The sequence below is a fragment of the Haemorhous mexicanus genome, chromosome 31 (assembly GCF_027477595.1).
Source record: "Haemorhous mexicanus isolate bHaeMex1 chromosome 31, bHaeMex1.pri, whole genome shotgun sequence".
Taxonomy (NCBI): domain Eukaryota; kingdom Metazoa; phylum Chordata; class Aves; order Passeriformes; family Fringillidae; genus Haemorhous; species Haemorhous mexicanus.
In genome coordinates this window covers 4,233,659-4,505,119 of record NC_082371.1, presented here as the reverse complement: position 1 = coordinate 4,505,119, position 271,461 = coordinate 4,233,659, and the positions used below count along the sequence as shown (strand labels likewise).

Here is a 271,461-nt window from a genome sequence, read left to right as displayed (position 1 = left end):
AAAGTCACCAACCCTGGTTCTTGGTGTCAGTTTGCAGGAGGTACTTGGCACTCTCAAACCAGCCTGACTTGGCACTGGTGCCAGCTTGCCTCTGGCAGGCATCCTGCGCAATGCGGGATTTTTAGGAGCCAGCCGGCCACTCCAGGCCACAGGCCCTGGAACACAAACAACGGCCCTTTTCCCAGGGAAGCAAAAGTCACCACCTCAGTTTCATGGTGTCAGTTTGCAGGAGGTACTTGGCACTCTCAAACCAGCCTGACTTGGCACTGGTGCCAGCTTGCCTCTGGGAGGCATTCTGCGCAATGCGGGATTTTAGGAGCCAGCCGGCCACTCCAGGCCACAGGCCCTGGAACACAAACAACGGCCCTTTTCCCAGGTAAGCAAAAGTCACCACCTCAGTTTCATGGTGTCAGTTTGCAGGAGGTACTTGGCACTCTCAAACCAGCCTGACTTGGCACTGGTGCCAGCTTTCCTCTGGCAGCCATCCTGCGCAATATGGATTTTTAGGAGCCAGCCGGCCTCTCTGGTCCCCAACCCCTGGATCACAAACAACGGCCCTTTTCCCAGGTAAGCAAAAGTCACCACCTCAGTTTCATGGTGTCAGTTTGCAGGAGGTAGTTGGCACTCTCAAACCAGCCTGACTTGGCACTGGTGCCGGCTTGCCTCTGGCAGGCATCCTGCGCAATGCGGGATTTTTAAGAGCCAGCCGGCCACTCCAGGCCACAGGCCCTGGAACACAAACAACGGCCATTTTCCCAGGGAAGCAAAAGTCACCACCTCCGTTTCATGGTGTCAGTTTGCAGGAGGTACTTGGCACTCTCAAACCAGCCTGCCTTGGAACTGGTGCCTGCTTTCCTCTGGGAGGCATGCTGCGCATTATGGATTTTTAGGTGCCAACCGGCCTCTCCGGGCCGTAGGAACTGGAACACAAACAACGGCCCTTTTCCCAGGTAAGCAAAAGTCACCACCTCAGTTTCATGGTGTCAGTTTGCAGGAGGTACTTGGCACTCTCAAACCAGCCTGACTTGGCACTGGTGCCAGCTTTCCTCTGGGAGGCATCCTGCGCAATATGGATTTTTAGGAGCCAGCCGGCCTCTTCGGGCCACCAGCCCTGGAACACAAACAACGGCCCTTTTCCCAGGTAAGCAAAAGTCACCACCTCAGTTTCATGGTGTCAGTTTGCAGGAGGTACTTGGCACTCTCAAACCAGCCTGACTTGGCACTGGTGCCAGCTTGCATCTGGGAGGCATTCTGCGCAATGCGGAATTTTAGGAGCCAGCCGGCCACTTCAGGCCACAGGCCCTGGAACACAAACAATGGCCCTTTTCCCAGGTAAGCAAAAGTCACCACCTCAGTTTCATGGTGTCAGTTTGCAGGAGGTACTTGGCACTCTCAAACCAGCCTGACTTGGCACTGGTGCCAGCCTGCCTCTGGGAGGCATTCTGCGCAATATGGATTTTTAGGAGCCAGCCGGCCACTCCAGGCCACAGGCCCTGGAACACAAACAACGGCCATTTTCCCAGGTAAGCAAAAGTCACCAACCCTGGTTCTTGGTGTCAGTTTGCAGGAGGTACTTGGCACTCTCAAACCAGCCTGACTTGGCACTGGTGCCAGCTTGCCTCTGGGAGGCATTCTGCGCAATGCGGGATTTTAGGAGCCAGCCGGCCACTCCAGGCCACAGGCCCTGGAACACAAACAACGGCCCTTTTCCCAGGGAAGCAAAAGTCACCTACTCCGTTTCATGGTGTCAGTTTGCAGGAGGTACTTGGCACTCTCAAACCAGCCTGACTTGGCACTACTGCCAGCTTGCCTCTGGCAGGCATCCTGTGCAATACGGAATTTTAGGAGCCAGCCGGCCACTCCAGGCCACAGGCCCTGGAACAAAAACAATGGCCCTTTTCCCAGGGAAGCAAAAGTCACCAACCCTGGTTCTTGGTGTCAGTTTGCAGGAGGTACTTGGCACTCTCAAACCAGCCTGACTTGGCACTGGTGCCAGCTTGCCTCTGGGAGGCATTCTGCGCAATGCGGAATTTTAGGAGCCAGCCGGCCACTCCAGGCCACAGGCCCTGGAACACAAACAACGGCCCTTTTCCCAGGTAAGCAAAAGTCACTACCTCCGTTTCATGGTGTCAGTTTGCAGGAGGTACTTGGCACTCTCAAACCAGCCTGACTTGGAACTGGTGCCAGCTTACCTCTGGGAGGCATTCTGCGCAATGCGGAATTTTAGGAGCCAGCCTGCCTCTCCGGGCCACAGGCCCTGGAAAACAAACAGCAGCCATTTTCCCAGGTAAGCAAAAGTCACCACCTCAGTTTCATGGTGTCAGTTTGCAGGAGGTACTTGGCACTCTCAAACCAGCCTGACTTGGCACTGGTGCCAGCTTTCCTCTGGGAGGCATCCTGCGCAATATGGATTTTTAGGTGCCAGCCGGCCTCTCCGTGCCACAGGCCCTGGAACACAAAAACAATGGCCATTTTCCCAGGTAAGCACAAGTCACCACCTCAGTTTCATGGTGTCAGTTTGCAGGAGGTACTTGGCACTCTCAAACCAGCCTGACTTGGCACTGGTGCCAGCTTGCCTCTGGGAGGCATCCTGCGCAATGCGGGATTTTTAGGAGCCAGCCGGCCACTCCAGGCCACAGGCCCTGGAACACAAACAACGGCCCTTTTCCCAGGTAAGCAAAAGTCACCACCTCAGTTTCATGGTGTCAGTTTGCAGGAGGTACTTGGCACTCTCAAACCAGCCTGACTTGGCACTGGTGCCAGCTTGCCTCTGGGAGGCATTCTGCGCAATGCGGAATTTTAGGAGCCAGCCGGCCTCTCCGGGCACCAGGCCCTGGAAAACAAACAACGGCCCTTTTCCCAGGTAAGCAAAAGTCACCACCTCAGTTTCATGGTGTCAGTTTGCAGGAGGTATTTTGCACTCTCAAACCAGCCTGACTTGGCACTGGTGCCAGGTTGCATCTGGCAGGCATCCTGCGCAATGCGGGATTTTTAGGAGCCAGCCGGCCACTCCAGGCCACAGGCCCTGGAACACAAACAACGGCCCTTTTCCCAGGTAAGCACAAGTCACCACCTCTGTTTCATGGTGTCAGTTTGCAGGAGGTACTTGGCACTCTCAAACCAGCCTGACTTGGCACTGGTGCCAGCTTGCCTCTGGCAGGCATCCTGCGCAATGCGGGATTTTTAAGAGCCAGCCGGCCACTCCAGGCCACAGGCCCTGGTAAACAAACAACGGCCCTTTTCCCAGGTAAGCAAAAGTCACCAACCCTGGTTCTTGGTGTCAGTTTGCAGGAGGTACTTGGCACTCTCAAACCAGCCTGACTTGGCACTGGTGCCAGCTTTACTCTGGGAGGCATCCTGCGCAATGCGGGATTTTTAGGAGCCAGCCGGCCACTCCAGGCCACAGGCCCTGGAACACAAACAACGGCCCTTTTCCCAGGTAAGCAAAAGTCACCACCTCAGTTTCATGGTGTCAGTTTGCAGGAGGTACTTGGCACTCTCAAACCAGCCTGACTTGGCACTGGTGCCAGCCTGCCTCTGGGAGGCATTCTGCGCAATATGGATTTTTAGGAGCCAGCCGGCCACTCCAGGCCACAGGCCCTGGAACACAAACAACGGCCCTTTTCCCACGGACGCAAAAGTCACCAACCCTGGTTCTTGGTGTCAGTTTGCAGGAGGTACTTGGCACTCTCAAACCAGCCTGACTTGGCACTGGTGCCAGCTTGCCTCTGGCAGGCATTCTGCGCAATGCGGGATTTTTAAGAGCCAGCCGGCCACTCCAGGCCACAGGCCCTGGAACACAAACAACGGCCCTTTTCCCAGGTAAGCAAAAGTCACCACCTCAGTTTCATGGTGTCAGTTTGCAGGAGGTACTTGGCACTCTCAAACCAGCCTGACTTGGCACTACTGCCAGCTTGCCTCTGGGAGGCATCCTGCGCAATATGGATTTTTAGGAGGCAGCCGGCCTCTGCGGGCCACCAGCCCTGGAACACAAACAATGGCCCTTTTCCCAGGTAAGCAAAAGTCACCACCTCAGTTTCATGGTGTCAGTTTGCAGGAGGTATTTGGCACTCTCAAACCAGCCTGACTTGGCACTGGTGCCAGCTTGCCTCTGGGAGGCATTCTGCGCAATGCGGGATTTTAGGAGCCAGCCGGCCACTCCAGGCCACAGGCCCTGGAACATAAAACAACGGCCCTTTTCCCAGGTAAGCAAAAGTCACCACCTCCGTTTCATGGTGTCAGTTTGCAGGAGGTACTTGGAACTCTCAAACCAGCCTGACTTGGCACTGGTGCCAGCCTGCCTCTGGGAGGCATTCTGCGCAATATGGATTTTTAGGAGCCAGCCGGCCACTCCAGGCCACAGGCCCTGGAACACAAACAACGGCCCTTTTCCCAGGGAAGCAAAAGTCACCAACCCTGGTTCTTGGTGTCAGTTTGCAGGAGGTACTTGGCACTCTCAAACCAGCCTGACTTGGCACTGGTGCCAGCTTGCCTCTGGCAGGCATCCTGCGCAATGCGGGATTTTTAGGAGCCAGCCGGCCACTCCAGGCCACAGGCCCTGGAACACAAACAATGGCCCTTTTCCCAGGGAAGCAAAAGTCACCACCTCAGTTTCCTGGTGTCAGTTTGCAGGAGGTACTTGGCACTCTCAAACCAGCCTGACTTGGCACTGGTGCCAGCTTTCCTCTGGCAGGCATTCTGCGCAATGCAAGATTTTAGGAGCCAGCCGGCCACTCCAGGCCACAGGCCCTGGAACACAAACAACGGCCCTTTTCCCAGGGAAGCACAAGTCACCACCTCAGTTTCATGGTGTCAGTTTGCAGGAGGTACTTGGCACTCTCAAACCAGCCTGACTTGGCACTGGTGCCAGCTTGCCTCTGGCAGGCATCCTGCGCAATGCGGGATTTTTAAGAGCCAGCCGGCCACTCCAGGCCACAGGCCCTGGAACACAAACAACGGCCCTTTTCCCAGGGAAGCAAAAGTCACCACCTCAGTTTCATGGTGTCAGTTTGCAGGAGGTACTTGGCACTCTCAAACCAGCCTGACTTGGCACTGGTGCCAGCTTGCCTCTGGGAGGCATTCTGCGCAATGCGGAATTTTAGGAGCCAGCCGGCCACTTCAGGCCACAGGCCCTGGAACACAAACAATGGCCCTTTTCCCAGGGAAGCAAAAGTCACCAACCCTGGTTCTTGGTGTCAGTTTGCAGGAGGTACTTGGCACTCTCAAACCAGCCTGACTTGGCACTGGTGCCAGCCTGCCTCTGGGAGGCATTCTGCGCAATATGGATTTTTAGGAGCCAGCTGGCCACTCCAGGCCACAGGCCCTGGAACACAAACAACGGCCATTTTCCCAGGTAAGCAAAAGTCACCAACCCTGGTTCTTGGTGTCAGTTTGCAGGAGGTACTTGGCACTCTCAAACCAGCCTGACTTGGCACTGGTGCCAGCTTGCCTCTGGCAGGCATCCTGCGCAATGCGGGATTTTTAGGAGCCAGCCGGCCACTCCAGGCCACAGGCCCTGGAACACAAACAACGGCCCTTTTCCCAGGTAAGCAAAAGTCACCACCTCAGTTTCATGGTGTCAGTTTGCAGGAGGTACTTGGCACTCTCAAACCAGCCTGACTTGGCACTGGTGCCAGCTTTCCTCTGGCAGCCATCCTGCGCAATATGGATTTTTAGGAGCCAGCCGGCCTCTCTGGTCCCCAGGCCCTGGAACACAAACAACGGCCCTTTTCCCAGGTAAGCAAAAGTCACCACCTCAGTTTCATGGTGTCAGTTTGCAGGAGGTACTTGGCACTCTCAAACCAGCCTGACTTGGCACTGGTGCCGGCTTGCCTCTAGCAGGCATCCTGCGCAATGCGGGATTTTTAAGAGCCAGCCGACCTCTCCAGGCCACAGGCCCTGGAACACAAACAACGGCCATTTTCCCAGGGAAGCAAAAGTCACCACCTCAGTTTCATGGTGTCAGTTTGCAGGAGGTACTTGGCACTCTCAAACCAGCCTGACTTGGAACTGGTGCCTGCTTTCCTCTGGGAGGCATCCTGCGCATTATGGATTTTTAGGTGCCAGCCGGCCTCTGCGGGCCAACAGCCCTGGAACACAAACAACGGCCCTTTTCCCAGGTAAGCACAAGTCACCACCTCAGCTTCATGGTGTCAGTTTGCAGGAGGTACTTGGCACTCTCAAACCAGCCTGTCTTGGCACTGGTGCCAGCTTTCCTCTGGGAGGCATCCTGCGCAATGCGGAATTTTAGGAGCCAGCCTGCCTCTCCGGGCCACAGGCCCTGGAAAACAAACAGCAGCCATTTTCCCAGGGAAGCACAAGTCACCACCTCAGTTTCATGGTGTCAGTTTGCAGGAGGTACTTGGCACTCTCAAACCAGCCTGACTTGGCACTGGTGCCAGCTTGCCTCTGGCAGGCATCCTGTGCAATGCGGAATTTTAGGAGCCAGCCGGCCACTCCAGGCCACAGGCCTTGGAACACAAACAACGGCCATTTTCCCAGGGAAGCAAAAGTCACCACCTCAGTTTCATGGTGTCAGTTTGCAGGAGGTACTTGGCACTCTCAAACCAGCCTGACTTGGCACTGGTGCCAGCTTACCTCTGGGAGGCATTCTGCGCAATGCGGAATTTTAGGAGCCAGCCGGCCTCTCCAGGCCACAGGCCCTGGAACACAAACAACGGCCCTTTTCCCAGGGAAGCAAAAGTCACCACCTCAGTTTCATGGTGTCAGTTGGCAGGAGGTATTTGGCACTCTCAAACCAGCCTGACTTGGCACTGGTGCCAGCTTGCCTCTGGCAGGCATTCTGCGCAATGCGGGATTTTTAAGAGCCAGCCGGCCACTCCAGGCCACAGGCCCTGGAACACAAAGAACGGCCATTTTCCCAGGTAAGCAAAAGTCACCACCTCCGTTTCATGGTGTCAGTTTGCAGGAGGTACTTGGCACTCTCAAACCAGCCTGACTTGGCACTGGTGCCAGCTTACCTCTGGGAGGCATTCTGCGCAATGAGGAATTTTAGGAGCCAGCCGGCCACTCCAGGCCACAGGCCCTGGAACACAAACAACGGCCATTTTCCCAGGGAAGCACAAGTCACCACCTCAGTTTCATGGTGTCAGTTTGCAGGAGGTACTTGGCACTCTCAAACCAGCCTGACTTGGCACTACTGCCAGCTTGCCTCTGGGAGGCATTCTGCGCAATATGGATTTTTAGGTGCCAGCCGGCCTCTCCGGGCTACAGGCCCTGGAACACAAACAACGGCCCTTTTCCCAGGTAAGCAAAAGTCACCACCTCAGTTTCATGGTGTCAGTTTGCAGGAGGTACTTGGCACTCTCAAACCAGCCTGACTTGGCACTACTGCCAGCTTGCCTCTGGGAGGCATTCTGCGCAATGCGGAATTTTAGGAGCCAGCCAGCCACTTCAGGCCACAGGCCCTGGAACACAAACAATGGCCCTTTTCCCAGGGAAGCAAAAGTCACCACCTCCGTTTCATGGTGTCAGTTTGCAGGAGGTACTTGGCACTCTCAAACCAGCCTGACTTGGCACTGGTGCCAGCTTGCCTCTGGGAGGCATCCTGCGCAATATGGATTTTTAGGAGCCAGCCGGCCTCTCCGGGCCACCAGCCCTGGAACACAAACAACGGCCATTTTCCCAGGGAAGCAAAAGTCACCACCTCCGTTTCATGGTGTCAGTTTGCAGGAGGTACTTGGCACTCTCAAACCAGCCTGACTTGGCACTGGTGCCAGCTTGCCTCTGGGAGGCATTCTGCGCAATGCGGAATTTTAGGAGCCAGCCGGCCACTTCAGGCCACAGGCCCTGGAACACAAACAACGGCCCTTTTCCCAGGTAAGCAAAAGTCACCACCTCCGTTTCATGGTGTCAGTTTGCAGGAGGTACTTGGCACTCTCAAACCAGCCTGACTTGGCACTACTGCCAGCTTGCCTCTGGCAGGCATCCTGCGCAATGCGGGATTTTTAAGAGCCAGCCGGCCACTTCAGGCCACAGGCCCTGGAACAAAAACAATGGCCCTTTTCCCAGGTAAGCAAAAGTCACCACCTCAGTTTCATGGTGTCAGTTTGCAGGAGGTACTTGGCACTCTCAAACCAGCCTGACTTGGCACTGGTGCCAGCCTGCCTCTGGGAGGCATTCTGCGCAATATGGATTTTTAGGAGCCAGCCGGCCACTCCAGGCCACAGGCCCTGGAACACAAACAACGGCCATTTTCCCAGGGAAGCAAAAGTCACCACCTCCGTTTCATGGTGTCAGTTTGCAGGAGGTACTTGGCACTCTCAAACCAGCCTGACTTGGCACTGGTGCCAGCTTGCCTCTGGCAGGCATTCTGCGCAATGCGGAATTTTAGGAGCCAGCCGGCCACTCCAGGCCACAGCCCTGGAACACAAACAATGGCCCTTTTCCCAGGGAAGCAAAAGTCACCACCTCCGTTTCATGGTGTCAGTTTGCAGGAGGTACTTGGCACTCTCAAACCAGCCTGACTTGGCACTGGTGCCAGCTTGCCTCTGGCAGGCATCCTGTGCAATACGGAATTTTAGGAGCCAGCCGGCCACTCCAGGCCACAGGCCCTGGAACACAAACAACGGCCCTTTTCCCAGGTAAGCAAAAGTCACCACCTCAGTTTCCTGGTGTCAGTTTGCAGGAGGTACTTGGCACTCTCAAACCAGCCTGACTTGGCACTACTGCCAGCTTGCCTCTGGGAGGCATCCTACGCAATATGGATTTTTAGGAGCCAGCCGGCCACACCAGGCCACAGGCCCTGGAACACAAACAATGGCCCTTTTCCCAGGGAAGCAAAAGTCACCAACCCTGGTTCTTGGTGTCAGTTTGCAGGAGATACTTGGCACTCTCAAACCAGCCTGACTTGGCACTGGTGCCAGCTTTCCTCTGGCAGGCATTCTGCGCAATGCGGAATTTTAGGAGCCAGCCGGCCACTCCAGGCCACAGGCCCTGGAACACAAACAACGGCCATTTTCCCAGGGAAGCAAAAGTCACCACCTCCGTTTCATGGTGTCAGTTTGCAGGAGGTACTTGGCACTCTCAAACCAGCCTGACTTGGCACTACTGCCAGCTTGCCTCTGGCAGGCATCCTGCGCAATGCGGGATTTTTAAGAGCCAGCCGGCCTCTCCAGGCCACAAGCCCTGGAACACAAACAACGGCCATTTTCCCAGGGAAGCAAAAGTCACCACCTCAGTTTCATGGTGTCAGTTTGCAGGAGGTACTTGGCACTCTCAAACCAGCCTGACTTGGCACTGGTGCCAGCTTGCCTCTGGCAGGCATCCTGCGCAATATGGATTTTTAGGAGCCAGCCGGCCTCTCCGGGCCACCAGCCCTGGAACACAAACAACGGCCATTTTCCCAGGGAAGCAAAAGTCACCACCTCCGTTTCATGGTGTCAGTTTGCAGGAGGTACTTGGCACTCTCAAACCAGCCTGACTTGGCACTGGTGCCAGCTTTCCCCTGGGAGGCATTCTGCGCAATTCGGAATTTTAGGAGCCAGCCTGCCTCTCCGGGCCACAGGCCCTGGAAAACAAACAGCAGCCATTTTCCCAGGTAAGCAAAAGTCACCACCTCCGTTTCATCGTGTCAGTTTGCAGGAGGTACTTGGCACTCTCAAACCAGCCTGACTTGGCACTGGTGCCAGCTTACCTCTGGGAGGCGTTCTGCGCAATGCGGAATTTTAGGAGCCAGCCGGCCTCTCCAGGCCACAGGCCCTGGAACACAAACAACGGCCCTTTTCCCAGGGAAGCAAAAGTCACCACCTCCGTTTCATGGTGTCAGTTTGCAGGAGGTACTTGGCACTCTCAAACCAGCCTGACTTGGCACTGGTGCCAGCTTGCCTCTGGGAGGCATTCTGCGCAATGCGGAATTTTAGGAGCCAGCCGGCCACTCCAGGCCACAGGCCCTGGAACACAAACAACGGCCATTTTCCCATGTAAGCAAAAGTCACCACCTCAGTTTCATGCTGTCAGTTTGCAGGAGGTACTTGGCACTCTCAAACCAGCCTGACTTGGCACTGGTGCCAGCTTGCCTCTGGGAGGCATTCTGCCCAATATGGATTTTTAGGAGCCAGCCGGCCTCTCCGGGCTACAGGCCCTGGAACACAAATAACGGCCCTTTTCCCAGGTAAGCAAAAGTCATCAACCCTGGTTCCTGGTGTCAGTTTGCAGGAGGTACTTGGCACTCTCAAACCAGCCTGACTTGGCACTGGTGCCGGCTTACCTCTGGCAGGCATTCTGCGCAATGCGGAATTTTACGAGCCAGCCGGCCACTCCAGGCCACAGGCCCTGGAACACAAACAACGGCCCTTTTCCCAGGTAAGCAAAAGTCACCACCTCAGTTTCCTGGTGTCAGTTTGCAGGAGGTACTTGGCACTCTCAAACCAGCCTGACTTGGCACTGGTGCCAGCTTGCCTCTGGGAGGCATCCTACGCAATATGGATTTTTAGGAGGCAGCCGGCCTCTCCGGGCCACAGGCCCTGGAACACAAACAATGGCCCTTTTCCCAGGTAAGCAAAAGTCACCACCTCAGATTCATGGTGTCAGTTTGCAGGAGGTACTTGGCACTCTCAAACCAGCCTGACTTGGCACTGGTGCCAGCTTGCATCTGGGAGGCATTCTGCGCAATGCGGAATTTTAGGAGCCAGCCGGCCACTTCAGGCCACAGGCCCTGGAACACAAACAATGGCCCTTTTCCCAGGTAAGCAAAAGTCACCAACCCTGGTTCTTGGTGTCAGTTTGCAGGAGGTACTTGGCACTCTCAAACCAGCCTGACTTGGTACTGGTGCCAGCTTTCCTCTGGGAGGCATTCTGCGCAATGCGGAATTTTAGGAGCCAGCCTGCCTCTCCGGGCCACAGGCCCTGGAAAAGAAACAGCAGCCATTTTCCCAGGGAAGCAAAAGTCACCACCTCCGTTTCATGGTGTCAGTTTGCAGGAGGTACTTGGCACTCTCAAACCAGCCTGACTTGGCACTGGTGCCAGCTTACCTCTGGGAGGCATTCTGCGCAATGCGGAATTTTAGGAGCCAGCCGTCCTATCCAGGCCACAGGCCCTGGAACACAAACAACGGCCCTTTTCCCAGGGAAGCAAAAGTCACCAACCCTGGTTCTTGGTGTCAGTTTGCAGGAGATACTTGGCACTCTCAAACCAGCCTGACTTGGCACTGGTGCCAGCTTGCCTCTGGGAGGCATTCTGCGCAATGCGGAATTTTAGGAGCCAGCCGGCCACTCCAGGCCACAGGCCCTGGAACACAAACAACGGCCCTTTTCCCAGGGAAGCAAAAGTCACCACCTCCGTTTCATGGTGTCAGTTTGCAGGAGGTACTTGGCACTCTCAAACCAGCCTGACTTGGCACTGGTGCCAGCTTACCTCTGGGAGGCATTCTGCGCAATGAGGAATTTTAGGAGCCAGCCGGCCACTCCAGGCCACAGGCCCTGGAACACAAAGAACGGCCATTTTCCCAGGGAAGCAAAAGCCACCACCTCAGTTTCATGGTGTCAGTTTGCAGGAGGTACTTGGCACTCTCAAACCAGCCTGACTTGGCACTGGTGCCAGCTTGCCTCTGGGAGGCATTCTGCCCAATATGGATTTTTAGGAGCCAGCCGGCCTCTCCGGGCTACAGGCCCTGGAACACAAATAACGGCCCTTTTCCCAGGTAAGCAAAAGTCATCAACCCTGGTTCCTGGTGTCAGTTTGCAGGAGGTACTTGGCACTCTCAAACCAGCCTGACTTGGCACTGGTGCCGGCTTACCTCTGGCAGGCATCCTGCGCAATGCGGGATTTTTAAGAGCCAGCCGGCCTCTCCGGCCAACAGCCCTGGAACACAAACAACGGCCATTTTCCCAGGGAAGCAAAAGTCACCACCTCCGTTTCATGCTGTCAGTTTGCAGGAGGTACTTGGCACTCTCAAACCAGCCTGACTTGGCACTGGTGCCAGCTTGCCTCTGGGAGGCATTCTGCGCAATGCGGAATTTTACGAGCCAGCCGGCCACTCCAGGCCACAGGCCCTGGAACACAAACAACGGCCCTTTTCCCAGGTAAGCAAAAGTCACCACCTCAGTTTCCTGGTGTCAGTTTGCAGGAGGTACTTGGCACTCTCAAACCAGCCTGACTTGGCACTGGTGCCAGCTTGCCTCTGGGAGGCATCCTACGCAATATGGATTTTTAGGAGGCAGCCGGCCTCTCCGGGCCACAGGCCCTGGAACACAAACAATGGCCCTTTTCCCAGGTAAGCAAAAGTCACCACCTCAGATTCATGGTGTCAGTTTGCAGGAGGTACTTGGCACTCTCAAACCAGCCTGACTTGGCACTGGTGCCAGCTTGCATCTGGGAGGCATTCTGCGCAATGCGGAATTTTAGGAGCCAGCCGGCCACTTCAGGCCACAGGCCCTGGAACACAAACAATGGCCCTTTTCCCAGGTAAGCAAAAGTCACCAACCCTGGTTCTTGGTGTCAGTTTGCAGGAGGTACTTGGCACTCTCAAACCAGCCTGACTTGGTACTGGTGCCAGCTTTCCTCTGGGAGGCATTCTGCGCAATGCGGAATTTTAGGAGCCAGCCTGCCTCTCCGGGCCACAGGCCCTGGAAAAGAAACAGCAGCCATTTTCCCAGGGAAGCAAAAGTCACCACCTCCGTTTCATGGTGTCAGTTTGCAGGAGGTACTTGGCACTCTCAAACCAGCCTGACTTGGCACTGGTGCCAGCTTACCTCTGGGAGGCATTCTGCGCAATGCGGAATTTTAGGAGCCAGCCGGCCTCTCCAGGCCACAGGCCCTGGAACACAAACAACGGCCCTTTTCCCAGGGAAGCAAAAGTCACCAACCCTGGTTCTTGGTGTCAGTTTGCAGGAGATACTTGGCACTCTCAAACCAGCCTGACTTGGCACTGGTGCCAGCTTGCCTCTGGGAGGCATTCTGCGCAATGCGGAATTTTAGGAGCCAGCCGGCCACTCCAGGCCACAGGCCCTGGAACACAAACAACGGCCCTTTTCCCAGGGAAGCAAAAGTCACCACCTCCGTTTCATGGTGTCAGTTTGCAGGAGGTACTTGGCACTCTCAAACCAGCCTGACTTGGCACTGGTGCCAGCTTTCCCCTGGCAGGCATTCTGCGCAATTCGGAATTTTAGGAGCCAGCCTGCCTCTCCGGGCCACAGGCCCTGGAAAACAAACAGCAGCCATTTTCCCAGGTAAGCAAAAGTCACCACCTCCGTTTCATCGTGTCAGTTTGCAGGAGGTACTTGGCACTCTCAAACCAGCCTGACTTGGCACTGGTGCCAGCTTACCTCTGGGAGGCGTTCTGCGCAATGCGGAATTTTAGGAGCCAGCCGGCCTCTCCAGGCCACAGGCCCTGGAACACAAACAACGGCCCTTTTCCCAGGTAAGCAAAAGTCACCACCTCAGTTTCATGGTGTCAGTTTGCAGGAGGTATTTTGCACTCTCAAACCAGCCTGACTTGGCACTGGTGCCAGCTTGCCTCTGGCACGCATTATGCGCAATGCGGGATTTTTAAGAGCCAGCCAGCCTCTCCAGGCCACAGGCCCTGGAACACAAACAACGGCCATTTTCCCAGGGAAGCAAAAGTCACCACCTCAGTTTCATGGTGTCAGTTTGCAGGAGGTACTTGGCACTCTCAAACCAGCCTGACTTGGCACTGGTGCCAGCTTACCTCTGGGAGGCATTCTGCGCAATGAGGAATTTTAGGAGCCAGCCGGCCACTCCAGGCCACAGGCCCTGGAACACAAAGAACGGCCATTTTCCCAGGGAAGCAAAAGCCACCACCTCAGTTTCATGGTGTCAGTTTGCAGGAGGTACTTGGCACTCTCAAACCAGCCTGACTTGGCACTGGTGCCAGCTTGCCTCTGGGAGGCATCCTACGCAATATGGATTTTTAGGAGGCAGCCGGCCTCTCCGGGCCACAGGCCCTGGAACACAAACAATGGCCCTTTTCCCAGGTAAGCAAAAGTCACCACCTCAGATTCATGGTGTCAGTTTGCAGGAGGTACTTGGCACTCTCAAACCAGCCTGACTTGGCACTGGTGCCAGCTTGCATCTGGGAGGCATTCTGCGCAATGCGGAATTTTAGGAGCCAGCCGGCCACTTCAGGCCACAGGCCCTGGAACACAAACAATGGCGCTTTTCCCAGGTAAGCAAAAGTCACCAACCCTGGTTCTTGGTGTCAGTTTGCAGGAGGTACTTGGCACTCTCAAACCAGCCTGACTTGGTACTGGTGCCAGCTTTCCTCTGGGAGGCATTCTGCGCAATGCGGAATTTTAGGAGCCAGCCTGCCTCTCCGGGCCACAGGCCCTGGAAAAGAAACAGCAGCCATTTTCCCAGGGAAGCAAAAGTCACCACCTCCGTTTCATGGTGTCAGTTTGCAGGAGGTACTTGGCACTCTCAAACCAGCCTGACTTGGCACTGGTGCCAGCTTACCTCTGGGAGGCATTCTGCGCAATGCGGAATTTTAGGAGCCAGCCGGCCTCTCCAGGCCACAGGCCCTGGAACACAAACAACGGCCCTTTTCCCATGTAAGCAAAAGTCACCACCTCAGTTTCATGGTGTCAGTTTGCAGGAGGTACTTGGCACTCTCAAACCAGCCTGACTTGGCACTGGTGCCAGCTTGCCTCTGGGAGGCATTCTGCGCAATGCGGAATTTTAAGAGCCAGCCGGCCACTCCAGGCCACAGGCCCTGGAACACAAACAACGGCCCTTTTCCCAGGGAAGCAAAAGTCACCACCTCCGTTTCATGGTGTCAGTTTGCAGGAGGTACTTGGCACTCTCAAACCAGCCTGACTTGGCACTGGTGCAAGCTTTCCCCTCGGAGGCATTCTGCGCAATGCGGAATTTTAGGAGCCAGCCTGCCTCTCCGGGCCACAGGCCCTGGAAAACAAACAGCAGCCATTTTCCCAGGTAAGCAAAAGTCACCACCTCCGTTTCATCGTGTCAGTTTGCAGGAGGTACTTGGCACTCTCAAACCAGCCTGACTTGGCACTGGTGCCAGCTTGCCTCTGGGAGGCATTCTGCGCAATGCGGAATTTTAGGAGCCAGCCGGCCTCTCCAGGCCACAGGCCCTGGAACACAAACAACGGCCCTTTTCCCAGGTAAGCAAAAGTCACCACCTCAGTTTCATGGTGTCAGTTTGCAGGAGGTATTTTGCACTCTCAAACCAGCCTGACTTGGCACTGGTGCCAGCTTGCCTCTGGCAGGCATTCTGCGCAATGCGGGATTTTTAAGAGCCAGCCAGCCACTCCAGGCCACAGGCCCTGGAACACAAACAACGGCCATTTTCCCAGGTAAGCACAAGTCACCACCTCAGTTTCATGGTGTCAGTTTGCAGGAGGTACTTGGCACTCTCAAACCAGCCTGACTTGGCACTGGTGCCAGCTTGCCTCTGGGAGGCATTCTGCGCAATGCGGAATTTTAGGAGCCAGCCAGCCACTCCAGGCCACAGGCCCTGGAACACAAAGAACGGCCATTTTCCCAGGGAAGCAAAAGCCACCACCTCAGTTTCATGGTGTCAGTTTGCAGGAGGTACTTGGCACTCTCAAACCAGCCTGACTTGGCACTGGTGCCAGCTTGCCTCTGGGAGGCATTCTGCGCAATGCGGAATTTTAGGAGCCAGCCGGCCACTCCAGGCCACAGGCCCTGGAACACAAACAACGGCCATTTTCCCAGGGAAGCAAAAGTCACCACCTCCGTTTCATGGTGTCAGTTTGCAGGAGGTACTTGGCACTCTCAAACCAGCCTGACTTGGCACTGGTGCCTGCTTGCCTCTGGGAGGCATTCTGCGCAATATGGATTTTTAGGTGCCAGCCGGCCTCTCCGGGCTACAGGCCCTGGAACACAAATAACGGCCCTTTTCCCAGGTAAGCAAAAGTCATCAACCCTGGTTCCTGGTGTCAGTTTGCAGGAGGTACTTGGCACTCTCAAACCAGCCTGACTTGGCACTGGTGCCAGCTTGCCTCTGGCAGGCATCCTGCGCAATGCGGGATTTTTAAGAGCCAGCCGGCCTCTCCAGGCCACAGGCCCTGGAACACAAACAACGGCCATTTTCCCAGGTAAGCAAAAGTCACCACCTCAGTTTCATGGTGTCAGTTTGCAGGAGGTACTTGGCACTCTCAAACCAGCCTGACTTGGCACTGGTGCCAGCTTGCCTCTGGGAGGCATTCTGTGCAATGCGGAATTTTACGAGCCAGCCGGCCACTCCAGGCCACAGGCCCTGGAACACAAACAACGGCCCTTTTCCCAGGTAAGCAAAAGTCACCACCTCAGTTTCATGGTGTCAGTTTGCAGGAGGTACTTGGCACTCTCAAACCAGCCTGACTTGGCACTGGTGCCAGCTTGCCTCTGGCAGGCATCCTACGCAATATGGATTTTTAGGAGGCAGCCGGCCTCTCCGGGCCACAGGCCCTGGAACACAAACAATGGCCCTTTTCCCAGGGAAGCAAAAGTCACCAACCCTGGTTCTTGGTGTCAGTTTGCAGGAGGTACTTGGCACTCTCAAACCAGCCTGACTTGGCACTGGTGCCGGCTTGCCTCTGGGAGGCATTCTGCGCAATGCGGAATTTTAGGAGCCAGCCGGCCACTCCAGGCCACAGGCCCTGGAACACAAACAACGGCCATTTTCCCATGTAAGCAAAAGTCACCACCACAGTTTCATGCTGTCAGTTTGCAGGAGGTACTTGGCACTCTCAAACCAGCCTGACTTGGCACTGGTGCCAGCTTGCCTCTGGGAGGCATCCTACGCAATATGGATTTTTAGGAGGCAGCCGGCCTCTCCGGGCTACAGGCCCTGGAACACAAATAACGGCCCTTTTCCCAGGTAAGCAAAAGTTATCAACCCTGGTTCCTGGTGTCAGTTTGCAGGAGGTACGTGGCACTCTCAAACCAGCCTGACTTGGCACTGGTGCCGGCTTGCCTCTGGCAGGCATCCTGCGCAATGCGCGATTTTTAAGAGCCAGCCGGCCTCTCCAGGCCACAGGCCCTGGAACACAAACAACGGCCATTTTCCCAGGGAAGCAAAAGTCACCACCTCCGTTTCATGGTGTCAGTTTGCAGGAGGTACTTGGCACTCTCAAACCAGCCTGACTTGGCACTGGTGCCAGCTTGCCTCTGGGAGGCATCCTGCGCAATATGGATTTTTAGGAGCCAGCCGGCCTCTCCGGGCCACCAGCCCTGGAACACAAACAACGGCCATTTTCCCAGGGAAGCAAAAGTCACCACCTCAGTTTCATGCTGTCAGTTTGCAGGAGGTACTTGGCACTCTCAAACCAGCCTGACTTGGCACTGGTGCCAGCTTGCCTCTGGGAGGCATTCTGCGCAATGCGGAATTTTACGAGCCAGCCGGCCACTCCAGGCCACAGGCCCTGGAACACAAACAACGGCCCTTTTCCCAGGGAAGCAAAAGTCACCACCTCAGTTTCATGGTGTCAGTTTGCAGGAGGTACTTGGCACTCTCAAACCAGCCTGACTTGGCACTGGTGCCAGCTTGCCTCTGGGAGGCATCCTATGCAATATGGATTTTTAGGAGGCAGCCGGCCTCTCCGGGCCACAGGCCCTGGAACACAAACAATGGCCCTTTTCCCAGGGAAGCAAAAGTCACCAACCCTGGTTCTTGGTGTCAGTTTGCAGGAGATACTTGGCACTCTCAAACCAGCCTGACTTGGCACTGGTGCCAGCTTGCCTCTGGGAGGCATTCTGCGCAATGCGGAATTTTACGAGCCAGCCGGCCACTCCAGGCCACAGGCCCTGGAACACAAACAACGGCCCTTTTCCCAGGTAAGCAAAAGTCACCACCTCAGTTTCATGGTGTCAGTTTGCAGGAGGTACTTGGCACTCTCAAACCAGCCTGACTTGGTACTGGTGCCAGCTTTCCTCTGGGAGGCATTCTGCGCAATGCGGAATTTTAGGAGCCAGCCTGCCTCTCCGGGCCAAAGGCCCTGGAAAACAAACAGCAGCCATTTTCCCAGGTAAGCAAAAGTCACCACCTCCGTTTCATGGTGTCAGTTTGCAGGAGGTACTTGGCACTCTCAAACCAGCCTGACTTGGCACTGGTGCCAGCTTGCCTCTGGGAGGCATTCTGCGCAATGCGGAATTTTAGGAGCCAGCCGGCCTCTCCAGGCCACAGGCCCTGGAACACAAACAACGGCCCTTTTCCCAGGGAAGCAAAAGTCACCACCTCAGTTTCATGGTGTCAGTTTGCAGGAGGTACTTGGCACTCTCAAACCAGCCTGACTTGGCACTGGTGCCAGCTTGCCTCTGGGAGGCATTCTGCGCAATGCGGAATTTTAAGAGCCAGCCGGCCACTCCAGGCCACAGGCCCTGGAACACAAACAACGGCCCTTTTCCCAGGGAAGCAAAAGTCACCACCTCCGTTTCATGGTGTCAGTTTGCAGGAGGTACTTGGCACTCTCAAACCAGCCTGACTTGGCACTGGTGCCAGCTTTCCCCTCGGAGGCATTCTGCGCAATGCGGAATTTTAGGAGCCAGCCTGCCTCTCCGGGCCACAGGCCCTGGAAAACAAACAGCAGCCATTTTCCCAGGTAAGCAAAAGTCACCACCTCCGTTTCATCGTGTCAGTTTGCAGGAGGTACTTGGCACTCTCAAACCAGCCTGACTTGGCACTGGTGCCAGCTTGCCTCTGGGAGGCATTCTGCGCAATGCGGAATTCTAGGAGCCAGCCGGCCTCTCCAGGCCACAGGCCCTGGAACACAAACAACGGCCCTTTTCCCAGGTAAGCAAAAGTCACCACCTCAGTTTCATGGTGTCAGTTTGCAGGAGGTATTTTGCACTCTCAAACCAGCCTGACTTGGCACTGGAGCCAGCTTGCCTCTGGGAGGCATTCTGCGCAATGCGGAATTTTAGGAGCCAGCCAGCCACTCCAGGCCACAGGCCCTGGAACACAAAGAACGGCCATTTTCCCAGGGAAGCAAAAGCCACCACCTCAGTTTCATGGTGTCAGTTTGCAGGAGGTACTTGGCACTCTCAAACCAGCCTGACTTGGCACTGGTGCCAGCTTGCCTCTGGGAGGCATTCTGCGCAATGCGGAATTTTAGGAGCCAGCCGGCCACTCCAGGCCACAGGCCCTGGAACACAAACAACGGCCACTTTCCCATGTAAGCAAAAGTCACCACCTCAGTTTCATGGTGTCAGTTTGCAGGAGGTACTTGGCACTCTCAAACCAGCCTGACTTGGCACTGGTGCCTGCTTGCCTCTGGGAGGCATTCTGCGCAATATGGATTTTTAGGTGCCAGCCGGCCTCTCCGGGCTACAGGCCCTGGAACACAAATAACGGCCCTTTTCCCAGGGAAGCAAAAGTCATCAACCCTGGTTCCTGGTGTCAGTTTGCAGGAGGTACTTGGCACTCTCAAACCAGCCTGACTTGGCACTGGCGCCGGCTTGCCTCTGGCAGGCATCCTGCGCAATGCGGGATTTTTAAGAGCCAGCCGGCCTCTCCAGGCCACAGGCCCTGGAACACAAACAACGGCCATTTTCCCAGGTAAGCAAAAGTCACCACCTCAGTTTCATGGTGTCAGTTTGCAGGAGGTACTTGGCACTCTCAAACCAGCCTGACTTGGCACTGGTGCCAGCTTTCCCCTCAGAGGCATTCTGCGCAATGCGGAATTTTAGGAGCCAGCCTGCCTCTCCGGGCCACAGGCCCTGGAAAACAAACAGCAGCCATTTTCCCAGGTAAGCAAAAGTCACCACCTCCGTTTCATCGTGTCAGTTTGCAGGAGGTACTTGGCACTCTCAAACCAGCCTGACTTGGCACTGGTGCCAGCTTGCCTCTGGGAGGCATTCTGCGCAATGCGGAATTCTAGGAGCCAGCCGGCCTCTCCAGGCCACAGGCCCTGGAACACAAACAACGGCCCTTTTCCCAGGTAAGCAAAAGTCACCACCTCAGTTTCATGGTGTCAGTTTGCAGGAGGTATTTTGCACTCTCAAACCAGCCTGACTTGGCACTGGTGCCAGCTTGCCTCTGGCAGGCATTCTGCGCAATGCGGGATTTTTAAGAGCCAGCCAGCCACTCCAGGCCACAGGCCCTGGAACACAAACAACGGCCATTTTCCCAGGTAAGCACAAGTCACCACCTCAGTTTCATGGTGTCAGTTTGCAGGAGGTACTTGGCACTCTCAAACCAGCCTGACTTGGCACTGGTGCCTGCTTGCCTCTGGGAGGCATTCTGCGCAATGCGGAATTTTAGGAGCCAGCCAGCCACTCCAGGCCACAGGCCCTGGAACACAAAGAACGGCCATTTTCCCAGGGAAGCAAAAGCCACCACCTCAGTTTCATGGTGTCAGTTTGCAGGAGGTACTTGGCACTCTCAAACCAGCCTGACTTGGCACTGGTGCCAGCTTGCCTCTGGGAGGCATTCTGCGCAATGCGGAATTTTAGGAGCCAGCCGGCCACTCCAGGCCACAGGCCCTGGAACACAAACAACGGCCACTTTCCCATGTAAGCAAAAGTCACCACCTCAGTTTCATGGTGTCAGTTTGCAGGAGGTACTTGGCACTCTCAAACCAGCCTGACTTGGCACTGGTGCCTGCTTGCCTCTGGGAGGCATTCTGCGCAATATGGATTTTTAGGTGCCAGCCGGCCGCTCCGGGCTACAGGCCCTGGAACACAAATAACGGCCCTTTTCCCAGGGAAGCAAAAGTCATCAACCCTGGTTCCTAGTGTCAGTTTGCAGGAGGTACTTGGCACTCTCAAACCAGCCTGACTTGGCACTGGCGCCGGCTTGCCTCTGGCAGGCATCCTGCGCAATGCGGGATTTTTAAGAGCCAGCCGGCCTCTCCAGGCCACAGGCCCTGGAACACAAACAACGGCCATTTTCCCAGGTAAGCAAAAGTCACCACCTCAGTTTCATGGTGTCAGTTTGCAGGAGGTACTTGGCACTCTCAAACCAGCCTGACTTGGCACTGGTGCCAGCTTGCCTCTGGGAGGCATCCTGCGCAATATGGATTTTTAGGAGCCAGCCGGCCTCTCCGGGCCACCAGCCCTGGAACACAAACAACGGCCATTTTCCCAGGGAAGCAAAAGTCACCACCTCAGTTTCATGCTGTCAGTTTGCAGGAGGTACTTGGCACTCTCAAACCAGCCTGACTTGGCACTGGTGCCAGCTTGCCTCTGGCAGGCATTCTGCGCAATGCGGGATTTTTAAGAGCCAGCCGGCCACTCCAGGCCACAGGCCCTGGAACACAAACAACGGCCCTTTTCCCAGGTAAGCAAAAGTCACCACCTCAGTTTCATGGTGTCAGTTTGCAGGAGGTACTTGGCACTCTCAAACCAGCCTGACTTGGCACTGGTGCCAGCTTGCCTCTGGGAGGCATCCTACGCAATATGGATTTTTAGGAGGCAGCCGGCCTCTCCGGGCCACAGGCCCTGGAACACAAACAATGGCCCTTTTCCCAGGGAAGCAAAAGTCACCAACCCTGGTTCTTGATGTCAGTTTGCAGGAGGTACTTGGCACACTCAAACCAGCCTGACTTGGCACTGGTGCCAGCTTGCCTCTGGGAGGCATTCTGCGCAATGCGGAATTTTACGAGCCAGCCGGCCACTCCAGGCCACAGGCCCTGGAACACAAACAACGGCCCTTTTCCCAGGTAAGCAAAAGTCACCACCTCAGTTTCATGGTGTCAGTTTGCAGGAGGTACTTGGCACTCTCAAACCAGCCTGACTTGGTACTGGTGCCAGCTTGCCTCTGGGAGGCATTCTGCGCAATGCGGAATTTTAGGAGCCAGCCTGCCTCTCCGGGCCAAAGGCCCTGGAAAACAAACAGCAGACATTTTCCCAGGTAAGCAAAAGTCACCACCTCCGTTTCATGGTGTCAGTTTGCAGGAGGTACTTGGCACTCTCAAACCAGCCTGACTTGGCACTGGTGCCAGCTTACCTCTGGGAGGCATTCTGCGCAATGCGGAATTTTAGGAGCCAGCCGGCCACTCCAGGCCACAGGCCCTAGAACACAAACAACGGCCCTTTTCCCAGGGAAGCAAAAGTCACCACCTCAGTTTCATCGTGTCAGTTTGCAGGAGGTACTTGGCACTCTCAAACCAGCCTGACTTGGCACTGGTGCCAGCTTGCATCTGGGAGGCATTCTGCGCAATGCGGAATTTTAGGAGCCAGCCGGCCACTTCAGGCCACAGGCCCTGGAACACAAACAATGGCCCTTTTCCCAGGTAAGCAAAAGTCACCAACCCTGGTCCTTGGTGTCAGTTTGGAGGAGGTACTTGGCACTCTCAAACCAGCCTGACTTGGCACTGGTGCCAGCTTGCCTCTGGGAGGCATTCTGCGCAATATGGATTTTTAGGAGCCAGCCGGCCTCTCCAGGCCACAGGCCCTGGAACACAAACAACACCCATTTTCCCAGGTAAGCAAAAGTCACCAACCCTGGTTGTTGGTGTCAGTTTGCAGGAGGTACTTGGCACTCTCAAACCAGCCTGACTTGGCACTGTTGCCAGCTTGCCTCTGGGAGGCATTCTGCGCAATGCGGAATTTTAGGAGCCAGCCTGCCTCTCCGGGCCACAGGCCCGGGAAAACAAACAGCAGCCATTTTCCCAGGTAAGCAAAAGTCACCACCTCCGTTTCATCGTGAAAGTTTGCAGGAGGTACTTGGCACTCTCAAACCAGCCTGACTTGGCACTGGTGCCAGCTTGCCTCTGGGAGGCATTCTGCGCAATGCGGAATTTTACGAGCCAGCCGGCCACTCCAGGCCACAGGCCCTGGAACACAAACAACGGCCCTTTTCCCAGGTAAGCAAAAGTCACCAACCCTGGTTCTTGGTGTCAGTTTGCAGGAGGTACTTGGCACTCTCAAACCAGCCTGACTTGGTACTGGTGCCAGCTTTCCTCTGGGAGGCATTCTGCGCAATGCGGAATTTTAGGAGCCAGCCTGCCTCTCCGGGCCAAAGCCCCTGGAAAACAAACAGCAGCCATTTTCCCAGGGAAGCAAAAGTCACCACCTCCGTTTCATGGTGTCAGTTTGCAGGAGGTACTTGGCACTCTCAAACCAGCCTGACTTGGCACTGGTGCCAGCTTACCTCTGGGAGGCATTCTGCGCAATGCGGAATTTTAGGAGCCAGCCGGCCTCTCCAGGCCACAGGCCCTGGAACACAAACAACGGCCCTTTTCCCAGGGAAGCAAAAGTCACCACCTCCGTTTCATGGTGTCAGTTTGCAGGAGGTACTTGGCACTCTCAAACCAGCCTGACTTGGCACTGGTGCCAGCTTGCCTCTGGGAGGCATTCTGCGCAATGCGGAATTTTAGGAGCCAGCCGGCCACTCCAGGCCACAGGCCCTGGAACACAAACAACGGCCCTTTTCCCAGGGAAGCAAAAGTCACCACCTCCGTTTCATGGTGTCAGTTTGCAGGAGGTACTTGGCACTCTCAAACCAGCCTGACTTGGCACTGGTGCCAGCTTTCCCCTCGGAGGCATTCTGCGCAATGCGGAATTTTAGGAGCCAGCCTGCCTCTCCGGGCCACAGGCCCTGGAAAACAAACAGCAGCCATTTTCCCAGGTAAGCAAAAGTCACCACCTCCGTTTCATCGTGTCAGTTTGCAGGAGGTACTTGGCACTCTCAAACCAGCCTGACTTGGCACTGGTGCCAGCTTGCCTCTGGGAGGCATTCTGCGCAATGCGGAATTCTAGGAGCCAGCCGGCCTCTCCAGGCCACAGGCCCTGGAACACAAACAACGGCCCTTTTCCCAGGTAAGCAAAAGTCACCACCTCAGTTTCATGGTGTCAGTTTGCAGGAGGTACTTGGCACTCTCAAACCAGCCTGACTTGGCACTGGTGCCTGCTTGCCTCTGGGAGGCATTCTGCGCAATATGGATTTTTAGGTGCCAGCCGGCCGCTCCGGGCTACAGGCCCTGGAACACAAATAACGGCCCTTTTCCCAGGGAAGCAAAAGTCATCAACCCTGGTTCCTAGTGTCAGTTTGCAGGAGGTACTTGGCACTCTCAAACCAGCCTGACTTGGCACTGGCGCCGGCTTGCCTCTGGCAGGCATCCTGCGCAATGCGGGATTTTTAAGAGCCAGCCGGCCTCTCCAGGCCACAGGCCCTGGAACACAAACAACGGCCATTTTCCCAGGTAAGCAAAAGTCACCACCTCAGTTTCATGGTGTCAGTTTGCAGGAGGTACTTGGCACTCTCAAACCAGCCTGACTTGGCACTGGTGCCAGCTTGCCTCTGGGAGGCATCCTGCGCAATATGGATTTTTAGGAGCCAGCCGGCCTCTCCGGGCCACCAGCCCTGGAACACAAACAACGGCCATTTTCCCAGGGAAGCAAAAGTCACCACCTCAGTTTCATGCTGTCAGTTTGCAGGAGGTACTTGGCACTCTCAAACCAGCCTGACTTGGCACTGGTGCTAGCTTGCCTCTGGGAGGCATTCTGTGCAATGCGGAATTTTACGAGCCAGCCGGCCACTCCAGGCCACAGGCCCTGGAACACAAACAACGGCCCTTTTCCCAGGTAAGCAAAAGTCACCACCTCAGTTTCATGGTGTCAGTTTGCAGGAGGTACTTGGCACTCTCAAACCAGCCTGACTTGGCACTGGTGCCAGCTTGCCTCTGGGAGGCATCCTACGCAATATGGATTTTTAGGAGGCAGCCGGCCTCTCCGGGCCACAGGCCCTGGAACACAAACAATGGCCCTTTTCCCAGGGAAGCAAAAGTCACCAACCCTGGTTCTTGATGTCAGTTTGCAGGAGATACTTGGCACACTCAAACCAGCCTGACTTGGCACTGGTGCCAGCTTGCCTCTGGGAGGCATTCTGCGCAATGCGGAATTTTACGAGCCAGCCGGCCACTCCAGGCCACAGGCCCTGGAACACAAACAACGGCCCTTTTCCCAGGTAAGCAAAAGTCACCACCTCAGTTTCATGGTGTCAGTTTGCAGGAGGTACTTGGCACTCTCAAACCAGCCTGACTTGGTACTGGTGCCAGCTTGCCTCTGGGAGGCATTCTGCGCAATGCGGAATTTTAGGAGCCAGCCTGCCTCTCCGGGCCAAAGGCCCTGGAAAACAAACAGCAGACATTTTCCCAGGTAAGCAAAAGTCACCACCTCCGTTTCATGGTGTCAGTTTGCAGGAGGTACTTGGCACTCTCAAACCAGCCTGACTTGGCACTGGTGCCAGCTTACCTCTGGGAGGCATTCTGCGCAATGCGGAATTTTAGGAGCCAGCCGGCCACTCCAGGCCACAGGCCCTAGAACACAAACAACGGCCCTTTTCCCAGGGAAGCAAAAGTCACCACCTCAGTTTCATCGTGTCAGTTTGCAGGAGGTACTTGGCACTCTCAAACCAGCCTGACTTGGCACTGGTGCCAGCTTGCATCTGGGAGGCATTCTGCGCAATGCGGAATTTTAGGAGCCAGCCGGCCACTTCAGGCCACAGGCCCTGGAACACAAACAATGGCCCTTTTCCCAGGTAAGCAAAAGTCACCAACCCTGGTCCTTGGTGTCAGTTTGGAGGAGGTACTTGGCACTCTCAAACCAGCCTGACTTGGCACTGGTGCCAGCTTGCCTCTGGGAGGCATTCTGCGCAATATGGATTTTTAGGAGCCAGCCGGCCTCTCCAGGCCACAGGCCCTGGAACACAAACAACACCCATTTTCCCAGGTAAGCAAAAGTCACCAACCCTGGTTGTTGGTGTCAGTTTGCAGGAGGTACTTGGCACTCTCAAACCAGCCTGACTTGGCACTGTTGCCAGCTTGCCTCTGGGAGGCATTCTGCGCAATGCGGAATTTTAGGAGCCAGCCTGCCTCTCCGGGCCACAGGCCCGGGAAAACAAACAGCAGCCATTTTCCCAGGTAAGCAAAAGTCACCACCTCCGTTTCATCGTGAAAGTTTGCAGGAGGTACTTGGCACTCTCAAACCAGCCTGACTTGGCACTGGTGCCAGCTTGCCTCTGGGAGGCATTCTGCGCAATGCGGAATTTTACGAGCCAGCCGGCCACTCCAGGCCACAGGCCCTGGAACACAAACAACGGCCCTTTTCCCAGGTAAGCAAAAGTCACCAACCCTGGTTCTTGGTGTCAGTTTGCAGGAGGTACTTGGCACTCTCAAACCAGCCTGACTTGGTACTGGTGCCAGCTTTCCTCTGGGAGGCATTCTGCGCAATGCGGAATTTTAGGAGCCAGCCTGCCTCTCCGGGCCAAAGGCCCTGGAAAACAAACAGCAGCCATTTTCCCAGGGAAGCAAAAGTCACCACCTCCGTTTCATGGTGTCAGTTTGCAGGAGGTACTTGGCACTCTCAAACCAGCCTGACTTGGCACTGGTGCCAGCTTACCTCTGGGAGGCATTCTGCGCAATGCGGAATTTTAGGAGCCAGCCGGCCTCTCCAGGCCACAGGCCCTGGAACACAAACAACGGCCCTTTTCCCAGGGAAGCAAAAGTCACCACCTCCGTTTCATGGTGTCAGTTTGCAGGAGGTACTTGGCACTCTCAAACCAGCCTGACTTGGCACTGGTGCCAGCTTGCCTCTGGGAGGCATTCTGCGCAATGCGGAATTTTAGGAGCCAGCCGGCCACTCCAGGCCACAGGCCCTGGAACACAAACAACGGCCCTTTTCCCAGGGAAGCAAAAGTCACCACCTCCGTTTCATGGTGTCAGTTTGCAGGAGGTACTTGGCACTCTCAAACCAGCCTGACTTGGCACTGGTGCCAGCTTTCCCCTCGGAGGCATTCTGCGCAATGCGGAATTTTAGGAGCCAGCCTGCCTCTCCGGGCCACAGGCCCTGGAAAACAAACAGCAGCCATTTTCCCAGGTAAGCAAAAGTCACCACCTCCGTTTCATCGTGTCAGTTTGCAGGAGGTACTTGGCACTCTCAAACCAGCCTGACTTGGCACTGGTGCCAGCTTGCCTCTGGGAGGCATTCTGCGCAATGCGGAATTCTAGGAGCCAGCCGGCCTCTCCAGGCCACAGGCCCTGGAACACAAACAACGGCCCTTTTCCCAGGTAAGCAAAAGTCACCACCTCAGTTTCATGGTGTCAGTTTGCAGGAGGTATTTTGCACTCTCAAACCAGCCTGACTTGGCACTGGAGCCAGCTTGCCTCTGGGAGGCATTCTGCGCAATGCGGAATTTTAGGAGCCAGCCAGCCACTCCAGGCCACAGGCCCTGGAACACAAAGAACGGCCATTTTCCCAGGGAAGCAAAAGCCACCACCTCAGTTTCATGGTGTCAGTTTGCAGGAGGTACTTGGCACTCTCAAACCAGCCTGACTTGGCACTGGTGCCAGCTTGCCTCTGGGAGGCATTCTGCGCAATGCGGAATTTTAGGAGCCAGCCGGCCACTCCAGGCCACAGGCCCTGGAACACAAACAACGGCCACTTTCCCATGTAAGCAAAAGTCACCACCTCAGTTTCATGGTGTCAGTTTGCAGGAGGTACTTGGCACTCTCAAACCAGCCTGACTTGGCACTGGTGCCTGCTTGCCTCTGGGAGGCATTCTGCGCAATATGGATTTTTAGGTGCCAGCCGGCCTCTCCGGGCTACAGGCCCTGGAACACAAATAACGGCCCTTTTCCCAGGGAAGCAAAAGTCATCAACCCTGGTTCCTGGTGTCAGTTTGCAGGAGGTACTTGGCACTCTCAAACCAGCCTGACTTGGCACTGGCGCCGGCTTGCCTCTGGCAGGCATCCTGCGCAATGCGGGATTTTTAAGAGCCAGCCGGCCTCTCCAGGCCACAGGCCCTGGAACACAAACAACGGCCATTTTCCCAGGTAAGCAAAAGTCACCACCTCAGTTTCATGGTGTCAGTTTGCAGGAGGTACTTGGCACTCTCAAACCAGCCTGACTTGGCACTGGTGCCAGCTTGCCTCTGGGAGGCATCCTGCGCAATATGGATTTTTAGGAGCCAGCCGGCCTCTCCGGGCCACCAGCCCTGGAACACAAACAACGGCCATTTTCCCAGGGAAGCAAAAGTCACCACCTCAGTTTCATGCTGTCAGTTTGCAGGAGGTACTTGGCACTCTCAAACCAGCCTGACTTGGCACTGGTGCCAGCTTGCCTCTGGGAGGCATTCTGTGCAATGCGGAATTTTACGAGCCAGCCGGCCACTCCAGGCCACAGGCCCTGGAACACAAACAACGGCCCTTTTCCCAGGTAAGCAAAAGTCACCACCTCAGTTTCATGGTGTCAGTTTGCAGGAGGTACTTGGCACTCTCAAACCAGCCTGACTTGGCACTGGTGCCAGCTTGCCTCTGGGAGGCATTCTGCGCAATGCGGAATTTTACGAGCCAGCCGGCCACTCCAGGCCACAGGCCCTGGAACACAAACAATGGCCCTTTTCCCAGGGAAGCAAAAGTCACCAACCCTGGTTCTTGATGTCAGTTTGCAGGAGATACTTGGCACTCTCAAACCAGCCTGACTTGGCACTGGTGCCAGCTTGCCTCTGGGAGGCATTCTGCGCAATGCGGAATTTTACGAGCCAGCCGGCCACTCCAGGCCACAGGCCCTGGAACACAAACAACGGCCCTTTTCCCAGGTAAGCAAAAGTCACCACCTCAGTTTCATGGTGTCAGTTTGCAGGAGGTACTTGGCACTCTCAAACCAGCCTGACTTGGTACTGGTGCCAGCTTGCCTCTGGGAGGCATTCTGCGCAATGCGGAATTTTAGGAGCCAGCCTGCCTCTCCGGGCCAAAGGCCCTGGAAAACAAACAGCAGACATTTTCCCAGGTAAGCAAAAGTCACCACCTCCGTTTCATGGTGTCAGTTTGCAGGAGGTACTTGGCACTCTCAAACCAGCCTGACTTGGCACTGGTGCCAGCTTACCTCTGGGAGGCATTCTGCGCAATGCGGAATTTTAGGAGCCAGCCGGCCACTCCAGGCCACAGGCCCTAGAACACAAACAACGGCCCTTTTCCCAGGGAAGCAAAAGTCACCACCTCAGTTTCATCGTGTCAGTTTGCAGGAGGTACTTGGCACTCTCAAACCAGCCTGACTTGGCACTGGTGCCAGCTTGCATCTGGGAGGCATTCTGCGCAATGCGGAATTTTAGGAGCCAGCCGGCCACTTCAGGCCACAGGCCCTGGAACACAAACAATGGCCCTTTTCCCAGGTAAGCAAAAGTCACCAACCCTGGTCCTTGGTGTCAGTTTGGAGGAGGTACTTGGCACTCTCAAACCAGCCTGACTTGGCACTGGTGCCAGCTTGCCTCTGGGAGGCATTCTGCGCAATATGGATTTTTAGGAGCCAGCCGGCCTCTCCAGGCCACAGGCCCTGGAACACAAACAACACCCATTTTCCCAGGTAAGCAAAAGTCACCAACCCTGGTTGTTGGTGTCAGTTTGCAGGAGGTACTTGGCACTCTCAAACCAGCCTGACTTGGCACTGTTGCCAGCTTGCCTCTGGGAGGCATTCTGCGCAATGCGGAATTTTAGGAGCCAGCCTGCCTCTCCGGGCCACAGGCCCGGGAAAACAAACAGCAGCCATTTTCCCAGGTAAGCAAAAGTCACCACCTCCGTTTCATCGTGAAAGTTTGCAGGAGGTACTTGGCACTCTCAAACCAGCCTGACTTGGCACTGGTGCCAGCTTGCCTCTGGGAGGCATTCTGCGCAATGCGGAATTTTACGAGCCAGCCGGCCACTCCAGGCCACAGGCCCTGGAACACAAACAACGGCCCTTTTCCCAGGTAAGCAAAAGTCACCAACCCTGGTTCTTGGTGTCAGTTTGCAGGAGGTACTTGGCACTCTCAAACCAGCCTGACTTGGTACTGGTGCCAGCTTTCCTCTGGGAGGCATTCTGCGCAATGCGGAATTTTAGGAGCCAGCCTGCCTCTCCGGGCCAAAGGCCCTGGAAAACAAACAGCAGCCATTTTCCCAGGGAAGCAAAAGTCACCACCTCCGTTTCATGGTGTCAGTTTGCAGGAGGTACTTGGCACTCTCAAACCAGCCTGACTTGGCACTGGTGCCAGCTTACCTCTGGGAGGCATTCTGCGCAATGCGGAATTTTAGGAGCCAGCCGGCCTCTCCAGGCCACAGGCCCTGGAACACAAACAACGGCCCTTTTCCCAGGGAAGCAAAAGTCACCACCTCCGTTTCATGGTGTCAGTTTGCAGGAGGTACTTGGCACTCTCAAACCAGCCTGACTTGGCACTGGTGCCAGCTTGCCTCTGGGAGGCATTCTGCGCAATGCGGAATTTTAGGAGCCAGCCGGCCACTCCAGGCCACAGGCCCTGGAACACAAACAACGGCCCTTTTCCCAGGGAAGCAAAAGTCACCACCTCCGTTTCATGGTGTCAGTTTGCAGGAGGTACTTGGCACTCTCAAACCAGCCTGACTTGGCACTGGTGCCAGCTTTCCCCTCGGAGGCATTCTGCGCAATGCGGAATTTTAGGAGCCAGCCTGCCTCTCCGGGCCACAGGCCCTGGAAAACAAACAGCAGCCATTTTCCCAGGTAAGCAAAAGTCACCACCTCCGTTTCATCGTGTCAGTTTGCAGGAGGTACTTGGCACTCTCAAACCAGCCTGACTTGGCACTGGTGCCAGCTTGCCTCTGGGAGGCATTCTGCGCAATGCGGAATTCTAGGAGCCAGCCGGCCTCTCCAGGCCACAGGCCCTGGAACACAAACAACGGCCCTTTTCCCAGGTAAGCAAAAGTCACCACCTCAGTTTCATGGTGTCAGTTTGCAGGAGGTATTTTGCACTCTCAAACCAGCCTGACTTGGCACTGGAGCCAGCTTGCCTCTGGGAGGCATTCTGCGCAATGCGGAATTTTAGGAGCCAGCCAGCCACTCCAGGCCACAGGCCCTGGAACACAAAGAACGGCCATTTTCCCAGGGAAGCAAAAGCCACCACCTCAGTTTCATGGTGTCAGTTTGCAGGAGGTACTTGGCACTCTCAAACCAGCCTGACTTGGCACTGGTGCCAGCTTGCCTCTGGGAGGCATTCTGCGCAATGCGGAATTTTAGGAGCCAGCCGGCCACTCCAGGCCACAGGCCCTGGAACACAAACAACGGCCACTTTCCCATGTAAGCAAAAGTCACCACCTCAGTTTCATGGTGTCAGTTTGCAGGAGGTACTTGGCACTCTCAAACCAGCCTGACTTGGCACTGGTGCCTGCTTGCCTCTGGGAGGCATTCTGCGCAATATGGATTTTTAGGTGCCAGCCGGCCTCTCCGGGCTACAGGCCCTGGAACACAAATAACGGCCCTTTTCCCAGGGAAGCAAAAGTCATCAACCCTGGTTCCTGGTGTCAGTTTGCAGGAGGTACTTGGCACTCTCAAACCAGCCTGACTTGGCACTGGCGCCGGCTTGCCTCTGGCAGGCATCCTGCGCAATGCGGGATTTTTAAGAGCCAGCCGGCCTCTCCAGGCCACAGGCCCTGGAACACAAACAACGGCCATTTTCCCAGGTAAGCAAAAGTCACCACCTCAGTTTCATGGTGTCAGTTTGCAGGAGGTACTTGGCACTCTCAAACCAGCCTGACTTGGCACTGGTGCCAGCTTTCCCCTCAGAGGCATTCTGCGCAATGCGGAATTTTAGGAGCCAGCCTGCCTCTCCGGGCCACAGGCCCTGGAAAACAAACAGCAGCCATTTTCCCAGGTAAGCAAAAGTCACCACCTCCGTTTCATCGTGTCAGTTTGCAGGAGGTACTTGGCACTCTCAAACCAGCCTGACTTGGCACTGGTGCCAGCTTGCCTCTGGGAGGCATTCTGCGCAATGCGGAATTCTAGGAGCCAGCCGGCCTCTCCAGGCCACAGGCCCTGGAACACAAACAACGGCCCTTTTCCCAGGTAAGCAAAAGTCACCACCTCAGTTTCATGGTGTCAGTTTGCAGGAGGTATTTTGCACTCTCAAACCAGCCTGACTTGGCACTGGTGCCAGCTTGCCTCTGGCAGGCATTCTGCGCAATGCGGGATTTTTAAGAGCCAGCCAGCCACTCCAGGCCACAGGCCCTGGAACACAAACAACGGCCATTTTCCCAGGTAAGCACAAGTCACCACCTCAGTTTCATGGTGTCAGTTTGCAGGAGGTACTTGGCACTCTCAAACCAGCCTGACTTGGCACTGGTGCCAGCTTGCCTCTGGGAGGCATTCTGCGCAATGCGGAATTTTAGGAGCCAGCCAGCCACTCCAGGCCACAGGCCCTGGAACACAAAGAACGGCCATTTTCCCAGGGAAGCAAAAGCCACCACCTCAGTTTCATGGTGTCAGTTTGCAGGAGGTACTTGGCACTCTCAAACCAGCCTGACTTGGCACTGGTGCCAGCTTGCCTCTGGGAGGCATTCTGCGCAATGCGGAATTTTAGGAGCCAGCCGGCCACTCCAGGCCACAGGCCCTGGAACACAAACAACGGCCACTTTCCCATGTAAGCAAAAGTCACCACCTCAGTTTCATGGTGTCAGTTTGCAGGAGGTACTTGGCACTCTCAAACCAGCCTGACTTGGCACTGGTGCCTGCTTGCCTCTGGGAGGCATTCTGCGCAATATGGATTTTTAGGTGCCAGCCGGCCGCTCCGGGCTACAGGCCCTGGAACACAAATAACGGCCCTTTTCCCAGGGAAGCAAAAGTCATCAACCCTGGTTCCTAGTGTCAGTTTGCAGGAGGTACTTGGCACTCTCAAACCAGCCTGACTTGGCACTGGCGCCGGCTTGCCTCTGGCAGGCATCCTGCGCAATGCGGGATTTTTAAGAGCCAGCCGGCCTCTCCAGGCCACAGGCCCTGGAACACAAACAACGGCCATTTTCCCAGGTAAGCAAAAGTCACCACCTCAGTTTCATGGTGTCAGTTTGCAGGAGGTACTTGGCACTCTCAAACCAGCCTGACTTGGCACTGGTGCCAGCTTGCCTCTGGGAGGCATCCTGCGCAATATGGATTTTTAGGAGCCAGCCGGCCTCTCCGGGCCACCAGCCCTGGAACACAAACAACGGCCATTTTCCCAGGGAAGCAAAAGTCACCACCTCAGTTTCATGCTGTCAGTTTGCAGGAGGTACTTGGCACTCTCAAACCAGCCTGACTTGGCACTGGTGCCAGCTTGCCTCTGGCAGGCATTCTGTGCAATGCGGAATTTTACGAGCCAGCCGGCCACTCCAGGCCACAGGCCCTGGAACACAAACAACGGCCCTTTTCCCAGGTAAGCAAAAGTCACCACCTCAGTTTCATGGTGTCAGTTTGCAGGAGGTACTTGGCACTCTCAAACCAGCCTGACTTGGCACTGGTGCCAGCTTGCCTCTGGGAGGCATCCTACGCAATATGGATTTTTAGGAGGCAGCCGGCCTCTCCGGGCCACAGGCCCTGGAACACAAACAATGGCCCTTTTCCCAGGGAAGCAAAAGTCACCAACCCTGGTTCTTGATGTCAGTTTGCAGGAGATACTTGGCACTCTCAAACCAGCCTGACTTGGCACTGGTGCCAGCTTGCCTCTGGGAGGCATTCTGCGCAATGCGGAATTTTACGAGCCAGCCGGCCACTCCAGGCCACAGGCCCTGGAACACAAACAACGGCCCTTTTCCCAGGTAAGCAAAAGTCACCACCTCAGTTTCATGGTGTCAGTTTGCAGGAGGTACTTGGCACTCTCAAACCAGCCTGACTTGGTACTGGTGCCAGCTTTCCTCTGGGAGGCATTCTGCGCAATGCGGAATTTTAGGAGCCAGCCTGCCTCTCCGGGCCAAAGGCCCTGGAAAACAAACAGCAGACATTTTCCCAGGTAAGCAAAAGTCACCACCTCCGTTTCATGGTGTCAGTTTGCAGGAGGTACTTGGCACTCTCAAACCAGCCTGACTTGGCACTGGTGCCAGCTTACCTCTGGGAGGCATTCTGCGCAATGCGGAATTTTAGGAGCCAGCCGGCCACTCCAGGCCACAGGCCCTAGAACACAAACAACGGCCCTTTTCCCAGGGAAGCAAAAGTCACCACCTCAGTTTCATCGTGTCAGTTTGCAGGAGGTACTTGGCACTCTCAAACCAGCCTGACTTGGCACTGGTGCCAGCTTGCCTCTGGGAGGCATTCTGCGCAATGCGGAATTTTAGGAGCCAGCCGGCCACTTCAGGCCACAGGCCCTGGAACACAAACAATGGCCCTTTTCCCAGGTAAGCAAAAGTCACCAACCCTGGTCCTTGGTGTCAGTTTGGAGGAGGTACTTGGCACTCTCAAACCAGCCTGACTTGGCACTGGTGCCAGCTTGCCTCTGGGAGGCATTCTGCGCAATATGGATTTTTAGGAGCCAGCCGGCCTCTCCAGGCCACAGGCCCTGGAACACAAACAACACCCATTTTCCCAGGTAAGCAAAAGTCACCAACCCTGGTTGTTGGTGTCAGTTTGCAGGAGGTACTTGGCACTCTCAAACCAGCCTGACTTGGCACTGTTGCCAGCTTGCCTCTGGGAGGCATTCTGCGCAATGCGGAATTTTAGGAGCCAGCCTGCCTCTCCGGGCCACAGGCCCGGGAAAACAAACAGCAGCCATTTTCCCAGGTAAGCAAAAGTCACCACCTCCGTTTCATCGTGAAAGTTTGCAGGAGGTACTTGGCACTCTCAAACCAGCCTGACTTGGCACTGGTGCCAGCTTGCCTCTGGGAGGCATTCTGCGCAATGCGGAATTTTACGAGCCAGCCGGCCACTCCAGGCCACAGGCCCTGGAACACAAACAACGGCCCTTTTCCCAGGTAAGCAAAAGTCACCACCTCAGTTTCATGGTGTCAGTTTGCAGGAGGTACTTGGCACTCTCAAACCAGCCTGACTTGGTACTGGTGCCAGCTTTCCTCTGGGAGGCATTCTGCGCAATGCGGAATTTTAGGAGCCAGCCTGCCTCTCCGGGCCAAAGGCCCTGGAAAACAAACAGCAGCCATTTTCCCAGGGAAGCAAAAGTCACCACCTCCGTTTCATGGTGTCAGTTTGCAGGAGGTACTTGGCACTCTCAAACCAGCCTGACTTGGCACTGGTGCCAGCTTACCTCTGGGAGGCATTCTGCGCAATGCGGAATTTTAGGAGCCAGCCGGCCTCTCCAGGCCACAGGCCCTGGAACACAAACAACGGCCCTTTTCCCAGGGAAGCAAAAGTCACCACCTCCGTTTCATCGTGTCAGTTTGCAGGAGGTACTTGGCACTCTCAAACCAGCCTGACTTGGCACTGGTGCCAGCTTGCCTCTGGGAGGCATTCTGCGCAATGCGGAATTTTAGGAGCCAGCCGGCCACTCCAGGCCACAGGCCCTGGAACACAAACAACGGCCCTTTTCCCAGGGAAGCAAAAGTCACCACCTCCGTTTCATGGTGTCAGTTTGCAGGAGGTACTTGGCACTCTCAAACCAGCCTGACTTGGCACTGGTGCCAGCTTTCCCCTCGGAGGCATTCTGCGCAATGCGGAATTTTAGGAGCCAGCCTGCCTCTCCGGGCCACAGGCCCTGGAAAACAAACAGCAGCCATTTTCCCAGGTAAGCAAAAGTCACCACCTCCGTTTCATCGTGTCAGTTTGCAGGAGGTACTTGGCACTCTCAAACCAGCCTGACTTGGCACTGGTGCCAGCTTGCCTCTGGGAGGCATTCTGCGCAATGCGGAATTCTAGGAGCCAGCCGGCCTCTCCAGGCCACAGGCCCTGGAACACAAACAACGGCCCTTTTCCCAGGTAAGCAAAAGTCACCACCTCAGTTTCATGGTGTCAGTTTGCAGGAGGTATTTTGCACTCTCAAACCAGCCTGACTTGGCACTGGTGCCAGCTTGCCTCTGGGAGGCATTCTGCGCAATGCGGAATTTTAGGAGCCAGCCAGCCACTCCAGGCCACAGGCCCTGGAACACAAAGAACGGCCATTTTCCCAGGGAAGCAAAAGCCACCACCTCAGTTTCATGGTGTCAGTTTGCAGGAGGTACTTGGCACTCTCAAACCAGCCTGACTTGGCACTGGTGCCAGCTTGCCTCTGGGAGGCATTCTGCGCAATGCGGAATTTTAGGAGCCAGCCGGCCACTCCAGGCCACAGGCCCTGGAACACAAACAACGGCCACTTTCCCATGTAAGCAAAAGTCACCACCTCAGTTTCATGGTGTCAGTTTGCAGGAGGTACTTGGCACTCTCAAACCAGCCTGACTTGGCACTGGTGCCAGCTTTCCCCTCGGAGGCATTCTGCGCAATGCGGAATTTTAGGAGCCAGCCTGCCTCTCCGGGCCACAGGCCCTGGAAAACAAACAGCAGCCATTTTCCCAGGTAAGCAAAAGTCACCACCTCCGTTTCATCGTGTCAGTTTGCAGGAGGTACTTGGCACTCTCAAACCAGCCTGACTTGGCACTGGTGCCAGCTTGCCTCTGGGAGGCATTCTGCGCAATGCGGAATTCTAGGAGCCAGCCGGCCTCTCCAGGCCACAGGCCCTGGAACACAAACAACGGCCCTTTTCCCAGGTAAGCAAAAGTCACCACCTCAGTTTCATGGTGTCAGTTTGCAGGAGGTATTTTGCACTCTCAAACCAGCCTGACTTGGCACTGGTGCCAGCTTGCCTCTGGGAGGCATTCTGCGCAATGCGGAATTTTAGGAGCCAGCCAGCCACTCCAGGCCACAGGCCCTGGAACACAAAGAACGGCCATTTTCCCAGGGAAGCAAAAGCCACCACCTCAGTTTCATGGTGTCAGTTTGCAGGAGGTACTTGGCACTCTCAAACCAGCCTGACTTGGCACTGGTGCCAGCTTGCCTCTGGGAGGCATTCTGCGCAATGCGGAATTTTAGGAGCCAGCCGGCCACTCCAGGCCACAGGCCCTGGAACACAAACAACGGCCATTTTCCCAGGGAAGCAAAAGTCATCAACCCTGGTTCCTGGTGTCAGTTTTCAGGAGGTACTTGGCACTCTCAAACCAGCCTGACTTGGCACTGGCGCCGGCTTGCCTCTGGCAGGCATCCTGCGCAATGCGGGATTTTTAAGAGCCAGCCGGCCTCTCCAGGCCACAGGCCCTGGAACACAAACAACGGCCATTTTCCCAGGTAAGCAAAAGTCACCACCTCAGTTTCATGGTGTCAGTTTGCAGGAGGTACTTGGCACTCTCAAACCAGCCTGACTTGGCACTGGTGCCAGCTTTCCCCTCAGAGGCATTCTGCGCAATGCGGAATTTTAGGAGCCAGCCTGCCTCTCCGGGCCACAGGCCCTGGAAAACAAACAGCAGCCATTTTCCCAGGTAAGCAAAAGTCACCACCTCCGTTTCATCGTGTCAGTTTGCAGGAGGTACTTGGCACTCTCAAACCAGCCTGACTTGGCACTGGTGCCAGCTTGCCTCTGGGAGGCATTCTGTGCAATGCGGAATTTTACGAGCCAGCCGGCCTCTCCAGGCCACAGGCCCTGGAACACAAACAACGGCCCTTTTCCCAGGTAAGCAAAAGTCACCACCTCAGTTTCATGGTGTCAGTTTGCAGGAGGTATTTTGCACTCTCAAATCAGCCTGACTTGGCACTGGTGCCAGCTTGCCTCTGGCAGGCATTCTGCGCAATGCGGGATTTTTAAGAGCCAGCCAGCCACTCCAGGCCAAAGGCCCTGGAACACAAACAACGGCCATTTTCCCAGGTAAGCACAAGTCACCACCTCAGTTTCATGGTGTCAGTTTGCAGGAGGTACTTGGCACTCTCAAACCAGCCTGACTTGGCACTGGTGCCAGCTTGCCTCTGGGAGGCATTCTGCGCAATGCGGAATTTTAGGAGCCAGCCAGCCACTCCAGGCCACAGGCCCTGGAACACAAAGAACGGCCATTTTCCCAGGGAAGCAAAAGCCACCACCTCAGTTTCATGGTGTCAGTTTGCAGGAGGTACTTGGCACTCTCAAACCAGCCTGACTTGGCACTGGTGCCAGCTTGCCTCTGGGAGGCATTCTGCTCAATGCGGAATTTTAGGAGCCAGCCGGCCACTCCAGGCCACAGGCCCTGGAACACAAACAACGGCCACTTTCCCATGTAAGCAAAAGTCACCACCTCAGTTTCATGGTGTCAGTTTGCAGGAGGTACTTGGCACTCTCAAACCAGCCTGACTTGGCACTGGTGCCTGCTTGCCTCTGGGAGGCATTCTGCGCAATATGGATTTTTAGGTGCCAGCCGGCCGCTCCGGGCTACAGGCCCTGGAACACAAATAACGGCCCTTTTCCCAGGGAAGCAAAAGTCATCAACCCTGGTTCCTGGTGTCAGTTTGCAGGAGGTACTTGGCACTCTCAAACCAGCCTGACTTGGCACTGGCGCCGGCTTGCCTCTGGCAGGCATCCTGCGCAATGCGGGATTTTTAAGAGCCAGCCGGCCTCTCCAGGCCACAGGCCCTGGAACACAAACAACGGCCATTTTCCCAGGTAAGCAAAAGTCACCACCTCAGTTTCATGGTGTCAGTTTGCAGGAGGTACTTGGCACTCTCAAACCAGCCTGACTTGGCACTGGTGCCAGCTTGCCTCTGGGAGGCATCCTGCGCAATATGGATTTTTAGGTGCCAGCCGGCCTCTCCGGGCCACCAGCCCTGGAACACAAACAACGGCCATTTTCCCAGGGAAGCAAAAGTCACCACCTCAGTTTCATGCTGTCAGTTTGCAGGAGGTACTTGGCACTCTCAAACCAGCCTGACTTGGCACTGGTGCCAGCTTGCCTCTGGGAGGCATTCTGTGCAATGCGGAATTTTACGAGCCAGCCGGCCACTCCAGGCTACAGGCCCTGGAACACAAACAACGGCCCTTTTCCCAGGTAAGCAAAAGTCACCACCTCAGTTTCCTGGTGTCAGTTTGCAGGAGGTACTTGGCACTCTCAAACCAGCCTGACTTGGCACTACTGCCAGCTTGCCTCTGGGAGGCATCCTACGCAATATGGATTTTTAGGAGCCAGCCGGCCACACCAGGCCACAGGCCCTGGAACACAAACAATGGCCCTTTTCCCAGGGAAGCAAAAGTCACCAACCCTGGTTCTTGATGTCAGTTTGCAGGAGATACTTGGCACTCTCAAACCAGCCTGACTTGGCACTGGTGCCAGCTTGCCTCTGGGAGGCATTCTGCGCAATGCGGAATTTTACGAGCCAGCCGGCCACTCCAGGCCACAGGCCCTGGAACACAAACAACGGCCCTTTTCCCAGGTAAGCAAAAGTCACCACCTCAGTTTCATGGTGTCAGTTTGCAGGAGGTACTTGGCACTCTCAAACCAGCCTGACTTGGTACTGGTGCCAGCTTTCCTCTGGGAGGCATTCTGCGCAATGCGGAATTTTAGGAGCCAGCCTGCCTCTACGGGCCAAAGGCCCTGGAAAACAAACAGCAGACATTTTCCCAGGTAAGCAAAAGTCACCACCTCCGTTTCATGGTGTCAGTTTGCAGGAGGTACTTGGCACTCTCAAACCAGCCTGACTTGGCACTGGTGCCAGCTTACCTCTGGGAGGCATTCTGCGCAATGCGGAATTTTAGGAGCCAGCCGGCCACTCCAGGCCACAGGCCCTAGAACACAAACAACGGCCCTTTTCCCAGGGAAGCAAAAGTCACCACCTCAGTTTCATGGTGTCAGTTTGCAGGAGGTACTTGGCACTCTCAAACCAGCCTGACTTGGCACTGGTGCCAGCTTGCATCTGGGAGGCATTCTGCGCAATGCGGAATTTTAGGAGGCAGCCGGCCACTTCAGGCCACAGGCCCTGGAACACAAACAATGGCCCTTTTCCCAGGGAAGCAAAAGTCACCAACCCTGGTCCTTGGTGTCAGTTTGGAGGAGGTACTTGGCACTCTCAAACCAGCCTGACTTGGCACTGGTGCCAGCTTGCCTCTGGGAGGCATTCTGCGCAATATGGATTTTTAGGAGCCAGCCGGCCTCTCCAGGCCACAGGCCCTGGAACATAAACAACACCCATTTTCCCAGGTAAGCAAAAGTCACCAACCCTGGTTGTTGGTGTCAGTTTGCAGGAGGTACTTGGCACTCTCAAACCAGCCTGACTTGGCACTGTTGCCAGCTTGCCTCTGGGAGGCATTCTGCGCAATGCGGAATTTTAGGAGCCAGCCTGCCTCTCCGGGCCACAGGCCCGGGAAAACAAACAGCAGCCATTTTCCCAGGTAAGCAAAAGTCACCACCTCCGTTTCATCGTGAAAGTTTGCAGGAGGTACTTGGCACTCTCAAACCAGCCTGACTTGGCACTGGTGCCAGCTTGCCTCTGGGAGGCATTCTGCGCAATGCGGAATTTTACGAGCCAGCCGGCCACTCCAGGCCACAGGCCCTGGAACACAAACAACGGCCCTTTTCCCAGGTAAGCAAAAGTCACCACCTCAGTTTCATGGTGTCAGTTTGCAGGAGGTACTTGGCACTCTCAAACCAGCCTGACTTGGTACTGGTGCCAGCTTTCCTCTGGGAGGCATTCTGCGCAATGCGGAATTTTAGGAGCCAGCCTGCCTCTCCGGGCCAAAGGCCCTGGAAAACAAACAGCAGCCATTTTCCCAGGGAAGCAAAAGTCACCACCTCCGTTTCATGGTGTCAGTTTGCAGGAGGTACTTGGCACTCTCAAACCAGCCTGACTTGGCACTGGTGCCAGCTTACCTCTGGGAGGCATTCTGCGCAATGCGGAATTTTAGGAGCCAGCCGGCCTCTCCAGGCCACAGGCCCTGGAACACAAACAACGGCCCTTTTCCCAGGGAAGCAAAAGTCACCACCTCCGTTTCATCGTGTCAGTTTGCAGGAGGTACTTGGCACTCTCAAACCAGCCTGACTTGGCACTGGTGCCAGCTTGCCTCTGGGAGGCATTCTGCGCAATATGGATTTTTAGGAGCCAGCCGGCCACTCCAGGCCACAGGCCCTGGAACACAAACAACGGCCACTTTCCCATGTAAGCAAAAGTCACCACCTCAGTTTCATGGTGTCAGTTTGCAGGAGGTACTTGGCACTCTCAAACCAGCCTGACTTGGAACTGGTGCCTGCTTGCCTCTGGGAGGCATTCTGCGCAATATGGATTTTTAGGTGCCAGCCGGCCTCTCCGGGCTACAGGCCCTGGAACACAAATAACGGCCCTTTTCCCAGGGAAGCAAAAGTCATCAACCCTGGTTCCTGGTGTCAGTTTGCAGGAGGTACTTGGCACTCTCAAACCAGCCTGACTTGGCACTGGCGCCGGCTTGCCTCTGGCAGGCATCCTGCGCAATGCGGGATTTTTAAGAGCCAGCCGGCCTCTCCAGGCCACAGGCCCTGGAACACAAACAACGGCCATTTTCCCAGGTAAGCAAAAGTCACCACCTCAGTTTCATGGTGTCAGTTTGCAGGAGGTACTTGGCACTCTCAAACCAGCCTGACTTGGCACTGGTGCCAGCTTGCCTCTGGGAGGCGGTCTGCGCAATGCGGAATTCTAGGAGCCAGCCGGCCTCTCCAGGCCACAGGCCCTGGAACACAAACAACGGCCCTTTTCCCAGGTAAGCAAAAGTCACCACCTCAGTTTCATGGTGTCAGTTTGCAGGAGGTATTTTGCACTCTCAAACCAGCCTGACTTGGCACTGGTGCCAGCTTGCCTCTGGCAGGCATTCTGCGCAATGCGGGATTTTTAAGAGCCAGCCAGCCACTCCAGGCCACAGGCCCTGGAACACAAACAACGGCCATTTTCCCAGGTAAGCACAAGTCACCACCTCAGTTTCATGGTGTCAGTTTGCAGGAGGTACTTGGCACTCTCAAACCAGCCTGACTTGGCACTGGTGCCAGCTTTCCTCTGGGAGGCATCCTGCGCAATATGGATTTTTTAGAGCCAGCCGGCCTCTCCGCTCCCCCGGCCCTGGAACACAAACAACACCCATTTTCCCAGGTAAGCAAAAGTCACCACCTCAGTTTCATGGTGTCAGTTTGCAGGAGGTACTTGGCACTCTCAAACCAGCCTGACTTGGCACTGGTGCCAGCTTTCCTCTGGGAGGCATCCTGCGCAATATGGATTTTTAGGTGCCAGCCGGCCTCTCCGGGCCACAGGCCCTGGAACACAAACAACACCCATTTTCCCAGGTAAGCAAAAGTCACCACCTCAGTTTCATGGTGTCAGTTTGCAGGAGGTACTTGGCACTCTCAAACCAGCCTGACTTGGCACTGGTGCCAGCTTTCCTCTGGGAGGCATCCTGCGCAATATGGATTTTTAGGTGCCAGCCGGCCTCTTCGGGCCACAGGCCCTGGAACACAAAAACAGCGGCCATTTTCCCAGGTAAGCAAAAGTCACCACCTCAGTTTCATGGTGTCAGTTTGCAGGAGGTACTTGGCACTCTCAAACCAGCCTGACTTGGCACTGGTGCCAGCTTTCCTCTGGGAGGCATCCTGCGCAATATGGATTTTTAGGTGCCAGCCGGCCTCTTCTGGCCACAGGCCATGGAACACAAAAACAACGGCCCTTTTCCCAGGTAAGCAAAAGTCACCACCTCAGTTTCATGGTGTCAGTTTGCAGGAGGTACTTGGCACTCTCAAACCAGCCTGACTTGGCACTGGTGCCAGCTTTCCTCTGGGAGGCATCCTGCGCAATATGGATTTTTAGGTGCCAGCCGGCCTCTTCGGGCCACAGGCCCTGCAACACAAAAACAACGGCCATTATCCCAGGTAAGCAAAAGTCACCACCTCAGTTTCATGGTGTCAGTTTGCAGGAGGTACTTGGCATTCTCAAACCAGCCTGACTTGGAACTGGTGCCAGCTTTCCTCTGGGAGGCATCCTGCGCAATATGGATTTTTAGGTGCCAGCCGGCCTCTTCGGGCCACAGGCCCTGGAACACAAAGAACACCCATTTTCCCAGGTAAGCAAAAGTCACCACCTCAGTTTCATGGTGTCAGTTTGCAGGAGGTACTTGGCACTCTCAAACCGGCCTGACTTGGAACTGGTGCCAGCTTTCCTCTGGAAGGCATCCTGCGCAATATGGATTTTTAGGTGCCAGCCGGCCTCTCCGGGCCACAGGCCCTGGAACACAAACAACAGCCACTTTCCCAGGTAAGCAAAAGTCACCACCTCAGTTTCATGGTGTCAGTTTGCAGGAGGTACTTGGCACTCTCAAACCAGCCTGACTTGGAACTGGTGCCAGCTTTCCTCTGGGAGGCATCCTGCGCAATATGGATTTTTAGGTGCCAGCCGGCCTCTCCGCAACCCAGGCCCTGGAACACAAACAACAGCCATTATCCCAGGTAAGCAAAAGTCACCACCTCAGTTTCATGGTGTCAGTTTGCAGGAGGTACTTGGCACACTCAAACCAGCCTGACTTGACACTGGTGCCAGGTTTCCTCTGGAGGCATCCTGCGCAATATGGATTTTTAGGTGCCAGCCGGCCTCTCCGGGCCACAGGCCCTGGAACACAAAAACAATGGCCATTTTCCCAGGTAAGCAAAAGTCACCACCTCAGTTTCATGGTGTCAGTTTGCAGGAGGTACTTGGCACTCTCAAACCAGCCTGACTTGGAACTGGTGCCAGCTTTCCTCTGGGAGGCATCCTGCGCAATATGGATTTTTAGGTGCCAGCCGGCCTCTCAGGGCCACAGGCCCTGGAACACAAACAACGGCCATTTTCCCAGGTAAGCACAAGTCACCACCTCAGTTTCATGGTGTCAGTTTGCAGGAGGTACTTGGCACTCTCAAACCAGCCTGACTTGGCACTGGTGCCAGCTTTCCTCTGGGAGGCATCCTGCGCAATATGGATTTTTAGGTGCCAGCCGGCCTCTTCGGGCCACAGGCCCTGGAACACAAAAACATCGGCCATTTTCCCAGGTAAGCAAAAGTCACCACCTCAGTTTCATGGTATCAGTTTGCAGGAGGTACTTGGCACTCTCAAACCAGCCTGACTTGGAACTGGTGCCAGCTTTCCTCTGGGAGGCATCCTGCGCAATATGGATTTTTAGGTGCAGCCGGCCTCTCAGGGCCACAGGCCCTGGAACACAAACAACGGCCATTTTCCCAGGTAAGCACATGTCACCACCTCAGTTTCATGGTGTCAGTTTGCAGGAGGTACTTGGCACTCTCAAACCAGCCTGACTTGGAACTGGTGCCAGCTTTCCTCTGGGAGGCATCCTGCGCAATATGGATTTTTAGGTGCCAGCCGGCCTCTCCGGGCCACAGGCCCTGGAACACAAACAACGGCCATTATCCCAGGTAAGCAAAAGTCACCACCTCAGTTTCATGGTGTCAGTTTGCAGGAGGTACTCGGCACTCTCAAACCAGCCTGACTTGGCACTGGTGCCAGCTTTCCTCTGGGAGGCATCCTGCGCAATATGGATTTTTAGGTGCCAGCCGGCCTCTCCAGGCCACAAGCCCTGCAACACAAACAACACCCATTTTCCCAGGTAAGCAAAAGTCACCACCTCAGTTTCATGGTGTCAGTTTGCAGGAGGTACTTGGCACTCTCAAACCAGCCTGACTTGGAACTGGTGCCAGCTTTCCTCTGGAAGGCATCCTGCGCAATATGGATTTTTAGGTGCCAGCCGGCCTCTTCGGGCCACAGGCCCTGGAACACAAAAACAACGGCCATTTTCCCAGGTAAGCAAAAGTCACCACCTCAGTTTCATGGTGTCAGTTTGCAGGAGGTACTTGGCACTCTCAAACCAGCCTGACTTGGAACTGGTGCCAGCTTTCCTCTGGGAGGCATCCTGCGCAATATGGATTTTTAGGTGCCAGCCGGCCTCTCCGGGCCACAGGCCCTGGAACACAAACAACGGCCATTTTCCCAGGTAAGCACATGTCACCACCTCAGTTTCATGGTGTCAGTTTGCAGGAGGTACTTGGCACTCTCAAACCAGCCTGACTTGGCACTGGTGCCAGCTTTCCTCTGGGAGGCATCCTGCGCAATATGGATTTTTAGGTGCCAGCCGGCCTCTTCGGGCCACAGGCCCTGCAACACAAAAGCAACGGCCCTTTTCCCAGGTAAGCACAAGTCACCACTTCAGTTTCATGGTGTCAGTTTGCAGGAGGTACTTGGCACTCTCAAACCAGCCTGACTTGGCACTGGTGCCAGCTTTCCTCTGGGAGGCATCCTGCGCAATATGGATTTTTTAGAGCCAGCCGGCCTCTCCGCTCCCCCGGCCCTGGAACACAAACAACACCCATTTTCCCAGGTAAGCAAAAGTCACCACCTCAGTTTCATGGTGTCAGTTTGCAGGAGGTACTTGGCACTCTCAAACCAGCCTGACTTGACACTGGTGCCAGCTTTCCTCTGGGAGGCATCCTGCGCAATATGGATTTTTAGGTGCCAGCCGGCCTCTCCGGGCCACAGGCCCTGGAACACAAACAACGGCCATTATCCCAGGTAAGCAAAAGTCACCACCTCAGTTTCATGGTGTCAGTTTGCAGGAGGTACTTGGCACTCTCAAACCAGCCTGACTTGGCACTGGTGCCAGCTTTCCTCTGGGAGGCATCCTGCGCAATATGGATTTTTAGGTGCCAGCCGGCCTCTTCGGGCCACAGGCCCTGGAACACAAAAACAGCGGCCATTTTCCCAGGTAAGCAAAAGTCACCACCTCAGTTTCATGGTGTCAGTTTGCAGGAGGTACTTGGCACTCTCAAACCAGCCTGACTTGGAACTGGTGCCAGCTTTCCTCTGGGAGGCATCCTGCGCAATATGGATTTTTTGGTGCCAGCCGGCCTCTCCGGGCCCCAGGCCCTGGAACACAAACAATGGCCATTTTCCCAGGGAAGCACATGTCACCACCTCAGTTTCATGGTGTCAGTTTGCAGGAGGTACTTGGCACTCTCAAACCAGCCTGACTTGGCACTGGTGCCAGCTTTCCTCTGGGAGGCATCCTGCGCAATATGGATTTTTAGGTGCCAGCCGGCCTCTTCTGGCCACAGGCCATGGAACACAAAAACAACGGCCCTTTTCCCAGGTAAGCAAAAGTCACCACCTCAGTTTCATGGTGTCAGTTTGCAGGAGGTACTTGGCACTCTCAAACCGGCCTGACTTGGAACTGGTGCCAGCTTTCCTCTGGAAGGCATCCTGCGCAATATGGATTTTTAGGTGCCAGCCGGCCTCTCCGGGCCACAGGCCCTGGAACACAAACAACAGCCACTTTCCCAGGTAAGCAAAAGTCACCACCTCAGTTTCATGGTGTCAGTTTGCAGGAGGTACTTGGCACTCTCAAACCAGCCTGACTTGGAACTGGTGCCAGCTTTCCTCTGGGAGGCATCCTGCGCAATATGGATTTTTAGGTGCCAGCCGGCCTCTCCGCAACCCAGGCCCTGGAACACAAACAACAGCCATTATCCCAGGTAAGCAAAAGTCACCACCTCAGTTTCATGGTGTCAGTTTGCAGGAGGTACTTGGCACACTCAAACCAGCCTGACTTGACACTGGTGCCAGGTTTCCTCTGGAGGCATCCTGCGCAATATGGATTTTTAGGTGCCAGCCGGCCTCTCCGGGCCACAGGCCCTGGAACACAAAAACAATGGCCATTTTCCCAGGTAAGCAAAAGTCACCACCTCAGTTTCATGGTGTCAGTTTGCAGGAGGTACTTGGCACTCTCAAACCAGCCTGACTTGGAACTGGTGCCAGCTTTCCTCTGGGAGGCATCCTGCGCAATATGGATTTTTAGGTGCCAGCCGGCCTCTCAGGGCCACAGGCCCTGGAACACAAACAACGGCCATTTTCCCAGGTAAGCACAAGTCACCACCTCAGTTTCATGGTGTCAGTTTGCAGGAGGTACTTGGCACTCTCAAACCAGCCTGACTTGGCACTGGTGCCAGCTTTCCTCTGGGAGGCATCCTGCGCAATATGGATTTTTAGGTGCCAGCCGGCCTCTTCGGGCCACAGGCCCTGGAACACAAAAACAACGGCCATTTTCCCAGGTAAGCAAAAGTCACCACCTCAGTTTCATGGTATCAGTTTGCAGGAGGTACTTGGCACTCTCAAACCAGCCTGACTTGGAACTGGTGCCAGCTTTCCTCTGGGAGGCATCCTGCGCAATATGGATTTTTAGGTGCAGCCGGCCTCTCAGGGCCACAGGCCCTGGAACACAAACAACGGCCATTTTCCCAGGTAAGCACATGTCACCACCTCAGTTTCATGGTGTCAGTTTGCAGGAGGTACTTGGCACTCTCAAACCAGCCTGACTTGGCACTGGTGCCAGCTTTCCTCTGGGAGGCATCCTGCGCAATATGGATTTTTAGGTGCCAGCCGGCCTCTCCGCAACCCAGGCCCTGGAACACAAACAACAGCCATTATCCCAGGTAAGCAAAAGTCACCACCTCAGTTTCATGGTGTCAGTTTGCAGGACGTACTTGGCACACTCAAACCAGCCTGACTTGACACTGGTGCCAGGTTTCCTCTGGAGGCATCCTGCGCAATATGGATTTTTAGGTGCCAGCCGGCCTCTCCGGGCCACAGGCCCTGGAACACAAAAACAATGGCCATTTTCCCAGGTAAGCAAAAGTCACCACCTCAGTTTCATGGTGTCAGTTTGCAGGAGGTACTTGGCACTCTCAAACCAGCCTGACTTGGAACTGGTGCCAGCTTTCCTCTGGGAGGCATCCTGCGCAATATGGATTTTTAGGTGCCAGCCGGCCTCTCCGGGCCACAGGCCCTGGAACACAAACAACAGCCACTTTCCCAGGTAAGCAAAAGTCACCACCTCAGTTTCATGGTGTCAGTTTGCAGGAGGTACTTGGCACTCTCAAACCAGCCTGACTTGGAACTGGTGCCAGCTTTCCTCTGGGAGGCATCCTGCGCAATATGGATTTTTAGGTGCCAGCCGGCCTCTCCGCAACCCAGGCCCTGGAACACAAACAACAGCCATTATCCCAGGTAAGCAAAAGTCACCACCTCAGTTTCATGGTGTCAGTTTGCAGGAGGTACTTGGCACACTCAAACCAGCCTGACTTGACACTGGTGCCAGGTTTCCTCTGGAGGCATCCTGCGCAATATGGATTTTTAGGTGCCAGCCGGCCTCTCCGGGCCACAGGCCCTGGAACACAAAAACAATGGCCATTTTCCCAGGTAAGCAAAAGTCACCACCTCAGTTTCATGGTGTCAGTTTGCAGGAGGTACTTGGCACTCTCAAACCAGCCTGACTTGGAACTGGTGCCAGCTTTCCTCTGGGAGGCATCCTGCGCAATATGGATTTTTAGGTGCCAGCCGGCCTCTCAGGGCCACAGGCCCTGGAACACAAACAACGGCCATTTTCCCAGGTAAGCACAAGTCACCACCTCAGTTTCATGGTGTCAGTTTGCAGGAGGTACTTGGCACTCTCAAACCAGCCTGACTTGGCACTGGTGCCAGCTTTCCTCTGGGAGGCATCCTGCGCAATATGGATTTTTAGGTGCCAGCCGGCCTCTTCGGGCCACAGGCCCTGGAACACAAAAACATCGGCCATTTTCCCAGGTAAGCAAAAGTCACCACCTCAGTTTCATGGTATCAGTTTGCAGGAGGTACTTGGCACTCTCAAACCAGCCTGACTTGGAACTGGTGCCAGCTTTCCTCTGGGAGGCATCCTGCGCAATATGGATTTTTAGGTGCAGCCGGCCTCTCAGGGCCACAGGCCCTGGAACACAAACAACGGCCATTTTCCCAGGTAAGCACATGTCACCACCTCAGTTTCATGGTGTCAGTTTGCAGGAGGTACTTGGCACTCTCAAACCAGCCTGACTTGGAACTGGTGCCAGCTTTCCTCTGGGAGGCATCCTGCGCAATATGGATTTTTAGGTGCCAGCCGGCCTCTCCGGGCCACAGGCCCTGGAACACAAACAACGGCCATTATCCCAGGTAAGCAAAAGTCACCACCTCAGTTTCATGGTGTCAGTTTGCAGGAGGTACTCGGCACTCTCAAACCAGCCTGACTTGGCACTGGTGCCAGCTTTCCTCTGGGAGGCATCCTGCGCAATGTGGATTTTTAGGTGCCAGCCGGCCTCTCCAGGCCACAAGCCCTGCAACACAAACAACACCCATTTTCCCAGGTAAGCAAAAGTCACCACCTCAGTTTCATGGTGTCAGTTTGCAGGAGGTACTTGGCACTCTCAAACCAGCCTGACTTGGAACTGGTGCCAGCTTTCCTCTGGAAGGCATCCTGCGCAATATGGATTTTTAGGTGCCAGCCGGCCTCTTCGGGCCACAGGCCCTGGAACACAAAAACAACGGCCATTTTCCCAGGTAAGCAAAAGTCACCACCTCAGTTTCATGGTGTCAGTTTGCAGGAGGTACTTGGCACTCTCAAACCAGCCTGACTTGGAACTGGTGCCAGCTTTCCTCTGGGAGGCATCCTGCGCAATATGGATTTTTAGGTGCCAGCCGGCCTCTCCGGGCCACAGGCCCTGGAACACAAACAACGGCCATTTTCCCAGGTAAGCACATGTCACCACCTCAGTTTCATGGTGTCAGTTTGCAGGAGGTACTTGGCACTCTCAAACCAGCCTGACTTGGCACTGGTGCCAGCTTTCCTCTGGGAGGCATCCTGCGCAATATGGATTTTTAGGTGCCAGCCGGCCTCTTCGGGCCACAGGCCCTGCAACACAAAAGCAACGGCCCTTTTCCCAGGTAAGCACAAGTCACCACTTCAGTTTCATGGTGTCAGTTTGCAGGAGGTACTTGGCACTCTCAAACCAGCCTGACTTGGCACTGGTGCCAGCTTTCCTCTGGGAGGCATCCTGCGCAATATGGATTTTTTAGAGCCAGCCGGCCTCTCCGCTCCCCCGGCCCTGGAACACAAACAACACCCATTTTCCCAGGTAAGCAAAAGTCACCACCTCAGTTTCATGGTGTCAGTTTGCAGGAGGTACTTGGCACTCTCAAACCAGCCTGACTTGACACTGGTGCAAGCTTTCCTCTGGCAGGCATCCTGCGCAATATGGATTTTTAGGTGCCAGCCAGCCTCTCCGGGCCACAGGCCCTGGAACACAAACAACGGCCATTTTCCCAGGTAAGCACAAGTCACCACCTCAGTTTCATGGTGTCAGTTTGCAGGAGGTACTTGGCACTCTCAAACCAGCCTGACTTGGCACTGGTGCCAGCTTTCCTCTGGGAGGCATCCTGCGCAATATGGATTTTTAGGTGCCAGCCGGCCTCTCCGGGCCACAGGCCCTGGAACACAAACAACGGCCATTATCCCAGGTAAGCAAAAGTCACCACCTCAGTTTCATGGTGTCAGTTTGCAGGAGGTACTTGGCACTCTCAAACCAGCCTGACTTGGCACTGGTGCCAGCTTTCCTCTGGGAGGCATCCTGCGCAATATGGATTTTTAGGTGCCAGCCGGCCTCTTCGGGCCACAGGCCCTGGAACACAAAAACAGCGGCCATTTTCCCAGGTAAGCAAAAGTCACCACCTCAGTTTCATGGTGTCAGTTTGCAGGAGGTACTTGGCACTCTCAAACCAGCCTGACTTGGAACTGGTGCCAGCTTTCCTCTGGGAGGCATCCTGCGCAATATGGATTTTTTGGTGCCAGCCGGCCTCTCCGGGCCCCAGGCCCTGGAACACAAACAATGGCCATTTTCCCAGGGAAGCACATGTCACCACCTCAGTTTCATGGTGTCAGTTTGCAGGAGGTACTTGGCACTCTCAAACCAGCCTGACTTGGCACTGGTGCCAGCTTTCCTCTGGGAGGCATCCTGCGCAATATGGATTTTTAGGTGCCAGCCGGCCTCTTCTGGCCACAGGCCATGGAACACAAAAACAACGGCCCTTTTCCCAGGTAAGCAAAAGTCACCACCTCAGTTTCATGGTGTCAGTTTGCAGGAGGTACTTGGCACTCTCAAACCGGCCTGACTTGGAACTGGTGCCAGCTTTCCTCTGGAAGGCATCCTGCGCAATATGGATTTTTAGGTGCCAGCCGGCCTCTCCGGGCCACAGGCCCTGGAACACAAACAACAGCCACTTTCCCAGGTAAGCAAAAGTCACCACCTCAGTTTCATGGTGTCAGTTTGCAGGAGGTACTTGGCACTCTCAAACCAGCCTGACTTGGAACTGGTGCCAGCTTTCCTCTGGGAGGCATCCTGCGCAATATGGATTTTTAGGTGCCAGCCGGCCTCTCCGCAACCCAGGCCCTGGAACACAAACAACAGCCATTATCCCAGGTAAGCAAAAGTCACCACCTCAGTTTCATGGTGTCAGTTTGCAGGAGGTACTTGGCACACTCAAACCAGCCTGACTTGACACTGGTGCCAGGTTTCCTCTGGAGGCATCCTGCGCAATATGGATTTTTAGGTGCCAGCCGGCCTCTCCGGGCCACAGGCCCTGGAACACAAAAACAATGGCCATTTTCCCAGGTAAGCAAAAGTCACCACCTCAGTTTCATGGTGTCAGTTTGCAGGAGGTACTTGGCACTCTCAAACCAGCCTGACTTGGAACTGGTGCCAGCTTTCCTCTGGGAGGCATCCTGCGCAATATGGATTTTTAGGTGCCAGCCGGCCTCTCAGGGCCACAGGCCCTGGAACACAAACAACGGCCATTTTCCCAGGTAAGCACAAGTCACCACCTCAGTTTCATGGTGTCAGTTTGCAGGAGGTACTTGGCACTCTCAAACCAGCCTGACTTGGCACTGGTGCCAGCTTTCCTCTGGGAGGCATCCTGCGCAATATGGATTTTTAGGTGCCAGCCGGCCTCTTCGGGCCACAGGCCCTGGAACACAAAAACAACGGCCATTTTCCCAGGTAAGCAAAAGTCACCACCTCAGTTTCATGGTATCAGTTTGCAGGAGGTACTTGGCACTCTCAAACCAGCCTGACTTGGAACTGGTGCCAGCTTTCCTCTGGGAGGCATCCTGCGCAATATGGATTTTTAGGTGCAGCCGGCCTCTCAGGGCCACAGGCCCTGGAACACAAACAACGGCCATTTTCCCAGGTAAGCACATGTCACCACCTCAGTTTCATGGTGTCAGTTTGCAGGAGGTACTTGGCACTCTCAAACCAGCCTGACTTGGCACTGGTGCCAGCTTTCCTCTGGGAGGCATCCTGCGCAATATGGATTTTTAGGTGCCAGCCGGCCTCTCCGCAACCCAGGCCCTGGAACACAAACAACAGCCATTATCCCAGGTAAGCAAAAGTCACCACCTCAGTTTCATGGTGTCAGTTTGCAGGACGTACTTGGCACACTCAAACCAGCCTGACTTGACACTGGTGCCAGGTTTCCTCTGGAGGCATCCTGCGCAATATGGATTTTTAGGTGCCAGCCGGCCTCTCCGGGCCACAGGCCCTGGAACACAAAAACAATGGCCATTTTCCCAGGTAAGCAAAAGTCACCACCTCAGTTTCATGGTGTCAGTTTGCAGGAGGTACTTGGCACTCTCAAACCAGCCTGACTTGGAACTGGTGCCAGCTTTCCTCTGGGAGGCATCCTGCGCAATATGGATTTTTAGGTGCAGCCGGCCTCTCAGGGCCACAGGCCCTGGAACACAAACAACGGCCATTTTCCCAGGTAAGCACATGTCACCACCTCAGTTTCATGGTGTCAGTTTGCAGGAGGTACTTGGCACTCTCAAACCAGCCTGACTTGGCACTGGTGCCAGCTTTCCTCTGGGAGGCATCCTGCGCAATATGGATTTTTAGGAGCCAGCCGGCCTCTTCTGGCCACAGGCCTTGGAACACAAACAACACCCATTTTCCCAGGTAAGCACAAGTCACCACCTCAGTTTCATGGTGTCAGTTTGCAGGAGGTACTTGGCACTCTCAAACCAGCCTGACTTGGCACTGGTGCCAGCTTTCCTCTGGGAGGCATCCTGCGCAATATGGATTTTTAGGTGCCAGCCGGCCTCTTCGGGCCACAGGCCCTGGAACACAAAAGCAACGGCCATTTTCCCAGGTAAGCACAAGTCACCACCTCAGTTTCATGGTGTCAGTTTGCAGGAGGTACTTGGCACTCTCAAACCAGCCTGACTTGGAACTGGTGCCAGCTTTCCTCTGGAAGGCATCCTGCGCAATATGGATTTTTTAGAGCCAGCCGGCCTCTCCGCTCCCCCGGCCCTGGAACACAAACAACACCCATTTTCCCAGGTGAGCAAAAGTCACCACCTCAGTTTCATGGTGTCAGTTTGCAGGAGGTACTTGGCACTCTCAAACCAGCCTGACTTGACACTGGTGCAAGCTTTCCTCTGGGAGGCATCCTGCGCAATATGGATTTTTAGGTGCCAGCCAGCCTCTCAGGGCCACAGGCCCTGGAACACAAACAACACCCATTTTCCCAGGTAAGCAAAAGTCACCACCTCAGTTTCATGGTGTCAGTTTGCAGGAGGTACTTGGCACTCTCAAACCAGCCTGACTTGGCACTGGTGCCAGCTTTCCTCTGGGAGGCATCCTGCGCAATATGGATTTTTAGGTGCCAGCCGGCCTCTCCGGGCCACAGGCCCTGGAAGACAAACAACGGCCATTATCCCAGGTAAGCAAAAGTCACCACCTCAGTTTCATGGTGTCAGTTTGCAGGAGGTACTCGGCACTCTCAAACCAGCCTGACTTGGCACTGGTGCCAGCTTTCCTCTGGGAGGCATCCTGCGCAATATGGATTTTTAGGAGCCAGCCGGCCTCCCAGGGCCACAGGCCCTGGAACACAAAAACAACGGCCATTTTCCCAGGTAAGCAAAAGTCACCACCTCAGTTTCATGGTGTCAGTTTGCAGGAGGTACTTGGCACTCTCAAACCAGCCTGACTTGGAACTGGTGCCAGCTTGCCTCTGGGAGGCATCCTGCGCAATATGGATTTTTAGGAGCCAGCCGGCCTCTTCTGGCCACAGGCCATGGAACACAAAAACAACGGCCATTTTCCCAGGTAAGCACAAGTCACCACCTCAGTTTCATGGTGTCAGTTTGCAGGAGGTACTTGGCACTCTCAAACCAGCCTGACTTGGAACTGGTGCCAGCTTTCCTCTGGCAGGCATCCTGCGCAATATGGATTTTTAGGTGCCAGCCGGCCTCTCCGGGCCACAGGCCATGGAACACAAAAACAACGGCCATTTTCCCAGGTAAGCAAAAGTCACCACCTCAGTTTCATGGTGTCAGTTTGCAGGAGGTACTTGGCACTCTCAAACCAGCCTGACTTGGAACTGGTGCCAGCTTTCCTCTGGGAGGCATCCTGTGCAATATGGATTTTTAGGTGCCAGCCGGCCTCTTCTGGCCACAGGCCCTGGAACACAAACAACACCCATTTTCCCAGGTAAGCACAAGTCACCACCTCAGTTTCATGGTGTCAGTTTGCAGGAGGTACTTGGCACTCTCAAACCAGCCTGACTTGGCACTGGTGCCAGCTTTCCTCTGGAAGGCATCCTGCGCAATATGGATTTTTAGGTGCCAGCCGGCCTCTCCGGGCCACAGGCCCTGGAACACAAACAACAGCCACTTTCCCAGGTAAGCAAAAGTCACCACCTCAGTTTCATGGTGTCAGTTTGCAGGAGGTACTTGGCACTCTCAAACCAGCCTGACTTGGAACTGGTGCCAGCTTTCCTCTGGGAGGCATCCTGCGCAATATGGATTTTTAGGTGCCAGCCGGCCTCTCCGCAACCCAGGCCCTGGAACACAAACAACAGCCATTATCCCAGGTAAGCAAAAGTCACCACCTCAGTTTCATGGTGTCAGTTTGCAGGAGGTACTTGGCACACTCAAACCAGCCTGACTTGACACTGGTGCCAGGTTTCCTCTGGAGGCATCCTGCGCAATATGGATTTTTAGGTGCCAGCCGGCCTCTCCGGGCCACAGGCCCTGGAACACAAAAACAACGGCCATTTTCCCAGGTAAGCAAAAGTCACCACCTCAGTTTCATGGTGTCAGTTTGCAGGAGGTACTTGGCACTCTCAAACCAGCCTGACTTGGCACTGGTGCCAGCTTTCCTCTGGGAGGCATCCTGCGCAATATGGATTTTTAGGTGCCAGCCGGCCTCTCCGGGCCACAGGCCCTGGAACACAAACAACGGCCATTTTCCCAGGTAAGCAAAAGTCACCACCTCAGTTTCATGGTGTCAGTTTGCAGGAGGTACTTGGCACTCTCAAACCAGCCTGACTTGGCACTGGTGCCAGCTTGCCTCTGGAGGCATCCTGCGCAATATGGATTTTTAGGTGCCAGCCGTCATCTTCAGGCCACAGGCCCTGGAACACAAAAACAACAGCCATTTTCCCAGGGAAGCAAAAGTCACCACCTCAGTTTCATGGTGTCAGTTTGCAGGAGGTACTTGGCACTCTCAAACCAGCCTGACTTGGCACTGGTGCCAGCTTTCCTCTGGGAGGCATCCTGCGCAATATGGATTTTTAGGTGCCAGCCGGCCTCTCCGGCCACCAGCCCTGGAACACAAAAACAATGGCCATTTTCCCAGGTAAGCACAAGTCACCACCTCAGTTTCATGGTGTCAGTTTGCAGGAGGTACTTGGCACTCTCAAACCAGCCTGACTTGGCACTGGTGCCAGCTTGCCTCTGGGAGGCGTCCTGCGCAATATGGATTTTTAGGCTCCAGCCGGCCTCTCCGGGCCACAGGCCCTGGAACACAAAAACAATGGCCATTTTCCCAGGTAAGCACAAGTCACCACCTAAATTTCATGGTGTCAGTTTGCAGGAGGTACTTGGCACTCTCAAACCAGCCTGACTTGGCACTGGTGCCAGCTTTCCTCTGGGAGGCATCCTGCGCAATATGGATTTTTAGGTGCCAGCCGGCCTCTTCGGGCCACAGGCCCTGGAACACAAAAACAACGGCCCTTTTCCCAGGTAAGCAAAAGTCACCACCTAAATTTCATGGTGTCAGTTTGCAGGAGGTACTTGGCACTCTCAAACCAGCCTGACTTGGCACTGGTGCCAGCTTTCCTCTGGAAGGCATCCTGCGCAATATGGATTTTTAGGTGCCAGCCGGCCTCTTCGGGCCACCAGCCCTGGAACACAAACAACACCCATTTTCCCAGGTAAGCACAAGTCACCACCTCAGTTTCATGGTGTCAGTTTGCAGGAGGTACTTGGCACTCTCAAACCAGCCTGACTTGGCACTGGTGCCAGCTTTCCTCTGGCAGGCATCCTGCGCAATATGGATTTTTAGGTGCAAGCCAGCCTCTTCTGGCCACAGGCCCTGGAACACAAACAACGGCCATTTTCCCAGGTAAGCAAAAGTCACCACCTCAGTTTCATGGTGTCAGTTTGCAGGAGGTACTTGGCACTCTCAAACCAGCCTGACTTGGCACTGGTGCCAGCTTTCCTCTGGGAAGCATCCTGCGCAATATGGATTTTTAGGTGCCAGCCGGCCTCTTCGGGCCACAGGCCCTGGAACACAAAAACAACGGCCATTTTCCCAGGTAAGCACAAGTCACCACCTCAGTTCCATGGTGTCAGTTTGCAGGAGGTACTTGGCACTCTCAAACCAGCCTGACTTGGCACTGGTGCCAGCTTTCCTCTGGGAAGCATCCTGCGCAATATGGATTTTTAGGTGCCAGCCGGCCTCTCCGGGCCACAGGCCCTGGAACACAAACAACACCCATTTTCCCAGGTAAGCACAAGTCACCACCTCAGTTCCATGGTGTCAGTTTGCAGGAGGTACTTGGCACTCTCAAACCAGCCTGACTTGGCACTGGTGCCAGCTTTCCTCTGGCAGGCATCCTGCGCAATATGGATTTTTAGGTGCCAGCCGGCCTCTCCGGGCCACAGGCCCTGGAACACAAACAACGGCCATTTTCCCAGGTAAGCACAAGTCACCACCTCAGTTTCATGGTGTCAGTTTGCAGGAGGTACTTGGCACTCTCAAACCAGCCTGACTTGGCACTGGTGCCAGCTTTCCTCTGGGAGGCATCCTGCGCAATATGGATTTTTAGGTGCCAGCTGGCCTCTTCGGGCCACAGGCCCTGGAACACAAAAACAATGGCCATTTTCCCAGGTAAGCACAAGTCACCACCTCAGTTTCATGGTGTCAGTTTGCAGGAGGTACTTGGCACTCTCAAACCAGCCTGACTTGGCACTGTGCCAGCTTTCCTCTGGGAGGCATCCTGCGCAATATGGATTTTTAGGTGCCAGCCGGCCTCTCCGGGCCACAGGCCCTGGAACACAAACAACACCCATTTTCCCAGGTAAGCACAAGTCACCACCTCAGTTTCATGGTGTCAGTTTGCAGGAGGTACTTGGCACTCTCAAACCAGCCTGACTTGGCACTGGTGCCAGCTTTCCTCTGGGAGGCATCCTGCGCAATATGGATTTTTAGGTGCCAGCCGGCCTCTTCGGGCCACCAGCCCTGGAACACAAACAGCGGCCATTTTCCCAGGTAAGCACAAGTCACCACCTCAGTTTCATGGTGTCAGTTTGCAGGAGGTACTTGGCACTCTCAAACCAGCCTGACTTGGAACTGGTGCCAGCTTTCCTCTGGAAGGCATCCTGCGCAATATGGATTTTTTAGAGCCAGCCGGCCTCTCCGCTCCCCCGGCCCTGGAACACAAACAACACCCATTTTCCCAGGTAAGCAAAAGTCACCACCTCAGTTTCATGGTGTCAGTTTGCAGGAGGTACTTGGCACTCTCAAACCAGCCTGACTTGACACTGGTGCAAGCTTTCCTCTGGGAGGCATCCTGCGCAATATGGATTTTTAGGTGCCAGCCAGCCTCTCATGGCCACAGGCCCTGGAACACAAACAACACCCATTTTCCCAGGTAAGCAAAAGTCACCACCTCAGTTTCATGGTGTCAGTTTGCAGGAGGTACTTGGCACTCTCAAACCAGCCTGACTTGGCACTGGTGCCAGCTTTCCTCTGGGAGGCATCCTGCGCAATATGGATTTTTAGGTGCCAGCCGGCCTCTCCGGGCCACAGGCCCTGGAACACAAACAACGGCCATTATCCCAGGTAAGCAAAAGTCACCACCTCAGTTTCATGGTGTCAGTTTGCAGGAGGTACTTGGCACTCTCAAACCAGCCTGACTTGGCACTGGTGCCAGCTTTCCTCTGGGAGGCATCCTGCGCAATATGGATTTTTAGGTGCCAGCCGGCCTCTTCGGGCCACAGGCCCTGGAACACAAAAACAACGGCCATTTTCCCAGGTAAGCAAAAGTCACCACCTCAGTTTCATGGTGTCAGTTTGCAGGAGGTACTTGGCACTCTCAAACCAGCCTGACTTGGAACTGGTGCCAGCTTTCCTCTGGGAGGCATCCTGCGCAATATGGATTTTTTGGTGCCAGCCGGCCTCTCAGGGCCACAGGCCCTGGAACACAACAATGGCCATTTTCCCAGGTAAGCACATGTCACCACCTCAGTTTCATGGTGTCAGTTTGCAGGAGGTACTTGGCACTCTCAAACCAGCCTGACTTGGCACTGGTGCCAGCTTTCCTCTGGGAGGCATCCTGCGCAATATGGATTTTTAGGAGCCAGCCGGCCTCTTCTGGCCACAGGCTATGGAACACAAAAACAACGGCCATTTTCCCAGGTAAGCACAAGTCACCACCTCAGTTTCATGGTGTCAGTTTGCAGGAGGTACTTGGCACTCTCAAACCAGCCTGACCTGGCACTGGTGCCAGCTTTCCTCTGGGAGGCATCCTGCGCAATATGGATTTTTAGGTGCCAGCCGGCCTCTCCGGGCCACAGGCCATGGAACACAAAAACAACGGCCATTTTCCCAGGTAAGCAAAAGTCACCATCTCAGTTTCATGGTGTCAGTTTGCAGGAGGTACTTGGCACTCTCAAACCAGCCTGACTTGGCACTGGTGCCAGCTTGCCTCTGGGAGGCATCCTGCGCAATATGGATTTTTAGGTGCCAGCCGGCCTCTTCGGGCCACAGGCCCTGCAACACAAAAACAACGGCCATTTTCCCAGGTAAGCACAAGTCACCACCTCAGTTTCATGGTGTCAGTTTGCAGGAGGTACTTGGCACTCTCAAACCAGCCTGACTTGGAACTGGTGCCAGCTTTCCTCTGGGAGGCATCCTGCGCAATATGGATTTTTAGGTGCCAGCCGGCCTCTTCTGGCCACAGGCCCTGGAACACAAACAACACCCATTTTCCCAGGTGAGCAAAAGTCACCACCTCAGTTTCATGGTGTCAGTTTGCAGGAGGTACTTGGCACTCTCAAACCGGCCTGACTTGGAACTGGTGCCAGCTTTCCTCTGGAAGGCATCCTGCGCAATATGGATTTTTAGGTGCCAGCCGGCCTCTCCGGGCCACCAGCCCTGGAACACAAACAACGGCCATTTTCCCAGGTAAGCACAACTCACTAGCTCCAGAACATGGTGGCTGCTTGCGGTATCCACTTGGCACTCTCAAACCAGTCTGATTTTCCATTGGTTCCAACTATGGTCTGCGAGGCATCCTGCACAATGCCGAATTTTTAGGAGCCAGCCGGCCTCTCTGGGCCACAGGCCCTGGAACACCAACGCTCACCCTTTTCCCCGGGAAACATGACTCACCAGCGCCAGTTCCACGTGACTGATTGCAGGAGGTACTTGGCACTCTCAATCCAGCCTGACTTGCAGGTGCTGCTAGCTTGGGTCTGGGATGAATCCTGCGCAATGTTTAATTTTTGGAGCCAGCCGGCTGCTCTTGGCCACAGGCTCTGGAACACCAGCGCCGGCCCTTTTCCCTCGGAAACAAGAGTCACCACCTCAGTTTCCTGGTGTCACTTTCCAGGACCTACTTGTCCCTCTCAAACCAGCCCGAGTTGCAAGTGGTGCCATCGTGTTTCTAGGAGTTATCCTGCGCCATGCCGAATTTCAGGAGGCAGCCGTCCACTGCGGCACACAGGCCCTTGAAAACCCATGCCAGCCTCTTTCCATGGCAAACAAAAGTCAGCAGCCCAGGTAGGGGGAGCAGCATTCCTCACCATAGCTTACATGTCAGTTCTCAGTGATTGGCTCTGCTTTTCCCCCCCAGCAGATCCCTGCAGAGTGCTTCAAAATCAGCTGTTTGGAGGAGGGGGGAAAATAGGTTAGCCAAATTTTTTATCCAGACTTGTCTGATATGTTTGCCTGCTTTGCCTCTTCCTGGCTTCCTTCGTCTAAGAAAATAGCTGCCTTTGACTTCTAGGAGGAACTTTTACTTAATGCTTGAAAAGGAGCTACAGAAAAGTGCCTCATTTTTAAAGACTCGGCCGAGAAGACAGATAATGGCAGCTTCTCCATCCCCACTGCCTGCAGAGCTGGCAGGCACCAGGCCAGCTCTGCTCTTCCTTCAAGTTGTTCCCAAACCTGCTGGAAGAACTGAAGGCTGCTTTGGTGTTCCATCGCTCTGCTTTTCCCAAAAAAGATCTTTCGGTGCTGCTATCCCTCCACGGGAAGGGCCTTTCTCTCCCACACGCTCGGTGACACGAGGCTGCACGAAGCTGCAGCGGCCTCTGCTCCAGGTGGGAAGGGCTTTCTTCCTCCTCTGGCACCTGGCTGTTACAGGTTGCTCAGAGATGCTGTGGCTGCCCCGTGTCTGGAAGTGTTCAAGGCCCATTGCTGCTCTAGGGAAAGATGTCCCTGCCCATGGCAGCAGGTGGCGCTTTATCTAAAACTTAAAGTTTTAAAACATTTCCTTTTGAAATACTAAGCAGTATTCAAATTTTAACATTTCTACACTATTGCAGAAATAAAAATCGCTGACAATCAGGCCATGTCATTCTTTATGGAGCAGAGCCAAAATTACAGAATTTCTGGGACAGAAATTTTACAGGATGTCACTCCACAGAATGACTCCAAATTCCTCATCGCTTGGCAGTTCAGCTCCTCCACATCAGAAAGCTAAACTAGGACAAGCCAACCTCAGGCTTATTGAGTGGCAAGGCAATAAGAGACACATTGAGGACACGCCTCAATAATATCATTACAATTTCCACATCAAGTGAAAGCACAGATGGTGCAGGTACAGATTCTTTCCTCTCCCATGCTAGAAGCCCTCCAGTAGATGCTTGGGTTATGTGTTTGGGAGTTTTGAAACTGAAGATGCTTAATCCTGCTAGTGAAGGATAATAGAGGCTCTTTTAATAATAAACAGGTTTGTAGAGGTGCAGGCTGTCTCTGTCCCCACGCTGAGCCAGCTGGAGGCCAATGGCCACAGCCGATGGTGCCTTGGCTTGGAATAACTCCTTGTCACACCTTCTTCACCAGGCAAAGCCGGACAGAAAAAGAAATAAGGTGCAAAGTATAAACCATAGAGAGAAAAATAAACTGAGTTAGAAAGAAACAGTGAGATAGAGAAACAGAAAAAAAGAAATATACAGAAATAGAGTTACAGAAGCAGACACAGAGTTAGTGAAACACAGAAACACAGTGTTAGACAGGAAGAAATGAAGTTAGAACTAGAAAAGTAAAATGAGAAGCAAAAGTGGGAAAAAATGACTAAACCACACCAAAGAAAGACAGAAGCCAACGCGGGGGAAGGGACAGGGTTAGGATACCTTTAGGGCTTTTAAAAGAATTTTTTTACGGTGTTTTAAGGGCTGTCTTACTACTAATTAGAATTTTTACGGGGTTTTGGGGGTATTCTTGGGGCTTTTTTTAGGACTACTTAAAAGTTTTTAGGACTATTGAGGGTATATGGAGGATTTTTTAGGACTAGGGTATTTCTAGGGTTTTTGAGGGAATTTTTTAACTTTTTTTTTTTTTAGTGTCTTATCAGGGCATAATGAAGATTTTAGGGGTGTTCTTAGAGCTCTTTTAGGACTATGTAGGGATTTTTTTTTAAAGGTTCTTTGGGGATTTTTAGGGGTGTTTTAGGGGCTTTTTAAAAGTAGGTTATTTTTGGGATATTCTGAGGCTATTTTTAGGTTTTTGTGTAGTGTTTAGGACACTTTGAAAACTAGGGCTCTTTTAGGGAATTGATAGGGTTTTTTTAGGGTTAAAAAAACCTGTCCCTGGCCTTCTGCCAGGGCATGACAGAGGCTGAGGGGCAGCTTGAGGGGCACTGTGGGGGCTTGAGGGTGGCAGAGGCTGGGAGCTGAGGGAGGAGGAGGGAGAGGGGACAGTGAGTGACACACAGAGATGCTGAGGGTGGCAGGGGCAGCTGGAGGGTGACACCGGGAAGCTGGAGGCTGGGGGACAAAGCCAGTGTCCCCTCAGTGTGACTGGGGTTGTGGGGTGGCCCTGGGGACAGGAGGGGGGACAGGACACTGGGGGACATCAGGTGGCACTGGGTGACACTGGAGGACACTCGGTGACACCAGGTGGTACCGGAGGTGGCAGTGGCTGACACCGGGTAGCACTGGGTGGCACTGGATGGCCACAGTTTGGGGCTTTCCCCTAAGAATTCCTTCCTAAAATTCCCAGAACTCCCAGCATTTTGGATGGAAATTTTCCCAGAAATGGCAAAAGGATAAAAAATTACCTGGAAGTGAAAAAAGGAAGAACAAAAAATTGGGAACATTTGGAATTTTTCAGGGGAATTTTCCCCATTTTCAGGGTGCTTCGGGTTCTGCTGGAGCCATTTTGGGGTCCCAAAATCCAGTGGGATTTGGGTAAAAATGGGGTTAAAATTGGGATAAAAATGGGTAAAAATAGATTAAAAATGTGGGGGGAAATGGATAAAAAATGGAGATAAAATGGGGTTTAAAGGGTTAACAATTAGGATAAAATGGGTTAAAAATGACCCAAAATCCCCTTAAAAATCACCCAAAATCACCCCAATTCACAAAAAAGTCCCCTAAATTCCCCAAAAAATCTGCCCATAATCACCCATGAATACCCTAAAATCACCCTAAATCCCCTTAAAAGTCCTGAAATCCCTGGGGGCCCAGGGACACCCAAAAATCCCCCGAAAAATCCCCCCAAAAATTCCCAAAATCACCCAATTCCTCTATAAAATCACCTCCAAAATTCCCTTTTTCCTTTTTTTTTTCTTTGTGTTTTTGGGGTTTTTTTGGCTTTTTCTTCCTCCACTTTTCTCTTTTGCTCTCCTTTTTTCTGTAATTTCCTCTTTTTTCATCTCTCTCTTTTTTTTTCTCTTTTCTTTTTCCCTTTATTTTTTTTCTCTCATTTTTTCCTCTTTCTCTCTGTTTCTCCTTTATCCCCTCTCTCTTTTTCTCTTTTTTTCTTCTGTATTTTCCTGTATTTTTCTTTTTATTTTCATTTCTCTCTCCTTTTTTCATCTTCTCCTCTCTTGGTCATTTCCAGTAACCCCTTGACCATTCCCAGTTGTCCTGGGGGGTCCCCTCTTGGTCATTCCCGAGGGTCTCGGGTGTCCCCAGGCCCCACTCTCCGTAAATCCATGGTTCCTGGGGCTCCAGACCTTTTGGAGAGGAATTCTGGGGATCTGGAGGTGAATCCGAGACCCCTCAAATCCCACCCTGAGTCCCCCCAAATTTTGGGAACCAGGAAAGCCCTAATCCCAATCCCAAAGTTACGCCACTCCCATGGAATCAGGACCCAGAAAAACCAAAAAAGCCAAAGCCAAAAACCCAGGAAAAAAAACCCAACTTCCCCCAAAAGTTCCCAATCTTTTCCAAACAACCACAACTTCTGGGATTTAAAGCAGACAGAATTTTTTATTTTTAATACGAAAACCAGGAATTAAAAAATTCCAAGGGAATCCCGAGGGATCCCGGTTGGAGCCTCTGGGGTCAAACGTGGGATTGGGGCAGTCCTGGGCCAAAGTTCCCTGGAATTTTGGCCTGTGCCCATCCCCCACCTCACCGGGAGACTGATAATTTACGGAAATAAATACAGGGAATAAAATCCCAAAATCATAGGAATTCCAACAATAATCATTTAGGGGAGAAAGCATGGAATTCTGCAGGAAAAGCAGGGAATTCCGTGGGAAAAACACAGAATTTTTAGGGTTGGGAGAGCATTTTCCAAGTCCAAGGGTGGTGTTGGAGGTCAGAGGTATGGTGGCTCTCAGCTTTTTGGATTTTTTCTTCAGGAAAAAAGCAGAATCCAAGATTTTTATTTGGAAATTCCCAAAAAAAAGGTGAAGTCCCGAATCTGGTTGGGAAAAACCTCTGGAATCCACACAGGAATGGCGAGAGCCAGAAAATCGCTGGGAAAAAGGGGGAAAGTTCCCGATTCCAACTTGGAATTGTGCCCTGGGCAATCCCAAACCTCTTCCCTCGGGAAGGGCTCTGAGTCCAGCTGGGAATTCCGGTCATTCCGAAGGGAAAGGATCCGGCTGGGCGGGGACTCCAGAATTCAGGTTTCCACCACTCGGATCAGGGGCAGCGGCTTCGGGCCTGGGAGGCGTTTGCTGGGAAAAGGTGAAAAAAAAATAAAAGGAATTTTCAGTAGGAAAAAACAGGGAAAAGGGTTTTTGGGAGATCCGGATTCCTAAAAATTCCTGCGGGAGGGATTTGGGATCTGCTGCAGACGTGGAAAAATTACAGGAGATTTCAATTATCCCCAAATCTGGAAGAGCATCCCAAAATTCCAAAAGTTGGTCCCTAAATCCAGAAGAGAATCCCAAAATCCAACAGTTCATCAGAAAATCCCAAAGAGAATCCCCAAAATCCAGAAGAGACCCCAGAATTCCTGACCCCGATCCCGGAATTCCCGCCGCACCTGCTGACGTATTCCGACTTGGAGCGCGCGCGGGCACTGCTCCCGCCCCGGCTCACTTGCTTCTCGATCAAGTGCTCGATCCGGTCATGCATCTCCAGATTCTGGGGGAAAAAACAGGATTTGGGATCTGGAAAAGATTTTCCAACCCTGGAGAGCTGCCTTGGGATGGTCCCTCTGTGTCCAGATAAGGAATTTTGGGATTTGGGGGAATTTGGAGTGTAGGAATGGGACTGGGGAGTTCCTGAGTTATTTAGGAAGGTTTGTCCCAGGAAAAATGAGGATCGGGGGAATTTTCCATCCCAAAATCCTCAATCTCATTGTTGGATTAGGAATTTCCCAGGAATTTCCCAAATCCTGGTGGAAATGGTCAGGCTCAGGTTGGGAATTTGGGGTTTTATCCAGCTTTTTTTTTTTGGTCTTTTGGGACTTTCTAGGTCTTGATTCCCTCCCACCTTTTTCCTCCCTTTCCCCTGCTTTTCCCACCTTTTTCCTGCTTTTCCCCCATTCCCAGTTCCCCAACCACCCCCACAAGGAGCCCAATCCCAACATTCCAAAAAGATCCAAACTCAGATCCAGCCCCCAGAATTCCAGGTCCTACCTCTGCTTCCAGGTAGGAAACTCTTTCCTTCAGCTCCTGGATTGCCGCGTCCTTGGCCTGGATCACGCTCTTGGAATTCTGCAGCTGCAACCCAGACATTTCCAAGGGATTGGCAATTCCCGGGTTTTTCCCAGGTTTTTCCTTTCCAACCCTGTTTTTTCTCTGGATGTTTTCCTGGATTTTTCCCTGGTTTTTCCTAGGTTTATTCCCGGTTTTTCACGGATTTTCCCCCGGTTTTTCCCAAATTTTTTCATGTTTTTCCCAGGTTCTTTCCCAGGTTTTTCCTAGGTTCTCCTAGAATTTTCCTGGGTTTTCCTCTGGTTTTCCCCTGTTTTTTCCCCCCTTCTCCCCATTTTCTCTGGGAATTTTCCCCCATTTTTTCCCAGAGTTTTCCCTGTTTTTTCCCTGGATTTTCCAGAGTTTTTCCCAGTTTTCCCATCACCTGCTCGATCATCTGGCGGACTTTGCGCTGCTGGCTCTTGAGCATGTCGTCCAGGTGATGGATTTTCTCCCGGAGCCCCGCCACCTCCTTCTCCAGCTGGGATGAGCTGAGAAAACACCGGGAAAAATCTCCAGGAACAGTCTGCAAAAAACCTGGGAATGCCCACATCAAAAGAAACCTAGAATTCCTACCCCAAAAACAGGCTGGGAATGGTCACATCTGAAAAAAATTGGGAGTGTTCAGCTAAAAACACTGGGATTGCTCACAGCAAAAAGACTTGGGAATGCTCATCCCAAAAAAAAAAAATTGGAATGTTCACCTAAATAAACTGGGAATGTTCACAGCAACAAAACTCTGAAATTCCCACTCAAAAAAGATATTGGGAATGTCCACCCACCAAAAGAACCTGGTAATGTCCACCACAAAAAAACCAGGAACGCTCACCCCAAAAAAACTCTGGGAATGCCCGTCCCAAAAGACCCTCGGATATCGGGAACAAGTCGGGACATCAGGAATTGGGCATTCCTGGGATTTTCTCATTCCCAGGATTTCCCAGATTCCCAGACTCCCGGAATTCCCATTCCCAGATTCCCACCGCTCCTGCTGTGCCGCTCTCTCCCCTTCTGCCTTTCGGAGCCGCTCCAGCTCCGCCTGTCCCGACTCCATCCGCGCCAGCAGATCCCGGTGATCCTGCGGATTGGGAAACGGGATACGGGATAACGGGATACGGGGTAACGGGATATGGGAAATACGTCGGGATATCAGGAATGGCCCCCCCGCTCATCCCAATCCCAAATCCGCTCATCCCAGTCCTGGGCCCTGATCCCAAACCCCCCAGTCCCGATCCCAAATCACCTTTTCCATGCTTGCCAGGAGCCTCTGGAGCTGCTCTACCTCCGTCTCCGCTCGGCTGCGGGCGGAATCCGCCCGCTCCATGTCCTCCTGGCACCGCAGCAGCGCCCTCTGCAATGAGAAGTCCAGGAATTCTGGGAATTCCATCTCTCCCGGGATCTCAGGACACATTCCAGAACTTTCCTCAGCAGGAGGATTTTTTCTTGGAGATCCCTCAAAAAACCCCAAGGGGAATAGTTCCTCAAAAACCCCAGCATCTCCTCTAAAATTCCAAAGTTTGGACAAAATTGCCCCTAAAATCCCAGGATCTGGGCAACATTCTCCCCCGAGATTCCTGAATTTGGGTGACATTCCGGATTTTTGGGAATTCCAGGCTCACCTCGAGGCCCTTCTGCTCCAGCTGGTGCCGCTTTTCCGCCTCCTGGAGCCTCCACAGGAGCCGCGGGGCCTCGGGGTCCACCTGCGGGAACCGCCCCAAAAGGCCCCAGTGTCCCCCAGACATCCGAGAGGCCAGAATTCCCAAATTCTGGGTTTTCCAAGAGCTCAAAAATTCCCCAAATTTGGCATTTCCAAGAGGTCGAAAATTCCCACATTTTTTACTTTTCCCAGGGGTCACGAATCCCAAATTTTTAATTTTCCAAGAGCTCAAAAACTGACAAAATTTGGGATTTTCAGCTAAAAAATGAACCTCCCAAATCCGGATTAAAACCTGTAAATTCAGGACTCCAAATTTGGTGGAAAACACTAAAAATTCCCAAATTATCCCAAATAATCCCATTTTTGGGTGGTAAACGGGTTTCTAAAACATTTTCACCCCAATCCCAAATGCCATCCCAGAAAATTCCAGATTTTTTTTCTGTTGCCTACCGTATTTTCCTGGGAATTTCCCTGGCAGGAGCAGCTCTGGTTCCGCTTCTCCAGCACCACCTGGAATCCAGGGAAAAAAGGGGGAGAATCAGGATTTATCCCAAATTTTTCTAATTCCCCAATTCCCTTTTCCCAAATTTCAATGGATGTATTCCCATTTTTTCCCTATTTTTTCAAAGTACCTTTTTCCCAATTTTCATAGATTTATTCCCAAAGTTTTTCCACATTTTTAAATCCAAGAATTTTGTCCCATTTCCCAAATTTCAATGGATTTATTCCCACTTTTTCCCCATTTTTTTATTTCCAGGACCTGCTCCCGCTTCCCAGTCTGGGGCAAAATTTGGGAATTTTGACAAAGCAGCAACTCCAAAATTCCAGGATCATCCCTGGGAGCTGTGAAATCCCTCCAGAAAAATCCCAAATTTTATGTTTTTCACCCAAAAATGGAATTTTCCTGTTCTCCCTACAAAAAATTGGAATTTTTCCCTTTCACCACCCCAAAAATGGGAATTCCTCCCTTTTTCTCTGAAAAAAATGGGAATTTCCCCTTTTCCCACCAGAAAAATTTGGATTATCCCCCCTTTTTTCACCCAAAATCACTCTGCAATGGTTTTTCCAGTGGAAAATTCCACCTTTTTTTGTTTTGTAATTCCCTAATTTTTTACTTCAGAGCTCTCCTGGAATTCCTGAAATTCCCGGAATTCCAAAAATTCCGTCCGGGTCTGAAGTTTGGTGCTCAAATCTTCACGGAGTTTTCTGAGGGTGCTCCCAGCCTGGGGAAAAAAGGGAACAGTTGGGGTTTTCTTGGGATCTGGGAATTTCCAGGGAATTGGGAAGGGGAAAAAAGGTAAAAAAATCCAAAGAAAAGAAAATAAATGAAAATAAAATTCAGAAATCTGGGCAACTCTTTGGGAATTTGGGGAAAACTCAGGAAAACATTTTGGGGGATATTATACAGGAATTGTATGGTAATTTTTTGAGAATTATGGGATAATTCAAGGAAAATTTGGAGGAATTTTGTGGGAATTTGAGGGGAATCCAGAGAATTTTTTTGTGGATTTTTGAGGGAATTTGTGGGGAATCTGTGGAAATTTTGAGGGGAATTTATTGGGAGTTTTGGGGGGAATTTGGGCTGAGATTTGGAGAATTTTGGGAGGATTTTTTAGGAATTTCATGTAAACTCGGACTTTTGTGAGAAAATCAGGGAATTTTACAGGAATTTGTGGGAATTTTGCAGAATTTTCAGGGAATTTTGTGGAATTTTGTGAATCTCACCTCCTGGATGTGCCGGACTTCGCTCTTGAGTTGTGTCACCGGCTCCTCGTGGTCGGCGCGAGCCTTGAGATAAACCTGGAATGGGAACAAGAATAAAACAGGATTGGGAACACCCCAAATCCCTCCGGGAATTCCGATGGATCTGGAGGGGCCAGGGAAAGGCTTCCCAAAACTTCCCGGAATTTCTGGTCCCTGAATTTTCCCGTGTAATTTTAATTTTCTGGGGTTTGTTTTGGGAGGGGTTTCCCCACCTGTGTTGTTCCCAAGGAGTGGAATTCCCTGAAATCCACAGGGAATCCCGGAAATTCCACCTAGAGTCCCCCAAATCCACACTAAATCCCAAAAAATCCGTGGTTTATCCCTAAAATTCCACACGGAAATCCCAGGATTTGGGGCACCTTGATGATCTCCTCGTCGCCGTCCTTGGATTTGACGCACTCCGAGGCCAAGGAATTCCCATCGGATCTCTTGGCCACCATGGCGAAGGCTCTGCCCACCGGCTTTGGGGGAAAACACGGTGATTTTGGGAAGAAATTCCCAGGAAAAGCCCAGAATTGGGATTTGCCACGCTAATGGTGGTGGCCAGGTGGCAATTGTCCCGAAAATCCCAGATTTGGAGGGAAAATTCCAGGATTTTCATGGAAAATCCACAATTTTCAGCTGTTTCCTACTGCAAATAAATCTGGGAAAACCATGATCCCATTCTCTCTCTCAAAATGATCCCCAAAATCCTGGATTTTACCACAAAATCCAAGACTTCCCCCCAAAATCCTGAATTTTCATCCCCAAAATCCCAGAATTGTCCCAAAATTCCCTTTTTCCTCTCCCAAATTCCTGGTTTTACCCCCAAAACTCCCAAATTTCCCCCCAAGACCCTCAATTTCCCCCCCAAATTCCCAGAATTTCCCCCAAAATTCCCAGAAAAATCCCAAATTTCACTTTCTTCCCGCAAAGTCCTGAATTTTCTCCCAGAATTCCCCCCAAAATTCCCCTTTTCCCCAAAAAATTCCCATTTTCCTCCGAAAACCCTCCGTTTCCCCCAGAATTCCCAAAGAGTCCCGGAACTCCCGGGACCTCTTCCCAAAATTCCCATAACAATCCCAGATTTCCCACTCTCCCCCCAAATCCTGAATTTTCCCCCAGATTCCCAGAATGATCCCAAAACCCACATTTTCCTCCCCGAAATTCCCATTTTGCCCCCCAAATTCCCAAATTTTTCCCCAAACTCACTGATTTCCCCCCAGAATTCTCATTTTTCCCTGAAATTCCCCCCATCCCGCCTTTTCCGCACCTTCTGTTTGGGCCGGGGCTCCCCGGGGGGGTCTCGGGGCAGACGCAGCCTCAGCACCGGCTCAGCCTCCTAAGGGTTAAACCCGGCTTAAAATCAGGACTAAAAATCGGCATTTTGGGCAAAGCCGAGCTCAGGATCAAGCGGGAAGAAATCCAGTAAACATCCAGTAAAAATCTGGGATAACTCCAGAAAGAATCTGGGATAACCTGGGAAGAAACCCAGGAAAAATCTGGGATAAATCCAGGAAAAATCCGAGACAAATCCCACCCTTCCCGGATTTCTCCGCTGGGATCAGGAAGGAGAAAGGGAAGGAAAAGCGACACTGGATCTGGATTTTTTCGGGGGGCGGGAATTTTCCAAAAATTCCAGGACTCGCCTCCGGATTCCAGGCAGATTTGGGGCCCCCTCCGGAATCTTCCAGGGATCCGGGGGAGTTCTCAGAGCTGGGAAATTCTGGGAATTCCGTGGGGCGCCTCATGCTCAGCTCCTGCTGGAAAAAATCTGCTCTGGACCAGAAACTTCGCAGAATTCCCAAATTTTCATTCCCAAGGAGTTTTCCAGCCCAACCCCGGGGGATTTTTTTTGGAGAATTCACTAGGAATGGGAATTCTGGGAATCCCAAAATCACAACCCCATCCCAGAATTCCCAAGGCGAGTTTTCCAAGTTTTCCAAGGTTTTTTTCCATCATTCCAAAGGATTTTTTGGGAAAAGCTTGGAAGGATGGGGAGGGAACCCCAAAAATCCTAGAATGGGGAATCCCAATAATTCCAGGAGTGGGGATCCCAAAAAATCAACGGGAATTTTGGGAATTACCGGCGATCCCAAACCGCTCCTTAAAAGGTTGGGAATGAGGAATTTCCCTCAGAAAAACAGGGAAAACCAGCCTGGAATCCCAGGAAAAATCCCGGAGTTCCCCAAATCCTCAAAAGAAACTGGGATCGTTGGGATGTGAGACACAAAATTCCCAAATTTCACGGGATTTGGGGCGGGGTTGGAATTTTGGGAATGCACCAGCCCCGCCCCAAGGTCCGGCTGGGAAAAGCGGGAAAAAAACCCGGGAAAAAAAACTGGGAAAACTCCTCAAATCCCAGCTGGAAAACTCCGGGATGGCCCCGCCCCCTGGGGATCGGAACTCCCAAAACAATCGGGATTTTGGGAGAGGATTTTGGGGAGAGGTTCCCGGGAATTCCAGGGGAAAACGGAGCTGGGAAGATCCCGAAAACCCCGGATGGGTTTGGGGTTGGAACGTGGGAAAAAGGGGTTTGGGATCGCCCAAAAATCATCCGGGGAATTCCGGGAATGAGGAAAAGGAGGGACTCGGGAATTTTGGGGAGGGGTCCCGGGGTTTTTAGGGAAGGGATCCCGAGGGAATTTTGGGAGGGGTCCCGGAAATTCCAAGGGAGTTTGGGATCCCCCAAAAGTCGTTCCAGGAGGGGGAAAAATCCCGGGAATTCTGGGAATTCCCGGAATGAGGAAAAGGAGGGACCCGGGAATTTTGGGGGGGAGGGGGGTTCCAGGGATTTTAGAGAAGGGATTCGAGAATTTTGGGAAGGATTTGGGAATTTTGGGAAGAGGTCCCGGGAGTTCCAAAGGGATTTGGGATCCCCCAAACTCCTCCCAGGAGGGCGGGAAGAGCCCGAGAGTTCCGGGAGTGGGGAAAGGAGAGGCCCGGCAGTTTTGGGAAGGGGATCCATGAATTTCGGGAAAGGATCCCGAAATTTTTAGGGAAGAGATCCAGGAATTTTGGGAAGGATTCGGGACTCTGGAGCGGGATCCTGGGAATTCCAAAGGGAACCCAAAAGGGGAAAAAAAATCCCGGGAGTTCCGGAAAGAGCCAAAGGAAAGGAATTTTCCCGGAGATTTTTGCGGAAGATCCAGGAACTTTTTGGGAATGCCGCAGGAATTTGAGGGGGATTTTCCGGCAGGATTTGGGAATTCGGGGAAGAGTCCCGGGGGGTTCTTACCAGGGATTCCGGGATCGCGGCCCAACCCGGGAGACCGTTCATGGCCCCCGCCGCCACTTCCGCCTCACCTGAGCCAGGTGGCCACGCCCACGCCGGCCACGCCCCCTAGGGTTTGGGAGTGGTTCGAGGGTTTGGTCACGCCCCCTCCTGGGTCCTGCCCATGTTTGGGCATGGCTGAATTTGGTTATGAGGCCCAGAGGCCACGCCCACAATGCGGAGGCCACGCCCACAAGGGGAATTTGGGGAGGTTCGGATAATCGGGAAGAAAATTGGAGAATCGGGTAGCGGTTGGGAAAGTTGGGATAAAACGGGTAAAACTGGGGCAAAGCTGTGCCAAGCCCAGGCTGTGCCCAAGGTGACCTGAGCCGTGCCAGGCTATGCCAGTGTCACACCCGGGTGCGCCCAAGCCGTGCCAATGTCACACCCGCGTGTCCCCAGCCGTGCCAAGCCCAGCCCTGGCCGTGCCCTGCCAAGGCCGGAGCCGTGCCAAGCCCAGCCCGGGCGTGTCCCCAAAACCGTGCCAGGCCACCCCAGAGCCGTGACAGGCGCTGTCCCCACCCCCCGCTGGCACCGCGGTGTCCCCCGGGCGTGTCCCCAGCTGGGGACACCTTGGGGACATCCCCGGGGACGGTGGCACAGCGGAATCCCAGGCAATCCCGGAGAACTTCAGGGAATTTTGGGGAATTTCGAGGAATTTGAGGGAATTTCAGGGAATTCCAGAGAACTGCGGAGATTGGGAATTCCCGGGAATTTCAGGGATTTGGAATTCCGGCAGCGCTGTCTCCGGGATGTCCCCATGGCTCGGGGGAAACTGAGGCACGGAGGGGTGGGGACAGCGCAGGACCGGTCGGGCCGGTCCGGGGGCACCTCCGAGTGCACCGGGCACGGCCCTTCCGGGGAGGGGACACCAGGGGACAGAGGTGGCAGCGGTGGCACCTGCGGGGGCTGGCACGGCCCTCCCCGGGTGGTGGGCACAGGGGACACCAGAGGTGGCACCTGCGGGGCACCGGGCACAGGGGAACGGGAGACACCAGGGGACACCAGGGGACACCAGGGGACAGAGGTGGCGGTGACGGCACCTTCTGGGGCACCGGGCGGTGGCACCTCCCTGGGCGGTGACCACACGGTGACCGCAGGGCACAGGAGTGGCACCTGCTGGGGACATGCCGGTGTCACCTGCGTGGGCACGGCCCTTCCGGGGTGGGGACAGGGGACAGCAGGGGACAAAGGTGGCAGCTGCGGGGGCACCGGGCGGGGCCGTTCCTGGGCGGTGGCCACAAAGTGACCGCAGGGAACACGGCCAGAGGTGGCCACAGGGGACAGAGGTGGCTCTAGTGCCACCTGCTGGGGACACCCCGGTGTCACCTGTGCGGGCGCGGGGCGGGCACCGGACACGGCCCTGTCGGGGCGGTGGCACAGGGACATCGGGGGACAGGGGTGGCACCCGAGAATTCCGGAGAATTCCCACCTAGAATATCCAAATATCACCCAGAATTCCCGACCGAGAATTCCCAAGAATTCCCACCTAGAATTCCCTAGAATTCCTGCCTGAGGACTCCCAAGTCCCACCCAGAATTCCCCAAAATTCCCCGCCCAGAGTTCCTGAAAATTCCTGAACATTCCCACCTAGAGTCACCACTTGGAATTTCCGCCCAGAATTCCCAAAAATTCCAGACCCTGCTGCCCTTAAACCACTGGATTTTATTCCAAACATCTTCGGGAGCAGGTGGGAATAAAAATTCCTGGAATGGGGAAATCCTGGGATTCCCCCAAAGTGTCTTCAGGAGCTGGGAAATCCCAGGAAATCCCTGGAAATTCTGGGAAATCCCTGGAAATCCTGGAAATCCCAGGATTCCCACGGGGTCCCAGCCCTTTTTCCTTCATGTCCTGGCTTTGGGAATTTTTTCCTATGGAGCAGCCGCAGCCTGGGGCTGATCCTGGCCGGAGGTCCAGGGCTGATCCTAGGGCTGATCCCGGACTCGATCCCAGCTCTGGAATTCCCGGGAATCAGCAGGAGAAGGCTGATCCCAGGGATGACCCCGGAACCAGTCCCAGGATGGGACCAATCCTGGAACTGATCCCAGCCCCGATGACGATGATGATGATGATGATGATGATGACGAAGATAATGATGACGACGCCTCCGGCGTTCCCGGCGTTCCCGGCGTTCCCTCCCGGCTCAGCAGGAGCTGGCCTGCAGGTTGGCCTCGCTCAGGAGGGAGGCGATGGCCGCGGATCCGAACTCCTCGTCCGAGCTCAGCCGCTCGTCCTGCAGCGCCGAGTCCACGGCGCGGCGCCTGCGGGGAAATTCCACCTTTTCCATGGAATTACGGCCTCTGCCATGGAATTACGGCCTCTGCCATGGAATTACGGCCTCTGCCATGGAATTACAGCCTTTCCCAACCAGAATTCCCTTACCAGGCCTCCTTTCCCATGAATTTAGGACTTTTTCCGTGGGATTTGGGGTTTTCCCATGGGCCTGGGACCTTTCCATGGCTTTAGGAACCTTTCCCATGGATTCTGAAATTTTCCAGCTGGGAATTCCTTACCAGGCCTCCTTTTCCATGGATTTCAGGCGCCGCTGGAGCTGCTCGTTGAGCTCCTGCTGCTCCTCCAGCTCCCGCTGGGATTTTTTCCGGGCGTTTTCCAAGCGCTCGATTTCCTCCTCGGACTCGTCCACCTGGCGCTTCAGGGCCTTCACCCGCAGGCTCAGCTGGGAATTCCCGGGATTCGGGGTCAGATTGGGGAATTTTGGGAGAGTCCTGGGGTGCCCAGACCTGGCCCTGGCCTCGGAATTTTAAGGATTTTAAAGGATTTTTTAGGGATTTTAAGGATTTGGGGGGGGGGGGTTTCCCATCCCAAATCATTCCAGGATTTCCTTGGATGGGATTTTAGGGATTTTCAGGATCCAAGCTCCGTTTTTTTCCACGGATTCCCCACCCCTGAGATGGTGGGAATGTCCCTGGCCTCGGATTTTTATGGAATTTTTGAGGACCTTTGGGATCTCCCAGCCAAACCATTTCAGAATTCCCTGTCGTGGCTCAGATGGGATTTTCAGGATAAATCCTGGATCCTATCCCAGATATTTGAATGAAATTCCAGGAATTCCAGCCCCACCTGGTCCCTTTGGTTGCTGCAACTCTGCCGCTCCTCGTCCAGCTGCAGCGACAATTCCTTGATTTTCCGCTCCAGCTTCCGGTTGGACGAGAGCAGGACGCTCTTCTCCCTGTGGAAAAATGGGAATTACATGGATTCCCCGCCCTTTGCAGCAGCCTGGGAGTGGGATTTTGATGGATCTTTATGGAATTTCAAGGAATTTCAGGGATGTTAAGGAATTTTTAAGCAATTTTCAGGAACTGGTAGGAATTTTCAAGGATTTTTGGGAGGATTTTTAAGGGATTTGGGATTATGGAAAAATTTGGGAATTGGGATCGAAAAATTTGGGATTTGGGATCAGGCACCTCTCCTCCGTCTGAAGCTGCTCCCGGAGCTCTTCCAGCTGCGATTCCAGCTGGGAATTCCGGCTGTTCCCGGGTCGCTGCTGCCCCTCAGAAGCGGCCAGCCGGTTCTTCAGCTCCTTGTTCTGGGAAAAATTCCCCCAAATCTCCCTGATTCCTGGGCTCTTCCTGCTTTTGCCAAGTTTTCCAATGGGGAGGAATTCTGGGAATCCTTTGCAGGATTCCAGGAGTCAGGAAGGTGGGGAAAAGTGGGAATTCTGGGACTTGTCTGTGGGGAAAAGTGGGAATTCTGCACAGGAAAAGTGGGAATTCTGTTGGAATTCTGCAGGCAAAACACCCTGGGAGAGGGCAGGGAACCCCAGAAGGTGGGACTGGGAATAAAAGGAAAAGCTGGAAAAACCAGGAAAAAAAACTTGGAAAACTCTTTGGAATGACCCCATTCCCAAAGATTCTTTTCCCAGAACTCCTCATGAAATCTGGGTTCCCCCTGGGCCATTCCCACCAGGTTCAAGGCTGGATCCAGGGATTCTGCCTGGATTTTCCCGGGAATTTTCCTGGGGTTTTCCGGGGATTTCCCGCACCTGGCGCTCCAGGGAGGATTTGTCACATTCCAGGTCCTGGCGGCTGGAACGTTCCTGGAGCAGCTCCGCCCGCAGCTGCTCGATCTGGGAATACAAACGGAAAAATCCAGGAATTTCCAGGGATTGCAGGGTGCTCCATTGGTTCCCATGGATTTTCCCATGGATTTCAGGAATGGGATTAGCGGGTGCGCTGGGATTCTCTGGGAATTGTGGGAAAAGGATCCCTGGGATTATTCCCAGCTGGAAAAATGGGAAAAATTGGGAAAAAAATCCCATTTTGTGCCCCATTTATGCCTTGGAATTTTTGGGAAAAAAGGAGGGAATAAAGTTTGGGAAAAACCCAGATTAAATCCCTTTGGGATTTAATCCCCAAATTCCCGCCCAAACATCAAAAATTGGGAATTCCTTTGGGAATTCTTTATCCCTCTTCCCAACCTCTTCCAATCCCCATTCCAACCCCAACTGTCAATTCCCAGTTGGAATTTTCAGATGAATCCTTGGGGGGGGGGGGGGGGAGTTGTGTTTGAAATTGGGGGAGAACTTTTGCTGAGATGAGAATTCCCAAAATTCCCAGGATTTTACCTGATCCCGGCTCCGGGTCACCCTCTCGCTCAGCAGCTCCACCGAGCTCCGCTCCTCGTCCAGCTCCAATTCCAAACGTTTGGATTTTTCCTGATGGGAATTCGGGATGGAATTTTTGGGGAATTTTGGAAAATTTTGGGGGGAATTTTTTGGGAAATTTCTGGGAATCTTCTGGGAATTCTTTAGAAATTTTCCATGATTTTTTGGGGGGAATTTTCAGGGAGCAATATTGGAATTTTTTTTCCATTTCTTGGAGAATTTTCTGGGATTTTTTTTTTTTCAGGAATCCCCACCTCCAGTGCCTTGGAATGCCGGCTCGCTCTTCCTGGGATCGCTTCCGGTTTTCCAGGTCCTGCTCCAGCTCCTGGAGCCTCTTCAGCAGCAGTCCTTGTCCAGCAGGATCCGATCCCGCTCCTCCGGTTTTCCTGGATCGTCTCCTTCAGCCGGGAAACCTGCCAGAAAAACCCCAAAATTCCCCAAATTCCCAGCCAGATTTTCCAAAAAATCTGCAGAATTCCCAGAAAAATCAGCTCCGATTCCCAACAAACCTCGTCCTGGAGCTTCCCAAGGTTCTGCTGGAATTTTTCCGCCTCAGCCTCACGGTCTTGGGCGATTTTTTGGGAATCCGTGAGCTCCCGACGGGATTTTTCCTGGAATTCTTCCAGTTGGGATCGGAGCGAGGCCAAGGAGCTCTGGGATTCCGCTGTCATCTGCTCCAGCTGAAAACAGGAATTTTGGGATCGGAAATTTTGTGGGATGGTGACAAAACTGGAATCTGGGGGTTGTGGTGGAAATTTCGGGGGGTGGAAATGCCAGAATTCCACGAAAAAAGCTAAAAATTCCATGGAAAAAACCCAGAATTCAATGAAAAAAACCCCAAATTCCCCCAAAAAACCCCACCCCAAAATGCTACAAAAAACCTCTGAAATTCAATGAAAAACCCTCGAAATTCCATGAAAATCCCTGGAATCTTTTCCCACACCTCCTCCTGACCGAGCTGCTCCTGGCTCCGTGCTGATCCCAAGTCCCGCAGGGAAAACCTCACAATTCCAGGAAAGAACCCCCTCAAAAATTCCCAAAAAAACCCCCTAAAACTCCCCAAAAAACCCCCAAAGTCCACGAAAGCCACCGGAATTCCGGGACTTCCCGCACCTCCTGGCTGAGCCGATCCCGCCGGCGCCGCTCCTCGCTCAGCGCCGCTCCCAAATCCCGCAGCTCCCGCTGGGATCGCTCCAGGCGCGACTCCAGCGCGCGCTCCCGCTCCGCGCCCGAGCCCCGCGCCTCGGCCAGCGCCGCGCGCTCGCCCTGCCAGGGACCACCGGCTGGGGGCTGGGGGCTGAGGGGGGCTTGGGGGGGCTTGGGGGTGATGGGGGGCGATGGGGGGGCGATGTGGGGGCTTGGGGGGCGATGGGGGGCGATGGGGGGCGATGGGGGGGCGATGTGGGGGCTTGGGGGGCGATGGGGGGGCTTGGGGGGCGATTTGGGGGGCGATTTGGGGGTGATCCGGGGCTTGGGGGGCTGGGGGGGCGATGTGGGGATGATCTGGGGCTTTGGGAATGATCTGGGAATGATCTGGGAATGATCTGGGGATGATCTGGGGATGATTTGGGGATGATCTGGGGCTTGGGGGGCGATTTGGGGGCTTGGGGGGGCGATGTGGGGATGATCTGGGGATGATCTGGGGATGATCTGGGGCTTTGGGAATGATCTGGGGATGATTTGGGGCTTGGGGGATGATTTGGGGATGATCTGGGGCTTTGGGGATTTCTGGGGGATGTTTGAATGGGGTTTTTTGGGTTTTTTTTTTGATTTTGGGGTGATTTTCTGATATTTTTCTTTGGGTTTTTGGGAATTCCCAGCCCCTCCAGTTTGGATTTTTCAGAATTCCTCGCCCCTCCAGTGTGGGCTTTTGGGAATTCCCAGTACCTCCAGTTCAGTCACTTTCTCCCGGAGCCGTTCCCAGTTTTCCCGCTGCTCCTGGGATTCCTCAAGACGTGATTCCAGAACTTTCCGTGCCTCTCCGATGCCTCCAGTGCTGATTCCAGGGAAATCTGGGCCTTGGGGGTTCCAGAGGGGATTTGGGGGATTTTATTTTGGAATTTTGGGGGATTTTTTGAGGATTTTTTTTTTTGGATTTTGGAGGCTGTTTGGGGAGATTTTGTAGGAATTATTTTTAGTTTTTTGGGACAATTTTGGCTGAGCCCACAATGAGCAAGTCTGGGACCCCTAATTGTGGAAAAAGTCCCAAAAAATTCCCAATTCCTGAGATTTCCTCCCCTTACCTGAGCAGCCTCGTCCCGCTCCCCCCGGAGCTTTTCCAGATCCTTCTGGGCCTGCTCCAGCTCCTGGGAAAAATCCCAGATTTTGGGGAAAAAATAAAGGATTTTTGGGGGAAAATCTCAAATACTGGGGGAAAAAAATCCCAAATATAAGCCAAAAACAATTCACAATTTGGGGGGGAAAATCCCGAATTTGGGCATAAAACTTCCGTATTTCTCGCACCTTCCGGAGCTTCTCCATCTCCTGGGGGTGGCTCCGGGCTCGATCCCGATCCTCCCGCGCCGCCTGGAATCGCTCCCGGAGCTCCCGGAGCTCCTCCTCCAACTCCTCCCGCTCCAGCCGTGCCTGCAGCAGCCTGGAAAATCCAACGATTCATTCCCAACATTCCCTCCATCCCAAAATCCCCAACCTGTTCTGTTGGGTAGAAAATCCTGGAAAATCCCAGAAAATCCCAAATTTTGGATCTCCCCAGGCTCCGGGACTCACTCCTGCTTGGAATTTCCCCGGAGCTCTTCCTTGTTTTTCTGGAACATTTCCCGCCACTGCTCCGTTTCCTCGGCGCTCTCCTCCAGCTCCCGCCGCAAATTCCGGAGCTGCATTCCCAAATTTTCCCGTTCCTGCTCCAGGCTGGATTTCTCCTGCAAGGAATTGACAAGATTCCCCAAAAAAAAATCCAGGGAGTTTGAGCCAAAATTTGTGTGGAATCAGCACTGAGTCCTTAGAAATTCCAGAGGCGTTTTTCCCAGTTGTTCCCATGTTCCACTGGGGGTTTTTTTCCTGGCTTTTTCCCCCCATTCCAGAGGTTTGGAATATGGGGAAAAGCCTGGAATCCCGAATCCCCACCTCCGAGACCCGCTCCGTCTGCCCCCGGATCGCCTCCATCTCCCCCCGGAGCCGCTCCAGGTCGGAATCGTGCGCGGCCACTTCGGCCTTCAGGGCCCCCTTGAGCGCCTGCAGCTCCCGCTCCTGGCGCCGCCGCGACCCCAGAGCCTCCTGCAGCTGCTCCCGGCACTCCTGCAGCTCCTGGCAGCGGGAAAATCGGGATCTGGGACTGGGAGAACCCCAAAACCTCCTGGGAACGGGAAATTCGGGATCTGGGACTGGGAGAACCCCAAAACCTCCTGGGAACGGGAAATTCGGGGTCTGGGGGTGGGAAAACCCCAAAACCTCCTGGGAACGGGAAATTCGGGATCTGGGACGTGGGAAAACCCCAAAACCTCCTGGGAACGGGAAATTCGGGGTCTGGGACGTGGGAGAACCCCAAAACCTCCTGGGAATGGGAAATTCGGGATCTGGGACTGGGAGAACCCCAAAACCTCCTGGGAACGGGAAATTCGGGATCTGGGATGTGGGAAAACCCCAAAACCTCCTGGGAACGGGAAATTCGGGATCTGGGGGTGGGAAAACCCCAAAACCTCCTGGGAACGGGAAAATTGGGATCTGGGACTGGGAGAACCCCAAAACCTCCTGGGAACGGGAAATTCGGGATCTGGGACTGGGAGAACCCCAAAACCTCCTGGCAACGGGAAAATCGGGATCTGGGACTGGGAGAACCCCAAAACCTCCTGGGAATGGGAAATTCGGGATCTGGGGGTGGGAAAACCCCAAAACCTCCTGGGAATGGGAAATTTGGGATCTGGGACTGGGAGAACCCCAAAACCTCCTGGGAACGGGAAATTCGGGGTCTGGGGGTGGGAGAACCCCAAAACCTCCTGGGAACGGGAAAATTGGGATCTGGGACTGGGAGAACCCCAAAACCTCCTGGGAATGGGAAATTCGGGGTCTGGGACGTGGGAAAACCCCAAAAGCTCCTGGGAACGGGAAATTCGGGATTTGGGACGTGGGAAAACCCCAAAACCCTCCTGGCAACGGGAAATTCGGGATTTGGGGGTGGGAAAACCCCAAAACCTCCTGGGAACGGGAAATTCGGGATTTGGGGGTGGGAAAACCCTCAATCCTGGAGCTGCTCCTGGCACTCCTGCAGCTCCTGGGAATGGGAAAAGTTGGGGAAATGGGAAAACTGGGATTTGGGATGTGGCTGTGACCCCCAAAACCTCTTCCAGCTGCTCCCGGCATTCCCGGATATCCTGGGAATGGGAAAATTGGGATTTGGGGGTGGCAAAAAATCCCAAAGCCCCCTCGAGTCTTCCCAGGATTCCAGGAGTTCCTGGGAATGGCAAATTTGGGGTTTGGGGTTTTGGGGGGTTTTTTTTGTGTGTGGTTTTTATTGGGATTTTTCTCATTTTTGAGGTTTTTAGGGCTTTTTTTATGGGTTGTTTTTTTAATGTTCCCCATTTTGGAGGTTTTTAGGGGTACCTGGTAGAGGCCCTCTGTGTCGGGGTCACTTTTAGGGTCACTTTTGGGGTCGGTGGCCAGCAGCTGCCCCTCGAGGTGGCCCAGCCGTGCCTCCAGCGCCTCCTTGGCAGCCCTCAGCTCGCTCAGCCTGGGCAACGAAGGGTTAACGGGGAAATCAGGGGTTAATGGGGGAAATCGAGGTTTATCTGGGGTTTTGGGGGGGAATAAAAGGTTCCTGGGTTTTTTGGGGGTCCAGAGGGGATCTGGGGGGGTTTGGGTGGAATTAGGGGAGGTTTGGGGGTCTTTGGAGGGGATTAAGGGAGGTGTAGAGGGTCTTGGAAAGGGTCTTTGGGCCCCAAACCCCAAAGGGACAAAGGGGGACCCACAGTGACCCCAAACCCCAAAGGGACAATGGGGGTGACCCCAAACCCCAAAGAGCCACCCCAAACCTGCCCCAAACCCCAAAGGGACAATGGGGGTGACCCCAAACCCCACAGGGACAATGGGGGTGACCCCAAACCCATCCCCCCATCGGTGACCCCATTACTGGGCCTGGCTCCGCTGCAGCTCCTCGGATTTCCTCTCCAGGGCCTCCCGCAGGATTTGGGGCTGGGGCGAATCCGGAGGCACCACGGAGCTCTGGGACATTCGGGGACATTTGGGATGTTGGGGACATCCCATCCTAAAATCCCAAATCCCAAATCCCAACACCCAAATCCCAAATCCCAAACCCATCCCAAATCTCAAATCCCAAATCCCAAACCCATCCCAAATCCCAAATCCCAAATCCCAAACCCATCCCAAATCCATCCCAAATCCCAAACCCATCCCAAATCCCAAATCCCAAATCCCAAATCCATCCCAAATCCATCCCAAATCCCAAATCCCAAATCCCAAATCCATCCCAAATCCCAAATCCCAAATCCCAAATCCATCCCAAATCCCAAACCCATCCCAAATCCCAAACCCATCCCAAATCTCAAATCCCAAATCCCAAACCCATCCCAAATCCCAAATCCCAAATCCCAAACCCATCCCAAATCCCAAACCCATCCCAAATCCCAAATCCATCCCAAATCCCGAATCCATCCCAAACCCATCCTAAATCCCAAACCCATCCCCAATCCCAAAGCCATCCCAAACCCCAAACCCCAAGCCCCAACCCCCAAACCCCTGGAATTCTCCTGCTCACCGCCAGCTCCTGGAATTTTCCCAGCAGCCGCGAAGTTTTCCTTTTCAGGGAAATTTCACTCTCGGAGCTCCTGGATTTGGGGTCGGATTGGGGGAAAAAAAATTGGGAACAGGGTCATGGGAAAAGGGAAGAGCAGGAATTGCAGCTGGATTCCCCCAAATCTCGAATTTGGGGAAAAGATTTGGGAATTTGGGTCATGGAGTGGGAATTTCAGGGCAGACTTGTGGGATTTGGGGGAATTTTAGGGAGGTTTGGAGGGGATTGTGTGGCATTTGGGGGAAATTTGGGGGGATTTAGGGAGATTTTATGGGATTGTATGAGGATTTTGGGGATGGTTTGGGGGATTTATGGGTTTTGGGGGGTGATTTGGGGGTCTTTTGGGGCTGTTTCGGGGGGTTTGAGGCTATTTTGGGTGCCTGGGGGCTCACCCCTCCTTGAGGATGCTGTAGATGAGCTCGGCGGGGTTTTCGCCGCCCCCCAGTTCCCGCTGGTCCCGCAGCAGGTCCGGGGTGGATTTCAGCTTCAGGAGGGAACAAAAACCCTCAGTTCCAACAAAAACCCCAAATCCCGCATTCCAGAGGGAGAAGAAACCCAAATTTTATAGGAAAAAACCATTATAGGAGAAACCACAATTTCATAGGAAAATAACCCAAATTTAATGGGGAAAAAAACCCCAATTTTATAGGTAAAAACCTCCAATGTCATGAGAAATCCCCCTAAATTTAATGGGAAAACTCCTTAAATTTTATAGGAAAAAAAACCAATTTTTGTTTTTTTAGTAAAAATGCCAATTTTCATGTAAAAGACCCATTGTTTAGGGGAAAAAAAAAAACAAAAAAACAACATTTTTGGAAGAATTTCCCCCCAGATACCTGCATCTCCACGCTCTGTCCCTCCACGCCCCCAAACCCGCCGGGAATTTGGGGAATTTGGGGCGGGATCGCGGCGGATTCCCGGGAATTCCGCGCATCCAAACTCTGCGAGCGCTTCCTCGGAGCCGCCCCGGGGCCGCGGAACCTCCGCGCCGCTCGCCCGCGGGGCAAATTCCCGTCGAATTTGGTGATCAAGGAATCCACGGAGCGCAGCGGCTCCGTGTCCACATCGCCAGGAATGTTGGGAGTTTCCGCATCCTTTTTTCCCAATTTTTCCCCGCTTTTGGGAAAAGGCGCGCTGAGGTCGCCGTGCGATTGGGACCGGCGCAGCTCCTCCGAGGGTTTGGGGATTTTCAGGTGCCGATCCGAGGGTTTTGGGGCATCCCGGGATCTTCCCGGCTTCTGATACGAGAATTCTGGGATCCCCCGAGACCGCCCGGAAGTTTCTTCATCCCAGGATTTGGGGACCCCCCGGGACCCCCCTGAACCTTCCTCATCTAAAAACCTGGGGACCCCCCGGGACCTCCCTGAACTTTCATGATCTGAAAATCTGGGCATCCCCTGAACTCCCCCCAACTCCTTCTCCAAAACTTTTGGGACCCCCCGGGACCCCCCTGAACCTTCCTGATCTGAAAATCTGCGGCCCCTCCGCGTTCCCCCGTCCCAGAGCTCCCCCTCAACGCCCCCCTCCTCCTCCTCCTCCTCCTCGGAGCCGCTCGGGGGCCGGCCTTTGGGGGCACTGGGGGGCGTCTCGGGGTGTCCCCCCTTGATCTGCACGCCGAAGCTGTCGCCGCCGCGCTCGCCGCTGTTGAGGACCACGAAGGGCTGCCCGGCGATGCCCTGGACCCGCACGGCCACGCCGTAGGAGCCGCCGCGGCCGCGGGCGGGGCGCGGGGGGCGCCGCGGCTCCCGCAGGTCGCTGATGAAGCGGATCTGGACCCCGTGGTCCAGCGGCTGCTCCGCCATGGCCCGCCAGCCGGGGCGAACTCGCGCTGCTTAGGGGAGAAAAATGGCTTTTCTCGATGTTCCCCAGTTTTCCCCCCATCTTCCCCCTTTCCCCCCGTTTTCCGCGGGTTTTCCCCCCGCTTTCCTCTTTTTTTTCCTGCATTTCCCTCTGCCGCTTTTCCTCTCCTCTTCGCCCCCCCCCCCCCCCGCCCCTCTTTTCGCGGTTTTTTCCCCATTTTATCGCGGTTATTTCCCCATTTTATCGTGGTTTTCCCCCTGCTTTTCCTCTTTTTTCACACGTCATTCCCCTATTTTTCCCTGTTTCTCCCCCATTTTTACCACTTTTCCCCCACTTTTCTCGCTTTCCCCCGCTTTCACCCCCCGGTTTTCCCAGTTTTCCACACTTTATTCCAGGCTCCCCTTTTTTCCCATTTTCCCCCATTTCTCCCCCCCCGGTTTTCCCCATTTTTTCACTGCTTTCCCCCTTTCCCGCCCTTTCCTCCCCGTTTTTTTCCTGTTTTCTCCCGGCGTTCCCCATTTCCCCCCTTTTCTTCACTTGTCCTTTTCCCTGCCCTTTTATTCCCGTTTTCCCCCGTTTCCTCTGATTTTCCCGGTTTTTTCCCAGTTTTTCCCCGGTTTTTCGGACGAGCGGTGACATTTCGGGAGCACCGCAAGGACGGAACCTCCCCCCGCCCTCGATCCCAGAAATCCTCTGGAAGCCCAGGGAAAAAAATCGGGAATTTTGGGACGGAAAAGCCGCGAGCCCGCCCCGAATCGGCTCCAAATCCCGGTTTTTTTCCCGGGAGCAGCCACGGCTGGGAAAAATATAGGGAATTTCGGATTGGAAAAGCCGCGATTCTGCCCCAAATCCCGGGATTTTTTTCGCGGAAATAAATCGGGAATGACGCGAGGAGCTGCGGAATGAGCGGGGGAAGGGGGATTTGGGATGTTTGTTGGGATTTTGGGATGTTTGTTGGGATTTGGGGGTTGCTTGTCGGGATTTTGGAATGTTTGAAGGGATTGTTGATGTTTGTTGGGATTTGGGGGATTTTTGGGATGCCGGGGTGAGTCTGAAGTGTCGGGAAAATCCTAAAAAAAATCCTAAAAAAAATCCCGAAGGGGTTGAGCAGAGCGCAGGATAGGGGTGGGGAGAAGGATCCCAGGCCAAATCCTGCTGCCCCTCCGGAATCCCCACAAATCCCTGGAATGGCAGGGGAATGATCCTGGGAACGGAATTCCTGAATCCCCAAAGCCCCAAATCCCTGAATCCCCGAATCCCCAAATTCTGCCATCCCTTTGGAATCACCACAAATCCCAGGAATCTCAAAATCCCTGGAATTGTAGGAGAAGGATCCCGGGAGTGGAATTCCCAAATCCCCAAATCCCGGGATCCAGGAAATCCAGGAACCGACCTGAGCAGGGAGCGGCGCTGGCGGAAAATCGGGAATTTTTCCAGGTGGCCAAAGGGCAGAGGGGGTGGGGCCGGGGCGGGGCTGGGAGCGATCCCGATGGGGATTCCAGGATCCAGGGAAGACCTTTGGAAGGGCCAGGAGGGGTCGGGATCACCAGGAAGGGCTGGGATCCATCCCTGATCCCTGGATCCATCCCTGCTCCCGAGATCCATCCCAGATCCCGAAATCCATCCCAAATCCCTGGGATCCATCCCTGATCCCTGGATCCATCCCAGATCCCCGGATCCATCCCAAATCCCTGGGATCCATCCCCAACCCTGGGATCCATCCCAAATCCCTGGGATACATCCCAAATCCCTGGATCCATCCCAGCTCCCAAGATCCATCCCAAATCCCTGGATCCATCCCTGATCCCAAGATCCATCCCAAATCCCTGGATCCATCCCAGCTCCATCCTGGAGCAGGTGGAGAATCCATGGGGGGGAGGGGGTTGGGAATGTTCCCAGATGGCTCCAGAAAAACCAGGAATGGGGGAGGGCTGGAAAACCAGGAGAGAATTGGATATTCCCGAAAAAATGGGAAAGGATTTGGATTTTCCAGAAATCCGGGAGAGGATCGGATATTCCCGAAATGAGGAAATCCGGGACAGGAATTGCTCCTCTGCTCTCCCAGGATTTCTGGGATTTCACTGGAAAATTGAAAGGAAAAAAAAAAGGAAAAGGGAATTTTTGGCCTGAAAAAATGGAAAAAAGGAGGAAAATGAGAATTTGGGGGCTAAGAAAAACTGGAATTTCATTGATTTCCCTGGAAAACCAGAAGGAAAAAAGCAGGAAAAGGGAATTTAGGGCCTAAAAAAACCCCAAAAATGGGAATTTTCCCTGGGAATGGGGTTGGGAAAAATCAGGAGAGGCCATCCTGGCCTCTCTGAAGGGTGGAATTTTGGGAATTTTCCGGCTGGCCCAGATCCAGGGAAGTACAAAGAGCCTTTGTGGCTCCGACCCAGATAAAGCAGATTGGCAATTCCTGGAGTGGCTGGAAAATCCAGGAAAAAACCCCAATTCCCCTCTTCCTGAAGAGGATTTGGGATTTTGAGAATGGAGAAAGGGAGGGAAAAATCCCAAATTTTCCCAAAATATTCCAAAAATTGCTGGGTTAGGATCTTTCCAATATTTAGGATGGTCCCAGTGAGGTTGTCCCAAAATTCTGCTGTTTTCCCAAAATTCTGCCCTGTTCCCGAGTCCCCGGGGCCCAGATCGAGTTTCAGATGATCCCAAAGAATTCCTGAATTATCCCAAATGATCCCAAATGAATTATCTCAAACGATCCTAAATTATCTTAAATTATCCCTAATTATCCCAAATCATCCCTAATTAATTATCCCAAACCGTCCCAGTATTTTTGCCTCCAGGGGGATTTTTTTTGGGATCTTTCCCAAAATTCCGCCCTCGGCTCCTCCCTCGGGCGTTGTTTGGGGCCAAAGTCCGGGAATTTGGAGCCGCGCCCAAAAATCGGGAGCGGCTTTTCCGGATTTTCCAGTTTTTCCCGTTTTCCTGGGAACCCGAAACCGGGGAGGGGCGGAGATCGAGGGGGAGAGAGGGAATTGCACCTGGAAAAATGGGAATTTTCAGCCGGAAAAAGGGTCGGGAATGGGATCTTTCCCCTGGGAAGAGGGTTGGGAGGGGGATTTCCGTTTGGGATCGGGACGGGAACGTTTGGGATCAGGAATGTTCGGGATTCGGATCATCCCTCAGGAGCTGCTCCCAGGGCTCCCTGCAGAGCTGAATTCCAGGAATTCCAGCCCAGCCCTGGGCAGAGTTCCCAGGTTAACCATCGACCCCAAATCCTGGGAATCATCGACCCCAAATCCTGGGAAATCCCGTCCCAGCCGCTCCCGGGGCAATCCCGACCCCGATTCCAGCGCGGCCTCGCCAGGATCCGGTGACGGTTTCCAGGGAAATCGAGCCTTGGAACTGGAGCCCGCGGGGTAAAATTCCCGAGCGCGAAAAGCCTCGGGGTAACCGGGAATGGGGAACGATGCCATCCCTTCGGGATAACCGGGAATGATCCCGTTCCCTGGGATAACCGGGAATGATTCCGTTCCCTGGGATAACCGGGAATGATCCCGTTCCCTGGACACCAAAATCCCTGCAGGGTTTGCGGTCACTCTGGGTTTGCCCTGAGTTCCATCCCGGATTTCACCCTGAAGTTCCCGCCCTGAGGAATTCTCCCCGAGTTCAATCCCACACATGCCCCCGGGAAATCTCTCCCTGGCCCCAAAAAGCCGCAGGGAAACCCCAAATCCTGCCCAGGGAAAGGGAATTCCGATGATCCCAAACCGGTCCCACCGGTCTGGGAACGCCCGGAGCAATCCCAAAAACCCGGAACAAGAAGGGACAAAACCCCTGGACTTGGGATCCCTTGGACTGGGGATCCCTTGGATTGGGATCCCCTGGATTTGGGATCCTCTGGCTTCGGGAAGAGGCTCCAAAAATCCCCCAAATTTTCCCCAAATTATTGAAGGGATGAAAGGCGGAAGTTGCGCTGCCCTGAAAGGTCGGGAAGGGTTTTCTGAGGGGGTCCCAGGGGACAGGACCCCATAAGGGACACTGGGACCCCATAGAGGGACACTGGGACCCCATGAAGGGACACTGGGACCCCATAGGGGGACACTGGGACCCCATAGAGGGACACTGGGACCCCATAAGGGGACACTGGGACCCCATAGAGGGACACTGGGACCCCATAGAGGGACACTGGGACCCCATAGGGGGACACTGGGACCCCATAGAGGGACACTGGGACCCCATAGGGGGACACTGGGACCCCATAGAGGGACACTGGGACCCCATAGGGGACATTGGGACCCCACAGAGGGACACTAGGACCCCATGAAGGGACACTGGGACCCCATAGGGGGACACTGGGACCCCATAGAGGGACACTGGGACCCCATAAGGGGACACTGGGACCCCATAGAGGGACACTGGGACCCCATAAAGGGACACTGGGACCCCATAGGGGGACACTGGGACCCCATAGAGGGACACTGGGACCCCATAAGGGGACATTGGGACCCCATAGAGGGACACTGGGACCCCATGAAGGGACACTGGGACCCCACAGAGGGACACTGGGACCCCATAGAGGGACACTGGGACCCCATGAAGGGACACTGGGACCCCATAAGGGGACACTGGGACCCCATGAGGGGACACTGGGACCCCATAAGGGGACACTGGGACCCCATAAGGGGACACCGGGACCCCACAGAGGGACACCGGGACCCCATGAAGGGACACTGGGACCCCACAGAGGGACACGGGGACCACTTTCCATAGGGCAGGACCCCATTAAAGGACACCAGGACCCCCTTCCTTGGGGACAGGACCCCATAAAGGGACAGCAGGACCCTGTCCCGTGTTGCCAGGACCCCCTCCAGTGCCCCCAGGCCCCTCTTCGTGTCACCCGGACCCTGTCCCGTGTCATCAGCGCCCTCTGCGTGTCCCCAGGTCCCCTCCCGGTGCCACCACGAGCGTCTCCGGTTTCACCGGCCCCTCCTCCGGTGTCACCGGCACCTCCTCCGGTGTCACCAGCATCTCCTCCGGTGTCACCGGCGTCCTGCCCGCTGTCTCCGGGCCTCTGCCCGGTGGGACAAGACCCTGTCCGGTGCCACCAGCGCCCTCTCCGGTGTCACCAGCGCCCTGTCCCGTGCCACCAGCCCCCCCTCTCGTGCCACCAGCGCCCTGCCGGGTGTCCCCAGCCCCTGTACGGTGTCACCAAGCCCCCCGCCCAGGGGGCAACGCCCGCTCCCGTGCCACCGGCCCCTGTCCGGTGTCCCCACACCCCTGTCCTGTGTCCCCAGCCCCTGTGCGATGTCCCGAGATCCCTGTGCGATGTCCCCACACCCCTGTCCGGTGTCCCCAGGCCCTGTCCGGTGTCCCCAGGCCCTGTCCGGTGTCCCCAGGCCCCGTTTCCCGGTGTCACCCCCCCCACTCACCGCCCGCTCCCGCCGCAGCCACCGCAACCTGTTACCTTCGCCCAGTCCCCGCCTCTCGCCACTGATTGGCCAGCACAGCCCCAAACCCCGCCCATTGGGCGCGGCCCCGCACAACAAACCCCGCCCACCACCGCACCGGTCCTGCGTCACGTGGGGGTGCCGCCATCTTGAGGAGGGAACCGCGCTCTGGCCGGTACTTTCGCCACGCTCAAGCTGGCGGCGAAGCCACGCCCACCCTGTACGGCGGCGGGGAGAGGCCGCGTTTCCTCAACGCAGGCGCAATCGCGGCGTGACTAAGATGGAGGTCGGAGCAGCGGCGCCGCCGTTCTGGGCCGGGGGCCCGGCCCCGGGACAAACGTACATCCCCCGGGCTCTGGGACACACCGACATCGGCCCCCGGGGCACCGGCACCAGGCCCGCCACGCTGCCCGCCGGCCGCACGCTGTGAGGGCAGCGGGGGTGCGGGAAGGGCTGAGGGGGATGGGGGGGATGGGGGGAGGGAACTGGGGGGAACTGGGGAGACTGGGGGGGGTCCGTGAGGGGGCAGGGAAATGGGGAGACTGAGGGAATTTGGGGAGGGGGAGGGGAAATGGGGGGATTTGGGGAGACTGGGGGGGGTCCGTGAGGGGGCAGGGAAATGGGGAGACTGAGGGAATTTGGGGAGGGGGAGGGGAAATGGGGGGATTTGGGGAGACTGGGGGGGTCCGTGAGGGGGCAGGGAAATGGGGAGACTGAGGGAATTTGGGGAGGGGGAGGGGAAATGGGGGGATTTGGGGAGGGTCCCTGAGGGCTGGGGGGCGAACTGGGAGCGGAACTGGGGGGAACTGGGGAGGGGAAAAGGGAAGCGGCAGAAAATCCGGGAATGCTGGGGAGACTGCAGGGGCGCAGAAAGCGCAAACTGGGAGGAAGCGGGATCCGAACTGGTGTGACTGGGAGCCAGAGTGATGTAAATGGGCCCCAGAGTGGTGTGACCGTGATCTCGGTGTGCCAGGAGCCCGATGGTGACCGGGACGTCGGTGCTGGGGCTGAAGTTCTCCGGGGGGGTGATGCTGGCCGCGGACACGGTGGGATCCTTCGGATCCCTGGCGCGGTTCCGGGGCATCTCCCGGCTCCTCAAGGTCAACGACTCCACCGTGATCGGAGCCTCTGGGGACCTGGCGGATTTCCAGCACCTGCGGCAGCTCCTGGAGCAGATGGTGTAAGATTCCCGGGAATTCCCAGCCCAAATTCCCTCAGGAATTCGGGGATTCCCCATCCCAAAATCCCCAGTTGATTCCCAGCGATTTGGGAATTTCCCATCCCCAATGTTTTTTGTGCGCCAGTCCCCAGAATTCCTCTGCTACAATCCCGGAATTCCTTGAGCACCAATCATCGAATTCCTTGAGCACGAATCCCTGAATTCCTTGGAATTCCTTGGGCACAAATCCCTGAATTCCTTGGAATTCCTTGAGCACGAATCCCTGAATTTCCTGGCATTCCATCCCCAAATTTGGCGACTTTTTTGCTCTGCTCCAATCCCCTGCATCCCTGCTCTCCAGTCCCCGAATCCCTGATCTCCAAGGCAGAATTCCGTGGAATTTCAGGATCGACGAGGAGCTGCTGGGGGACGGGCACAGCTACAGCCCGCGGGCGCTGCACTCGTGGCTGACGCGGGTCCTGTACAACCGGCGCTCCAAGATCAACCCCCTCTGGAACACGGTGCTCATCGCCGGCGTCTACGGCGGGGAGAGGTCAGCATCCTGCCCTTGGCAGCTCCAGGGCTTTCTCCTTCCCGGGGAAATTCCTGCTCCCTTTTCCTGCCGTGGTTCCCGCTGCTTCCCAGGGCAATGGGGCGTTTCCCCGGGGTGGTTTCTCCTCCTTCCCAAGGAATTCCTGCTTTTTCCTGGGGTGCTTCCTGCTCTTTCCCAGGGGAATTCCCCCCTCCTTCCTAGGGAATTCCCAGTTCCCCGGGTGATTCACACTCTCCATTCTGCAGTTTCCTGGGATACGTTGACATGCTGGGCGTGGCCTATGAAGCGCCATCACTGGCCACAGGATTCGGGGCTTACCTGGCCCAGGTGAGACAGGGCTCGGGTCTTTAGTTCAGCACTAAATCATTAATTGATTCTTGTCTTTTCTGCTTCATCATTTCTTAATAGATTATCTTCTTTTTTAGTTCATCATTTTCTAGCTCGTTATTTTCTAATTGATGTTTTGATTTTCAGGATCTGATTTTAATTGATTTGTTGCTTTTCCCCCAACCCGTGTGCAGCCGCTGCTGCGGGCGGAGCTGGAGCGGGACCAGGAGCGGCTCCCGACGCGGGAGGAGGCGCGGGAGCTGCTGGAGCGCTGCCTGAAGGTGCTCTACTACAGGGATGCTCGCTCCTTCAACAGGGTTTGTATCCCAAATCCACCCCAAAGTCCCAGGAATTCACCCCAAAATCCACCCCAAATCCTGGGAATTCACCCCAAATCCATCCCCAAATCCATGGGATCCACCCCACCCATCCCAGTCCTGGGAGCTGCTGGAGCGCTGCCTGAAGGTGCTCTACTGCAGGGATGCTCGCTCCTTCAACAGGGTTTGTATCCCAAATCCACCCCAAATCCTGGGAATTCACCCCAAATCCACCCCCAAATCCTGGGAATTCACCCCCCCCATCCCAGTCCCGGGAGCTGCTGGAGTGCTGCCTGAGGGTGCTCTACTGCAGGGATGCTCGCTCCTTCAACAGGGTTTGTATCCCAAATCCACCCCAAATCCTGGGAATTCACCCCAAAATCCACCCCAAATCCTGGGAATTCACCCCAAATCCATCCCCAAATCCATGGGAGCCACCCCGATCCCAGGATTTTCCCCGTGGAATGCTGGGTGGGAACTGAGGCGCTCCGGGCTTTTCCCGCAGTACGAGGTCGCCACGGTGACAGAGAAGGGCGTGGAGCTGGAGGGACCCCTGACCCTGGAGGCCAACTGGGACATCGCCCACGTGGTCAGGTAATTCCCACCTGGAATGCCGGATTTGAGGATTCCAGGGGCTCTGGGGACATGCAGGTAATTCCTACCTGGATACAGCAGGATTGGCAATTCCAGAGGGACATCCAGCTGTTCCAGGGTGACAATTCCTGCTCCCTGAGGAACAGCCAGGTGTTTCTCCTGCCCCTCTAACCCCCATTTTTCCCTTTTTTTCCCATTTTTCCAGAGGTTTCGAGTGATCTCCAGGAGCTGCTCCTGCCTCATCGAATCCCTGCTCTTATCCCATCCCTTCCTTCCCTCTGGAATGGCAAATCCAGCGCTTTTTGGGAATAAAATGGATCGTTCAAGACCAGTCCATGTGTTTGTTCTTTGGAAACCCTCCAGAAACCCTGGGAATTCTCCTGGAAAACGCAGATTTCAGGGAGGTCGGGAATTCTGGGTGGATGCTGTGGCACCAGATTCCAGTTCTGACCAAAGCTGTGGAATTTCTGAGGTGGGAAAAGCCCTTCGGGGATGGATCCCGGGAATCCCTAAACCCTGTCCATCATTTTTGGGCATTCCATGGGATTTTCTCCCCAAAATCCCAAACCCAAGAGATTTCGAGGCCACAAAAATCCAATTAAAATGGAATTTTCCCCCTCCCCATTCCCAAAATTCTTCCAGCAGCATTTTCCCAACTTTTCCTTAAAAAAACACAGAAATTCTCCACAGAAAAAAAACCAATTCTGACCCTGAAGAATTGATTAAATTCAGGATTTTTCCACCCAAGTCCCACGGGAATGAAGGAATTTCTTCCACAATAAAAACACTGTTTATTTATAAATCCATTTCCCTGCTTTTATTCCACATTTTCCACTCCTGTACAATTCCAAGCTGATCCATAATTTTTTTATTTTTAAATTTTATGTATTTTGAATATTTTTTTTTAATTTTTTTTCCTGTTTTCCTTCTGGGAAAAAACTCCAAAAAAAAAAACCCTCCACAAATCTTATGGAAAAACAGGAGCCGGGTGCCTCTGGAATTTGGGAATTCCCAGAATTTTTGAAATAAAAAAAAAACATTTTCCCAAAAAACATGCAAATTCCGGTAAAAAATCAGAGCTGGCAGTGAAAAATCAACCCAAAATCTTTTTTTTTTTAATGGATTTTGTCGGGTTTTTCATCACAGTTTTAGTCCCAAATCCTGGATTTTCCGACCCTAAGGAAGGCGGGGTTTTCCAGGATGGTTCTTTTTTAAATAAAGTTGATAATTAACAATCCAAAAAGGGGGAATCCAAGGAGAAGTTGGGCTTTTATGCCCCTCCAACGGGAATTTTTGGGGGGAGAAATTGGGAAAATTGAGGTTGGGGCAGGAAAAGCAGCGCCAATCCCAAAAACTGCTGCTGGAATGGTGGCTTCACAATTCCAAAGCCAAATTGCCTCAAAACTCCCTAAAATTCCACCAAAATTCCATCAAAATTCCCAATTTCCATTACAAAAAACCCCAAAATAACTGAATCTTCACAGCCAATCCGAAGGAATTTTCCGTAAAAAACGGGATTTTCTGAGTTGAATTCCAAAAAAAAGTCCAGGAAAAAGGAAAGAAAAATTCCCCCAATTTTTTGGGGAGTTCTATCTGGGGATTTTCTGTCTTGGAAAAAAACCTGGGCACAAACGACGTCAAATTCCCACTGCTAAAAACCAGGAATTATGGTACAAGTGAGGTAAAGAAAATTCCCAAAAAATATCCACCCACGAGAGAGAATTCCGAGGAAATACCAACACAGTGAATCCAAGTTTTTTTTTCTTTCAGTTTTTTTTTCAATTTAAAAAAAAAAAAAAGGAAAAAAAGCCACGAAAATCCTCCCAAAAAATCGGCGGAAATGGCAAATCCGTAAAAATCCCAGAAATCCGCTGGGAACTGGGATCTCATCTGCTCCGAACACTGGGAATGTCCTTTGTTTTGGGGCCAAAGATTTGGGAATATCCTTGGGTTTTTGGGGCGGAAAAATGGGAATATCCTTTCATTTCTGGGGCGCGTTTCGCTCTCCGAAAACAGGGAACATCCTTTAATTTTTGGGGCCAAAAACAGGGAATTTCTTTTAATTCTGGGGGCCAAAAATAGGGGATATCCTTCAATTTTTGGGGCGGAAAATTTGGAATAGCCTTCCATTTCTGGGACCTGTTTGGCTCTCCAAAAAACAGGGAATATTCTTTAAGCTTTGGGGGCCAGAAACTGGGAATATCCTTCCATTTCTGCAGCCAAAAACTTGGAATATCCTTCAATTTTCGGGCCCAAAACCAGGGAACACCCCTTCCCCTCCTGGCACTCCTCGGCCTCTCCAAAGCCAGGAATTCCGGGATGAATCCGTCCCATTTTTTTTCCGGGAATCCTCAAATTTCCATCAGCTCCAAATCCGCCTCCTCGAAGCCGTAGAACGACTCGGCCTCGCTCTCCCCCTCGAAGAGCTGGTGCAGGATTTCGGGGTCGGCCTCGGGGTCGTCGTTCTCCGGGAATTCCGGGGACGATTCCCTGGTTTTGGCGATTTTCAGCCTCTCCTCCATGGCGGCGATCAGCTCCTCCTGCTCGTCGCCGTTGCGCTGCGGCGATCCCGAATCGCCGGCCGGCCCCGGCAGGACGCTGGCCACCAGGAAAGATTTCCGGATCAACTCCGGGCAATTCCCCAGGATTTCCAAAGCTTCTCCCAGCCACCCCAGCAGCAGCTGGAGCAGCGCGGAGGAGTCGGAATCCGCCAGATCTCTCGCCCGTTCTCTCCATTTTTTGTGGAGGAAATTTTTCAGGGATCTCTTGACGCAGACGTCCAGAGGCTGGATGCGGGAGCTGCATCCCGCCGGGATGACGGCCGGCAGCGCCCCGGCCGCGCTGAGCACGGCCAGCACCTCCTCGGACAGGTGCGTCCGGTGGCAATCCAGCACCAGCATCCCTTTGGAAGCGCCGCCTCGGCACTCCGTGTGCTTCCTCCACACTCTGGCCGCCCACAGCTCCATGATCTCGTCGTCGCCACAGCCGTCCTCCTTGGACTCCAGCAGGATGGATTTGGGCAGGGCGGGCGGGCAGGGGAGGCGTCCCCTGGGGATGACCAGGGCGGGGAGGACGCTGCCGTCGGCCAGCAGGGTCAGCACCAGCTCGCACCACGGCTCGCCGTTGCCCACGGTCTGCAGCGCGCTCTCCTTGCGGTCGTCGCTGCCCAGGACCTCCACGTCCAGGAAAAGGGAGATTTCATCCACGGCAGCGATCATGGCAGGGGGCAGCTCCTGCGTGTGGATCTGGCGCTGCACGAACTCGATGAAGGCCCCGGCGTTGCCCTGGATCTCCTTGGGCAGGGGGTGGGCCACGCCGCGGCGCGTGTGGGTGCTGAGGTGGTGCCGCAGCATGAACCTCACGGCCCACTCGTAGGAGATCTGGAAGCCCCCCTCCAGGGCCCTCCCGATCTTGGTGGCCTTCTGGAAGAGCGTCTCCTCGTTGACGGGCAGCTGCTGCTCGTGCTGCGTCAGCACCCACTCGGCCAGCTTCTCCTCGGCCTCCAGGCTGAGGTATTTGCCCTCGGGCAGCTCGGGGCGGTCGTCCTGGAAGGCCTGGAAGCGGCGGAGCCAGCGGCGGATGCGGCGCGGAGGGTTCCGGAAATGCTGGGCCGCCTGCTCGGTGCTGGAGCAGAGGGCGAACAGGACCACGCGCAGCTTCTTGACCGACAGCTGCTCCTTCCTGGAGGGCTCGGGCTCCTTCTGGGGGGGCTCCGGCGGGTTTGGGGCAGGGGCTGCCTCGGGGGGCTGCGGGCTTGGGGGGTTCGGGGGGCTCGGGGGCAGGGTCTGGGGTTTTGGGGGGGTTTGGGGTTTTGGAGGGGGAGGAGGAGAGGGGGTTGGGCAGGGAGGGGGCTGCGGCGTGTCCTGGGTGTGCCTGGAAAAAAGGGGGATTGGGAGAAGTGAAACATTTGGGGTGTTTGGGGAGGGAAAAAGGGGGAGAATGGGAGACAAAAGGGGGAAGAAGGGGAAAACAAGGGGAGGAAAAAGGGGGGAAGGAGAAAAAAGGGAAAAAATGTGGAAAGGAGGGGAAAAAGGGGGAGGAAAAAAGGGGGAGGGAAAAAGGGGGGGTAAGGAAAAAAAACAGGGAACAAAAAGGGAAAAAAGGGGAGAAAAAAAGGGAGAATAGGGAGGGAAAGGGAGGGAGAAAAAGGGGAGAAAAATGGGGGGAAAAGGGAGGGAAAAGGGAAAACAAGGGGAGGAAGAAAGATGTAGAAAAAATACCCAATCCCATGGACTGGAAAGGATGAGGATAAACAGGAATTTTTGGCTTACCTGGAATGTGATATCCAAGAAGGCCCTGGAATAAAACAGAATATTTCAGGTTTTTATTCTGATTCAATTGAGGTGTTTTAGGTCTTTACTTCTATTTAATTTTATTTCAGGGGAATTTGGGATTTGTGGGAATTCCTGGAAAAGCTGGAATCAAACCAAGCTCCCTCAGGAATGAATTCTGAATTTCCATCCCATTAAAAAAAGGAAAATTAGTTCAGTTTATTCCCAACCCGAGCTTCCGAATATGAAGATCTTTGGGATTTTGGCCGGAATTCCGGGTTTTTCCCATTCTCCCGGTTTGTTCCCCGGTTTTACCTTGGACAACGATGTTGCTCGACTCGTGGGAAGGGTTGAACACCAAATGTTTGGCCATGGAATCGCCCTCGGAGGTGACGAAGAGGCAGGAGGAGCACGAGAGCCTCACCCCGCTGGGAAATGGGGAAAAAGGAGGGAAAAATGGGAAAAAGGGGCAAAAAAGGGGAAAAAAGGAAAAAAGAGGTGAAAGAAAAAGGGAGGAAAATTGGAGGAGGAAGAAAAATAAATAAACTTTAATATCAGATATAAAAATGTGTCCAACCCATCATGAATAACTAAATAATTGATAACTAAATCATTATTATCAATTGCTTACTGTTAGTAATTGAATTTATAATTAAAATACTGACGATAATTGAACATGAATTAATAATTAACAATTAAAATGTAAAATTCCCCCGAAATGGGAATAGGACCCATAAATCCCAAAATCCCTGGATCTTCCCCCAGAATGACAAAGGTCAGGAATTCCCCTGGAATTGGGATTTTGGGAATTTTTTCCATACCTGGCCGTGTAGTTCTTGAACAAAGCCAAATATTTGGGGCTTTTCCGTGGAACATGGTTGCTGGAGAGGGAAAAAGGTGGAAAAGTCAGGGACAATCTGGAGAAAGGACTGTAAAACCAAAGAAAACACCCCACATATCAAAAAATATCCTCTATAAAACCCTATTAAATTCCCTAAAACTCAGGTCAAACACACAATGAATCCATATAAAATATCCTATAAAATTCATATAAATATCTTTAAAAATTTGTATAAAATTCCCTAGATGATTATGTAACATATCCTATAAAATACCCTATAAATCCATTGAAAATAGCCTACATAATAGCCCTAAAAATTCCTCTATAATATCTACACAAAATATCATCTAAAACCCTTCAATCTTCTCAATGAAACTCCATAAAATCCCCTTTAAAATATTATAAAATCCTCCATAAACCCATATATAATATACAAAAAAACCCACAGCAATCACCTATAAACAAATAAAAAATCCCCTATAAAACAAAACTGCTCAGGAGCCCAAAATTGTTCCCCAATCCCAGATTTTTCCATCCTTGATCATGTGGTGGGTGCAGGTGTGGAATTCCCACATTTTCCCCCATTTTGGCCGTGTTTTTGTTCCCCCCTTTCCCCCAAAGGCCGTACTTGATCATGTGGTGGGTGCAGGTGTGGAATTCCCACATTTCCCCCACTTTCCCCCCATTTTGGCCGTGTTTTGGTTCCCCTTTCCCCCAAAGGCCGTACTTGATCATGTGGTGGGTGCGGGTGTGGAATTCCCAAATTTTCCCCCACTTTTCCCCATTTTGGCAGTGTTTTTGTTCCCCTTTCCCCCAAAGGCCGTACTTGATCATGTGGTGGGTGTAGGTGTGGAATTCCCAAATTTTCCCCATTTTGGCCGTGTTTTCGTCCCCCTTTCCCCCAAAGGCCGTACTTGATCATGTGGTGGGTGCGGGTGTGGAATTCCCACATTTTCCCCCATTTTCCCCCATTTTGGCCGGGTTTTTGTTTCCCCCCTTTCCCCCAAAGGCCGTACTTGATCATGTGGTTGGCGTAGGCGCGGGAGCAGCAGGTGCTGTAGCGGCACAAGGAGCAGTGCACGTAGGTGGGGAAGTGGTTGGGGAAGTCGGGGATCTCGAAGCTGCACTCCAGGCACGTCTGCCGGCCCAGGCCGCTCCTGGGGCAAAAAACGGCAAAATCCGTCAAAACCGGGGCTGGGGGAGGGCCTCTGTGGGCCTGGGGGAGGCGGTGAGGAAAGGAGATGCGAGGATTCGGGATGGGCGTTTGCTACAAATGAATTATTATTGAAAACTAATCAATGTTAATGGACTAATACTGAATTATCAATAGTATCAATATTCCAGGACAGAATTCCAGTTTTAATTCCCGGTTTTCCAGCTCTACCTTTCCAAACCAACCTCAGAATTCCCTGTTTTTTCCCCAGAATGACATAACTTTCTCCCAGAAAATCACTGGTGTTTTCCTGCCAGCTTTCTTGGGGATGCTTCACTGGCTGGGAATCCCCAAAATTCCCATTCTTTCCCCAAATTCCTGTTTTTTCCCTGGTTTTCCCTCAACTTCCCTCAAAATTCCTGTTTTTTCCAGGAAAAGCACAGACTTTTTTTCTTGCTGACTCCCTTGAGGATCCCATGGCGGCTGGGGAATCTCAAAACTCCTACGTTTTCCCCAGATTTTCTATTTTCCCCCCAATTCCTGTTTTTTCCCAGAAAAGTGCTGACGTTTTTTTGCCGGCTCTGCGGGGGGCGTTGCGGTGGCACAGAAAGAGGGGCTGGGGGTCGGAGGAGGATCCCAGGGGCGCCGGATCCGGGCCCATCCCGTGGGAAGGTTCCAGCGGCAGCGAGCGGGGCTGGCCCCGGGACGCGCGGATCGTCACCTGGGGGAGCACAAAAACCAGCAGAATTGGGATTCTCCACAGGGAATCTGGGGGCTGGGTCAATTCACAATCAATGCCACGAAACACCCAATTAGCCCTATGAAAAAACCAATTAACTCCAGGAAATATCCAATTAATCACAGGAAATATCCCGTGAACCCCAGTAAATTCCAAATTAATCCCATTAAATTCCCAAGGAACCCCAGTAAATTCCCAAGGAATCCCACCACACACCAAACTCCATAAAAAATCCACTCAATCCTATAAACCCTCCCCACCAAATCCCCCCCTTAATCCCCCCACTTTCTCCATCCCCACCACCCCCAGCCAACGGGGATTTCTCTGGGAATTCTCCAGGAGTTTTCCCGGGAAGGGCGTGCCTTGGTGCCGGGTTTGAGCCCCTCGAGCTGCTTGGGCTTGCGGAAGGTTTTGTGGTGCTGCAGCTTGTGCTCGATCTTGTCCTTGGCAAACAGGAACTGCAGGCGGCACTTGTTGCAGTGGTACACGCTCTTCTTCTGGAAGAAATCCATCAGCATTAATTAATTATTAATTGCTTCATTAGGCATTGATTGTTTATTAGTTACTAAACAGGTATCAATTGTTTATTGAGTACTGAATGGATATTAGGACTGAAAACTGCACTAGTCGCAGTGGTACATGCTCTTCTTCTGGGAAAAAGCAATCATTAGTATTAATTATTATTTATTAACTATTTATTAATTATTTAATAGCTACGAAGTAGCTATCAATTGTTGATTGAGTATTGAATGGATATTAAGACTGCAGGCAGCACTTATTGCAGTGGCACATGATCTTCTTCTGGAAATTATTATTAATTAGACAATAATTATTAAGTAGGCATTATTTATTTCTCATATTAGGTAGGCGTTTTTCCCAAGGAACCGCCAGGAGCTGGGGCTCACCTGGTGCCTCATGAAGTGCTGCTGGAAGGCATTGCCGTTCTTGAACACCTTGAGGCAGTAGGGGCACAGGAGGTGCCGCGTGTCCTCGTGGATCAGCCGGAAGTGGCTGTCCACCTCGGAGTACAGCGACGAGCGGTACTGGCACACCTGGAAAACCCAGGAAAACCCGGCACAGCCGGGACTGGGGGTGGGAAAACGCCCTGGGGTTTGGGGCATTCCAGCTGCAGGGTGTGGGAAAATCCCAAACGCCCTGGGGTTTGGGGCATTCCAGCAGCAGGGTGTGGGAAAATCCCAAGCAACAGGGGAAAATTCCATGTTTTTCCATACCTGGCGCACACAGGGAATAACTCTCGGATCTTTGGGGTGGGAACTGGGAATTCCAGGCAGGAATTCCAGGAGCTTTTCATACCTGGCAGACGTAGGGCATCTCCCCGGGTTTGTGGGTGTCCTTCATGTGCTGCAGGAAGAGCGGCTCGCTCTCGAACGCCCACTCGCAGATCTTGCACTTGGCTGCCCCAAAAAACAGGGAAAAACAGGCAAAAGTTGGGAAAAAGGTGGGAGTTGGAGGTGTGAGGAAAGGGAGAAGGGGGGAAAAGAGGGAAGAGTGAAAAGCAGGAAAAGGGGAAAAAGGGAAAAGAGGGAAAGGGGAAAAAGCAGGAAAAGGGGTGGAAAAAAAAAGAGGGAAGAGGGAAAAGAGAGAAGGTGGAACAGGGTCTGGAGAAGTGAAACTTGGCTGGGATTTGGGGTGGATTTTGTGGTGACCTTGAGTAAGGGGCAAGGGAGGAGCGACAACTCTCCTTCCATAAATTTCCACTAAATCCAGGACCAAAATCCCAATTTAGGGATTAAAAATTCCTGGAAAAGCACAGCCTTGTGGACTTTAGGGAGCTGAGCACATTCTCCAGGTGGAATTTGGGCTGGAGAAGTGAAATTTGGCTGGAATTTCAGGTGGATTTTGTGGTGACCTCAAGCAAAGGGCGATGGAGGAGCGACAATTTTCCCTGCCCAAAACCCCGATGAATCCAAGAGGAAATTCCCAGGTGAACCCAAAGAAAAGCAGGAAAAGCACTGACTGCTGGACTCGTAGGGGCTGTGCACGTTCTCCAGGTGGCACTGCAGCTGGAAAGGGGTGCTGAAGTGGCGGTAGCAGTGCTGGCAGATGGTGTGCACGTCCACCTCGCCGTTCTGCTGGTCCAGCTCCACGTGGTGCTTCATGTGGTTCATGAACCTGCAGGGATGGAATTCCCAGAGATTCCCGTTCCTCATCCCGGGAAAATGCACTCTCTGCATCATTCCCAGCTTGGTTTGGGGTATTCATGGATTATGCCTGGGTAATTCCTGGATAATGCCTCACTAGGGATTGCTCTTGAGGCAGCAGTGCCCATGCCCCACTGCCTGTCATTCCCACAATCCCAGCCCATTCCCACATAACTCCCACAATCCCAGGTTATTTCTGGATTATTCCTGAGTAATTAACGGATAATTAATTAACGGATTACAGCTCACCGGATAAGTGCGGTGCCCCCATCCCACTGCCCATCACTCCCACACCGTTCCCATCCCATTTCTGGGTTATTCCCAGGTAATTAATGGATAATTAATGGCTAATTAACGGCCGAGGGCTCACCGGATGTTGTTCTTGAGGCGCTTGGTGCAGTGGGGGCAGCGGAAGGACGTGGGCACCCTGGGGCAGGGTGGCACAGCCGCCCCCTTGCCCCCGTCCCGCCCGTAGTAGAACTCATCCACCAGCATGATCAGCTTGGCCTGGGCGGGGTCGGCCCCACCCTCACCTGGCTCAGGTGCGGCCTTGGGCGGGGTCGGGGGCGGGGCCGGAGCCGCACCCTGGGCGGGGGAGGGGGCCTTGGCCGAGGGCGGGGCGGGCTCGGAATCCAGGGATTTGCGTTTCTTCAGGAATTCCACCAGCTCCGGGCAGCAGTACTGTGGAAACAGGGTAATTAACAGCTGCTCATTAATTGGGGATGGGGTAATTAATGAGAGAAAGTGAGCGGGGGCTGGGATTAATCCCTGGTTGTCAAACTGGGGCTGGGATAATGAATTTGGAGACATTGAACTGGGTCTAGAATGAATCCCCACTCATTAAATCGGGTCTAGAATGAATCCCTGCTCATTAAACCGGGTCTAGAATGAATCCCTGCTCATTAAACCGGGTCTAGAATGAATCCCCACTCATTAAACCGGGTCTAGAATGAATCCCCACTCATTAAACCAGGTCTAGAATGAATCCCTGCTCATTAAACCAGGTCTAGAATGAATCCCCCCTCATTAAACCGGGTCTAGAATGAATCCCCACTCATTAAACCAGGTCTAGAATGAATCCCCACTCATTAAACCGGGTCTAGAATGAATCCCCACTCATTAAACTGGGTCTAGAATGAATCCCCCCTCATTAAACCGGGTCTAGAATGAATCCCTGCTCATTAAACCAGGTCTAGAATGAATCCCCCCTCATTAAACCGGGTCTAGAATGAATCCCCACTCCTTAAACCGGGTCTAGAACGAATCCCCACTCATTAAACCGGGTCTAGAATGAATCCCCACTCCTTAAACCGGGTCTAGAATGAATCCCTGCTCATTAAGCCAGGCCTAGAGCTCCCCAGTCCTGGGATGATGACTTACACACATGTGGCCCCGCAGCGCCTCGGTGACACGGAACTGCGAGTCACACTTGGGACAGACCTTGCGGCCCCCGTCCTGGAAATCCAGGTTGGGAATGGGAGAGGAGCTGCCTGCAGCGGGACAAACATGGATCAGCTCCCAGTGCCACCATTCCCACTTCTCCCCTGCCCCAGAAACTCGTTAATCCCACAAAAAAATCCCCAATTTTCACAGCCTTTGTCCCACAAAGCCTCCCAAAATCCCCCGTTTTTCTCCTTTCCACCCTTTATCCCAAAAAACCAACTCTCGCCTCCCAAGAACCCGGAGCACCCCTCAAACCCCAGTTCTGCCTCCCGGCGGGGCGGAACTCCCGGGACGAACCTTTGCGGGGCGCGGCCGAGGCCGAGGCCTCGCTGGCGGTGCCGCGCTGGGCGGTGCCGGGGCTGCTGTTGGCCACGGCCAGCGCGGCGGGGCTGTGCGCCAGCGAGGGCACCGTGCCCAGCGTGTTCACCAGCTTGGCCACCTCGGGGCCACCGGCGCTGCCGCCGCCGTCGCCGGGCACACCCGGGCGCTTCACCGTCACAAAGCTGGCGATGCTCACTGTGGAGGGGAGAGCGTTCCATGGAATTCCCGACGGAAACCGGGGTGGGAATTCAGCCACCTCCTCCAGTTCCCTCCTTGAGACCTCACCAGAAATGGTTTGGACAAAGCTCCACAGAAATTCCAGCCAGCCTGAATTCTACCCCTGTCACTTGGCCTGGATCTTCTACCTTGAGTCTCCCCCAGGGATGGTTTGGACAAAATTCCAGTGAAATTCCAGCCAGGAATTCCCAAACTGAACCACTTTTTTACCCAAACTGCACCAGATTCTCCTCATTTCCTAATCTGTGAATAAACTCTGACCCAAAAGCGAACTCGGCCCATCTCCCAACACCACCCCCTGGCTCCCATGGATTTTTCCATGAGAACTCCCACAGGAATTTGGGCGAGGATTGGGAACTCGGGCCCGGACCGGCAATTTGGGACCTGACCGGGACTCGGTGACTCACTCTGCTGGGGCGCCTGGGCCTGGGGCACGGTGCTGCGCAGGGTCAGCGTGGCCGGGATGACCGTGGCGAAGGCGTTGGCGGCCGGCCGGCCAGGCCCGGCGCTGCCCGGCCGCACCTGCGCCACCGGCGAGAACACCTGGGGAACGCCAACTGCTGGTTTAACAAACTGGGTACCTGGGGCTTCAAAGACAAACAGAGAGCCGTGATCCGACCCCAATCCCAGGAAATACGGGATTTACAGCTTTATTTGGGATTTACAGCTTTTATTCCTATTCATGATGATGATTATTATTAATATTATTAATGATGATCACCCGGCACAAGGATGACGGGGCCAACCCGGCCCATGGGGTTCTGCACTGGCCCCTTGTCATTGTTAGCACTATTATTATTATTATAAATTATGACTAATGCTGCTATTATTATTATTATTATTACCTGGCAAAAGGAGGAGAGGCTCATGGGGCTCTGCACAGGCCACACCTCATCACTATCATCATTATTAGCATTACTCCCATTACTAGCTATCACTGGATGGTTCTTGTTTGAATCATTAGTTAATTACCTGGCACAAGGGTGATTGGCCGGACAGTCTGGCCCTGCTGGACATTGAGCACGATGCCCACCTGGTTCATGGGGCTCTGCACGGGCCGGACGTTCTGCACCGGGAACCCCTGGCACCCAAAGGATGCATCAGCCCCAAAACCGTCCCAAACCAACCCAGAACCCCCCCACACCAACCCAAAACTGTCCCAAACCACCCCATAAATAACCCCTGGAATCGAACAGATCCATCACCCCTGGGCCATTCCTGAGGGAATTCCAGCCCCAAAAATATCCCAAACAAACCTAAAAATCACCCGGGATAGGGGCTGGGCTTTGGGGTTTAGGATTGGGATTTAGGACTGGGTTTAGGATTTGGGTTGGGGTTTAGGATTGGGACCAGGATTGGAGTTTGGGGTTCAGGACTGGGGTTCAAGGAAAACAAAACCTCTGGAAGGTTTGAAAGTTTTGTTGAGCCAAACACTCAGTGGGGTCCAACTCCCATCCCACAGCTGCGGGGGGTTTCAGCAAAGGGAAAGGCAGCACCGAAAACGGAGCGAGGAACGGGAATTTCTCCCGGGAAAGCGCGGTTTTCCGGCGATTCCCGGCGGAGCTTTGGGCCGGGAGCTCACCTGGGTGGTGATGAAGATGGGCTGGGTGCCGGCGGGCGGGTTGGTGCCGTGGTTGGCGTTCTGCATCAGCTGCACGGGCCGCAGCAGGGGCTGCGTGACCACAGCCCCCAGGCCGGGCGCGGGGCTCTGCGCCAGCAGCAGCGACTGCCCGCCCGGCTGGACCGCGGCGTTCCCGCCTGGAACACAGCCCCAGCACCCGTGGGAAAGGGGGAAACCCCGCGGAACATAGGGGAAATCCACAGGGAAAGGGGCAAAATCCATGGGAAAAGGGGGAAAAGAAGTGGGGGGAAAAGGGACAAAATTAGGTGGGAGGAGGGGGATAATCCATGGGAAAATCCATGGGAATATGGGGGAAAAAATCCATGGGGAAGGAGAAAATGTAAGAGGGGAAAGTTGGTGGGAAATATGGAAAAGCCAGTGAGAAAAAGGGAAACATCAGTGGGAAAAGGGGGAAATGACCTGTGGGATTTTTTTCCATGGAATTGTAATCCTCCACCACGGAGTCCTCGATGACGTCGCTGATTTTCTGCCATGGCTCCAGCTCCTCCTCCTCACATTCCATGAAAAGATCCGTGTCTGCCATCCTGGAAAAATGGAGGAAAAAGGGAATTTGGCACTAAAAAACTTGCAGGGATTTTTTTCCCAAGGGGAGGAATGGGAATAATGGGTCTGGGTTGGTTGTAGATCCCAAAATTCCAAGGGAAAACAAAAGGAGATGGAAATTTTGGGGTTTTTTTCTCCAGGGAAAATTGTGGAAAAATCCTGAATTTGACAAAAAAATTGGAATTTTTTCCTTCCTCTCCCACTAAGGAATTCCAGGTAATTTCATGGTTTTAAAAATTTTAAATTCAAAAAATTTAAGATTAAAAAAAATCCCATAGGATTTTTGGTCATCCCAAAATTCCCAGCTTGGAAAAGGCAGCAGGAGCTTCAGTTTGGGGGCTTTTAATTAAAATTAGAATAAAATAAAAATAAAAACACTGGGAGGAGAACTCCAAGAATTTTGGGATCAATGGAAAAATTTGCAGGGATAAAAACAAAAATTAACAAAAGCTTCCCACCCAGGGAATTCTCTCCATAGCTTCAGCCTGGGATGGGGAGAATTGTGGAAAAATTTCCTGGAATGGGGGAAAAAATGGGATTTTGTTGTCTCCCATCCCACAGACTGCAGAACCTTGGAATGCTCTCCTGCTTCTTCCCTAAAAATTCCTCATCTCCAGGCCTCAAGAAGCTGGAAAAATAATCCCAAAAATATCAGGAAGGTTGGTTTTCCTTGGCTGTGAGGTGGATAACACACACAAATGAAATGTTAATAATAATTACTAATTCTGTTTAATTAGCAGCCCTAAACCACCCAGGAATTGGGAAAGTTCTTGGAATGTTGAGGAATTTGGGAAACAAAAAGCAAATTTCCTTTGGGACTTCATCCTTCACCTTCCCACCATAAAAAACCAGGAAAAACCTCATCCCATTAATTAATCAGATTTAATTTGTGCTAATTAATCATTAAAAGCGTCTAAAATTATTTTGATTTTTTATTACTTTTTATTATTATTTTTCCCAGCACCTTTGGGAATTTTTCTGGTGGGATCCCTCCCATCCTCTGCCCACACTGGGATCAGGTGAATCCCAGCAAAATCCAGTGAATCCCAATAAAATCGGCTTGGCGGGATGCAGGATGCCATCCCTCCCCAGCTCCCTGGCACATCCCAGCCCCAGGGAATTCCAGGAAAACTTCAGGCACTGGGCATTTTCAGAGCAGCAGCCTCGGGGGATTTTGGGGATGGAATCCCAAATCCTGCTGGAGGGAGGGAATTCCTGCACTCCTGAGCCTCTCCCAGGAGTTTTGGGATCCCGGCTCGGGCAGAGAACAAAATGAGCAGTTTTCCCCTTTTTTTCCTGCTTGGATCCGGGCGGGATGAGGGGACGGAGCTGCTGCTGAGGGTGACACTGGAGGAACAGGACAGGGACAGGAAAAACTGGGAAGAGGGGTGGGATGGTGATCCCAAATCCCAGAGGAGAAGGTTGCAGTACCAACCCCAGATCGCTGAGGAAAGGGATGGGATGGAAATCCCAGAACCCTGAAGAGACAGATGAGATCCCTGAGGAAGAGTGCCGGGATGGCAATCCTGGATCTCTCAGGAAAAGGCTGGAACACCAATCCCAAATCCCCGAGGAAGAAGGCTGGGCTCCCCACTCCCTGCGGCCGAGGGGCTCCCTCCCCTCAGGGCGCTGGACAGGGGCACTCACTCAGCGAAGGTGAAGCACCAGCAGGCCAAGGATGATGGGGGGGAGTCTCACCCTGCAAACGGCTGATCCCAGACCCTCCCCTTCTCGTTAGCCTCCCCTAAAAACCGGGAAAAGGCCGCTTCTTCCGAGAACTCCGGGAAAAGCCCCCCCACACACCCTCAGCGTATTGTGGCGGCTAAGAAAGAGAGCGAAAAATAATCCCCGTGCCCAACATGGCCGCCCACCAGCGAAGCAGCGCAGCCAAAGAGAGGAGGGGGCGGCAGCACCGGGAGAGGGGGGAAAGGACGGACACGACCACCCCTTCCTCACCCCGACGGTGGAGACCGGGGGACAACCGTGAGGGGACCGTGAGGGGACCCCCGGTATGGCGGGAGGGGGTGCGCGGAGGGAGCGGCGGCGGGGCCGCATCACCGCCGTCCCCCTCCCCTGAGGGCGGCCGCTTCACCGCGCCCCCCGGGCCGTGAGGGTTGCGCGCGGATCCCTCCGCGTCCCTCAGCGCCCGCCCGGGCCCGGCGGGAGCGGCCGCCTGAGCTGCCGCGGCTCCTCCCCGGCCCCTCCTCGGCACCCCGAGCCCTCCCTCCGCCTTCTCCTCCTCCTCCTGCTCTTCGCCTCCTCCTCCTCCCGCCACCGCTTTGTGTACGGCGCGCTCCGGCCCTGCCGCCCCCCCCTCCTTCATTCCCTCCTTCTCCCCCATTCCCGGGCGGTTCGAGCCGGTTCCACCGTCACCGATCTCCCCCATCTCCATCTCCCGCCGTCGCCGCCGCCGCTCCCGGGGGGTCCCGCCGCCTTCATCCCCGCCCTTCCCCGCGCCCCCCGCCTCACCTTCCTCAGCGCTGCCGCCGCTCGCTCCTACGGGGCTCCGCCGCTCCCCGGGCGAGGCGACCCGCAGGGCACGGGGACAGGTGGCATGAGCCCCCCCCCCCCACACTTGGCGGGATGCTGAGGAGGAGGAGGAGGAGGATGAAGATGGTGATGAAGAAGAAGAAGGAATTATCCCTGGCTCTGCTCGCCCTCTGTACGTTCTGCCGGGGGGCGGCTCCGTGCTTGGCGTGCGTGTGGGTTTTTTCCCCCCCCTCCTCTACTTCACCCCTCACGGAAAAGGGGGGGGGGGATAAGAAAAAAAAGGTCGTCGGGCCCGGCGGGCTGATACAGGCGCGCGGCGCCCGCAGCCGCACCACACACACAACACACACACCACACACACAAAAAGGGGACCTGGCCGGCGGAGGGATACAGCTGACGTCACTTCCGCCTGCGCCTGGTGACGTCACGGGGCCGGACCCTGAGGCGGCTGAGGGAGGGAGAGGGAAGGGCGGGAAAATGGCGCCGCTGGGTCGCGACCCCCGCCCGCTCCTCACGGCTCTGCCCTTCATGGATCCGCCGCTGCTGCTGCGGTGCCGAGGCGGCTCTGAGGCCCTGAGGGCTTGGCGAGCGGCGGGAGGAGCGGCCGGCGCTGCTCCCGGGCCGGTGTCCCGCGCTGGGTGTGAGCGGCCCTGGAGCCCCTCAGGGCCGGGCGGGCCGTGAGCAGCGGGCAGTCCCCACAGCTGAGGGATGCTTAGGGCTCCCCGGCCGACATCTACCAGCTGAGGCCAAAACCGTCCAGCTGAGGGCAGGAATTCTCCCCCGGAGGGCAAAAATGTCCAGCTGAGGGCAATAAAACTCCACCTGAGGCCAAAATTGTCCAGCTGAGGGCAAAAATCTCCCACCTGGGGCAGGTGTTGGTAGCCAAAAAAATGAGTGAAAACCAGCCAAAAGTTAGAAAAATATATAAGAATTTAAATCTCTTCAATAATAAAGGAACGATCCCAAAATAATCATTAGAATCTCTTTATTCATAGCAGAAAAATTCCCTTTTTTTTCTTTTCTTTTTTTTCGTGCTTTTCCTGATGGTTCATGGAAAAAAGCAGGGATGTAAAAAAAGAGGAATATTTTGGAAATTCCAAAATATACATTCCCTGGAAGGAGGGGGGGAAAAAGGCAGATTCCTTAAAAATTCCATACTAAATAAATTAATAATCATTAATTAATAAATTAATTCTCATTAGGGACAACCCCAGCAGGACTTAGGAGTGAAATCCTGATTTTCCAGAGGAATTTTTTTTTATTATTATTTTTCACCCAGAAAAGTCACAAAATATTTTTAAAAGTTGCTGAAATCCCTTGGGAGAGGATTCGCTGGAAACATTCCCAAAATCCCGATTTTTTTAAGCCAAAACTCCTCCTTCGTTCATTATTCCCAAATTCCTTCTCCAGGCTGGAATAAAAACCAGGAAAATTTGGAATAAAAAGGAGAAAATTGGGGGGGGGGGGGGGTGGTGGAGAAGCGGGAATTCCACGGAGGGAGAAGTTTGGATGTTTCCCTTTGGCATTTTAAGGCGGAATTTTGTTTTTTCCGTGCCCGGGATCCTCCCCTTGGCTCCTCCTCTGCCAAAGCCCTCCCCTTTCCCCCTGGGTTTCCGACCCTTTCCCGGCTGTTTCTCCGTAAAAATCCAACGCAACTCTTGGAATTCCCGTTCCCAGCCCGGTCCGGGATGGGTAAGAGATCTCAAAATCCCCAACAATCCCAAAAAAACCCCAAAATTCCGGGATTTGCTGCTTTTGGCTTTCCGGGGGTGGGGGGGGTGAAAGTCCAGCTTTTCCCTGGATTTAAATATTTAAATATTCCTTAAAACCTCTGTGGGCTTTAACTAAGAGCTTGGATTCCTTCATTAAAATCCATTTTCCCTCGAATTAATTAGGACTCCCTAAACTGGGAGAAACTCCTGGATTTCCTGCTTGGGAACAGGAAAAACCCTTGGAAAAATCCTTAAAGATCAGATTTGAGCTTTTCCCTGACTTATTCCATGTTTATGGGGATAAATTCTTGATTTCCAGGATATTTTTCCTGATTTTTGAGGCTAAACACTCGGACTTCCAGGAACTTCTGGCTCTGTGGAAAAAGTGGGAGGGGCCAAAAAGTTGGAGACCGATTCCATGGGAATTGTTAGGAGTTCAAAACAGAAGGAAAATATCAGGAATTTTGGGATCAAACCCAGCCAAAAATGAGGGCTTTTTAGCAGGGATGTGTAGCCAAAAAATATCAGTATTCTAACCAAAGGTATCCTGAATTTCCTGGAAATTTTTCACTCCCAAGTGGAATTTTTTGAGGATTTTTTTTTTTTTGGGTCCAAGTTCTTGGAAGTCAATAAGTAACTTTGGGAATGACTGACACGCCTGGAAGGACCCGGGAGCTCCACAAAATTGGGAATTATGGAAGGAAATAAATCCTGGAATGTTCTGGAAAATGAACTCCCTAAATTCCCTTGGGAATTTGGTTTTTTGGGAGAGGATTCCTGAAATTCCTGGATTTTTTCCAGTGGCTTCTCTGTTGATTTCATTTGAATTTTATTTTTCCCAAATTTAATCTGGATTTGCCTCTCTGAGCTTGGAATATTTTGATATTAAACCCTGGAATTCCAAATAAACTCCCATTTTTTCCAACCCTTGCTAAAATCCCAAATTTATCCCTCCTAATCTGGCACTCTGGGACAACTCAGGGAGCCAAAAATTGGGATGAATTCCAATGTTGTTTTTTTCCCTGCAGCGAGCAAATCCAAGGCACAAAAATTGGGAATGAGGAATGAGGAACTGGGAATAAGGCATTGGGAATGGGGAATTCCAGGGATTTAAGGCTGGGCAATGTCAGTGAGGAATTGGCAATGAGGAGCCAGTGGAAGGACCCAGATTCCCAGGATTTTTGGGATGTGGAAATGATGGAGTTTTGCCCTTTTCCAGCAGGAACATGCGGAGCGTGCGGGCCAGGCTATCCCAGCCCTCTGGAGGCCATGAAAGGCAAGTGCTGGGCCAGCATTCCCGAGTCCTGGAGCTGCTCTGGGATCGGGGGAGGTGGGTGCAGCTGGGTGCAGCTGGAGCTCGGGGCTGAGCCCAGGTGTGCCCGCAGGGCCCCGGGAGCAGCTGCTCTACCTGCCCTGCATCTACCGCAACACCGGCGCCGGCCTGCCCGACTTCCTGGCCACCGTGGACGTGGATCCCGAATCCCCCCGGTACTGCCAGGTACGGGCCTGGCAGAGCCCGGGCAGCCTGCGGCCCCGGTCCGGGAGGATCCGGGCTCCCAAACCCGCCCCGGCCCTGGCGGGGGCGGCAGTGCCGGAACTCCAGGGCAGGCGGGAGCTGGAGCGCGTCCCCGTTCCCGCAGGTGATCCATCGCCTGCCCATGCCCTACGTGGGGGACGAGCTGCACCACTCGGGCTGGAACGCCTGCAGCAGCTGCCACGGCGACCCCACCAAATCCAGGGATTTCCTGATCCTGCCCAGCCTCATCTCCTCCCGCGTCTACGTCGTGGACGTGGGAACTGATCCCAGGGCTCCCAAACTCCACAAGGTTTGGAATTCTCCCCCTTTCTTCCTGCTTTTTTCCCACTTTTTTTCCCTTTTTTCATCCTCTTATCCCAATTTCTTCCTTTTTCCCTTCTTTATTTCCCGATTTATTCCCTGATTTTTCCCTTTTTTCCCATTTTTTCTTGTTTCACCCCCTTTTCCCTTCAAACATTCCCACAAACCTTGCCTGCAAATCCCCATTTCCCCCACCCACCTGATTTCCAAGAATTGTCCCCATTTTTCCTGGAATTTTCCTCATTCCAGGTGGTGGAAGCTGAGGAATGATCCCCAATTTTCCCATTTTTCCTGGAATTTCTCCCATTTTTCCCCATTGCAGGTGGTGGAAGCCAAGGAGCTGGCCCAGAAGGCGAACGCTGCGTTCCCACACACTTCCCACTGCCTGGGCTCTGGGGAGATCCTCATCAGCTGCCTGGGGGATCCTGATGGCAACGGAAAAGGTTCAGAACTCCTCCAGATTCCATAAAAGCATCCCCAGGGATTCATTTTCCTGCAAAATCCTGCCAAATCCATGGAATACTTGGAATTTTCCTGGAATTTTTAGCACATTCCTGCAGGTTTTTTATTGATTTTCCAGGCTGGTTTTATGTTTCATTTAATAAAAAATGAAAGTAGGTATAAATAAATAATTTGCTTTATTTAAAGCAAAATAATTTTAGGAATTATTATTATAGGAAAAGATAAAGTCCTAGGAAATAGTTGTTATTAACAATAATAAAATCATGGGAAGTCATTTTAGGCACTATTATAATTGGCAATAATAATAATAATAATAGTAATAGTAGTAGTAGTAGTTGTAATAATAATAATAATAGAGTGTAGATAAAAAAATTAACTTGCTTTATTTCAAGCTCTATAAATCTCTCCAAACTCCTTATTTTGGGAATTTTTTCCAGGCACTTTCGTCCTTCTGGATGGAGAAACATTTGAAGTGAAAGGAAATTGGGAGAAAGGAGGAAAAATCCCAAATCTGGGCTACGACTTCTGGTACCAGCCCCGGCACAACGTCCTGCTCAGCACCGAGTGGGGCGTCCCCAAAGTCCTGGCCCAGGGATTCGATCCCAAGGATGTGGAGAAAGGTCGGGGGGAAATGTGGGAAATTCCATTTTTGAGAGCAGAAACTCATAAAAAATCCAATTTTGGGGAGCAGAAACTCCTAAAAAATCCACATTTTGAGAGTCAAAACTCCTAAAAAATCCAAATTTTGCGTGCAACTTCCTAAAAAGATAATCCAAATTTTGACCTTAAAATCTCCTCAAAAATTCAATTTCCCGCCTTTAAAAACCCTAAAAAGTCCCAATTTTTTTTTCTGAGTCCTGCTCTCCCCCCCGGTTTCACTCTGAGGCGCGGAACGCTCCCTCAGAGCCGGAGTTTTGCATTCCCCTGTCCCCAGGGCTCTACGGGCGCCACATCAACGTGTGGGACTGGCGCGAGCGGCGCCTGCTGCAGGAGCTGGACCTGGGCGCGGGCTCCATCCCGCTGGAGATCCGCTTCCTGCACGAGCCCGGCGCCGCCCAGGGCTTCGTGGGCTGCGCGCTCAGCGGGGACGTCCGCAGGTTCCACAGGAGCCCGGTGAGCTCCGGCCGCCCGCCGCGGGCTGCGGCCCCTTCCGCCGCCCTTGGGGCGGCCTGGGTGCCCCGTGGCTTTCGGGAGTTACTTCCATGGCTTCCGTCCCTCAGGAAGGAAAATGGGAAGCAGAGAAGGTGATTGAGGTGCCCAGCAAGAAAGTACAAGGATGGCTCCTCCCCGAAATGCCAGGTAGGTGGGAGAAATTTGGGGATTTTCTCATGGGTCCAGAGCGGATTTTGGCAGAATTCTATCCTTAAATGGCAAAAAATTCCAAATGTTGGGGTGGTTTTTTTGAGGGAGAATTTTGGGATGAGCAAAGGAACCCCGGAGTGGGATCTGCTCTGTGCTGGGGGTGGGATTTTCCAGGAGAATCCTTGGAATTTGAGTTTGGATTTCCTCAGGGATTCTGGAATAATTCCCGAGGTTGATTTTGTTCCCCCCCAGCTCTTTCCCAACCCTTCTTTGGCATTTCCGCGCGGGAATTTGTGGATTTTTGGGATTCTCTCTGCTCCCATTCCCTGATTTTCCTCTGGAATTCTCTTGGGAAGGGCTGATAACGGATATCCTGATTTCCCTGGACGACAGATTCCTGTACTTCAGCAACTGGCTCCACGGGGACGTGCGGCAGTACGACATCTCTGACCCCAAAAATCCCAAACTGGTGGGGCAGGTGAGGAAGAAATTCCCAAAAAAAAACAATTCCCGCACTTTTGAAGGGATTCATTCCATTTTTTCATGGTTGTAATGGTTTCCAGGTTTTTCTGGGAGGCAGCATCTCCAAAGGGGGAGCTGTGACCGTGGTGGAGGATCGGGAATTGCGGGATCAGCCGGAGCCGTGCGTGATCCAGGTGACGATTCCCGAATTTTTTTCCCAATTCTTCCCACATTTTTGGAAATTCCCGACATCCATAACTCCTCCTGAGGTTGTTCCCACCTGGATTTTCCTTCCTTAGGGATGGGTTTCATCCCAGAAATCCCAATTTTCCCTCAGAAAAAAACTGTGGAATTAAGAAATTTGGGGGGAAAATTACTGGATTTCCCACTTCAAGCATTCATTGATGGTTTTTCCATGGAAAATTCTGGGATGGGGCACAAAAAACCTCTTGGACACCCACAGGGCAAGGAAATTCTGGAATTTTCGGCCCCGGAATTTTTGGAAAATCTCTTGGGGAGGTGAGGATGGGACAAAAAGAACCAGAAAAGGGAATTCCTGCCAAAAATTGGGGAAACTCTTGGATGGGGTGATTCCCACAAGGTTTTTCCAATCTTAATAATTCCAGAATCCTCTAAAAAAATTCCAGAGAATTCCAAACCATCCTTTATTTCCTGACTTGTCTCGAACCACTCCAGGGCTCCTGTCCTGAGGCAAAAATTCCCCAAAAATTCCGTTTTCTCCCCAAAGCCGGGAACGGCCATTCCCAGCTCCAGGATTTCGGAGCCCCTGGATGGTTTTTCCCCATTTAGGGGAAGAGGATCCCGGGGGGGCCGCAGATGCTGCAGCTGAGCCTGGACGGGCGCCGGCTCTACGTGACCACGTCGCTGTTCAGCGCCTGGGACCGGCAGTTCTACCCCAGCCTGCTCACGTGAGCCCCAGCCTTGGGGGGGTTTGAGGGGGAATTTTGGGATGAATTCTGGGTTATTGATTGGTTGTTAATTCCATTTGAATCCCATCAGCAAAGCCTTTTCCCAGCCCCAAGCCCCTTCTTTCCCAAGGCCTTTTCCCGGTTGTTTTGTTTAATTCCCACGTTTTCCCGGGTGTTTCAGGGAGGGCTCGGTGCTGCTGCAGCTGGACGTGGACACGGAGCGGGGGGGCTTGGCCGTCAATCCCGAATTCCTGCTGGATTTCGGGAAGGAGCCGGGCGGGCCCTGCCTGGCGCACGAGATGCGCTACCCGGGGGGGGACTGCACCTCCGACATCTGGCTGTGATCCCGCTGCAATTCCAGGGAAATCCGGGAATGTTTGGGAACCTGGGAATGTGGGGAATGCACCTCCGACATCTGGCTGTGATCCCGTCGCAGTTCCAGGGAAATCCGGGAATGTTTGGGAATCTGGGAATGTGGGGAATGCACCTCCAACATCTGGCTGTGATCCCACCGCAGTTCCAGGGAAATCCGGGAATGTTTGGGAATCTGGGAATGTGGGGAATGCACCTCCAACATCTGGCTGTGATCCCACCGCAGTTCCAGGGAAATCCGGGAATGTTTGGGAATCTGGGAATGTGGGGAATGCACCTCCGACATCTGGCTGTGATCCCGCCACAATTCCGGGAATATTAGGAATATTCGGGAATATTTGGGAATATTTGGGGATGTGGGGACTGCGGCTCTGACACCTGGATGTGATCCCGCCGGAATTCTGGGAATATTAGGGAATATTTGGGAATGTGGGCTGCACCTCCGACATCTGGCTGTGATCCTAGAATTCTCTGCTCCCATTCCCTGATTTTCCTCTGGAATTCCCTCAAGTAGGGCTGATCATGAATGTCCTGATTTCCCTGGATGACTAAATATTTGGGAATATTTGAGAATGTGGATACTGCACCTCCACCACCTGACTGTGATCCCAGGAAATTCAGGATTTATCCCATTTTTTCACGATCCTTTCCTCCCTCCATCCCTTTTCCCGGAGAATTTGGGGTGCCTGGGGCTTCTTCTGCTCCCAGAGCAGCCTCTCCTAAAAATCAGCTCTGACATTTATGATCAAAAATCAAAACTCCCAATAAAATTCTCCTTCCAGCAGCAGAAATGTTGAAATTCCTTTAAAAAAAAGGGTTTGGGGGCATTTTTGGCTTTTTTTGCTTAAGAAACGTGTCGTTTTCTGACATTTTCCCCTTTGTTTTGTTGTATAAAGACAGGGATAAACTGGAGGTAGAATAGGAATAAAAGACAAATTAAATACGGATAAAATAGTGGTAAAATATGGATAAAATACAGGGGGAAATACAGAAGAATAAGGATAACATAGAGGAAAAAATGGGGATGAAATAGAGGTAAAATAGCGAGAAAATAGAAATAAAATCGAGAAAAATAGGGGGAAAATACGATGACGAATGGGGACAAAACCCGCAGCTGGAAGCGAACCGCGGGGAAAAGAGGCAGCGCCCGGAATTTCTCCCGGACCCTTCCCGCCGTCCCCGCACCGCCCGCGCCCGGCCCGGGCATTTCCCGGCCCCGCTGCCGCCCTCAGCGCCCCCGGGATTTGAGTGTCCCGGGGTTTTCCCGGGAAGGAGCCTCGGGACACTGCGGCTGATGCAGAAAACAACTTTATTGATGGCAGGGAAAGCAGGGACGGGGACAGAGACAGGGACGGGAATGGCCCGGGGGACCCCGAACCCTGAGATTACCCGAGGGGACCCGAAAGCAGGAATCCCCCACGGGATCCTACAGCCCAGAATCACCCAGGGCACCCCAAAGGCCCAGCCCCCCCCAGTCCCCTCACCCAGGGCACCCCAAAGGCGCAGCCCCCCCGGGACCCCCAGTCCCGCACCCGGCGCCCTTGGCCGAGGGTCGCGCTGCCGGGGGGGACAGCGGCGCTGCCGGGCTCGCTCAGGGCAGGATCACGGATTTGGCATCGCCGCCGGCAAAGCGAATCTCGTGCGCCAGGCACGGCCCGTTGGGCTCCTTGCCGAAATCCACCAGGAAGTTCTTGTTCACGCTCAGGCCGCCCTTGTCCGTGTCCACGTCGAGCTGCAGCATCACCGAGCCCTCCCTGCGCGGGGACAGCGGCGGCTCGTGGCGACAGCGACCCCCGCTGCCGCCCGGAGCCCGCCCGGAGCTGCTGCGGACAGCGCCGGGGAGCGCCCGGCCCCGGGGCCGGCGGGATGGGCTCCAGCGGGGGCGGCTTCGGGCCCCCAGTTCCCTCAGGACGGGGACAGGATGGGCCCGGGGGCGGCTTTGGGCCCCCAGTTCCCTCAGGACGGGGACAGGATGGGCCCGGGGGCGGCTTCGGGCCCCCAGTTCCCTCAGGACGGGGACAAATCCGTGGGCACGAAGGGCTCCGGGGCAGTTTCCCCTCCCCAGTTCCCCCAGGCTCGGCTCAGGCTGTGCCCAGCCAGGCCGGACCCCCTCGGGCTCAGCTCAGCCCGGGCTCTGCCCGAGCCCGACCCGGCCGGGAGCGGCTCCGGGGGAGCCCCGCGGGGGTCGCGGCCCCTTCCCCACGCCCGCCCGGGCCCGGGCAGCCTTTGGCAGCCGGGAGTGGCTCACTTGACCAGGCTGGGGTAGAACTGCCGGTCCCAGGTGCTGTAGAAGGAGTTGGTCACGTAGAGCCGCTTCCCGTCCAGGCTCAGCTGCAGCGTGGCGGGGCCGCCGTACACGCGCTTGCACTGGGACACACGGACTGCGGTTACTGGGGGCACTGGGAGCCCTGGGACACACGCACTGGGGGCACTGGGGGCACTGGGATTGTATGCCAGCGCGGGCAGTGAGAGCAGGCTCAGGCGCACACACACTCACACTCAGGTGAGCACACACTCACACTCAGGTGAGCACACACACGCTCACGCTCACCCACGCCCAGCCCAGCCCCGCCCAGGTGCTGCCAGCCCCGCCCCCGCTCACCTTGACCACCAGCGGCTCGGGCTGGCACTTGAGCTCCTCGTCCCTGCACACGGTCACGGGGCCCCCTCGCAGGATGCTGCCCCCCACGAACACCTGCAAGGGCCGCGCTGGCACACGAGCGTTCCCCGGCCCGGGCCCCCCGGGCCCCCCGGGCCCCGCTCGGCCCCCCGGGCCGGGGGCTGCCCCTCACCTGCCCCACCAGCCGGGGCTTGCAGTTCCTGGACAGCTCGTACTGCCGGATGTCCCCGTGCAGCCAATTGCTCACGTACAGGAACCGGTCGTCCTGGCTGATGACGAGGTCGGCGATGAAGGCTGCGGGCAGAGCCGGGGCTCAGGGGCACGGGCAGCACCGGGGGAGGGCACAGGGGCCTGGGGCTGAGCTGGGCTTTGGGGCAGGGACCAGGACTCCGGGCTCGGTCGGGCTTTGGGGTCAGCGATCATTTGGGGTCAGCCCCGATTCGGGGTCAGTCAGGATTCGGGGTCACCCCGCCGGGCTCTGGGGTCACCCAGCAGGCTGTGCCTGGCTGCAGAACTCGCCCAGGGAACAGGAATGCCACCCCCGAGGGCACACGCACCTGGCATCTTGGGCATGATCCAGCCCGACACGTCCTTGGCCGGGATCCGGATCACCTCCTCCACGGCCCAGTTGTCTCTCTGCGCAGGGACACCGAGCCCGGCTCAGCCCGCGCTGCCCCCGGCCCGAGCCGAGCCGAGCCGAGCCGGGGGCGACGGGCTCAGCCCGCTCCCCCTCGAGCCCCGGATCCGGACCCTCCCTGTCCCCGCTCTCCTCCTGCCGGCCCCGTTCCCCGGCTCCCCCGCCGCCCCGGGGCCGCTGCCGCGCTCGCACTCGCCTCGCAGGATTTGTAGAAGCGGAAAATGGCCCCGCTCAGCGCGCAGCCCACGTAGCCCTCGGCGGCCTCGGGGCTGTGCAGGAAGCGCACGGTCAGCGGCAGAGAATCCTCGCCCAGGTCGAAGCACTGCGTGAGGCTGCGGCACGACAGGTTCCACACGTTCAGACGGCGGCCGAAGACCCCTGCGGGACACGGGGGAGAGGCTGGGGCCGGCCGGGGACACGGAGAGCTCCCCGAGGGGCTCCTGGGGGGGATCGGCACGGAATTCTTCCCGTGAAGAAAAGGGCAGGGACTGGGGAAGAGAAACTGGGCAATGCGGGAACTGGGAATTGCAGGATTTGAGGAGAACAGAGAGAAATGCGGGATTTGGGGAGAACACAGAGAAATGCGGGATTTGGGAGCAGTAGGACCCAGCCCACCCGGGGTTCCACCCCGCCCGTCCTCAACCCGACCCTGGCGAAGGCTCTGGGGCACAAATCGGCCTCTCGGGGGGGCATCGAGCCCTGCCACCAGCCGCGCGTCCCCACCTTTCTTGAGGTCATCGGGGTTGAAGCCGCGCCCGGCCACTTTGGGGACCATCCCGGCCGAGCTGACCAGGACGTTGTGCCGGGCCTGGTACCAGAAGTCGTAGCCGGTCGGGGGAGCCTCGCACTCGTTCTCCCAGTTGCCCTTCAGCTCGAAGGTCTCTCCGTCCAGCACCACGAAGCCACCTGGGACACACGAGGGACGGGCGGTGACAAATGCAGGCTCCCGCGTTTCCAGCGAGACTCCCGGGACGGAAGTTCGGGCAGGAAAATGGAAATTGCGGCAGGGAAATGGGAATTCCGGCAGGGAAAATTCACCTTTGCCGTTGCCAGCGGGGTCGCCCGTGTTGGCGACCAGGACGTCCCCGTTGGGCAGGGGGTGGGTGACAGACAGGTAGCCCTTGTTGCACTTCCAGAACACGTCCACGGGCTCAATCATCTGCACGAACCAGCGCCGATGTCAGCCTCCGCCTGCTCGGCGCCTTTCCCGGCATCACCGAATCGCTCCCTCCCTCCCTGCCAGTGTCCCCCGCCGTTCCCGCGGCCGTACCTTGCAGATCCGAGGCGCCCGGCACTGGGAGCCCACATCCACCACGTAGATGCGGGAGGAGATGAGGCCGGGCAGGACCAGCTTGGTCCTTTTGGACGCGGCGCCGCTGTCGAAGCAGCCGCAGGCGGGGCCCCAGCCCGCGCAGTGCAGCTCGTCCTTGAGGTTGGGCACGGGCAGCCGGTGGATCACCTGGGCACGGCCAAGGGAGCTGAGCCCGGGCCGAGCCGGGACATCCCGCGGGGAGCGGCCCCGGGGCCTGGGGGAGCCCCCGAGAGGGGCGGGGAGCGGCCCCGGAGTTTGGGGAGCCCCCGAGAGGGGCTGGGAGCGGCCCGGGGGCCTGGGGGAGCCCCCGAGAGGGGCTGGGGGCGGCCGGGAGCAGAGGGGACAAAGCGGCAAAGGTTTTCCCTGGTTCCCCGGGCGGCCCCGGAGGGCTCGGTGGGCGCAGCCCCGGCCCGATCCCGCCCCCGGGAGCCCGGCAGGGGCCGGTACCTGGCCGTAGTGGCAGGAGCGCGGGTTGAGGTCCACGGTGGCCAGGAAATCGGGCTGGTCGATGCCGGTGGACCTGTAGGTGCAGGTCACGTAGGCGACCTCCTCCCTCGGGGCTGGGGACACAAAAGCGCGCTCAAACCGCGCCGGCAAGCCCCGAACGGGACCGGGAGAGCTCCGGCCAGCTCTCCGAAATGACCCCCCTGATTTTCGGGCTGCTGCCATTCCCTCCAGCTGCCCCCGGGCCGCTCCGAGCCGGGAACAACCAGGAGCAACCTCCGGCCGTTCTGACAAAGGTTCTCAGCACCGACACTGAGCTCGGGGGACCCCGAAGAGCCCAAATCCCCCCGCTCCAGCCCCGCCCCATGGGCAGCACTCGCCTTTCAGCACGTCGGGGCACGAGGGGTACTCGTAGCACGGAGCTCTGCATCTGTCTGGGGAGCAGAGGGGACACCGTGAGCCCGGCCCTGGCCCCGCAGCCGAGCCGCAGCCGGAGCCGGGCCCGGCCCGGGGCTGCGGGCCCGGGGCTGCTGCTTTGGAGGCCGCGAGGGTCCCTTACCCATGGCTGCTGCTGTGGGGGTCGCGGTGCTGGCGGCGGAGGAGCCGGAGCTGAGGGGCAGCTGCTGCTGTCTCGGGGCTGGAGCGGCTGTGCCGTGCCCTGGCTGCTCCCGGGGGCCTTTTATCCCCGCCAAAGGGTGGGGGGAGCGGGGCCAAGCCCAGGGAGGGGCTGCCCAGCGCTTGGGAGGTGCCAGCCCTGCGCTGCGGCTTCTTTCCTCCTCCCCGCCGCCAATCTGGGCCCAAATCTGCTGCTCCCTGCAGCTCCCGAAGCCTCAAACCCCGCCGGCCCCGGCTGATCCCGGCTCGCCCCGCACGGAACGGCTGCTCCGCACCCGCAGCGCCCTCAGCCCAGCCGCGCCCGGCCCGGCCACCCCCAAACCCGCTCCCGGTCCTGACAGCGGGATCCCGACCCCGGTCCCGGCACCGGCCCGGGGCTCCCGGCCATCCCGGCTGGCCCCGCAGGGTCCCCGAGCGGGCTCTGCCAGGCCCGGGACTTTGGGAGCTCGGGGACACCGGCGTGGGCTCGGGGAGCTCCTCGGGGAATCCCAGGGAATTTGGGACAGAGCCAGGGGACACCAGGGAACCTCCGGAAATCCACCCCGAGCCCCCCTCTTGGGTAGCTGCAGCCAGAGCAGGACACAGGGCAGCCTCCATGGGTGGCACCCTCTTGGTGGGAACGTGGGGTCAGCTGGGGACAAGGGGGATTTGAGGAGCTCAGCGCTGGGAATGGGGACTGGAAGGGTCACCGGGGACTGTCCCTAACCCTCTGGTCACCGCCAAGTGTCCCCTAGCTCCCGGGCCATGCCCAACCCCAGCCCCGGGTGCCACCAGCAGCACAAAAGTGGCACCAGCTGAGCTGGATTTGACCCAATTTGGGCTGAAGTGGCCCCAAAAGAGCCGTGATCTCCTTCCAGGCCCCGAGGGCTCGCAGCAGGGTCCCCTCCCGAGGCCACCACCGGCCTGGCCGCCAGCAGTGCCACAGCAAGGGACACTCAGCGCCCTGGAATGCGGCTCCCAGCTCCGGGTAGAGCCGCCCGGGCACTGCGGAGGGTACAGGGACAGGGAATTGCTGCCACCAGCAGTGCGGGGACACCGCCCGGCGAGGAGCTTCGGGGATGTCCCCAGCAGCGGGGACAGCTCAGCCCCCCTGGCCGCTCAGGGACAGCCCCGGGCATCGGGCACGGGGGCACAGGGCAGCGCCCGGCGCTTTGCGGGCCTTCTCCGGGCAGTGCGAGCAGCAAAGTCGCGAAAATGGAGATCGGGAAAAGCACAGAAGAGGCTCTGTCCCAGAGCCGCCCTTGGCCTCCAGCCCCGCTTTGGTCCCCCCGGACACGACACCCTTTGGTGTCCCCTGCGCTGCCCCTGCTGTCCCCACGTGCCCGCGCCTCCCTCCCTGGCGCTGCACACCCGCTCATTAGCCAGCTCATTAGCCCGCCCCTCATTAGCCAGCTCATTAGCCCGCCCCTCATTAACGAGCCGCGCTGTTCCCGGTGGCTTCCCGAGCTGACGTCGCCGTGTCCCTCCCTGTCCCCGTTCGGCGCTCGGGTGTCCCCACGGCGCTGATAAGAGCGAGATAAGCGCAGGCTCAGCGCAGCTCCCGTGGCCGCAGGACAAGCCCCGGCACCCTCCGGCCGCTGCCCACGCCCCGCTGGCCACTCCCGCCCGCTCGCCACCGGCTCCTCCGGCCCCGGCGGGAAGGACGCGCCGGGCTTTGGCAGCGCGGGGAGCGGCGCGCCGGGACGAGCCCGAGCTCCGCCACCACCTCGGACAGCTCCCGGCTCCGGCAGCGGCCCCGGCGAGGCTTTGGCTTCTCCCGAGCCCCCGGGGCTCCTTCAGCACTTCCCGTTCCTAAATCCCGATTTTCCGCGCTTTTGGCCCATTCTCCATCCTCGCTTCCCGGCCTCGGACTCATCACGCCCCCTCAACCGGGCACTGAGCACCGGCAGACTTTGGGAAAACGTTTCCGTTCACGGAGGGAGCCCCAAATCCCGCTACTCATTCCTCCCCGGGGCTGGAATTCCACCCACGAGCCGCCCCCGGGGTTCTAGAGCGTTCCCCGCTCTCCCATCAGAAAGCCTCGAGCTCAAATTCCCTTCCAAGACACGAATTCCCTGATTTTCTGATGATTCCGTGGGAAAAGGGTGATTTTTGGGAGCTGGCTCCCGAGTTCACCGGAAAATGTGACCAAATCCGAAATTCCCCGGCCAGTGGAAGGCAGGTGACACTGGATGAGCTCGGGAGTTTGTCCCCCGCTCCTCCAAGAAAAAAAAACAGGGAAAAATCCCACTCGGGGGAACCCGCGAGCTTTTCCTTGGTACCAAACCCCGGGGGGCTCCGCTGCAGCCCGGAGGGGGCCGCTGATCCTCCAGGTGGGGCTGGGACCGGGACCGAAGGGGGAGATTTGTCCCTGTCCCTGCCGGGGGGGGACAAGCGGGGGGGGCGAACCCCGAATTCCCGCGGGATCGGGATTGTTCCAGGGAACGCCCGGACGCCCCAAACCAGCAGGAAAAGCCGGCGAGGAGGAGCCGCTGCCCTGGGCCGGATCCCAAAATTCCCAAGGCTTTGAAGCTTTTTGGGCGAGCAGCCCCCGAGGAGCCGCCAAAGCCCGAGATAATTCCAGGGCGTCTCTCGCTCCTCTGGATCCGCTTGGAATGAGGGACTTGAAAGGCTCGGGGTGGCCTTTCCTCCCTCCGCGGGGCAGGAATGTCCAGCTCCAGAGGCTTTTCGGGATGGGCGGGACAGATCCCAGATGAATCCCTTCCAAATCTTGGGAGATTAACGCGATCTGCAGTGTCAGGAACGGAGAAATCTGATTTTCCCTGGATTATGGGAAGTGGGGATGAGCAGGAGAAACCGGGAAACTTCCCGAACCGGGCTGGGGGGTCGCTGGCCCCACGTCTGGTCATAGAAAAGCCACAGGTGAGCACAGGGAGAACCAGCCCAGCTCACCCGGGCGCAGGGAGGGGCAGGAAGTAATCCCAGCTGTTATCAGCAACTTTATTTTATCAGCCGCAGCTTTATCTCCTCCCGGCCCGGCTCACCACGGGAATTTCGAGCTCTCCCAAACGTTCATTTGCTGTGGTTATTGTAGGATTCGCTCATTTTGGGGGGATTTAGGAACTGGATTTGATGTTTGGAAACAGCGCTGAATGCTAAAGGGACCTTTAGGAGAATTCCAGAATTATTTGGGTTTGGAAATTGCACCGAATATCAAAGGGACCCTTACGAGAATTCCAGGATTTTTGCGGGTTGGAAAATCCCTCCAGCATCATCCAGTCCAAGATGGGACCAATCCCCCCCGGTCACCCAGACAAACGTCCACGAATTCTCCAGGGGTGGCCACTCCGAAGCCCCCCGGAGAGCCTTGGCCTTTTCCCTTTTCCATGAAGAATATCCTGATTTCCCACCCAGAGCCTCCCCCGGCACAGCTCGAGGCCGTTCCCTTCTGTCCTGGCCCCATTCCCTGGGATCAGATCGCAAATCCCGCCGGGCAGATCCCAAATTCCCTGGGATCCCCGAGGAGCTCCCCGAGCCCACGCCGGTGTCCCCGAGCTCCCAAAGTCCCGGGCCTGGCAGAGCCCGCTCGGGGACCCTGCGGGGCCAGCCGGGATGGCCGGGAGCCCCGGGCCGGTGCCGGGACCGGGGTCGGGATCCCGCTGTCAGGACCGGGAGCGGGTTTGGGGGTGGCCGGGCCGGGCGCGGCTGGGCTGAGGGCGCTGCGGGTGCGGAGCAGCCGTTCCGTGCGGGGCGAGCCGGGATCAGCCGGGGCCGGCGGGGTTTGAGGCTTCGGGAGCTGCAGGGAGCAGCAGATTTGGGCCCAGATTGGCGGCGGGGAGGAGGAAAGAAGCCGCAGCGCAGGGCTGGCACCTCCCAAGCGCTGGGCAGCCCCTCCCTGGGCTTGGCCCCGCTCCCCCCACCCTTTGGCGGGGATAAAAGGCCCCCGGGAGCAGCCAGGGCACGGCACAGCCGCTCCAGCCCCGAGACAGCAGCAGCTGCCCCTCAGCTCCGGCTCCTCCGCCGCCAGCACCGCGACCCCCACAGCAGCAGCCATGGGTAAGGGACCCTCGCGGCCTCCAAAGCAGCAGCCCCGGGCCCGCAGCCCCGGGCCGGGCCCGGCTCCGGCTGCGGCTCGGCTGCGGGGCCAGGGCCGGGCTCACGGTGTCCCCTCTGCTCCCCAGACAGATGCAGAGCTCCGTGCTACGAGTACCCCTCGTGCCCCGACGTGCTGAAAGGCGAGTGCTGCCCATGGGGCGGGGCTGGAGCGGGGGGATTTGGGCTCTTCGGGGTCCCCCGAGCTCAGTGTCGGTGCTGAGAACCTTTGTCAGAACGGCCGGAGGTTGCTCCTGGTTGTTCCCGGCTCGGAGCGGCCCGGGGGCAGCTGGAGGGAATGGCAGCAGCCCGAAAATCAGGGGGGTCATTTCGGAGAGCTGGCCGGAGCTCTCCCGGTCCCGTTCGGGGCTTGCCGGCGCGGTTTGAGCGCGCTTTTGTGTCCCCAGCCCCGAGGGAGGAGGTCGCCTACGTGACCTGCACCTACAGGTCCACCGGCATCGACCAGCCCGATTTCCTGGCCACCGTGGACCTCAACCCGCGCTCCTGCCACTACGGCCAGGTACCGGCCCCTGCCGGGCTCCCGGGGGCGGGATCGGGCCGGGGCTGCGCCCACCGAGCCCTCCGGGGCCGCCCGGGGAACCAGGGAAAACCTTTGCCGCTTTGTCCCCTCTGCTCCCGGCCGCCCCCAGCCCCTCTCGGGGGCTCCCCCAGGCCCCCGGGCCGCTCCCAGCCCCTCTCGGGGGCTCCCCCAAACTCCGGGGCCGCCCCAAGCCCCTCTCGGGGGCTCCCCCAAACTCCGGGGCCGCTCCCCGCGGGATGTCCCGGCTCGGCCCGGGCTCAGCTCCCTTGGCCGTGCCCAGGTGATCCACCGGCTGCCCGTGCCCAACCTCAAGGACGAGCTGCACTGCGCGGGCTGGGGCCCCGCCTGCGGCTGCTTCGACAGCGGCGCCGCGTCCAAAAGGACCAAGCTGGTCCTGCCCGGCCTCATCTCCTCCCGCATCTACGTGGTGGACGTGGGCTCCCAGTGCCGGGCGCCTCGGATCTGCAAGGTACGGCCGCGGGAACGGCGGGGGACACTGGCAGGGAGGGAGGGAGCGATTCGGTGATGCCGGGAAAGGCGCCGAGCAGGCGGAGGCTGACATCGGCGCTGGTTCGTGCAGATGATTGAGCCCGTGGACGTGTTCTGGAAGTGCAACAAGGGCTACCTGTCTGTCACCCACCCCCTGCCCAACGGGGACGTCCTGGTCGCCAACACGGGCGACCCCGCTGGCAACGGCAAAGGTGAATTTTCCCTGCCGGAATTCCCATTTCCCTGCCGCAATTTCCATTTTCCTGCCCGAACTTCCGTCCCGGGAGTCTCGCTGGAAACGCGGGAGCCTGCATTTGTCACCGCCCGTCCCTCGTGTGTCCCAGGTGGCTTCGTGGTGCTGGACGGAGAGACCTTCGAGCTGAAGGGCAACTGGGAGAACGAGTGCGAGGCTCCCCCGACCGGCTACGACTTCTGGTACCAGGCCCGGCACAACGTCCTGGTCAGCTCGGCCGGGATGGTCCCCAAAGTGGCCGGGCGCGGCTTCAACCCCGATGACCTCAAGAAAGGTGGGGACGCGCGGCTGGTGGCAGGGCTCGATGCCCCCCCGAGAGGCCGATTTGTGCCCCAGAGCCTTCGCCAGGGTCGGGTTGAGGACGGGCGGGGTGGAACCCCGGGTGGGCTGGGTCCTACTGCTCCCAAATCCCGCATTTCTCTGTGTTCTCCCCAAATCCCGCATTTCTCTCTGTTCTCCTCAAATCCTGCAATTCCCAGTTCCCGCATTGCCCAGTTTCTCTTCCCCAGTCCCTGCCCTTTTCTTCACGGGAAGAATTCCGTGCCGATCCCCCCCAGGAGCCCCTCGGGGAGCTCTCCGTGTCCCCGGCCGGCCCCAGCCTCTCCCCCGTGTCCCGCAGGGGTCTTCGGCCGCCGTCTGAACGTGTGGAACCTGTCGTGCCGCAGCCTCACGCAGTGCTTCGACCTGGGCGAGGATTCTCTGCCGCTGACCGTGCGCTTCCTGCACAGCCCCGAGGCCGCCGAGGGCTACGTGGGCTGCGCGCTGAGCGGGGCCATTTTCCGCTTCTACAAATCCTGCGAGGCGAGTGCGAGCGCGGCAGCGGCCCCGGGGCGGCGGGGGAGCCGGGGAACGGGGCCGGCAGGAGGAGAGCGGGGACAGGGAGGGTCCGGATCCGGGGCTCGAGGGGGAGCGGGCTGAGCCCGTCGCCCCCGGCTCGGCTCGGCTCGGCTCGGCTCGGCTCGGGCCGGGGGCAGCGCGGGCTGAGCCGGGTTCGGTGTCCCTGCGCAGAGAGACAACTGGGCCGTGGAGGAGGTGATCCGGATCCCGGCCAAGGACGTGTCGGGCTGGATCATGCCCAAGATGCCAGGTGCGTGTGCCCTCGGGGGTGGCATTCCTGTTCCCTGGGCGAGTTCTGCAGCCAGGCACAGCCTGCTGGGTGACCCCAGAGCCCGGCGGGGTGACCCCGAATCCTGACTGACCCCGAATCAGGGCTGACCCCAAATGATCGCTGACCCCAAAGCCCGACCGAGCCCGGAGTCCTGGTCCCTGCCCCAAAGCCCAGCTCAGCCCCAGGCCCCTGTGCCCTCCCCCGGTGCTGCCCGTGCCCCTGAGCCCCGGCTCTGCCCGCAGCCTTCATCGCCGACCTCGTCATCAGCCAGGACGACCGGTTCCTGTACGTGAGCAATTGGCTGCACGGGGACATCCGGCAGTACGAGCTGTCCAGGAACTGCAAGCCCCGGCTGGTGGGGCAGGTGAGGGGCAGCCCCCGGCCCGGGGGGCCGAGCGGGGCCCGGGGGGCCCGGGGGGCCCGGGCCGGGGAACGCTCGTGTGCCAGCGCGGCCCTTGCAGGTGTTCGTGGGGGGCAGCATCCTGCGAGGGGGCCCCGTGACCGTGTGCAGGGACGAGGAGCTCAAGTGCCAGCCCGAGCCGCTGGTGGTCAAGGTGAGCGGGGGCGGGGCTGGCAGCACCTGGGCGGGGCTGGGCTGGGCGTGGGTGAGCGTGAGCGTGTGTGTGCTCACCTGAGTGTGAGTGTGTGCTCACCTGAGTGTGAGTGTGTGTGCGCCTGAGCCTGCTCTCACTGCCCGCGCTGGCATACAATCCCAGTGCCCCCAGTGCCCCCAGTGCGTGTGTCCCAGGGCTCCCAGTGCCCCCAGTAACCGCAGTCCGTGTGTCCCAGTGCAAGCGCGTGTACGGCGGCCCCGCCACGCTGCAGCTGAGCCTGGACGGGAAGCGGCTCTACGTGACCAACTCCTTCTACAGCACCTGGGACCGGCAGTTCTACCCCAGCCTGGTCAAGTGAGCCACTCCCGGCTGCCAAAGGCTGCCCGGGCCCGGGCGGGCGTGGGGAAGGGGCCGCGACCCCCGCGGGGCTCCCCCGGAGCCGCTCCCGGCCGGGTCGGGCTCGGGCAGAGCCCGGGCTGAGCTGAGCCCGAGGGGGTCCGGCCTGGCTGGGCACAGCCTGAGCCGAGCCTGGGGGAACTGGGGAGGGGAAACTGCCCCGGAGCCCTTCGTGCCCACGGATTTGTCCCCGTCCTGAGGGAACTGGGGGCCCAAAGCCGCCCCCGGGCCCATCCTGTCCCCGTCCTGAGGGAACTGGGGGCCCAAAGCCGCCCCCGGGCCCATCCTGTCCCCGTCCTGAGGGAACTGGGGGCCCAAAGCCGCCCCCGCTGGAGCCCATCCCGCCGGCCCCGGGGCCGGGCGCTCCCCGGCGCTGTCCGCAGCAGCTCCGGGCGGGCTCCGGGCGGCAGCGGGGGTCGCTGTCGCCACGAGCCGCCGCTGTCCCCGCGCAGGGAGGGCTCGGTGATGCTGCAGCTCGACGTGGACACGGACAAGGGCGGCCTGAGCGTGAACAAGAACTTCCTGGTGGATTTCGGCAAGGAGCCCAACGGGCCGTGCCTGGCGCACGAGATTCGCTTTGCCGGCGGCGATGCCAAATCCGTGATCCTGCCCTGAGCGAGCCCGGCAGCGCCGCTGTCCCCCCCGGCAGCGCGACCCTCGGCCAAGGGCGCCGGGTGCGGGACTGGGGGTCCCGGGGGGGCTGGGCCTTTGGGGTGCCCTGGGTGAGGGGACTGGGGGGGCTGGGCCTTTGGGGTGCCCTGGGTGAGGGGACTGGGGGGGGCTGGGCCTTTGGGGTGCCCTGGGTGAGGGGACTGGGGGGGGCTGGGCCTTTGGGGTGCCCTGGGTGAGGGGACTGGGGGGGGCTGGGCCTTTGGGGTGCCCTGGGTGATTCTGGGCTGTAGGATCCCGTGGGGGATTCCTGCTTTCGGGTCCCCTCGGGTAATCTCAGGTTCGGGGTCCCCCGGGCCATTCCCGTCCCTGTCTCTGTCCCCGTCCCTGCTTTCCCTGCCATCAATAAAGTTGTTTTCTGCATCAGCCGCAGTGTCCCGAGGCTCCTTCCCGGGAAAACCCCGGGACACTCAAATCCCGGGGGCGCTGAGGGCGGCAGCGGGGCCGGGAAATGCCCGGGCCGGGCGCGGGCGGTGCGGGGACGGCGGGAAGGGTCCGGGAGAAATTCCGGGCGCTGCCTCTTTTCCCCGCGGTTCGCTTCCAGCTGCGGGTTTCTCCCTTTTTTATCCCTTTCCTTCCCCCCCATTTCATCTCTGGGGCGCCTGGAGAAGGTTTTTCCCAGAAACAAAGCGGGATCCACGTGGATATTTGGGATAAACCCTTCCCTGGCCCAGGTTTTTCCATGGATTTCCCATCCCTGGAATTGCCCCAGCCCAGCCCTGGCAGCTCTTGGAGCCGCCTGGGCCAGCAGGAGTCACCCAGGGGGGTGGGACGAGATGGGCTTTGAGATCCCATCCATCCCAAAATCCCAAATAATCCCACAATCCCACAGGGTTCCGAAGCCGGCTCTGACTCAGTCTCACCCCTGCAGTCCAAACCCCACTTTTCCAGTTCTCCCCTTCCCGATAAAAATCTGCAACCTCCCCGAAATTCCTCGGGAATGTGGGATTTCCCCTCCCCATTCCAAAGGAGCCCCTGGAAAAGTCGGGAATCTCCAGACCCTCTTCCCTGCACGTCTCCCGCGCCCCGGGGATTTTGGGATTTTTGGATTTTGGGATTTTTGGATCCTCCCCTCGTTCTCCCTGTTTTGTTTTGTTGGTTTTTTCCCCCAAACCCGATAAAAAAGGATCCTTTGTAGTTTTTTTTTTTTTTTTTTCCTGGCAAATTCCCAACCGGCTATTCCCAGAAACTAGACTTTTTTTTTTTTGGGTGGAAAAAGTGCATTTTTGGAGAATAACGACCCCAAACCCAAGCTCAGAAATCCGGGGAAAAAAGCAGGAAAAGCCAAGAGCAAATCCAGGGATCAAATCCCGGGAAAATCCACGGGTAAAAAATTGCTTCCCCTCAGTGAGCGGCTGGAATTCCTCCATGGATTTTGAACCGTCCACATCCCTTTCCCCCGAATTTTTCCAGCTGTTCCAAACCCTTCTCCTCGGGATTCCCGTCCCGTGGGATCCAACTGGGATCAGAAATGTATTTAAAAATTGATTAAAATTGGGGCCTTTAAATCCGATTCCTGGTTTTTTTTTTCCCCTCAGGAATTTGGGAATGCAGGGACTGCACCCCCGGCACCTGCCTGTGATCCCCCGGGAAACCCGGGAGCCAGGAATTTGGAATTTGGGAATTCTGGGAGTCAGGAATTTGGGAATTCCAAGAGTTGGAAATTTGGGAATTCCCGGATTCGGGAATTGCGGGATGCGTGTGACCCACGGGATTAAATAAATCCAAAGAAAATCCTTTTCCTTTTCCTTTTCCTTTTCCTTTTCCTTTTCCTTTTCCTTTTCCTTTTCCTTTTCCTTTTCCTTTTCCCTTTTCCTTTTCCCTTTTCCTGCTCTGGGGCGCTCCTTGCACGCGCCTTGCACACTCCTTGCACACGTGACACACCCGTTGCACAACCCCACACACGTGACCACCCCACGTGACCCTCCCTTACACACTCAGACGTGACACGCGCACGTGTCACACACCCGTTGCACAACCCCCCACGTGACCGCCCCACGTGACCTGTTTGCACACTCGCCGCACACCCGTCTCCCCTCGCGCCGCCAGCCCCGGCCAATCAGATCGCTGTTGCCAGGCAGATTTCGGCCCCTCCCGCCCCGCCACATCCGGGCGCTCACCCCAGCTGAGGGGGGCGGGCTCAGCCAATCAGAGCCGCAGGCGCTGCCGTATCCGGGCAGACCAACGGCGCCTCAGCCAATGAGAAAAAAGAAGGGGCCGCGCGCGGAGAGCGAGGGGCGCGTCCACTTTCGGTTCGCGCGGGGGGCGCGGGGCACGTGGCGGGACCCCTCCCCTCCCCCTCCCCTCCCGGGGCCCCCCGATCCGGACGGGACCAGGTGGGTGCGGGGCTGGTGGGGGGGGGACAGGCCTGGGGACACCCGGGGACACCTCGGGGACACCCCGGCCTCGGCCGCGGCAGGGGGTCCCGGCCTCCGGTGCCGGCCCGGTCCGGAGCGCGGGGGTCGCGCCGGGCCTAGGCCGCCGGGAGCGCCCCGGGCCGCGGGGAGGGCGCGGAGGGCGGCGGCGGCCCCGGGGGGCTCTTCCGGTGGCCTCATGGCCCCGGGGGTCGCTTCCGGTGGCCTCATGGCCCCGTGTCCCTGGGAGTCTTTTCCTGGTGTCCCCCTGACCTGGTGCCCCCCTGTCCTGGTGTCCCCCTGTCCTGGTGTCCCCCTGTCCTGGTGTCCCCCTGTCCCCCTGTCCTGGTGCCCCCCTGTCCTGGTGTCCCCCTGTCCTGGTGTCCCCCTGTCCTAGTGTCCCCCTGTCCTGGTGTCCCCCTGTCCCCCTGTCCTGGTGTCCCCCTGTCCTAGTGTCCCCCTGTCCTGGTGTCCCCCTGTCCTGGTGTCCCCCTGTCCTGGTGCCCCCCTGTCCTGGTGCCCCCCTGTCCCCCTGTCCTGGTGCCCCCCTGTCCCCCTGTCCTGGTGCTCCCCTGTCCTGGTGCCCCCCAGCCCCCCTGTCCTGGTGTCCCCCTGTCCCCCTGCCCTGGTGTCCCCAGCCCCCCAGCCCTGCCGGGGTCCCTGTCCCATTTCCGTGGCCAGCAGTGGCTCATGTCCGTGCCCACGAGTCCCATTAGAGTCCATAATGAGATTTATTCCTGTTTTTACACCAGATCCCCATTTTTCCTGTTCCCAGCAGGACACGGCTGCCATGGCTGACGAGGAGCTGGGGACCAGAGCTACCAGGAAGGGCCCTCTGTCAGCCCGGGGCGGTGCCACCGAGTCCAGCACGCTGCTCCAGGAGCTCCGGGGCAACATCTCGTAAGGGCAGCGCCCCAAAATCTGGGAATCCCTCTGGGGCACCCCGGAGGGGGCTCGCGGGGTGGGGGATTGGGCACCCCGGGGCTGAAGGGAGGGGAGGGGGGACAGGGGCTCCAGGAGGGCAGAGGTGCCCGTTCCAGGTGCCAAAGCAGCCCAGCCCTGGTGTGGTGGGATCCGTCCTGGATCCCTGAGCCCCGGGTCGCGGGGCCGGGAGGGACCTGGGCAGCCTTGGGAAGAGCCGGAACAGCGACCCCAGGGTTTTTTGGGATCATCCCTGACTCACGGCCTGTCCCACACAGCAAATCTGTGCAGAGCAAGGTGGACTCCATCCTGGTGAGTGTTCCCCTGGAATGCTGGGCTGCAGGGCAGGGCACTCCCAGCTCTGCTGGCCAGCCCCGTTTCTCGGGCTCACCCCGCGGGATCCATCTCCTTCTCCTTGTCCCCGGAGCGCAGCAGGACGTGCAGAAGTTCTCGGACAGTGACAAACTCTACCTGTACCTGCAGCTGCCCTCGGGGCCCAGCCTGGGCGAGAAGAGGTGAGGGGGAACCTGGGGCTGGGGTCTGTGGGGTGGGGCAGGATCCATAGGATGGGATCTGTGGGTGGGACGGGACAGGACAGGACGGGACGGGGCTCTGGCACAGGGATGCTCCAGGGCGGGTCCATCAGCCCGGAGCTGGCACAGAGGTGCTGACAGCCCCTCCTCCCTGCCTGTGCCCCCTGGCCCGTGGGACCCGCGGAGCAGCAGCAGCTCCTCGCTGGAGCTGAGCGCGCTGGGCACGGCCGAGCACATGCACGCCTGCAGCTGGATCCGCAACCACCTGGAGGAGCACACGGACACCTGCCTGCCCAAGCAGGATGTCTACGACGCCTACAAGTGAGCCAGGCTGTCCCGTGTCCCCACGGCACAGTGTCCCCACCTCCCTGGGAACCCCCTGTCCTTCTGTCCCATGTCCCTGTGTCCTTGAGGATCCCTGTCCTGCTGTCCTGTGTCCCCCTGCCCTGGCATTCCCTGCCCTGTCCTGCTGTCCCATGTCCCCGTGTCCCCCTGCCCTGGCGTTCCCTGCCCTGTCCTGCTGTCCCATGTCCCCGTGTCCCCCTGCCCTGGCGTTCCCTGCCCTGTCCTGCTGTCCCATGTCCCCCTGCCCTGGTGTTCCCTGCCCTGTCCTGCTGTCCCATGTCCCCGTGTCCCCCTGCCCTGTCCCCAATCTGCTCCATGGGACCACGCTCTGTCCCCGCAGGCGCTACTGTGACAACCTGGGCTGCCGCCCGCTGAGCACGGCCAACTTCGGCAAGATCATCCGCGAGATCTTCCCAAACATCAAAGCCCGGCGCCTGGGGGGCCGTGGGCAATCCAAATATCCTTCCTGGCCCACAATTGTGGTGCCAGCTGCTCTTCTCCCTGGTTTTTTTCTGGGTTTTTTCCCATTTTCCCCATTCTTTTTCCTGGTTTTCCCGGTTTTTCCCATTCCTGAGGGTTCTTCAGGGGTTGGTTCCCGGATTTTCGGGCTCGGGAAAAATCCTTGACTCTTCCCAACGTACTGCTACGGTGGGATCCGGAGGAAGACCGTGGTCAGCCTTCCTCCCCTGCCCAGCCTGGACCTCAAAGTGACCGAGACCGTGAGTGCCAAGCTTGGGTGGGATGGGATAATGGGATGGCATGGGATGGCACGGCTTTGGATGGCATGGCTTGGGATGGCATGGGATGGGATGGCTTGGGATGGGATGGGATGGGATGGGATGGGATGGGATGGCACGGGATGGCATGGGATGGGATGGGATTGCAGGAATGGGATGGTGGGATGCAATCCCTACCTTGTTCCATGAATCCCATCCCGTCCCCATCCTGGTGTCCCTTCCTGCCCCTTCCTGTGTCCCTTCCTGTCCCCATCCTGGAGTCCCATCCTGCCCCTTCCTGTGTCCTGCTGTCCGCTCCCTGCTGTCCTCCTGTCCCTGGTGTCATGCACTGTCCCTGTCCCTTGTCCCCGTCCCTGCAGCAGCAGCGAGGTGTTGGTGTCCCCCCCCGCTGTCCCCTCTGTGATGTCCCTGTGTGTCCCCAGCAGGCGGAGCTGGCCGAGCTGGCGCAGTCCTACAGCAGCGAGGTGACCGAGGCCGCGTGCGCCCTGACGTGTGACTGGGCCGAGAAGATCCTGCGGCGCTCCTTCAACAACATCGTGGAGGTGGCGCAGTTCCTGCTGCAGCAGCACATCATCAGCCCCCGCTCGGCCCACGCCGACCTGCTCATGGCCATGGTGCTCTCAGGTCAGCCTGGGGACACCGGGGCTGCCACCCCCTGGGGCGCTGTCACCCCGCTGGGGGCGCTGTCACCGCTCTGGGGTCACTGTCACCCCTGTGGGGTCACTGTCACCGCTGTGGGGTTACTGTCACCCCCCTGGGGTCACTGTCACCGCTCTGGGGTCACTGTCACCACTGTGGGGTTACTGTCACCGCTCTGGGGTCACTGTCACCACTCTGGGGTCACTGTCACCGCTCTGGGGGCGCTGTCACCGCTCTGGGGGTCACTGTCACCCCCCTGGGGTCACTGTCACCACTCTGGGGTCACTGTCACTGCTCTGGGGTCACTGTCTCCACTCTGGGGTCACTGTCACCCCCTGGGGGCGTGGTTTGAGTGCGGGGGTCGTGGCTTGAACATGAATGGGGATGGAGGGGTGGGCGTGGCCTCGGAGGACTATGTACATATATGGTTAAAAGGCGTGGTCCCACGGAGTTTGGGGGCGTGGCCCCGGTACGGAACAAGCCCAAGGCGCCCCGCGGGTTCCGCGTTACCGAAAATCGGCGATTTCGGGGCAAAATCGCCTCGGATGTCGCTGTCACCACCCGGGGGGGTGGGACGGGTTGGCCCCCCCTTGTCAGTGTCCCCTTGCACTGCGCCGTGTCCCCTCCCCACTCCCCGTGTCCCCTTCCCACTCCCAATGTCCCCTCCCCACTCCCCGTGTCCCCTCCCCAGTGCCACCGTCCCCTGCCACCCCGGTCACGTCCCCTCCTCCCACAGAAAACACGGACAAGCCCCCGCAGGACCCCCGGCCACCCGCAGCCCCCAAGAAGAACGGCCTGGACGCCCCGGACGGCAGCCAGGAGCAGGTGAGACCCCCGGGAGCCCCCGCCGGGCCCGGCGGGCGCTCGGAGGTGCCCCCAGCCCGATGCCAGCTCCTCCCTCGCCCAGGCCAAGAAGGACGCTGTCGCCAAGGGCCCCGCGCAGCCGCGGCCGGAGAAGAAGAAGCCCCCGGAGGCGGCTCGGGCGGCCAGCAGCCCGCAGGTGAACGCGCTGGTGGCGCGGCTGCCGCTGCTGCTGCCCCGCATCCCGCCCCCGGAGCGGCCCCCGGGCCCCGGCGCGGCCCCGGCGCGCCCCGCGCCGCCCGTGCTGGTGCCGCGGCTGGGCGGCACCGTCAAGGTGGCGCTGCCGCTGCCCGTGGGCGCCGCGCTGGCCCCGCCCGCCGCCATCCCCGTGCTCAACGTGCTGCTGCCCGGCGTGGGGGTCCCCGCCGCAGAGACCCCCGGCGGCGGCGCCCGCGCGGGAGGGGACAGCGAGGGACAGCGCGGCAGGGCCACCAAGCGCGCCCTGGAGGGAGCGGGGGACGGCGCCGCGCACAAGAGGAGGCGCGGGAGGCCCCGCAAGAGGCCGGGGGACGCGGCGATGTCACCCGAGGACGCGGAGGTCCCCAGGGGGGAGGAGGGCGGGGACTCACCCCCCGGGGCGTCACCCGGGGCTGGCAGTGCCACCGTGCCCGCTGGGGACAGGGGCGTCGCTGGTGACGCTGCTGAGGATGCTGGGGACAGCATGGAGGTTGACAGTGACACGGTGACTGGTGGGGACAGCCCGGTCAGTGGCACTGCCAGTGTCCCCCTTAGTGACAGCTCGGTCGGTGGCAGTGCCACAGTCCGCCTTGGGGACAATGGCACTGCCAGCATCCCCCTTAGTGACAGCCCAGTCAATGGCACTGCCAGTGTCCCCCTTAGTGACAGCTCAGTCAGTGTCAGTGTCAGCGTCCCCCTTAGTGACAGCTCGGTCAATGGCAGTGCTACTGTCCCCCTTGGGGACAATGGCACTGCCAGCATCCCCCTTAGTGACAGCCCAGTCAATGGCAATGCTACTGTCCCCCTTATTGACAGCTCGGTCAGTGGCAGTGCCAGTGTCCCCGTTAGGGACAATGGCACTGCCAGCGTCCCCCTTAGTGACAGCTCGGTCAATGGCAATGCTACTGTCCCCCTTGGGGACAATGGCACTGCCAGCATCCCCCTTAGTGACAGCCCAGTCAATGGCAGTGCCACTGTACCACTTAGTGACAGCCCAGTCAATGGCAGTGCTACTGTCCCCCTTAGTGACAGCTCGGTCAGTGGCACTGCCAGTGTCCCCTTTGGGGACAATGGCAGTGCCACTGTACCACTTAGTGACAGCTTAGTCAATGGCAGTGCCACTGTCCCCCTTGGGGACAGTCTGGTCAGTGGCAGTGCCACCATCCCCCTTAGTGACAGCCCAGTCAGTGGCAGTGGCACCACTCCCCTTGGGGACAACCTGGCTGGGGGCAGTGCCACCGCCGCCCTTGGGGACAACCTGGTCAGTGACAGCATCCCTGGTGGTGGCAGTGCCAGTGTCCCCCTTGGGGACAGCTCAGTCAGTGTCAGTGCCACTGTCCCCCCCAGGGACAGCCCGGTCAGTGTCAGTGCCACTGTCCCCCCTAGGGACAGCCCGGTCGGTGGCAGTGCCACTGTCCCCCCTAGGGACAGCCCGGTCGGTGGCAGTGCCACTGTCCCCCCTAGGGACAGCCCGGTCGGTGGCAGTGCCAGCTTCCCCAGTGGTGGCTCTCCTGGTGGTGGCAGTGCCACCATCCCTGTCAGCGACAAGCCAGTCCCTGGCAGTGCCACTGTCCCTGTCAAGGACAGCTCAGCCATGGCGAATGACACTGGGGACAGGCCTGTCACTGGCACTGCCACCAGCCCTGCTGAGGACAGCCCAGCCCGGGCCAGTGACACTGGGGACAGGCCTGTCACTGCCAGTGCCACCAGCCCTGCCAGGGACAGCCCAGCCCGGGCCAGTGACACTGGGGACAGGCCTGTCACTGCCAGTGCCACCAGCCCTGCTGAGGACAGCCCAGCCAGGGCCAGTGACACTGGGGACAGGCCAGTCACTGGCAGTGCCACCAGCCCTGCCAGGGACAGCCCAACCAGGGTCAGTGACATTGGGGACAGGCCAGTCACTGGCAGTGCCACCAGCCCTGCTGAGGACAGCCCAGCCCGGGCCAGTGACACTGGGGACAGGCCTGTCACTGCCAGTGCCACCAGCCCTGCTGAGGACAGCCCAGCCAGGGCCAGTGACACTGGGGACAGGCCAGTCACTGGCAGTGCCACCACAGAAGACAGGCCTGTCACCAGCAGTGCCACCGTCCCTGTCAGGGACAGCCCGTCCACCACCAGTGGCACTGCTGGGGACAGGCCGGTCACCAGGAGTGCCACCATTCCCAGCAGGGACAGCCCAGCTGGTGGCAGTGCCACTGTCCCTGTCAAAGCCACTCCATCCAGGGGCAGTGCCACCATGGGGGACAAGCCAGTCAGTGGCAGTGCCACTGTCCCTGTCAGGGACAAGCCAGTCCCTGGCAGTGCCACTGTCCCCTGTAAGGACAGCCCCTCCAGGGACAGTGGCACTGGGGACAAGCCGGACACTGGCAGTGCCACTGTCCCCAGGAAGGACATCCCTTCCAGGGACGGTGGCACTGGGGACAGGCTGGTTACTAGGGGAAGTGCCACTGTCCCCACAGCTGGTGGCAGTGCCACCGACCCTGTCAAGGAAGGTTCATGCAGGGGCAGTGCCACCACTGGGGACAGCCTGGCTGGTAGCAGTGGCACTGTCCCTGTCCAGGACAGCTCACCCAGGGCCGGTGCCACCACAGGGGACAGGCCGGTCACCAGGAGTGCCACTGTCCCTGTCAAGGACAGCCCAGCTGGTGGCAGTGCCACTGCACCAGTCAAGGACAATCGGGGCAGGGGCAGTGCCACCACTGGGGACAGCTCATCCCGGGGCAGTGCCACTGTCCCTGTCAGGGACAGCTCACCCAGGGGCAGTGCCACCACTGGGGACAGCTCATCCCGGGGCAGTGCCACCGTCCCTGTCAGGGACAGCTCACCCAGGGGCAGTGCCACCACTGGGGACAGGCCGGTCACCAGGAGTGCCACCATTCCCAGCAGGGACAGCCCAGCTGGTGGCAGTGCCACTGTCCCTGTCAAGGACAGCTCACCTAGGGCCAGTGCCACTGGGGACAGGCCAGCCAGTGGCAGTGCCACCCTCCCTGTCAGGGACAGCCGGTCCAGGGCCAGTGGCACTGCTGGGGACAGGCCGGTCACCAGGAGTGCCACCATTCCCAACAGGGACAGCCCAGCTGGTGGCAGTGCCACTGTCCCTGTCAAGGACAAGCCTGTCACTGGCAGTGCCACTGTCCCTGTCAGGGACAGCTCATCCCAGGCCAGTGCCACTGTCCCCAGGCAGGACAGCTCACCCAGGGCCAGTGGCACTGCTGGGGACAGGCCGGTCACCAGGAGTGCCAGTGTGCCTGTCAGGGACAGCCCAGCTGGTGGCAGTGCCACTGTCCCTGTCATGGCCACTCCATCCCGGGGCTGTGCCACCACTGGGGACAGGCCAGTCAGTGGCAGTGCCACCGTCCCTGTCAGGGACAAGCCAGTCCCTGGCAGTGCCACTGTCCCTAGGAGGGACAGCTCACCGAGGGCCACTGGGTCTGGGGACAAACCGGTGGCTGGCAGTGGCACCGTCCCCATCAGGGACAGCTCCTCCAGGAGCAGTGCCACCACTGGGGACAGGCTGAGCAGGGGCAGTGGCGGTGTCCCCGTCTGGGACAGGTCACCCAGAGACAGTGGCAGCGGGGACAGGCCAGGCAGGGGCAGTGCCACCATCCCCATCAGGGACAGTGGCAGTGGGGACAGGCCAGGCAGGAGCAATGCCACTGTCCCTGTCAGGGACAGGCCAGGCAGGGGTAGTGGCAGTGTCCCCGTCAGGGACAGGTCACCCAGAGATAGTGGCACTGGGGACAGGCCAGGCAGGGGCAGTGCCACCATCAGGGACAGGCTGGTCAGGGGCAGTGCCACTGTCCCCATCAGGGACAGCTCAGACGGTGGCAGTGCCACTGTCCCTGTTAAGGACAGGTCAGCTGGAGCCAGGGGCAGCACAGGGGACAGGTCAGTCAGGGGCAGTGCCACTGTCCCTGGCAAGGACAGCTCAGCCAGGGGCACTGCAGGGGACAGGCCAGTCCCTGGCAGTGCCACCCCTGGGGACAGGCCGGGCAGGGGCAGTGCCACCATCCCCGTTAAGGACAGCTCATCCAGGACCAGTGACACTGGGGACAGGCCAGTTAGTGGCAGGGCCATCATCCCTGTCAGGGACAGCGCAGCCAGGGGCAGTGCCACCCCTGGGGACAGCTCAGTCCTTGGCAGTGCCACCCCTGGGGACAGGCTGGGCAGGGCCAGTGCCACTGTCCCCATCAGAGGCAGCCCAGCCAGAGGCAGTGTCACCCCTGGGGACAGATCGGTCAAGGGCAGTGCCACCGTCCCTGTCAGGGACAAGCCGGTGTCTGGCAATGCCACCATCGCTGTCAGGGACAGCTCACCCAGGGCCACTGCTGTTGGGGACAGGCCAGTGAGGAGCAGTGCCACCACTGGGGACAGGCTGGGCAGGGGCAGTGCCACCACTGGGGACAGGCCAGTGAGGAGCAGTGCCACCACTGGGGACAGGCCGGGCAGTGGCAGTGCCACCACTGGGGACAGGCCAGTGAGGAACAGTGCCACCACTGGGGACAGGCCAGGCAGTGGCAGTGCCACCACTGGGGACAGGCTGGGCAGGGGCAGTGCCACCACTGGGGACAGGCTGGGCAGGGGCAGTGCCACCACTGGGGACAGGCCAGTGAGGAGCAGTGCCACCACTGGGGACAGGCCGGGCAGTGGCAGTGCCACCATCCCTGTCAGGGACAGGTCACCCAGAGACAGTGGCAGCGGGGACAGGCCAGGCAGGGGCAGTGCCACTGTCCCCATCAGGGACAGGTCACCCAGAGACAATGGCAGCGGGGACAGGCCAGGCAGGGGCAGTGCCACCACTGGGGACAGGCCGGTCACTGGCAGCGGCAGTGTCCCCATCAGGGACAGGTCACCCAGGGCCAGTGGCAGTGGGGTCAGGCTGGTCAGGGACAGTGCCACCATGCCCATCAGGGACAGGTCACCCCGGGCCCCTGACACTGGGGACAGGCCAGGCAGCAGAAGTGCCACTGTCCCTGCCAGGGACAGCCCGGCTGGGGGCAGTGGCACGGTCAGGGACGTGCCAGTCTCTGGCAGTGCCACTGTCCCCATCAGGGACGGGGATAGCCCGTCCAGGGGCACTGCCACTGTCCCTGTTGAGGACAGGCCGGTCAGTGGTGGTGGCACCGTTGGGGACAGGCTGGTCACTGACAGTGGCACCCCTCCTGGCAGGGACTGTCCCTCCAGGGACAGTGGCACTCCTGGGGACAGGCCGGTCCCTGGCAGTGCCACTGTCCCCGTCAGGGACAGCCTATCCAGGGGCACTGCCACCATCGTGGACATGCCCGTCACCGGCAGTGCCACCGTCCCTGTCGGTGACAGCCCGTTCTGGGCCCGTGGCACCGCTGGGGACAGCGCGGGGGCTGGCAGTGCCACCCTCCCTGCCAGGGACTGCCCGTCCCGGGGCACGGCCACCATCGTGGACGCGCTGGTCACTCTGAGTGGCACTGTGATGGACAGGAGGATCCTGGGCAGTGTCACCGTCCCCGTCAGGGCCAGCCTGGCCAGGGGCACTGCCACCATCGTGGACACGCCCGTCTTCGTCAGTGCCACCGTCCTCGTTGGGGACTCCATCCCCAGGGTCACAGCCACCATCGTGGAGTCCAGGGTGCCCGGCCATGCCATCCTCCCCCTCGGGGACACGCTGGCCTGTGGCAGTGCCACTGTCCCTGTCAGGGAGTGCCCGTCCGGGGACAGTGCCACCGTCCCTGGTGGGGACTGGCCAGGCAGGGACAGTGCCACTGTCCCCATCAGGGAGTGCTCATCCAGGGACAGTGCCACCGACCCCGAGAGAGACGGGCCAGGCAGGGACAGTGCCACCGACCCTGAGAGGGACGGGCCAGGCAGGGACAGTGCCACCGACCCTGACAGGGACGGGCCAGGCAGGGACAGTGCCACTGTCCCCATCAGGGAATGCTCATCCAGGGACAGTGCCACTGTCCCTGACAGGGACGGGCCAGGCAGGGACAGTGCCACTGTCCCTCTTGGGGCCGGGTCACTGGGTGGCAGTGCCACCATCCCTGTCAGGGACTGCCCGTCCAGGGGCAGTGGCAGCCTTGGGGACAGGCCCGTCCCTCCCGTCCGCGTCAGTGTCATCAGGGATGGCAGGACGGGCACCAGGGTGGCACCGGAGGCCCTGGCACAGCGGGGCCACAGCCGAGCCGGGTCCCCCCCGGGGGACACGCAGGGACAGCCGTGCTCGGGGCACCGCGAGCGACAAACGAGGGCGGGCACAGGGATGGGGTCCCCTCCGTCACACCAGTAAAAACCAGTAAAAACCAGTCACTGTCGTGCGGCTGTGTGTCTGTGAGCCCGGGCACCGGGAGGGGACACGGGGAGTGGGGAGGGGACACGGCGCAGTGCAAGGGGACACTGACAAGGGGGAGGGGGCACAACCCGTCCCACCCCCCCGGGTGGCGACAGCGACATCCGAGGCGATTTTGCCCCGAAATCGCCGATTTTCGGTAACGCGGAACCCGCGGGGCGCCTTGGGCTTGTTCCGTACCGGGGCCACGCCCCCGAACTCCGTGGGACCACGCCTTTTAACCATATATGTACATAAACCGCGCTCACTTCCGCTTCCGACGCATCGGCCACGCCCCCTGGCGCTGTAAGCCACGCCTCCACTCGGCAGGCAGATCCCGCCCCACTGTCCATATGAGTGTTTAAACCACGCCCACGCTCCATATAAATACAAAAACCACGCCCCCAAACACACCCAGTAACAGGCCCCGCCCCCTTTGCCGCGCCTCCGGCCCGCCAGGGGGCGCTGTGGCCCCTCAGCCCCGTGAGGCGGCGCCGGGCCGGGCCTGGCGAGGCTGCGACCGGCCCCGCTCCGCCGGCCCGCTCCGCTCCGCTCCGGCCGCTCCTCCGGCCCCTCCGGCCCCTCCGCTCCTCTCCCCGCGGCCCCGCTCCTCCCCGCTCCCCCGAGGTGAGCCCGGCCCTCGCCGTCCCCCCCGCGGCCTCCTCCACCCCCTCAGCCCGGTCCCCCCGGCGGTTCCGCGGCCGCTCCGCGTCCGGCCTCGCCTCCTCCTCCTCCTCCTCCTCCTCCTCCTCCTCCTCCTCCTCCTCCTCCTCCTCCTCGGCCAGCTCCGTGGCGCAGGAGCGGGGCAGGAAATGGCCTTTTCCTGGCCGAGGGCTCCGTGCTGATTCCCGGGTGTTTTTCCGCCTCTCCCCGCAGCAGCCGCCGGTGCCCGGGATGAGCCGCCCGCGCCGGCCGCAGGGCCGGGCTCGCCGAGCGGAGCCTCGCGGGATGGGATCGCTCCAGGTACCTCTCCCAGAGCCTTTCCTCTTCCTTTTCCAGGGAGTCGCTGCCAGAGCCCTGCTCCCCGCGGGGGAAGTGGCGCAATTCCCCTTCCAGAGCCCTTTCCAGCCGCTTTTCCTCCGGAGGATTTGCCAACCCTTCCCCCCTCCTCCCTCCCGGGGCCATCTGGTGCCTATGGGAGCTTTGGAGTTGCCCAAAATCCCCACTAAAATTCCATGGATTACGTAAAATTGGGATTGGCGTGGGTCACTCATCCTCTCGCGAACGTTGTCCCTGGAAAACTTTGGCTGGAGTTGGTGGGAAGTTTAATAATGAGAAATAATTACGTTTAATCCCTCCCTTTTTATTCCTTCCACTTCCCTGGAATCCAGGAGGGAATAACTGGGTGGAAAAGGGGAGTTCCCAGATTTTTTTTCCCGGTGTTGGAAAAGTTTTTGAGGTTTTGGAGTCATTTCTGGTGTGGATCCCGTGGATCTGCTGAAAACAGTCCCTGATTTCTTCCTTGGAATTCTAGGTGGGATTTCAGGGCTGTGCTCCTGAAATTCCTGCCAGATTTCTGCTCCAGGAGTTCCTGGATGATTTCTGCTCCTGAATTCCTGGGTGATCCCTGCTCCAGATTTCCTGGATAATTTATGGTCCCACAGTTCAGGGTCCATGCTTGGATCAGGCCAGGAGCCGCCCTTGGGATCCGGGTGGGAAGGTGGATTCCTGCTTTTTTTCCCTGCTTTTCTCCCCCTTGCCTTTTCCCAGTTTATTTCCCAACCCTTGGGAAAAAACAAAAACTTGGAAAACCTCAAAAGGTGGGAATTTGTGTACGGAATGTGGTCCATGGGAGGAGGAAATTCCAGGACTGTGGGATTGCTCCAGGCTTTGGAATCCTGTGGCATTCCTGGGAAGAGGGAAAAGCTTTGGATGTGTTTTTTTGGGATGAGCTGAGCGCTTTGGGAAGGGAGGGGATCCCTGGGAATTTTTGGGTTGGAGCCATGTAAGGATTTGGGATTGGGATAGAGGAGGAGAATCTGGGATTTGTGGAAAAACAGGGATGGGAATGGTGGGGCCGTGTGGAATCCCGAATTTCCTCCCCCATTTTTTGGGATTCGTTGAGGAATGGGAGCATCAGGGATTTTTTCAGGGGTTTTTGGGATCTAAGAGCCACAAAAATGTCAGGAATGTGGGATTTGGAGTGCTGGGAATGGGGGAATGGAGCCAAACTCTCAGACTTTGATCAGGATTTGGGCATCTGGGATTTCTTGGAGAAGAAGTGGGAAAAAAAGAGAAAAGAAGAGGAAAAAAAAAAGGAGAAGTGGTATCTGGGAGGTGACCTAGGTTTGACTCACTTGGAGTATTTAGGGAAAATTCCTGAGAGCTTTTTTGCTCCTTTCTTTGGGAGTTGGAAAAATAAAGGGATAAAGCAAATTCTTAAATTAGCAAGGAAAAATCTGAAATTAACGGGGAAAATCCTTGAATTAACAGGGAAAAAAAATTAACCTCCATCTTCCCTTCAGGTGTATCCCAGGTTTCTCCCCTAGAATCCCCTCCCTAATGCCAGTTTTTTCCTGTTTTTCCCCATCCTTGAGTCCTGTAGCCCCCCCACTGCCCCTCCTGTTGGGTCCCACCCCAAATCCCGTTCCTGATCCCGATTTCTCCCCATTTTTCCCCTCATTGAGTCCTGCAGTCCCCCCACTGCTCCTCCTCTTTAATCCCACCCCAAATCCCATCCCCAATCTCAATTTTTTCCCAGTTTAATCCCAGTTTCTCCCTGTTTCCCCCTCAGTGAGTCCTGTAGCTCCCCCACTGCTCCTCCTCTTTAATCCCACCCCAAGTCCCGTTCCTGATCCCGGTCTCTCCCCGTTTCCCCAGCTCTGAGCCCCGCAGCCCCTGCTCCACCATGGGCGACTCTCCGGCCGGGAAGAGCCCCCCGGAGCCGGGCAGTTCCCCGGGGGGCGGCGCCGGGGGCTCCTCCCTGAGCGTCATCACGGAGGGCGTGGGCGAGCTGGCCCTCATCGACGCCGAGGTGGCCAAGAGGGCCTGCGAGGAGGTGCTGGAGAAGGTCAAGCAGCTGCACGGCTCCTGCCCCGAGGCGCTGCCCAACGGGGAGAGCTGCCAGATCCGCTGCCTGGACGAGCCGCCGGGCTCGCGCATCCAGGAGGAGGAGGAGGAGAGCTCGGCCGCGGCCCGCACGGCGCGGAAGCGCCAGAACCAGGCCAAGCAGTCGTGGCTGCTGCGCCTCTTCGAGTCCAAGCTCTTCGACATCTCCATGGCCATCTCCTACCTGTACAACTCCAAGGAGCCCGGCGTGCAGGCCTACATCGGGAACCGCCTGTTCTGCTTCCGCAACGAGGAGGTGGATTTCTACCTGCCCCAGCTGCTCAACATGTACATCCACATGGACGAGGACGTGGGCGACGCCATCAAGCCCTACATCGTGCACCGCTGCCGCCAGAGCATCGACTTCTCGCTGCAGTGCGCGCTGCTGCTGGGCGCCTACTCCTCGGACATGCACATCTCCACGCAGCGCCACTCCCGCGGCACCAAGCTCCGCAGGCTCATCCTCTCCGACGAGCTGAAGCCGGCGGGCAGGAGGAGGGAGCTGGGCGCCGCCCTGCCCGGGGCCGACACGGGGCTGTCGCCCTCCAAACGGACTCACCAGAGGTCCAAGTCGGACGCCACGGTGTCCATCAGCCTCAGCAGCAACCTGAAGCGCACGGCCAGCAATCCCAAGGTGGAGAGCGAGGAGGAGGTGAGCTCTGGGGTGTTCCTGAGGGAATTCTGGGGGAAAGGCCGCTGCGGGGCTGGGATCGAGCTGCAAGGCTCAGCCAGCAATCCCAAGGTGGAGAGTGAGGAGGAGGAGGTGAGGTCTGGGACATTCCTGAGGGAATTCTGGGGGAAGGGCCGCTGCAGGGCTGGGATCGAGCTGCAAGGCTCAGCCAGCAATGCCAAGGTGGAGAGCGAGGAGGAGGAGGTGAGCTCTGGGGTGTTCCTGAGGGAATTCTGGGGGAAGGGCTGTTGTGGGGCTGGGATCGAGCTGCCAGGCTCAGCCGGCCATCCCAAGGTGGAGAGCGAGGAGGAGGAGGTGAGGTCTGGGGTGTTCCTGAGGGAATTCTGGGGGGCTGTGCTTGAGGGATTGGTGAGCTGGGGGGATCCCGTGGTCCTGCCTTGGGATTCATCCCAGATCCAGGGTTGTGGTTGTGCCCTGAGGCTCAGCCGGCCGTGCCAAGGTGCAGAGCGAGGAGGAGGGGAGGTCTGGGACCTTCCTGAGGGAATTCTGTGGGATTGTGCTTCAAGGATTGGTGTGTTGGGAGAATCCCGTGGTTGTTCCTTGGGATTCATCCCAGAGCTCCTTTGGGATTGGGGTTGTGCTCCAAGGCTGATCCCAGGATGAGCTGGGAATTCCAGATGGGAGAGGAGCCCCAAGCTGGTGCTGGAAGCAGATTTTGGGAGCAGCGCCTCCCAAATCTGGGAAAAACAAATCCTCCAGAGGGTGGAATGCACCCCAGCGAAACTGGGAATGGTTGGGAATTCCCAGGAGTTCCTGGGAAGTGGATCAGAAATCCAAGGTTTGATTCCGCTGGGAATTCCACTGGGAAGCTTTGGAAGGATTGTTCCCAGCTCTGGGAATTGGGATAAGGGTGGAAGGAAGGATTGGGAAGGAATTTTCCAAGCCGGATTCAGGATCAAAACACCCCGGAAAAATCCGGGGCCGTTCCCGCTGGGATGAATTTTTAATATGGAAAAGGAGGAGGCAGAAACCGGAGCTTTTCCATCAATTATGGATGAGGAAACTCCTGGAAACGATCCTGAAAGAGCTGGGAAACCACAAAGCCAGGGGGACTCCAGCCCTGGATCCCCACTGTCCCTCAAAATTCCCGGAGTTCTTGGAAGCACTGGCTGCTCTTCCCTCCGGAATCCAGGGATTCCTTGGAAAAAGCAGGTGAAATTGATGGGAAACGATCCCAAAATTCATCAGGGAAGGGAAAATTGATGGAAAATCATCCCAAATTTTCCCTCCCCTGGTGAACTTTGGGGTCGTTTCCCGTCAGTTTTCCCGCCAGGTGGGATCCAGGCCTGGCTCTCCCCTTTTTTTGGGAATTTTTGGGAATTTTAGCCCCAAAATTCCTGGGGTTTATGTGATGAAGCTCCATGGAATCCCTTTTAGGAGGAAGATCATGAATTGAGGGACTCCGCTGGAATTTTGGGATATTTGGGATGGGAATTGCTTGCGATGGAGCTCGGAGGGAGATGTGGGAATGGCAGGAGAACTTGGGATAAATCAGGAATTTCTCCGTGGTAAAAGGGGCCTCAGGAGCTGGGATTTTGGGAGCTTTCAGGGTCGTTTCCATGGGATTCGTTTGATGTGATGAAATTCAGGATAAACTGCAATCCAGGGAATGAGAAATGCGTGGATTTGGTGGTGGAGAAGGTCAGTAATCCAAGGAATTCAGAGCTGGATCCATCCTGGTCCTCCTGGGCTGGGGTGAGGAATCCCAGAGAGGAGGAAATCCGGGAAAATCCTGGGAATTCAGCGCTCGGATCTGCCCCGCTTTGATCCCATCCCCCTTGAGATCCGTGGAATTTTCCTTCCCGGAAGCTTTGTGGTGATTCCAAGAGGATGGGACCAGAAGAACTTGGGAATTGCTGGAAGTGCACCTGGAGCTAAACTTTGCTTTTTCTCCCCCCTTTTCCCTGCTCCTTCCCCTCTTTCCTGTGGAAAACATTCCCCAAAAAAACCGCCCCGAATCCCCCTTCTCCTGCTTTTCCCAGGAATTCTCCTCGAGTACGGAAAGCCTGGATAAATCCCTGGCTCCCGTAAGTTCCGATCCCGTTTTCCGGAGGCTCCCTCTTCCCGCCGCAGCATTTCCTCAATTCCACCCCTCTGGAATTTCCCAGCATTCCCCAGATATTCCCAAAAAAAAATCCCGGCATCGCCACCGCGACGTTTCCTTGCAATGGGAATTCCAGGAAAATTCCTTCCAGTTGGATAGAATCCAGGAAAAATCCCATTTTCCCACCAAAATCCATCCGGGAATGAGGGAATTCCCGCTTTTCCTGCTTTTCTGTTGCAGGTGGAAGAGGAAATGCTGTTTTCCCTTGGAATTTGGCTCCCAAAATTCTCGGCCCGATGGGATTGATTTGCTTTTTTCCCATTTTTTTTTCCCCACCAATCATTCCTTGATTCCATTCTTTCAATTCCTTTTTTTTTTCCCCATGAGAATTCCAATCGAATCCTGGCAGTTTTCCCTGATTTTTCTCTCCTGAATGAACCCTTTTCCCGCTGTTTTTTTGGAATCTTTCCCTCTTTTCCCGCCAGGATTCCCGGTGGGAATGTGTAGTCCATGGTTTCCTCCAGCACGGGGAGTTTGGGAAGAATTCCATGATTTTTTGGGGGCCTTTCTGGGAATTCCTGGATTCCAACCCAGCTCTGATCCTGCTGGGAATTCCCAGGGATCATTTGGGAATTTTGTTGGGGTTTGATCCCAAATTTCAGGCTCATCCTAAATCCCACTGTTTATAGGGATGGCAGGATGCTTGGGATGAGCTCCAAGCCCCAGATTCACGCCCAAAATTCCAGGAATTCCTTGATTTCCACCCATTCCTGCTCCTCCCAGCCCAGCCAACCCTCCAGGGTTCTTTTGGGAATCAGCGGAAAACGGGGATAACTCCTCCTTCCCTGAGGAATGTTCTGTTGGAGTGGGAAATCTTGGTGTGGGAAGGATCCTTGGGAATGCTGGGATGAGGAATGGGATGAAGAGGAAAATTCCCTCTGGAATTGGCCTTTGGAATGGGAAGAAGAGGAGAATTCCCCTCTGGAATGGGATGAAGAAGAGGAACATTCCCTCTGGAATTTCCCTTTGGAATGGGATGAGGACGAAGATCCACTCTGGAATGGGACGGGATGAAGAGGAAAATTCTCCTTTGGAAAGGGATGGAATTTCCGTTTGGAACGGGATGAAGAGGAATTTTCCCTCTGGAAGGTGATGGAATTTCCCAGCCCCTGTGGCTGGAAGATCCAAGATCTCCAAAGTTCCCATCGGACCCAGAATTCCAGAGGCTCCAAGCGGGTCCTGGCACCGCTGGAATATTCCTGGGGTTGGGAGAAGATCCTTGGGAAGCGTTTTGGGATCCCTGGAAAACCCAGGAACTGCCCTGGGTCGAGGTGGGGCTGATCCAGGGGGATCCCTGGATTGATCCCAGATTCCCAGATTCCTTGGGATATCCCGCTGGGAGAAGCATTTCCTGGAATTCCGAGGGGACAGCACCTGTGGAAAACCTGGATGGGAGGAGCAGGAATATCAGAGCCCCCGGAATTCCACGGGAAGAGCCGGGAAGCATCCGTGGGATATCCCGGGTTTTGCAGGGATGGGATCCAAGTCCCTGCAGAGCTGAAAGGGATTTTTGGGATCCGGCCGGGATTGGGAACCTCTGGAAAATTCCTCCCGTGCCTGGAGCCAGGTGGGGGCAGGGAAGCTGAGCTTTATCCGGGAATTCCTGAGGGAATGTTTGGACGTGGACTACAAATCCCGTGGATTCCCAGCCAGGAATGTCCATCCCCATCCTTCTCTCCCTGATTGCTCCTGACCCTTTCCTCTTGCTCTGCGATATTCCCGATTTTCCCGGCGTTTTCCGTTGCTTCCCTCTTCCCGATCCGTGGCTTTCTGCATGCGCCGTGTCCAGCATGATCCGAGATCCCGAAAATCAGCCCGGGTTATTCCCGAGCCTGGGAGTTTGGGATCGGTGCGGGGAGGGGCAGCTGCATCCCGAGGGAAATCCCAGATCCAGGGGGATTGTTGGATTGGGGCCGCAGGGAGGGGCAGGGGGAGGATCCTCCTGAATCCCGGGAATCCAGCGGGACTGGGAGCTCCCTCTGGGAGTGTTGGCTCTGGAATTCCAGGGGGAAGGAAAAGGCTCTGGGATCCTGCTCTGCTGGGGGATGGAGGGGAGCCCCAGATTTCCAGGATCTGGGAAGAGGGAAGGGAAGGGTGGGAAGAGGGAAGCGCAGAAGTTTGATCCCAGTGAAAAAGCACCGACATCTCAGCTCCATTTCCCTCCCTTTTCCCAACCTTCTCCTTGGGATCCCAACCCTTTTCCAGCTGGCCTGGCTGGCTCGGGAGCAGAAAAGGGGAAGGGCAGGGAAGAGGGAAAGGCAGGAAATGGATCCCACCGGAAAACCACTGCCATCACCTCCGTTTTCCTCCTTTTTTCCCCAGTTTTTAATTTTTCACCCCAATCCTTCCCAAGCCTTTCACAGGCAGTCCAGAAGGGAGGAGGGAAGAGCAGGGAAAAGCGAGGGGTGGGAAGATCCCATGGGATGGGATGGGATGGGATGGGATGGGATGGGATGGGATGGGATGGGATGGGATGGGATGGGATGGGATGGGATGGGATGGGGATAGGGATGGGATGGGATGGGATAGGAAGGGTATAGGGATGGGATGGGATGGGATGGGATGGGATGGGATGGGATGGGATGGGATGGGATGGGATGGGATGGGATGGGATGGGATGGGATGGGATGGGATGGGATGGGATGGGATGGGGATAGGGATGGGATGGGATGGGATGGGATGGGATGGGATGGGAAGGGATGGGGTGGGAATGGAATGGGATGGGATGGGATGGGATGGGGTAGGAAGGGGATAGGGATGGGATGGGATGGGATGGGATGGGATGGGAAGGGATGGGATGGGATGGGATGGGATGGGATGGGATGGGATGGGATGGGATGGGAAGGGATGGGATGGGATGGGATGGGGTAGGAAGGGGATAGGGATGGGATGAGATGGGATGGGATGGGAAGGGATGGGATGGGAGAAGGTGACACCACCTTCTGTGGAGAAGGTGACGCTGCCTCCCTTGTCCCCGTTTCTGCCCCTGGCCGCTGTCCCGGCAGCCGGCGCGGCTGGCCCCGGAGCGGGAGTTCATCAAGTCGCTGATGGCCATCGGCCGGCGCCTGGCCACGCTGCCCACCAAGGAGCAGAAGACGCAGCGCCTGATCTCGGAGCTCTCCCTGCTCAACCACAAGCTGCCCGCGCGCGCCTGGCTGCCCACGGCCGCCTTCCAGCACCACGTGGTGCGCGTGCCCCACTCGCAGGCCGTGGTGCTCAACTCCAAGGACAAGGTCTGGGAAAGGGGGCGGGAAAAGTGGGGATCTGGGATCTGGGATTTGGGGATTGGGGATTGGGAATGGCGGGGAGCTGTGGTGGTGCCGCCTTCCAGCACCACGTGGTGCGCGTGCCCCGCTCGCAGGCCGTGGTGCTCAACTCCAAGGACAAGGTCTGGGAAAGGGGGCGGGAAAAGTGGGGATCTGGGATCTGGGATTTGGGGATTGGGGATTGGGAATGGCGGGGAGCTGTGGTGGTGCCGCCTTCCAGCACCACGTGGTGCGCGTGCCCCGCTGCAGGCCGTGGTGCTCAGCTCCAAGGACAAGGTCTGGGAGATGGGATTTGGGATGGGATCTGGGATTTGGGACGGGATCTGGGGTTTGGGATGGGATCTGGGGTTTGGGATGGGATCTGGGGTTTGGGATGGGATCTGGGGTTTGGGATGGGATCTGGGGTTTGGGATCGGATCTGGGGTTTGGGATGGGATCTGGGGTTTGGGATGGAATCTGGGATTTGGGACGGGAGATGGGAATTGGGATGGGAGATGGGGTTTGGGATGGGATCTGGAATTTGGGATGGGATCTGGGGTTTGGGACGGGAGATGGGATTTGGGATGGGATCTGGGGTTTGGGATGGGATCTGGGGTTTGGGATGGAATCTGGGATTTGGGACGGGAGATGGGATTTGGGATGGGATCTGGGATTTGGGATGGGATCTGGGGTTTGGGATGGGATCTGGGATTTGGGATGGGAGATGGGGTTTGGGATGGGATCTGGGGTTTGGGATGGGATCTGGGGTTTGGGATGGGATCTGGGATTTGGGACGGGAGATGGGAATTGGGATGGGAGATGGGGTTTGGGATGGGATCTGGGGTTTGGGATGGGATCTGGGATTTGGGATGGGATCTGGGGTTTGGGATGGGATCTGGGATTTGGGATGGGAGATGGGGTTTGGGATGGGATCTGGGGTTTGGGATGGGATCTGGGGTTTGGGATGGGATCTGGGATTTGGGACGGGAGATGGGAATTGGGATGGGAGATGGGGTTTGGGATGGGATCTGGGGTTTGGGACGGGAGATGGGGTTTGGGATGGGATCTGGGGTTTGGGACGGCCCGGGAATGGTGGGAGAGCTGGAGGTGTCACTTCCAGGGCTGGGGGTGCTGGGGCAGCTGGAATTGGGCCCAACCCCCCCAGAGCCTCCGGCTTCCCTCTGGGATCTGCGCCCTTTTCCTCCCTCTCCACCAAACCCTCGGAGTCCCCCCAGGTCAGGGCCCCGGGGTGTCCCTCATCCCGCCCCCGCTCCCGCTCTCCCCAGGCTCCCTATTTAATCTACGTGGAAGTGCTGGAATGTGACAATTTCGACACGGCGAATGTCCCCGCGCGCATCCCGGAGAACCGGATCCGGAGCACGCGCTCGGCCGAGAACCTTCCGGAATGCGGCATGGGCCCCGAGCAGAGGGCCGGCAGCTTCAGCACCGTCCCCAACTACGACAACGACGACGAGGCCTGGTCCGTGGACGACATCGTGGAGCTCCAGGTGGAGGTGGGAATGCTGGGAACGGGGCTGTTCCGGAAGGTTCCGGCACCAGGGTGGCGCCGGGGAGGTGGGAATGCTGGGAATGGGATTTTCCAGAGGGTCGTGGCACCACGGTGTCCCCAAGGCGTCCCCAAGGTGTCCCCAAGGTGTCCCTGGGGGTTCCATGCGGGGTTGTCATTCTGGGTGCCCCCGACTGAAAATGGGATTTCGTGGGTTTGATGGGATATTGTGGGATTTCGTGGGATATTGATGGGATTTGATAGGATTTCATGGCATTTCCTGGCATTTTTGGGGTTTTTTGGGACTTTGGGGCACTTTATGGGATTCTGGGGGATTTGATGGGATTTCAGTGGGATTTGATGGGGTTTTATGGAATTTATGGGATTTCAATGGGATTTGATGGGGTTTCAATGGGATTTGATGGGGTTTCAATGGGATTTTATGGAATTTCAATGGGACTTTATGGGATTTCAATGGGATTTTATGGGGTTTCAATGGGATTTGATGGGGTTTCATGGAATTTTATGGGGTTTTATGGAATTTTATGGGATTTTAATGGGACTTTATGGGATTTCAATGAGATCTGATGGGGTTTTATGGAATTTTGTGGGATTTCAATGGGACTTTATGGGGTTTCAATGGGATTTGATGGGGTTTTATGGAATTTTATGGGATTTCAATGGGATCTGATGGGGTTTCATGGAATTTTCTGGGGTTTCCCCGGGATTCCCGCAGCTCCCAGAGATGCACACCAACAGCTGTGACAACATCTCCCAGTTTTCCGTGGATTCCATCACCAGCCAGGAGAGCCGGGAGCCCGTCTTCATCGCCGCCGGGGACATCCGGTGAGCTGGGGGAGAACTGGGAATCTTCCCTCGGAATAACCTGGAATTCTGACAGTTCCCCGAGCAGAAATCCAGGCATTTTCCCTCAAAAGAACCACGGAATTCTGACAGTCCCAGAGCAGAATGCAGGAATTTCCCTGATAAGAACCCGGGAATTCCGGCAGTCCCCAGAGCAGGAATGCAGGAATTTCCCCTGATAAAAACCCGGGAATTCCGGCAGTCCCCAGAGCAGGAATGCAGGAATGTTCCCTGATAAGAACCCGGGAATTCCGGAATTCGGGCAGTCCCAGAGCAGGAATGCAGGGGTGTTCCCTGATAAAACCCCCAGAATTCCGGAATTCTGGCCGTCCCAGAGCAGGAATGCAGGGGTGTTCCCTGATAAGAACCCCGGAATTCCGGAATTCGGGCCGTCCCCGAGCAGGAATGCAGGGGTGTTCCCTGATAAGAACCCCGGAATTCCGGAATTCGGGCCGTCCCCGAGCAGGAATGCAGGGGTGTTCCCTGATGAAACCCCCGGAATTCCGGAATTCCGCAGTCCCCGAGCAGGAATGCAGGGGTGTTGTCCCGCCCGCAGGCGGCGGCTGTCGGAGCAGCTGGCCCACACGCCCACGGCGTTCCGCAGGGACCCCGAGGACCCCTCGGCCGTGGCCCTCAAGGAGCCCTGGCAGGAGAAAGTCAGGTGGGAATTCCGGGAATTCCGGGGATCCCCCGCCGGCCTGCCCCGACCCCGGGATCTGGGGCAGCTCTGAGCGGGTTTGGCTCTTTCCTGGGGGGAACCCGCTGGAATTCCGAGCCTGGAATTCCTCCTGGGGAAAGCGGGAAAAGGCCCTGGGATTGAGGAATTTTGGGGGGTGTCATCCGTGTCCCGATGGGATTGGATGGGATTTTGTGGGGGTTTTATGGGATTTGATGGAATTTTAATGGGATTTGATGGGACTTTGTGGGGGTTTTATGGGATTTGATGGAATTTGAATGGGATTTGATGGGATTTTGTGGGGGTTTGTGGGATTTGATGGAATTTGAATGGGATTGGATGGGACTTTGTGGGGGTTTTATGGGATTTTGTGGGGGTTTGTGGGATTTTATGTGATTTTAAGGACATTTGATAGTTTTAATGGGATTTTATGGGATTTTAATGGGATTTCTTGCACTTTAATGAGATTTTAATGGCATTTTGTCTGATTTTAATGGGATGTGATCATGTTAGTGGGATTTTGATGGGATTGCAGTGGGATTGGATGGCACCAAGACAATTCCCGGGAGTTCCCAGCGCTTCCCCCGCCCGGCAGCTGCCGGGACGATCCCGTTTTTCCCGGTTTTCCCTCAGGAGGATCCGGGAAGCCTCTCCCTACGGGCACCTGCCCTCCTGGCGCCTCCTCTCCGTCATCGTCAAGTGCGGCGACGACCTGCGGCAGGAGCTGCTGGCCTTCCAGGTGCTCAAGCAGCTCCAGGTGAGGCAGCTCCCGGGAATTCCCAGCACTCCCCGTCCCCGAGAGGCTCCCGAAATCAGCCCCGGGCTCTGGGGGGGATTTCATGGAGTTTCCCTGGGATTCCAGGTGCTCAGACGGCTCCAGGGGAGGCAATTCCCAGGGAATTCCCAAGAAACCCCTGTGGGATTCCTGGTTTTCCTGGTTTTCAGTGGCATTTCCTGGGATTTCAAGGGGGTTTTTAAATTTGATAGGTGGGATTTTAACAGGGCTTCCTTAATTTCGTGTCGTTGAACCCCATTTAAATCAGATTCGCTGGGATTTTAATGGGATTTTTTAAAATTTCACACGATTTAACCCCATTCCAGTCAGATTTTATTGGATGTTTTTGGGATTTAACCGATTTCCCACTGTCTGATCCCATTTCAGTCAGATTTGCTGGGATTTTAGCAGGATTTATCTCATTTCCCATCGTCTAACCCTGCTCCAGACAGATTTTATGGGATTTTAAGGGAATTTATTCAATTTCACATAATTTTAACCAAATTCCAGTCAGATTTTACGGGATTTTCACTGGATTTACCCCGCTCCCTCCCGCAGGCCATCTGGGAGCAGGAGCGGGTCCTGACCCTGTTTCTGTCAGATTTTATGGGATTTTATGGGATTTTACTGGGGTTTTCCGGGGTTTCACTGGACTTACCCCGCAGGCCATCTGGGAGCAGGAGCGGGTCCTGACCCCATTTCTGTCAGATTTTATTGGGGTTTTATTGGGGATTTACTGGGATTTTATGGGATTTTACTGGGATTTACTGGGGTTTTCTGGGGTTTCACTGGATTTACCCCGCAGGCCATCTGGGAGCAGGAGCGGGTCCCGCTCTGGATCCGGCCCTACAAGATCCTGGTGATCTCGGCGGACAGCGGGATGATCGAGCCCGTGCTCAGCGCCGTCTCCCTGCACCAGATCAAGAAGCAGTCGCAGCTCTCGCTGCTGGATTACTTCCGGCAGGAGCACGGCAGCGCCAACAGCGAGAGCTTCCTGTCGGCCCAGAGGAACTTCGTCCGGAGCTGCGCGGGCTACTGCCTGGTCTGCTACCTGCTGCAGGTCAAGGACAGGTAATTAATGAGCTCCTTAATGAGCTAATGGGGCCTGAGGGCACTGCCTGCTCTGCTACCTGCTGCAGGTCAAGGACAGGTAATTAATGAGCTAATATCACTAATTAATGGGGCCTGAGGGCACTGCCTGGTCTGCTACCTGCTGCAGGTCAAGGACAGGTAATTAATGAGCTAATATCACTAATTAATGGGGCCTGCTGGGCACTGCCTGCTCTGCTACCTGCTGCAGGTCAAGGACAGGTGACTCCCAGGGTTTGGGGGAATTTGGAATTTTTTTGGGAATGTTTTTCAGCATTTTTCTGATTTTTTAATTTGATTTTTTGGAATTCTGCCCCCGACGCGGCGGGAGCGCCCTGCTGCAGCCGAGGGCAGTTGCTGCCATTTTTGGGGTTTCAGCACAATCTAACGTGACTTTTCCTGGATTGTTTCCTAAAATCTCCCTGGGATTTCTCGGAATTCCCCGGCATGCCCCCAGGCACAATGGGAACATCCTGCTGGACGCCGAGGGCCACATCATCCACATCGACTTCGGCTTCATCCTGAGCAGCTCCCCCCGGAACCTCGGCTTCGAGACCTCGGCCTTCAAACTCACCTCCGAGTTCGTGGACGTGAGTGGGGGCCGGGGGGCCCGGGGGGATCCAGGGGGATCCAGGGGGATCCAGGGCATTCCCAGGGGGATCCAGGGCATTCCCAGGGGGATCCAGGGCATTCCCAGGGGGATCCAGGGGGATCCAGGGCATTCCCAGGGCATCCCAGGGCATTCCAGGGGGATCCAGGGGGATCCAGGGCATTCCCAGGGGGATCCAGGGCATCCCAGGGGGATCCAGGGCATTCCCAGGGCATCCCAGGGGGATCCAGGGGGATCCAGGGGGATCCAGGGCATCCCAGGGCACTCCCAGGGCATTCCCAGGGCATTCCCAGGGCATTCCCAGGGCATTCCCAGGGTATTCCAGGGCATTCCCAGGGGTTCCCAGGGGTTCCCAGGGCACTCCCAGCCATTCCAGGGCGTTGCCGACGCCGTTGCCGCTGTCCCGCAGGTGATGGGCGGCCTGGACGGGGACATGTTCAACTACTACAAGATGCTGATGCTGCAGGGGCTGATTGCTGCCCGCAAGCACATGGACAAGGTGGTGCAGATCGTGGAGATCATGCAGCAAGGTGGGAATCCCGGGAATTCCCCTCCCAAGCCTGCTTCTCCCAGAACATTCCCCCTTCCAGCCCCTCATCCCATCCCGCTTCTCCATTTCCCATCCTGAATTTCCCCCTTCCCAGCCTCGCAGCTCCCTGCTCCCATTCCCCCATTCCAAACCCAGATTCCCAACATTCCCCTCCCAATTTTTCCCATTTTTCCAGACCCTCAGCTCCCAGATTCCCAATTTTTCCCATTTTTCCTGGCTCCCAGCTGTCGTTTCCCATTTTTTCCTGATTTTCCATTCTCCCAGCTGCCATTTTTCCTATTTCTCAGTTTTCCCAGGCTCCCAGCTGCCGTTTTCCCCAATTTTTCCCATTTTTCCCAATTTTCCCCATTTCCCAGGCTCGCAGCTGCTGTTTTTTCCAACTTCTCCCAATTTTCCCCTTTTTTTCCCCATATCCAGACTCGCAGCTGCCGTTTTTCCCAATTTTTCCCGATTTCTCCCCATTCCCAGGCTCCCAGCTGCCGTTTTTCCCAATTTTTCCCGATTTCTCCCCGTTCCCAGGCTCCCAGCTGCCGTTTTTCCCATTTTCCCCATTTCCCAGGCTCCCAGCTGCCGTTTTTCCCAATTTTTCCCGTTTTCTCCCCATTCCCAGGCTCCCAGCTGCCGTTTTTCCCAATTTTTCCCGTTTTCTCCCCATTCCCAGGCTCCCAGCTGCCGTTTTTCCCAATTTTTCCCGTTTTCTCCCCATTCCCAGGCTCCCAGCTGCCGTTTTTCCCAATTTTTCCCGTTTTCTCCCCGTTCCCAGGCTCCCAGCTGCCGTTTTTCCCAATTTTCCCCGATTTCTCCCCGTTCCCAGGCTCCCAGCTGCCGTTTTTCCCAATTTTCCCCGATTTCTCCCCGTTCCCAGGCTCCCAGCTGCCGTTTTCCCCAATTTTCCCCGATTTCTCCCCGTTCCCAGGCTCCCAGCTGCCGTTTTTCCCAATTTTTCCCGTTTTCTCCCCGTTCCCAGGCTCCCAGCTGCCGTTTTTCCCAATTTTCCCCGATTTCTCCCCGTTCCCAGGCTCACAGCTGCCGTGCTTCCACGGCTCCTCCACCATCCGGCACCTGAAGGAGCGTTTCCACATGAACCTGACGGAGGAGCAGCTGCAGCTGCTGGTGGAGCAGATGGTGGACGGCTCCATGAGGTCCATCACCACCAAGCTCTACGACGGCTTCCAGTACCTCACCAACGGCATCATGTGAAATTCCAGAGGCCCCACCCCGGGGGAAAAAAGGAAAAAAGAAAAAAAAAAATTCCCCGGAAAAAATTCCCGGAAAAAGAAATAATTCCCTCCCCCTGGAAGAAACGGGAGAATTCCAAACTTCCCGATTCTGTTCCCTCGGGAAAAGCGGCCTCGGACCCGGGGCCCGAGGTTGGGCTGCTCCCCGGCCTGGACTCTGCTGAGGGATGGGACAGAATTCCATGAAAAAGCCGGGAAAAACAGCGGGAAAAGCGGGAACGGAGGAGCAGAGTGTGTGGGGGGAAATCCCGATGGAATGGGGTGGAGATGGGGGCAGCTCCCCCTTTTCTCTGCTTGGGATTCCCTGGAATTCGCCCCCAATCCCATGGAATGTGCAGGGTGGGAATGGGGAGGGGTCTCCGGAAGGTTGGGATTCCCCAAATCCCAAAATTCTCAGAATTCCCGGCTCTGTGGGGTCCTTCCCTCTCCTGGGACACCCAGGGATGGCTGGGGGGGATTCCAGGTGGGATTCCCAGGTGGGATTCCAGGTGAAATTCCAGGTGGGGAATTCCCGGTGGGATTCCGGCTCTTCCAGGAATTGAGGGCTGGGACTCCCCTCTCCCCTTTCCCGGGTAATTCCAGCCGGGAATTCGGGGCTGGAATGTCGGACACATTGGTGGGGGGGGGGTGGGGGCCTGATCCCAAATCAGGGAGGATCCGGAGCTTCCCAGGGAGTGAAAATTTCCTGGAATTTCCCCTCCCGCTCCCCCGGGCCCGGCCGGCTGCAGACACTTGGAGTGTCCCCAGTGTCCCCCTGCTGTCCCTGTGTCCCCTCGTGTCCCTCTTCCCCAAGGTCCCCCTGGTGTCCCCAGTGTCCCCCCTTTGTGTCCCCCCAGTGTCCCCTCAGTGTCCCTTCAGTGTCCCCTCAATGTCCCTTTTTTTTTTTAATTTTTAGCATTAAAAACCCCAAAATTTGGTTTTTCAACCCCCCTGGGGAGGGGGGAGGGGGCTCTGGGGACAGAGAGGGGACACAGGGAGGGGACGCAGGGGACCCCAACCCTTCCCAAGCCCCTTTTTTGGGGGGCAGGACCAAAATGTGGGGATGCAGCCAGAGCCCTCAGCCCCTCCCCGTTCCCATTCCCGGCGATCCCGGGAGGAGCCGAGGCACAGAGGGTGAAACCACTGGAGTTTAATGGAATCGATTCCTACAGAATAAAGAATTCCTGAGAGCCTCTCGAGCCCGCGGCTTTCCGTCAGCACATTCCCAAAATCCCCAACGCTCCCGGGGAACAGCCCCGGAATTCCAGGGGGGAACATTCCCGGAATTCCAGCCCCTCCCTCCCTCCACCCCCAATCCAGCTCAAGGCACTGAAATGCTGGAAAACCGTGGGTCCAAAGCCATTTTTCCATAGTTTTCTTTTCTGGGAATTTTTTCTTTCTAAATCTCGTAGAAACTTTAATTTCTTCTATTTACACCCGGCCTGGGGGATTTCTGGGAATGGCCGATTCCACCTGATTTTTCCCAGTTTTTTCCCACCCTTTTTCCATCCATCCACCCGCAGGGAAAAGGGGAGGGAAAACTCCCCTCACTCCTGCTGGAAAAAGTCAGAAAAACTGGGAATAAAAACCAAAAAAAAAAAAAAGAAAACAAAAATCAACCTCAAAGCAGCTTCTGCCATCCCAAAAAACACAAAAAAAGGGAAAAAAAACCTTGGAAAACCAAACCAAATCCCAGAAGGAGCACAGCAGTTGTTGGGATTCGTGGATTTTAGTGTATGATACAACTTTACAGGGAGAGGGGAAGGTTATCCACAGGGAATTCCCGGAATTCTCCCAGGAATTCTGGGAGTACGGTGCCAGAGGGAGGAGGGGCTTTTCCAGAGGATTTTGGGGGGGGATTGGAAGTGGGAAAGGTCCCGGAGCCCGAGGGGAAGGAGGAGCTGGAAAAAGCTGGAAAAGCCCCCAGACCTCAGCCTCAGCCTGGAATCTGGGAGCAGTTTTCCCACTTTTTCTTCAGGAAAAGGGTCCCGGCTGGGATTTGGGATCCCTTCCCAATCCTGGCTTTTTTGGGTCATTATTCCTCTGCCAAAAGAAAAATCTCCTCTTTTCCTTCTTCTCTCTCCTTTTTTCCAGCTTTTTTCCTCTTCCTGCTCCCTTGGGAATGTCCGGCCAAGTGTCCGAGTGCCCTTCCCAGGGACCTCCGGAATTCCAGGACTCTGGAATCGCCTCCTTCCCAACAAAACACACCGGGAACGTTCCCAAACGGGAAAAAAACATCCAGGGAAACAAACAAAACCCAAAAATAATAACAAAGAAAGGTGGATTTCGCTGGAAAAGCTTCCCCCGCCCGATCCGGATCCGGGAATTTCTGGGAAGAGCCCGGAGGGGTCCCAGAAGCCCCAAATCCCCCCAAAATCCAACATTCCCAGGGGATTCCCGGCGGGATTTGGGATCGTCCCAGTCCCAATCCCATTCCCACGTTTCCCTCGGACACCGGGAAGGGCTCTGGGGGTGTTTTATGTACACGGCGCCGATTCCCGGCCTTGGAGCCGACCCCGGAATTTCGGGAATTCCGAGATTCCCGGGGATGCTCAGTTCTCCTCAGGGCTGATCCTGGAATTCCGGGAATGCCACGGTTCCCGGGCTTGGAGCCGACCCCAGATTCCCGGGAATGCCGGGATTCCTGCACAGCTCAGTTCTCCTCGGCGCCCTGCCGGGCCCGGATGAAGGCCATGCCGTGGGTCCGGAAATGCGTCTTGAGGTTGAGCTGGCTCTCGAAGCCCCTCCCGCAGACCTTGCACTCCAGCTTCCCCTCGGAGCCGCCGCCGGAATTCCCGCCGGGACCGGCACCGCTGCCGCTGCCCTGGGCGGCGCCTCCCGAGGGCTCCTCGGGCTCCGCTCCCTTCTTCTTCTTGTGGGAGATGAAGCGGTGGCGGTTCAGGGAGATCTGCGAGGTGAAGCAGAGGCCGCACTCGCGGCACTGCTGGGAATTCCCGTCCGTGCGGTGCTGCGGGATGTGGGCCTGGAACTCCGCCCGGCTCCCGGCCAGGAAGCCGCACTTGCGGCAGCGGAACGGGGCCTTGGCCCCGCAGGGCTTGGGGCTCTTGGCGGGCGGCGTGGTGCTGTCGGGCTCCTCGCTGCACGACTCGTCCGACGAGAGCTTCCGCTTGCGCCCCGGCGCCTGGAAAAGCGGGAAAAGCCGGGAATTCCCAGCAAGGCCCGGGCGCGGCTTCCCGGGAAACCCCTTGGGAATCGGGGCGGCTCCCAGGAGGAATTCTGAGATGAGGCGCCTCCCATTCCCATCCTGCCACAAACGCTGAAATTCCCAGGAAATTCCTGGAAATTCCCAGCAAACCCCAGGAATTCCCAGATAATTCCACCTGGGCAGTCCCAGACCCAGGGCTGGGATCTGTGGGTTCCCAGCAGTAATTCCAGGATAAACCCCCCCCAGTCCTGCCCCAAAATTCCCAGGGAACGCCAGGAAGTGCCGGAATTCCAGGATGATCCCACCTGGGCGGGGCCGGAGGGGCCGCGGGCCATGACGACCTCCTGGCTGCGGGCGGGGTCCGTGACCTTGATCCCGTGCCGCACCTGGATGTGCTTCTCCAGGATCAGGCGGCTGCTGAAGGTTCTCTTCCCCTCCGTGCAGTACCTGGGAACGGAGCAGCCTGCTTTTCTCGGGAATTCCGCCGCTGGAATTCCCAAATTCCAACCCCAAACAAGACGGATACAAAGCCCGGAGTCCTTCCCCAAATCCTTCTCACTCCTGGAATTTCAATTGCCATCTTGGGCAGAGCAGGTGGGAATTGAGCCCTGATTCCCTGGGAATTGAGCCCTGATTCCCTGGGAACTGAACCCTGATTTTCCTGGGAACTAAACTCTGATTTTCCTGGGAATTAATCCCCGATTCCTTGAGAGTTCCCCTTTTCCCTGCCCAACCCCAACCCCGACCCCCTCAATCCTCCCCGGCCCCTCCCAGGTCCGGCCATCCCAATCCCTTTTCCCGCCCCGCCGTTCCCGCGCCCCGGGATCCCGGGAGTACCGGCAGGGGTAGACGCGTTTGATGCCCTCGTGGTTGACGCGGACGTGGCGGCGCAGGCTCGGCGCCGAGCAGAAGGAGCGCTCGCACAGGTGGCACGGGAACTTCTTCACAGACTGCGGGGAAAGCGCTCAGGATCCCGGGACAAACCCGGGAGGGATCCAGGGAAACCCGGGACAAACCCGGGAGGGATCCTGGGAAACCCGGGAGGGATCCCGGGAAACGCGGGACAAAGCCGGGAGGGATCCCGGGAAACCCGGGACAAAGCCGGGAGGGATCCCGGGAAACCCGGGACAAAGCCGGGAGGGATCCCGGGAAACCCGGGACAAAGCCGGGAGGGATCCCAGGAAACCCAGGACAAACCCGGGAGGGATCCCAGGAAACCCAGGACAAACCCGGGAGGGATCCAGGGAAACCTGGGACAAACATGGGCAAGATCCCAGGGAAACCCGGGACAAACCTGGGAGAGATCCCAGGGAAACCTGGGACAAACCCAGGAGAGATCCCAGGGAAACTCGGGACAAACCCGGGAGGGATCCAGGGAAACCTGGGACAAACCCGGGAGGGATCCAGAGGGATCCAGGAGGATCCAAAGCTGGGATTCCCACTCCAGCTGCAGGTGGGAATTCAGTTTTCCCTCCCATCCCCGCTCCTGCCTGGGATTGTTCATCCAGCCATTCCCATTCCCAAACCCTTCCATTCCCATGACCCAGGGGGATCCAGGGGGGTCCAGGGGGATCCAGGGGGGTCCAGGGGCCGGGATTCCCCCTCCAGCCGGAGGAGCTCCCCTCTCCCTCACGCCCCCGCCCCGCCCCGGAGCGGCGCCCACCTTGCCGTGCTCCCTCTTCATGTGCGCCACGTACTCGTCGCGCTCGGGGAACCACGAGTGGCAGACGCCGCAGGTCCAGCCGCTGCCCTTGGCCTTGGGGCCGGCCTTGCGGGGGAAGCGGCTGCGCCGCGCCCGCCGCAGCTCGGGCGAGCTCGGCGCCTCCTCCTCCTCCTCCGAGGAGCTCGAGGACGACTCCGAGCGCCGCGGCCCCGGCGGCTCCAGCGGCTCCGCCTTGGGCGTCAGCAGCGCCCCCGCTCTCCGGGAGGGCTCGTCCTTGGACTTCTGGGGCTGGTGGGTGTTCTGGGGAGAGCGGGGAGCGTCGGGGGGGAGCGACCTTCCCGGGGTGCCAGGCAGATCCAGGGATGGGCAATCCATGGAGCAGCCCCGGCAGCACCCGGGACTCATCCCGAAAATCCCACAGAAACCAGGCCAGGGAACCCTGGAATGGTTTGGGCTGGAAAAGGTCCTCAAACCCCACCCAGACCACGGCTCCCATCTCCCTGCACTCCCCGTCCAAGTGGGGCTGGAGTTCTGGCTTTTCCAGCTGGAATGCCTCCATTCCCAGCTGGAATTCTGTCTGGAATTCTGGTCTGACCTTCAGGTGCTCGAGCCTGGCGCGTTTCTGGCCCCCGAGCACTCCCACTCCCATCTCCCCCAGACTGGGGAAATTCCCATCATTTCCGGCCGTTACTTTGCCATTTTTGGCTGGAATTCCGTCTGGGATGCTGCCTGGCCCCGAGCCGTGGCTGGGTCCCCCTCCCCAGCCCCATTTTCCGCCACTCCCGCCCGGAATTGCGGCCGGGCCGGGCCTGACCTTGAGGTGCTCCAGCATGGTGCGCTTCTGGGCGAAGAGCAGCGGGCACTGCGGGCAGCGGAAGACGCTGACGCGCTGCGGCAGCAGGTGCTGGTCGAAATGCGACGACAGCAGCGGCTTGTGCGTGAACACCGTGTCACACATGGCACACTTGTAAATCATCCTGGGGAAAACGGGGAAAAACGGGGAAAAACGGGGAAAAACGGGGGGGGGGAGACACCAGAGGGACGGGAGAGGGACAGGAAAAGGAGGGAAAAGAGAAATGAGGGAACAGAAGAGGAGGGGAAAGAGAAATGAGGGATGGGAAAAGGAGGGGAAATGAGAAGAAAAAAGGGAAACCAAAAGGAGGGAATAGGAGAGAAAAATGGAAAGATAAAGGAGAAAAAGGAAAGGAAAAAGGGAGGAAAAAGGAAATGGAAAAGGAGAGGAAAACAGATAGAAAGGAGAGGGGGGAAAAGGAGGGAAGAGGGAAGAATAGGGAAAAAGGGATGGAAAAAGGAGAACAGGAGTTGAGCTCATCCCAGCCACGGAGAAGGTTCTGCCAATCATGGAACATTCCCAGTTCTCCCAGTCCTGGAATCGCTCAGGCAGGAAAAGCCCTCTGGGATCACCACATCCATCATTCCCAAGTGCCACATTCCCACATCTTCCAGCCAGTTCCACCACCAACTCCACTGCCACAGCAAAACATTCCCAAACCTCCCCTCCCCTCCTCTCATTCCCAAACCTCCCACCCCAGCCTTTTCCAGGGGAACCCGAGCCCACTCCCTGGGATCCTGGGCACTGGAATTCTGGGGAATTCTGGGGAATGCTGGGGAGCACTCACTTGGACTGCTGGTTGCTGAAGCCGGGGTGCTGCGTGTAGACGTGGGCGTGGGCGCTGGGGGCCGACTTGAAGGCCATGGGGCAGATGGGGCACTTGTGGAAAACCTCGCAGTGGGAGCTCTGGATGTGGGACTTGATGGAATTGACGCCGCCGAACACCACGGAGCAGCTGGGACACCTGGAAAATTCCCAACCCAGACTGGGATCCAAGGCCGTTCTGGGAATTCAAACTGGAACCTGGATCCCCAACGAGTTCTGGCAAAATTCCCAACTGGAACCAGGACCCCGGACAAGGATTCCCAGAATTTCTGGGATTCTCTGGCTCCGTACCCGTATCCCACCCTGTGGGAGGAGTCCTTGAGGAGGGACTCCCAGTTCTCCAGCAGGAAATTCCCACCACGTTCCACGGGCAGACTTCCTTTCTGGACCTCCCCAGCGCTCCCCCCGGGGTTCCCGGGATTCCTGGGGTACCTGTAGCCCACCCTGCGGGAGAAGTGCAGGCAGGACTCCTTCAGGTGGGCCTCGAAGTTGGCCAGCAGGAAGTTGCCGCCGCACTCGGGGCACACGTGGGGCGGGCGGCTGCGGTGCATGCGCTGGTGCGCGCTGAAGCTGCAGCGGTTGGCCAGGATCATGGGGCACGCCGAGCACACCTGCGGAACCGGGATCAGCCGGGAATCCCACCGGGATCAGCCTTGGAGCCCGGGAATCCCACCGGGATCACCCTCGGAGCCCGGGAATCCCACCGGGATCAGCCTCGGAGCCCAGGAATCCCACTGGGATCAGCCTCGGAGCCCCGAGAATCCCACTGGGATCAGCCTCGGAGCCCGGGAATCCCACTGGGATCAGCCTCGGAGCCCGGGAATCCCACTGGGATCAGCCTCGGAGCCCGGGAATCCCACCGGGATCAGCCTCAGAGCAAGGGAATCCCACCGGGATCAGCCTCGGAGCCCGGGAGTCCCACCGGGATCACCCTCGGAGCCTGGGAACGCCACCGGGATCACCCTCGGAGCCCGGGAATCCCACTGGGATCAGCCTCGGAGCCCGGGAATCCCACCGGGATCACCCTTGGAGCCCGGGAATCCCACCAGGATCAGCCTCAGAGCAAGGGAATCCCACCAGGATCAGCCTTGGAGCCCGGGAATCCCACCGGGATCAGCCTTGGAGCCCGGGAATCCCACTGGGATCACCCTCAGAGCCTGGGAACGCCACCGGGATCACCCTCGGAGCCCGGGAATCCCACCGGGATCACCCTCGGAGCCCGGGAATCCCACCGGGATCAGCCTCGGAGCCCGGGAATCCCACCGGGATCAGCCTTGGAGCCCGGGAATCCCACCAGGATCACCCTCGGAGCCCGGGAATCCCACCGGGATCACCCTTGGAACCCCGGGAATCCCACCAGGATTACCCTCAGAACTCCAGGAATTCCACCTGGGATTACCCTTGGAACCCGGGAACCCCAGCCCTTGGAGGGCCAGGATCCCAACCAGCCTGGGGAGGATTCCCACTGAAACCAGGAGGGCAAACATCTCCCAGTGCCCTCCCACCACTCTGGGCCATCTCCCACTCCCCTCCCACCACTCTGGGCCATCTCCCACTCCCCTCCCACCACCCTGGGCCATCTCCCAGCGCCCTCCCACCACTCTGGGCCATCTCCCAGTGCCCTCCCACCACCCTGGGCCATCTCCCACTCCCCTCCCACCACCCTGGGCCATCTCCCAGTGCCCTCCCACCACTCTGGGCCATCTCCCACTCCCCTCCCACCACTCTGGGCCATCTCCCAGTGCCCTCCCACCACTCTGGGCCATCTCCCAGTGCCCTCCCACCACTCTGGGCCATCTCCCACTCCCCTCCCACCACTCTGGGCCATCTCCCACTCCCCTCCCACCACTCTGGGCCATCTCCCAGCGCCCTCCCACCACCCTGGGCCATCTCCCACTCCCTTCCCACCACTCTGGGCCATCTCCCAGTGCCCTCCCACCTCCAGCCCAGCACTCCCAGCCTCCCCGCTCTCACCGTGCTGCTGCTGCTGGTGGCCACCCCGACCTGCTGGAAATGCGCCGCCAGCCCGGCCTTGTCCTTGCACTGCTCCTTGCACTCCAGGCACCTGAAGCAGCTGTAGCTGCTCTGCTCCGAGCCCAGGGGCAGCACGGGCAGCTCCTGCGCCGCGCCCCCGCCCTCCTGGGCCACCTTGCCGGCGGGCAGGGCCAGCGACACCAGGGGCGTGATGTCGGGCTGGCCGATCATCTGCTCCAGCGCGATGGGCCGCATCACCAGGTGCGAGCACTGCATCACCAGCCCCTTGTCCTTGTGCTCGCGGGCGTGCAGCAGCAGGCTGCACTTGTTGAAGAACACCAGGCGCTTGGTGCAGTGGTTGCAGGTGACCTCGATGCGCATGCTGCGCCGGTCGTAGTGCCGCGCCAGGCTCTTCTCCAGCGCGAAGGCGTCGCCGCACTCCAGGCAGCGGTAGCCCGAGGGCGGCAGCGCCAGGCTGGACTCGGCCGGGGGGCTCAGGTTGGGTTTGTAGGTGGGCAGCAGGTTCTTGCTGTTGAGGATCTTGTTGAAGGCCTCCACCAGGCTGGACTGGCTGCGGGAGATGACGGTGCCGGCCACGCCGGGCGCTGCCTTGGGCGGCGCGGCGCCGCCGTTGGCCTTGGCGCTGCCGTTGGGCCTCCCATCGCCCTTGGGCAGCGGCTGCGGCACCAGGCTCAGGATGTTCTTGGCCACGGATTTGCCGGCTTTTCCGGGCAGAACCACGGATTTCTGCTGGGCCACGCTGGCGGCAATGAGCATGGCGCTGCTGGCGCTCTGGATGGTGGCCACGGGCAGCACCGTCCCCTTCAGCTTGGTGCCGTTGCCCAGCTGCACGCTGACGATTTTGGGCCCTTCCGTGTTCTTCAGAGGGCTGGAGAGCTCCGACTTCTCCTTGGCCGCCGCCTCCGAGGCGATGCCGGCGGGACACTCCAAGGGCTCCTGGGAATCCTGCTCGCTGGGGACTTTGGTGGAGGGCGGCTCCGAGTCCGAGGACACCCTGGTGACCGTCCTGGTGATGCTGCCACAGGAGGTTTTGATGGTTTTGATGCGCACCTTGAGCGGCCGCGAGGAGCTGGAGGATGGCGAGTTGGTGCTTTCCTCCTCCTCCTCCTCCTCCTCGCCGCTGGAAACGCTCGGGGGGCTCCCCACGGATTTCCCCAGCATTTCCCGCTCTTCCTTCAAGGAGAGCTGCTTGGGGGAAGGTGGGATGGGAATTCCTGGGGAGGAGAAGGACTCCCGGGGGCTCCCGGGCGAGCGTTTGAGCTCGGCCCCAGCGCTGGCACCGGCGTCCAGCGCCGCCGGCTCCGCTCCCGGCCACGCCACCACGGGAGAGTCCTCGGCCGAGTAGCGGACGGTGACGGACTTGAGGTGATCCAGCACCAGCCCCTTGGGGCTGCAGCCCCTGCCCGGAGCCTCCTCCGAGTCCGACTCCTCCTTCTTGATGCAGGCCACGGGGTGGGCTCCGTCGCCGGCCGCTCCCCGCCCGGAATGGCGCCGGGAACGCTGGCTCCAGGCTCTCGGCGCCTTCTCCCAGGGGCTCCTTGCAGTCCCCGGGGGGCGTGGGGGACGCGGCCAGCGAGGGCACGGCCAGCGACTTCTCCTTGGCTTTGCACTCCCGGGCCCGGTCGATCAGGTTGGCGCCGTCCTCGCCGGGCTCGGGGCTGAAGTGGGAGAAGAGATCCAAGGCCTTGGAGCCCTTCTCCTTGGCCCAGCACTCGCCGTTGGAGGCGGCCTCGGCCAGGCGGGCGCCGGGCGAGCGCAGCCCCTCGGCGGCGGCGCCGAAGCCGTTCTGCAGCAGCCGCGGCGCCAGGGCCGCGTCCTTGCCCTCCAGCTGCTCGGGGCACACGGTGTTCTTGACGATGACGCTGACGGCCGAGATGTCGGGGTGCGGCAGCACGTGCTCGGGGGCCCCCGCGGGGCCCGGCTCCCCCGGCAGCTGCTTGCCGTGGGGCTCGGGCTCCTCGTGGTGCGAGTGGATGGCCTCGTTGGCGTCGATGTCGGGGATGTCGAAGGCGGCCAGCAGGTCGTCGAAATCCGGGGTTTTCATGTCCCCCATGGCTGGGAATTGGGGGGACAGGCGTTGAGGGCGGGGCGGTTTGGGGTTTCCAAGTGGGAATTCCCGGGTTTCCATCCCGATAAACCCCAGGGAATCCTGATGCACCGCAGCCTTTTCCATTCCCATTCCCCTTCCACCCTAGACACCTCCTCTCCATCCCAAAAATCCCCCTCCCACCCCAGCCCTGCTGCCGACCCATCCCCTAAATTCCCAGAACTGCCGGGAGACCCTCAGGATCCGGCCCCATCCCAGCCCCATCCCGACCTGGAGCCGGGCCCAGGATCTGTCACATCCTGGGGACAACAATTCCCTGTTAACTCCCAGAATTCCCGCACTTCCAGCAAGCCTGGAAGCTCCAAGGATTTTTGGTTTCTTTAGGGAAAAAACTCCTTTCATGAGGATGGGTTTGATCCCACAGTTTTCCAGCTTGGAAATCTGCGAAAAAGGGGAAAGAGCCGTAGATCCAACCCCAATTCCAGCCCCAAATTCCCTCTGGATCTGAGGCTTCTAGAAAACCCCAAACAGGTGGGATTCCATTCATTTTCCCCCTGGAATGTGCCTCTGGAGAGGCCTTTTCCTCCCCAAATCCCCTTTTCCTGCCCTTTTATCCCAGGGAAAGCCTTCCCAGGTAGGGAATGAATTCTTTGGAAAAGCTGGGAACTGTTTTCCGGGGGGAATTGCGCCCTTTGTCCTTTCCCATTCACATCCAAATCCCTGGGAATGTCTGGGGCGGATCCTGGATTTCTCCAGCCCAGCTCCTTCCTCCCCATCCCAATCCCAGCTTTTTTTTGGGAATAAAACCAGGCCTGGACAGTCCTGGAGGAGCTGTCTGGGATCAGGAGCGGGGTTTGGAAAATCGCTACGGGAAAGGAGGCGGGGAAAGAGGGACAGCCCCAAACAGGGAGGGATTATCCCAAAATTCCACCTGTGGCAAATCCCGGTTTCCAAAAGGATCCCCAACCCCCCATCCTGATCCTAAATCCTAATGCCAAACTCCCAGTCCTAAATCCCGGTCCCAACCCTAGACCCCCAATTCCAACCCCCCCATCCCGATCCCAAATCCCCCATCCCGGCGCAGCTGCCTCATCCCCAGGGATCCGTGTGGGATTAAATTCCCGGGATTTGGAGGGGATTAATTCCCGACCATCTGCCGGCCTCGCAGCCTGGCCCCGATCCCGGGATCCCGAAAATCCCAAAGGGAAAGGGAGCGGCTCAGCCCCGGCGGGAGCCAGGAGGGCTCGGGATTCCCGATTTTCTCGGGATTCCGATTTTCCCAGGGTTCCCACAAGGACTGGGGGGGACTGGACAGGGATTCCGTGGGATTTTGGGGTTTTCCCATATATCCAGGATCCCAAGGCCCCCATCCCGATCCCAAACTCCCCATCCCAAACTCCCCATCCCAAACTCCCCATCCCCATCCCAAACTCCTCACACCGATCCCAAATTCCCCGAAATTCCAGGACGGAGGGGATGCCCATGACCCCTCCCAATCCCCCTCGTCCGGATCTGGGATGGGGAAGGACTGACCGCGACCCCCCAAAATTTCAGGATGGGGGCTACGATCCTGATCCCCACTAATCCCGGGATTTTTTTGTGGGAAGACGTGAACACGACCCCTCCAAATCCCGGTTTTTGGGATGGGAGCGGGTGGCCGTCACCCCCCCAAATCCCGGGACTTTTCCGTCGCAAGGAGTGACCGTGACCCTCCAAAATTCCAGCAATGGTGGGGGGAGTGACCGTGACCCCCCGAACCCCGGGATTTTCCGAGGGAAGAGGTGACGCTGCCCCCTCCAAATCCCGGGATTCCGGGGCCGGGCCCCCTCAGGCCGCGCTTCCCGCCCAGGCCGCGCCCCCCCTCAGGCCTTGACCCCCTCAGGCCGCTCCCGCCCCTCAGGCCCCGCTACCTGGAGCTGCGCGCGGGGGGCGCTCCCCGCTGCCGGTTCTGGATCCCGGTTCCCGCTCCCAATTCCCGCTCACAATTCCCGATCCCGATCCCGGTTCCCGATCCCGGTCCCGCTCGGGCCCCTCAGCGGCGCCGCTTCCCCTCCGCCACTTCCTGCTTGGCCCCCCCGCCCCGCCGGCCGCTCGAGCCGCGCGTTCCCGCCCTCGCCGCGCTGTTCCATTGGCTGTAAGGCCCGTCACTCATCGAAACCCACATTCTATTTGGTTCATTCTGCTGTCACTCAATGCTGAACGCGGCCGTCCGCACTCCCCATTGGCTGAGCGGGACCCGCCCCACACCAGGTGTGTTGATTGGGAAGCGCGGTTGTCATTCAACCCGCAAAGCCTCACCCACCGCGCTATCCTCGCGTCCTATTGGTTGTCAGGGCTCGCGCATCTCGCTGCCGATTGGTTGAAAGCCCTGTCTCTCAATTAACCCCCGCCTTATCTCGTTTCCCACTGGTCAAAACGCGCTGTTTATCAAGCGCGGGTTCCGGCCGCCATTGGCCTCAGGGAGCGTCCATGGCGGCGGCTCCCAGCCAGGGGCTCCTATTGGGCGCGGGATTCGTCTCTCAGCACGAGAACACGCCCACCCCGGGCCCGTAATGGCTTCAACCCCCTCCTCCCATTCGCTGCCAGGGCCGTCACTCACAGAGGTGTCGGAGGGGAATGGTCCGCCCACGTCTGCATGTTGCGCTATGCCATTGGTGGAGAGCGCTGTCTCTCAAGGCAGCCTCTGCTTCCTCGCTCTCCTATTGGCTGGAGTGCCCGAAAGCCCGCCAAGCCAACTCTTGCTGCTCATTGGTCCGCAGAGATACCATTCACATTTAACCCTGCCTTCCTCCCCATATTATTGGCTACCTTAATGACAACATCCGCTCCTCCCGCTCCCTGATTGGTTGATTCTACTGCCAATCAATAGGCCAGGCCCTCCCCTCTGCCTCACGGTAAACAGCCTGTGGGGGATGCTGGGAGCTGCTGGGGGAATTCCAGGGAATTCGTTCCCAGTAACCCCACTACAGGGAATTCCTTTCATTCTCCCCAGAATCCCCAAGAAATTCCTTTTATCATTCCCAGAATTCCCACGAAACTCCTTTAATTATCCCCGCCATTCCCAATAAATTCCTTTAGTTATTCCCGCAATCCCCAATACCCGATTTGCATTCCCAGAAATCCCTTCCACCATCCCCACAGCGCTCCCAGCCATGCCCAGAGCTGCCTCTGGCTCCGTTTATTTCAGCCGTGCCCCCGCCGTGCCCCGGCCCCGGCCGGGCTCATTTCTTCTCCTCGTCCTTCCGCTCCCGGTGCTGCTCCCGGTGCTCGCGGGCCGCCTGGGAGGCCAGGGAGCCCATGGCGTTGCGGATGGCCTCGTTGTTGGGATCCACGCCGGGCAGGTTCTCCAGGACGCTCTGCAGGAACTCGGGGTCCTGCATCACGTCGTAGTCGTCCTCCTCCTGCGGGAACCGGGAACGGCGGGGAAGAGCGGGATGGGAATCGGGAACATCCCGGGGGATCTGGGATCATCCCGGGGGGATCTGGGACCGGCCCCGGGGATTTGGGACCATCCAGGGGGATCTGGGATCATCCCGCAGGATTTGGGATCATCCTCGGGGGATCTAGGACCATCCCGGGGGATCTGGGATCATCCCAGGGGGATCTAGGACCATCCCGGGTGATCTGGGATTGGCCCGGGGGAATTGGGATCATCCAGATCGACAGGAAAACCCAGGGAATTCGGGATCGGCCCAGGGGATTGGGGATCATCCTGATCCAGAGGGCTCTAGAGGGACTGGGATTACTGGAGTGTGGAATGGGAAATCCATGGCATAACCGGGCCAGGATCCAGGATTTATCCCTAAAATCCCAAAGGAAGCAGGACAGGGACTCCTGGAATGGTTTGGGGTGGAAGAATCCTGAGGGTGGTCTCATCCCCGTGCTGATGGGATTGTTGGGATTGCTGGGATGTGCCAGAGCGAGCTGGGAACCCCGGGAGTCGCTCAGCCCCACCTTGGCAGGCTCGGACGTGTCCATGGCTGCCCCGCTGTCCACCTCAGCTGCCTCGGCCTGGGCAAACTCTGCAAGAGCCCAAGCAGAGAGCATGGAGCAGCCCCGGGAGCAGCCCGGCCCCGCCCCGGGGCTCTCCCAGGCTTTCCCGAGGCTGTCCCAGGGAAGCACCCACCGGCGCCCTGCAGGGACATCTGCATGGCGTAGGCGATCTGCTCCTCCTCGCTCATGGAGCTCAGGTCCGGCAGCCCCGCGCGGCCGAAGTCCGGCTGCCCGATGGTCATCTTGAGCAGGGCCTCGTCCGACTCTGCACAGCCAGGCCACGGGGCTCAGGAGGGCACGGGACAGCTCAGGGGGGCACGGGGCTCCCAGGAACCCAAGGGGTGTCCAGGAATCCAGGGGGTGTCCCGGGAATGGGCGTCCCCACCCACCCAGGGAAGGGTTAATCCCCAATGTCCAGCCCGAACCCATCCTGCTTTTCAGTCCTCCTCATTCCCATCCCACCCCCTCATTCCCATCCCATCCCATCCCATCCCATCCCATCCCATCCCATCCCATCAATCCCATCTCATCCCGTTCCAGCCCCTCACCGTCGCCCCCGGCCGCGCCGATCCCGGCCTCTGCCGCCGACGCCGCGGCCGCCCGGCGCGCCTCCTCCTCCTGCCGCTGCCGCTGCTCCTCCATGGACACCCGCAGAGCCTGGAGAGCCACAAAGCACGCCTTGGGACCCCAGAAACGGCACAAAACACCCCAAAACACGGCTGGGGATCTGGGAAACGGGACAGAACAGCCCAAAACACGGCTGGGGATCAGGGAAATGGGACAAAACACCCCAAAACACGCCTTGGGACCCCAGAAACGGCACAAAACACCCCAAAACACGGCTGGGGACCCCAGAAATGGCACAAAACACCCCAAAACACGCCTTGGGACCCCAGAAACGGCACAAAACACCCCAAAACACGGCTGGGACCCCAGAAATGGCACAAAACACCCCAAAACACCGCTGGGGATCCGGGAAACGGCACAAAACACCCCAAAACACAGCTGGGGATCCGGGAAATGGCACAAAACACCCCAAAACACGCCTTGCGACCCCGGAAACGGGACAGAACACCCCAAAACACAGCTGGGGACCCCAGAAACGGGACAAAACAGCCCAAAACACGGCTGGGGATCTGGGAAATGGCACAAAACAGCCCAAAACACGGCTGGAGATCCAGGAAATGGCACAAAACACCCCAAAACACACCTTGGGACCCCAGAAACGGGACAAAACACCCCAAAACACGGCTGGGGATCCAGGAAATGGCACAAAACACCCCTAAACACAGCTGGGGATCCGGCTTGGGACATCCGCAGCGCCTGGAGAACCCCAAACCCCTGGATTTGGGATCCAGGAAAAGCTGGGGATGGGGCTGGGAGCCCTGGGGACCGGTGCTGGGGGAGATGCGGGGTTTTACGGGATTGTGACCTGGGGAGTTGCCGGGTTCCTGGGAATTTTGGGGTTAGTGTTGTGGGAGTTGGGAGATTTGAGGCTTGTGGGATCATAATATTGGAAATTCCCCAACTCCTGGGAATTCCGGGATCCCTACCAGAGCCAGCTCGGGGTCGGCGCTGGGATCCACCCGAACTCCAAGTCGGAGGCGCCCAGGCCCAGCAGGATGGGGCAGTTGGGACATTCGGGGTTTTATGGGATTCTGCCGGTGCCACTGGCCAATCCCATGGAATTTTGGGGATTCCGGGATCCCTACCAGAGCCAGCTCGGGGTCGGCGCTGGGATCCACCCCGAACTCGAAGTCGGAGGCGCCCAGGCCCAGCATGGCGCCGCCCTCGCCCGCCAGGATGGGGGAGCTGATGAGGGCGTCGGCCAGGCTGGGCCCCGGCGGCACCGTCACCAGGTGCGAGCCGCTGCCGTCCTTGCCGTTGAGCGCCGTGATGAACGCCGTCAGCTTCTCCGTGTTGGCCTCCTGGGAACGGGATGGGAACGCTCAGGGGCTGGGAATGGGGCTGGGAATGGGATCTGGGCTCTGGCAGGGCTGTGGTGCCGGGAGAGGGCTCTGGGAACGGCAAACCCGACTGTCAGCGGGCTCCCAGCAGGAAATCGGGATGGGGAGGTTTGGGAGCCAGGGAAAACCCCCAAGGACTGACCTCATTCCCAAAACCACCCAGCACAGAGCTGGAAAAGGGCCGGAATTCCCCCGGAATGTGGCAATTCCCGGTACTCTCACCTCCTCCCCAAAGTTGATGATGTCCACGTTGACCTTCTCCTTCTTCAGGCGCTTGGCCAACTTCACCAGCTGGGGAGAAAAGCAGGAATTCCCTCGGATCAGCAGCCTCTGGGATCAGCCCAGCGCCCGACCCCACAGAAACTGGGATTTGGTCCCAGACCAGCTGCTCAGCCCCAAGGGATCCCAGGGATCCATCCCAGGAACCAGCTCAGGGATGCACACTGGGATCCTGATGATCCCACCCCCAATCCCACTGCTGTCCTGTTATCCCACCCCTGACCCCGCAGTGATCCAGGGACTATTCCCAACGATCCCACCCCTGATCCCACAGCGATCCAGGGATTATTCCCGACAATCCCACCCCCGATCCCATTGCTATCCCGTTATCCCACCCCTGACCCCGCAGTGATCCAGGGATTATTCCTGACGATCCCACCCCTGATCCCACTGCTGTCCCGTTATCCCATCCCTGATCCCACAGTGATCCAGAGATTATTCCCAACGATCCCACCCCTGATCCCACAGTGATCCAGGGATTATTCCCGACGATCCCACCCCCGATCCCACAGCGATCCAGGGATTATTCCCAACGATCCCACCCCTGATCCCGCAGTGATCCAGGGATTATTCCCAACGATCCCACCCCTGATCCCGCAGCGATCCGGGGATTATTCCAGCGATCCCACCCCCGATCCGCCGCCATTCCCGCCGGGCACTCACGTCCTTGTCGCTGTCGTGCACGGGGCTGCCCACGAAGGCGATGATTCTCATCTTGTGGTTCTTGCCCTGCCGGTGCTTCAGCGCCAGCTGCACCAAAACCCCGGCTCTGTCCGGGCCATTCCCGGGAAAACGGGGATCCCCCGCCCAGGGCCCGGGATCTGCTCAGGGGATGGGGCTCCCGCGGGGCACAGCAGGGCCGGGCTGGAAGTCTTGGGATTTAGGGGGGGGTCTGTGACACTCCCATGCATTTATAATGGATTTCTGTGAAATTCCCATAGATTTATGACGGATTTCTATGGAATTCTGTGATATTCCCACGGATTTCTGGGGGATTTCTGTGAAATTCCCATGGATTTATGAAGGATTTCTATGGAATTCTGTGATATTCCCACGGATTTCTGGGGGATTTCCACGGAATTCTGTGAAATCTCCACGGATTCATGCTTTAAAGCCTCCCGCACCATTTCCACCACAAACAGCCAAGGAAATCCCGAATCCCCCCAGCCGAGACCCCGGGATGAGCTGGTTTTCCCCATCCACGCCCCCAGCCCTCGGGGAAGCGCCGGAATTCCCGGGAATGCCGCGGGACTCACGTGGGCCACGCGGATGCCGGTGCCGAAGGTGATCTTGCCCTTGGGCTGCACCGTGTGCAGCTTGGACAGGATGCGCCCGGTGTCCGGGGTCAGCGTGGTCAGCACCTCGCAGTTGCTGCGGGAACACGGCAACTGGGCACTCCCAGCAATCCCGGGGGAATTCCCCCCGGGATCCAGGCCGGGCTCGGCTCTGGGGCTGCTTCACGGTCACGGCAGCAACTCCCGGGAATTCCTTGGGAATCTGGGAGGAATTCCCCGAACTCCCCGACTTCCCCACCTCCAACCATCCCCAAATCCCTCCCATTCCAAGAATTCCTGAAGTTCCCGTCTCCAAAACCCCCAGATCCCTCCCATTCCAAGTGGGAACGAGCCATTCCCAGCTGGTTTCCGACAATTCCCAGCTCCCTGAATTCCCAGCTTTCCCTGCCTCCAAAATCCTTCCCATTCCAACTGAGAATGACCCATCGCAAGAATTCCTGAAGTTCCCACCTCCAAAACCCCCAGCTCCCTCCCATTCCAGCTGGGAACGAGCCATTCCCAGCTGGTTTCCAACAATTCCCAGCTCCTTCTCCCTGAATTCCCAGCTTTCCCCGCCTCCAAAATCCCTCCCATTCCAAGTGGGATTTCCCGAGCCACTCCAAGAATTCCCGAAGTTCCCACCCCCAGAATCCGCAGGTCCCTCCCCCTCCCGGCGCCGGTTCCCAGCCGTTCCCAGAGCCGGGAATTCCCGGGAAGGGCCGCACTTGGCCAGGGTGATGAGCCCCACGTTGTTCTCGGGGTTGCTGCGGGTCTTGGAGTGGCACACGATGTTCACCGCGTCCTGCTGCGCCTGCAGCCGCGTGGGCAGGAAGTCCCCGTTCCGCATGTACTCGCTGTTGTCCACGCTGCAATTCCCAAAAAAACACCCGGGAATGCCTCGGGGAACCCCGGAAATTCCCGTTCTGGGGGTGGTTGGGGTGTTTTGGGGGGAAAAATGAAGTTCGTTCCAGTCTAAAATGGGATTTTTATGGGAATGCACAGATTTATCACAAGGATCTGATTATTTTTTAGGAGAGCCGAGGTTCATTCCCAAAAATCTCAATTTTTTTCGGGAATGGCTGATGTTCATCTCCCCAAATCTGGGACTTTTTGGGAATTGCTGACGTTTATCCCCCTAAAACCCAAGGGTTTTTGGGAACAGGTGAAGCTTACCCCACAATATCTGCCTCGTCTCTGCCTCAGACCCTCCCTGTCCCCTCAGCCCCTCCGTCCCTTCAGCCCCTCCGTCCCCTCAGGCCCTGTCTCCCCCTCACCCCCTGTCCCTTCCTGTCCTCCCTGTCCCCTCAGCCCCTCTCTCTCCCCTCAGGCCCTGTCTCCCCCTCACCCCCTGTCCCTCCCTGTCCCTCATGTCCCCTCCTGTCCCCTCTGTCCCCTCAGCCCCTCTCTCTCTCCCCTCAGGCCCTATCTCCCCCTCACCCCCTGTCCCTTCCTGTCCCCCCTGTCCCTCATGTCCCCCCCTGTCCCCTCAGCCCCTCTCTCCCCCCTCAGGCCCGGCCGCTCCGCCCCCCCCGCCATGACTCAGGGAAAGCGGCCGGGCGGGCCGCGGTTTGCCGCGCGGGTCCCGGGGCTTGCCGGGGGGTTGCCCGGGGGTTGCCCGGGGGTTGCCGGGGGTTGCGCGGCGCCCCCGGGGCTCTCACCACACCATGGTGCTCTCCAGAACCATCTTGGCTCCTTCTTTCCCCTCAGCGCCGGCCCGCTCCCCACAACGCCCAACAACGCGCCCGCTGATTGGTCCAGACCCCGCGGCCAATCACCGCGCCCCGTCTAGGCGTGGTGCAGCGCGGAGCATGCTGGGAGTTGTAGTTCTGGGCGGAGCTTGACAGCAGCCGCGGGACACCGCTGTCCCCAAAGGGCCGGGAATGTCCCCAAAGGTCACCTCCCACCGCCACCCCCGCGGGGTGTGCGAGGGGCTCCGAGAACAGCCCGGAGGTGTCTCCTGTCCCCCTGTGCCACCCCCAGGGCCACCCAGGGCTGTGCCCAGTGTCCCCCCAATGTCCCCCGATGTCCCTAGGGCTGTCCCAGTGTCCCCAGGCAGAGCCGGCCCCACCTGGGGACGAGGGTGACAACAATTCCAGGCTGGACACGACAATTCCAGGAATTCCATTCCCAATCCAGGAAAATTCCATCCCCAAATCCGGGGGAAATTCCGGGAAAATTCCACAAAATCCGATTCCCGAGTCCGGGGAAACTCCAGGGGGCAACCCCAGAACATTCCAGGGGCATTCCACAGATTCCATCCCCAAACCCAGGAAAAGTCCAGGAGAATTCCATGAATTCCGTCCCAAATCCGGGAAAACGCCATCCCCAAATCCAGGAAATGTCCGTTCCAAGTCCGTGAATGTTCCATGAATTCCCCTCCAATCCAGGGAATTTTCCATTCCAAGTCCAGGAGAATTCCAGGAATTCTGCCCCAGATTCCAGGAGGATTCTGTTCCCGTCCTGGGAAGAGCCAAATCCTCTTTTTCTCCTGGAAAATTCCCCCCACAATTCCCAAATTTCCCCCTTTGGAACAGGAAAATGCAAAAAAAAAAAAAAAAAAAACCAGCAAAAATCCCCAATCCCAAAAATTCCAACCCCAGCCTCCGGATGGGGAGAATTCCCAGGAAAAAGGGGAATTATCCCAAAAGTATTTAAATATTCATAAATATTCCCTTCTGGGAGGGGGGGAACTGGGAAAAAAATTGGGAAACATTGGGGGAAAACGGGAAAATTTGGGGGAGAAAAGGGGAAAATTGGGGAAAAATTGGGGGAAAAATTGGGGGAAAAAATGGGGAAAAAAATTGAGGAAATAATTGGGAAAATTGGGAAAAATTGGGGAAATTTCCCCTCCTGACCCGATAAAAAATGGGAATGAAAGGGGAGTGGGAGGGACTTTGTCTAATATAGACAAACATTCCAAGGAAAAGGGGAAATCCATGGAATTGTCCCCGAATTCCCTGCGCTGGGAAGGGCGGGGAGCCCGGGCTAAGGCCATTCCAGGGGAAATCCGGGATCTGGGGCAGGAAAAATCAGCTTTTCCTTAAAAAACCGGGAAGAGCCTGGGGAAGGTGCCGGGAGGAATTCCCGGCCTGCTGCACATCCCGGGGTCGGCACAAAACGCTCGGAATTCCGGGGTCTGTATAAAAAACGGGATCGCTCCGAGCGGGGCGTTGGGAAAAGGAGATTTTCCATAAAAAAAAATCAGGGATGGAGCCAAAACCAGCTCCAGCCCCGGGGGCTGCTCCGGGATTTTGGGAATTTGGGGATCTTTGGGATGGACTGGGCGGGGAATTCCTCATTCTGGAATTGTTTGGGGTTTTCCCATCCCAAAATGTGCTCCGGGAATTTTGTGGGATTGTCGGAGGTGTTAAAAAATGGGATGTGGGGATTGGAAAGTGGGATTTGAGCCGGGATTTTGGGGGGAAATCCTTAAAAAATCCAGGGGGAAATCCCGGGATGGGCTCGGATTCCCAAAATCCCAAAAAATCCCAAAATGATCCCCAAAAAATCCCAAAAATTCTTCCCAGACTGTGGAAAAAGCTTCCCAAAATTCCTGCCGGGAAAAGGGGAGCCAGGAGCTTTTCCATGGCTTCTCCTCCTTTTCTCCCTGTTTTCCAGGGGATTTCCCATGGAAAACCGTGAGCAAAGCCCGATTCCTGAATAAAAATTAATAATTAATAATTAATAATTAAAAATCCCAAGAACTCCCCCAGGACTGAAAACTGGGATGGGATCCTTTGGAAATTCCCAAAAAAAAATCAGGATAAAAATCCAAAAAAAATCCAAAATTCCCCCCAAAAAAACTCCCCCCCAAAAAAATCGGCGCGGCTCCGATTCCAGCTGGGAATTTTCCAGGAATTCTCTCCCCTTTTTTCACCCCAAAATCCGGGAATTCCTGGGAATTTCGGGTCCCTGCTCCCGGGCTTTCCATCCCTGGCGTGCTCGGCCTCCCAGGGAATTCCGGGGGGGATCCCGGCATTCCCGCTTTTCCTGGGGCGTTCCCGCTTTTCCCGGGGCGCTCCCGCTGCTGCAGCTCCAGGAGGAAAGCAGGAATTCCAGAACCCCGGAATTCCGAGGCTCTGCTGGGATTCCGCCGGCGCCCGCTCACTGGGAAGAGAAAGAACCGGGAATGAGGGAACACTGGGAACCTCCCCCAGGGAGTGCCCGGGGTTCATCCCGAAAATTCCCAACCCTGGGAAAGGAGGGAAAACCTGGGAATGCTCCGGGTGGGATCTGGGACATTCCAGACCCTCTGACATGAGGGGTTTCCCTCCTTCTCCTCCAATTCCGGGGATTTTGGGCTCCCCAAGGCCCCGGGAGCGAGGGAAGAGCTGATCCCGCTGCATTCCCAGGAAATTCCAGGATCCACCCCCCCCAGTCCCTGGGAATTCCCATTTTTTCCATGGAAAACACTCACAAAGCTGATCTCGGTCTCCTGCAGCTCCTCCAGCTCCAGGGGCAGGGAGGGGCCGGGGGACCCGCTGGAGGAACAACGGGAAAAACGGGAATTTTGGGGAATTCCGGGGGAAAGCCAAGAAATCCCAGCCCTCAATCCCAACCCCAGGAAATTCTGGGAAAATCCCCTGAAAAGCACCAGAAAATCCAGGTTTTCCCATGGAGAACGTGGATAAAGAGAGAACTCCATGGAAGCTCCACCTGGGAATTCCATGGAATTCATGGATGAAGGGAATTCCACAGAATTTGTGGCTGGAGAGAACATTCCCTGGGAATCCCACAGGAACCCCACCCCAGGGAGCAGAAAAGCGGGAACACCCCGAGTTTGGGAATCTCCCCTGGGAGTCTGGGAAAGCAGCCAGGAATTCCCGGGAAGGATCCCACAAAAATCCGGACGGGCTCACCTGGGCAGGGCGGCTCCGGGCCCCGGGTGCACCTCCACCCCCACGGACCTGCGGGAGCTCGGGATCAGCCCCGGGAGCTCGGGATCGGCCCCGGGGGGACTCGGGACCCCAAACCCCCATTCCCGATCCCAAACCCCCATTCCCGATCCCAAACCCCTTTTCCCGATCCCAAACCCCCCATTCCCGATCCCAAACCCCCCATTCCCGATCCCAAACCCCCATTCCCGACCCCAAACCCCCCATTCCCGATCCCAAACCCCCATTCCCGCCGGGTCCCACCTGCTGGGGGGGGAGGCGGCGCCGGCGCTGCCCAGGGAGGGGCTGGACAGGGACGGCGACAGCGACAGCGACAGCGACGGCACCGAGGCCCCGCCCACCTCCGGCACCGAGCGCGGGAGCAGATCCGGCCGGGAGCCTGCGACAGGAACGGGATCGGGAAACCGGGAATGGGATCGGGGAACTGCAACGGGAACGGGAAAGTGGGACTGGGAACAGGGAACTGGGAATGGGATTGGGGAACTGGGAATGGGAGACTGGGAGCCTGCGACGGGAACGGGATCGGGAAACTGGGAATGGGAACGGGAAAGTGGGACTGGGATTGGGGAACTGGGAATGGGAAACTGGGAATGGGGACAGGAAACTGGGAATGGGGGAACGGGATCAGGAGCCTGCAACGGAAACTGGGTCAGGAACTGGGAATGGGAAACTGGAAATGGGAAACTAGAAATGGGATTGGGAAACTGCAACAGGAATGGGATCAGGAATGGCAATGGGAAACTGGGACAGGGAAACTGGGAACGGGATTGAGAACCTGCAACGGGAACCGGGTCAAGAACTGGGAACGGGAAACTGGGAATGGGAATGGGAAACTGCAATGGGAACAGGATTGGGTCAGGAATGAGAATGGAAACCTGGGACTGGGATCAGGGAACTGGGAATGGGGTCAGGACTTTTGGGGTAAAAACGGGGTTCTGCGGGACGGAGAGAGGGACCCTTCGGGATGCAGACGGGATTTTGGGATGCCCTCCCGGTGCCCACCTTGCTCCAGGTCCGGCTCGGTGCCCGGCGGGGCCCGGGCGTCCCCCCCGGCCGGGAGCTGGCTCGGGGCCGGGACCCCCCCGGGGCAGCTCCTCCTGGGAACGGCGGCGCCGGCCCGGCTCTTCTTGGACGGGGAGGGCTTCACTGGGGAGGGAATTCCAGGGAAACCGGGTCATCCCGGGATCTGGGGGGCTGGGCAGGGCTTCACTGGGGAGGGAATTCCAGGGAAACCGGGTCATCCCGGGATCTGGGGGAGGGCTTCACTGGGGAGGGAATTCCAGGGAAACCGGGTCATCCCGGGATCTGGGGGGGCTGGGCTTCACTGGGGAGGGAATTCCAGGGAAACCGGGTCATCCCGGGATCTGGGGGAGGGCTTCACTGGGGAGGGAATTCCAGGGAAACCGGGTCATCCCGGGATCTGGGGGGGCTGGGCTTCACTGGGGAGGGAATTCCAGGGAAACCGGGTCATCCCGGGATCTGGGGGAGGGCTTCACTGGGGAGGGAATTCCAGGGAAACCGGGTCATCCCGGGATCTGGGGGGGCTGGGCTTCACTGGGGAGGGAATTCCAGGGAAACCGGGTCATCCCGGGATCTGGGGGAGGGCTTCACTGGGGAGGGAATTCCAGGGAAACCGGGTCATCCCGGGATCCCGGGGGGCTGGGCTTCACTGGGGAGGGAATTCCAGGGAAACCGGGTCATCCCTCCAGCAGGTGAGATCCCAGTGGGAAAAGAGATTTGGGATTGGGAGAGGGGGTTTGAAATCAGCCCTGAGGGGTTTGGGATCAGCCCTGAGGGGTTTGGGATCAGCCCTGAGGGGTTTGGGATTGGGAAAAGGGGTTTGGGATCAGCCCTGAGGGGTTTGGGATCAGCCCTGAGGGGTTTGGGATCGGGAAGGCAGCAGGGGATCAATCCCAGGGGGTTTGGGATTCGGAGAGTGGGGGCTGGGATCATTCCCAAGTCAGGGATCCCGGGGGGTCTGGGGGAGGAAGAGGAAAAGGGGGAAAACCCTGAAGGAAAGCATTTCCAGGGAAAATAAAGCAGCTTTCCAGGGAGGATTTTAGGTAAAAAGAAGTAGGAGAAAAAGGAAAATGTTGGAAAAGGGGGAAAAGAGTTCCCTTAAAGAAAAGCACTTTTCCAACTTTTCCCAGGAATTTTTATGTCAAGGAAAGGAAAAACAAGCTGAAAAAACCAGGAAAAAGCTACCAAAAAAGCAGGAAAACCCAGAAAAGGGGAAAAAAACATCAAAAAGGAGATTTTTTTGGGGGGACAGAGAAAGAGAAAAGCCAAAAAAACCCCAGGAAAACAGAGGAAGAAGCTGGGAATAAGTGGGGAATTGCGGGGCGGGGCGGAGAGCCGGGAATTCCCGAGGGGAGCGGGGCACTCACGCGGGATCCTGCGGAACACCGTGTGGCACATGAAGCGTTGGAAGCGCTCGGCGTAGAAGCTGGGCCGGTGCACGGACACCGTGTCCTGGAACCGGGAGAGGGGCGTGAGCCGGGAATGCCCCGGGAAGGCCGGGGGGGCCGGGGGGCTCGGGGGGAAACAGCAGGGAACGGGGAATTCCTGGGCCGGGAATGAATCCCAGGAATTGGGGGGAAATCCCGGGAATTCGGGGGGGGGGGGGAAATCCCAGGAATTCAGGGGGGGAAATCCCAGGAATTCGGAGGGAAAATCCCAGGAATTCAGAGGGGGAATCCCAGGAATTCAGGGGGGGGGAAATCCCAGGAATTCGGGGGGGAAATCCCAGGAATTCGGGGGGGAAATCCCAGGAATTCGGGGGGAAATCCCGGGAATTTGGGGGGAAATCCTGGGAATTCGGGGGGGGAAATCCCGGGAATTCGGGGGGGAAAATCCCAGGAATTCGGGGGGGGAATCCCAGGAATTCAGGGGGGGGAATCCCGGGAATTCAGGGGGGGGAATCCCGGGAATTTGGAGGGAAAATCCCAGGAATTCGGAGGGGGAAGTCCCAGGAATTCGTGGGGGAAATCCCGGGAATTCGGGGGGGGAATCCCAGGAATTCGGAGGGGGAAATCCCAGGAATTCGGGGGGGGAATCCCAGGAATTCAGGGGGGAAATCCCGGGAATTCAGGGGGGAAATCCCGGGAATTCGGAGGGGAAATCTCAAAATGAGAGCACTTCCCTCAAAAGCTGGGGATTTTCCTTTGAAATTGGGAGTTTTCCTTAATGATTGGGGGTTTTCCATAGGAAATTGCCATTTTTCCTTAAAAAGGCCATTTTCCTCTCCAAAAATTCTGCTTTTCCATAAAAATCCTCATTTTTTCTCCATTAAAAATGCCTGTTTTTCCATAAAAAATTGCCGTTTTTCCATAAAAATTCCCAATTTCCCAGAGAAATTCCCATTTCCCACTCACCCCATCGTGCACCAGGGCCTTCCAGGAGTGCTCGAGCTTCTTCACGAACCTGCAGGGAGGGAATGGAGCAGGAATTCCAGGAATTCCCGGGGTTTGAAGCCCATGGTGGAAACTCTGATCTGGGGGATCCCAAGGCTCGGGAAACGCGGGGTTAATTAATGGGTAATTAATCACTAATTGATGGCTGACCTGTAGGACTGCAGGACGTCGATGATGCCGATGTAGAGCAGCAGCCGCTCCCCCCGGGCATTCCTGGCGGGAATTCCGCCCATCCTGGGAAAAGGGGAGCAGGGAATGGGGTCAGGGAATGGGATTGGGAATGGGGAGTGGGAATGGGGAGTGGGGTCAGGGAATGGGGAATGGGGAATGGGATTGGGAATGGGGAGTGGGGTCAGGGAATGGGGTCAGGGAATGGGATTGGGAATGGGGAGTGGGGTCAGGGAATGGGGAATGGGGTTGGGGAATGGATCCGGGGTCAGGGAATGGGAATGGGGAATGGATCCCAGTCCATCTCAGCAAACTCCAGTGATTCCCAGTTAACCCCAGCCCATCTCACTGGTCATCAGTCTCGATGGTGCCGCCCCTGCGAGCCTCGCCCTGGATGGACTCCATGGCGGTGGAGTAGAGCGCGCGCTGGGCCGCGGGCCGTCCCGGTCCATCCCGGTCAATCCCAGTCCATCCCAGCCCATCCCAGTAACTCCCAGCCCATCCCAGTCCATCCCAGTTCATCCCAGTAACTCCCAGTTAACCCCAGCCCATCTCACTGGTCGTCAGTCTCGATGGTGCCGCCCCTGCGAGCCTCGCCCTGGATGGACTCCATGGCCGTGGAGTAGAGCGCGCGCTGGGCCGCGGGCCGTCCCAGTCCATCCCAGCCCATCCCAGCCCATCCCAGCCCATCCCAGCAATTCCCAGTAACTCCCAGTTAACCCCAGCCCATCTCACTGGTCGTCGGTCTCGATGGTGCCGCCCCTGCGAGCCTCGCCCTGGATGGACTCCATGGCGGTGGAGTAGAGCGCGCGCTGGGCCGCGGGCCGTCCCAGTCCATCCCAGTCCATCCCAGCCCATCCCAGTCCATCCCAGCCCATCCCAGTCCATCCCAGTCCATCCCAGTAACTCCCAGTTAACCCCAGCCCATCTCACTGGTCGTCAGTCTCGATGGTGCCGCCCCTGCGAGCCTCCCCCTGGATGGACTCCATGGCGGTGGAGTAGAGCGCGCGCTGGGCCGCGGGCCGTCCCCGCGGGTCCCGCTCCCCGTCCCGGTCCCGGTGGGCGCCGGCGGCCGCGCGCTCGCGCTGCGCCTGGTCCAGGCTGTGGATGGCCACCAGCAGGCTGTAGTCCATGATCTTGAAGCTCTGCAGCACCTGCCCGTGGTGGGAAACGGCAATGAGGGAATGGCAGGGGGGCTCCCGACAGGGAGGGCGGCTCTCCCGGTTGGAAACGGGCAAAAACGGGGCTGGATCGTGGTTTGGGATCTTCCAGAAAAACGTTCCACTACAAACCCCCAAACACATGGAAAAAGGGTGGGACGCCCCCAATTTACCCCCAAAAATATGGAAAAACCCCAGAACGCCCCTAATCTACCCCAAAACAACAGGAAAAAAGGCAGAACACCCCTAATCCTTCCCAAAAACCAGGAAAAGGCACAGAACACCCCCGATTTTCCCCCAGACCACAGGAAAAGCCCATCCCAGCCCCAATCCCCCCCAGACCCCACTAAAAGCCAGTAAAGGCCCATCCCAGCCCCAATCCCCCCAGACCCCAGGAAAAGCCCATCCCATCCCAGCCCCAATTTCCCCCAATCCCCCCAGACCCCACTAAAAGCCCATCCCAGCCCAGCCCAGCCCCAATTTCCCCCAATCCCCCAGACCCCACTAAAAGCCCATCCCATCCCAGCCCATCCCAGCCCCAATCGCCCCAGACCCCAGGAAAAGCCCATCCCAGCCCATCCCATCCCAGCCCCAATCCCCCCAGACCCCATCCCAGCCCAGCCCAGCCCCAATCCCCCCCAGACCCCAGCAAAAGCTCATCCCATCCCAGCCCCAATTTCCCCCAATCCCCCCAGACCCCAGGAAAAGCCCATCCCATCCCAGCCCCAATTTCCCCCAATCCCCCCAGACCCCACTAAAAGCCCATCCCATCCCATCCCAGCCCCAATCCCCCAGACCCCAGTAAAGGCCCATCCCAGCCCAGCCCAGCCCCAATCCCCCCCAGACCCCAGTAAAGGCCCATCCCAGCCCAGCCCAGCCCCAATCCCCCCCAGACCCCACTAAAAGCCCATCCCATCCCATCCCATCCCATCCCATCCCATCCCATCCCAGCCCCAATCCCCCCAGACCCCAGGAAAAGCCCATCCCATCCCAGCCCCAATCCCCCCAGACCCCAGGAAAAGCCCATCCCAGCCCCAATTTCCCCCAATCCCCCCCAGCCCCCACTAAAAGCCCACCCCAATCCCCCCCAGACCCCACTAAAGGCCCATGCCAGCCCAGCCCAGCCCCGCTGACCAGGCAGTCCCTCTGCAGCGTCTTGCAGAGCGCGTTGTACATGTCGGCGTCCAGGAAGAGCCCGTCGGGCAGGTCCTGCATGAAGTCCAGGTCCTTGAAGGTGGGGAAGGCCTTGTCGCGCTCCTTGGCCGAGGCGCGGCGCTTGTAGGTGGAGCCCTTGAGGTCGTACTTGAGGTGCATGCGCACGGAGCGCGGCAGCAGGTTGTTCATCACCACGATGCGGATGTTCTTGCCGCCCGCCTGCACGCAGTACAGCCCGTAGAACTTGGGCAGCAGCGTGCGCGGGTTCTGGTTCAGGTTCTGCGGGGGACACGGCCAGGTCCCAGAGAGCCAAGGGGTTTGGGGGGGTTTGGGGGGGTACAGGGGGGTTAGGAGGGGTTTGGGGGGATTTGGGGGGGGTACAGGGGGGTTAGGAGGGGTTTGGGGGGTTAGGAGGGGTTTTCAGGGGTTAGGAGGGGGGTTTGGGGGGGTTTGGGGGGGGTACAGGGGGGTTAGGAGGGGGTTTGGAGGGATTTGGGGGGGGGTACAGGGGGGTTAGGAGGGGTTTTGAGGGGGTTTGGGGGGTTAGGAGGGGGTTTGGGGGGGTTTGGGGGGGTACAGGGGGGTTAGGAGGGGTTTTGGGGGGGTTTGGGGGGTTAGGAGGGGTTTTCAGGGGTTAGGAGGGGGGGTTGGGGGGGTTTTGAGGGGTTAGGAGGGGTTTTGGGGGGGTTTGGGGGGTTAGGAGGGGGTTTGGGGGGGTTTGGGGGGGGTACAGGGGGGTTAGGAGGGTTTTGGGGGGGTTTGGAGGAGTTTTCAGGGGTTAGGAGGGGGGTTTGGGGGGGTTTGAGGGGGTACAGGGGGGTTAGGAGGGTTTTGGGGGGGTTTGGAGGAGTTTTCAGGGGTTAGGAGGGGGGTTGGGGGGGTTTGGGGGGGTACAGGGGGGTTAGGAGGGTTTTGGGGGGGTTTGGAGGAGTTTTCAGGGGTTAGGAGGGTGGTTTTGGGGGGATTTGGGGGGGTTACAGGGGGGTTAGGAGGGGTTTTTGATGGGTTAGGAGGGGTTTTCAGGGGTTAGGAGAGGTTTTGGGGGAGTTTGGGGGGTTAGGAGAGGTTTTGAGGGGTTTTGGGGGGTTAGGAGAGGTTTTGAGGGGTTTTGAGGGGTTAGGAGGGTTTTTGAGGGGGTTTGGGGGGTTAGGAGGGGTTTTCAGGGGTTAGGAGGGGTTAGGAGGGTGGTTTTGGGTGTTAGGAGAGGTTTTGAGGGGGTTAGGAGGGGGGTTTGGGGGGATTTTGGGGGTTAGGAGGGGTTGGGAGCGGTTTTCAGGGGTTAGGAGTGGGGTTTGGGGGGGTTTAGAGGGTTGGGGGGTTTTGAGGGTGGGGATGCGTCAAAATCGCAGATGAAACGTGGGAAGAGCATCCAAATCCCGCTGGTTTGGGGGCTTCGTATGGATTGTTGGGTTTTCCATGGATTTTTGGGGTTTAGGGGGCAGGGATGTGTCAAAATCAGAGGTAAAACGTGGGAAGAGCATCCAAATCCCTCTGGTTTGGGGGTGTTCTACGGATTGCTGGGGTTCTCCATATATTTTTGGGGGTGTTCTGTGGATTGTTGGGGGTTTTCCAAGGATTTTGGGGTTTTCCCATGGATTGTTGGGATTTTGGGGCTGGGAATGCGTCACAATCCCAGGGAAAATGTGGGAAGAGCATCAAATCCCTCTGGTTTGGGGGTTTTCTTTGAATTGTGGGGGGTTGTCCACAATTCTTGGGGTTTTGGACTTGGAAATGATTCAAAACTGCAGATAAAAGATGGAAAGAACACCCAAATCTCTCTGGTTTGGAGGTTTTGTGGGGATCTCCATGGATCTGGAGGTTTTCCATGGATTTTGGAAAGGGCTCAAACGCGGGGGGTGAGAGCCCAGCCCACCCCGGCGGGATCCCCCCGATTCCCAGGGCTGGGAATTCCCAGGGAGCCCCCGGAATCTGGCCCCTCTCACCATGTAGTAGCCGGGCAGGAGCTTCTGCAGGAACTCGGCCTCCTTGTGCTGCACGGTCTTGATGATGAACTCGTCGTCGCTGGAGACGTAGAAGAGCGAGCCGCTGGCGCCCGAGTTGGAGAGCTCGATCAGGGGCTCGCTGCACAGCGAGTACTGCGGGGACACGGGGACAGGGCTGGGACTGGGACTGGGGACACGGGGACAGGGCTGGGACTGGGACTGGGGACAGCTGGGGACTGGGACTGGGACTGACTGGGGACAGGGCTGGGACTGGGACTGGGACAGGGCTGGGACTGGGACTGGGACAGGGCTGGGACTGGGACTGGGACTGCCTGGGGACACGGGGACAGGGCTGGGACTGGGACTGGGGACAGCTGGGGACTGGGACTGGGACTGGGACTGGGACTGACTGGGGACAGGGCTGGGACTGGGACTGGGGACACCGGGGACAGGGCTGGGACTGGGACTGGGACGGACTGGGGACAGGGCTGGGACTGGGACTGGGGACAGCTGGGGACTGGGACTGGGACTGGGACTGGGGACAGCTGGGGACTGGGACTGGGACTGACTGGGGACAGGGCTGGGACTGGGACTGGGACTGGGGACACCGGGGACAGGGCTGGGACTGGGACTGGGGACACCGGGGACAGGGCTGGGACTGGGACTGACTGGGGACAGCTGGGGACTGGGACTGGGACTGGGGACAGGGCTGGGACTGGGGACAGCTGGGGACAGGGCTGGGACTGGGACTGGGGACAGCTGGGGACTGGGACTGGGACTGGGACTGACTGGGGACTGGGACTGGGACTGGGACTGACTGGGGACACCGGGGACAGGGCTGGGACTGGGACTGACTGGGGACACCGGGGACAGGGCTGGGACTGGGACTGGGGACAGGGCTGGGACTGGGACTGGGACGGACTGGGGACACCACGGGACTGGGATTGGGTCTGGGATTGCCTGGGGACAGCAGGGGGTTGGGTGGCAGCATGAGGGGAAATGTGGAAAAGAAAAAGGGAAAGGCATCCCAAAATGTGGGAAAAAGAAGGGAGAAAAATGGGGAAAAAGATGGAGAAATTGGGGGAAAGAGAAGAGAGAGGAGAGGTAGAGGGAGAGAAAAAAGAAGAAAAGGGAAGAGAAGCAGATAAAGAAGACAAAAAGGAAAAAGGGAAAAAAGGAAAAGGAAAGGGGAAAGGCCAAAGAGGAACGGAGAAAAGGGAAAGCGAAAAAGGGAAAGGGGAAGAAGGGGAAGAAGGAAAGGGGAAGGAATTCCAGGGAAGGGAAGGGAAGGAAGGGGACAGGGCTGGCAGCTGACCAGGTAGTCGTCGGGGCGGATGCCGAAGAGCTCCCGGAAGTAGCGGAAGGCCACGGGGCGCGTAGGTCTTGAAGCGGAAATCGTTGTAGTGGTGGGCGGGGGTCAGGTTGCTGCCCTCGCTGCGGGGACACGGAACGTTCCGGAAGGGTCCCGCAGGGAGGGGAGGGGAGGGCAGGGCAGGGGAGGGGGCGCTGACCTGGGGAAGAAGATGCTCTCCACCACGTAGAAGTCCTGCATGAGCACGTCGCGCTCGGGCTTGGTGCTCAGGCTGCCCACGGTGTGCGTGATGCCCAGCTGGATGGCGCCCTTCAGCGCCGACGACGTGGTCTGGGCACGGGGCACAACGGGGTCACCAACGGGGGAACGGGGATGGGGGAGTGGGAGTTACAGCTGGGAACGGGGAGTGGGAGTGGGAATGGGAGTGGGAGTTACAGCTGGGAATGGGGATGGGGGAGTGGGAATGGGAGTGGGAGTTACAGCTGGGGACAACGGGGTCACCGGGGGAACGGGGTGGGAGTGGGAGTTACAGCTGGGAACGGGGAGTGGGAGTGGGAATGGGAGTTACAGCGGGGCACAACGGGGTCACCGGGGGAGCGGGGTGGGAGTGGGAGTGGGAATTACAGCTGGGAACGGGGAGCGGGGAGTGGGAGTTACAGCTGGGAACGGGGATGGGGGAGTGGGAGTTACAGCTGGGAACGGGGATGGGGGAGTGGGAGTTACAGCTGGGAACGGGGATGGGGGAGTGGGAATGGGAGTGGGAGTTACAGCTGGGAATGGGGAGTGGGAGTGGGAATGGGAGTGGGAATTACAGCTGAGAACGGGGAGTGGGAGTGGGAATGGGAGTTACAGCGGGGGACAACGGGGTCACCGTGGGAACGGGGTGGGAGAGTGGGAGTGGGAGTGGGAATTACAGCTGGGCATGGGAATTACAGTGGGGCAACGAGGGTCACAGTGGGAATGGAGTGGGAAATGGGAGTGGGAATGGGGGTTACAGCTGGGAATGGGAATTACGGGAATGGGAATGGGGGTTACAGCTGGGAATGGGAATTACAGCGGGGAACAACGGGGTCACCGTGGGAACGGGGATGGGGGAGTGGGAATTACAGCTGGGAATTACAGCAGGCAACGGGAACAGGAATGGGAATTACAGTGGGAACGGGGGTGGGAATGGGAATGGAATTACAGCTGGGAATGGGAATGGAATTACAGCTGGGAATGGGAATGGAGTTACAGCTGGGAATGGAATTACAGCTGGGAATGGGAATGGAATTACAGCTGGAAATGGGAATGGAATTACAGCTGGGAGCGGGGAAATGGGGGTGTTACAGCAGGAATGGGGGTTACAGTGGGAATGGGGCTGGGAATGGGAATTCCTGTTCCAGCCCCCAGAAACGGGGCTGGGAACGGGAATTCCAGCTGGGAACGGGGCTGGGAATGGGAGGGGTTTGGTGGGAAAGGTAACAGGAGTTCAGTGGGAATTCAGAGGGAACAGGAACTCAGTGGGAATGGGAATTCAGTGAGAACAGATGGGACTCGATGGAAACGGGAATTGCAAGAATTCAGTGGGAACGAGAAGATTCCAATGGGAATAGAAATTCAGTGGGAATGGGAACTGGAATGGGAAAAAAGCCCCAGGAAATTCCCTTTTTCCCCTCATTTCCAAGGAATCTCCTCCCATTCCCACAGTGATCCCGGGCAAAACTCCTTGGGAAAAGGGAGCAAAAGTGGGAATTTACCTTTTTGTAGGTGGTTTCCCCCGTGGAATCCACTCCTCTGTGGCCCTTCCGGATGGTTTGGGATCCTCCCGGCATCTTGGGAAAAGAGGAAATGGGAAGGGACAAGAAGAATTGGAAAATTCAATTTCTTACAGGGCTTTCCCCACCCAAAACCTCCCAAAAAAGTTTGGGTTTGATTCCTGGAACCCATGGAAAGCTGGGCTGGGTTTTTCCCACGGGAATTCCAACGTTCTAGGAGGAATTTTGGGAAAGCTGCAAATCCCAATCCGGCGATTCCCGGCCCAGGGATCCAAGGGTTCATCCAGGAGCTGCTAAACTGAGTTTTCCCAGGGATTTTGGGGGTGGTTCCAGGATAGATTCGGGCTTTGAAGCAGGAATTCCCTTGGGAAGGATGAATTCCCAAAATTCCCACGGGAGGAGCTGCCCAGGGTCAAGGCAGGCTTGGAAAAGGGGCAGGAAAAGCTGAAATTTGGGATTTTTCCAGCCTAGAACTCACCTCAGGAGTCAGGGACTTCTTGAAGGTGTTGGATCCTGCCAAAAGAAAGGAAAACCCAGACTCAGAGAGGATCAATCCCACAAAAGCAAGGGAAAACCCCAGAAAAACCTGACAGAAACAGGGAAAAGCCCTGCAAAACACAAACCCTGAACTATCCCACCCACACAGGCTGCTCTCCTGGAGCTCCTGGCCCCAAATTCCCAAAAACCCACGGCCAAAGAGCCAGAAAATCAGGGATCAGGCCTTGAACCCCCCCAGGGAAGAGTGAGGAGCAAGGAGCTCCTTCCCAGACGGGATCCTTACGGACCTGAGCCCAAAACCTAAGGTGGAAAAGGTGACCTGGAGCAGAAAAAAAGTGGGATAAATCCCCCAGCAATTCTGCCAGGTTCAGGAAAACCCAGGAAAAGGGAAAATCCCGGCTCTAAAAGCCCAGAGCTCGGGGGTTTATCCCTAGCAAGCCCCCGAGGCGGCAATCCCCGATGTTCCAGCGCTTTCCCTGGCTCCCGTCCCCGCTGCCCCACACAGATCCCAGGGCTCTGCAGCTTCGCTGCCCGCTCCCGGGCTCTTTTTGGGATCTCCCGGGGATTTTGGGATCCCCGGAGCCCTTCCCACCGCCGTGAGTCACCGGACGGGAACGGGAATCGGATTTCCCTGGCACCAGCACCCTGCTCCCTCCCCTCCCCACCTTTTCGCTTTTATTGTTATTTTTGGGGATTTGGGCCCTCTCAGATCCCCCCCCCGTGCATTCCCAGGTGCTTTGCAGGGAAAGGGAAACTTGGGATTTGGTTTTTCCACGGAAAAGTTGGGTCTGGGCTCCCCCCGTGGCACCTCAGGCACCCCCAGGAAGCTCCAAATGCCCCAAATTCCCCCAGGAAGCTCCAAATGCCCCAAATCCCCCCAGGAAGCCCCAAATGCCCCAAATTCCCCCAGGAAGCTCCAAATGCCCCAGATCCCCCCAGGAAGCCCCAAATGCCCTCCCCAAAAGGGTCCCACACCCCCCCAAAAACCCCCGCCAGCCCCAGAGTTCTACACCCCCCAAAAAAACCCTAAAGATCCTAAAAAACCCTGAAGACCCCCAAAAAACCCATCACCCCTGAACTCCTACATCCCAAGGGAACCCCCCCAAAACCCCCTCAGTCTCCCAGCCCTAAACTCATCCAAAAGCCCCAAAGACCCCACAAAAAAACCCCTCACCCCTGAGACCCCTCAGACCCCCCTCACGCCCCCAGACCCCTCACAACCCCTAAATCCCCCTCACAACCCCCTAAATCTCCCTCACAACCCCCTAAATCTCCCTCACAACCCCTAAATCTCCCTCACGACCCCCTAAATCTCCCTCACAACCCCCCAAATCTCCCTCACAACCCCCCAAATCTCCCTCACAACCCCCTAATCCCCCTCACAACCCCCAAATTTCCCTCATAACCCCCTAAATCTCCCTCACGACCCCCAAATCCCCCTCACAACCCCCAAATCCCCCTCACAACCCCCTAAATTTTCCTCATAACCCCCTAAATCCCCTTGGTAGCCCTCCAAGCTGCCCCCACTCCCCTCAGCCCCTCACGCCCCCAGACCCCTCACAGCAGCCCAGATCCCCCTCATAATCCCCCAGACCCCCCTCACAGCCCCCCTAACGGCCCAAATCCCCCTGGTAACCCCCCAGATCCCCCCATTCCCCTCACGCCCCCAGAGCCCCCTCACCCTCGCGCTGCCCCCAGCCCCCCCAGGCCCTTCCCGAGCCCCCGGCCCCCCCAGCCGCGCCCCCCGGACCCTCCCCGAGCCCCCCGGCGCCGCCCCGGGCCCGCTCCCGGCCGGTACCGCCGAGGCCGCCGCTGCTGCCGCTGCTGCCGCCGGACTCGGGCCCCGCCGCCGCCATCTTGGAGCGCGCGCTGCGCCCCCCCCCCCTCAGCCCGCCCCCGCCCGCCACGCCCGGCCACGCCCCCGCCCACGCGAGCCACGCCCCTTTCAGAGCAAACCACGCCCTCTCCGCATGTTGACACTCCTTATGTGGATAACGTCACGCCCACTCGCGATTCAGCCCCGCCTCTTTTCCGCACGGCTCCACCCCCTCGCGGCTAAACCGCGCCTCTTCCCCACCCGCCCCGCCCCCTCCATGCTCAGCCCCACCAATCAGGCGTGGCCGCGCCCCATTCTATGCTCAACCACGCCCTTTCTGCGCTCAGCCCCGCCCCTCCCGGCGCGCCCCACGCGGCCGCGGGCGATGGGGGCAGCGGGGGCCACGCGGGCGGGCCCGCAGGGCGCATGAGCGGCTCGGGCCGCGGCTCCGCCTCCCCCGGTTCGCATTTGGCCCCACGGTGTCACGTGACGGGCGGAGTGTGAGGAGGAAGTGACGTCATACAGAGCACACGGGGCACAACGTTAAATGACGTCACCCTTATGCACCACGCCCCCAATAAGTGACGTCATGGGAGCACACGCGTCCTCATCCTGTGATGTCACAGAGCGCACACACGTCTCCATACTGTGACGCCATGCTCCTGACTTATGTGTTGATGCCACAGCCCTGCCCTGATCCCCCGTGACGTCACAGAGCCCTTGCACAACCCTGACACCCGGTGACGTCATATAGCACCCACATTCCGTCACATGACGTCACAGCTCGCACTCCCGCCCCGCGGCATCACAGAGCGCACACACGCCGCATGACGTCACCCCAAACAAAACGACGTCACTCACATAATGACATCACTCACGCGGTGACGTCACCCGCCGTTCCCCCGGTCCCCGCGCGGTGTCGCTCTCTCTCCCGGTCCATCCATCGCTCTGCGCTCGCTCGCTCTCCCCGCGCGGGGCGGGGCGCTCCCGGCAGGCGGGCGAGCCGAGCGCCGAGATGAGCCTGGCCGAGGGCCGCGCCCCGCGGCGGACGGCGGGGAATCGCCTCTCGGGGCTGCTGCAGGCCGAGGAGGAGGACGAGTTCTACCAGACCACCTACGGCGGCTTCAACGAGGCGAGCGGCACCGGCGCGGCGGGAGCGGCGGGAGCGGCGGGAGCGGGCCCGGCGCTCCGAGTGCGGCGGCGGAACCGCGAGGGCAGCGGGGCTGAGGGGTGCCCAGGGGGTGTCCGGGGAACGGGGATGTCCCGGGAGGAGCGTTTGGGGGACCCCGGGTGCTCCGTGCCGTGGGGTTCCGGGATAAGGGGATTCGGGATAACAGATCCCGGGGATTCCGGGATAACGGGATAAATCTCGGGATAACGGGATAAATCCCGGGATAACGGGTCCCACGGGGCACAGTGAGCACTGCGGGGATCCCTGGGTGGGATCCCGCGGCTCCCGATCCCAACATTCCCCATCCCAGGACTCAGTGGGATCCCACGGCTCCCAATCCCACATTCCCAACATTCCCAACATTCCCTATCCCAGGACTCAGTGGGATCCCACAGCTCCCAATCCCCCAGTCCCATCATTCCCATCATTCCCAACATTCCCGAATTCCCAACATTCCCAACATTCCCCATCCCAGGAGTGCGGGGACGACGAGAACTCGGTGCGATTCCATGGTTCCCAATCCCATTTTCCTACATTCCCAACATTCCCAACATTCCCAACATCATTCCCCATGCCAGGACTCAGAGGGATCCCACAGTTCCCAATCCCCTATTCCTATCATTCCCAACATTCCCAAATTGCCGCCATTCCCAGGAGTCCGGGCACAGACTCCTGGGAATGGTGATCCCGGGGTGGGATCCCACATTCCCACGTTCCCAACATTCCCACGTTCCCACATTCCCAATGTTCCCACATCCCAACATTCCCCCATTCCCACCTTCCCAGGAGTCGGGCGATGACGAGTACCGCAGGGCTCCCTGGGTGGGATCCCACATTCCCATATTCCCAACATTCCCAACATTCCCAGGAGTCGGGTGATGACGAGTACCGCGGGGTTCCCGGGGTGGGATCCCGCATTCCCACATTCCCATTCCCAACATTCCCAACATTCCCCCATTCCCACCCTCCCAGGAGTCGGGCGATGACGAGCACTGCGGGGTTCCCGGGGTGGGATCCCGCATTCCCACATTCCCATTCCCAACATTCCCCCATTCCCAACATTCCCACCTTCCCAGGAGTCGGGCGATGACGAGTACCGCGGGGCTCCCTGGGTGGGATCCCACATTCCCACATTCCCACATTCCCATTCCCACATTCCCCCATTCCCAACATTCCCACCCTCCCAGGAGTCGGGCGATGACGAGTACCGCGGCGAGCACTCGGACAGCGATGACGAGGTGGACTCGGACTTCGACATCGACGAGGGCGACGAGCCGGGCTCGGAGCAGGACGAGGCCGAGCCCCGGCGGCGCCGCCGCGTGCTCACCAAGGCCTACCGGGTACGGCTGCTACCGGGGGGGAAATGAACCCCCGGGTACCGGGCTGTTACCGGGGAAACGAACCCCCGGGTACCGGCTGCTACTGGGGAGGGAAATGAACCCCCGGGTACCGGGCTGTTACCGGGGCTGTTACCGGGGAAGTGAACCCCCGGGCACCGGGCTGTTACCGGGGAAGTGAACCCCCGGGCACCGGGCTGTTACCGGGGAAATGAACCCCCGGGTACCGAGCCGTTACCGGGGCTGTTACCGGGGAAGTGAACCCCCGGGCACCGGGCTGTTACCGAGCTGTTACCGGGGAAGTGAACCCCTGGGTACCGGGCTGTTACCAGGGCTTTTCCGGGGAAGTGAACCCCCGAGTACCGGGCTGTTACCGAGCTGTTACCGGGGAAGTGAACCCCCGGGTACCGGGCTGTTACTGGGGAGGGAAATGAGCCCCCGGGTACCGAGCCGTTACCGGGGCTGTTACCGGGCTGTTACCGGGGAAGTGAACCCCCCGGGCCTTCCTCGAGCCTTGGCTCGGTGCTGCCGCCCGCAGGAGCCGCTCAAGAGCCTGCGGGCCAAGAAGGCCGAGGGGCCGCGGGGCGGCGCCCAGAGGAGCAGGGAGGTGAAATCCGTGCCCCTGGAGCTGCAGGAGGATGTGGGAGACAGTGAGTGTGGGTGGGGTGGGATGGGAATGGGATGGGAATGGGAATGGGAATGGGAATGGGAATGGGGTGGGAATGGGAATGGGGATGGGAATGGGAATGGGAATGGGAATGGGGATGGGAATGGGGTGGGGATGGGAATGGGATGGGGATGGGATGGGAATGGGAATGGGGTGGGGTGGGAATGGGATGGGGTGGGGTGGGGATGGGATGGGAATGGGAATGGGAATGGGAATGGGAATGGGAATGGGAATGGGAATGGGAATGGGTGGGAGCAAGGTCTTGGTGATCCCGGAGGGAAATGGGATCCCATGGGAGAGCTCCTGGTTCTCCAGGGGTTGGGAATGGGATCCTGGGGATCTCTGGGTGATCCAGGGGTTGGGAATGGGATCCTGGGGATCTCTGGGTGATCCAGGAGCTGGGAATGGGATCCTGGGGATCTCTGGGTGTCCCTGCAGGCAGGAAGCACATGCGGCAGTCCACCACGGAGCACACCCGGCAGACGTTCCTGCGGCTCCAGGAGCGCCAGGTGCAGTCCAAGAGGAAAAAGGGAGGGACCAGCTACGAGCGGCCCCTGACCCAGGAGGAGCTGCTGGAGGAGGCCAAGATCACCGAGGAGATCAACCTGCGCTCCCTGGGTGAGGAGCGGGGTACTGGGAACGGGGTACTGGGAATGGGACAGGGACACTGGGAACGGCACTGGGATCCCAGGACCGGAGCTGGCAGTGCTGTAACGTCCCCGTGCCGGGCTGAGCCCTTCCTGCCCCCGTTCCCGATCCTGATCCTTTCCCAGTCCCATTCCTGATCCTTTCCCAGTCCCATTCCTGATCCTTTCCCAGTCCCATTCCTGATCCTTTCCCGACCCCAGAGAACTACGAGCGGCTGGAGGCGGACAAGAAGAAGCAGGTGCAGAAGAAGAGGAAGATCGTGGGCCCCGTGATCCGGTACTGGTCCCTGACCATGCCGCTCCTGCCCGAGCCCGGCCGCGATGACCCCGTGGACGTCGAGGGGTGAGTGCCCCCAGAATCCCAAATCCCAGCCCAGAGCCTCCCCTGGAGCTGCCCCAGAGGGGCTGGGCGGCACCTCAGAGCTCCCAAATCCCAAAATCCCAGTTTGGGGGTGGATTTGGGCACCGAATCCCGACCTGGGGCTGCCACCTTGGAACCCCCTAATCCCATGGGAAAAGCAGGTTTTGAGCTCCACCTTGGCGATCTCAAATTCCACATTGGAATTGCAGTTTTTGAGGCCCCAAATCCCTTTGGAATCGCAGGTTTTGGGCACGTCCTTGACGATCCCAAATCCCATGAGAGTCACATTTCTTGGGCACCACCACAAACCCCAAATCCCCCACTGGAGCTGCACCTTTTGAGGCCCCAAATCCCATGGGAGTCGCAGTTCTTGGGCACTGCCTTGACCATCCCAAATCCCCCATTAGACCCTCACCTTTTGAGCCTCTAGATCCCATTGGAATCCCCCCTTTTGGCCACCCCAATCCCCCATTGGAGCCCCACCTTTTGAGCCCCCAGATCCCATTGGAGTCACAGTTTTTGGGTACCACCTTGGCCATCCCAAATCCCCCACTGGACCTTCACCTTTTGAGGCCCAGATCCCTTTGGAATCCCCGCTTTGGGCCACCCCCAGCCCCGGGAGGCCCCGCTCCCAGCCCAGCCCCGCTCCCAGCCCTGCTCCCAGCCCCGCTCCCAGCCCAGCCCCGCTCCCAGCCCCACTCCCAGCCCCTCTCCCAGTCCCGCTCCCAGCCCTGTCCCGCTCCCAGCCCCACTCCCAGCCCAGCCCCACTCCCAGCCCCTCTCCCAGCCCAGCCCCGCTCCCAGCCCAGCCCCGCTCCCAGCCCCACTCCCAGCCCCTCTCCCAGCCCCGCCCCGCTCCCAGCCCCACTCCCAGCCCCACTCCCAGCCCAGCCCCACTCCCAGCCCCGCTCCCAGCCCCTCTCCCAGCCCCTCTCCCAGCCCAGCCCCGCTCCCAGCCCGGCCGCGGCGCTGCCGTTGCAGGCTGGACCCCGAGGCGCAGCCGCCGTCTCCGGGGAAGTGCTCGCGCACCTTCATCTCCTTCAGCGACGACGCCACCTTCGAGCGCTGCTTCCCGCGGGCGCGGGCGCCGCGGCTGCCGGTGCGGGAGCTGTGCCCCGTCACGCACAAGCCCGCCCTGTACCGCGACCCCATCACCGACATCCCCTACTCCAACGCCCGCGCCTTCCGCATCATCCGCGAGGCCTACCGCAAGTACGTGACGGCCCACGGGCTGCCCAGCGCCGCCGCCGCCGCCGCCGCCGCCGCCGGAGGGGCCGGGGACAGCCCCGGGGCACGGCCCGGCCGGCAGAAAATCGTCATCAAGCAGAGCGTCCCCAGTGCCTGAGGGCTGGGGTGTGGGGTTTGGGGTGTGGGAGTCCCTTCCTAAAACACAGAAAATCATCATTAGACAGTGTCCCCAGTGCCTGAGGGCTGGGATTTGGGGTGTGGGGTTTGGGGTGTGGGAGTCCCTTCCTAAAACACAGAAAATCAACATTAGACAGAGCATTCCTAGTGCCTGAGGGCTGGGATTTGGGATTTGGGCTGTTGGGATATTGGGATTGACAGCTTCCATGGTTTTGTTGAGGGGCTCCCTTCCAAAGTGTTGGCAGTGCCTGAAATCCCAGGATTTTGGGATGCTGGGCTGTTGGGATTTGGGATTTAGGGATATGGGGTCACCCATGGGAGGGATGTGTTTTTGGGGGTCACTGTTCACCAGGGGTGTTGGAGGAGGGAATAAAGTTGACGTGGGGCTTGGTTTGTGTGGGGTGAGGGGAGCCCCTTTTTCCAGGAGATCCTGCAACAAATAAAGAGGTTTGCAGAATCCTTTTTCCAGAAATGCTACAGAAAATGTGGGGTGGGAGCCCTTTTTCCAGGAAATCCTACACTAAACAAGGCTCACGAACCCATCCCTTTCCAGAAGACCCTGCAATAAAATGGGATTTCTTTCTCCAGGAAAGCCTAAAATAAAGTTTATGGGATCCCCTTTTCCAGAAGACCCTATAAAACTCATTCCCAGCTCCCCCAAGCCCCATTTGGGGGGGTCCAAACCCCCCGAATTCGGGGCTTGTGGGGCCAAACCCGCCTTGAGCTTTGTGGGGTTTGTAAAGGATCCGTGCCCCCCTCTTCCCCCGGCGGTTTTGGGGTCGGAGCTTTGCGGGGTTTGTGGGACTGGGGAAGGATCCGCTCTCCCTCTGCCCCCGGCGGTTTTGGGGTCGGCGGGGCCCCGCGGGGCCGGGGCGGGGCCCCCCCGTTCCCGATAAGGGCCGGGCACGGATCCGCCCCTCCCGGCCCGAATAAAGCGCTGATCTCATGCCCCGCGCGGCCCCAGAGCCTTGGGATCGGCCCCGGCTTTGGGATCGCCTTTGGGATCGGCCCCGGGGCTCCGGGATCGGCCCCGGCTTCAGGATCCGCTGTAGGAGCCCCCCCAGGGCTTTGGGATCGGCCGCGGGATCAGCCCCGGCGGTCGGGATCGGCCCCAGGTACGGCCCCGCTGTCCCCGCGCTGTCCCCGCGCTGTCACCTCCCCCTCCCCCCTCCCGCCACAGAGATCTGGGGGTTCGGGGATCCCGGAGCCGCTTCCCGAGGGAATTCCCACGCTCCGAGGGGGTGGGGCGGGGCAGGTGTGTCCCCACCCCGCTCTGGGGACAGCGCGGAGCGGCGCCTGTGGGGTCGCGACATTTGGGGACTCGCGGTTTGTCCCGCCTGTCACCCGCGGCAGGGCCGGATTTGGGGGGGACGCTGGCACTGGGGGGGGGGGGCAGGAGCGGGATGTGACCCTGGGAGGTGACAAAGGTTGGGGACAACTGTTGGGGGTGCTCCGTGTCCCCAAGCGCTGTCCCCGCAGAGGGCGGCACGGCCAGGTCCCCCCGTGTCCCACGGTGTCCCCAGAGCCCGCCAGTGCTGCCACGAGGGGGTCCCTGCCGCTGTCCCCCCGCTGTCCCCAGCGGTGTCCCCCCGCTGTCCCCAGGTCCCCGCGGCCATGACGCCGTACCGGCAGGAGCTGGAGAAGTACCGCGACATCGACGAGGACAAGATCCTGCAGGAGCTGTCCCCGGAGGAGCTGGCCCAGCTGGACGCCGAGCTGGCCGAGATGGACCCCGAGGTGGGCGCGGGCCGGGGGGCGGCGCGGGTGGCCGCGGGGACAGGCGGTGACACGGGCGCTGTCCCCAGAACGTGCTGCTGCCCGCGGGGCTGCGCCAGCGCGACCAGACCCACAAGAGCCCCACGGGACCGCTGGACCGGGACGCGCTCCTGCAGCACCTGGAGCGGCAGGCGCTGGAGGCCGAGGAGCGCCAGGACCTCGTGCCCTTCACCGGCGAGAAAAAAGGTCGGGGGACAGCGGCGACAGCGTGGGGACGGGCTGGGGACAGGCTGGGGACACGGAGGGGACCGGGCCCCCAGGCTCGGGTATATTTAGCTCGGCCTCGCCAGCGGCTCGGGTGTCCTGGGCGAGCTGGGCCCCCGCCAGCCCCGGGCACGGCCACCAGCCCTGGCAGGGCCACCCCCCGTGACAGCAGTGCCAGCCCCGGGCACGGCCACCAGCCCTGGCAGGGCCACCCCCCGTGACAGCAGTGCCAGCCCCGGGATGGTCACAACCCAGCGACAGCAGTGCCAGCCTCAGTGAGGCACTGCGATGATGCCACCTGAAGCCGTTTGTCCCGTGCCCCTGTCCCCAGGGAAGCCCTTTGTGGCCATGCCCAGTGTCCCCATGTCCCTGTGACTGTGCCCCTGTCCCCAGAGAAGCCGTTTGTCACCATGCACGGTGTCCCCATGTCCCGATGTCCCTGTGACCCTGTCCCTGTCCCCAGGGAAGCCCTTCGTCGCCATGCCCAGTGTCCCCATGTCCCTGTTCCCAGGGAAGCCCTCTGTGGCCATGCCTGGTGTCCCCATGTCCCGATGTCCCAATGCCCCTGTCCCCAGGAAAGCCCTTTGTGGCCATGCCCAGTGTCCCATGTCCCCATGTCCCTGTCCCCAGGGAAGCCCTTTGTGGCCATGCCCGGTGTCCCATGTCCCCATGTCCCTGTCCCCAGGGAAGCCCTCTGTGGCCATGCCCGGTGTCCCATGTCCCCATGTCCCTGTCCCCAGGGAAGCCGTTTGTCCCCAAGGCGGCGGCGCCGGCGCTGCCGCGGGAGGAGCAGGTGACGCTGGAGCCGGAGCTGGAGGAGGCGCTGGCCAACGCCACCGAGGCCGAGATGTGCGACATCGCCGGTGGGTGGGGACAGCGGGGACCGCGGGACCGGGAATGGGATCGGGGATGGGATCGGGATTGGAAATGGGATCGGGAATGGGATCAGGAATGGGATCGGGGATCGGGAATGGGATCGAGATTGGAAATGGGGATGGGATCAGGGATCGGGGATGGGGATGGGATCGGGAATGGGATCGGGGATCGGGGATCGGGAATGGGATCGGGGATCGGGGATCGGGAATGGGATCGGGGATCGGGGATCGGGGATGGGACCGCGGGATCGGGAATGGGATCGGGGATCGGGGATCGGGGATCGGGAATGGGGATGGGATCGGGGATGGGAATGGGATCGGGGATGGGGATGGGAATGGGGATAGGATCGGGAATGGGATCAGGGATCGGGGATGGGAATGGGATTGGGAATGGGGACATGGATGGGGTTGGAATGGGGGTGGGATTTGTAAAGGATGGGGCTGGGGTGGGATTTCCGTGGGATTCCCATGGGATTGGGATCTGGTGGGGCTGGGGTGGGATTTCCGTGGGATTCCCGTGGGATTCCCATGGGATGGGCTCTGCGCAGGCCGGGATCCCCGCGGGGCCGGGAGCGGCACCAGGAAGGGCCTCGGCCGAGGGTAACGCTGTCCCCGAGGGGCTGTGCCTGTCACACGTGTCACTGTCACACACCCGAGTGTCACACGGTGCCACTGTGTCACCCGGGGAGGGACACCGAGCACCAGGCCAGCACGGCACACCTGTCCTTGTGTCACACACCTGAGTGTCACATGGTGTCACTGTCACCCACACCCGAGTGTCACACGGTGTCACTGTCACCCACACCCGAATGTCACACACATCCCTGTCACCCCTGTCCCTGTGTCACCCACACCCCAGTGTCACACACACACACTGTCCCACAGTGTCACCCTCGGTCCCCCTCACCCTCTGTGTCCCCTCAGCTGAAGCAGCTCCAGCCCCACCTTCGGCTCCCGGTGCCACCTCCCCGGGGGGACAGTGGGGCCCTGTGTCCCCCTGTGACCCCATGTCCCCAGTGTCACCCCGCTGTCCCCGCAGCCATCCTGGGCATGTACACGCTAATGAGTAACAAGCAGTACTACGATGCCATCTGCAGCGGGAACATCTGCAACACGGAGGGCATCAACAGTGAGTGACAGGGACAGGGACAGGGACAGGGAGTGACACCGGGACAGGGGTGGGGACAGAGCCTGGGAATCCACAGGGAGTGACACTGGGACAGGGGTGGGGACAGAGCCTGGGAATCCACAGGGAGTGACACCGGGACAGGACAGGGGACAGGTGGACAAGTGCCTCCACAGGGTGGTTGGGGCATTATTTGGGGACCAAACTCGTGTGTCCCAGTGTCCCCACGCTGTCCCCGTGCCCCTGAGCCCCGTCCCCATGGTGTTCCCTTGTCCCCACGGTGTCCCCATGCCCCTGAACCCCATCCCCACACTGTCCCCATGCTGTCCCCGTGTCCCCGCGCTGTCCCCGCGCTGTCCCCATGCTGTCCCCGTGTCCCCACGCTGTCCTCGCGCTGTCCCCATGTCCCCGCGCTGTCCCCACGCTGTCCCCGCGCTGTCCCCGCGCTGTCCCCACACTGTCCCCATGTCCCCGCGCTGTCCCCACGGTGTCCCCGCGCTGTCCCCGCGCTGTCCCCGCGCTGTCCCCACGCTGTCCCCCATGTCCCCGCGCTGTCCCCACACTGTCCCCGCGCTGTCCCCACGCTGTCCCCACACTGTCCCCGCGCTGTCCCCGCGCTGTCCCCACGCTGTCCCCATGTCCCCATGTCCCCACGGTGTCCCCACGGTGTCCCCACGGTGTCCCCACGGTGTCCCCATGCTGTCCCCACGGTGTCCCCACACTGTCCCCATGTCCCCGTGCTGTCCCCGCGCTGTCCCCGCGCTGTCCCCACGCTGTCCCCACACTGTCCCCACACTGTCCCCACGTCCCCACGGTGTCCCCACGCTGTCCCAGGCGTGGTGCAGCCGGACCGGTACCGGCCGGTGCCGGACGAGCCCCCGAACCCCACGGACGTGGCCGAGACGCTGCAGCGGCTGCAGGACAACGACCCCGCGCTGCAGGACGTCAACCTCAACAACATCAAGGTGACCCCGCGCTGCCACCGCCCCCAGCGTGTCCCCAGGGGGCCTGTGCGACCCTCGGGGTGGGAGCAGTTGGCACCCGGGGTGTCCCTGTCCCCCAGATGTCCCCAAGGTGCCAGCTCCCACCCAAGCCCTCTGGTGACCCCGTGTCCCCAGTGTCCCCAGCACATCCCTGTCCCCGAGCCCCCTGGGGACATCCCAAGCCCTCTGGTGACCCCGTGTCCCCGGCTGTCCCCAGGACATCCCTGTCCCCACGCTCGAGGCCATCTGTGAGGCCATCAAGACCAACACCCACGTGCGCAGCCTCAGCCTGGTGGCCACGCGCAGCAACGACCTGGTGGCCAACGTGAGTCCCCCAGTGTCCCCCAGTGTCCCTGCACGGGTCCGTGCCTGTCCACCCATCGCAGGGACACCGAGGGCAGTGTCCCCACGGTGTCACTCTGGTGTCACCGGGGTGTCCCCAGGCGGTGGCCGAGATGCTGGAGCAGAACCAGAGCCTGCAGAGCCTCAACCTCGAGTCCAACTTCATCACCAGCGCGGGCATGCTGCGGCTGCTGGCGGCCATCGGGCACTGCCCCACGCTGAGCGAGATCCGCGTGGACAACCAGGTGACAGCGGGGACAGCGGGGACAGCGGGGACAGCAGGGACAGTGGGGACAGCGGGGACAGTGGGGACAGGGACAGCGGGGACAGTGGGGATAGCAGGGACACTGTCCTGGCGGCCATCGGGCACTGCCCCACGCTGAGCGAGATCCGCGTGGACAACCAGGTGACAGCGGGGACAGCGGGGACAGCGGGGACAGTGGGGAGAGCAGGGACAGCGGGGACAGCAGGGACAGCAGGGACACTGTCCTGGCGGCCATCGGGCACTGCCCCACGCTGAGCGAGATCCGCGTGGACAACCAGGTGACAGCGGGGACAGCGGGGACAGCGGGGACAGCGGGGACAGCAGGGACAGCGGGGACAGTGGGGACAGCGGGGACAGCAGGGACAGTGGGGATAGCAGGGACAGCAGGGACAGTGGGGATAGCGGGGACAGTAGGGACACTGTCCTGGCGGCCATCGGGCACTGCCCCACGCTGAGCGAGATCCGCGTGGACAACCAGGTGACAGCGGGGACAGCGGGGACAGCGGGGACAGCGGGGACAGCGGGGACAGGGACAGCAGGGACAGTGGGGAGAGCAGGGACAGCAGGGACAGTGTCCTGGCGGCCATCGGGCACTGCCCCACGCTGAGCGAGATCCGCGTGGACAACCAGGTGACAGCGGGGACAGCGGGGACAGCGGGGACAGTGGGGACAGAGGGGACAGTGGGGATAGCAGGGACAGGGACAGCGGGGACAGTGGGGATAGCAGGGACAGCGGGGACAGCAGGGACAGTGGGGACAGTGGGGACAGCGGGGACAGCGGGGAAGGTGACAGTGACCTGTCTCCAATCCCACAGTGCCAGCACCTGGGGGACACGGCGGAGGTGGGGGTGTGGCAGTGACACTGACCATGTCCCCCCTGTCCCCGCAGTGCCAGCGCCTGGGGGACACGGTGGAGGTGGGGGTGTGGCAGTGACACTGACCATGTCCCCACTGTCCCCGCAGTGCCAGCGCCTGGGGGACACGGTGGAGATGGCCATGGCAGCCACCCTGGAGCAGTGTCCCTCCCTGCTGCGCTTCGGGTACACCTTCACCCTGCAGGGCCCGCGGGCGCGCGCCGCCGCCGCCCTCACCCGCAACAACGAGCTCCGTGAGTGTCCCCAGGTGTCCCCAGGGGTGGACTGGGCTGTCCCAGAGACGAAGCCACCTCCAAAGGAGCTCTGGGAGTGTCCCCAGGTGTCCCCAGGGGTGGATTGGGGTGTCCCAGAGACGAAGCCACCTCCAAAGGAGCTCTGTCAGTGTCCCCAGGTGTCCCCAGGGGTGGATTGGGGTGTCCCAGAGACAAAGCCACCTCCAAAGGAGCTCTGTCAGTGTCCCCAGGTGTCCCCGGGGTGGATTGGGGTGTCCCAGAGACAAAGCCACCTCCAAAGGAGCTCTGGGAGTGTCCCCAAGGGTCCCCAGATGTCACCTGGGGGTCCCAGTGCTGAGCCCACCTTGGAGCGAGCTCCTGAATGTCCCCAAGTGTCACCAGGGCTGGGACTTTACCCTGACCCCCCCTTTTCTCTCCCCCCAGGTCGCCAACAGAAGAAATCCTGAAGATCCCCCCGTGCCCGCCCCGAGCTCAGGAACCGCTGGGAATAAAGTGGAAAAATTGTGGAAAGTGGTCCCAAAAAATTCCCACTTTATTCCCGGGGCTCTGGGGACACCTGGGGACACCTGGGGACACCTGGGGCCATTTGGGGACGTCAGGCTGGTGGCAGTGGTGGCGGCTCCTCCTCGTCGGAGTCGAACTCGGCGTTCCCGTCCTTCACCCAGTTCCCAGCGGGATCCTGGAGCCAGCCCCGGCTGGGACACAGGGAAAGGGCGCTGGGGCCTCTTCTGGGACTCGGGGGAACCTCGGGAATTTTTCTGGACATTTCTGGGACTTCGGGGGGATTTTTGGAGGCTTTTTTTGGGGGTTCTTGGGGATATTTTCGGGGATATTTGTGGGGATTTTCGGGGGGATATTTTCGGGCTTTTCCCCAGAATTCCCAGATCCCAACCCACCTGCGCAGGTGCAGGTGGTGCCGCAGGATCCGCAGCCGCTCCGGGCTCAGCCCCTCGGGACTTCGGGAATTTCCTTTCCTTCCCCGCTTCCCATCCTTGGGAGCGCCTGGGGGAGCGAGGAAGGGGCTGCTGGGAATTCCGGGAATGGGGAATTCCCGGGAACACCCCCCTGGAAGGGGCGGGGTCTCACCCTCTCTGTGTGCAGGGCCGGGGGTTTCGGCATTCCCGGCATTCCCGGGGTTCCGGGACGGCTCTGGTGGTGTCTGGGAATTTTTTGGGATCACCCCGGGGATCCCGGTCCGGGAGCTGCTGCCCTTCGACCTGGGAGGGGGAAGGGAGAGGGGGTGAATCCCAAAACATTCCCTTTCCTGGGAATCCCAGACCTTTCCCCGGTGCCCCTGGGTCCCTTTCCCAGCTTCTCCTGTTTGTTCCCGGTTTTTCCTGGTATCCCTGAGTTCCTTTCCCATCTTCTCCCATTCTTTCCCCGTTTCCTTCCCATCTTTCCCCATCTTTTCCCTGTTTCCCCCATTTTCCCCATTTTCCCGTTGCCCCCAGTTTTTTCCCCCATTTCCCCCCCATTTTCCCCATTTCCCCCCGTTTTCCCATTTCCCCCCCAATTTCCCCATTTCCCCCCGTTTTCCCATTTTCCCCCCATTTCCCCATTTTCCTCTGTTTTCCCCCATCTCCCCCATTTCCCCCAATTTCCCCATTTCCCCCATTTCCTCCCAATTTCCCCCATTTCCCCCCATCTCCCCCATTTCCCCCCAGTTTCCCCATTTCCCCCCATCTCCCCCATCTCCCCCATTTCCCCAATTTCCCCATTTCCCCCCCATCTCCCCCATGCCCCCCCCAGTCCCAATTTCCCGGTTTTTCCCCCCATTTCCCCCATTCCCCCCACATCTCCCCCATTTCCCCCAATTTCCCCATTTCCCCCCCATCTCCCCCATGCCCCCCCAGTCCCAATTTCCCGGTTTTTCCCCCCATTTCCCCCCCATCTCCCCCATTTCCCCCATTTCCCCCGATCTCTCCCCCATTCCCCCAATTTCCCCATTTCCCCCCCATTTCCCCCATGCCCCCCCAGTCCCAATTTCCCGGTTTTTCCCCCCATTTCCCGTCCCTCACGTGGCTCTCCGGCAGCAGCTGCTGTACGGGGCCGCTCTCAGCAGCGCGCTCCGGGCCAGGCGGCGCGTCCGCGCCAGCAGCGGCGCCTGCGAGGACACACCCCCTCAGGCCACACCCACCCGGGCCACGCCCACACACCGCACAGCCAACCAGGCCGCGCCCACTTAGGGCATGCCCAGAGGCCACGCCCCCATGGAACCCCCACACCCATATAGGCCACACCCACTCAGGGCAACACCCACATTGGCCACAACCATTTGGGACACACAATGTGCCCCCACCCACTTGGAGACCACACCCATCTTGAACCACACCCATACAGACCACACCCTCCCACGGACACACCCATGGAGGCCACACCTGCATCTAACCACACCCATATTTAACGACACCTACATTGACCACACCCATCTTGAACCACACCCATGAAGACCACACCCTCCCACGGACACACCCATGGAGGCCACACCCACATATAACCACACCCATATTTAACCACACCCACATTGACCACACCCATCTTGAACCACACCCATAAAGACCACACCCTTCCACGGACACACCCATGGAGGCCACACCCACATCTAACCACACCCATATTTAACCACACCTACATTGACCACACCCACATTTAACCACACCCACATTGGCCACACTCACATTTAACCACACCTACATTGACCACACCTTCCCAGGGACACACCCACAGAGGCCACGCCCATTTTGTGTCTCAGCCTTGGGGCCACGCCCAGCCCGGCCACACCCACCTGCACACCTGGGGCCACACCCGGGGCCTCCTGCGGGGTCACCTGGGGTCCCTGCAGGGCCACCTGGGGCCAGCGGTGCCGCCCGAAGGAACGCTGCAGGTCTGTGACAGAGGGGACAGGGACAGTGAGGGGACAGGGACAGGGACAGGGACAGTGAGGGGACAGGGACACTGAGAGGACAGGGACAGGGACAGGGACAGGGACAGTGACACTGAGGGGACACAGACAGGGACAGGGACAGTGAGGGGACACGGACAGGGACAGGGACAGGGACAGTGACAGTGACACTGAGGGGATACAGACAGGGACAGGGACAGTGAGGGGACACGGACAGGGACAGGGATAGGGACAGTGAGGGGACAGGGACATTGAGAGGACAGGGACAGGGACAGGGACAGGGACAGGGACAGGGACAGGAACAGTGAGGGGACACTGAGGGGACAGGGACAGGGGACAGGGACAGGGGACAGGGACATTGAGGGGACAGGGACAGTGAGGGAACACAGACAGGGACAGGGACAGTGAGGGGACACAGAGGGGACAGGGACAGGGGACATGGACAGGGACAGGGGACACTGAGGGGACACGGACAGGGACACGGACAGGGACAGGGACAGGGACAGTGAGGGGACAGGGACACTGAAGGGACAGGGACAGGGACACAGGGACAGGAGACAGGGACACTGAGGGGACAGGGACAGGGACAGGGACACTGAGGGGACAGGGACAGGGACACTGAGGGGACAGGGACAGGGACACTGAGGGGACAGGGACAGGGGACAGGGACATGGGGACTGCACAGGGGACAGGGCCACTGTCACTCACTGTCCAGGTGCTTCCTGCCCGCCCGGTGCAGCAGCAGCGTCTGCAGAGTGTCACACACGGGCCGCTGGGGACACAGCGAGCACGCCAGCCTGGGGACAGCAGGGGACACTGAGGGACACTGGGGGACACTGGGGACACTGGGGGACACTGGGGACAGCCGGGGACCCTCACCTGCCATCGCGCAGCAGCAGCGCCTCGTCCTCGGGGATGGCGCTGGCCAGCAGCTCGGCCACGCGGCGCCTCTGGGGACAGCAGGGCCACCCGCGGTCACCTCCCGCCACCAAACTGTCCCCAGAGTGTCCCTAAACCGCCCCCAAACCGCTCCCCCCGCGGCAAAGCCACCCTGGGGACAGCCCTGGGGAGGGCTGAGGGGACAGAGTGGGGCCGGGGAAGGACCTGGGGGACCTCGAGGGGACACAAAGGGACCGAGGGAAGGGTCGGGGGTCCCGGGGGGTCAGGAAAGAGTTGGGGACAGCCCGGGGAGGGTGAGGTGACACAGAGGGAGCGAGGGAAGGGTCGGGGGACCTCGAGGGGACAAAGGGGGACCCAGGGAAGGCCTCAGGGACCCGCGGGGCTGAGGCCGCGGCCCGGGGGTGAGGCCGGGGGAGGCGGGAGAGGCCGGGGCTGGGCCGGGCGGTGCCGGGGTGCCCGAGAGGTGCCCGGGGAGGGGTCCCGGGGATGCCGGGCGGTCCCGGGCGGTCCCGGGGGGTGGCGGCCCCACCTGCAGCGCCCCGAGCGGCCCCGGGTCGCTCTCGTCGCGCTTAAAGGACATGACGGTCCCGGCTAGGCCGCGGTCTCCATGGCAACCGCCACCGCCGCTTCCGGGTAGCGCGTCCCAGCGGACATACGGCGGGGGGAACCACCAATCAGCGAGCGCTCGGCGCGGCCCCCGCGGTCTGATGGGAGTTGTAGTTCGAGCGCGGGAAGCTTTCGTGGAAATGACGGCGGAGACGGCCCGGGCGGAACTACAACTCCCAGAAGGGGCCGCGAGGCCGCGCCGGTTCGGCGGGGCCCGGGGCCGAGCGCTCCCCGTGAGCGGCGGGGCCGGGCCGGGACCCCCGGGCGGGACCCCCGGGCCGGGATCCCCGGGCGGGCCATGGCGGGGAGCGGCGGAGCCGGGGCGGCCCCGCGGGAGCACCGCCTGCAGCCCGGGGACACGCTGCAGGGGCTGGCGCTGCGCTACGGGGTGACGGTGAGCGGCCCCGGGGGACACCGGGGGCAGGACAGGCGGTGGGGGTCCCCAGGGGTCATCTCGGGCCCGTCCTGGCCCGGTTCCCTTTGCCTAACCATCGTGGTCCGTGTCCCCATCCGTGTCCCCGTCCCTGTCCCTGTACTGGTCCCATTCCATCCCTGTCCCCGTTCTGTCCCCGTTCTGTCCCCGGTCCCATCCCGGTCCCATCCCGGTCCCATCCCGCAGATGGAGCAGATCCAGCGCTCCAACCGCCTCTACTCCTCGGACACCATCTTCCTGAGAGCCACGCTGCTCATCCCGGGACACCGCGACACCCCCGGGGACACCGCCGGGGACACCGCCGGGGACACCGCCGGGGACACCGCCGGGGACACCCCCGGGGACACCCCCGGGGACACCCCCGGGGACGGTCCCGGCCCCTCCCGCCGCGACCTCTCGGCCTCGGATTTCCTGCGGCGCTTGGACGCCGAGATCGGGCGCTGCAAGGAGGCGGCGGCGCAGCGGCTGCAGGGCCCGAGCTGCAGGTGGGAACTGGGGCGAACTGGGGGGGAAAATCTGGGGCAAAATCAGGAAAACTGGGGGGAAAACTGGGGGGAAAACTGGGGGGAAACTGGGACAAAATTGGGGAAAATTTCGGGGAAGAAATTGGGGTGAAACGGGGAAGATTGGGGTGAAGCGGAGGGAACCTTGGGGAGCAGCCCGGGTTTGGTGGCGCCGGGGCGGTGGCAGTGCCACCGCGGGTGTCACCGGCTGTCCCCGCAGCCCCGGGCCCGCCGCGGGTGGCCCCGGCCCCGCGTCCCCTCGGGGGGCCCGGCTGGGACCCCGGCCCCTCACCAGGACCCCGCGGGCAGCCGCGCTCAGGGACAGCGAGGACGAGATCTTCACCTTGTGACACCGGGGACAGCGGGGACATTGGGGACACCCTGGATCAGATCTTCACCTTGTGACACCGGGGACATTGGGGACACCCGGGATCAGATCTTCACCTTGTGACCCCGGGGACAGCGGGGACATTGGGGACACCCGGGATCAGATCTTCACCTTGTGACACCGGGGACAGCGGGGACATTGGGGATCAGATCTTCACCTTGTGACACCGGGGTCACCCAGGATGTGCCACTGCAGACACCTGGGATGTGACCGGGGAGGTGCCACCAGAGGTGCCACCGCTCCTCGCTGCCGTGGACCCCGAGGGGACACGGGGACTCTGGGGAGGTGTCCCGGTGTCCCCTCCCTGTCCCCGTCTGGGGCCGCAGGGCCACTCCCGGGGCAGCTGGGAGCTCCTGGGGACAGGGACAGGGACGGTGACAGTGCCACCTCCCCGTGCCAGCTTGTAAATAAACCGGAGCATTGTCACCGGGCTGGGCTGTGTCACCGCTGGGGACAGGGTGACACACCCTGGGGACAGGGTGACACCCCTTTGGGACAGTGTCACACACCCTGGGGACAGGGTGACACACCCTGGAGACAGGGTCACACACCCTGGGAACACCGCGGGGCTGGATCCCGGAATTCCCAAATCCCTGGGGAGAACCTGGATCCCAGAATTCCCCACCCCGTTCCCAAATCCCGGCCAGGATCCCCAAACCCCCATCCCAGGATTTGGGACCCCTCCCAAAAAAACTCTCCATAAACCCCCCCTGCCCCACGGAGAAAAAAAAACCCCAAATCCCATTAAAAAAACCCCAAATCCCATTAAAAAAACCCCAAATCCCATTAAAAAAACCCCAAATCCCATTTAAAAAAACCCCAAATCCCATTAAAAAAAAAAACCCAAATCCAAAAAAAAACCCCAAATCCCATTTAAAAAACCCCAAATCCCATTTAAAAAAAACCCCAAATCCCAAAAAAGCCCCAAATCCCATTTAAAAAAACCCAAATCCCATTAAAAAAAACCCAAATCCCATTTAAAAAAACCCAAATCCCAAAAAAAGCCCAAAACCCCCCAAAATGACTCCAGCACGGGGATCCTTCCCCGCCCCCCGGGCTCGGCGTTTATTTATAATATTTATAGTGGAACCCCGGTTCTGGGGGCAAACCCCGGGATTTGGGGCAAATCCGGGCTTGGGGGGTCCTGGGGGTGCCACCCCCGATTGTCACCGTGTCACCCCCGATTGTCACCGGGGGGGGGGAGGGGACACCCGGGGGTATTTACAGCGTGGGGGAGGGGCGTACGTACATATTTATAGGATTTTGGGGGAAAGGGGGAATTCCCAACAAAGTGCATTTGTCTGTCTGTCCGGCTGTCCGGGGGGAATTCCCGGCCGGAATTCCCTGGAAAATCTTCCGGGGGTTTGGGGGAGGGGAGGGAAATTCCAGCCCATCCCCCCCCTCCGGGTTAAAGGTGGGCGGGGGCGTCGGAGCCTGGAACGAGAGGGGGAAAATGGGGGAAAGAGTGGGGAAAATGGGAAAAATTAATGGGGGAAATAGTGGGGGAAATGGGGAATAATTAATGGGGGAAATAATGGGGGAAAGAGTGGGGAAAATGGGAAAAATTAATGGGGGAATTAATGGGGGAAATAGTGGGGAAAATGGGAAAAAATGAATGGGGGAAATAATGGGGGAAAATGGGAAAATAATGGGGAAAATGGGAAATAATTAATGGGGGAATTAATGGGGGAAAATGGGGAATAATTAATGGGGAAAATGGGAAAAATTAATGGGGGAAATAATGGGGGAAAATGGGGAAATAATGGGGAAAATGGGAAATAATTAATGGGGGAATTAATGGGGGAAAATGGGGAATAATTAATGGGGGAATTAATGGGGGAAAGAGTGGGGAAAATGGGAATAATTAATGGGGGAAATAATGGGGGAAAATGGGGAATAATTAATGGGGAAAATGGGAAAAATTAATGGGGGAATTAATGGGGGAAAATGAATGGGGGAAATAATGAGGGAAATAGTGGGGGAAATGGGAAAAAATGAACGGGGGAAATAATGGGGGAAATAGTGGGGAAAATGGGGAAATAATTAATGGGGGAAATGGGAAATAATTAATGCGGGAAATAGTGGGGAAAATGGGAAAAATTAATGGGGGAAATAATGGGGGAAAATGGGGAATAATTAATGGGGAAAATGGGAAATAATTAATGGGGGAAATAATGGGGGAAAATGGGGAATAATTAATGGGGAAAATGGGAAATAATTAATGGGGGAAATAATGGGGGAAATAGTGGGGAAAATGGGAAAAATTAATGGGGGAATTAATGGGGGAAAATGGGGAATAATTAATGGGGAAAATGGGAAATAATTAATGGGGGAAATAATGGGGAAAATGGGGGAAATAATGGGGAAAATGGGGAATAATTAATGGGGGAATTAATGGGGAAAAATGAATGGGGGAAATAATGGGGGGAAATGGGGAAATAATGGGGAAAATGGGAAAAATTAATGGGGGAAATAGTGGGGAAAATGGGAAAAAATGAACGGGGGAAATAATGGGGGAAATAGTGGGGAAAATGGGGAAATAATTAATGGGGGAAATGGGAAATAATTAATGGGGGAAATAGTGGGGGAAATAGTGGGGAAAATGGGAAAAATTAATGGGGGAAATAATGGGGAATTCCCGGGGAGTAATGGTGTGGGAAAGGGGACACGGAGGGGACAGGGAGGGGACATTAGAGGGTGGCACTGGGGGCTCTCACCTGTGCCGAGGGTGGTGGTGCCAGCGTGTCCCCCGTGGTGTCCCCCCTGGTGTCCCCGCGGGGCCTGGGGCGAGCTCTGGGGGCTGGGGGGCGGCGGGGCCCGCCCGGGAACGGGGTTGGGGACATTGTTGGGGACACTGGGGACACTGGGGACACTGGGGACGGCGGCGTCGCCCCCGCCCAGCGAGCGCAGCAGCTGCCGGTGAGCGGCTTCCATGGCCTGGGGGGACAGGGACAGCTGGGGACACTGGGGACACTGGGGACAGCGTCCCCTCACCTCAGGCTCAGTGATGTCCCCAGTGATGTCCCCCATGATGTTCCCAATGTCTCCACTGATGTCCCAATGTCCCCAGTGTCTCCAGTGATGTCCCCAGTGTCCCTCCCCAGTGTCCCCAATGTCCCCAGTGATGTCCCCAGTGATGTCCCCAGTGTCCCCATCTCACCCTCAGGCTCAGCAGTTTCCCATTGCCATCCCCAGTGTCCCCAATGTCCCCAATGTCCCCGTTGCTGTCCCCAATGTCCCCAGTGATGTCCCCAGTGTCCCCAGTGATGTCCCCAGTGTCCCCATCTCACCCTCAGGCTCAGCAGTTTCCCATTGCCATCCCCAGTGTCCCCAGTGATGTCCCCAATGTCCCTCCCCAGTGTCCCCAGTGTCTCCAGTGATGTCCCCAATGTCCCTCCCCAGTGTCCCCAGTGTCCCCAGTGATGTCCCCAATGTCCCCAATGTCCCCAATGTCCCCAGTGATGTCCCCAGTGTCCCCATCTCACCCTCAGGCTCAGCAGTTTCCCCCGCAGCTCCTCCAGGGTCCCCAGGATCAGCTCCGTGTCCCCAGAGGGGTCCCCCATGTCCCCAGGGCTGTCCCCGGTGTCCCCTCCCGGCCGGGGGGGGCCCGTGGGGAGGCTCAGGTAGAAGAAATTCCCTGCAGGAGGGACAGGGGACATCAGTGGCCACGGGGGCCTGGTGGCCCTGGGGACCCCTGGTGGCCCCCTTGGTGGCCCTGGGGACCCTTGGTGGCCCCCTTGGTGGCCCTGGGGACCCCTGGTGGCCCTGGGGACCCCTGGTGGCCCCCTTGGTGGCCCTGGGGACCCTTGGTGGCCCCCTTGGTGGCCCTGGGGACCCTTGGTGGCCCCCTTGGTGGCCCTGGGGACCCCTGGTGGCCCTGGGGACCCCTGGTGGCCCCCTTGGTGGCCCCCCGGGGGTGTTTCTCGTGGCCCCTCTGGAGTTTTAGTGTCCCCAAAGGGTTTTTGGTGGCCCCAAAGGATTTTTGGTGGCCCTTTTTGGGTTTTTGGTGGCCCTTTTGTGATTCTGGTGGCCCTTTCGGGGTTTTTGGTGGCCCTTTTTGGGTTTTTGGGGCCCTTCCAGGGTTTTTTGGGGGTGGGGGGAGGGGCCGGTTACCCTCGGCGCTGGCTCCGCCTCCTTCCCGCAGCTCGGGCTCTGATTGGCTGCAGCCGCGCGGGGGCGTGGCCTCCTCCGGCCCCTCCTCCTGGGCTGGGCCCCCCAAAAAAGGGGGGGGGAGGGGAAGGGGGGAGCGGCCCCGCCACCGGAATGCGGTAATTAGCACCCCAATTAGTTAATTAGCACCCCAATTAGCTCATTAGCACCCCAATTAGTTAATTAGCACACCAATCAGCTAATTAGCACCCCAATTAGTTAATCAGCACCCCCAATTAGCACCCAAAATCAGCACCCGAAGTTAATTAGCGCCACTAATTAGCACCCAGCACCCCAAAATCGGCACCCGAAGTTAATTAGCACCCAAAATTAGCAACCCGAATTAATTAGCGCCCAGCACCGAAAAGCAGCGCCCCAAAACACCAAAATTAGCATTCAGAGCCCCAAATCAGAGCCCCAAATTAATTAGCACCCCAAAATCAGCACCCGAAGTTCATCAGCACCCAGAACCCCAAATCAGCACCCAAAATTAATGAGCGCCCAGAATTAATTAGCACCCAGCACCCAAAGCTGGGACCCAAAAGCGGCACCCCGAAATCGGCAGCCAGCACCAAGACCCAAATCAGAACCCAGAATCAGAACCCAAAAATCAGAACCCAGAATGAACCCCCAAAAATCAGAACCCAAAAATCAGAACCCCAAATCAGAACCCCCAAAAATCAGAACCCAGAATCAAAATCCCAAAATCAGAACCCAAAATTAGAACCCGGAATGAACCCCCAAAAATCAGAACCCCAAATCAGAACCCAGAATCAGGAACGAGACCCCAAATCCCAAAAAGGAGCAGGGAACAAAACCCCAGGTCTGGGATGGAGCCGGGAAAGAGACCCCAGACCCCAGAGGGGGACAGGAACGAGACCCCAACTCCTGGAACGAGACCCCAGACCCTGAACGAGACCCCAAACCCTCAACGAGACCCCAACCCCTGAATGAGACCCCAACTCCTGGAACGAGACCCCAAACCCTGAACGAGACCCCAGACCCTGAAATGAGACCCCAAACCCCAGAGGGGGACAGGAACGAGACCCCAACTCCTGGAACAAGACCCCAGACCCTGAAGGAGGCCCCACATCCCGCAGGGATCCCCTCGGGCACTGCAGGCAATTCCCATCGACTCCCCCCAGCCCCCCCCAAATCCCCCCGGCCCCCTTTACCTTTCCGGTTGATTCGGATCCCGCTGGGCTCCGCCCCCTCCGGCCCTTCCTGGCCGGACCCCGGGAATTCCCGGCCGGACATCCTGGAATCCTGGCCGGACGTTGGGAACTCCCAGCTGGACATCCCGGAATCCCAGCTGGACGTGGCCGAGTCCTGGCTGGACACCGGGAATTCCTGGCTGGACACCGGGAATTCCCGGCCGGACGTTGGGAATTCCTGGCTGGATGTTGGGAATTCCTGGCTGGATGTTGGGAATTCCCGGCCGGACGTTGGGAATTCCTGGCTGGATGTTGGGAATTCCTGGCTGGACGTTGGGAATTCCCGGCTGGATGTTGGGAATTCCCGGCCGGACATTGGGAATTCCCGGCCGGATGTTGGGAATTCCCGGCCGTTCCCCCGGGGGTCGCTGGGGGCTCCGGCCGTGGGGGTCTCTCCGTCCTCGCTTTGGGGGTCCCGGCCCGGCCGGAGCCTCCGGACAATCAGGAGCCGCAGGGTGTCCACTGGGATTGGGGAGGGAAAACGGGATTTGGGGTTCTCCCAGAAAAGGGAAAACGTCCCGGGATGGGGAAGAGGGAGGGGAGAGAGGGATTTGGGATTTCCCCAGGGGATGGGGAAGGAAAAAGGGGAATTTGGGGTTTCCCCAGGGGATGAGGAAGGAAAAAGGGGAATTTGGGATTTCCCCAGGGAATGAGGAAGGAAAAAGGGGAATTTGGGATTTCCCCAGGGAATAAGGAAGGAAAAAGGGGAATTTGGGATTTCCCCAGGGGATGAGGAAGGAAAAAGGGGAATCTGGGATTGTGGGAGCTCTCACCATCCTCCAGCGCTGCCTCGGCCACTCCGGCGTTCCCCGGGGATTTGGGGATTCCCGGGACGGGGTCGGGACCCCCCGGGACGGAGTCGGGGTCCCCCAGGCCGGGGTCGGGGTCCCCCAGGCCGGGGTCGGGGTCCCCCGGGTCGGGGTCGGGGTCCCCAGCCCCGGCCCCCCGCGGCTCCTCCAGCAGCTCCTGCAGGGGCCGGGCCCTGCCCGAGGGCTCGGGGTCACTGCCAGCTGTGGGGAGGGACACGGTGGGGACACGGTGACAGCGGGGACAGCGGGGACAGCGGGGACAGCGGGGACAGCAGGGACAGCAGGGACAGTGGGGACAGTGGGGACAGTGGGGACAGCAGGGACAGCGGGGACAGCGGGGACAGCGGGGACAGCGGGGACAGCAGGGACAGCGGGGACAGGGGGGACAGCGGGGACAGGGGGGACAGCGGGGACAGCAGGGACAGCGGGGACAGGGACAGGGACAGCAGGAACAGTGGGGACAGCGGGGACAGGGACAGCGGGGACAGGGGGGACAGCAGGGACAGGGACAGCAGGGACAGCGGGGACAGGGACAGCGGGGACAGGGACAGGGACAGCAGGGACAGTGGGGACAGTGGGGACAGGGACAGGGACAGCAGGGACAGTGGGGACAGGGACAGCGGGGACAGGGACAGGGACAGCAGGGACAGTGGGGACAGTGGGGACAGGGACAGCGGGGACAGGGACAGGGACAGCAGGGACAGTGGGGACAGGGACAGCGGGGACAGGGACAGGGGGGCAGGGACAGCGGGGACAGGGACAGGGACAGCAGGGACAGTGGGGACAGCGGGGACAGTGGGGACAGCGGGGACAGGGACAGCAGGGACAGGGACAGGGGGGCAGGGACAGCAGTACCTGAGGAGCAATCCTCGGGCTCAGTGTCTCGGGCCAGCTCCGGGGACACGGCGGGGTCTGGCAGCAGCAGGCTGGGACAGGGACAGGGACAGGGACAGGGCTGGCACCGGGACAGGGACAGGCAGCCCGAGTCCCCGTCCCAGGGACCCTCTGGGGACACCAGGAACCGCCTGAGCTCCATCCCGTTATCCCCGTTATCCCACCATTCCCCCCATTCCCGTTATCCCCGTTATCCCACCTGGAGGCTCCGTTCCCGCTGGCCTCGCCCTGGCCCTGTTTCGGTGGCCCCGGGAGGCTCCTGGTGGCCCCTTGCACCGCCTGCTCCAGCAGCTGCATCCACCTGCAATTCCAGCCAGGAATTCCAGCCGGGAGCTCCAGCCCTTCCCGGGAACTCCCCTCTCATCCCAAGGACTTCTGTCCCCCCAGGAGGGAGGAATTCCTGCCCATCCCAGGGAATTTTCCAGCCCTTCCCAAGGATTTCTGTCCCCCCCCCAAGGGAGGAATTCCTGCCCATCCCAGGGAATTTTCCAGCCCTTCCCAGGGAATTTCCCAGGATTTCCCCTCACGTGTTCTTCTCCGAGGACGTCAGTGCCACCAGCTCGTAGATTTGGGGGCCCAGCTCCGAGGTGCAGATGATGAACAGAGCACGCTTGTCTGGGGGGGACAACATTCCCAACATTCCTCCCGTTCCCAGCCCCACAATTCCCCAAATTCCCGGAATTCCCAGATTTCCCTGCTCCCACCTGTGGCCATGGAGCAGATGAGCAGGGGGCTGAGCTCCAGGATGGGGCTGAACCCCCATTTCCCCCAAACCCCTCCTTTTTTACACAAAACCCCCATTTCCCCCAAACCCCTCCTTTTTTACACAAAACCCCCATTTCCCCCAAACCCCTCCTTTTTTACACAAAACCCCCATTTCCCCCCAAATCCTCCATTTTTACACAAAACCCCCATTTCCCCCCAAACCCTCCCTTTTTACACAAAACCCCCATTTTCCCCCCAAACCCTCCTTTTTTACACAAAACCCCCATTCCCCCCTGAAAACCCGCAGGATTCCCAAAATTCCCTCCAAAATTCCTGGAGTTCTGGGATTTTCCCTGCCCACCTGCAGCCAGCTGATGACATCACTGAAGCCTCATTTCCCCCCAATTTCCCCCATTTCCCCCTATAAAAACCCAACTTTTTTACACAAACCCCCCGTTTTCCCCCATTAACCCCCCGGAATTCCTGGAATTCCCGGGTTTCCCGCTCCCACCTGCGGCCACAGAGTGCTGAGCTGATGACAGGACTCAAGCCTCATTTTCCCCCAATTTTCCCCCAATTTTCCCCATTTTCCCCTATAAAAACCCCATTTTTTTACAAAAACACCCTGTATCCCCCCCGGAATTCCCGGAATTCCCGCTCCCACCTGTGGCCACGGAGCGCACCAGCAGCGAGCTGAGCTTGAGCACGGGGCTGAAGCTCTGCTTGGTGTCCGGGGTCCCCCCCAGGCCACCCTTGCTGTGGCACTTCAGCAGCCAGCGCTCGTCCTGCCGCTGCAGCAGCACCAGCAGCTCCTCCAGCAGCAGCACGTGCAGATCTGCCAAAGGACAGGGCTTTGGGGAACTTCATTGGGATTTTGGGTTTTTTTTTGATTTTTTGGGATTTTTTTGGGATTTTTTTTTAATTTTTTGGGATTTTTTAAAAATTTTTTGGGGATTTTTTTTTTTTATTTTTGGGGGATTTTTTTTTATTTTTGGGGATTTTTATGTGATATTTCAGTGATTTTTTTTTTCAGTTTTTGGGGGATTTTTTTGGGGATTTTTGGATCCCAGTCCCTCCCACTTCCCATCCCAGTCCCTCCCAGTCCCCCCCAGTCCATACCCACGCTCTTGTCCTTGCCCACTCTCCAGGCCAGGGGTCCCTCGTGGATCATCCGGTGCGAGGTCAGGTCCAGGTTCTGTGGGACCAAAACCCATGGGAAACACCCCAAAAAACAGGGAAACACTCCAAAATCCAGGGAAAACACTCCAAAACCCAGGGAAACCACCCCAAAAACCATGGGAAACACCCCAAAATCCAGGGAAACACCCCAAAATCCAGGGAAAACACCCCAAAATCCAGGGAAAACACCCCAAAAAACAGGGAAACACCCCAAAAAACAGGGAAACACCCCAAAAACCATGGGAACCACCCCAAAACCCAGGGAAACACCCCAAAACCCAGCAGGGCTCCCGGGCAGGCCGGTTTTCCCGGGAAGGGCGGGCGGGAGTACCCGGAATTCCGCGGCCAGGGGGTTGCTGGTCCTCTCCAGCGCCGAGGTGTCCAGGCGCCGCTGGTGCTCCTGCAGGCGCTGCCGGTTCTCGGCGCGGCGCACGGCCTCGTTCACCGCCCGCAGCACGTCCCGGCTCTGCTCCCGCGCCCGGAGCAGCTTCTGCTGCTCTGCTGAGCCCGCTGGGAATGGGGAGAATCCAGGGGAAAATGGGAGTGAGATCACTGATCCCACACCCGCAGCACGTCCCGGCTCTGCTCCCGCGCCCCGCAGCAGCTTCTGCTGCTCTGCTGAGCCACCTGGGAGCGGGGAAAATGGGGGAAAATGGGAGTGAGATCACTGATCCCAGGGACACAGCACGTCCCAGCTCTGCTCGCGGGCTCGGAGCAGCTTCTGCTGCTCTGCTGAGCCCCCTGGGAACGGGGAAAAACAGGGGAAAATGGGGAAAATGGGAGTGAGATCACTGATCCCACACCCGCAGCACGTCCCGGCTCTGCTCGCGGGCCCGCAGCAGCTTCTGCTGCTCTGCTGAGCCCCCTGGGAACGGGGGAAATGGGGAAAAATGGGGTTGAGATCACTGATCCCACACCCGCAGCACGTCCCGGCTCTGCTCGCGGGCTCGGAGCAGCTTCTGCTGCTCTGCTGAGCCACCTGGGAACGGGGAAATGGGGGAGAAACGGGGGAAAATGGGATTGAGATCACTGATCCCGGGGACACAGCACGTCCCGGCTCTGCTCGCGGGCTCGGAGCAGCTTCTGCTGCTCTGCTGAGCCCACTGGGAATGGGGAGAATCCAGGGGAAAATGGGACAGGAGTCACTGATCCTGCACTCAGAGCAGCTTCTGCTGCTCTGCTGAGCCCGCTGGGAATGGGGGAAACACAGGGAAAATACACAGGACAACGGGAAAAATCCATGGAAAGACCCAGGGGAAAATGGGGAAAATCTAGGGAAAACCGGGGAATTAAGAGGGAAAAGAGGAAAGGGGAAAAGGGGGCTCTCCAGGGAGAGGGGGACGAGCCAGCCCAGGCCAGCCCGGCGGCGTTTCGGGGCGCTCCCGTCCCTACCCGGGCTGCACTTGATGACGTTCTCCAGCAGCAGCGGGTACTTGGTGAGGCGCTGCATCTCGGCGATCAGCAGGTCCTTCAGCTGCAGCCGCCGGCACTGCGGGTTGCTCTCGGCCTCCTGCCAGGGCGGGGCGTTCCCCAGTCACGGAATTCCCGACCCCCCTGCTTCCCCGAATCCTGGGATTCCCGACCCCATTGCTTCCCCGAATCATGGAATTCCCGACCCCCCTGCTTCCCCAAATCCTGGAGTTCCTCACCCCCCTGGTTCCCCAAATCCTGGAGTTCCTCACCCCCCTGGTTCCCCAAATCCTGGAGTTCCTCACCCCTCTGGTTCCCCGAATCCTGAAATCCCGAAGTTCCTGCCCTCACTGCTTCCCCAAATCCTGACATTCCTGACCCCACTGCTTCCCCACATCCCAAAATCCCCGGTGAGCCCAAAACCCCGAAATCCCAAACCACTGAAACCCCTAAATCCCGAAATTCCTGACCCCACTGCAGGGAGATAAAGGGGAAAAAACAGGGGAGGAAAAAAGGGAGAGAACAGGTGGAGATGAAGGTGGGAAGGGCAGGGAAGGTGGGAATGGGGTGGGGTTGGACCTGCATGAAGGAGAACAGGTGGAAATGAAGGTGGGGAGGGAAGGGAAGGTGGGAATGGGGCGGGGTCGGACCTGCATGAAGGAGAACAGGTGGAGATGAAGGTGGGGAGGGCGGGGAAGGTGGGAATGGGGCGGGGTTGGACCTGCATGAAGGAGAACAGGTGGAGATGAAGGTGGGGAGGGTGGGAAGGTGGGAATGGGGCGGGGCCAGACCTGCATGAAGGAGAACAGGTGGAGATGAAGGTGGGAAGGGCAGGGAAGGTGGGAATGGGGCGGGGTTGGACCTGCATGAAGGAGAACAGGTGGAGATGAAGGTGGGGAGGGCAGGGAAGGTGGGAATGGGGCGGGGTTGGACCTGCATGAAGGAGAACAGGTGGAGATGAAGGTGGGGAGGGTGGGAAGGTGGGAATGGGGTGGGGTTGGACCTGCATGAAGGAGAACAGGTGGAGATGAAGGTGGGGAGGGCAGGGAAGGTGGGAATGGGGCGGGGCCAGACCTGCATGAAGGAGAACAGGTGGAGATGAAGGTGGGAAGGGCAGGGAAGGTGGGAATGGGGCGGGGTTGGACCTGCATGAAGGAGAACAGGTGGAGATGAAGGTGGGGAGGGCAGGGAAGGTGGGAATGGGGCGGGGCCGGACCTGCATGAAGGAGAACAGGTGGAGATGAAGGTGGGGAGGGCAGGGAAGGTGGGAATGGGGTGGAGCTGGACCTGCATGAAGGAGAACAGGTGGAGATGAAGGTGGGAAGGGCGGGGAAGGGCAGGGAAGGGGGGCTGGGACCTGCATGAAGGAGAACAGGTGGAGATGGAGGTGGGGAGGGCGGGGAAGGTGGGAATGGGGTGGAGCTGGACCTGCATGAAGGAGAACAGGTGGAGATGGAGGTGGGGAGGGCGGGGAAGGTGGGAATGGGGTGGAGCTGGACCTGCATGAAGGAGAACAGGTGGAGATGGAGGTGGGGAGGGCGGGGAAGGGGGGCCAGACCTGCATGAAGAGCTGGAAGCGGCTCTCCTTGCGCTGCTTGGTGCGGATCAGCTCCAGCGCGATCGACTGCGACGAGCAGAAGGCGGCGGCCACGCGCTGGAACTCCTCCTTGGCAGCGCCCTCGAACTGGGAAAACGGGATTGGCATTCCCGAAATCCCCGAAATCCCCGGGGCTGGGTGCCCCAGGCGGCGGGAAGGGGTCTGGGCTGCCCTACCCGGGCCAGCATGAGGTCGCCGATCTCGCCCACGATGGGACCCTGCTCCTCCCGCAGCCTCCGCATGGACTCCCAGAGGGAACCTGGGGATGCAGGCAGGGCAGGGGGAGAGGGGGAATGGGGACAGGGATGGATGGGGGAATGGGGAAAATGGGGACAGGGATGGGGGAATGGGGAAAAATGGGGACAGGGATGGGGGAATGGGGAAAAACGGGGGGAAAGGGGAAAAATGGGGACAGGGATGGATGGGGGAATGGGGAGAAAGGGGGACAGGGATGGGGGAATGGGGAAAAACGGGGGAAAGGGGGAAAAGGGGGACAGGGGATGGGGGAATGGGGAGAAAGGGGGACAGGGATGGATGGGGGAATGGGGAGAAACGGGGACAGGGATGGGGGAATGGGGAAAAACGGGGGGAAAGGGGGTAAAGGGGGACAGGGGATGGGGGGAATGGGGAAAAAGGGGGACAGGGATGGGGGAATGGGGAAAAATGGGGACAGGGATGGATGGGGGAATGGGGGGAAAGGGGGAAAAGGGGGAGTGGAGGGGACAGGGGATGGGGGGGAATGGGGAAAAATGGGGGGAAAGGGGGGGGAAAGGGGGAAGAGGTGGAAATGGGGAAAAGAGGGAAAGGAATAGGAAAAGGGAGGGAAAAAAGAGAGGGGAAAAAAGGGAGGGAAAGGGAGGCAAATTTGGTATTTCAGGATTTAGTGGATTTGGGATTTTGGGGATTTTGGGGATTTGGGGTTTCAGGATTTGGGGATTTGGGGTTTCAGGATTTTGGGGTTTCAGGATTTGGGGATTTTGGGGATTTGGGGTTTCAGGATTTGGGGATTTTGGGATTTCAGGATTTTGGGGATTTGGGGTTTCAGGATTTGGGGATTTTGGGGATTTGGGGTTTCAGGATTTGGGGATTTGGGGTTTCAGGATTTGGGGATTTTTGGGATTTTGGGGTTTCAGGATTCGGGGATTTTGGGGATTTGGGGATTTTGGGGATTTGGGGTTTCAGGATTTGGGGATTTGGGGTTTCAGGATTTGGGGATTTTTGGGATTTTGGGGTTTCAGGATTTGGGGATTTTGGGGATTTGGGGATTTTGGGGATTTGGGGTTCAGGATTTGGGGATTTTGGGATGCTGTCTCACTGTGCACGTCGATGAGGTCGGGCAGGTTGGGGAAGAGCAGCCCCAGCTCCTCCCGGCTCAGGAGCTGCTCCCGGCGCAGGCGTTGGAAGAAAAGCAAATCCAGAACACGCAGGATGCGCAGGTGGGACAGCTCGGTGACAAACAGCTCTGGGGACACAGCGGGGACATTGGGGACACACTGGGGACACACTGGGGACACACTGGGGACACAGGGACAGAGCCCACGGGTGGGACAGCTCGGTGACAAACAGCTCTGGGCACAGGGGACAGCACTGGGGACAGCAGGGACATCCAATTCCAAAAGCAGCCCCCGGAGCAGAACCCGACACCCAGAACCCCAAAACCAGCCCCAAATCCCGGGAAAAAACCAGGAATGAGATCCCAAATCCCAGGAGTGAGATCCCAGATCCCGGGAATGAGATCCCAAATCCCGGGAATGAGATCCCAAATCCCAGGAGTGAGATCCCAAATCCCAGGAATGAGCCCCTAATCCCGGGAATGAGCCCCCAAATCCTGGAAAAGGGCTGGGAATGAGCCCCTAATCCCAGGAAAGGGATAAGAATGAACCCCCAAATCCCGGGAAAAAACCAGCAATGAGCCTCCAGATCCCGGGAATGATCCCCTAATCCCAGGAAAGGAGAAGAATGAGCCCCCAAATCCCGGGAATGAGCCCCCAAATCCTGGAAAAGGGCTGGGAATGAGCCCCTAACCGTGGGAAAGAAGAATGAGCCCCCAAATCCCGGGAATGAGCCCCCAGATCCTGGAAAAGGGCTGGGAATGATCCCCTAACCCTGGGAAAGGAGAAGAATGAGCCCCCAAATCCCGGGAATGAGCCCTCAAATCCTGGAAAAGGGCTGGGAATGATCCCCTAACCCTGGGAAAGGAGAAGAATGAGCCCCTAATCCCGGGAATGAGCCCCCAGATCCTGGAAAAGGGCTGGGAATGATGCCCTAACCCTGGGAAAGGAGAAGAATGAGCCCCCAGGAGCACCCCCAGCCCCGGCATTCCCGGCGTTCCCGGCGCTCCCACCGTTGATGACCTCCTGGCGATCCACCTCCCGCGGGGACAGGCTGGCCAGCAGCTCCCGGCTGACCGAGTGCTGCCAGCTCTGCGCGCTCTGCTGCCAGCCCTGCCAGCCGGGCTGGGAATTCTGGCCGGGCTGCGACTCCGGATCCGCCTCCAGCTCGGGCACCGCGCCCGGCTCGTCCTCCAGCAGGTGCGGGAGGAAGGGGTCGGCCCCGAAGCCCAGGCTGGGAGAATCCATGCTCCTGGAAATGGGGGAAACGGGGAAAATTGGGCGGGAATAATGGGGGGGAAACGGGGGAAATTGGGGGGGGGAAGGGGGGGAAATTGGGGGGAAAATTGGGAGGGGAAAGGGGAAAAATTGGGGGGCAAAAATGGGGGGAAACGGGGAAAATTGGGGGAAATTGGGGGAAATTGGGGGGAAAGGGGAAAATTGGGGGAAATTGGGGGGGGAAAAGGGGAAAATTGGGGGAAATTGGGGGGGGAAAGGGGAAAATTGGGGGGGGAAAAAGGGAAAATTGGGGGAAATTGGGGGGGAAAAGGGGGAAATTGAGGGAAATTGGGGGAAAAATTGGGGGGAAATTGGGGGGGAAAAGGGGGGAATTGGGGGGGAATTGAGGGAAATTGGGGGGAAAATTGGGGCGAAAAGGGGGGAAATGGGGGTGGGAAAGGGGGAGAAAATTGCAGGAAAATTGGGGGAAAAAGGGGGAAATTGGGGAAAAATTGGGGGAAAAAGGGGGAAATTGAGAGGGGAAGGGAGGGAAAAATGGAGAAAGAATGAGGAAAAGAAATGGGAAAAAAAGAGGGAAAACTGGGGAAAACTGGGCAAAGTGGGAATGGGAATTCCGGGGGGGGTCACTCACCTGCGCCCCATCTTTGGCGTGTAGGGGGGGGGTGGGGTTTTCCAGGGATCTGGGAAAAGAATGGAAATGGGATTTTGGGGTGTTACCCCAAACCTGGGGCTGGGCCCTCTGGAATTCCGGGATTTCTGGGATTTCCCACCTGTGGGAAGGGCTGGAGGCACAAAGCCCTTCCCCAAAAACCCCCGAATCCCAAACTCCCCCGATCCAGATGCTCCCCATTCCCGGAACTCGTTCCTACACCCCTGTCACCCCAAACCTGGGGCTGGGCTCTCTGGAATTCCGGGATTTCTGGGAATTCTGGGATGTCCCACCTGTTGGAGAGGCTGGAGGCGGAGGAGGAGGCCGAGTGCAGCCGGGGGGTCTCGCTGCCCGCGTCCATGTCCACGTCGCTGCGGGAGCGCGGCACCGGCTCCGAGCGCCGCGAGCGCCGCAGCTCCTCCCGCCCCTTCAGCGACTCCGAGCGGCCCAGGCGCACCTCGCCCCGGGAGCTGCTGCAGCACAGGGAACATTGGGAATCACGGCAAGAAATCCTGGAATTCCGCTCTAAAAATCCTGGGATTTACCCGAGAAATCGGGCGCACCTCGCCCCGGGAGCTGCTGGAACACAGGGAATGCCGGGGGGGGAATCGCGGCAAAAGATCCCCAGGAATTACAGCAAAAGTCTTGGGAAGCAGGGCAAAACATCACGGGAATTATAGAAAAAAATCCCTGGGATTTGTGGGGAAAAATCTTGGGAATTCCGGCAAAAAATCCCCAGGAATTACAGCAAAAATCCTGGGAAGCACGGCAAAAAATCAGGGGAATTACAGAAAAAAATCCCTGGGATTTGTGGGAAAAAATCTTGGGAATTCAAGCAAAAAATCCCCAGGAATTACAGCGAAAGTCTTGGGAATCACGGCAAAAAATCAGGGGAATTACAGGAAAAAATCCCTGGGATTTGTGGGAAAAAATCTTGGGAATTCCGGCAAAAAATCCTGGGAATCATGTCAAAAAATCAGGGGAATTACAGAAAAAAATCCCTGGGATTTGTGGGAAAAAATCTTCAGGAATTACAGCAAAAAATCCTGGGAATCATGGCAAAAAATCAGGGGAATTACAGAAAAAAATCCCTGGGATTTGTGGGAAAAAATCCTGGGAATTCCGGCAAAAAGTCTCCAGGAATTACAGCAAAAATCCTGGGAATTATGGCCAGAAGTCCCAGGATTTACAGGAGAAATCAGGCGCGCCTCACAGCGGGAGGTGCTGGGGACAGGGAGTGCTGGGGGAAAAATGGGAATTCTGGCAAAAAGTCCTGGGATTCATGGCAAAAAAATCCCCAGGAATTATGGCAAGAATCCTGGGAATCACAGCAAAAAATCCAGGGAATCCTGGGAAAATATCCTGGGATTCACAGCAAAAAATCCCCAGGAATTTCAGCAAAAAATCCCCAAGAATTAGGGCAAAAATCCCAAGGATTTAGGGCAGAAAGCTCCCCAGATTTAGGGAAAAGATCTCAAGGATTTAGCATAAAAGTCTTGGGATTTACAGGGAAACAATTCGGGAATTCTGGCAAAGCTCCTGGGATTTGGGGGAAACATTTCAGGAAAACCCACAGGATTTTGGGGAAAACCCACAGGATTTAGGGAAAACCCCCCGGATTTGGTGAAAAACCCCCAGGATTTGGTGAAAAACACCTGAGATTTAGGGGAAACCCCCCGGATTTGGTGGAAACCCCCCAGGATTTGGTGGAAACCCCCCAGAATTTTGGTGGAAAACCCCCAGGATTTGGTGAAAACCCCCCAGAATTTTGGTGGAAACCCCCCGGATTTGGTGAACCCCCCGGATTTCAGGACCCGCCCGGAATTCCGGCCGTCCCAGCCCGTTCCCACCTGTCGGGGTCGAGCAGCTCCTCGGGAATGCTGCCCGTGGAGAGGCGCTGCGCTCCCGGCTCCGGGGGCTCCCCGTGGCTGTTCTCAAAGTGCTGGATCATGGTCCGCACGTTCCCCGGCTTCACTGCTGGGAAAAACACGGAATTCCGGGATGGGGGGGGGAACAGACACAGCTCCGGCCCAAACCCCAAATCCCTCACCCTCAATCCCGAATCCCTGATCCTAAATCCTGAATTTCCCCTCCTAGATCCCAGAATTCCCTTCCCAAATATCAAATTTCCCATCTTGAATTCCCAAATCCCAAATTTCCAATCCTAAATCCCAAAAATCCCGGCCCAAATCCCAATTTCCCGATCCTAAATCTCAAATTCGTGATCCTAAATCCTCAATTTCCCCTCCTAAATCCCAGAATTCCCTTACTGAATTTCCCATCTTAAATTCCCATCCCAAATCCCAAATTCTCGATCCTAAATCCCAAATTTCCCATCCTAAATCCCAAAATTCCCATCCCAAATCCCAAATCCCCATCCCAAATCCCAGACCTGATCCTAAACCCCCAATTTCCCGTCCTGAACACCAAATTCCCAGCTCCAAAACCCATCCTAAATCCCAAACCCTGATCCTGAATCCCAAACCCCCCAAATCCCAGAGTTCCCAGGAATTCCATCAGGGAAATAAAAATGGGAATAAACCCCAAAACCAAGGGGAAAAGATGACAGAAGGATGAAGGAAAAGCAACAGAAAATTGGGATTTTTACCTTCAGCTGGGGACAGGGGGACATGAAATGCTGGAAAACAAAGAGGAGGTGTCAAAGTTCCCAAAATCCCGGGGAAAACCGGGAATCCGGGAATGCTGATGGGATGAGAACGGAAAAAAAAACCAACGGGATGGGGATGCGGGAATGAGGCCGGGATCTGGGAATTCCAGGGGAGTTTGGGGAATTCCGGGGAAAATCCCTGGAAAATCTCTGGGAAATCCTAGGAGAGTCCCAAGGAAATCCTGGGATATTCCCAAGAAAATCCCAATAAAATCCCAGCTGATCCCAGGCGTGCCGGGGCGGGGCCGTTCCCGGATCCCGGAATTCCGGGCTCACTCACTGCTCTGGGAGGAGCTCCGGGGCTTCCCGATGTATTTCAGGATCGGGTTCTGCCTCTGCTCCTTCTCCTTCCTGGAGCTGCTGCTCTGTTGGGAAAGAATCCTGGAATCGCTCGGAATCCCGGGAATTCCCTGGCCCAAACCCCAAATTCCCATCCTGAATCCCAAATCCCCATCCCAAATCCCAAATTCCCATCCTGAATTCCCATCCCAAATCCCAAATCCCCATCCCAAATCCCAAATTCCCATCCTAAATCCCAAATTCCCATCCTAATCCTGAATTCCCATCCCAAATCCCAAATCCCCATCCTAATCCCAAATTCCCATCCCAAACTCCCATCCCGAATCTCATATTTCCCATCCTATTCCCAAATTCCCATCCCAAATCCCAAATTCCCATCCCGAATTCCCATCCCAAATCCCAAATTCCCATCCCGAATTCCCATCCCGAATCCCAAATTCCCATCCCGAATCCCAAATTCCCATCCCAACCCCCAAATCCCAGGATTTGGGTCCCAAACCCCAGAATTCCGGTCTCAGATTCCCAGGATTTGGGTGGAAACTCCCGGGATTCCCCCCAGGCCCCCAGGCCGGACTCCTGGGATCCCCTCCCCGGAGGCGCTGCCGGGAATTCCCGGAATTCCGGGCCATTCCCACCTTTTTGGCCTTGGGGAAGAAGGGCAGCCACTTGTCCTTGTCCGGGAGCTTCTCGGGGGCGCCGGGGCCGCGGGATTCCCGGGATTCCCGGGGCTCCCGGGGCTCCCGGGGCCGGATCCCGGCGTGGGCCATGAAAGTGCTGAGGGCGAAGGCCATGGGGGAGCTGGGAGAGAGAATTCCAGAGGCTGGGACCGGCAGAACTCCCGGGATTCCCGGGAGAGGGGGAAGTGGGAAAACCGGGAATTCCGGGGAAAGGACCCACAGGGAAAACTGGGAATGGGAGGGAAGAGAGGGAAGGGGAAAAGGGGGGAAAAAAGAGGGAAAAGATTCCACAGGGAAAATCAGGAAGGGCCCAAATTCCCAGATTTTCTTCCCGCTGGATCCGCTCACCTCCGCTCCTCCTCGTACTTGGAGCTGCGGGAAAAGGAATTCCTGGGATTCTTCCATTCCCAATCCCAAATCCCCACTCCCAGTCCCTCTCCCAATCCCAAAATTCCCACTGCAGCGGCAAATCCCATCAGGAATTCCCCAATTATCACAGGATGTCCCCGAGGGGCCCATCCCAGTGATCCCAGCAGGAATTCCCAACGAACCCATCAGGAATTCTCAAATCCCATCCCGAATTCCCAATTCCCGATGATCCCACTGATCCCATCAGGAATTCCCAGTGATCCCATGGGAATTCCCAAATCCCCATTTCTCACAGGATGTCCCTGAGGTGTGCATCCCAATTCCCATGGGAATTCCCAATCCCAAATTCCCATCTCTCACAGGATGTCCCTGAGGTGTGCATCCCAATTCCCATGGGAATTCCCAATCCCAAATTCCCATCTCTCACAGGATGTCCCCCAGGTGTCCATCCCAATTCCCATCAGGAATTCCCAGTGATCCCATCAGGAATTCCCAGTGATCCCATGGGAATTCCCAATCCCATCTCTCACAGGACGTCCCCCAGGTGTCCATCCCAGTGATCCCATCAGGAATTCCCAGTGATCCCATGGGAATTCCCAATCCCATCTCTCACAGGACGTCCCCCAGGTGTCCATCCCAGTGATCCCATCAGGAATTCCCAGTGATCCCATGGGAATTCCCAATCCCATCTCTCACAGGACGTCCCCCAGGTGCCCATCCCAATGATCCCATCAGGAATTCCCAGTGATCCCATGGGAATTCCCAATCCCATCTCTCACAGGATGTCCCCCAGGTGTCCCAGCTGCCTCTCGGCCAGCGCCCGCTCCCTCTCCCGGCATTCCCGCGGCTCCCGGGCGCAATTCCCGAGCTCCAGCTCCTGCAGCTCGTTCTCCCCGTAGAGGCTGCCCAGCCCCAGCGTGCGCTTCGTCCTGGGGAGGGAAAATCGGGATTGGGAACTCCGGGAATTCCCGGAATCCCAAACACCCGGGGTGTCCCGCTCGGCTCCCTGGGGAACGCTAAAAAACGAGATGGGGAGGGCCTGGAATTCCCAAAATTTGGGATTGCCTGCTCTGTTCTCCGGGAAAAGCCAAAAAACCAGGATTGGGAGCGCCCAGAAAGTCCCAAAATTCCCAAAATTTGGGATTTCCACTTGGTTCTCTGGGAAGAGCAGAAAAAAAAAAAAAAGGGACGGGGAAAGCCGGAAATTCCCGAAATTCCCAATTTTCCCCTTGGGTCTGTGGGAAAAGCTGAAACCAACAGGATGGGGAACTCCCAAAATTCCCCAAATTTGGGATTTTCCCCACGTTCCGCTGGGAAAAAGCAAAAAAACCCCGGGATTGGGAGGTCCAAAAACCCCCTGAATCCGGGGATTCCCTCAGGCTCTGGCCCAGGCAGGGACGGGGAGCTGCCGGAATTCCCGGAATTCCCGGGCCTGGGGTTTTCCCGGGCTATTCCCACCTGTAGTCCTGGAGCTGCTCCTGGATCTCCGGGATCACCGACTCCTGCGCCTCCAGCAGCGCCGGCCGCAGCTCGTCCCCGCTCCGCAGGCGCAGCTCTGGGAATCCCGGGAAGTTCGGGATTTGGGAACGCCCCTCGCACTCCAGAGCTGATTCCCGGGACACTCTGGGAATTCCCAATCCCGGCCCTGGGCTCCTCCTCCCGGGGGACGTTCCCGGAATTCCGAACTCACCGATCTCAGCCAGGAGCTGCTCCGGCACCTTCACCCGCAGGGGCTGGGAAAGAGGGAAAAGCTCCCAAAATCTGGGAAACCCTCCCAAAATCTGGGAAACCCTCCCAAAATCTGGGAAATCCGCCCAAAATCTGGGAAACCCTCCCAAAATCTGGGAAATCCTCCCAAAATCTGGGAAACCCTCCCAAAATCCTGGGAAATCCATCCCAAAATCCTGGAAACCCTCCCAAAATCTGGGAAATCCTCCCAAAATTCTCCCAAAATCTGGGAAATCAGCCCAAAATCTGGGAAATCCTCCCAAAATCTGGGAAATCCTCCCAAAATCTGGGAAATCCTCCCAAAATCTGGGAAATTCTCCCAAAATCTGGGAAACCCTCCCAAAATCCTGGGAAATCCTCCCAAAATCTGGGAAATCCGCCCAAAATCTGGGAAATCCTCCTAAAATCTGGGAAACCCTCCCAAAATCTGGGAAATCCGCCCAAAATCTGGGAAATCCTCCTAAAATCTGGGAAACCCTCCCAAAATCTGGGAAATCCTCCCAAAATCTGGGAAATTCTCCCAAAATCCCCAAAATCTGGGAAATCCGCCCAAAATTTGGGAAATCCTCCCAAAATCTGGGAAACCCTCCCAAAATCTGGGAAATCCTCCCAAAATCTGGGAAATCTGCCCAAAATCCTGGGATATCCTCCCAAAATCTGGGAAATCCTCCCAAAATCTGGGAAATGTTCCCAAAATCCCCAAAATCCTGGAAAATCCTCCTAAAATCCTGGGGAAATTCTCCTCTGATTCCCAAAAATCCTCCCGAAATTCCAGAATATCACCCCCAAATTCTTCAGAATCCTGGAGAATCCTCTCTAAATCCTGGAAAGCCCTCCCACAATCCCTCTACCTGCCCCCAAACTCCCGGAATTCCCCCCCAAATCCCGGGAATCCCGCCGGCTCACCGCCGCCCTGTCCAGGAAGACGTTCCAGATGTCCCTGCCCAGGGCCCGGCTCTCCCGGGGGCTCTGCTGGCAGCAAACCTCGGAGCACAGGTGGAACAGCTGGGGGGAAACCGGGAATGCCGGGAATGCCGAGGGAACCCCGGAATGCCGAGGGAACCCCCGGATTCCTGAGGGAACCCCCGGAATCCTGAGGGAACCCCTGGAATTCCGCTCCATCCGGAGCCCTGGGAACCCCCTGGGAGGTGCCAGAGGTTGGGAATGGCATCCCAGGGCCAGGAAATCCCAGGATTTACTCCCAGGAATGTTCCTGAAGGTGCCAAAAGTTGGGAATGGGATCCCAGGGTCAAGGAATGCAGGAAATGTTGAGGAAATTCTGTGAATTTGGAGGAAATCCTGGAATTTCTGCTCCATCCTGATCCCAGGAACATTCCTGGAAGCTCTGGGAGGTGCCAGAGGTCGGGAATGGGATCCCAGGGGTCAGGAAATCCCGGGAATCTGGGGAATTCCTTACCAGAGGAGTGGGATCGGCCTGGGAGAAGAGGAACCTCAGGAAAACTCCCAAGTGGGCCGGGCGGGATTTGAGAATTCCCAAATCCTGGAACACGGAATCGCTCTGGGAACACAGAGAGGGAGAAGTGGGAACTGCCAGGATCCCCAAAATCCCCTCCAAACTCCCACCTGGAATGCCCAAAATCCCAAAAATCCCCTCAAAACTCCCCCCAGGAATCCCCAGCCCTCCCCCCCCGGAATTCCCAAATCCCCAATTCCCGCTTTTCCCAAACCCTCACCTCGTTGCTGCCACTCCCAGGCTCACAATCCTCCTCGGGGCCGATGATCTGGGGCCTCCCCGATCCCTATCCCAAAAAAAAAACCGGGATCAAGCTCCGGGAACAGCTCTGGGGGGGATCCCCGTGGGGATTCCCAGGATTTCCCCAGGATTTTCCGGGATTTTCCAGCCCCACCGGATCCGTGGAGAGGCGGGAGCCGAGCACGGGGGAGCTCCGGGGGCTGCCGGGCTCGGAAAAGCCGGAATTCCGGGAGACCTGGGAAGGGGAATTTCGGGATCAGGATCCCCAGAAACCCCCGGGGGAGGCGGGGATCCCAAAACCCCTCGGAATTCCCAGGGAAAAGGAGCCGGGAACTCCGGGGATCCCAAATTCTTGGGGGAAGTTTTTCACCAACCTCTCCTGGAATTTTCCCACCTTTTCCTCAAACTCCTCCTGGAATTTCCCCCCGTTTTTCCCAGAATTTTCAAGCCCTTTCCCCAGATTTCTCCTGGAATTATTTCCCGCTCTTTTCCCTGAATTTTCCCCCCTTTTTTTTCCCTTCATTTTTCCCCCACCTTCTCCCAAAGTTTTCCCGGAATTTCCCCCCACCCTTTTCCCAAACTTTCCCTGGAATTTCTCCCCCTTTTCCCAAACCTTCCCAGGAACCTTCCCTCTCTCTTCCCAGATTTTCCCTGCAGTTTCCCCCGGATTTTCCCGGGTTTTCCCCAGGTTTTTCCCAGGGTTTTTCCCAGTTTTTTTCCCAGGTCTTTCCCGGGTTTTTCCCTGGATTTTTCCCGAGGTTTTTCACGGGTTTTCCCCAGGTTTCTCCTGGATTTTCCCAGGTTTTTCACCCAGATTTTCCCTTTTTTTTTTTCCCGGTCTTTTCCCCGGGTTTTCCTGGATTTTCTCCAGGTTTTTTTCCCGGATTTTCCCAAGGTTTTTCCCAGATTTTCCCGTGGTTTTTTTTTTTTTTTTTTTCCCGGTTTTTTTCCTGGATTTTTCCCCGGGTTTTTCCCAGGTTTTTCCCGTTTTTTTTCCCCAGGTTTTTCCCTGGTTTTTTTCCCAGTCTTTTTCCCGGGTTATTCCCGGATTTTCCCGGGTTTTTGCTCGGTTTTTTTCCGGTTTTTTTCCCCGGGTTTTTCCCAGGTTTTTCCCGGTTTTTTTTTCCCAGGTTTTTTCCCGGTTTTTTCCCCAGTTATTCCCGGGTTTTCCCAGGTTTTTCCCGTTTTTTTCCCCATGTTTTTCCCGGGTTTTTCCCCAGGTTTTTCCCAGGTTTTTCCCGTTTTTTTCCCCATGTTTTTCCCAGGTTTTTCCCTGGGTTTTTTCCCAGGTTTTCCCCAGGTTTTTCCCAGTTATTCCCGGGTTTTCCCGGGTTTTTCCCGTTTTTTTTTCCCGGTTTTCCCCAGCTGCCCTCACCTCCGCCGGGGCCGGGGCGCGCTCGGGGCCGGGCTCCAGCCGCCCCTCCCCGTCCTGGGGGTCCCTGGGGCGGCGCCCCGGGAGCTGCGGGGACCCCTCCAGGGGCCGGGAGCCCAGATCCTGGAAAGGGACCGGGATCAGGGAAAGGCATCCCGGAAATTCCCAACATTCCCACCGCGCCCCCTCCATCCCCAGCTCTGGTGTTCGGGAGGAGCGGAATTCCCGGGAAACGCCGGGAAGGGCTCAGGGGCCATCCCGGGATCATTCCCAGAATTGCTCCCAGAATGATTCCTGGCATTATTCCCCGAGTTCCTGGGATCATTCCTGGATTCGTTCCTGGATTCGTTCCGGGATTTTTACCTGGATTCATTCCCAGATTGATTCCCAGGATCATTCCCGGATCATTCCCAGATCATTCCTGGATGATCCCACCTTCCTTCCCCAGATCATTCCCAGATATTTTAAGGGATCATTCCCAGCCATTCCCGGATCATTCCTGGATCATTCCTGGATATTTTACTGGATCATTCCTGGCTCATTCCCCGCCATTCCCAGATTTTTTCCCTGGATCATTCCCAGGCCATTCCCGGCTCATTCCCAGATATTCCCGACCATTCCCAGCTCACTCCCAGGCCATTCCTGGCCATTCCCAGGCCATTCCCAGCTCATTCCCTGCCATTCCCAGCTCACTCCCAGACCATTCCCAGGCCATTCCCAGCTCATTCCCGTCCATTCCTGGCTCATTCCTGACCATTCCCGGCTCACTCCTGTCCATTCCCGTCCATTCCCAGCCATTCCTGGTTCATTCCTGGCTCACTCCCAGGCCATTCCCGTCCATTCCCGGTTCATTCCCGGCCATTCCCGGCCGATCCCAGCTCATTCCCAGCTCACTCCCAGACCATTCCCGGCCATTCCCGGCTCATTCCTGTCCATTCCCGGCTCATTCCCGGCCATTCCCGGCTCATTCCTGTCCATTCCCGGCTCATTCCCGGCCATTCCCGGCTCATTCCTGTCCATTCCCGGCTCATTCCCGGCCATTCCGGGATCATTCCCAGCTCATTCCCGGCCGATCCCGGCCGATCCCGGCTCCGTACCGCGGCCCCGCGCGCCTCCTGCAGCACCTTCAGCTGCAGCTGGCTCAGCCGGCGCCGCGCCCCCTCCAGCTGCTCCTCCAGCGCCGCGCCCGGCTTCCGCTGCAGCAGCTCCTGGAAGCGCTGCCGGGACACACGGAATTCCCGCAGCGTTCCCGGGAAACCCCGCACAGCACACCGGAAAACCCAGGAAAAGCGAAAAAAATCCCACGGAAAAGAATAAAAAATAAATGTCAGGAAAATCCCAAATATCCCGGTGGTCTGGGGATTTTCCTGGAAAGGCTGGGAGAGAGAGAATTCCTGGCAGCGTTCCCAGGGAAAGCCAGGAAAACACACCAAAAACCATGGAAAATAAAAAAAAATCCACGGAAAATAATAATTAAAAATGTCAGGAAAATCCCAAACATCCCAGTGTCCAGGGGATTTTCCTGGACATGCTGGGAGAGAGAGAATTCCCGGCAGCGTTCCCAGGGAAAACACACCAAAAACCCCACAAAATAAAATAAAAAAAAATCCCCAGAAAAATAATTAAAGAATCCCCAGAAAAATTTTAAAAAATCCCCAGAAAAATAATTTTAAAATCACCAGAAAAATTTAAAAAAAAATCCCCAGGAAAATTAAAAAAAAACTCAGGAAAATTTTTTAAAAATCCCCAGTAAATAATTAAAAAAGATCCCAGGTTGGCGCTCCTGGGGATCGGTTTCCCGGGGTTTTCCCGGGGTTTTCCAGGGTTTCCCAGGTTTTTCCGGGAAAAGCGGGAAGCAGAGGGAGAGGGGAAGGGGCCGTACCTGGAACTCGGCCTCCTCCTGGCGCAGCATGTTCCGCAGGATCTGCGCCGCGTGCTTCTGCACCTCGGGGTCCTGCGGCCAGAGGGGGCGGGAACGCCGGGAATGGCGGCGGGAATGGCGGCAGGAACACCGGGAACGGCGGGAATGGGATAATGGGGATGGTGGGATAGTGGGAAGGGTGGGAAGGGTGGGAATGAGGGGAATTGGAATGGCGGGGATGGTGGGAATGAGGGGAATGGGATAATGGGGAGGGTGAGGTAGTGGGAATGGTGGGAATAATGGGATAATGGGAATAAGGGGAATGGGGGAATGGGAATGGGAAAATAGGAACGGTGGGATAATGGGAATGGTGGGAATGGTGGGAATGGTGGGAATAAGGAGAAGGAAGAATGGGAATGGGATAATGGGAATGGTGGGGACGGTGAAATTAATGGGAACAGTGGGAACAATGGGAACAAAAGGAATAACGGGAATGCCGGTGGGAATGGGAATAATGGGAATGGGAACAATGGGAATGATGGGAATGGGATGGCGTGAGGGGGTTGGGATCCCCTTGGGGAATTCTGGGATCTCCTGGGGGAGCTTTGGGATCACTTGAGGGAATTCCGGGCTCCCCTCTGGAATTCCGATCTCCCTCTGGAATTCCCGTCTCCCCATGGAATTCCGGTCTCCCCCCCGGAATTCCGGTCTCCCCAGGGAATTCCGGTCTCCCCCTGGAATTCCGTTTTCCCCCTCTGGAATTCCGGTCTCCCCTCTGGAATTCCAGGCTCCCCAGGGAATTCCGGTCTCCCCCTGGAATTCCGTTTTCCCCTCTGGAATTCCGGGCTCCCCATGGAATTCCGGGCTCCCCACGGAATTCAGGGCTCCCCCCTGGAATTCCGGGCTCCCCAGGGAATTCCGGTCTCCCCCCGGAATTCCGGTCTCCCCCCTGGAATTCCGGTCTCCCCCGGAATTCCGTTTCCCCCCGGAAGCGCAGCTCACCTGCAGGGGCCGGGGCTCCGTGATGCGCTGGGGGGGCCCCTGGGGACACGCCGGGGGCTCCGGCTCCTGCTGGGATCCCGGAATTCCCACAGGGCCGGGCGGGGACCCCAGCAGGGTCAGGGCCACGTAGGCACCGGCTGGGAACCAACGGGAGACGGGAATGTCGGGGGAGCCCCGGGAAAAGCTCGGGATGAAGAAAAGGCCGGGGGGGGTTTGCAGGGAAAATTCACCAGGAAAAAATTCCAGGCAAAAAATTCCAGGAGAAATGGGAGTGGGAAGGGTTTCCTGGGAAAATCTGGGATAAGGGGTGACGGGGGGGAACTCCAAAAACAACTGGGAAGAGGGAGCCAGAAGGATTCCCAGGAAAAGGGGGGGAAAAGGATTTCCAGGAATATCTGGGATAAGGGGGTGGGAAAGATTCCCAGGAAAAACTTGGGAAAAGAGGTGAGAAGGATTTCCAAGAAAAAACTTCCAGGAGAACTGGGAGTGGGAAGGATTTCTAGGGAGAACCTGGGATGAGAAGGATTTCCTGGAAGAAAGTGGGAAAAAGGGCTGGAAACCCTTCCAGAATTCCCGAGGGATGGAAAACGCCCTCCCCTCCCCCCGCTGGGCCTTCTCCCAGGGAATGGGAGGGAAGGGAATTCCCGGGAATGCAGCCCCAACTCACACTTGATCAACTTCACCACCTCCAGGTGGGAGCTGTTGGTCACCATCGTCCCGTTCACCTGCAACAGCCGGAACGGGGCTGGGAAAGGGCTGGGAATGTGGGAATTCCCTGGGAATGGGGGGCTGGGAAAGGGCTGGGAATGAGGGAATTCCCCGGGAATGGGGGGCTGGGAAAGGACTGGGAATGAGGGAATTCCCCGGGAATGGGGGGAGGGGAGGCTGGGAATGAGGGAATTCCCCTGGGAATGCAGGAATTCCCTCGGGAATGCAGGAATTGTCCCGGGAATTCGGGGAACTCCCACCTTGAGGATGCGGTCGCCCTCCTGCACGCCGGCCCTCATGGCAGCCCCACCTGGACACAGCAGGGTCAGGGCGGGTCCCAGAGTGACTCTGGAACGTTCCACGGGCCCTTCCCCACCCCCAGCCCCCTCCCTTCCAACCCCAGGGCAAAACCTGCCTGGATCCAGGGCCCTGCCCTAGGAAAACCAGGATTGTTCTCCCAAGGAAAACCCGGATTGTCCTCCCAAGGAAAACCTGGATTGTTCTCCCAAGGAAAACCCGGATTGTCCTCCCAAGGAAAACCCGGATTGTCCCAGGTTCTCCCAAGGAAAACCCGGACTGTCCTCCCAAGGAAAACCAGGATTGTTCTCCCAAGGAAAACCCGGATTGTTCTCCCAAGGAAAACCCGGATTGTTCTCCCAAGGAAAACCCGGATTGTTCTCCCAAGGAAAACCAGGATTGTCCTCCCAAGGAAAACCCCGCTCCTCCCATGCTCTCCCCACACTTCTCCCACATTTTTCTCCACTTTCTCCCCCATTTTTCTCCTTTTTCCTGTCATTTTCTCCCCTAGGCTGAGGCTGGAGATGGATCAGGGGACCCTGGGGATTGTCCAGCTGTGTCCATGTCCCTGTGACCCCCCCGTGTCCCCCCCGTGTCCCCCCCAGTGCCCACCGGGGCGCACAGACTGCACCAGCACCACGCGGTGTGTCCCGTGTCCCCCCCATGTCCCCGTGTCCCCCCCGTGTCCCCTGTGTCCCCCCCGTGTCCCCCCAGTGCCCACCGGGGCGCACGGACTGCACCAGCACCACGCGGTGTGTCCCCTGTGTCCCTGTGTCCTCTCTGTCCCCATGTCCCCCCCGTGTCCCCATGTCCCCCCCATGTCCCCGTGTCCCCCCCATGTCCCCATGTCCCCCGTGTCCCCCAGTGCCCACCGGGGCGCACGGACTGCACCAGCACCACGCGGTGTGTCCCCTGTGACCCTGTGTCCCCCCCATGTCCCCGTGTCCCCCCCGTGTCCCTGTGTCCCCCCCATGTCCCCGTGTCCCCCGTGTCCCCCAGTGCCCACCGGGGCGCACGGACTGCACCAGCACCACGCGGTGTGTCCCCTGTGTCCCCCCCATGTCCCCATGTCCCCCCCATGTCCCTGTGTCCCCCCCATGTCCCTATGTCCCCCCCATGTCCCCATGTCCCCCGTGTCCCCCCCAGTGCCCACCGGGGCGCACGGACTGCACCAGCACCACGCGGTATGTCCCCCATGTCCCCCCCGTGTCCCCATGTCCCCCCCGTGTCCCCCCCATGTCCCCATGTCCCCCGTGTCCCCCCCAGTGCCCACCGGGGCGCACGGACTGCACCAGCACCACGCGGTCGCCGCTGACGGTGAAGCCGAAGCCATGCTGGTCCCGCTGGATGATGACACAGCGCTGCACCAGCCCTGACACGGGGACACGCGGGGACACACGGGGACACACAGACACGGGGACACGGGGACACACGGACACGGGGACACATGGGGACACGCGGGGACAGGAGCAAGAGGAGGCAGTGAGGCTCTGGAGTCCGGCCTTGGCTCTGAGGAACCCCCGGCTCCAGGGCCTGCGAGGCCTCGGGGTCACTGCCCACCCCTGTGGTCACCCCTGGCCTCGGGTCACTGCCCACCCCTGACCTCGGGGTCACTGCCCACCCCTGTGGTCACCCCTGACCTCGGGGTCACTGCCCACCCCTGTGGTCACCCCTGGCCTCGGGTCACTGCCCACCCCTGTGGTCACTCCTGACTCCCCAGCCCCACATTTCCCCTTGTGGGACCCCAACTCCCCAAACCCCAACATTCCAAGAGCGCGGGGAGGTCTGGACCCACACCCTGGCCCTGAGTGACACTGAGTGACCCCTGAGTGACCAATGACCCCTGAGTGACCCCTGACTGACCACTGACCCCTGAGTGACCCCTGACTGACCCTGACTGACCCTGAGTGACCCCTGAGTGACCAATGACCCGTGAGTGACCCCTGAGTGACCCCTGACTGACCCTGACTGACCCTGAGTGACCCCTGAGTGACCACTGACCCCTGAGTGACCCCTGAGTGACCCCTGACCCCTGAGTGACCCCTGAGTGACCCCTGAGTGACCCCTGAGAGGCCGAATTCCCGGAATTCCCGGGGAAATTCCCACCTGTGGTCTCGGAGGCGTCCGAGGGCTGCCGGTGGTGGCCGGGGGACCTTCGCTCCGAGGGGGAATCGCCCAGGGACGAGGAGAGGCTGCTCAACCTGGGGGGGCAAGGGCAGCTCGGGGGTCTGGGAACTCGGGGACGGCCGGGGAGACCCCCGGGCACTGCCAGGCCACCCGGACACGACCCCCGGGCACTCCAGGCTCTGGAAGATCCCACCCTTGGAGTCTGAGCTCTGGCACCGCCCGGACATCCTGAGGGATCTCCAGGAATTCCTTGGAAAATTCCAGGGATGGGGATCCAGCCCTGCCTGAGCCCCTCCCGACGCTTCCCAACCCTTTTTCCATGGAAAAATCATCCCAGATTTCCAGCCCTGGCACAGCTCGAGGCCCTTCCCTCTCGTCCTGCCCCATTCCCTGGGATCAGATCCCAAACCCCCCTGGGATCAGATCCCAAACCCCCCCTGGATCAGATCCCAAACCCCCCCTGGATCAGATCCCAAATCCACCTGGATCAGACCCCAAATCCCCCCTGGGATCAGATCCCAAATCCCCCCTGGATCAGATCCCAAATCCCCCTGGATCAGATCCCAAATCCCCCTGGATCAGACCCCAAATCCCCCCTGGATCAGATCCCAAACCCCCCCTGGATCAGATCCCAAATCCCCCCTGGATCAGATCCCAAACCCCCCTGGATCAGATCCCAAATCCCCCCTGGATCAGATCCCAAATCCCCCTGGATCAGACCCCAAATCCCCCCTGGATCCCCCTTTTCTCCGGGCAGAAATCCCAGGAAAAGCCCCGAGGATTCCCCAGCCCTGGCACTGCCCTGGCCGTTCCCGGCCAATCCGGAGGAAAATCGGGATTAACCCTCGGGATCACCCACGGCCAAGCCCAGGCCAGCCCTCGTCATCCACCCAAATTCCCTTTCTCCCCCAAATCCCCGAGTCCCGGGATCCGCGGCATTCCCGAGGTGATTTCCCTAAAGGCCACAATTCCAGGAGTGCCCAGCTCCCAGCCAGGGCATCCAGAGGATCCCGAGGCTCCTCCTGCCCCTCTGGAGCAGCCGGGGCTTAACCAGGCTATAAAAAACTCGTTTAATTCGGCTTAATTAAAGCTCCTTAATTGCCTGGGGGCGGCCGAGCCGCGGCAATTCCCGCAATTCCCATTCCCAGAGGGACCCCGGCCCTGCTCTCCCTCCCCACCTCCCAGAAATCCGAAATTCCCAAAAAACTGGAGCTTGGAACGGGAGAAAATTCCCTTTTCCCAACCTTTCTGCCCACCGGGTTCTTTCCCACAGCAGGACTGGAATTCCCAGCTGGAAAATCCCACGGAAACCTGGGACGAACCAGGGTGTAAAGCAGGAAAAACGGGGGGAAATCCCAATTCCCAACTTTCCTGACCACTCAGCTCCAAGGAAAAGCAGAATTCCAGGGGCAGGTGGGGGGACCTGGAGGGTTCTTCCCACAGAATTCCCGAGTGTTTTCACTGGGAATGCTGCAGGATGATCCCACAGCTCCCAGCTCTCCCCTGCCTCCCAAACCCTTCCAGGCTGTTCCCAAGCCCTGCCAGTCATTCCCAGGTGTTTTTTGGGATCTGGTCCCGCTGGGAATCTCGCCTGGGGCTCTCCCAGGAGCCAGGATTCCCAATCCCCACCGATTTCCATGGGAACAGCTCGGAATTCCCAAATCCCCAACCCCACAGGGGTGGGAACATGGGAACTCCGGCCCTTGCTTCCCAAACCCACAGAAAATCTCAGGAGGAAAAAAAAATCCCAGGGAATTCTTTTTCTTTTTTTCCCACATTCCGAGGGCGGCCGCCGAGTCCTGGGAGGAATTCCGGGAGTTCGGATCCCGCCGGAATTTCTCCTCGGATTTGCAACATTCGGTTCCCTCCCTGCCGGGGGCTGCGGCTCCGCTGCCCTCCCTGGAAGAGCACCAGGGAAAACCACGGAGGCACCCCAGGAAAACGGGAATCTCTCCCCCTTTTCCTGCCTCAAACCCGGTTTGTCCCAGGTTCCCGTGGGGTCTTCCAGCTGGGAATTCCAACTCTGGTGTGGGAAGGAGCCCAGTGGGCAGAAATGTTGGGAAATGGGAATTTTTTCCCCCGTTTTTCCTGCCTTAAAGGTGGTTTATCCCAGATCTTGGTGGATTTTCCAGCTGGGAATTCCAATCCTGCTGTGGGAAGAGACAGGAAGGAACCCAGTGGGCAGAAATGTTGGAAAAAGGGAATTTTTCCCGTTTTTCCTGCTTTAAACCCTGGTTTATCCCAGGTTTCCGTGGGATTTTCCAGCTGGGAATTCCAATCCTGCTGTGGGAAGGAGCCCAGTGGGCAGAAATGCTGGGAAATGGGAATTTTTCCCGTTTTTCCTGCTTTAAACCCTGGTTTAGCCCGGGTTACGTATGATTTTCCAGCTGGGAATCCCAAACCTTTTTTGGGAAGGGATCCCAAACGCTGGAAAATGGGGAATTTTTCCCGTTTTGCTTTTGCAGCTGGCTTTTATTTTTTTTCGGGAATTCTCCAGGGGAATTCTGCAGGAAGCTGCTCCAGGAGCTCCCGGCGGGGTAATGATTAACGGGAGCCACTCCTGGAAAAGCGGGAAGTGGCAGAGCTGGTTTGGCCGGGAATTCCGGGCCCTGGAATTCCCTGCCCCGGGGGATCCTTTTCCCTTTCCCTGGCTCTGGAATTCTGCGGCCGGGAGCGATCCCGAAGCTCTCCCTGTGCCGGGGGGATCCGGGGTGGAACCGGGCACTGCCAGGGCTGGAAATCCACGGGATAACCCGGGACAGGATCCGGGATTCAGCCCCGAAATCCCAAACGAGCCAGCCCAGGGAATCCTGGAATTCTCTGGGAGGGAAAGGATCCTTGAACCCCCAAAAATCCCGCCCTGATTCCAACCCCGGGAACGTTCCCACCATCCCAGGGATCCACGGAATCACCTGGGACAGGATCCAGGAGTGATCCCTGAAATCCCAGACCACCCAGGGGAGGGAATTCTGGAATTCTTTGGGATGGAAAAAGCAGGAAGAAACCCTGGAATCTGGTGGGAAAGTGACTCCCGAAATTTCTGGGATCTGCTTCTCCCCCAGGGCCCCAAATTCCTCATTTTCCACCCAAATCCACGTGGGAAATGCCGTGGCTGGAGCAGGGATCCCAATCCAGGAATCCTCAGCAAAATTCCTGAATTTATCCCAGAAAAACCTGCCAGGGTTTTCCAAGGGTTTATCCCACCAAAAAAAATCCCCAAATTTGGTTTAAAATGGAGCAAAACAAGCCAGGAAAAAGCCAATTCCCAGCGGCAGACACTGGAAATATCCCAAAAATCAGAAAGGTTTGGGATATTCCCCCCCCCCACTCTCCAAATCCGGGAGTTTTATCCCAAAACGCTGCAAGGATGGGGTGGGAGGCCCTGGGCTGGGCTGAGCCCCTCCAGAATTCCTAAAATCCCAGAATTTTATCCCAAATTCCTGTCTTTCCCCCCAAGGAATGGGGTGAGGGCTCCAGGACGAGCTGAGCCCCCTCCCAGATCCCCAAAACGCCCAAAATCCCAGAATTTCACCCCAAAGCACTGTAGGGACGGGGCAGGAGCTCCATCCTGATCTAAAACCCTTCCCCGGAACCCCCACAGCCCCAAAATCCCAGCGTTTCACCCCAAAACACCCCAAATCCCGGCATTTCACCCCAAATCCCAGCGTTTCACCCCAAAACACCCTAAATCCCGGCATTTCACCCCAAATCCCGGCATTTCACCCCAAATCCCGACATTTCACCCCAAAATCCCGGCATTTCACCCCAAACACCCCAAAATCCCGGCACTTCATCCCAAACACCCCAAAATCCCGGCATTTCACCCCAAAATCCCGGCATTTCACCCCAAACACCCCAAAATCCCGGCATTTCACCCCAAAACACCCCAAAATCCCGGCATTTCACCCCAAACACCCCAAAATCCCGGCATTTCACCCCAAAACACCCCAAATCCCGGCATTTCACCCCAAACACCCCAAATCCCGGCATTTCGCCCCAGACACCCCAAAATCCCGGCATTTCACCCCAAATCCCGGCATTTCATCCCAAACACCCCAAAATCCCGGCATTTCACCCCAAAATCCCGGCATTTCACCCCAAACACCCCAAAATCCCGGCATTTCACCCCAAAACACCCCAAAATCCCGGCATTTCATCCCAAACACCCCAAAATCCCGGCATTTCACCCCAAATCCCGGCATTTCACCCCAAACACCCCAAATCCCGGCATTTCGCCCCAGACACCCCAAATCCCGGCATTTCACCCCAAAATCCCGGCTTTTCACCCCAGACACCCCAAATCCCGGCATTTCACCCCAAACACCCCAAATCCCGGCATTTCACCCCAAAATCTCGGCATTTCGCCCCAGACACCCCAAATCCCGGCATTTCACCCCAAAATCCCGGCATTTCACCCCAAACACCCCAAATCCCGGCATTTCCCCCCAAACCCCTGCAGGGAGCGGGTGCCGGGCCCAGCCCCCTCCCCTGAGCCCCTAAAGCCCCGACTTTCTCCCCAAACCGCCGCCTTGCCCCGGGGCCGCCTCCCGGCGCAGCCGAGCCCCCTCCCCGCTCCCCGCAGCCCCAAACCCGCCCCGTTTCCCCCCATTTCGCCGTCCCCCCCTGCCCGGAGGCGGCGGGCGCTGCCCCCCGGGCCGGAGCCCGTGCCCCGTGCCCCTCCGGCCCGCAGCCCCCCGGCCCGGCCCGGGGGTCTCCCCGCCCGTACCTGTCCGGGGCCTGCGGAGGCCTCACGCTCATGGTGGAGCTCGCTCCGTCAGGGCTCTGCCCGGAGCCGCCGCCCCGCTCCGGCCGCCCCCGCCACCATCCCCGGCCCCGGCGGCTGCGGCGGCCTCGGGGGGCCCCGAGCGACCCCCGCGGCCCCCCGACCCCCCGAGCTGCGGTTCGGTGCCGGCCCGGCGCTGCGGGCTCCCCCTCCCGCCGCGGGGGCCGGGCTGAGGGAGAGGCCTGGAGGCCGCTCCCAATCCCCGGGCTCGCCCGGCCCCCCGCGCCCGGCACGGCGGGGCAGCGCCCGCGGGACGGCGGGCGGGGAGGGAGGGACGGGGCCCGGTGACCTCGGGGAGCGGGGACAGGGAGGGGACACTGAGTGACCCCGGGGTGCGGGGGACACTGAGTGACCTCGGGGTGCGGGGACACGGGACAGTGTGGGGACACTGAGTGACCTCGGGGTGCGGGGGACACTGAGTGACCCCGGGGTGCGGGGGACAGAGGGGACAGTGAGGGGACACTGAGTGACCTCGGGGTGCGGGAGACAGAGGGGACAATTAGGGGACACTGAGTGACCTCGGGGTGCGGGGGACAGAGGGGACAATTAGGGGACACTGAGTGACCTCGGGGTGCGGGGGACAGAGGGGACAATTAGGGGACACTGAGTGAGATCGGGGTGGGGGGGGACACTGAGTGACCCCGGGATGTGGGGGACACGGGACAGCGAGGGGACACTGAGTGACCCCGGGGTGCGGGGACACGGGACAGTGTGGGGACACTGAGTGACCTCGGGGAGTGGGGGACAGAGGGGACAGTGAGGGGACACTGAGTGACCCCGGGGTGCGGGGCACAGGGAGCGACCTCGGGGTGCGGGGGACACTGAGTGACCTCGGGGAGCGGGGACACGGGACAGTGTGGGGACACTGAGTGATCTCGGGGTGCGGGGGACACGGGACAGCGAGGGGACACTGAGTGACCCCGGGGTGCGGGGCACAGGGAGCGAGCTCGGGGGGCGGGGACACGGGACAGTGTGGGGACAGAGAGTGACCTCGGGGTGTGGGGGACACTGAGTGACCCTGGGGAGCGGGGGACAGGGAGCGACCTCGGGGTGCGGGGACATGGGACAGCGAGGGGACACTGAGTGATCTCGGGGTGCGGGGACAAGGGACAGGGAGGGGACAGGGAGCGACCTCGGGGTGCGGGGGACACTGAGTGACTCCGGGGTGCGGGGGACACGGGACAGCGAGGGGACACTGAGTGACCCCGGGGTGCGGGGGACAGTGCGGATTTGGGGACACCCATGGGGACAGTGAGGGTTTGGGGACACCCACGGGGACAGTGAGGGTTTGGGGACACCCATGGGGACAGTGAGGGTTTGGGGACACCCAACCCCCCCAACCCCCCAGACCTTTGGGAATTTCGGGATCCAGGGACCCCCGCGTGCCCCCTCCCCCAATTCCAGCTCCTCCCGCTGCCAAACCCCAGAACCCCAAAGGAAGCAGCGACGCCGCTCTGTTAAAAGGTTTTTATTTAACGTTTTGAATTCGAGGTAAAATACTTTTATTTTTCAGGTTTTTTTTTTCCTTTTTTTTCCGTTTTTTTTTTTTTCAACTTCCATAACAAAATACGGAGCTATGGGATACCCCTGGAAAAAAATATGTATATTATCCATAAATTTCTCTAGCACTCCATCATATATATATATAATATATATATGCAACCCTTTTTTAAATCTGATTTTTATAGAAATCGGAATTTTTTAAAGGCACAAATTTCGGATTTTTTGTCTTTTTTTTTTTTTTTGTTTTTTTTTTTTGCCCCTCTACTTTACACCCTATGTACAAAGCCACGCTCCCCATCCCAAATTCCATCACTTTTCCCCATGGATTCCTGCCGGATTCCCACCGGGGAGAGTTCAAATCCCTCGAAATCCCTCGAAAAAGGGGTTTTGGAACCCAAAGAAAAGCGTAAATATCGGTTTAAAAAGCGCTAAAAAAAAAAAAAAAAAATCAACGTTTTCCCCGGAATATCCAAAGTTTTTCCGGATTTTTGATGATTTCAACCGAGAGAAAATTCCTGGTTTTTTTTTCAATCCCACCAGGATGCGGAGACGCGAAAAAAAAAGAAAGAAACCAACGGAAAAAACAGCTTAAAATAATAAAAAACCTCAACATAATTATGGAATAAATAAAAAAATCCGGGACAGCCCCATTAATGCTGTTGGATTTTTCCTCCTTTTCCTCCTTTCTGGGAAATTCCTCCCCAGAAATTCCCCCTTTTTGGGGCTGTCCCATCAAAAGTCTTGTTTTTTTTTTTTTTACATTTTTCCTACGGATTTGCTACGAAAAAGAAGCGAAATTAACAACAACAACAAAAAAAAACGGCTGGAAAAGCGGGATCATGCTCCGGGGCAAATTCATCCAGGAGAGAATTCCAACCATTCCCAACTTCCCGAGGGTTTGTTTTCTATTAAATGGTTTGGCACGCTGGAATTTTAGGAATTTTTCCTTGAAACTTCCGATTTTTTTCTCCATAAAATTTTGATCTGGTTGATTTTTATTTTTCCTTTAAATCCGTTGTTTTTTAAACGTTTTCCTTCTCCTCTTCCTGCTTTATTTTTTTGTTTTTCCTTCCTCTTCCTGCTTTTTTTTTCCTTCCTCCTCCCGGGCTCCGTTGGGAATTCTGGAATTCCCGAGAGGCGCCGGATCCGTCGTCCTGAGTCCGGAATTCCCTGAACTCTCCCAAGTTTTTTTATTTTTATTTTCATTTTTTCTTTTCTTTTTTTGCAGTGCAACGGCTGTGAAAAAAAAAAAAACCCCAACATTCCCACCCTTCCCAAAAAACCCCCGATCCCAAAAATTCCTTTTTAAAGCCACAAGAACTCCAACTTTCCTCCTGCTCCTCCCGTGGGATTTCGCCTGGAATCCGAAGGATTGGAGGGGGGGAAATTCCGGGGTTTTCCCCCTTTTTTTGTGTTTGTTCTTCCCTCGGCTCCGGGATCGGCGGCGGGAATTCCGGGAAAGGCCTCCTCGTGTAATTCCTGAGTTCCTCCTCGCGCCCTCTCCGGGTTGGTTGGTTTTTTTTGTGTGGTTTTTTTTTTTTTTTTTTTGGGATAATCCAGGGGTTTTCCACCCCAAATTCTTTGAACTCCACATTCCAAGGATCCCCAACCCGGCCGGGCTGGGACTTTGGGAATCGCTCCTGGTTTTTCTTCCAGCAGGGAATTCTCTGCCCCCCCCCGGCATTCCCGACGTTTGTGCTCCAGGAGCGAATCCTTGGGAATTCTGGGCTCCAGGAGCGAATCCCTGGGAATTCCGGGCTCCAGGAGTGAATCCCTGGGAATTCCGGGCTCCAGCAGCGAATCCCTGGGAATTCCAGGCTCCAGGAGTGAATCCTTGGGAATTCCGGGCTCCTCCGGGGGCTGATCCCGCTGGCAGCACAATCCAGAGCCTCTGGAATTCCTCTGCTGAGCAGGGAACGGCGGGATTTGGGATTTCCCCCTCAAAAACTGGGAAGGATCCACGAAATCCGAGCGCTCCCGGAAGAAAATTCCCAGAAAAAGTCCAAACGTGGTTTTTTGTTTTTTTTTTTTTTTTGTTTTTTTTCTTTAAGGCATGAGTCAAACGGGGAGAAAGGGGGAGGGTCCAAAAATCTGGGAATGGCGCCGGGAATTCCGGCGTTCCCGGGACTCACCACAATCATTCCAGCGCTCCTTCCAAGCATTCCCAAAAATTCCACCCACACGGATTCCGCAGCGGGGAAAAAAACTCCCGCTGCGGGCACACGAAAACGAAAAGAACCAAACCCCAACATTTTTAATGCGTTAGGATTAAAGGCATCCGGTTAATTTTGTGTTATTCCCGTTCCCATTCCCTGAAAAAGTTTGGAGAGTTTTGCTCATGGCTTCTGTGTGAGAGAGAGAAAAAAAGGCGGGAAAAGGGGAATTTTCCCCGGAAATCCGCCGGGAACGACGCGGCCTCCATCCCGATTTTCCGAGTTTTCCTGAATCCTCTTCCCCCCGCCCCAACCCCGCTCCGTGGACAGTGCAAAATTCCCAAGCTCCTCCTTTTCCCAAAAAAAAAAAAAAAAAAAAAAAAAAAAAGAAAAAAAAAAGAACCAGACCAGCTCCTGGATGGCCGGGGAGGAAACCTCGCATCCGTGAAAAAAAACGAAAAATCACGAAAAACACCCGCCCTGGATCTGGAGATTCCCGGTGTCCCAAAAAGCCCGGGAGCAGCCCCGCGGCCGCGCCTGGAATTCCTCCATCCCAGTCCTGGAGCTGGAGCCGGCTTTTCCCGGGAAAACCGAGCGGGAATTCCGGCCGCCTCTTCACCTGCAAGTCAACAACAGAAACAACACAAAGCCCGCAGCTCCCGCCCCCCTCCCTTCTCCCACCCCCGAAATTCCCTAAAAACCCCCGGACCTACCCCGCCCCCCTCCCCGCCCGTATCCCAAACCGCTCTGCAACCTTGCTACATAAATACACGGATGTTTCTCCGGGTGTTTTCCAAGGTTTTTTTGTTCCAGCCGGGATTAGGTGTCGGAGGCGGCGGCCACGGCTTTGGGCAGGTGCCAGACCCCGTTGGGCCGGGGCTCCTCGGGCATTTCCTGCCGGGAATCTCCGTTCCAGCGGCGCTTCAGCCGCAGCTTGGGGGGCATCAGGGCGTCCTCCCTCCTCTCCTGCCCCGCGCCGTCCCCGGAGCAATCCCGCGCTGTTTTCTCCGCATTCTCCTCTCCGGACGAGCCGGGCTGAGCGGGGACGGGCGCCCACGCCGGAGCCGCCGGGCGGGCGAAAACCGGCACCTTCTCCTCCTCCTCCTCCTGCTCCTCCTCTTCCTCCCCGTGGCGCTTCTCCGGCTTCTCCTCCTCCTCCTCCTCCCTGTCCGGCGCCGGCTCCACCTTGACGCGGGGCAGCGGCGGCTCGGGGTTGGCGGCGGTGCCCTCGGGGCTCTCCAGGCGCTCGCGGTTCTTGCGGCCGGCGGGCGGCGGCTGCAGCTTGATGGGGAACTGCGGCTGCTCCTCCAGCGGCACCGGGCACTGCAGCGGCGGCACCACCAGCGGGTAGCGGGGGAAAGTCCGCGGGCTCAGGTGGTAGTTGAACACGGAGCAGGCCTGCGAGTGCAGGTAGTGCTTCATCTCCTCGGGGTTGAAGGAGAAGCAGCTGCTGCCGGCGGCGGCGAAGGGGCTGAGCCCCGGCGACGGGCTGTAGGAGAAGAGCGTGGGGGGTGAGCGACAGCGCCGGCGAGATGGGCACGTTGAGCACGCCGGGGCGGCCCGGCAGCGGCGACACGGCGAAGGGGCTGTGCGGGTGCTCGGGGAACATCCCGGGCCGCGAGAAGAGCGGCAGCACCACCTCGGGCTTGCGCTTGGGCCCCGCGGCGGCGGCGGCGGCGGCGTGCGGCGGAGCCAGCAGGTCCCGGCGCCAGTCCGGGGCGCTCTCCTCCAGCTCGGCGGGCTCGGCCTTGCGCTCGGGGTCCGGCAGCGCCGGCTCGGCGTGCGGCGGCAGCAGCGAGCCCGGCGCGAAGCGGCCCGGGCCCTCCTCGCTGGGAGAGTGCGGCTCCAGAGGGGGAAAGTGGAAGCGGGAGGAGGCGGTGGGCACGGGCGGGGCGCTCTGAGGGACCACGCCTGCAAAACGGTGAGAAAAGGGAGAAAAAAGAGTTAGGGGACTGGGGGAGCGGGGGGCTGGAGGGGAGCTGGGGGAAGAGCTGGCTGAAGGTCCTGGGGATAGCGTGGAAAGGCGTGGAAGTGTTTTAAGTGTGCACCCGAATGGCTGGTCTGAGTGGGGATGGGATCAGCCCATGGAAATGTCTGAAATATCCACGGGAAAAACTCAAATGTCCATAGAAATATCTTATCTGAGAGGGGATCTCATCAGTGCATGGAAATGTCTGAAATATCCACGGGAAAAACTCAAATATCCATAGAAATATCTTATCTGAGAGGGGATCTCATCAGTGCATGGAAATGTCTGAAATATCCATGGAAATGTCTGAAATATCCACGGAAATTTCTTCTCTGAGGGGGGATCTCATGAATCCATGGAAATGTCTGAAATACCCATGGAAATGTCTGAAATATCCACGGGAAAAACTCAAATGTCCATAGAAATATCTCATCTAAGCAGGGATCTCATCAGTGCACGGAAATGTCTGAAATATCCATGGAAATGTCTGAAATATCCATGGAAATGTCTGAAATGTCCATGGAAATCTCTTCTCTGAGGGGGGATCTCATGAATCCATGGAAATGTCTGAAATAACCACAGAAATATCTCAAATACCCACGGAAAAACACTCAAATATCCACGGAAATATCTCATCTGAGAGGGGATCTCAGCAATCCATGGAAATGTCTCCCAGTATCCATAAAAACATCTCAAAAATCCATGGAAATATCTCTGATGTAAACGGAAACCTCTGAGGGGGAATTTCATCAATCCATGGAAGTATCTCAAAGATCCACAGAAATATCTCAAATTCCCACCCAAATCCCTCCTTTTTCCACCAAAAATCTCCACGATTGAGGGGACAACCCTGGAGAAAAACTCCAAATTCCCGGGATTAACCGAGAGTGTTCCAAATTCTCCCAAATTATTTTTTTTTCCAAGTGCCCCAGGGACAGGAGGGAGCAGGGAGAGGGAGCTGGGAACTGCCCGGACTCGTTTGCTCCCTGTTAATTAAGGAATTACAGCTCCAGACACATCTTCCCACCCCCGTTCTATGGCTTGGAAAAGACATTCCCTCCTCCCAAGGAAAAAAAAAAAAAAAGAAAATAAAACAAACCCCAGCAGGGCCCACACAGGTGAAGGAGACACCAACACCTGGAGGAATTTTTCCCTTTTCTTTTTTTGGCCTTCCCAGAGCCTTGGAAAAACAAAACTGTGGAGATTCCCTCAGGGAGGGGAGGCGGCCCTGGAGCTCCAGCCTGGAAAAATCCCTTTTTTGCCCACACAGAACCAGCTTTTAGCCCTATTTTCCCTGCTTTTCCCTGCTGGATTGGTGTTCCAGGCTGGATCGGGGTCCTCCAAATTGGGACTTTTTTGTGGAGAAAAAATTGGAATTTTTGGGAGCAACGACTTGCAGACAGCATTTTATCTTTATGGATTCAATAATCACCAATTTCCCCCCTTTTCCTGCTCTTTTTCCTGTTCTTTTCCTGTTTTTTCCCTGCTGGATTGGCTTTCCAGCCTTTCCCCTGGAGCAGCTTGTGCTAGGCCCAGCTCCTCTAAATTGAGATTTTGTGAGGAGAAAAGTTTGGAATTTCTGGGAATATTGACTTCCAGAGGGTTTTTCTATCTTTATGGATTGAATAATCACCATTTCCCCCCCTTTTCTTGCTCTTTTTCCTGTTTTTTCCCTGCTGCATTGGCTTTCCAGGCTTTGCCCTGCAGCACAGTCTGCCAGGCCAGGCTCCTCCAAATTGAGATTTTGTGAGGAGAAAAGTTTGGAATTTCTGGAAATATTGACTTCCAGAGGGTTTTCCTATCTTTATGGATTCAATAATCACCAATTTCCCCCCCCTTTTTCTGCTCTTTTTCCTGTTTTTTTCCCCTGCTGGATCAGCTTTCCAGCCTTTCCCCTGGAGCAGCTCGTGCTAGGCCCAGCTCCTCTAAATTGAGATTTTGTGAGGAGAAAAGTCTGGAGTTTCTGGGAATATCGACTTCCAGAGGGTTTTCCTGTTTTTATGGATCATTTTCCCGCTGTGCCTGATCGGGACAATCCCCCAGCTGTAGGAATTTGGCTCTTACGGGGTTTAATTCCATCAAAAATTCCCCGGGAAAGACTCTTTCCCCAAGAAACCGCTGCTGACTCCAGGATAAACCTGGCAAAACTATTTTAGGGCAAAAAAGGGACATTTATGCTCCATTCCCAAACTCTTCCTCATTATCCTATGTCTTTTTCCAGGGAAAAATTTTTTATTTTTAGTCAAAATCCAAGGAATTCCTGGTTTCCTCCGGGACCGCTGCGATCCCTATGGAATCCCTCCCAACTCTGGGGCAGGAATGGGTTAAAAAAGAGCCATTTTTGGTTGAAAAGGAGCGGGAAAAGGGGCAGAGAAGGCAGAAGAAGCCGTGGATTTGTACAAGGCCCCACAAACTCACCTGAGCCGCTCCGGGATTGCATCCCAAGGTTGATCCTCTTATCCCACAAATCCCAACAATCCCCGGGGAAAGATAAACCCTGAGCCCACATCCCCCACTGCAGCTGGGATTTGCTCCCAGGTTTTGGCTTTTTTATCCAGGCTGGCAGTGGAAAAAAAAAAACCAAATTCCACATTCCTGGGGGGTTTTTTGGGTTTTTTCCCCCCCCAATTCCCACACGGAATTCCCGAATTCCCCGGGCTCACCGTTGGGCCGGATGTTGATGAAGGGATAATTGGGCATCACCAGCTTGTTGAAGTTGAATTTATAGGTGAATCTTTTGCCCTTGGTCTTGTGCAGGATCCTCTTGTTGTAGTAATATCTAGAAATGAATTTTAAAAAATGGAAAAAACTGATCGAAGCACTCAAAAATCCAGAATTCCTCCCTAATTCCTGAGGGATTCCTTCCTCATTTCCTGTTTAAACCAAAATATGGAATTCTGGGATGGTTTGGGCTGGAAAGGGCTCAAATATCCTTAAAAATCCAGGGCCAGGAGCAGCTCCCACATTCCCAGGTCACTCCACACTGGAATTGGCCACTCCCAGGGATGGGAAATCCACGGAATAACCTGGACCAGGGAAAGACTGATCCCTAAAATCCCTTTAAATGGAATCCAGGAACATTTCGGGGTGGAAAAAGGACCTTAAACCCCATGGGGGAAAAAAGGGAAAACCTCCAAATTCTGCTGGCCTCAGGGCCTGGCTGAGCTTGGTGTAGTTCATCAGAGCTGGGCCACCAAACCCAGAGCTGGGCCACCCCCACCTCCCCAGATCCTGAGGGACAACACCACCATAACATCCCACTTGAAAACCCCAAAATTCCATGGAAAAAAAGGGGAAAAGCCCAAATTCTGCTGATCTGAGGGCCTGGCTGAGCTCGTCGTAGTTCATGTGGGGTGCCCACAGAGCTGGGCCAACCCCACCACCCCATGAGCCCAAAAACCCCTGAAATTCTGAATTTTGAAGGAAAAACCCTCAGATGTTACCAACCTGAGAGCCCAGCTGAGCTTGTTGTAGTTCATGGGGGGTTTGCATTTCTGGGGCCCTCAGAGCCGGGCCACCAACACCCAAACCCAACCCCACCACCCCAAACCCTGAGGGACGAGCCCAAAAACCCATGAAATTCCAAATTTTGAAGGAAAAAAACCCCAATTTCACCGACCTGAGAGCCCAGCTGAGCTTGTTCTACTTCACGTGGGGTTTACATTTCTGGGGCCCTCAGAGCCGCGCCACCAAAACCCAGAGCCGGGCCAACCCCGGAGAGATGAGCCCAAAACAAAACCCCTCGAAATTCTGAACTTTGAAGGAAAAATCCCCCAATTTCACAAACCTGAGGGCACGGCTGAGCTTGTCGTAGTTCATCTGGGGCTTGCACTTGTGGCACCCCCAGAGTCGTGCCACGAAAACCCAAACCCAACCCCACCACCCCAAACCCTGAGGGATGAGCCAACACCACCATCACATCTCAAGATTCCATGGGGTTAAACCCATGAAAAACCCCAAATCCTGCTGACCTGAGGGCGCGGCTGAGCTCATCGTAGTTCATGTGGGAAACCCACAGAGCTGGGCCACCCAAACCCAAACCCGGAGAGATGAGCCCGAAAACCCCCGAAATTCTGAATTTTGAAGGAAAACCCCCAAATCCTGCTGACCTGAGGGCCTGGCTGAGCTTGTCGTAGTTCATGTGGGATACACACAGAGCTGGGCCACCCCAAACCCAACCCCAGCACCCCAAACCCGGAGAGATGAGCCCGAAAACCCCCGAAATTCTGAATTTTGAAGGAAAACCCCCCAATCCTGCTGACCTGAGGGCGCGGCTGAGCTCTTCGTAGTTCATGTGGGATACCCACAGAGCTGGGCCACCCCAAACCCGGAGAGATGAGCCTGAAAACCCCCGAAATTCTGAATTTTGAAGGAAAACCCCCAATGCTGCTGACCTGAGGGCGCGGCTGAGCTCTTCGTAGTTCATGTGGGATACCCACAGAGCTGGGCCACCAAAACCCAACCCCAGCACCCCAAACCTGGAGAGATGAGCCCGAAAACCCCCGAAATTCTGAATTTTGAAGGAAAAACCCCAAATCCTGCTGACCTGAGGGCCTGGCTGAGCTCATCGTAGTTCACGTGGGATACCCACAGAGCTGGGCCACCCAAACCCAACCCCAGCACCCCAAACCTGGAGAGATGAGCCCGAAAACCCCCGAAATTCTGAATTTTGAAGGAAAACCCCCAATCCTGCTGACCTGAGGGCGCGGCTGAGCTTGTCGTAGTTCATGCGGGATACCCACAGAGCTGGGCCACCAAAACCCAAACCCAAAGAGATGAGCCCGAAAACCCCCGAAATTCTGAATTTTGAAGGAAAAACCCCCAAATCCTGCTGACCTGGCTGAGCTCGTCGTAGTTCATATGGAATACCCACAGAGCTGGGCCACCCAAACCCAACCCCAGCACCCCAAACCCGGAGAGATGAGCCCGAAAACCCCCGAAATTCTGAATTTTGAAGGAAAAACCCCCAAATGCTGCTGACCTGAGGGCCTGGCTGAGCTCATCGTAGTTCATGTGGGATACCCACAGAGCTGGGCCACCCAAACCCAACCCCAGCACCCCAAACCCGGAGAGATGAGCCCGAAAACCCCGGAAATTCTGAATTTTGAAGGAAAAACCCCAAATCCTGCTGACCTGAGGGCGCGGCTGAGCTCATCGTAGTTCACGTGGGATACCCACAGAGCTGGGCCACCCAAACCCAACCCCAGCACCCCAAACCCGGAGAGATGAGCCCGAAAACCCCCGAAATTCTGAATTTTGAAGGAAAACCCCCAAATCCTGCTGACCTGAAGGCCTGGCTGAGCTCTTTGTAGTTCATGTGGGATACCCACAGAGCTGGGCCACCCAAACCCAACCCCAGCACCCCAAACCCGGAGAGATGAGCCCGAAAACCCCTGAAATTCTGAATTTTGAAGGAAAACCCCCAAATGCTGCTGACCTGAGGGCCTGGCTGAGCTTGTCGTAGTTCATGCGGGATACCCACAGAGCTGGGCCACCCAAACCCAACCCCAGCACCCCAAACCCAGAGAGATGAGCCCGAAAACCCCGGAAATTCTGAATTTTGAAGGAAAACCCCCAAATCCTGCTGACCTGAGGGCGCGGCTGAGCTTGTCGTAGTTCATCTGGGGCTTGCACTTGCGGCGCCCCCAGAGCCGCGCCACCTCGTCGGGGTCCTTGATGACGAACTCGCCGTACTCGCCCTGCTGCCAGGCGATGACGTGCCGGAACTCCTCCTTCTGCAGCAGCTCCAGGATGAAGTGCCACAGCTGGATCTGCCTCGAGCCCGGGCTCGACTCCGTCTTGTACGCCCACTCTGGGAAGTGGTAGCCTTGGGGAGGGGAAATGGGGAATAAATGGGGATAAACGGGGAAAAAAGGGAAAATGTTGATTGGGGGATGATGGGTTTGGGCAGGAGGTGGGATTCTGTTCAGTATTCCATGTGGGAGCAGGGAGATGCAGGTTTGCCATCCTTCTGACTCATTTCAGCCCCATTTCCTTGGAAAATCCACCCAAAAAACCCCACAGAAAGCCCCAGGTGGAGTCTGGGGGCTCCTCCTTCTGCAGCAGCTCCAGGATGAAGTGCCACAGCTGGATCTGCCTCGAGCCCACGCCCACTCTGGGAAGTGGTAGCCTTGGTGGGGGGGGAAATGGGGAAAAAATGGGGATAAACGGGAAAAAATGGGAGAAAAAAGGGAAAATATTGATTAGGGAATGATGGGTTTGGGCAGGAGGTGGGATTCTGTTCAATATTCTGTGTGGGAGCAGGGAGATCCAATTCCCATTCAGCTGCTCAGCTCTGACTCCCTTCATCCCCATTTTCCTTGGAAAATGCACCCCAAACCCACCAAAACCTTACAAAAATACCACTAAAAACCACTAAAAAGTGTTAAAACTCCACTGGGATCCCATTAATTACTGGTGCCTGGAATTCCGTTCAATATTCCATGTGGGAGCAGGGAGATCCAGGTTTGCCATCCTTCTGACTCATTTCAGCCCATTTCCTTGGAAAACCCACCCAAAACCACCCCAAAAACCTCTAAAACACCCACTAAAACCCGTGAAAAACCACCAAAAAGTTGTAAAACTTGGGTGGAATTCAATATTCCGTGTGGGAGCAGGGAATTCCAGGTTTCCCATCCATGTGACTCATTTCTGACTCACTTCAGCCCCATTTCTTTGGAAAATCCACCCAAAACCATTTCCAAAAAACACCAAAAATGACAAAACTTAGCTGGAATCCCATTAATTACTGATGCCTGGAATTCTGCTCAATATTCCGTGCGGGAGCAGGGAATTCCAGGTTTCCCATCCACCCAACTCCTTTCAGCCCAGTTTCCTTGGAAAATCCACCCAAAAGACACAAAAACCCCACTAAAACCCACCAAAAATTGCAAAACTTGGCTGGAATTCCATTCAAAATCCCAGGGATGGAATTCAGGGGAAAAAAAAAAAAAAACCCCAAAAAAAACAACCTAATTTTGAGTGCTTTGGGGTTTTTTGGGGGTTTTGTTTGTTTGTTTTGGTTTTTTTTAAAAAATCTAATTTGGGGTGGTGATTTTTGGGGGGGAAAAATCTGATTTGGGGTGAAGTTTATTTTGGGAAAAATCTGATTTGAGGTGGTGATTTTTTTGGGGCAAAAATCTGACTTGAGTTGGTTTTTTTTTTTTTGGAGAAATCCCCTTTTTTTCCCAGTGCCACCCCCATTCCTGCCAGGACACAAACCCCAGGAGGGAAAAATCCCAAACCCACCCCAAACCCATCCCTGGGGAGGGAGGAATAATTTGAATTTTAAAGGCAGCACCTCCACCCTCGTTTCTTTCCCAGCAGGGAGTGGGGATGGTGGGAGAGGCGGGATGAGCATTCCCAGGAAATATTTTTATCCTGGAAAAGCAGCAGGAATGGGGTTTTTACCCCAGAAAAGCAGCAGGAATGGGGTTTTTACCCCAGAAAAGCAGCAGGAATGGGGTTTTTGTGAGGGAAAAGCAGCAGGAATGGGGTTTTTACCCCAGAAAAGCAGCAGGAATGGGGTTTTTGTGAGGGAAAAGCAGCAGGAATGGGGTTTTTGTGAGGAAAAGCAACAGGAATGGGGTTTTTCTGAGGGAAAAGCAGCAGGAATGGGGTTTTTGGCCCAGAAAAGCAGCAGGAATGGGGTTTTTGGCCCAGAAAAGCAGCAGGAATGGGGTTTTTGTGAGGGTCCTTACCCCCTCCTCCCTCGGGCTTGTCCACGATGCTGCAGCCGGCCTTCATCCTCTTCCTCCTGGGGGGAGAGGGGTCAGCAGGCACTGCCCGGGGAATGGGGGAATAATGGGGGAAATGGGGAAAATAATGGGGAAAAATTGGGGAAAATAATGGGGGAAAATGGGGAAAACAATGGGGAAAAATGGGGAAAATAATGGGGAAAAATGGGGAAAACAATGGGGAAAAAAATGGGGAAAAATGGGGAAAATAATGGGGAAAATAATGGGGAAAAATGGGAAATAACGGGGGAAATAATGGGGGGGAAAGGGGTCAGCAGACACTGCTGGGGAGAATGGGGAAAATGGGGGGAAAATGGGGAAAAATAGGAGGAAAATGGGGGGGGGAAGGGGTCAGCAGGCACTGCCTGGGGAATGGGGAAAATGGTGGAAAAATAGGAAAAATGAGGGGGGAAATGGGGGAAAGGGGGGGAATAAAGGTTGGAAAAAAGGTTGAAAAAGGGGGGAAAGGGGAATAAAAGGGGGGGAAAATGAGGAATAAAGTGGAAAAATGGGAAAAAATAAAGTGGAATAAAGGGGGGAAAAGGGAAGAGAAGGAGGAAAAAAGGGGGAAAACGGGGGAAACTGAAGAGAAAGGTGAAAAAGGGGGTGGGGGGGAAGAGGAGCAAAAAGGGAAATTTCCCTGCCTGGAATTGCAGGAAGGAGACAAAACAAACCCTGCTCAGTTCCCAGACGGGCTCGGCTGCCAAAATCCACAGCTGGGAGCGGGCCCAGATGTGCCAGGGCAGGAGGGGAGGGAGAAACGGGGAAAAGTGGGGAAAAAACAGAGAAAAAGGGGAGGGGGAAATGGGAGAGAAGGGAAATAAAGGGGGGAAAAGGGAAATTTCCCTGCCGGGAATTCGGGCCGGGAACTCCCAGCAGAGCCCCGGGAAGGCTCCGGGACCCCCGGGGCGGAGCGGAACCCCCCGGGACCCCCCGCTGCCCGCCCTGCCCCGCGCCCCCGGCCCATCCCGGCCCGCTCCCGGCCGCCGCCGCCTCCAAGGCCCCAAATGGCCGCCGGGAGGGGCCGAGCGGCGCCGGGGCGGCGGCGGGGCCGGCCCGGGGCTGCGGCTCCCCCGCTCCGCTCCCGCCGCCCCGAGCCTGTCCCGGCCTGCCCGGCCCGCCCCGGCCCCGGGCGGTGCCGCTCCCCTGCAGACACCCCCGGAGCCGCCGGCCGGGGCCTCCCACGCTCCCCGCCCGGGAATGCGCCACGGGGGGGGCCCGGTGCCCGTTCCGCCGCTCCCCGGTTCCCGGTGCCCACCCGGTAACGGAGGGGGGGGCCGCTCGGTGTTTGTTCGCCCCCGCTCGCCGGGCGGTTCTGGGTAACCCCCGCCCCCCCGGATCCGCCTTTTCGGCCGCTCCGTGTTTACCCGGCCCCCGCTCCCCTCCCCCGGTTACCGGGACCCCCCCCCCCGCCGTTACCGGGGCTGCGCTTCAGCCCCGCCGCCCCCGGAGAGTGCCGCAGAGCCCCCGCTCCGCCCTCCGCGGCAGCTCGGGGGGGGCTCTGCTTCATCCCGCCGCGCTCCCCACCTCCGGTACCCCCCGGTAATTCCGCCCCCCCCCCCCCCAAACCCCGCGGTCCCCCCGCGATCCCCCCGGGACGCACCTGCGGGGGCGGCGCGGGCCGGGAGGAGCGAGGCGGGTTCCGGGAGAAGGAGGAGGAGGACGGGAAGGGAGGGGGGGAAACGGGGAAGGAGGCGGGCGGGGACCGGGGGGGGGCGGATCGTTCCCGGTAGTGCGGGGAGAGGGGGGGAGAGGAGGCGGCTCGGCTCTCGTCGCTCGTCCCGCTGTTGCTGTCGTCGGTGGCGCCGCCGCTTCTTCTTCGTTTCCTTCTTCTTCTTCTTCCTCTCCTTCTCCTCCTCCCGGTGCCTCCCCCGCGCCGCCGCCGCCGCCGCCGCCGCCGGAACCGGAACCGCCGCCGCCGCCCACGCGCTTCCGGGCAGCGCGCGCGCCCACGCGCTTCCGCTTCCGGTCCCGGGAACGGGGGGGGGCGCGGGAGCGCGCGCGCGGGAAACGCCCCCTCCCCTCATAAACACGGGCCGGGAAAAACGGGATAAAACTGGGATAAACGGGGCAAAAACTGGGATAACCGGGGAAAACCAGGGATAAATGGAGCTAAAGCAGGGATAAATGGGGCCGGAAAGGGGCAAAACCCGGGATAGACGGAGCCAGACAGCCCCAAACCAGCCCTGAGCACGGGCCTGAACGGGCCCATAAACGGACCTAAAATAGACCCAAACCAGCCCAAAAACCAGCCCCAAAGTGGAGCCAAAGCCAGGGCCAAAACAGGCCCAAATACCCCCAAAAACCAACCCCAAAACCAGCCCCAAAGCAGAACCAAACCCAGGGCCAAGACAGGCCCAAGTACCCCAAAACCCAGCCCAAAACCACCCCAAAGCAGAACCAAAGCCAGGGCCAAAACAGGCCCAGAATACTCCCAAAACCAGCCCCAAAATAGAATCAAACCCAGGGCCAAAACCAGGTCCTAAATACCCCAAACAAACCCGAAAACCAGCCCGAGTTACCCCAAAACCACCCCCAAAATCCCCCAAAACCAGCCCCAAAATAGAATTTAAGCCAGGGCCAAACCCAGGTCCTAAATGCCCCAAAACCAGCCCCAGAAAAACCCCAAAACACCCCAAAGAAACCCCAAAACCAGCCCCAAATACCCCATAACACCCCAAAACCAGCCCCAACCCCCCAAATCCCCCAAACACCCCAAAAAAGGCAGCCCAAACGTCACCACCGTTTATTTGCTGATATTTACACGCTGGGGGGGTGTGGGGGGTGCTGCCCGCGCCCGGGGGGCGAAATTCCCGATTTTCCCCCAATTCCGGAGAACCCCAAAACAGGCAGGGACCCCAAAGACCCCACGAACCCCCGGGGACCCCCCAAATTCCGGCTCCACCGCCTCTGATCGGGATCCGCCTCCCCAGAACAGTCCCGGGCATGGAATTGGGGACAAACCCAGGGATTTTGGGGTCAGAAACGGGGAAATCTGTCTGGTTGTGGGGTCAGGGGGATCCTCCCACCCCAAAACCCCCAGGGACCCACCCAGGCTTGGAGCCCCCTCCCCAGAACAGTCCCGGGCACGGAATTGGGGACAAACCCAAGGATTTTGGGGTCAGAAACAGGGAAATCTGTCTGGTTGTGGGGTCAGGGGGATCCTCCCACCCCAAAACCCCCAGGGACTCACCCAGGCTTGGAGCCCCCTCCCCAGAACAGTCCCGGGCAGGGAGTTGGGGACAAACCCAAGGATTTTGGGGTCAGAAACAGGGAAATCTGTCCGATTGTGGGGTCAGGGGGATCATTCCACCCCAAAACATGCGGGGAGCACCCAGGGACCCCCAGAACCCCCCGGGACCCCCCAGAACCCCTCTGGGACCTCTGCCCTGGGTCCCCCTCCCCAGCGCAGTCCCGGGCAGGGAATTGGGGACAGACCCGAGGGTTTTGGGGTCACAGGGGGGGAAATGGGCCCGGCCGTGGGCTCGGGGTTGGGGCTCGGGGTTTGGCACTCGACGCTCTCAGCCCTTCCCGGGGTGCCGGCGCTGCGGGGCCCTGCGGGGACACCCCGCGCTGGGTCGGGGGTCCCCAGGAGGGGGAGACCCCCCCAGCGCTCCTGGGCTCAGGGACAGCCCCTCCCCAGCCCCTCGTCCCCTCTTTGGGGCCCTTCCCAGCCCTTTAATTCCCTCTTTGGGGCCCTTCCCCCTCCCCAACCCTTTATCCCCACTCTTTTGGGGTGCGGGGTGTCCCCCAATGTCCCTTTTTGGGGACAGTCCCCCCTCCCCACCCCTTCATCCCCTCTTTGGGGCCATTCCCCCTCCCCAACCCTTTAACCCCACTCTTTTGGGGTCCGGGGTGTCCCCCAATGTCCCTTTTTGGGGACAGTCCCCCCTCCCCACCCCTTCATCCCCTCTTTGGGGCCATTCCCCCTCCCCAACCCTTTAACCCCACTCTTTTGGGGTCCGGGGTGTCCCCCAATGTCCCTTTTTGGGGACAGTCCCCCCTCCCCACCCCTTCATCCCCTCTTTGGGGCCGTTCCCCCTCCCCAACCCTTTATCTCGGGATCTCTTGGGGTGCGGGGTGTCCCCAAATGTCCCTCTTTGAGACACTCCAACCCTTTGTCCCTCACTCTTTTGGGGTCCCCCAAATGCCCCTTGTGGGGGACAGTCCCTCCCCCCAAAAAACCTTTAACCCCGGCTCTTTTAGGGTCCCCTTTTTGGGGACAGTCCCCCCTCCCCAACCCTTTATCCCCCGCTGTTTTGGGGTCTGGGGTGTCCCCAGTGTCCCTTTTTGGGGACACCCCAACCCTTCATCCCTCACTCTTTGGGGTCCCCAATGTCCCTTTTTGGGGACACCCCAACCCTTCATCCCTCACTCTTTGGGGTCCCCAATGTCCCTTTTGGGGACACCCCAACCCTTCATCCCTCACTCTTTTGGGGTCCCCAATGTCCCTTTTTGGGGCAGCCCCTCCCCAAAAGCCCCTTTAACCCTTTCCCCTCCACCCAGGCTGTTTTGGGGTGCGGGGTGTCCCCGAAGCTCCCCGATTTTGGGGTTTTTGGGGTTTTTGGGGTCCCCTCACCTGGCCCTATGTCACCTCCTCGGCCGTGTCCTCCGGGGCTTTCTGCTCGCCGCCCCCCGGGGGCGATTTTGGGGCCGCGGGCTCGGATTTTTGGGGTTCGCTGGGTTCCTGCGGGGCCTCGGGGGGGCTGGGGCCCTGCGGGGCGACAGTTGGGGTCCCCCTCGGCTTTTGGGGTCCCCCCATGGCTTTTGGGGTCCCCCTCGGCTTTTGGGGTCCCCCTCGGATTTTGGTATTCCTGAGATTTTGGGATTCCCGAGGTTTTGGGATTTTTATGGGTTTGGGATTCTCGTGGTTTTTGTGGGGATGCCCCCGCGGTTTTTGGGGTCCCCCTCATTTTTTGGGATTCCCACGGTTTTGGGGTTTCCCTCCTGGTTTTTCGGGACTCCTGCAGGTTTTTGGGGACCCCCCCCCCCGTGGATTTTGGGATCCCTGAGGTTTTTTGGGACTCTGATGTCTTTTTGGGATCTCTCTCAATTTTGGGAACTCTCCCCATTTTTGGGATCTCTCTCATTTTTGGGAACTCTCCCCACTTTTGGGAACTCTCCCCATTTTTGGAGACTCACTCGGTTTTTAGGGCTCCCGCTGTTTTTGGGGTTTCCTGTGGGGTTTTGGGGATTCCTCACAGATTTTTGGGATCCCTGTGGTTTTTAGGGACCCCCCCCGGATTTTGGGGACTCCCGTGGCTTTGGGGATTCCTGCGGTGTTTTTGGGATTCCTGCGTTTTTTGGGATTCCTGCGGTTCTTTTTGGGATTCCCGCGGTTTTTTGGGGATTCCTGCGGTTTTTTGGGGATTCCTGCGGTTTTTTGGGGATTCCTGCGGTTTTTAGGATTTCCCGTGTTTTTTTGGGATTCCCGCGGATTTTGGGGTCCCCCCCGGAGTCTGGGGTCCCGACCTGGTCGTTGCCCTCGGGGGGGCTCCTGCAGACGATGTCGCTGAACTGCGGCTCCCCGGGGCTCTCCTCGGGCGGCGCCGTGGGCGTGGCGGCTGCGGGGAAACGGGGGAAAAACGGGGAAAAACGGGAAAAATGGGGAAAAACCCCAGGGAAAATGGGGGGAAAACAGGGAAATGGGGAAAAGTGGGGGAAAATGGGGAAAAAGGAAAAAATGGGGAAAAATGGGGAAAAACCCCAGGGAAAATGGGGGGGAAACAGGGAAATGGGGAAAAAATCCCAGGGAAAATGGGGGGAAAACAGGGAAATGGGGAAAAAGCACAGGGAAAATGGGGAAAAGTGGGGAAAAACGGGAAAAAACGGGGAAAAAATGGGGAAAAAGTAAAAAATGGGGGAAATGGGGAAAAACCCCAGGGAAAATGGGGAAAAATGGGGAAAAACGGGAAAAAAACAGGGAAAGAATGGGAAAAAAGAGGAAAAAGGAAAAAATGGGGAAAAATGGGGGAAAACTGGGGAAATGGGGAAAAACCACAGGGAAAATGGGGAAAAGTGGGGAAAAACGGGAAAACACGGGGAAAAAAATGGGGAAAATGGGGAAAAGGAAAAAATGGGAAAAAACCCCAGGGAAAATGGGGGAAAACCAGGGAAATGGGGAAAAACCACAGGGAAAATGGGGGAAAACAGGAAAAATGGGGAAAATGGAAAAAATGGGGGAAATAGGAAAAAAAAATCCAGGAAAAATGGGGAAAATGGGAAAACAGGACAAGAAGAAAATGGGTAGATGGGAAAACGAGAAAAATGGAGAAATGAGAAATGGGAAAACCGGGGAAACCAGGGAAACGGGAAAATGGGGAAAATGGGGAACAGGGAAATGGGAAAACTGGGAAACCAGGGAAATGGGAAAATGGGGAAAATGGGGAAAAGGGAAATGGGAAAACTGGGAAACCAGGGAAACGGGAAAATGGGGAAAATGGGGAACAGGGAAATGGGAAAACTGGGAATTGGGGTGTTGGGAATTGGGAATCGGGCAGTTGGGAATTTGGGGATTTGGGAATTGGGGAATTTGGGGATTTGGGGATTTGGGGAATTTGAGGATTTGGGGAGTTGGGGATTTGGGAATTGGGGATTTGGGGAGTTGGGAATGGGGAATTGGGGAATTTAAGGATTTGGGGAGTTGGGGAATTGGGAATTTGGGGAGTTGGGGATTTGGGGAGTTGGGGATTTGGGGGTTTGGAATTTGGGGAATGGGGAATTGGGGAATTTGAGGATTTGGGGATTTGGGAATTGGGGAATTTGGGGATTTGAGGATTTGGGGAATTTGGGGAATTTGGGGAATTGGGGATTTGGGAATTGGAGATTTGGGGATTTGGGGAGTTGGGGGTTTGGAATTTGGGGGCTTTGCCCACCTGCCTCGGCCGCCTTCTCGCTGTTGACCCTCCAGCACCAGAAGGCGCCGCCCAGGCTGACGGCCACCAGGATCAGCGAGAGCACCACGTAGCCCGAGGTGGAGAAGGCCGAGGGGCCCCCTGCCCGCGGGGACACCCGTGACAGCCCAGGGGAGACAGGTGTGTCACCTCGGCTGTGCCACCCTGGCCTTGCCACTTGGGCTGTCACACCTGGGCTGGGCCACCCCGGCCGTGTCACCCCAGCCGTGTCGCCCTGGCCATGCCACCTCAGCTGTGCCACCCCACCTGTGTTACAGCCATGCCACCCCAGGTGTGTCACCCCGGCCATGTCACCTTGGCCATGCCACCCCACCTGTGCCCCTGTCCCTGTCCCCCCCAGCCGTGCCCCTGTCCCTGTCCCTGTCCCCGTGTCCCCGCCTCACCTCCGCCCTGGCACAGGCTCTGCAGGTCGAACAGGGCGACCTTGTGGTCCGCGGGGTTGCTGACGGTGCAGGCGTAGGTGACGTTGGTGGCGGTGGGCGGCAGTGCCACCCGCAGGGTGGTGCCGTCGGGGGACAGCTGGTGGCGCCCGGGGCCCAGCTGGCCCCAGGTGAGGCTGTCGCGCCGCCAGGTGACATTGACGGCGCCGCGGCCGCTGCCCTGGCACTGCAGGGTGAGGTTGCACCACTCCAGCGTGCTGGCCAGGAGCTGGCTGCGCGTCCGGGGGCTGGGCACGGCCTCTGCGGGGGCACGGGGGTGGCACCGAAACCCCAAAACCCCCAAAAACCTCCCCAAAAACCTCCCCAGGGCACGGCCTCTGCGGGGGCACGGGGCTGGCACCGAAACCCCAAAACCCCCAAAAACCTCCCCAAAAACCGCCCCAGGGCACGGCCTCTGCGGGGGCACGGGGGTGGCACCGAAACCCCAAAAACCACCCCAAACCCCCCCAAAACCTCCCCAAAAACCCCCAAAACCTCCCCCAAAACCTCCCCCAAACCCCCCCAAAACCTCCCCAAACCCCCCCAAAACCTCCCCAAATCCCCCCAAAGCCCCGAGGCTCGGCCTCTGCAGGCACGGACAGGTTTAAGGCCTGGTCCTCCCCCAGTGTCACCTAAAGCCCCAGTCCTGCTCCGTGCCTCAGTTTCCCCACCCGAACCTGAACTTAACCCAATGACCAATGAACTAATTAATTAACTAACTAATTAATTAACCACTCCCCCATCACCATAGACGGACAGGTTTAAGGCCTGGTCCTCCCCCAGTGTCACCTAAAGCCCCAATCCCGCTCCGTGCCTCAGTTTCCCCACCCGAACCCCACCTTAACCCAATGACTAATGAACTAATTAATTAACTAACTAATTAATTAATCATTCCCCCATCACCATAGACGGACAAGTTGAAGGCCTGGTCCTCCCCCAGTGTCACCTAAAGCCCCAATCCTGCTCCGTGCCTCAGTTTCCCCACCCGAACCCCACCTTAACCCAATGACTAATGAACTAATTAATTAACTCATTAACAAAGCGTGCCCCCCTCACCGTAGACGGACAGGTTGAAGGCCTGGTCCTCCACCAGGGCCGGCTGCAGTTTGATGCGGGCCCCGAAGACGCCGCTGTCGCCGCGCTGCAGCCCGCGGAGCCGCAGCGCCGTGCCGTTGACGAGCTCCAGGCGGCGGCCGAAGCGGTCCCGCGGGTCCGGCCGCTCCAGCCCGCCCGGGCCCACCTCGGCCACCTGGATGGTGGCACCGGTGCCCGCCGAGAAGCTCCACTCGATCTCCTTCACCGTCTGGTTGGGCAGCAGCGCCGGGGACAGCAGCACGGAGCCGCCCAGCACGCCGTTCACCTGGCGCGGCGGGGCCCGGGGCTGCCCGAAGAGCAGCTCTGCGACAGAAGAGTGTCACCGCGGGGCTGGGGACACCTGGGGACAGCTGGGGGACACCTGGGGACACCTGGGGACAGCTGGGGGACACCTGGGGACGGTCTGGCTGGGTGGCACTGCCGGTGACAGCGGGACACAGCCACCAAGGACACGATTCACCTGCCAGGACTGGCCAAGGAGCAGCGCTGGGACAGAAAAGTGTCACCATGGGGCTGGGGACAGCTGGGGGACACCTGGGGACACCTGGGGACGGTCTGGCTGGGTGGCAGTGCCGGTGACAGCGGGACAGAGCCACCAAGGACAGCGTTCACCTGCCCGGGGCTGCCCGAAGAGCAGCTCTGCGACAGAAGAGTGTCACCGCGGGGCTGGGGACACCTGGGGACAGCTGGGGGACAGCTGGGGACAGCTGGGGACACCTGGGGGACACCTGGGGACAGCTGGGGGCGGTCTGGCTGGGTGGCACTGCCGGTGACAGCTGGACAGAGCCACCAAGGACAGCGTTCACCTGCCCGGGGCTGCCCGAAGAGCAGCTCTGCGACAGAAGAGTGTCACCGCGGGGCTGGGGACACCTGGGGACAGCTGGGGGACACCTGGGGACAGCTGGGGACACCTGGGGACAGCTGGGGACACCTGGGGACGGTCTGGCTGGGTGGCACTGCCGGTGACAGCTGGACAGAGCCACCAAGGACAGCGTTCACCTGCCCGGGGCTGCCCGAAGAGCAGCTCTGCGACAGAAGAGTGTCACCGCGGGGCTGGGGACACCTGGGGACAGCTGGGGGACAGCTGGGGGACAGCTGGGGACAGCTGGGGACGGTCTGGCTGGGTGGCACTGCCGGTGACAGCATGACAGAGCCACCCAGGACACGATTCACCTGCCAGGACTGGCCAAGGAGCAGCGCTGGGACAGAAATGGCACCTGAGAGGGTTTGGGGACAGCTGGGGACATTTGGGGACATTTTGGGGACACCTGGGGACATTTGGGGACGGTTTTGTTGGGGGTGACAGCAGCACGGAGCCGCCCAGGACAGAGTTCCCCTGCCCAGGATTGGCTGAAGAGCTCTGGGACAGGAAAATGTCACCAGAGGGGGTTTGGGGACAACTGGGGACATCTGGGGACTCTTTAGGATGTTTGGAGAGCATTTTGAGGATGTTTGGGGACATTTGGGGCCATTTTGGGGACATTTGGGGACATTTGGGGACGACTGGGGAGGAGGAGGAAGAGGAGGGTCCTGGCAGCGGCCTTGGCTGGGTCTGCAGCCGTCGGTGTTGTTGAAAAAAAGAGGGAAAAGCGGAAATTTTGGGGGAAAAGCGGCCGAAAAGGTGAATCAATCCCAGGGGAGGAATTTCCTCCAAGAAGAGAAGGAAAGTCGGGAATTTTGGGGGAAAAAGCGGCTGAAAAGGGAAATTCTTGCGGGTCTGGAGCGGCGTGCGAGCGGGTGGTGCTGAAAAAAGAGGGAAAAGCAGAAATTTTGGGGGGAAATCAGCGAAAAAGGCGAATGAACAAAGGCGAGGGCTCTGAGCCTCCAAAAAAGAGAGGGAGCGGCAGAGGTTTTGGGGGAAAAATCGGCCAAAAAGGTCAAAACCTAAAAACTACAGGTTCAGATGCGGCCCCATCTGAACTCGGGGCTCTCACCAGAACAACGCTCCAGGAGAGACTGGGTGGAATTCCCAGCCAGAATTTCCAAAACCTCATTTTCTGCCTCAAAACGCGCCTCCTGCAAGAGCCCTGCGGAAAACCGAGAGTGGAGGGGGGATTTTTGGGTAGAATTTCTGCAAAATTGGGGGTTTTGGGTAGAATTTCTGCAAAATTGGGGGTCTTGGGTAGAATTTCTGCAAAATTGGGGGTTTTGGGTAGAATTTCTGAAAAATTGGGCGTTTTGGGTAGAATTTCTGAAAAATTTGGGGTTTTGGGATAGAATTTCTGCAAAATTGGGTTTTTTGGGGTAGAATTTATTAAAAATTGGGGCTTTTTGGGTAGAATTTCTGCAAAATTTGGTTTTTTGGGGGTAGAATTTCTGAAAAATCGGTGGTTTTTCTGGGGCGTAGAATTTCCACAAAAATTGAGTTTATTGGGGGTAGAATTTCTGCAAAATTGGGTTTTTTTGGGGCAGAATTCCTGCCCAGCTCCAGCTCCCAGGAACCACTGGGCAGCTCCAGGCAGGGACAAAACCCCAAAATTTTGGGGTTGGCGATTCCCCCCGGGCCGGGGCCCGATCCCAGCCCCAGGGGAAGGTTCTGAGATTCCATTTGGGATTTTTTTAAATTTTTTTCCTTTTTTTTGGCATTTCCCTGGAAAAATTCCGCTCGGCGCCGCCTCCCCCGCTCCTGGCAGCGCCCTCCCCCCGCCCAGCTGTCACCTGCGCCACCCCCGCGTCCCTGGCACCGGGAATTTCGGGAGTTACTTCGGGATCTCGGGAATTTCGGGAATTTCGGGACCAGCGGCTCCGCCCGCCGGGGACGGGACGGCTCCGTCCCGCTCTGGGGACACTCCCGGTGTCCCCTCGCGGTCCCTGTCCCGACCAAATCGGGGTTAACCCGGGCGGCGCTCGGTGCAGGTCCCGCTTTTCCCGG

The 271,461-nt window shown here is 57.5% G+C and overlaps 18 protein-coding genes across 45 annotated transcripts in view; 8 read left to right on the top strand and 10 right to left on the bottom strand.

Moving 5' to 3' along the window:
- Positions 1-63,147: 63,147 nt before the first annotated feature.
- On the bottom strand, positions 63,148-71,622 carry TUFT1 (tuftelin 1). Of its 4 annotated transcripts, none has more exons than XM_059871188.1 (14): positions 71,467-71,622; positions 69,878-69,988; positions 69,502-69,570; positions 68,609-68,710; positions 68,211-68,285; positions 67,601-67,708; positions 66,936-66,995; positions 66,448-66,528; positions 66,072-66,179; positions 65,812-65,906; positions 65,217-65,322; positions 64,775-64,858; positions 64,177-64,277; positions 63,148-63,865 (listed from the first exon to the last, which is right to left on the bottom strand). In XM_059871188.1, the coding sequence occupies exons 1-14, from the start codon at positions 71,506-71,508 to the stop codon at positions 63,811-63,813; spliced, it is 1,197 nt and encodes a 398-aa protein (XP_059727171.1). In that variant the 5' UTR covers positions 71,509-71,622; the 3' UTR covers positions 63,148-63,810. The 4 variants fall into 4 exon arrangements, with proteins under 4 accessions (XP_059727171.1, XP_059727170.1, XP_059727172.1 ...); XM_059871187.1 differs by having other exon boundaries at positions 69,878-69,991; positions 71,467-71,618; XM_059871189.1 differs by lacking the exon at positions 66,448-66,528 and having other exon boundaries at positions 69,878-69,991; positions 71,467-71,618.
- A 1,525-nt stretch (positions 71,623-73,147) lies between these two features.
- On the bottom strand, positions 73,148-83,718 carry CGN (cingulin). The gene is given in 22 exon segments (XM_059871367.1): positions 73,148-73,763; positions 74,016-74,179; positions 74,584-74,692; positions 74,928-75,049; positions 75,506-75,589; positions 76,088-76,177; positions 76,381-76,403; positions 76,406-76,474; positions 76,477-76,506; positions 76,509-76,539; positions 76,636-76,806; positions 77,240-77,392; positions 78,014-78,144; positions 78,370-78,432; positions 78,590-78,722; positions 78,854-79,005; positions 79,211-79,439; positions 80,684-80,810; positions 81,210-81,301; positions 81,855-81,924; positions 82,283-82,374; positions 82,727-83,718. Coding segments are annotated over 22 exon segments (3,219 nt in total). The 5' UTR covers positions 83,693-83,718; the 3' UTR covers positions 73,148-73,645.
- A 5,624-nt stretch (positions 83,719-89,342) lies between these two features.
- Positions 89,343-92,379, top strand: PSMB4 (proteasome 20S subunit beta 4). Its single transcript, XM_059871368.1, has 7 exons — positions 89,343-89,524; positions 90,072-90,278; positions 90,664-90,810; positions 91,056-91,137; positions 91,332-91,454; positions 91,960-92,048; positions 92,254-92,379. The coding sequence occupies exons 1-7, from the start codon at positions 89,379-89,381 to the stop codon at positions 92,264-92,266; spliced, it is 807 nt and encodes a 268-aa protein (XP_059727351.1). The 5' UTR covers positions 89,343-89,378; the 3' UTR covers positions 92,267-92,379.
- A 436-nt stretch (positions 92,380-92,815) lies between these two features.
- On the bottom strand, positions 92,816-108,013 carry POGZ (pogo transposable element derived with ZNF domain). 3 transcript variants are annotated; one of them, XM_059871364.1, is made up of 18 exons: positions 107,870-108,013; positions 105,257-105,381; positions 104,798-104,973; positions 104,188-104,296; positions 103,623-103,802; positions 102,955-103,173; positions 102,595-102,704; positions 101,585-101,895; positions 101,031-101,185; positions 100,367-100,467; positions 99,958-100,104; positions 99,415-99,549; positions 98,880-99,034; positions 98,177-98,317; positions 97,141-97,200; positions 96,635-96,747; positions 96,320-96,344; positions 92,816-95,921 (listed from the first exon to the last, which is right to left on the bottom strand). In XM_059871364.1, exons 2-18 carry the CDS (start codon positions 105,378-105,380, stop codon positions 94,400-94,402), a joined length of 3,783 nt encoding a protein of 1,260 aa, XP_059727347.1. In that variant the 5' UTR covers position 105,381; positions 107,870-108,013; the 3' UTR covers positions 92,816-94,399. The 3 variants fall into 3 exon arrangements, with proteins under 3 accessions (XP_059727347.1, XP_059727348.1, XP_059727349.1); XM_059871365.1 differs by lacking the exon at positions 107,870-108,013 and adding an exon at positions 107,357-107,498; XM_059871366.1 differs by lacking the exons at positions 105,257-105,381; positions 107,870-108,013 and having other exon boundaries at positions 103,623-103,758; positions 104,798-104,936.
- Positions 108,014-109,436: 1,423 nt separating this feature from the next.
- LOC132340287 (methanethiol oxidase-like) lies at positions 109,437-115,757 on the top strand. Of its 2 annotated transcripts, none has more exons than XR_009489830.1 (12): positions 109,437-109,582; positions 110,822-110,878; positions 110,988-111,100; positions 111,243-111,428; positions 111,762-111,882; positions 112,339-112,521; positions 112,836-113,014; positions 113,122-113,200; positions 113,560-113,681; positions 113,767-113,859; positions 114,414-114,594; positions 114,776-114,916. XR_009489830.1 is itself a non-coding variant. In XM_059871168.1 (12 exons), the coding sequence occupies exons 1-12, from the start codon at positions 109,579-109,581 to the stop codon at positions 114,936-114,938; spliced, it is 1,419 nt and encodes a 472-aa protein (XP_059727151.1). In that variant the 5' UTR covers positions 109,438-109,578; the 3' UTR covers positions 114,939-115,757. The 2 variants fall into 2 exon arrangements, 1 of the variants encoding a protein (XP_059727151.1); XM_059871168.1 differs by having other exon boundaries at positions 109,438-109,582; positions 114,476-114,594; positions 114,776-115,757.
- Positions 115,758-116,258: 501 nt separating this feature from the next.
- LOC132340286 (methanethiol oxidase-like) lies at positions 116,259-120,668 on the bottom strand. The gene is made up of 12 exons (XM_059871167.1): positions 120,539-120,668; positions 120,360-120,413; positions 119,983-120,095; positions 119,494-119,682; positions 119,262-119,382; positions 118,947-119,129; positions 118,420-118,601; positions 118,144-118,222; positions 117,759-117,880; positions 117,569-117,661; positions 117,215-117,333; positions 116,259-116,720 (listed from the first exon to the last, which is right to left on the bottom strand). The coding sequence occupies exons 1-12, from the start codon at positions 120,540-120,542 to the stop codon at positions 116,558-116,560; spliced, it is 1,422 nt and encodes a 473-aa protein (XP_059727150.1). The 5' UTR covers positions 120,543-120,668; the 3' UTR covers positions 116,259-116,557.
- A 3,792-nt stretch (positions 120,669-124,460) lies between these two features.
- Positions 124,461-129,002, top strand: LOC132340342 (methanethiol oxidase-like). Its single transcript, XM_059871271.1, has 12 exons — positions 124,461-124,590; positions 124,716-124,769; positions 125,034-125,146; positions 125,448-125,636; positions 125,748-125,868; positions 126,001-126,183; positions 126,529-126,710; positions 126,918-126,996; positions 127,260-127,381; positions 127,479-127,571; positions 127,807-127,925; positions 128,420-129,002. Exons 1-12 carry the CDS (start codon positions 124,587-124,589, stop codon positions 128,580-128,582), a joined length of 1,422 nt encoding a protein of 473 aa, XP_059727254.1. The 5' UTR covers positions 124,461-124,586; the 3' UTR covers positions 128,583-129,002.
- Positions 129,003-130,774: 1,772 nt separating this feature from the next.
- RFX5 (regulatory factor X5) lies at positions 130,775-141,481 on the top strand. Of its 8 annotated transcripts, none has more exons than XM_059870982.1 (10): positions 130,817-130,972; positions 131,769-131,890; positions 132,190-132,223; positions 132,344-132,426; positions 132,637-132,765; positions 133,130-133,246; positions 133,427-133,508; positions 133,949-134,150; positions 134,902-134,990; positions 135,073-141,481. In XM_059870982.1, exons 2-10 carry the CDS (start codon positions 131,781-131,783, stop codon positions 141,463-141,465), a joined length of 7,239 nt encoding a protein of 2,412 aa, XP_059726965.1. In that variant the 5' UTR covers positions 130,817-130,972; positions 131,769-131,780; the 3' UTR covers positions 141,466-141,481. The 8 variants fall into 8 exon arrangements, with proteins under 8 accessions (XP_059726961.1, XP_059726965.1, XP_059726966.1 ...); XM_059870983.1 differs by having other exon boundaries at positions 132,634-132,765; positions 133,952-134,150; XM_059870981.1 differs by having other exon boundaries at positions 132,634-132,765.
- Positions 141,482-142,267: 786 nt separating this feature from the next.
- On the top strand, positions 142,268-159,079 carry PI4KB (phosphatidylinositol 4-kinase beta). 3 transcript variants are annotated; one of them, XM_059870994.1, is made up of 12 exons: positions 142,268-142,467; positions 144,325-145,204; positions 147,226-147,270; positions 150,353-150,580; positions 151,879-152,106; positions 152,836-152,945; positions 153,520-153,624; positions 154,273-154,396; positions 155,220-155,485; positions 155,961-156,093; positions 156,523-156,643; positions 157,682-159,079. In XM_059870994.1, the coding sequence occupies exons 2-12, from the start codon at positions 144,353-144,355 to the stop codon at positions 157,861-157,863; spliced, it is 2,394 nt and encodes a 797-aa protein (XP_059726977.1). In that variant the 5' UTR covers positions 142,268-142,467; positions 144,325-144,352; the 3' UTR covers positions 157,864-159,079. The 3 variants fall into 3 exon arrangements, with proteins under 3 accessions (XP_059726977.1, XP_059726976.1, XP_059726978.1); XM_059870993.1 differs by having other exon boundaries at positions 142,269-142,467; positions 153,481-153,624; XM_059870995.1 differs by lacking the exon at positions 147,226-147,270 and having other exon boundaries at positions 142,269-142,467.
- Positions 159,016-170,492, bottom strand: ZNF687 (zinc finger protein 687). The gene is given in 10 exon segments (XM_059870992.1): positions 159,016-161,022; positions 161,352-161,493; positions 161,884-161,996; positions 162,710-163,009; positions 163,524-163,686; positions 164,350-164,526; positions 164,820-164,998; positions 166,362-167,858; positions 167,860-168,437; positions 170,340-170,492. Coding segments are annotated over 9 exon segments (3,636 nt in total). The 5' UTR covers positions 168,436-168,437; positions 170,340-170,492; the 3' UTR covers positions 159,016-160,533.
- A 963-nt stretch (positions 170,493-171,455) lies between these two features.
- On the bottom strand, positions 171,456-194,114 carry LOC132340145 (putative PIP5K1A and PSMD4-like protein). The gene is given in 26 exon segments (XM_059870945.1): positions 171,456-171,830; positions 172,384-172,451; positions 172,556-172,687; positions 172,971-173,079; positions 174,135-174,350; positions 174,612-174,680; positions 175,332-175,418; positions 175,925-176,039; positions 176,668-176,808; positions 177,601-177,713; positions 180,360-180,423; positions 180,802-180,849; positions 181,081-181,216; positions 181,840-181,983; positions 183,225-183,309; positions 184,212-184,260; positions 184,401-184,484; positions 185,352-185,572; positions 186,713-187,012; positions 188,677-188,829; positions 189,992-190,048; positions 190,050-190,110; positions 190,188-190,318; positions 191,728-191,802; positions 192,224-192,258; positions 194,042-194,114. Coding segments are annotated over 26 exon segments (2,931 nt in total). The 5' UTR covers positions 194,100-194,114; the 3' UTR covers positions 171,456-171,650.
- A 922-nt stretch (positions 194,115-195,036) lies between these two features.
- VPS72 (vacuolar protein sorting 72 homolog) lies at positions 195,037-200,064 on the top strand. 2 transcript variants are annotated; one of them, XM_059871022.1, is made up of 8 exons: positions 195,037-195,191; positions 196,418-196,570; positions 197,106-197,217; positions 197,673-197,852; positions 198,083-198,224; positions 199,224-199,583; positions 199,667-199,689; positions 199,789-200,064. In XM_059871022.1, the coding sequence occupies exons 1-7, from the start codon at positions 195,075-195,077 to the stop codon at positions 199,668-199,670; spliced, it is 1,068 nt and encodes a 355-aa protein (XP_059727005.1). In that variant the 5' UTR covers positions 195,037-195,074; the 3' UTR covers positions 199,671-199,689; positions 199,789-200,064. The 2 variants fall into 2 exon arrangements, with proteins under 2 accessions (XP_059727005.1, XP_059727004.1); XM_059871021.1 differs by lacking the exons at positions 199,667-199,689; positions 199,789-200,064 and having other exon boundaries at positions 199,224-199,646.
- A 141-nt stretch (positions 200,065-200,205) lies between these two features.
- TMOD4 (tropomodulin 4) lies at positions 200,206-206,838 on the top strand. The gene is made up of 10 exons (XM_059871023.1): positions 200,206-200,722; positions 201,210-201,344; positions 201,413-201,569; positions 202,328-202,450; positions 203,502-203,591; positions 204,423-204,553; positions 204,789-204,896; positions 205,015-205,158; positions 206,142-206,286; positions 206,710-206,838. Exons 2-10 carry the CDS (start codon positions 201,222-201,224, stop codon positions 206,730-206,732), a joined length of 1,044 nt encoding a protein of 347 aa, XP_059727006.1. The 5' UTR covers positions 200,206-200,722; positions 201,210-201,221; the 3' UTR covers positions 206,733-206,838.
- On the bottom strand, positions 206,798-210,748 carry SCNM1 (sodium channel modifier 1). 2 transcript variants are annotated; one of them, XM_059871038.1, is made up of 8 exons: positions 210,618-210,747; positions 210,068-210,138; positions 209,897-209,985; positions 209,072-209,172; positions 208,305-208,390; positions 207,373-207,503; positions 207,183-207,288; positions 206,798-206,981 (listed from the first exon to the last, which is right to left on the bottom strand). In XM_059871038.1, the coding sequence occupies exons 1-8, from the start codon at positions 210,666-210,668 to the stop codon at positions 206,882-206,884; spliced, it is 735 nt and encodes a 244-aa protein (XP_059727021.1). In that variant the 5' UTR covers positions 210,669-210,747; the 3' UTR covers positions 206,798-206,881. The 2 variants fall into 2 exon arrangements, with proteins under 2 accessions (XP_059727021.1, XP_059727022.1); XM_059871039.1 differs by lacking the exon at positions 208,305-208,390 and having other exon boundaries at positions 206,798-207,060; positions 210,618-210,748.
- A 141-nt stretch (positions 210,749-210,889) lies between these two features.
- Positions 210,890-212,449, top strand: LYSMD1 (LysM domain containing 1). 9 transcript variants are annotated; one of them, XR_009489817.1, is made up of 5 exons: positions 210,890-211,088; positions 211,314-211,612; positions 211,851-211,973; positions 212,029-212,129; positions 212,176-212,449. XR_009489817.1 is itself a non-coding variant. In XM_059871051.1 (5 exons), the coding sequence occupies exons 1-5, from the start codon at positions 210,993-210,995 to the stop codon at positions 212,180-212,182; spliced, it is 537 nt and encodes a 178-aa protein (XP_059727034.1). In that variant the 5' UTR covers positions 210,890-210,992; the 3' UTR covers positions 212,183-212,449. The 9 variants fall into 9 exon arrangements, 7 of the variants coding, with proteins under 7 accessions (XP_059727034.1, XP_059727032.1, XP_059727033.1 ...); XR_009489816.1 differs by having other exon boundaries at positions 211,851-212,028; positions 212,075-212,129; XM_059871051.1 differs by having other exon boundaries at positions 211,940-211,973.
- Positions 212,450-213,056: 607 nt separating this feature from the next.
- Positions 213,057-246,902, bottom strand: LOC132340166 (rho guanine nucleotide exchange factor 11-like). Its single transcript, XM_059870986.1, is given in 41 exon segments — positions 213,057-213,452; positions 214,736-214,955; positions 215,504-215,655; positions 216,132-216,224; positions 217,343-217,843; positions 218,155-218,391; positions 219,046-219,116; positions 219,284-219,385; positions 219,612-219,699; positions 220,454-220,624; positions 220,909-220,984; positions 221,300-221,478; positions 222,361-222,478; positions 223,937-224,062; positions 224,152-224,234; positions 225,291-225,437; positions 226,320-226,558; positions 227,177-227,205; positions 227,207-227,225; positions 227,488-227,664; positions 229,045-229,171; positions 229,803-229,832; positions 230,143-230,227; positions 230,798-230,960; positions 231,188-231,211; positions 231,988-232,137; positions 232,667-232,763; positions 232,899-232,941; positions 233,843-233,941; positions 234,354-234,455; positions 234,631-234,696; positions 234,805-234,885; positions 236,026-236,145; positions 237,120-237,239; positions 237,905-237,976; positions 238,886-239,022; positions 239,553-239,610; positions 239,854-239,903; positions 241,164-241,262; positions 241,997-242,091; positions 246,744-246,902. Coding segments are annotated over 41 exon segments (4,704 nt in total). The 5' UTR covers positions 246,776-246,902; the 3' UTR covers positions 213,057-213,426.
- A 4,331-nt stretch (positions 246,903-251,233) lies between these two features.
- On the bottom strand, positions 251,234-262,085 carry LOC132340174 (ETS translocation variant 3-like). Its single transcript, XM_059871011.1, is given in 6 exon segments — positions 251,234-251,965; positions 251,967-252,367; positions 255,089-255,204; positions 258,015-258,252; positions 260,126-260,181; positions 261,765-262,085. Coding segments are annotated over 5 exon segments (1,491 nt in total). The 5' UTR covers positions 260,172-260,181; positions 261,765-262,085; the 3' UTR covers positions 251,234-251,275.
- Positions 262,086-263,577: 1,492 nt separating this feature from the next.
- Positions 263,578-271,461, bottom strand: part of LOC132340178 (T-lymphocyte surface antigen Ly-9-like) — a 9,684-nt gene continuing 1,800 nt past the window's right edge. The window contains exons 2-8 of one of the 3 annotated variants that reach the window (XM_059871017.1): positions 270,524-270,616; positions 268,551-268,892; positions 267,459-267,755; positions 267,037-267,156; positions 265,634-265,725; positions 264,741-264,905; positions 263,578-263,716 (exon numbers count right to left, since the gene is read on the bottom strand). In XM_059871017.1, coding sequence (XP_059727000.1) covers positions 264,747-264,905; positions 265,634-265,725; positions 267,037-267,156; positions 267,459-267,755; positions 268,551-268,892; positions 270,524-270,616 — 1,103 coding nt within the window. In that variant the 3' untranslated portion in view covers positions 263,578-263,716; positions 264,741-264,746. The remainder of the gene's footprint in view (positions 263,717-264,740; positions 264,906-265,633; positions 265,726-267,036; positions 267,157-267,458; positions 267,756-268,550; positions 268,893-270,523; positions 270,617-271,461) is intronic. The other 2 variants (XM_059871018.1, XM_059871019.1) reach the window with 2 other exon arrangements.

What these genes read in the sequence shown, in the direction of transcription:
- TUFT1 (XM_059871187.1), bottom strand. Translation starts at nt 71,508, where the DNA reads ATGAACGGTCTCCCGGGTTGGGCCGCGATCCCGGAATCCCTG. An exon ending in TTTCCTACCTGGAAGCAGAG is followed by an intron (nt 64,278 to 64,774) that starts GTAGGACCTGGA and finishes TTTTTCCCCCAG; the next exon opens with AATCTGGAGATGCATGACCG. An exon ending in AAGTCGGAATACGTCAGCAG is followed by an intron (nt 63,866 to 64,176) that starts GTGCGGCGGGAA and finishes ACCTTTTCCCAG; the next exon opens with CAAACGCCTCCCAGGCCCGA.
- PSMB4 (XM_059871368.1), top strand. Translation starts at nt 89,379, where the DNA reads ATGGAGGTCGGAGCAGCGGCGCCGCCGTTCTGGGCCGGGGGCCCGGCC. An exon ending in CAGCTCCTGGAGCAGATGGT is followed by an intron (nt 90,279 to 90,663) that starts GTAAGATTCCCG and finishes GTGGAATTTCAG; the next exon opens with GATCGACGAGGAGCTGCTGG. An exon ending in TCGGGGCTTACCTGGCCCAG is followed by an intron (nt 91,138 to 91,331) that starts GTGAGACAGGGC and finishes ACCCGTGTGCAG; the next exon opens with CCGCTGCTGCGGGCGGAGCT.
- POGZ (XM_059871364.1), bottom strand. Translation starts at nt 105,380, where the DNA reads ATGGCAGACACGGATCTTTTCATGGAATGTGAGGAGGAGGAGCTGGAG. An exon ending in CTCGGCCGCGCCCCGCAAAG is followed by an intron (nt 102,705 to 102,954) that starts GTTCGTCCCGGG and finishes GTCCCGCTGCAG; the next exon opens with GCAGCTCCTCTCCCATTCCC. An exon ending in TTCAAGAACTACACGGCCAG is followed by an intron (nt 96,748 to 97,140) that starts GTATGGAAAAAA and finishes CCCATTTCCCAG; the next exon opens with CGGGGTGAGGCTCTCGTGCT.
- LOC132340287 (XM_059871168.1), top strand. An exon ending in TCCTGATGGCAACGGAAAAG is followed by an intron (nt 111,883 to 112,338) that starts GTTCAGAACTCC and finishes AATTTTTTCCAG; the next exon opens with GCACTTTCGTCCTTCTGGAT. An exon ending in TTCTACCCCAGCCTGCTCAC is followed by an intron (nt 114,595 to 114,775) that starts GTGAGCCCCAGC and finishes CGGGTGTTTCAG; the next exon opens with GGAGGGCTCGGTGCTGCTGC.
- LOC132340286 (XM_059871167.1), bottom strand. An exon ending in GCTCCTGCCACTACGGCCAG is followed by an intron (nt 119,683 to 119,982) that starts GTACCGGCCCCT and finishes GGCCGTGCCCAG; the next exon opens with GTGATCCACCGGCTGCCCGT. An exon ending in GGGCGCCTCGGATCTGCAAG is followed by an intron (nt 119,383 to 119,493) that starts GTACGGCCGCGG and finishes TGGTTCGTGCAG; the next exon opens with ATGATTGAGCCCGTGGACGT.
- LOC132340342 (XM_059871271.1), top strand. An exon ending in CCCCGATGACCTCAAGAAAG is followed by an intron (nt 126,184 to 126,528) that starts GTGGGGACGCGC and finishes CGTGTCCCGCAG; the next exon opens with GGGTCTTCGGCCGCCGTCTG. An exon ending in TTCTACCCCAGCCTGGTCAA is followed by an intron (nt 127,926 to 128,419) that starts GTGAGCCACTCC and finishes GTCCCCGCGCAG; the next exon opens with GGAGGGCTCGGTGATGCTGC.
- RFX5 (XM_059870978.1), top strand. Translation starts at nt 131,781, where the DNA reads ATGGCTGACGAGGAGCTGGGGACCAGAGCTACCAGGAAGGGCCCTCTG. An exon ending in ACCTCAAAGTGACCGAGACC is followed by an intron (nt 133,509 to 133,948) that starts GTGAGTGCCAAG and finishes GTGTGTCCCCAG; the next exon opens with CAGGCGGAGCTGGCCGAGCT. An exon ending in CGGACGGCAGCCAGGAGCAG is followed by an intron (nt 134,991 to 135,072) that starts GTGAGACCCCCG and finishes TCCCTCGCCCAG; the next exon opens with GCCAAGAAGGACGCTGTCGC.
- PI4KB (XM_059870993.1), top strand. Translation starts at nt 144,353, where the DNA reads ATGGGCGACTCTCCGGCCGGGAAGAGCCCCCCGGAGCCGGGCAGTTCC. An exon ending in AGGTGGAGAGCGAGGAGGAG is followed by an intron (nt 145,205 to 147,225) that starts GTGAGCTCTGGG and finishes TGCTTTTCCCAG; the next exon opens with GAATTCTCCTCGAGTACGGA. An exon ending in CGTGGAGATCATGCAGCAAG is followed by an intron (nt 156,644 to 157,681) that starts GTGGGAATCCCG and finishes CCCCGTTCCCAG; the next exon opens with GCTCACAGCTGCCGTGCTTC.
- VPS72 (XM_059871022.1), top strand. Translation starts at nt 195,075, where the DNA reads ATGAGCCTGGCCGAGGGCCGCGCCCCGCGGCGGACGGCGGGGAATCGC. An exon ending in CCTACGGCGGCTTCAACGAG is followed by an intron (nt 195,192 to 196,417) that starts GCGAGCGGCACC and finishes CCACCCTCCCAG; the next exon opens with GAGTCGGGCGATGACGAGTA. An exon ending in GATCAACCTGCGCTCCCTGG is followed by an intron (nt 197,853 to 198,082) that starts GTGAGGAGCGGG and finishes TCCCGACCCCAG; the next exon opens with AGAACTACGAGCGGCTGGAG.
- TMOD4 (XM_059871023.1), top strand. Translation starts at nt 201,222, where the DNA reads ATGACGCCGTACCGGCAGGAGCTGGAGAAGTACCGCGACATCGACGAG. An exon ending in CTTCACCGGCGAGAAAAAAG is followed by an intron (nt 201,570 to 202,327) that starts GTCGGGGGACAG and finishes CCCTGTCCCCAG; the next exon opens with GGAAGCCGTTTGTCCCCAAG. An exon ending in TCAACCTCAACAACATCAAG is followed by an intron (nt 204,554 to 204,788) that starts GTGACCCCGCGC and finishes GGCTGTCCCCAG; the next exon opens with GACATCCCTGTCCCCACGCT.
- SCNM1 (XM_059871038.1), bottom strand. Translation starts at nt 210,668, where the DNA reads ATGTCCTTTAAGCGCGACGAGAGCGACCCGGGGCCGCTCGGGGCGCTG. An exon ending in CTGCTGCTGCGCGATGGCAG is followed by an intron (nt 209,986 to 210,067) that starts GTGAGGGTCCCC and finishes TGCTGTCCCCAG; the next exon opens with GCTGGCGTGCTCGCTGTGTC. An exon ending in CACCACCTGCACCTGCGCAG is followed by an intron (nt 206,982 to 207,182) that starts GTGGGTTGGGAT and finishes CCTGTGTCCCAG; the next exon opens with CCGGGGCTGGCTCCAGGATC.
- LYSMD1 (XM_059871049.1), top strand. Translation starts at nt 210,993, where the DNA reads ATGGCGGGGAGCGGCGGAGCCGGGGCGGCCCCGCGGGAGCACCGCCTG. An exon ending in CGCTGCGCTACGGGGTGACG is followed by an intron (nt 211,089 to 211,313) that starts GTGAGCGGCCCC and finishes CCCATCCCGCAG; the next exon opens with ATGGAGCAGATCCAGCGCTC. An exon ending in CTGCAGGGCCCGAGCTGCAG is followed by an intron (nt 211,613 to 211,939) that starts GTGGGAACTGGG and finishes CCCCGCGGGCAG; the next exon opens with CCGCGCTCAGGGACAGCGAG.